Source organism: Cydia strobilella, chromosome 19 (genome assembly GCF_947568885.1).
Source record: "Cydia strobilella chromosome 19, ilCydStro3.1, whole genome shotgun sequence".
Taxonomy (NCBI): Eukaryota; Metazoa; Arthropoda; class Insecta; order Lepidoptera; family Tortricidae; genus Cydia; species Cydia strobilella.
Window position 1 is genome coordinate 1,199,982 of NC_086059.1, and position 288,358 is coordinate 1,488,339.

At 36.5% G+C, this 288,358-nt stretch overlaps 1 protein-coding gene and 1 non-coding gene across 6 annotated transcripts; both read right to left on the reverse strand.

Moving 5' to 3' along the window:
• Positions 1–5,485: 5,485 nt before the first annotated feature.
• On the reverse strand, positions 5,486–214,627 carry LOC134750021 (homeobox protein cut). 5 transcript variants are annotated; one of them, XM_063685088.1, is made up of 11 exons: positions 214,203–214,627; positions 190,492–190,689; positions 105,874–106,104; positions 39,556–39,737; positions 28,431–28,529; positions 25,276–25,415; positions 24,545–25,045; positions 10,233–10,420; positions 9,548–9,693; positions 8,187–9,070; positions 5,486–7,920 (listed from the first exon to the last, which is right to left on the reverse strand). In XM_063685088.1, the coding sequence occupies exons 2-11, from the start codon at positions 190,606–190,608 to the stop codon at positions 6,377–6,379; spliced, it is 4,032 nt and encodes a 1,343-aa protein (XP_063541158.1). In that variant the 5' UTR covers positions 190,609–190,689; positions 214,203–214,627; the 3' UTR covers positions 5,486–6,376. The 5 variants fall into 5 exon arrangements, with proteins under 5 accessions (XP_063541158.1, XP_063541157.1, XP_063541162.1 ...); XM_063685087.1 differs by having other exon boundaries at positions 8,187–9,091; XM_063685092.1 differs by lacking the exon at positions 214,203–214,627 and adding an exon at positions 152,696–152,734 and having other exon boundaries at positions 8,187–9,091; positions 190,492–190,630.
• LOC134750418 (small nucleolar RNA U3) lies at positions 192,368–192,539 on the reverse strand. Its single transcript, XR_010128558.1, has one exon. It is a non-coding gene; the product is annotated as a small nucleolar RNA U3 (small nucleolar RNA).
• Positions 214,628–288,358: the final 73,731 nt, after the last annotated feature.

Consider the following 288,358-nt stretch of genomic DNA (forward strand, 5'->3'; position numbering starts at 1 on the left):
TTTAAGCTATTTTGAATTATTTCTTTCTTACCTCTTTGGCTCTTTCTATTTCTATACATATCGTTGAAACAGCTTGACAAATTTTAACATGTGATATGAGGTGAGGTTTTAAACGCTTACCACTTTTCCAAAAACACTGAAAAAGATATCGCAGAGCACCGGAAAGGCGTCGACAACTGTGTGCAAAAATCCTGCCAACGGGCTTGAGACCGTCTGACCATCATCACACTTCACTAACACAAAACACAACAACAGACATATTAGACGCATCTCCCTGATTTAATATGTTGTTTATAATTATTTTCACATGCAAGCCAGCGTCCTATTGCTGGTCAGAGTGGGCAATAAGTGCTGGTCAAGCAAATTATTCTGTCTTTATATTTATATTTTTTCACATTCAAGTTAGATTCGTTTATATATGGTCTATAAGTACCTACTTATGTCTTAGGCACACATGTCATGTAACACATGTTTGATTATAGGTTTTTTTTTATTTGCGAGCCATTGTTCCACTGCTCTAATGAATAGAGTAGGTACTGGTCAAGCAAAGTCATTCAAGTTCGATTCGTCTATTATGGTCTATTGATTACCTACCTACGAGGGCACACACATAACGTATGTTTGATTATGTGTAACTGGTAATCTAAGGGTAACTGGCAGATGTTTTTGGCACTATTATTGTACTTATATATATTATTATTTGTATCTCCTTGGATATCACGGGTCTATAAATCCCGGTCTTTTGATAGGCTTGCGTGGGGATATAGATCCAACACGTAGAGGCCCCTTGGAGAGCTTTAATGTCATGTAGAACGCCTGCTGGAACCTGTTCACAGGCGCAACAATAGACACCCATGAACCGGTCGCAGCAGGCATTGGGACTATTGCAGAAAAAGTGAACAATATACTGGTCTATGGATTGAAGTTTGGGTGGACAATGAGACTGGGCTATTGTAAAGAACTCCGGACACCTGCCATAACAATGTTAATGCACGTTATCGAGGCAGGTGGTGGCTTGCCGCTGACTAGATGGGCCCCTGAAACTGCCGTCGTGAAGACGACCAGGAGCAACACCGGTGTGAGCGGCTCAGGGGTGTCGAGAGGTGTGCGCCGCTTTCTACCCAGTGGCTGTTAGCAGCCACTGTGCCAACTCGCGTCTTATGCATCTTTCACTTCCACCCCTGGAGCATTATATATATTTATTATTAGGTTTAAAGTTCACGAAATCACTAATAAAGCATCTGTAAATCATCAGTTCGGGTCACTGAATATTTTATAAAATCATAGGTGTTTAGATTAGTATTTATTCTTAAATACGCACATCACAGAAATATTATTTTTATTGAATCGTTTTAAGCGTAGCAAACTGAAATTATTATTATCGTATTTATATTGCAGGTATGGTGTTTGAACACATGGCAAGTTTTTGAATAACTACATTAAAGTGTAGTGTGTAGTTCTTGAAACTAGAAACTCGACTGATTAACATGATGCAGAGTAGAGCCGTTTTAAGACGGTTAATTAATTTTCTACAGGGTGTATTATATACGTTATGCATTGTTTTAATTAATTTCCAATTGCTGTTAATTAATTATTTATGATTTTGACTGCAATTGTTTTGATTGAATATTTATAGAATATTATACAAGTGTTTACGTACCTATATGTTAGATACGTTTATGATGCGTAGTGATTTTTACTGTGTTTATATAATAGTGTGTGTGTGTGTGTGTGTGTGTGTGTGTGCGTGTGTGCGTGTGTGTGTGTGTGTGTGTGTGTGTGTGCGTGCGTGCGTGCGTGCGTGCGTGCGTGCGTGCGTGTGCGTGTGTGTGTGTGTGTGTGTGTGTGTAATGATAAGTGATAACATCGTTTTCTTATATGTATGCACAGAATCGGTTAACTGCTGTTAATATTTTTTATGGAACTTATTCGTGTTTGTAATAAACATATTAAAAAACCATTTACTACTTATTTTTGTTCCTCTAGTACGTGTGCCGAAATAATATTTTAATTGGATAAAGGCTTAAAATTGAAGGTGCTTCAAAGAATCGCGCTGACAGCGGATTTTCGTACGGCCTAACCTGAGCCAGTAAAGGGTCTTTTCTAGGAGGTAACTGCAAAAAAGATCCCTATGGGTCTAAGTGCATCCGCAAGGGCCCCCGAAATTCATAAGATAAGATAAGCCAGCAAAGTAGCACCTCTTAGCATATCGCGTGCCCCACAGTGCGATGCGTCGTACGCGGCGCGGACAGCTCTACCCATGCAGGGCGCCGCAACCCACCCCAAGTAGCAGTGACGTCAGCGACGTCATAATTACGTAACAATGACGTCATTATGACGCCATAAAGACGTCCCTGACGTCATAATGACGTAACAATGACGTCATTATGACGCCATAAAGACGTCCCTAACGTCATAATGACGTGTAAATGCTATCTGGGACTACGTCAGGCCAAAGAGACCTGTCGTATAGTATAATAAATAAATAATAAAGCCTTTATTTCTTACAGAATTAATTATACAGTTTCCAAAAGTAGTCTTGTTAGTAATTACTAATTATCATGAAAAAAGAGCGTAGCTGTTTTATTGAAGTTGAAGTTAATGTATTGCTTGCATTTTAATAAATTGATGATTCAGAATATCTGCCAAGTCAAACAGGTTTGACAGCACTGGCTTCCCTCGAATGCGGCTGACCCAAACGGCTGTTTTAGTGTTAGTAAACTATAAGATAACAAAAAATATTATTAGAATATTAGAATGATTCATATTATTATGGTTAGAGTTATTATTTGTTTCTTTTTCCTGTGAGTTATTCTGCAAGAACCCCTCTGGAGGTAAAGGCCTCCTCGAAGGTGAATCAATCGTCTTTGCAGTTTGCATCCAGCTTGGAGTTAGTATAGAATCCAAAAAGGATTGCCGGCTTCGTATTATTAGTCTATACGTAATTCCTTATTTCCACGCCTCTTTAGGTAGGTTACTATTAGATCACGAGGTGATGACTAATGCGCAAGATACCTCTAACACGACGTTTACACTTACCTCCACCTCGACCGCACATCTCCGCTGCGTGTTCGGTAATTGATAGGAAATTATGCCCAATTACAAAATATAACTACATAATAGCTTGCTTCATCACCTTGTAGGTTATCCTAACCACAGATTATATAATAGTTCTTACGAACAGATACTTATCTCTCAAAGAAAACGCAAATACCTACCGTTTTGATACCTACACAAAAATACAATGGAGTGACCTTCAACGCGCCGCTCCCCGCACCGCGCGCACCGGCACAACGCTAGGGTTGCCGACGCTTCTTTCAAATAATTAGGTGTCTTAGGTAGATATCTAGCTATAAATGTGTCTTAAAAACATTACCTACGTCTTTAAAACAATTTAACAGTACCTACGTAGCTTGTAACTATCGTAAAAATAATAACAGTAGGTATATTGAGAATATCTCGACGAAGTGACGAAGACATTTCGTGCGTGCGTGAGCGCGTGTGGCAACCAACTGGCTAGCTTGAGTCCCGCCGGCGGGCGTTTCTCTTAACCCCGGTCGCTCGGTGGCGCGTATATAACTACTTGTATATACTATGTCTATGACGCACACCAAAGAGGATATAATAAGATAGAGCGGTACTGTTATAGTAAATTTTGTAACCACTGACATCTATCGACATACTTTAAAACTAAAAATGAAGATTTATAAAAATACGTTAAAATGTATTTAAATATGGATAAATGATTTTTTTATTTGCATTAATTATTTTTATATGGTTTTGGCCCGTGTTCTTTAACGGATATGCGTTAAAATTATTTATAACAAACGAAACCGTCAACGCCCTCTATACGAGAGTAGGCCAAAGCTAGTGGCGCCATCTGATCGAGGATCAAATTTTCGTGATTTGATTTGAGAGGCACGTTTTTTCCTTAGACTGTATCTATCTATTACGGAGTTATATCTATCTTTGCGCACACGCAGCTGGCGGGCTCTGGCTTTTATACACGTTCTTTTCCATACGAATAATATGGAAACACATCATTAAACAAATATCTTATCGAAGGGAAATGAAACAAACACGTATAGTTACCGATTCAAATAAAACATCGACTGATTAGCAATTTCTTTATTTTTAAATTTAATAACTTTAGAAATTGTTCAGAAAGAAGACAATAGTTTCAGCATCATTATTATTAATATGATATGAACAATAATAATTACTGCTATTTAATAACTATTCATTATTATAATTGAGATAACGTATAATAATCTATCCGCTACGTTAATTATGTACAGTGTTATTCTATTGCAAACATTAACGCAACAATAGACAATAAGTATATATAATATAAGATGGCGGCACCACGAAAGTTTAATTGGCGGGAAAAATGTAAACTCATAACAATATGCGCCAAAACTTAGTTCTCATATTAAATCACTTTTATAATCGGGTCTATCGCGAATTTGTTTCGTTACTTTATTTACCGACGTTAAATGTGAAATGTGATTAAATATGGGTTTAATGCGCGAAGCTTTTAAATGTTATAAAACAAGGTTCTATTTTAATTTATTGTTTTAATGGTAATTTTTTGCCACTTTAAACTAATTATTAATACCGAATGAAAAGTCAACTGAAATGTTATTTGATTTCTTTCACTAATTTAAAAAATGAGTATGGTTTTAAAGTTAGAATAAAGTAAGTTGAATGTTTTTTGTTTGTTGTATTTAAAATATTGATGGTAGTTATTATTAATTTGGTACTTTCGTGGAAAAATCAGATGGCTCAAAATATTTAGAGTAATTAATAAGTAACAATACATAGTCATTATATTCAAAGCAAAAGCTATAAAATTATTATAAAACGTATTTAAAGTAATATCTACACTTGCGTTTGCATTATGTAGGTATAAAATGTTCTGAAAAATTCAACTTTACGAAAATCTGTATTTTTTGCAGTGTCGAGATTAAAATGATTTCCTTGTTACTGTTAGACAGCTGTATGTTTTAATATTGACTATTAAATGCTATTACTTATTACCTAACTTATTGGTTTATATATAACATCGATATGTATGAAATTTGGTAATACTAAAACTGAACGTTAAGATTTGCCGTAAACCAGATCTTTGTATATCTTCAAACCGTTATATTTTTGAATTTTGAAAACCTGCGGCCTAGAACTATATATACCCGATATAATTTTAATACATTTTTCGGATACTTGGTATAGAGACATAAATTTTGAATATCATGAATGATCCTGTTCATGTACAGTCAGCTACAAACGCCTGGGCGACTATTTGCCTACTTAACGTTACCTTTACTAACTAGATGTGGCATTTCCATATTTACAATAAGAACTCAAATTACTTATTTACATTGATGCAAGGAGTATGGTTCCTTTAAATATACATTTATCATTTAATACTATACACTAAGGAAATAATAGGAATGGGAAAATAAAGAAAAATAAAACAAAAAAGTGAAATAAGATTAAAAGCAAATTTATTGCTAAAATAAAATAAAACTATAACCGCAAGCAATACATTATTTGCTTAATCGTATTCGTTTTAATTTGTACGTTCTCTAAAGTCGTTAAGTTCGCTCTACACTGAGAACTATTGTCTATGGAAATTAAAAGGTTAAATGACAGCTAACTATCGCAAATCACAAACTTGAGCGTCGCGCCTCGTATAAAATAATGTATAGAAAACATACAGTAAAAAATAAAACATTCATAATTTAAAGTAAACTTATATAACCGAATTATAATATTTATAACCTCACCGGTTCATATAAACGTAATAATACTTTCAACTGGGATTCAGTTTCGACCATAGCTTATATTTACTTCAGATTGCACTTCAATTTTCTTTAACAATAATGAACCTCGCGCTCTAAACGGTATCTTACAAAACCTCCTACTCTATATGTACACGCGCTCCTATCCGATACATATTTGGTATATTTATTTACAATAATCGATTTCAAATATTAAAAACGAAGTAAAAATACTCAGATATTTGTACCGAGTCAGGGTACTTTGTCTATAAATTAAAAATTAAAGCAAAATGCATAATTTGTATCGTAAGTGTAGTCGCCCGCGGCGGGACGTATGCCAGGCATATCACGAGACGGCTAATAGGGTCTATGTACAAAGTCTTTGGCCTTACAACGTAATTATAACAAAACAGTACATTTAACTACACAATAATATTTGCACTCGCGCCTACGCCCGCCTCTCCATTGGATGGAGACCTTAACTAATTAATAAATAACCGTCCAACTTGATATGATCTAACTCAGTACAGTCGCTACACTACGCCGGACCACCGCACCGCTTACACTTGAACAGTTCTATCACATCACACAGTCTAGTACTCCCACCGGTCGTCGTCGGCCTCCGCCTTTATCTTGTCGTCCGGAAGGACTTCAGGCGGCGTGTGTGGCGTGTGTGGCGTGTGGGGGGTGTGAGGCGTGTGGGGCGTGTGCGGCGTGCGCGACGGCTCGCGGGCGGCGGGCGAGCCCTCCCTGGGCACGGGCGAGGGCTCCACGCGCACCGTCTCCTCCGCCTCGCGTCGGAAGTCGTCACTCCGCATGACACAGACCCCGTTGATGATGACCTCGTCGGGGTTGCGCGGCTTCTCGTCCTGCCAGTCGGGGTTGACCCACTGCGGCGCGGCGGGCTTGCGCCGGCTCGACCGCGCCGGCGTCGACGCCGCTTTCGGCTCCGTCTTCGATTCCCCGTCGTCCATCGAGTCTTCCGACCCCAGATTGCTCTCTACGTCGTCATCTTCGAAATCGTCCGCGTCCGGCTCTCGCTTTAGCGGCATCGATAAATCTAACCCCGACGCTTGGTCCTTAGCCTCCTCGGGCGGGAGCAATCCGCGCCCGATCAGAGCGGCCAGATTGGAGTTGGCGGCGAAGTACGGAGGGTACGGGAGAGGAACCCCCGCTAGACCCATGCGCTCCTTTTGCAGCTCTAGAAGTCTCTGGTTGAGGAGGAGCCGGAACTGGACCGGGTCGAAGGGAGCGGATGCCTCGCGAGCGGGTGGTTCCGCCGGTAAACCGTGCGGCGCCTGCTGTTTTAGCCTCATTCTGTGGTTGTGGAACCAGTTGGTGATGGTTCGCGTCGAGAGCCCGAGCTCCGCCGCCAGGAACTCGATGGTCGGCATGTTGGGGTAGGGGTCCAGAGCGAAGGCGAGCCGGAGGGCCTCCTTCTGTTCCTCGGAGAAAAGGACTCGTTGCTTTTTAGCGGAAGGCGCGCCCGTGGCGGGCCCGGGCGAGCTCGAATGATAAAACTCGGACGTGTCGTTCGAGGAGGTGTCGGAGGAGTTATCTTGCCCGGGGCCGCTCGATCGCCGTCGCTTGTTCGCTTCTCGTCGCTCGTTCTTAAGCGCCTGCAGGCGATCAATGTTGTGCGCGTCGCTCAACCAGAGCTGCATCCTAATGAAGGGTTCTCGGCCTTTAATGCTGAGCATATGCCACGGTTTCGGCTTGGAGAGGAGCTCGCTGACCGAGCCTTGCGAGAGTCCGAGGACCGCTTCCCCGAAGATCTTTTGGCCGATGTTATTAGCTAGTAGGGCCTCTTTGATTTTGGTAGTGATCGTTTGCGTGTCGAGATCCTGCGTGAGAGCGGCCATCTCGTAGACGCTCGGGGAAATGTGTTGGTGAAGCGGCCTCATGGTCGGAGGCGCGTGCGGGGGAGGCTTGCGGTCCTTGGGCTCGAGCGGGGGGAGGGTGACGGCGTGGTGCGGGGGGAAGCCGGGGGGGGTGAGCAGCAGGCCGGCGGGGGGGAGGTGGGCGAGGTGGCCGCCGCCGAGGAGCTGCTCCTGCTGCATCTTGCTGAGCAGCGACGTCGCGTCCGAGATCATCTTTTGTGTCGGGGGCATCGGCTTGCTCATGTTTGGCGGACATGCTAGAATAGAAGAAAACATTCGTTAGTACAATATCACAGTTTCAGTAGCTTTCGTTTCTTTTTACATTAAATTACAATTTGAGAAAGAGGTAAACAAATAGCCAAAGATTTCAACGCAAAACTGGACTTGTAAGTCAGATGAGAAATAACTTTTAACAAAAAATATTACTATTCTACCCCCGAATTCATATGGATTTCTTTAACCTAATACTTGCGTTTTTATATATTTTTTCTTTAAAGACAAAAACGAACGTTGAAATACTTACGAGGTGCTCCGCTATAGTTTCCAGTCCTCATCAGCTTCTCCGGCGCGATCTTGTACTGCGACGCCACTAGCTTGTGCACCGCGTTGTCGTCTTCCAAGAACATCTTCATCCTGATGAAGGGCTCCCGGCCTTTCTGCGTCAGCATATGCCAGGGCTTTGGCCTCGCCAGCAAATCGCTGACGGATCCTTGTGACAACCCTAACACAGATTCTCCGAACAGCCGTTGACTGATGGAGTACTGACTTAGGGCCTCTTTCACTCTTCTGACAATGTCCTCGGTGTTCAGGTTGTTGAAGAGATCGAATTGCTGCTGCGTGATGGGCGGGAGGACGGCCTTCATGGAGCGCTGCTGCGGCGCATGGTGCGTGGGGTTGGTCGGTTGCGAGATCAGACTATTGGTGATGGAGGCCATGCGCTGCAGCGGGCTGGCCGCGGCCGAACTGCTGTAGTCCTCGTTGGGGGTGATGGCTGGCGGTAAAATGGCGTTCCCGAGCGGACTAGAAGCTGACGATCCAGTGGACTGTTGCCCTGGCTCCAACTTCGGCCTGACGAGCGAAAACGCGCTTCCCGCGTGCCTTATAGCCTCTTCAGCATCCATTGGCTTATCCTTATCGTTATCAGTAATAATTCCGTTTATCTTAGCGTTCTTGTCTTTAGGGAGAGATAGATCCTGTATTGCCCCGGAGCCGTTGATGTGTTGGTTCTGCGCTTGCATGGCTTGCTGTTGCAACGCGAGCAAGTTCGGGAAGGGAGGCATTCCGGGGATGTTGTGGAGGTTGGTAATGTTGCCGCCGGGTTGGATCTTGGCCAGTTCTCGGTGGTAGGCTTCCAGGGCCATGCGGAGGTCTTCGGGAGGCCGCTCCATGTGTGGTGGCATGCCGCCGCTGAAAAATGGAGGAAACATTCTGGATGTTAGTTCTAGACTTGCTGCTCTTCATTATACCATTACGAAATTTTTCGCCTACCAATTGGAATGAAAACTGGACCAGGTACAATTTATATCAGGAATTTATCTATTTGTTATATTTCCTGTACAAGAGTGTATCATATACAAACAATCTAATTTTATTTTACGATTTTTTCATGTTGTAGCTTAGTGCAATAATGTGACAGGAATTCATATTAGGATTTATATCATGTTATAGCATACTATTAACTTTCGGTCTAAAATGCCGGTATACTTACCCAGGGAACCCGTCCCGGTTATGGCGCATGTCGTCCATCCTCTTGGTCATGATCTTAGTAGAATGTTCTGTAAGCCATAGATACGTACCCAGGGAACCCGTCCCGGTTGTGGCGTATGTCGTCCACCCTCCTGGTCATGATCTTAGTAGAATGTTCTGGAAGCCATAGATACGTACCCAGGGAAGCCGTCCCGGTTGTGGCGTATGTCGTCCACCCTCCGGGTCATGATCTTGGCGAGCTCCTCCTGGTAGATGCGCACCACCTTCTCCTGGGGGATGTCATCGTTTTCGTATTTTTTCAGTCTTCTGTTTTGACTCGAGTCCTGGAATGTAAGTGAGTGGATTTTAGCAAAAGGATATGGCGCAAATGTCTATCATGTTTAATAATGTAAAGCGAGGTTTAGACTAGCAAGAACTTGCATGCAATTCTCATTACATTGCGGTATCTGATAAACATTTTGAATGCTAGTCTAAACCTCGCTTTAGAAGCATTGATCTGCGATCTGTATTTGAAATGCACAATTTACACTTGATTTAAACAGGATTTGGAATTCGATTCTATGATTATTTTATTTATTTTCATTGTTAAGGTAATGTTATTTAATGCACAATCAAAAAAAGAAATTTATACACAGAATTTATATTATATGCAGATACATGGGTGGCAAAACGACTTGGACAAACTCTATGGGGAATGTCGTGCCAACAGGAAATAACCTGCGATAGAACTGAAGGAAAAAAGAGGGAAGGCCTTTGGCAAGCAGTGAGACACTAAAATAAAAGGGTTCCTGAAGTAATAACCCTCTTTCATTTTTATTACGTGACAAAATTTACCCTATGTTTGCCAGGATACTGTACCTACCTTATTAGAGAACGGCGATAAGCACTGCGTCCTCGGCGAGTTGGAGTCATCATTGCTCCGCGAGTCGTCATTCGGCTGGCCTGGCTTCATGAGGTGCGAGGCTTCCGTGAGGATATGGGCCAGCCGCTCGTCGCCCTCACCCTCGCTTCGACCGAAACCGGGGCCCATGCTGCCGTCCTTGGAGCCCACTGGAAAATAAAAGGTTTAAGTTTAATTATTTATTCGAGCACATAAAGTTGAAGTTTTGAATGATTCACGGTTAGTTTCACTAGACTTATATTGATCGGGATATGGGAATCAAACACGCGTAGTGACACTGTGAGTGTAGTATGCTTGGACCGACCAACGAGTGTGAACGCGACCAGACCAACGAGTGTGAATGCGACCGGTGATAACGTTGAAAGCGAACGCAGCCGACGCGCAAGAATGAGGGTAGACCGAGCGCGGTCTACACAACTTTGACACCCACCCGCTGCTATCTTCAGTCACTCGTGAACAAGATGCATGTAACTGCGTCGAAATATCGGGAGCTCAAAAACAATACAAAAGGTAATCACGGTCCATATCCCGGCCAATATAAGTCACATAAAGTTGATCCAACTAAGTGCGTGACTAAAGGCCTGTGTACACCGGATGTGTGCGCGTTGTAATATACAGATTTTTATGAGAGACGGCACACCGCTTGCGTGATGTGTGCGTGCACGGCTCCAACATTTTAGAGCATTGCACGTCTACGCACACGCAGCTGATGTGCACTGGCCTTTAGTGTCTTTAACTGATAAATAAAAAGAGCCTATCAGCGAGTCAGATCGAGGGTATAGTCGACGTCAAAGATATATTTACCCTTTTCGTCTTATTACAAAGAAGTAAGGTGCATAAGCGTATACATATCTTTGACGTCACCGTCGACTGTACAATCAATGCAGCATTTTAGCATAAATAGCATAGCTAGGATTAATGATACGAGCATTGAAATAAGTTACAGAACTGTCTAAACCATTGTGTTTGGCAGTTTACATTTGAGCTTGTATCTCATGGCCTTTTGACTGAATGAAATGTATGATTTCTTGACCTTTTGTTCAAAATTGCACCTACAATTTTCCGTTCCAATGAAATTGTAGTTATAATTAAGACTAGTGGCCTAGACCTTGAGTATGAATCACTTCGGTAACTTCTATTACAATGTTGAACATTTAATTAGGGTAGTGTGTACAGAGTACATGTTTAGCATATTTAGAACCTTGTCATTCTATAGTGTGAAACTCCGCTTCTAGCAAAAGTGCTATTCAACATTCGACGTTTAGTATCACAGAGTACTAACACATCGCGTGACCAATATTGATTGCGTGATCGTCGATCGGCACATTTGTTCGATCACAACCAAATTACATACTCATATGAGATATATGTACCTACTCAAACTATGATCTCGTTTTAATTGCTACTAAAGTGTTACAAGCTCGACGACGATTCACAGTCGCTTGCCAACTCATAAATTCTAAAGTTATATTTGGTACAATTGAAATTAGGCGAGTCATTAAAATGCAGCTAAATGAATAGCTCTTTAAAGTTAATCACTGAATGGGAGCGAGCACTCATCGCCTAAGCCCGTAATCCAAAACCGTCGCGCGCGCAACCATAAACAAGGAGAAATACGCGCGAAAACCGCCATATTGTGGCCGTTCATCCTGTCAACATATTGTCTTTGGACGCACAATGAAATGATACTATTTAGATGCTGATTTATACTTAGCATTAGTTTAATTAAAGCGTCTAATTAGTTTTGAAGGAGGGTGAACGTTCGCGAATGCTTTCGGATAATTTGCTTTTATGTTTCAACGGACTTATGCGAGTGACCAACTTGCGTCGTTTGCGCAGTCAACGAGCGGAGAAAAGTGGCCGATTTTGCTGTTGATCGTTATGAAACACCATTTTGAAATGTATACTTCGTTACAGTCATATGGGCGTGTTAAAAACGTTAGGTAAATATAACTTCCGTCCGAGTTTCGGGAAACAATGTCGTATTTGCTCTGCGGTTTTTAATGGTTCCAAAAATGGCTCGAGGACTCGAGTATTAATTCCCAAGATCACAAAGAATTAATTGCGTCCTTAAGTTTTATTCCCAAACCGACAATATGCTGAAAATCGTTTCCCGAACGCATGTTTATTTTAGATTCTGTTTCAATCAGCGCACACTGCACTTTCATTGTTATTTTTGAAGTTTTACGATTAAATAAAGCTGTGATGTGATTTACCAGGCAACAAAGCAATTATTTAGTTTATCGCAATTGAAATTGCACTTTTTTTCTCACGTCCCACATATACGTAACAAGACCACGAAATTAGTATGTCCTTCTATAGAGTTTTTTACCATTCACAGTCTCCTAACGACTTATGACTAAGCGAACGTGATCTAAATAAATTCATAAATATGGCCGCCACGGTTTTTTGATTATAATCTGACATGGCCGTAATGTCTCAAGTTTCAACTCGTAAACGTTACAATAACTCCAAATACGTGATACGGAGTTATAATTGCAGCATTTACTTTTTAATGTTCGCCTAATGTGAGACTCTCTAAACTAGGTTTTACACGAAAAAGAAAAATAAGAGCCTGATTTATGGTCGATTCCCGCCAAATATAATTAACAATTGTCACGATAAAATCTATTTTTAAATACAACAAATTACCATTGCGGTCGTAGTATTACGCGACATTGAAACTATGTTTAAAACATTAGATTTCGCGTTTAAAATTTTCCGGCATGTCAATTACGATTACGACCGAATTAGGATGTGAGTCGTGTCGCGCTCAGTCGTGCCGCCAATTTGTTTGTTTCGGAATCACTCTTCGACAAGACTGCGAGGCCAATAAATTTCAAACCACGTATATTTCGCCTTTGATCTTCTCATATTATTTTGTTATTCCGCATACGGCACGGACACAATTACCGATACGTGTCTTGAACTGCGGCTGTCAACTGCATCGCGCCATCTTGTGCACAAGCTATTCAAGATGGCTGCCGCTTCAATTACAATCATTTAGGTAGTTATCGAGCGAGCCCTTATCTCGGCTCGAGACTATAAAGCATGGGCCGATTATGATCTCTTTTATTACCAGTCGTTATGATGTGCATTTTTGATGGATATTTAAAATTATAAAAGGAGTTCTCAATTAATGCCGTCCGGTCACGGAAACCTTATTATCGGATAGTGTTTGATGGCCGCTGACCGCAGGGGACAAAGGCGAAGTGTAAATTCGAGCAATAATTCCATAATTCTGGTATATATAAAAAGGTGATATATTTGTTTATGCGACACAGTATCGCGTGCACGCACGCGAAAACTATTTCTTTGTAACTGTTATTGATTGCTATTGCCGTATGAATATTCAGAGACTTTGGAAACTAAAGGGGAGGCGGTGCCCTAAATTATCGTGTCACCATGACACAGTGAAAAAGTGTTTTGTATTCGTTAGTAATTTAGTTTTAGCGGAATCGAACGGGAAAGGTTCGAGATTGTGGGGGTAGTTGTAAGAAAGGGGTGAGAGGTGTAGCCACGTGCGATCGATCTCATTTGCATCGCGGCGTCCGCGCGGACGTCACGGCCGCTCGAAAGTGTTGCCCGGTGCGGAAAAAATGCCGCATTTGAATTGTTAATTCAATGCTAAAGAAATAGTTGCATAAACGAACCCTGACGCTAAAATTAGGTGCTAAATGTTACCGCTGAAATGTACAAATGGGACACGTATAATCACAATTTCTCGAACGTTCTATTTTAATTTTCCTCACTAAATACATTGTTCGAGATAGTGCATTAAAGTTATCTAGGTCAATGCTTGTCTCATTATTCGGGACCTCGGGCTGTTTACTGATGTCATGTCCATCTCGGTCCTGAGTATCATGACCCTATTAATTTCCACTGTCACGTGAAATCTACAAGCATATTTGACCCGTAGCCAAACGTAGAGATTCGTATATTTCCGAAAGAAAACAAATGAGAATCTGCGTGCGACGATCAGTAATCGTCGCTCTAACACAGAAATTACAGGAAGTGTATAGTAAGGCTTAGACACGGAGATTCGGTTTCCCGTTTCGGTTGGCATGTTTCCTTTGTCGGACTCGACGGCGTATCGACGTTGCGTGCGTAGGGTCGGTTGATCGGTATCGCGTGCGGCCGGGGGCAGCGACCACAATTGATTCCAAGAGGCTGAGTGATGTGCAAGTAACCGGTGTTCGGCAGTTGACAGTTATGGCGGTATGAGCATCGCTTTCGCGCAATAAAAACACAAACTGTCATCAGTTCGTGCGCCAATTTATTTTTATTTTCGCGCCTTTTTAAGAATGCCGTTGAGCTTCGATGCGTTCCGTTTAACTTTACTACTTTCGAATCGCGATGAGTTCTTGACTTGAATCAGAATGTTGCAACACAAACTCTAAATACAATTTGATGGTGCTTTCTCTCATATTATAGGTGTAATAAAAGTAGAGGACATTCGGGCCGCTGGGGGCCGGTCGCATTAAATTTTTTATAACATCACAAATATTAACAGAACAAGAACAATAATGGATCAAGATTAGTTTACATTGTCGTTGTAATATTTCTGGGAATTTGCACAGATTTTACATATGATACTTGTTTAGAAACAATTGTAATATTACCCTGCCTAACGGGATCTATAAAATAAAACAGTCGTCATAGAGAACCTGAACACAATTTCGCTTAACTGCCAAAAACGTAAAAAGAAACGTTCCAAAACTGGCTGACAGCACCGAATCGAAAAAAAAAGTCACCAGAGACAATATCATTCGTAATTTAAATAAAACCAGCCAGCTACAACTACCGGTAACGCGTTTAGCGCAAAAATCCCCGTGCGCCGTAGTTCCTAACTGGATTCGATAATCAATTTAAAACTGCAAGTGCGACGGGCGGGCACGTCTGCATTATGTCTCCATTTTTGAAATAAAACGTTGCAAGGAGGTACTCTCTCTCTGTGGTCGCTCCCTCATGACTGAGGATCGTGGTCATCAGTGGATGTGGATGCTCCACACCTGGTTCTTGTAATCTGCCTCCATCGGTGCCTGTCCATCGCGTCTCTGACGACCGAGCAAAAGCTGGTTGAGGATGGGGGGGTTTTATTTGATCGCTCCATCTAGTTGGAGACCGTCCCCGGCCTCGTTTGCCCTCCGTGTTTCCAACAATGATCAGCTTTTCAAGGCTTTCGTCTCCCCTCCTCATTATGTGGCCGAAGTAGGACAATATGCGCTGCTGACAGATTGTGGATAGGCGAGTTTGGACACGAAGCTGTGAAAGGATCGATACATTGGTGCGCATGGCGGTCCAGGGTATCCTTAACATACGCCTCCAGCACCACATCTCGAATGCATCGATCCTTTGCCTTTCTCGGGCTCGTATCGTCCATGTTTCCACGCCATACAGAAATATGGGGAATACTAGAGCGCGTACTAGCCGGGTCTTGGTGGCGCTGGTTATACCTCTCTTCATCCAGATCGACTGAATGTCATAACTTCCTTAGCCATACCAATACGCCTTTTTATCTCCGGTACGCAGTCGCCATCATCGTAGATAAGTGCGCCCAAATAGACATAGTGGTCCACGATATCAACCCCTGGGACGATGTTAACTATTCTGGGCAGTTTTTTGGCACGGTCTACTACCATTAGCTTCGTCTTGCTCCTGTTTACTGTGAGACCCATTCGGGCAAGGAGGTACAACTAAACAATAATTTGCCATAAAAAATGCATTGTCTATTTATACATATTTACTGTAAAAATTTAACGTGTGTGCCATTAAAAAAAGAGATTTTTCATTTTCCTCTGGGTGAATATGTAAATCTCAAGCTTACTACTATAATATATCGATTTAAAATGTCATCCAAATCATCTGAGACCACTTTAAGGCATTGCGCTTTCCATATTTTACCGATTTTGATCCAAAATAAAGTGTTAAAGCTTAACACATGTTCAAAGTTTCAGAAATTGTGAAATTTCCGTTACAATCGCTTCAGTCAATGCCCGACTGGGGCGGCCCTGGGGGCCGATCCGGAACTTTTAACGATACCAAAGTTTTTTAACGAAATAACCGAATTCAGGTACTAACGCAGTTAGACGCCTCGGCTTCGGTAATTCGTTGATGCATGTACGGTGCAGGAGACGAAAAGGGGAAAAAGAGCTCAGATATTGATGATTTTGTTAGTTTTCAGGCTTTTTTCCATTTGTATTCCACAGATTTGTGTGTGGCGAAATTTTTAACCGATTAGGCGCCGCTTCCCTGTCACAAACCTACCATTTTTTTTTGTTTTTTTTTGACATGTATGAATTCCAAGACTAATTAAATAATTAGCAAACTTTAGTTGCCGTACACAACTAAAGTAGGTATGCTAATTATTTCTTCTACACGGTTACTGCAGCTCCAGTATTTGTAATATAGGTTTTTCCTAAATTAATCACTAGCTACTGCAATTTTTCAGTCTCGGCGGTTATTAAAGCATCGATAGGCGTTTATTGATTGCGCGATGGATAGCGGCGCGGCACGCGAGCGTGTGAACGCTACTTTATTGTTTAAAATTGTTGGAGCAAAAAAAAACTTTGTTTATGGTAAATCTTTTGCAATTTGAAAAGTCAATAAATCAATGAAATGCTTTATTACTGTAGTTATTTTTAGTAGCTTTTCTGATAATTTTACCGAGCAACGGTATAATTATAAGATAACATTTAAAAATATAGCCTAACCACTTAAGTAAACGCTGAACTTAACTAGCAGTTATTCGCTGCCCATAATACTCCTAAGTGCTCTGAATAAACATGACAATTAAGTCTATTAATAGAGAAACAGTTCTAGTTCATCAACGGACGGATAAACCCTAATTCACTGTGGAACAACGCCTCCCCACAGCCCACATTAATCTTTACTAATTATGCAAGGAGATATAAAATGGCGTCCACAAATCGCGACGTAGTGACATGTTAAACATGCCGTCTTGCCGGACAGATGCCTGAGTTATACGCAAAGGAAACCCGAGTAATTAATTTGAAGGAATAATATGTCACGATGCACTTAAATTCATATTAAACTTTGCTGTTTAGATGTAAACAAGATGGCGATTCGCGCGCGAAAGTTGCGTTCCGTTTCTTTGTCACAAATCGATAGACGTGAGAATTGGCCAGTACATTAACTAATTTATATTAGATTGAATAGATAGATTACTGAGAAACTCATTATTAGAGTGAATAAAACGTCTCAAAATGTTGAAGTTATTTATTAGCTTCTATTTACGAGCACGCTTAATCAGCCGGCATTCGAATTTGAAAATTTGTAAAAAGTAATCCGGCCGTCGCAATGTTATGCGCGTGTCAACGGTCTTTTCTCTCAAACTTTAAAGTTCAATTTATAAAAATTCGATAAAGGTGCTATATGGTTAATTTTATCTTGTTTTTCGATAATCGCGAAATCGAGTCGAAAGCGATCGCGCGTGGGCGGGTGACTGATGCGTCGACGCGTTTACGACGACTCGGCTTTATTCGAATAATTGCCGGCCGCTAATAACGAGAATAACATAATGAGAATGCCCTTTTTATCGCTTTTTAGCGGCTTTGCGGCAATTTATCGGGACACTTTTTGATATTGTTTATTGCCTCTTAAAAAAATGAGAATACGACAACATAGAAGAGTCAGACTTGTGAATTCGACTTAAGTAATGAATATTTGAATTTCGAATTTGAAGCAATACTTCTTGTTTGAATGAAATAAAAATGAGAGATAATTTTTAATGATTGACATCGAGTGTTTGTTTCCCGCCTATTTGTGTAGAAAATCTGCGTTCCGTTTCACGTCCCTAACGCTCACCATCGCGTGCGGGAGCTGTGTCAATAAAATTAAATAAATCGTATAAATACACCGCTGTTCGACATTGTTTGTAAAAACGCCGTGTCAATCGACGTGTGAACTTGATAAAAGAGGAAATAAAAGTAGGATGGATTACCTTTTTTTGGAATAGGTATGCTATTAAGTATTTTTAGTACACTTTTAATTTGAGTGCTTGATAGATTTTTAATAACATTTTATTAACATATAAATTTTCTAATGTTAATAGATTAATTTTTACTGGTATTTGAGTGGAGACATGCTTACGGTCGGATGAATCGATGATGTCAATCGATTTTATTTATATTTCCATAGTTTATATTCTGGCGGAGTTTATATTAAAAATAATTTTACGATTAATAAATAAAGTCTGGCGTCGGCCTCAACACAATTAGTTTAACAGCAACTGAAATTACAAACAAACTAAAATAAGATGCGCTACATTAATGCAATTTAGCTGAGCGATAAATTCATTTCGCTTACGTTTACAACATGTTAGTATGTTGATTATGTTTTTACAAATATGTGTTTTTGACCGTTCGGTCCGTTCGGATACTATAAAAGCCATTAAAAACTGAAAACAAAATGTTTAAAATATTCAAATCTGTAAAGGTTTCTCTAAACGTCACCGTTAATCGCATGCGATTTGCAATACATTTCGGCATTTGATTGATCGATTGAATTCGTTGCTCCTACTTAGCCAGCAATTATCTAAAATCGCATGCCATTTGTTGCAACGTTTGTAGAAGCTCTTGTAAACACAAATCAGAAAAAAAAATATTATCTCTGGATTTTCCTCAGCAATTAATGTACCTCTATGAACAAAAGTTAACAAAACGATTGTCTATTCTTGTCCGAATGGCGAAACACGGTGACATTTGTTTGAGCGTAAACTGCCTGTTGCCGGCGCTGAAATGTAGATGGCGTGATAGTTTAATTGATCGCTATTCTGGTAACACTTTAATAGTTTAGTCACAGGAAGCATGGACTATTTTATTGTTACAGTGACTAATAGGTCAGTTTTCCAAATGTGTCATTGATAAGTAGCTTTACACTGTATATTGCTGGGGCAACAGGCTACAGTGCCTAAAATATTTGAAAAGCATGTATAAAGTCAGTCTGCTAAATGGGTTTTTGCAATACCTATTGTTTCGTAGGAAAGCAAGAGTTGATGATATTCAGGTGAGTGCCCTTAAATTATTAAAAAATATATATGCCCCACCAGATTCCCTTATATTTAGGGCATTTAAATCTCTTAAAGCTTTAAACAAATTTAACGTCAACATTATTAATCGTTTAATCTCGAATTAACAGTATTTAACAATCAAAGCAAGAGATTATTCTTCGTTAGTAGCTGAAGGGCATTTTTATAGGACCAAAGTTAATTTAAACACAAATAAAACTACCTGAATTAAGACGTAATGTCGTAATTATCTTCGAATTTACGCGGATTAGGGCTCTCGCTCGCACTCGTAAGCAATTACAATTACTGTTCGGTATAAAATCATAAAGTATATAACGAGACACGGTATTATAATCATAAATATGCCCTTAAAGAGGCCTGATTGCTTCGTCGGAACCCTTCAAAGGCCCCGCCGGCGGCGACATTCCGCGGGGCATAATTCCTTGACCCCTGCCTAGCGCGGCCGCTTGTCGACAGATGGCGTTACGCGCACATTGTTGCGCGCATACCGAAATATTCCCCCCTTTTTTCGAGTTCGGAGTAAACACTCTTAAACGGCTATTTAGTTTTTCAGTCGCTTTCTAAGTGGCTCCGGTGATTTTTACCGGAATGCGCCTTGTAATAATACTAATAATTGCGTCGTAAATTAAGTCCGAGTTTCAGTCTTTGTAATTTCATAAATGTATGTGTTTGATGCATTCAATTATGGCCGCTTGATAGTCGCACTTCCCGTTTCCTTTAGTCTAGAATATGCTTAAATTGCACTTGTTTAATTCTGCCACTCGCCGATAGATGGCGCGCAGAGGCACATTACATTCACAGCAAGGGTCAGCAGCGAAAATATATTCGAAAAACGAACAGTTTAAAATAAATTGCTTATTGTAATTTGGTAACAGCTAGTGACGCGACGGCCTAAAAAATTATCGGTTTCCCCAAAATTACCGATTCGGTAGCACGTTAGAAGTTGGGAACTTTCGCCAGGGGTCGTAATGGCCGGCACATTCGATCGGATAATTATTATGTGATTATCAGCGTTCGCTGGATTTTCGTGTTTGTTTTAAACTTTATGATTTATGAGGAATTGACCCCGTTGACTGCGGGAGGTGTTGACACGCCCCTGCTGGCAACACTGGGTATACATTGGGTTAATTTACTGCTTAACCATTAAGTTTCATTTTAACATGCTAACAATTTTAAATAAGCGTACTTATTGTTTTACACGTTGTTTTGTACTGGTAAAGTTTGTCGCTGGCCAACAACGACCGTAGAATCTATATCAATTCAAATTTGCTTCGAGTTTAGAAGCCATTTGCGTCCACTCCGTGTGAGCTAACACACTTCCAGAGTTAACAACTTAACAGTTTAAAACGTTCCGACAGCGAGTTTTGAACGTGCTTTTCCATTGATGAAATTAAACTATAGCATTGCAAGATCGCTTTATTAACCCTTATTAATTACAGCTCAGTTTTTTTGCGTTTTTTTCTTGATAGAAAAGAGTGATTAATAGTAAAAGTCGTGTGCAAGAACGGTCCTTGAATATAATTTCCATGCAATCAAGCTCCGATTCGTAGAAACGTTTAACCGCTCGAAAGCTCAATTGAATATTAAAATTTGCTTAGCGTTAAACTAAGCGACGGTTTAAGAGCATCGAGGACACAACTTCGAGCGTAAAGCCTTAGCTGCGCCGTCCGATAGTGGCCATTGAAAATAGATTTTCACGCGTTTCTGAACATGCCCAACTTTGAGCAAACGTTCCAAATTTGAACGTGCTCCAACACTATTCGTGTTCGTTTTTCAAATTATATTTGCCAGTTATGTTTTATTAGTTTAGATCCGATAGGTAATAGGTAATTAATATATACTGTTTATTTTTGATCAACTAAAATAAATAATACTTGTTATTGTATATTTTTTGCAGCTTATCATAAGGAATAATTTACAATGAAATATTATTTGATGAGTGCAAAATAAAGTTGGCCGGATCTCATCACTGAAGCGTGTTACCAGTAATAAGAACAATTATTAATGCCGCCATAACTACACTTAATTGGACCGATAGATTACTCGAATAAATAATGAGTGGTTAACCTACACCGAAGCTTAATGACCATGAAAAAAAGTGGATTTTTATATTCTCGGGACCGAATCGCCACATTCGCCACTGATATACGTTGATAGGTAACCGATTTATTCGTCAGCCATAATCCGGATATGGTTCTCAGTCACGACACTAAATAAATCGGTCGGAAACTGCATCACTATAGTGACGGACGATAAAATTCTATTTTCGAAATTGATAGCTACTTCTTAGTTTTTTCCAAATAAGCCGGTATTGCTAGTTAAAGATACTTAAGTGTTGCAAGGTTCATGTCTGCAGTTTAATAAAAACGTTAATAAAGGTTGATAGCGCATGGCAAATCCCGCCTTCTCTGGTAATTAATATGGCGTTTTTTTACGATTTAACGTCTTGGTGCGATAACAAATTGTGAGGTAAGGTAACATTGTAATTGATTTTATTGTCTATGGCACACGTGGGGTTCTATTATGGTATACTTTTATTTACTGTGGTTGATTATAATGTAATTTTCCAGTAACACTTTACAGGCTATTTCCGTTTAAGTGGACTAGTATAATAAAACTTGAAACGTAATGCGTTAAGTTCCGGTTTTTGGTCTTTAAAAATGCCTAAATAAAGGAGTTGGCTCGTGAAAAAGTGACCAAAAGCGCGCTGTCCACGGCTTTCAATTCATTTTTCAAATTTAGAAAAGACAAAGTCGCGCAGAGCGAGCAAACAGAGACGGGATCCGAAAGAATCAAAAAGAACGCGTTGTAAAGCAGTGTACACATTAATGACAAAGGACGAGGTATAAATCTGCGGAGACAATAGCGCCGTGTGCATTAGCCTTTGTCCGCATCGATAGGGATGGACTCAAATAGATTGAATTTCAGATAATTCCGAAGGGTTACGGTCTTCTTATTTGCCGCGTAATTGTACGGTTTTTATTGAGGTTTAGGAATTTAAATGGCGTTATCGGTTTTTGATTTGCACTTTTCCGGATTATGCTTGCATTTTTCATTTCTATTCAGCAATACAATTACGCTGGACGCATTTCTCCTACTTGAGCTTCGTCATTTCGTAGCGACATTTCACTTTTCCGTTTCAGAAAAGCACTGGTTATGTCAATGCTTATTTTTCCTCTGAGGAAAGCGGTAATTTGTACGATTCCACGGCGTACTTGGGCGGGTCTTGTTCCGTTAGTGTAATATCATCGAATGGTCGTTTAGTGTCCGTTGTCGGCCATTAATGAGCTGGTTACAGACACATACACATCAGCGGCGTGGGAACAATGCCACAGATACGCTAGTATTTTATGCAATGATTTATAGACGGCGAGCTATGAGAAGTGTTTATTAGGGTCGTATTCCACCTGTACAATTTTTTTGTCCAATGTGTATCGCGTCTCAAATTTTGCTTAATGAGAGAGTGAGACGGAATGATATTGGAATGGAATACCAACCTAAGATATTATCTGACTTACATTGTAAAAGATGCAATATCGTAGACATTTACGTAAATTTGTAGTTTTGGACAAACCTATAAACAAACAGGATTAATATGCATTTACAGAATAAAAAAATATTTATTTATTACCTACTTAGTTATTTTAAACGCTTTTTTATGATCATCAAATTTTCACTCATAGCAAATAAAAGTTTTTTACGAGGTTTATGACACGACTAAATAAAAATCTTAGAATTCTTTGAACATTTGAGGAATCCCAAAAAAACGAATCAAGTGACATAAAAGTACTTATATTTAATTCCATTATGTTCGTACTTAAATCATGCTATATATGCCCTATTTTCGCAAATCCTCAAATTAAAGTTTCCTATTCACTCCATAGATACAATAGGCCGGACTGTACCGTGATTGCTCAATACCATGTCATTTGCCGTTTCCTCGTTCCCACGTGTGGACTGTGGACAGGACTGTACGTAATGTTGCGAAACGCGACGTTCACACGACGTTTATGCCGTGGATTTGCAAATTACGCGTTTGTACGTACCGTCTTATGCTACTTGTCATGCACCGAGTGTTCGACGGTACCGATTTTTTCACGAATCGTAAACTGTGTTTGTGTCCCATCACTAATGTTATGAAAGTTTAGTTTGTTTATGGTGTTTAAGAAGTTATCGTTGATTGATTGAATGTTCGAATTTCGAAATTCAAAGTGTTTTCTACTTTCAAGTTAATCTCCTTTAATTTAAAGCTGAGCTAAGCAAAGATGCAACGTCAGGCCGTCGTGAAATAAATTTTAAGGGATGAAATAAATGCAAACCATTTTACAAGAAACGGGTAAGACCGAAGCTAGATACGTGTCCGCTTACTTTCCGAGTCCATCGATAATGTGACAATTAAAACAAAAACAAAATGGCGGACATCATTAACAAAAGAAACACGTATTAAAACAATAAATCGAAGTCAGCGACACCCCGGGAGGATGCAGTTGCCGGCGCGGCGTGCTCGCTTGACCATATCTATTTAGTCCACCCCCTCACCCCTTTAGGGTGGGGGCAGTTCAGATCTTTCCGCTATAGTGTCACGCGACGGGAGGGGACCAAGGACAGGGTTAGGAAAACAAAAACAAAAAAATAAAAAGTTAACCTAAAAGTGCGGTTGACCAATCATTCCGAAAAATGACTGTATTGTGCATATAAATAAATCTATAGGTCGCTAAAGCTTTTGTTTTTGTGTAGAGAGTTTAAACGCTGTGATTGATGATCCCTATTGTCAGGTGGCTCGACAAGCCTGATATCGTGCCAAACCGTTCGGAAGATTGCGCTAAGGGGGCGGAATGATGGGTCCCGAAACATGCAAGAGTTGACAACTAGACTGCATTTATCACGCAATTTTTCGAGGCCACGCTGATGATACCTAGTCTTATTATAAACACTGGCCACATGGAAAGCTCATATGTATCTAGCCTTATAAACACTGGCCACACGTCCGTAATTTAAATTTGGAATTCGCATGGTCAGCGTTTGTAATTCGAATTGGTTTTTAAGCCATAGACAAGTTTAATAATTACTAACATTTTTAACGAATCTTTAACGGTGTCTTTAAGTCCTTAAGCAGTGCACTTATCTTTTTAATACTGCTTAATGATTTGAAATCTTATATGTACCTACCGCTTTTTTAAAGCTAGTAATTATTCAACTTGTCAACAATATAAACGTCAAGTACCTTTCTTTGGAATGAGGGACTTCAACAGCATCACGGCCGCCTCATCACAGGCCCACGCGTGCATCTTCCGATACGAGTCGCGCCCCTTCTCCGTCAGCTTGTCCCACGGTTTCGGCTTCGAGAGCAGCTCCGACACCGTCCCTTGTGAGAGCCCCAGGACATATTTAGCAAACAGTCTCTGTCCGATATTGTGAACGGAGAGTAACTCGCGCACTCTTCGTGAGATATGGAGTGTGTCTAGATTTGTGTTTGCGTATTTGTCCATGTTATATCTTAGCATCTCTTGTAGTCTCGCTTCCATAGGATCGCCTTTAGGTATAAGGGAATCTCCGAGACGTCCAACGAGCGCGCCTGGAGGTAAAGGTCCCATGTCCTCAGCGAATCTGTAAGGCCGGTGCTCTTCGAAGCGGAACGGGCTCGGCGGTGGCAGCGGCAGCGGCGGGTTGTTGTTGTGGTGTGTCGTGTTGTTGTTCAGCGGCGGCGTGCTCCACTCCTCGCCACCTGTCACAGAGCTCAGTCAGGGAGGGAAAGGGGGGGAGTCGCGGATCCTAGGCGCACGTGGTCCTGCCTCTGCGAGACGGAACTACGTTCCCAGCAAGCGAACACTCACTAGCTACGGACACGTTTGCTTGTAAACTACCTTTAAACGACTTCCACCCGAGTTGTATTGAACCTCAACTAAACCATTTTGCTCAGGAACTAGTCGTATAAAAGTAGTATAGGAGTCTCACCTGTCTCGCGTCGTTCGCTGCTGCGCTCGCGTTCCTCGTCGTCCCGCGCGGGCGCGGCGGGCGACCGGAGGGGTTCGGGCTTGCGTTCGGCTCTTTCGGCTCTTTCGGCTGAGTCTCGGAGGTCCATGGACCGGAGCATGCTGTAACAAAAAGAAAACTATGTTTTAAAACGTCTAATCCCTTATTTAAAAAAAAAACAGTTGTACCTATGAATGTTGTGCTCTAAATGTGTCCAGTTTCTTGAAATACGTTTATTGTCATCTGAATTTATATGCCAAGTATAAAACATTATTTTAAGAATTTCTGAAATCTTTAATTCAATTCAATTCAATTATTTATTTCGAATTATTTTGATCCATATAGTGTTAGTAAGTACAACAAAACTTAAAATTAATTAACGTTAGTGACATACAATTAATTAATTCCCGCCCAAAGTAATTCTTAGACCAAAATCTTTAAGAGCCTAATAAGCATATAAACCTTTCAAAACAGCGAACTAATTCATATACATAGAATGGGTCTAATAACCCTTAGATCCATTCTATGTGAAATAATTAAAAATTACAAAATACCTTTACGACGAATTTACGTTCAAAATATCAAAGTAACCAATAAAGGGTGAATTATCCTAAAATACCTTTAGAGCCGATGGCATAATTAAGATAGGGTCAGCATCACCTTAATAAATCGAGCACACGAATTGATTAAAACCATTTTAGGTGAATTAATTAAGTATTGTAATTAATAGGATGTGCCCTTATTGGCAATGCCTTTCATGAATTTATTGAGATTGAACCCTCCAAGATGGCGATAATCACATTTTATCGCAGCTCCTACTTTATATTATACTAGCTTTTGCCCGCGACTTCGTCTGCGTGGAATTAGTAATTTGGGTATCTTAATTCTTAAACAAATCTGCTTTTTAATCCATCCTTTTTTCACCCCCAAGTTGGTCCACACTAGTCCCTTGACGGGTAACTTCTGTGATAAAATGTATCCTATGTCCTTCCCTGGGAATCAAACTATCTGTATACCAAATTTCAACTAAATCGGTTTAGCGGTTTAAGCGTGAAGAGGTAACACACAGACAGACAGACAGACTTTCGCATTTATAATATTAGTATGGATTGTGGAATATTGATTGCGAAATTTCAAGCCTTATTACAAATGAAATGTAACGTGTAAGAAAGTTGTTTAAGAGACATCTACTCGTAACTGATGCATATTGTACGCAATTTTGTCTAGCTTAAACTTTCTTCCAAAGTATTGCTAAAAACTTTCACAAAACGTAGCTTCAACTTAGGTATTTACAAAATCTTAAACTCCGAAGCGATCAACTATTAACCCCTCAACTAAGGACAAAGTTGAAAGCGCTAAAATCAAAGCACTTTCATACAAAATGTATAGAAATGAGACGTTTAGTCCGTTCACCTGCTAACTGTCGTCGGGAGACCTCCACAATTCACGTCATAATGAACCATATTGATACAACGTGCTAAAACTAGGAAGTTACACAGCTTTAGCCGTTACAAGGGGGGTTGTGTCTTCTCTATTCGGTCGTGTGCACCGATCGGGATCTAATTGGTGATATATTAAATTGTAATTAAGGTACATTGTGGAGGTGTGAAGCGGGGAGTATTCGTAACAGTACACTTTCTTTGGCCCCCGATTCGGTATAATTGTTATAGAATTGCAGGTTAAGTTATGCTGGTCGAGTTTAGAGGTGTTTTGTGATTTGGCGTCAGGTCGATTGGGGCACGATTAGTTAGGGATTGCACCTACCAACTTATGAGCGCCTGGTACCTACTTTATTATCTTTAATTATGAACAAGGCGGAATATTTAGATATAAACTATTATTGATAAAACATGGTTGACTGTATTAAGTTGGTGTTATGTTCATTCATTCATTCGAGTAATAAATAATTAATATTATGTAAAAATCTAATCTTTTTATTTAGCGTACCTATCTATAGAGGTTGAGTTGTAGGTTTTATTTGCTATTAAATTACTACCCTGACAAAAATGTTTAATTTAATGTACACAGTCATGTAGTGCATAATTATTTTCGATCGTATTTTCACGGAAACGTACGAACGTCTTGCTATTTTAGTCAGTCTCGGTACAAAAAGTACTGACATTGACTGAAGTAGCATGACAAATACGAACGTTTCCGAGAAAATACGATGGAAAACAATTATGCACTACATCTGTACCTATTGTATCTACACAATAAAGTGTTTAAGTAAGTCCGTTTTTATATCATAAACTAACTTTTTAAGTGTACAATTAACACTACACAAATTTCTATCAACTTTCGCTAATCATCTCCAGCCTTCGTCGTTTTAGTGACTAAATTTATGACGCAGTCAATAGGTAATGACGAAGTTTGTTCCGTTTAACGACGAGCCCTCCATGACACACTGAAGTGGGTGACGCGATACTGAGTTTAAGGACAACAGTGCTGTGGAGTCGACCTCAATCTTTTGAGGACAATAGTCTTCCCTCAAAATGAAAGTAAAAAGCATCTCGAGATTAAATAGAAAAGTTAAAATCATCCATTTTTTTATTAAATTAAAAAAACAATTTAATTGTTTAATGTTAGTATGTCTCACAACAGTTTAAATTTGATCATCCATTTTTTAGGTCACGTTTTAAGTTTGTGCAAATAATTGGCTATTTGATTCTTATTTTAAGTAATTTACTGCATAATTATTTTCCTTCGTATTTTCACGGAAACGTACGAACTATTTCAGTCAGTCTCGCGGTACAAATGTGTGTTTTGCTTATTCTGATATTTTTATATGATCAAAATATGCATTTAATATTTAACATTGTAAAATAAATCCAGAATTATAATATTTTAATATGATATTCAATTTTATACATTAAACGACGCGCCGTAGGCAAAAATTATGAAAAAAACAGTACCTAACTTTTGGTAACTATTAGAAGTTGAAATAAAAAATTTTTTCTTCATACAAAAGTGACACAAACTATTACAAACCTATTTCAAAGAAATTTGACATTAACGATGACATTCCCACACTTTGTCATTGCAAATACCATGCATCTTGGTCCGACTAGAACTCTACCTTTTATTTCTCTGGTCTGTCTGTCTGTCCGCCTATCAGGCTAAAGTAAACTAAGACTCACTTGCTCAGATGGTGTCTATAGGGGTGGACGGGTCGCGGGATCGATTCCCGGAATTGGGCAAATGGTCGCGGGTCAGGCTCTGAAGCCAGGCTGGGCCTCCTATGGATGGAATTTCACAGGTTAAAAAGGTTTCATACAAATTGTGATCATATAAAAATAGGCCCTGGTTTTAGTGTTTAGACATGGCCAGATTAATGCTACATTTACTAATCTTAGATAATACAAGATAATAAGGTATAAATTCTATTATTTAGTCTACTCGTAATATTAGGATTTGTTTTTTTAATTTTGATGCAAAACCACCTATGTATGTACAAAATCACCCCCCACCCGTTGACTACGAACGCTGTAAAGGGTTCGAAACGTTGGGATGTATTATAAATTCAATATACGCGATATAATCCGTTTTCATAGTTTTATTTCATATGTACAAATCATTAAAAATATCTCATCGTCGGTTATTTCGATTCATTTATTTAGCTATTCGTTTTTAGTTTAGTATTCTTAAGTTCGTTCTTCAATTCAATTATTTATTTAATTCGAATCATTTTGATCCCAAAATCCATCCATCCATCCATTCATCATCCATTTTGTTTTGTTTTTAATACCAAAAATGTATTGTTATTTCTTGAAAAAAGCTAATTATCGAACTTGTAAGAACATTATTAATGACATTCTGTAGTTTATCAGAAAAGTTTCGGAAGTTCCACTGCAAAGCTCTCGCTGTTCTCGGAAGCTTAAAAGCATCTTTGTCTTGCAAGTGCCTTAAATTTAATACTTGCACGACAATGAATATTTTATTAAACACACACACAGTTTTCATTCTTACGGAATAACACAATTTGGGACAGTTACAAGTCATTGGATTTTTTTTAAAATACTCGTATGTTTGAGATCCGATTCCATCAACTACAGTGCGACATAAAATAGTAGAAATTAAATGAGGGCGCCACTTTCTTCGTAACTGTCACATTTTTGACGTAAAATGCTTAAACATGGCAACAATTTTGTATGGAAAATGTTTAGTTCCATTTTATTTATTTAATTCGCACATCCCTACATCCCTATACATCCCTATTAATATTATAAATTTGAAAATAACTCTGTCTGTCTGACCTCTTCACGCTTAAACTGCTGAACCGATTTAGATGAACTCTCGCGTTTTGAACACATACAGGTATACAAGGATACACTTATGTCCGTCAATTACCAGTTAACTATTGTTTTATTGAACTGTACCATGACATTATTAGTAATAAATATTTAGTCATAATTCTACAAGCCCCTTTCAACAATCTTATCATATTTGCATCTCTTTCCTCAGAACTTCCCCCATAGAAACATCAAAATCGTAAACAAATGGCATGCCAAATATTCTCGTTATTCATCAAAGGGTAGCAATCGATATCGGAGCCCTAACGAAGAAATATGTCTTTGAGCGCCCCCTCAGACCAAATCCAAAGTCCCCGCTAAACGAAGTAACTCGTTACCTCAAATGAGGTAGTTGAGACCTTCTGAGGAAACCAGCACCGATTCTTTAATTACTTTAAGCGCGGTAATAGACAAACTGGAATTAATTAAACGGATTTTGTATCTTATTATTAAAATTTGATTAGTAATTCGAGAGTTAGACGGTTTGTTTCACTTTGACACCGCAACTAGATTAAAGTTTAAGAGAGATACGTAGATGTCATATCTTAAGAGCACATGTCAATGTCGGTACACGATTAAAATTAGCATACAGTTAAAATGAGTCAATTTATTTTGAAAAGGATCGACGGCCAGATACCTGGCAACAATGACCACGTAGGCGTTCCACCGGATGACGTCACAATCGAACGCTATCAACCAAATCATCGGCCGCCGATAACGACGCCCCGCCCCGTTCGATACGCTGACCAATCGCGATCCGATTGATTGGTTGGTCAGCCACGTTCGGCCCGTTCGAAAATGGAACACATTCAAAATACTAACGCACCATTGGCTCTCAAACTTACCACAGACAATATTGACACATGCATAGCTTTTTAATTTTTTCATGAATCCCTTATACAAACTGCCAGTGTAAACACAGTGTAAAGAGCTTACGAGAATTCTTTACGACGGTGAAAAAACTAAGGTAAATTAGTTGATAATTTCTGTGTGACAGGGCCGGGCTAAACTTTCGTTAAATGTTATGTAAACAGGCCTAAACAAATGGGGACAGGTGCCCACGATAGTCTTTATTGATATATAGAAGGCAAACATACATATACTTACTATACACTGTTTGTTCCCCGAAATATGTAAATCACATGCATTTAATTAAACACGAGATAATTTCTATTTGCCTTTTTAATTTTTGAGCGTCAACAAAGCATAATCTTTGGTTTTATGGCGTCTATAGTTTTTTGAGAGGCTACAAGGAATTTTTAATGCCATATTAGACTAGATTTTTATTGTTTGATAATGATAATAAAATAAATCATTTTTCAAACTTTTATTACTTTAAGTAATAAGATATTCAGTCGAATTTTCTCTTTAAAAATAAGCCATAATTATGTCAAAATCGCTCCCCAATTCCCTATATATCTGTCACTGTCACAATAATACTCGATCTGTAGAAAACCATATTAAAAGATACCCTCAGCCACACCAAAACCAACCTTGTCTCATTTCAATAAGGTCTTTGTCATTTGTATTATTAGTATGGTATTGCACTAATAGAAAAAGTATAAGTTCCTCACGGAACGATAGAAAAAATAACAATAGAAAATAGCTATTTCAATTATTGCCGCGAGCACGCGAACATTTGTGCGTTCCCATGATCAGACCAGAGGGATCATCTTAGACGTGCGACGTTTTGACGCATGCGACACGTACTTACACGATACTACAAAATATCTATGAAGTAAATAAAAAATAAGCACGGAAAGAACCTTCACTATGAATTTGCCGCCTTTTCTAACTAGTTATGAAAATGGTGAGACAGACTGTAACTAACCTTTCTCTTACTTGTTTCACGTATCATAATTTACAAAATAGGACACAAGGGATCACAGTGAAAGCTAGTATTTTCTTATCACGGAAAAACCAAACATGGTCAAAAAATCGATTGTTTAAGTTGGAAAACTTGCAACAGCTGTCATCGCCGACTAGACAGTTTGAAAAGGCTTTAAAAGTCACACAAACTTAGCCGCCGTTATACAATCGAATTTACGTTCTCATTTTAAAATGACATTCTGACATAGAGCGCACCTATAGTTTGTCAAAGGACTGTCTCATTTCAAACATAGACAGAGAGAATCATACTATCTTTCTCTAACACTAGTACTTGCACCCAAAAGAAAAGGATGAGTATAGTTTTTTTTGTTCTTATTTACTGACAATTTGGTTTGACCAATTATATATCTCTGTATCGCTTGTATTTGTCATAAATATTATAAATGTCGCACACGTGAAATCTTGCCGCACGTCATCTTTCTAAACTAAACGCACATTTACACACTAAGCAATATAAGGCACCTGTCATGGAGACTATATAAAGGAGCCAAATCTCTATATATGAAAAGTGTCCATCAAAAAACAGTAATTAAGCGGCGCCACCATACACCGAAATACTACCAAAAACAACCTACGTAATTTGGTCGGGTTATTTGTTGCCTTATATGGTTCGTGTTATACTCATGTCCCAGAGCCTAACTAGCGCTACCGGAGAGATTAGGAACTATTATTTAAAGCTGAAAGCGGTTACTTTTGCAACAATTCTGCCATAAGAGATTGCGATCCTTTCTATACCATCCATAGCACCTGTAGCGGTTTATTGCTTATTTATTCCGCTTCTCAAGTCGGGATTAAGTTATAGCCAGCCTCCGTAGATTAAAGCTTAATAGGGGTCGGATAGATTGATTTCTGAGCCAAATCTCCGCCCGGATTGGCTTGTTTGCATTCTGATTACATTTTGAATTTCGGATTTGGAACGTTTTTGATGATTCCGTTTCTAATTGGTCGAATTTGAGACGGTTGAATTCGAATTTCGAAAATTTTGCATACTATTTGACAGATAACCAGCTGTTACATTTCTTACGTTGTCTTCTTTATACAGATCTTCAATGTCTTTAAATTTAAAGCAAAAAGATGATTTGGTTCTCAAAAATCTTATGGCACAGAGTTTAACAACTAGAATGACCGTTAAATGACAATAACTCGGTTTCAACAGCTTTTTTTAATGCCAATACGTCTCGAGTCAAAGATGCCGCCTCAGTTGTTTATAACTGTCCAAACAATGTTGGGCATAGACTAACATGTTGTTTTTCCAATATGGCGGCTTTGAACTTCAAAGGGATCAAAGGCGTGTGACATTAAAGTTGCTGTTAAACGATATCGATAGCTTTTTTGGGTAATAAATAAACACATTTTAATATCGTGATGAAATAATTTAGGTTTAGCATCGAGATTAATGACACATATTGAAATGAAATGTTTGTTTAGCGCGGATTCGTATTATTTTGCCAAAATAATGAGCTGTAAGAAAAAAAAAACTAAGCCATCTACGTACTTTAAAAATTATTAAAAACTTAACCTATCATATTGTGTGTGGTGTTCAAAAACCGTGGGTTCTAACCCGCTGCTGCATAAAGCAGAAAAAAATATTTCTCTAAAAAAATAAAATACAAAACGATACCAACAAACTTGGTCAGCTCAGGATTCTCATGATATACAGACAAGAGGTTAATAAAACCTTAGATATTGCATGTAACTGTTTAATGTACTAAGAGTACACAAGCCTTCAAAGTGTACGTTTGTATGTTTAGTCACTAGACAAATCACTGTCAAGAAAGCAGTTATTTATGTAGTAATTATAAGCGATGTAGATAATCCGGCCCTTGGTCCTGTGGCCGATAAGAAGGCGCCATCTTATCAGGAAAGGTGTTGCGTCAAATTGATCTTGTGCACTGAGCTTTATTCAGCTTGTCTATGGATATAAGAGCGGTTACACACATAAATGCTTTGAAAGGTAAAAATATATAAATGTGACGTTTTCAATCAAAAGGTACCACATTGTCGCTTACCATCAGGACGAAATTGGATTGTATCTTTATACGAATAACCTGTCAGAGCAAGCGACAATATGGTTGATTTTGATTGAAAACGACACAAATTATAATACTCGAACAATAAATTCTTCACTCCTGATAAAAATGATAACGTAAAAATAAAATATATTGTCAATTATATGGAAAAAAACCGTTATTAAATATTCTTCGTTACTTCTATTTATTCTTATATTGTCTTGTAGAACTTTACGATACTTAGGATTGTTTTATTGCTTAGAAGTCATCAAGTAGAAATAAACTCACATTGCTTTTAAATACATAGACCGATTAATACAAAATCTTTAACCAACTTCTATAGAATGACCATTAAATGACAATACATTAACGTTGCGTTTCGCTTTTTGCAAGTTTTGAGTGTATTTTTCTTTGGGTAACGTGTTTTAAATTATTATTTTCTGATGTTCGAATTTTAGTCTAAATACTCGTCACATAACACGTAAACAGTCTAATCGAGTTCTAATAGGCGAGAAAGTGTAATTGCTCTATTATTAGCCATATTATCACACTTTTTCCCTTCTTACCCCACCATTTCTAAGAACTAAACTAAACGCATAAACACTTAATGGTGTTCCAAAACAACTGAACTCTTTGGCAGTAACTGGTATTGTTGAAAAACGGAGTGCCGACAAATAAACAACCAGTCATTGCATGTTATTGAGATGTTCTGGAAACTTCGTGTTAAGTTTCTTGAGATAATATGGCTCTGAAAGGAACATCCTCGTTTTGTTAAACTACAATGTTAGTACGTGCTTTAGTGAATGAATATGAAGTACGTAATTCGTTTTAATTTTTTTAAGTGGTAATAATGATTCTCCTTTGTGATGCTATTTGCGATATTTGATCAATCAATTGAATTTGTTGGTCCTACTTGGCTAGCAATTATCTAAAATCGCATGCTATTTGTTGCAACGTACATAGCCTCAGATCTGTTTGTATAAACTATACTGACACACGCCCAACCTTCGGCGGGAAGTCAATTCTTCGCGCCTACATTTTTTAAATTTGCCGCCTTTTTCTACTGATAAGGTCGCTGTGCCACAGTATATATGAAATATAATAAAATAAAGTATTATTATTGACTATTTTCAGCTGCTATCAGAACTTCCCGTATAAAAATAGAGCTAAAATTTGGTATGCAATTAAGCATAAAATAGATCAAAAACCAATGCAATAAGTTAGTAAAAAAATATTATTCCTGTTAAGTTACTCATGAAATGAACAGGTAGCATCGATTTCCATAAAGAAAATATTGACAGTAAAAAATCGGTCTCAGCCGTCAACCAATATTGTATAACTCACCGAAAATACACACAGCGTTTACCAATACCGTCATAGGCAGCCATATTTTTTTTTTTAACTTTTTTTTCGAACTGTCACAATCCCACAGGTTCCTCGCATGAGATCGCTAAACGGTTCGAGATATGGAATTTAGCGTTCCATATTTGAACTTGATATTGAGGCTGCTGGGAACGTGATATTTTTTTTTAATTTCCTGCTCCAGTGGGAAATATAAATAGGATTATCGGTTAATTTTGTTTTAAATTAATTTTGTTACTTCCGCTTCGATTAAGGTGTGAGTTTTCTTGTGTTTGGTTCGGAACAAATAATTGGTATTTGTCTTTTGATGACGATTGATAGTTTAGTTATAACTTAACTGATAATCTGAATATATAATAATTCTAAGATATGTAGAATTGTTAAAAAACTTATATTTGTTCCTGAGTCATAGGCGTTTTCTGTGTGTATAAACTATGTATTTATAAGTATGTATTATATAAGTATTATATAAGTATGTATATCGTCGCCTAGCACCCATAGTACAAGCTTTGCTTAGTTTAGAATTTGACACAATTCTTTCTAGGGATTGACAGGGTAAGTCATGCTGGCGCCATCTGCCAAATACTTAGACCGGCCAACCCTATTTGGCAAATCAATAATACCGTTTCATCCTTCGATTTTGTCATATATTTGTAGTTTTAGGTGTTATTCCAGTTTAAGTATTAAATGAGCCAGTGTCGACTTCAAGTGCATCTCCACTCGATGCAGGTTATTAGAGTATTTCGTAAGCATTAATCTCGGAGACAAATCGCTTCCGCCCCACTTTGCGTGGGAGAGCATCTATCAACGGTTTATCTAAATTATGTATAAACTACCAATAGCTTTAATATTTCACCAAAATCATAACCATAACTCAGTACCTATGTCAATTGTCAAAGTAGGTTGACGAAAACACGTAGTTAATGGAAAATTATTATATCAAGTAGAATATGAAAATTAGTTTTGGCTAGTTTTCCTATACTGATTAAAAATAAAATTGAAATTGAATGAAATAGGAATTGGTAGAAATTGTAGCAAATTTTTGTCATGGCTGTCAAAGAGTGCTTAGTCTCATGTGTGTGTGTGTGTGTGTGTGTGTGTGTGTGTGTGCCTTATATTGATTTCTTATTGTATATGAAAATTACCTAGTGATATCATTGGGGAGAACACGCAGCGCATGCTGTTACCATATATTTAATATTTTTATAGTCAAAAATTTTATACATATACCGCCATACATGACGCCGTATCAAATAATTAATTGGTTCCAAAGGTGCTACAATCGTGTACACGAAAGTAAGTAGCAAACTTTTCGCATTACCTACAAATTAAAAGCGTTACCATTTAATATTGCCACACTAAAAACAACAATTCTTACTTATGCCTATCTAGGCATGACTAATTGATGATTGAAAAAGCTATCCTATGGCCTTCCTCGGGCCTCAAACTATCCCCATACTAAATTGCATATAAATTGGTTCAGCGGTTTAAGTATACAGAGGTAAGTGACAGACGGAGGTTACTGACGCATTTCTAATATTAAGTAGGGATTGTGTTGAAAATACATTGCATTTTCATTGCAGTATTTGCTTTGCATTGTAAGACCAAGGCCTGGCCGTCGACCTAACTGAAGGCTGCCTCACAAGAGCCTCAAGCAAACACTGGTATCAGGCAAACAGGACAACGACCCTCTTATCTAGCAGTTGCGACAATAGGAAGCCGGGGAAATATGAAGAAAGTTACGAAATTTTTTGTAAAGAATTATTCAGTATTGTTACAATGTTTTACGAATACTAAAGTTGTTTTAATAGGTGGCATGGCTTTCGTGACTTTACAGGCTTCGCTTAAGGAAAATCTTGAAATGAAATGTGATCTTGTTGAAGGATGTATACTGCTGGTCAAAGGCCTCTAGCTCGGACTCCGTTGGTTGGGCCATCTTGAGAGAATGGATGAAGATCGGAACGTGAAAAGAGCATACCTGGGCCGCCCAGCAGGAAGACGTCCAATCGGACGCCCCAGGTATCGCTGGTGCGACATGGTGGAGGCGGATCTGCGCAAATTGTGCACCAATTGGCGAGAGGTCGCACAGGATCGAGAAAAGTGGCGCTGTCTTGTGTCGGAGGCCAAGTCTCATTTTGGATCGCTGAGCCAACGGAGTAATTAAGTTAAGGTCTCTAGGGATCATTATGCTTATCAATAATTATCCTATCCTATTATCCGGCCTTCACCACTGGAGGGCTTCGTCACTTTTTCTTTAATATATGACATCTATTACAGTTTTTAACACCTTTAATTGTTATTAACGATTGAAATCGATAATTCATATAAATACTTTAAAATTAAATGCTTTAATGTTTAGGTTTACATAAATTTAATTAAGGAAAATGTAAGTCTACAATATTACTAACTACCCCTGTACCTATGTCACATATACGAGACTTTGTTTCTTAATAAATAAAATAAAAATAATATAAGAAAACATAACATAAGACCACATACGCGCCAACTTTAGCATTCCGATTTAAGATTCAAATTATATTGGACTTTCGGGAAATGTGACGTCATCAGATTCATTTGAAGACTCAAATGAATCTGAAGACAAGCTGGATTACTTGGAATATATTTGGATTTTTTGGGTAAAACTTGTAGATTGGTGCGGCCTGTGCCCTGTTTATCAAAAGCTTGTAGCTTGTAATACAAGTGGAAGACCCTTTCTAACAAAAGCTGTCAAAAAGGGACTTCCACTTGTATTACAAGCTACAAGCTTTTAATAAACGGGCCCCAGTGCCCTGTTTATCAAAAGCTTGTAGCTTGTAATACAAGCGGAACTCACTTTTTGACAGCTCTTGTTAGTAAGGGTCTTCCACTTGTATTACAAGCTACAAGCTTTTGATAAACGGGCCCCTGGAAAAGGGTTAAAGCTTACAAGTGTGGATAAATACGTGCTTGGGGCCCGTTTCTCAAAAGTTTGTAGCTTGTAATACAAGTGGAAGTCTTTCTTCTTCTTCTTCTTCCTGGCCATTATTATTCCCATCTCTAGTTGGGGTCGACCCTCCTTATACCATTACGCCACTTTATGCGGTCTGCTGTCATACTTTTATCTATGCCTGCTGCCTCCATGTCTCCTTCAACGGAAGTCCCTTTCTAATAAAAGCTATCAAAAAGTGACATCCGCTTGTATTACAAGTTACAAGCTTTTGGGAAACGGGCCCCTGATATCGACGTTATTGTGATAAATCTCGACGTTTATCTCTGAATCACAGAGCACACAGCGTGTATGTGCTCAGCGGGTAAATAGAGAGTATGTGCTGTAGGGCATTAATGATATACTTGTTACTCTTGTTAGTGGAATGGGTATTTGTAAAACATCAAGTACTAAACATCAAATAAGTATTAAGTAGGCAAAGAGAGCTGATTTGTATACATATTTTCAATTTTGAGTAGAAAAACATTGATTAAATACCTATATAAGACAGTAAGGACTTTGAACCAGGCTATCTGGAACCAGAGAGAATCCGGAATGTGATGTTTTTGCAAGTGACTGGTCTATTGTCTGTAGTGAGTGTATGAAGTTCTGTGAGGCGATGGATAAACGTGAGTCGTCTGTTATATATTAGATTTATATTTTTAAATGTCTCTGTTATATAATTGATTACATAATTGTATACACTTTATATAAATTCCACAGCGAATTGATTTTAACTGTCATAATGTGTAATTTGTTGAATAAATAAAAAAAAATAAAAAAAAGGAATTCTAAACGCTACCCATGAGCTCCATCATCCGGCACATGGAGATGGTGGAAAAAGCTCTGAAGTAGTTGACGGATCTTTCCTAGGGGGTAACTGCACAAAAGATCCCTATGGGTCGAAAGTGTATCCGCAAGGGCCCCCGAAAACCAGAAGATAAAATATGACAGTTAGTCAACTTTAACTAACCAAATCTAATCAAGTCTCTGTTTTTTGTCAAATTATTTAGGCTACACACTATAGTGTGTCATGTAAAATCGTCAGGTGACAACCAAAACTCACTAATTACCACCACAAGTTCATAGCCATAAGTCAACCGTATTTATAACTAAATAAAGTTGATTTTTCTTCAATTATTTTTTAGTAATTAGTGAGTTTTGGTTGTCACCTGACGAAATATCCTAATATTAAATAGGCATTCTTCATCGTTGGGCCATCTTACCTTGTCCCAAAAACTTATAATTATACACCTTTAATGTCCATAGCTATAGTTTCCCCGTGGTTTATATTAGTAAGAAAACGGATGGTCTCACCGGAAGATCAGCGCTGGAAGTCGCCAGCAACATGCTGAGGTGAGACCATTTCGTGGCACTTTTTCTTTTTATTTATGTTTCTCTGTTTTGTATAATTTTCTATTTGTGTGTGCTAACGAATAAATTATTTCTATTATTTCTATTTCTATTTCTAAAATGGCTCTTCAAGCCAGATGGCATCAGTCTATTGGTATTACCATCTCAAATCTATTTCTAATGGAGTTGGCAACTGTCAAAGGTTTGCATAAATGGCGCTATCGTAGCTTGCTCCTTTTTCTATAAGATTTGGCTTAAAGGGCTGGCATCTAGGGCGATTAAATTCCATAAAAAAAAATATTGACACAAGTATAGGGATTGACAGGGGCAAGCTATGCTGGCGCCATCTGCTTAAAAGTTCGACGGGCCATCCCCATTGGTTGTCGACACTCACCTAACCTCCCGCTTCACATCCTCGTAGTCCCTCTGCGTGTCGAGCCTGGCTTCAAGCCTCGCTATGTGCGCTTTCTTCTCGTCCAGCCTTTCTTCCAGCCGTTGCAGCTGCTGCGCGTGCGCCTCCTGCAGCGCGGCCAGCGACGCCTGCAGCCGCCGCACGTCTTCTACTAGTTGCGCGATCTGGAAGAGAGATGGCGCTGTTGTCAATTTGTCTAACGGGCGGTTTTTTAATGAGAAATGCAGAAATTAAATTGTGTATAAAACTGATAAAAGGAACGTGTTACATTAGGCGTTATAAAGCTCAGTTCCTCTCGCGACTGTTTTTTTAATAAAAAAAAACTATTTGTGTTTCTGAATTAGTATTCCCAGAAAAATAAATTAATAAATCTCACGCTTACTCTGGACCTTAATATTACTAAGGCATCCACTATTAAAGTAGGTACCTTAAACTTCAGGTTAAAACTAAACGAAGTTTTACACTGAATGGAACGATTCTAAGAATGGCAAGATTGTAAGAAATATTTTTAGGTTAGTAACAGTTTTTAATATCACCACAACCAAATTAGTAACACGTTTAATAATTCAAATAATAAAATATAATACTTAAATATTACCAGCGATAAAAGCGGCCTAGATTTTATTAGCCTTACGGAAACTCCAAAGGCATAATAAAGTACAATGTATAATAAAAAAAAACTTAATAATTCTATAATAGCGTCACAAAAATTAGTTGTACACGAAATTGCCAACCTAATTTTGCGGTTGTAAACCGCGCCACTGTCCAACGTTTCCCCGAAATGTATACGAGAAAATATACTTCGGTGTTTTCTCACCGGCACTGCTAAGTTGGTATTATTTTGTTTGTGTTGGTATTATTTCGTTAATATGGCGGCCTCGGAACAGCTGATCGGCAAATATTTACCCGCTAATACTGGAGATTTTGTTTGACATGTGTGAAGGAAATGTGTCATTCGAGTAATACGCCGAAATGTCGTTTTGTCATAACGTTATCAGCTAATCAAAGTTTTTTATCAGTGTTTAATTACATTTAATTATCGTTATGCATTTGGAATTTTACACTTATCCGTGTTTCGCAGATTCGCAATTCAAATTCAAAGTTGTTCAATGAAGAATCTACGCGAATCTTATGTAACGCATCAGCGATTTTTGCCTATTCACTACAAATCACAAATACAACTAACAATCTTAATGTCACTCAATTATGGCACTTATTATCTCAACAATAAAACATATCCTCATCAAATTAGCGCGCAATAACAACATTGTTTCCCACAATTTGCGATTTTATACTTTATGGTATTGTTTTAAAGTTGGGTTTTGGTTGAGAATAGTTGAAGGTCTAGTAACGTGTTATTTGTTGACCTTCGGAAGATATCAATTGTCGGCAGTCGGCGGTGGACCCTGAAGATTGGTATCGCCAAGATAGATGTGTCGGAAATCGCACCGAGCGGCCAGGATTGTGATTTAACGCTTATTATTGCTTTCCGACAATACTATGCGCATATTGTATGATCAGCAGCAATGGGCGGATATGGCATAGTACGGAAATCGTTTGAGTATCATGTATGACTTGTATGTTTTGTCTGTATACACATAAATGTGTGTAAAGGGGCTCACTGACTATCAGTCCGCCGGACGATATCGGCCTGTCAGTTGTTCGGATCTGTCAAATTTTTGTTCTAACTGACAGGCCGATATCGTCCGGCGAACTGATAGTCAGTGGGCCCCTTTAAGCTATATACGGCGCGATTCGGGAAATGAATTAGAGATTCACTAGATACGAAATAGTAAAGATATGTGTAGTCCCACGGGTAAAGGTACCTTATGGCGGTTGGAGCTTACGCTATTATTAACGCCGCTCCAATTAATATTGGATGGCGCTTACGTCGCATAGCGCCGCAATAATTTGTCGTACCTTTTGCCGTGAAATGTCACATGTCTTGACTATTTCATGTTTAGTGAATCTCTAATTCATTTCTCGAATCGCGCCGTCAGAGTCAGTTGAAAATCCTACTGTCATCATCTTATTAGTTGAAAATTTGAAAAATAACCACTTTTGGGATAAGACCTTCTATAATGATCGCCACATTGCTCGGTCCCTTGCTAGCCTCGTCTTGATCTCCACCAATGAACAGCTGCCAACATTGTATGTTTGACAGTAAATTGACTTATCCGCACAAGTAAACGCCCGCGCGGATGACAACTAATTGATATGATTCCAATAACATTAAAATAAAAAAGTTAGTAATTTTTTTAAAATTTGTACAATTTATCAATAAATGCATCTCATCTTATCTTATCTTATTCTAATATCGGTTTGATGTTCGAATTGGCTTGACAGTTAATATCAAAATTTCATATTTTTATAAATATTTTTATTTTACATCTGAGATTACCCGAAAATTGAGTGTTAGAAGATCTTAAAAATCAAATAATATCTGAATCATGGCTAATTTTATTATTATGATTACATAATTAATATATAACATGCAAAACTCAGACAGAAATAAGTTAAAAATACATATTACAATAAATTACTATGAATGTAATAGGTATTAATATAGATAAATACGTAAATACATAGAAAACATCCATAACTGTCTGATAAATATACATACAAATAAGATTCCCTTACCAGGATTCGAACCCCGGACCTCCTGGTTCGAAGGCAGGGTCACTTCACTACCGACTAGGTTAATAGGAGGCCTTATAACCTGACCCTTCACTAGACCGTGTGCGTTTACTCAAAACGCATTGAGTCCGTCATAATATAACCAAGACACATATTTAAACAAAGCCCAGTGTGACCCCCCCAGGCCAATTACCTACAATCGTAACAGCGATTACCGCGTTTTATCGAGCCACCGCATTTTTAGTTTAATTACTACCCTCATCCCTTCGGTTAATGAGGCTGGAAACCGGACAGTTCTTAAATTTAGCCCTTTGGCCGTGTTTTGACTGCAGTTTGTTCCCTCTGTCATTTGGTACGAAATTTGTACCTATGTGCGATTAAATACTACCTAAAAAGCCTTTAAGGATTTCATTGTGTTTAAAGGGGCCCACTGACTATCAGTAAGCCGGACGATATCGGCCTGTCAGTTAAAACAATTTTTTTTCCGAATAACTGACAGGCCGATATCGTCCGGCGGACTGACAGTCAGTGGGCCCCTTTAAACTGTGTTACAATATACTTACGAATCTAATGTGGAAAAAGTAACTCTTTCTGTACTGTTTTGATTTAGATTTTTGAAATTTTAGTTTTATTAATTAAGTCATATTTTAGTTTTATTTTTTATTACTACTGTTAATCTTGTTATTAAAATTTTTAATGTTTTTATTTTTGTTAAAATGAATAAAGCTTTACAAAAGAAATGATATTCAAATTATAAAAATATTATTCGTTTTCCTCTACGTATAGGTTTCATCGATAATATAGATGTATCCACGCTGTATCGATATTTTTAGTAGAGCGCTACGCCGCGTAGCAGCTGCTACGAAACTGCCGAAAATAAAACCGATAGGCTTCTAGAGGTCATTTCGAACTATAGAACTCTCATCTTAACATGTTATTGATATTATATTGATATCTTCTCAATGTACATACGTAATACCTCAGGCTAATTTAGGTTTAGATTTTGTTTAATCTCTGTTTTGTGATAATAAATGTATCTGTATTTTATTAAATATGTACATAAATAACATGCGAATTATAACTATATTTTTTTATACAGGGTGTTTATTTAGTGAATGAATTCTTATAGTAATTTAAATTGTATTTTTTCTTATTTACTCGTATTGCATGTTAATTATAAGATGTAATATTTTGAAAAGATGTGTCCCGCCGAGTTTTTTGCCGGTCCCATATTAGGATACCCTCCTCCAATTGAGGGGGGATTTAAATCTTTTCGGGGCAGAGGTGTAGGGTTAGAGCCGGCGTGGCTTTATTTGACGTTCATAAGCATATTATATGCTTACTTAAATAAACATCCTGTATTTAGGACGATGCCGATAACATACTCCAAGGTATCCATACTAATACATACTAATTACTAATATTACTAATTACTAATAATACTAATTACTAATATATTACTAATTACTAATATTACTAATAATATTATAAATGCGAAAGTCTGTCTGTCTGTCAGTCTGTCTGTGTGTTCCCTCTTCACGCTTAAACCGCTGAATCGATTTAGATGAAATTTGGCACAGAGATAGGTTGAGTCCCTGAGAAGGACAAAGGATAGTTTTTATCCCGAAAATCACCCCTTAAGAAAGTAAAAAAGCGGAGTGGAATTGAGATAATTAATGAAGTGTCTGCTAATTTGTGTGCATAATATGCTCAAATTGAATAATTGCTATAAGACTTTCTCCAGGCACTATTCTTACTCTAGCTGGGGTTACTAAGTCCACGCAGACGAAGTCGCGGGCAAAAGCTAGTTTAATAATATAGCACAAATTCAGTTTGTTGCGTCACTTCTATAGGTACTCATTATCTAGTATTTACGTATCAGACCAGCAAACATGATAACACAAGTATCAGAGATAAAATATAAGAGATTTATCATTATCACCGATCGTCAAACATACTGATATCGATGACGAAATACCGTAGTAATTTGGACTCTACGTCTCTGATTATAGAGTATATATTGATAAGGTATATTATTTACTGATAAGATATCAACTTAACTAACTTAGCGGTTTCACTCACGTATTTTTAGCCACTCGCGCGACATAAAATAAAATTCGATGATAAGATATCCTCGCTGATCCTGTCGTCCAATCAAGATGGCGCAGTTATTATGATTATAAAATTATATTATATATTATTGTAACAAAGTTATAATTATTTAGGAAAAACTTAATATTAAATAAACTAAACTTATAACATGAATTAAATCTTCTCGGGTCCGAGGTGTAGGGTTGGAGCCGGCGTAGTTTTTATCGCGTATATATACATCTTTACTTGAAAATAATTGTAGTGTATAACTAGCCTTATGAACCGATTTTGCATGTATAACCAGCCTTAAAGTTTATAGTCTATGATGGTTCATTATTTTTAGTATGTGGGTATTTTTGCACTTTGTAATTTTTCCTCAGTCACCCGTTGACCACGAACGCTGTAAAGGGTTCAAAACGTCGGGATGTATTATATATTCAATATACGCGATATAATCCGTTTTCATAGTTTTATTTATGAACTTATAAATAAAAAATGCTCCCCAGGTATATTATTGTTCTTCTTGTCACCTGTCGTGATTGTTTCACCGGATGGTCTCATCGGAAGATCAGCGTTAGAAGTCGCCAGCAACATGCTAACGGAGACCATTTCGTGCAACTTTCTCTTTTTTATATTTCTCTGTTTTGTATAATTTTCTATTTTTGTGTTTGTGCTCACGAATAAATTATTTATATTTCTATATAATATCGTCGTTTAGTGACCACAACTGCCTCCATTAACAATGTTAACATATAAAACAGTCAAAATCAAAATGAGTTTTCCCTTTGTTTTCCGCTACCGCTTCCACGTCCGCTTCCGCTATCGCTAGTGACAAGCAGCAGTATAATAACCACAAGACGGAAACTTTCCGTTTAGGCTAATACCTGCCCTACCGTGTGACCACCCTCAACCATTACACTTTTACTAATTTTGTAAACATCTTTTACAACGGTTCAACCCTAGTTAGGACTGACGATTAACTCATTTCGTGCCTGCAATACCGCCACTTGGGCACCAAAATTATAAAAGGAAACTTGCACTAGGTACCGCTGGAGAGACGAAGTGCAGAAAGACCTCAGCGAACTCGGCGCCGTCGACTGGACAGAAACGGCTTTGGACAGAGTAGCATGGCGGTCTTTGGTGTCGGAGGCCAAGATCCACTTCGGGTCGTCGCGCCACAGCAATAAGTAAGTAAGTAAGATTGAATCTCCAATAATCATAAATTTTGAGATGTGGCCTTATAGCGGGCAGGGGACGAACTGTCTTCTTCTTCTTCCTCGGTCCCTCATTGCTGAGGATCGCGACCATGTATGCTCCGTCTCCATAGTGTGCGGTCACCATATGAGTCACGCACTGCATGTTGCCGCCAACCATCCCCTTCACACCATCAGACCATCTCGTGGGTGCTTTTCCTCGCCCGCGCTTGCCATCCATTTGACCCAAGATAATCTGCCTTTCCAGGTCATGCTTCTTAGATCGCATGATATGTCCAAAAAAGCTGAGTGCGCGTTCTTGACATATTGTAGAGAGCCGTGTGGTGATGATGACGAACTGTCTACAAACGTAATAAGTGTATGTAAACTTTTCTGAAGTGCTAGGCAAAAGTATACCTTATTTCGATGTAATAGGTGAGAGATTTTTCCGCTAAAATCTTGTAATCGGGCGTTAAAATAATACAGACCGCGGACGACCGAAAGATTCGGCTGTTTTTTGGCCAAAACCCAACCTTCGGCTGAAAAATGATTTTTATGTCGAAACCGGATCCGAAACTTCAGTCGGACCATTTGAAACACTATTAAAATGAAAACTATGTTTGCTATAATAAGGACTCTAACCTATCGAACAAATATATCAGAGCGGCCAAGGTGCTCACAAATATCTGAACACGCCTATTGTCATGATGTTAAAAAAAAAAAAATTTTATTGCCAATACCAGAAAATATATATATATATATATATATATATATATACATTGCACAGAGACAAAACCAAAAAACACAATACACTAAAATTTCACAAAAACATTATAGAAAACATGCACAGAAAGAAAAAAAAAGAAAATTGAACAGTAAACTACATCTAGGTCTGTTTGTGGTATAGGCAATGGGTACCAGTCTCAGCTTTTGCTAGATATAAGTAGTAGTAGTAGTAAACTCTTTATTGTATATGTGGATATATACCCAGCGCTGATTTTCAGACGGGCCCCTTTTGGTCGGTCGTTACACCTTTGGCCGCTCGGATATGGTCTCACCGGAAGATCAGCGCTGGAAGTCGCCAGCAACATGCTGAGGTGAGACCATTTCGTGGCACTTTTTCTTTTTTATGTTTCTCTGTTTTGTATAACTTTCTATTTGTGTGTGCTAATGAATAAATTATTTCTATTCTATTTTTTCTATATATCTGATGCCGACTGTGCAGTGTACACATTAGTAAAAAATAATATGTTTCGTTACTCTAAATGACGCAATAATACTCTTATAATAACAAAACTTCCGTGAGACACAGACATATTAAATATATTAATAACGGGTCACTCACGTATTTTAAGTCGAAAAACACTCGACATGTTTCACTGCGTACCGAGGAGTGTCATCAGGAGCTTGCGTTGACGGTGGCGGACCGACTCACCTCGACTGGTGGTTTTTCGACTTAAAATACGTGAGTGACCCGTTATTAATATATTTAAAGATACTCATGTTATGACTAAACTAGGCACTTGCTGAAACCCCACATTAATGTCAAAGCGCTATCATTTGAAAACCCCGCCATTTTTACAGAAAGTGGAGAAAGATAAGCCACCGCGATATATTATCCGTAATAGTGCATTCTTTGTGAATGCAAATAGTTAGCGAGTGCAGTAAATCCCCCCCTGTCTCCGGAGTAGGGAGGGGGGACGATTATGGGACTTTGGATACGTAGAAATAGACATTTGAAGTTACATCTGTATACATTGTGCAAAATATGTATGTTTTAACTCTATTGTACAGGACACAAATATGACACAGAATAGGCAGTACTAAGGTGTACTTATCCTTTTAAGGGATCTCTTCCAGTTAACCTTTGAGTAGATGCGGATACTGAGGCGAGCCCATTTCGTGGTAAACACTGCAAATACATATGTTCTAATTTAATTAAATTTTCCTTGTAATGTTCTATGTAAGTTTATCACGAAATAAATGATTCATTATTTATGAGATGAGAATTGATGAAGAATATGTGGAAAATATGGATAAAAATATTCATAGTACTCGTAAAATCCCTTTAGAGCGTATAAAGTAATGTTTCAAATTGTTCATTTAAATGGCATCGCTTTGCCACGCGTTCATTAAAATATTCGCCTAAATATTACAAGACAAAAGTACTTTTTAACTAGCTTCAAGAAAGCCTGTCGAAAAGTACCTTTCAATTTATCTTATCGTAAACAAGTTAAGAATTGTCAACAATCCAGTTTACTTTGTAGATTGATCGACTGATTCACGAAAAGAAACGCAAATGACAAACGGAAACACAGACCGATCCCAAATTGCCAATAGACAACTCACCTAATAAAGTAATAAAAACGAACCGATTCTCTTTGACAATGCATCATCGTTACAAATTCGGACGCACAAAAGAAGCGATGAAAGACGAATGAACGGATGAAAAAAGCATAATACGCCATTTTGCCGCCAGAAAAGTAGATTTCATGTCGGCGATCTGTCAAACCGACCAAACATGGGGTCGAACCGATATTAACCGGCGAAATTCAAACCGCCACGTTCGAATTCAGAACGCGAAAATTCAAACAGGAATCCGGTACAGCGCACAAAAAGACGCCACTCTGCCCGGAACTTTGGCTAAACTTTTTTTTTACGTATCTATCGCAGTGACTGCTTAGTTTGACGAGGCCAGTTTCATTTCGGGGAAAAATGATAAATGACGTGAATGATTGAACAGTCGGACAGCAAAGAGATTCGCTACTATCCGCTTTTGGAATGAGCTCTGGCTTTACAGGAATTAAAATGCGGAAATATCCGCTTTAACGAATCGCCACGACATCCGTCACGCATTGAATTTCATAAATATTCACAACAATTGAGTGAAATGCTTTTACAATACACGAGTTTGATTGACAAAAAACGTCATGACCATCAATCAGGTGTCAGTCGGAATGCAATGCAAAAATTAAATTCTCAAATATAAATAGTCTATGGTTGGGAACAGAGTTGAAAATCGAATGCTAATTTGTTTTTGGAATTTGACATCCGCAAATATGGCTCGGTTGACGTTGAGGCGCGGCAAAAACTGGCGGCAAGTTGTCTATGCAGTTTTGATTTGTCTACGTCAGTCTCGACTGGATTTCGTGTTTGAAAAACGAATTACAATGTGCCGTGATCGTTCGATTAGTAAGTTGTTCTTTTTTCGATTGAAGTTTCACCGTTAAGTTGGCTGTCGTGGCCATAGATTATAGACGTAGATAAGTGTTCTTGCCTTATTGGCTTTATCTAGATAGGTATTGATTTTCCTAATTTTGGATAATGGGCAAGTCTTGTTGATAGGAAAGGAAAACTCAGGTTTAAATACACTTATAAAAATATTGTACCTGAAAATAAATTATGGCATAGACAATCCGTATGCAATAGTCGTCCACGACTTCGAAATGAAGCAATTATAAGTTTGAAACCTCATTTATAGCCTGTCTATCGTTTGCAGTTATAAAACTGAATGTAAAACTAAGTTTTGCTTGTTGTGGTTATAGCTTCACATCACTGAAGGGTCGATATTGTTCCTGATTTAAAGTTAAACTAGTAAAAGATTCGAATAAAGAATACCGAGACGAAGAAAAGCGGCGTTTTATGAGTATTACGAGATAACAAAGTTAATGTGTTACTGGCCAGTACGAAATGTTCATTAAGGTGTTGCCAGCCGTAAAAATGCAGCAAAATTTTCGTAGTCTGTGATTAAATTGTACACGTCACTTGGGATTAAGGAAAAAATGGCGCGAATTTTGTTTCTTACGTTGTTAGGGCGCATATATCATCAAGTTTGGTCGGGGGGTGTTGCCTGATATCGTGGTAGATAATTTTGAATAACGGCCGAAGCTACGGTGGTGGAAAAAAGTGCAAGCAACTATAAATTATTGTTTCGGTGCAATTAAAAGGCCGAATAAGGTTTTTATTTAAACAAGCCACGAAATTTTTGCGGCGAGTACTTTAATCAGAAACGTAGTGACAGAAAGATATATTATATTAAGTGGACAAAACGTAATAATTTACTCGTTTACATCTTAAGGTACTTACATTTTAATTTTTAAAAAGTGCCTAAGTTGCCTGTCATAATTAGAAAGTCAATAAAATACCGTGTAAAATACTGTGTGTTTATTTTGCATGGCTCAAAATAAATATGTACTTGAAGAAATATTGAACTTTGCTCTCTTGTTGCACAAATAAATATTGCCACACTTCTGTTGTCTTTACAAGGTACTGGACTTTCATGGACTTTTCAATCATGATTTAATAGAACGCGAACATTTAAACTGAATACATTTACCAGTTACCTTCCCAACTTATCACGTATACCTACTCGCGGCACTATCTACTAAAACCTCCACGTTTTTCCTATTCCAATTGCATTGCATTGCAGCTAGCCGCGCTTCCCAAAACTGCAATCAAGATAATTATTTTAATTCCGCTTCGACTCGCTATCTGGTCTCCATCACATTTCTGCTTAATTTATGTGTCCAACTTTCTAGTTGTAATTTAAGTGCGATATGGACGGCGCGAGTTTCGTTAAGGTTATGGTTGCGTGTCGTGACGTCACTGGTTTCGTTGTCTGTGATAATTAGAGTTTGCTTAGTTTTAGAATGTGGGCGAATTACTTCATGGCTGACATTCTATGTACAAATAAAAAAAATGCTATCTCAAAACCCGGCAACTTCTTTGAACACTATAAAAGTTATCGATTTGGATACGTTTTTAGGGTTCCGTACCCAAAGGGTAAAAACGGGACTATAACTAAGACTGATTTGTCCGTCTACTTGTCACCAGGCTGTATCTAATGAACCGTGATAGCTAGACAGCTGAAATTTCCACAGATAATGTATTTCTGTTGCCGCTATAACAACAAATATTAAAAATAGAATAAAATAAATATTTAAGTGGGTGATTTATTTTGCTGTTTTTTTTGCGTAATAGTATGGAACCCTTCGTGCGCGAGTCGCACCTGGCCGGTTTTTTTTTCTAACTTTCATCATACCGATTTTACGAATTAGAAGGGTTTAACATGCCTATTAGGATTACGTACGTAAATTAGGTTTTATAGTTCGTTTATTTTATGATGACCACAAGAAAGTCGCATAACCATAACTCATACTAAAAAAGGTTTTGACACATCTATTTCATTACGTTAGATACGAATTTTACTGCTCAGATTATCCCCCTCAATAGCTGATACAAAATTTGCAATATTTACGACAAATTCTGAATACATTTTAAAATAAACGCACATTTCTGTCGCAGTCATCGAGATATGCAATTTCCGCGCACCAAAGACACGCTCATTTGGAACATCGAAACTCTGGTATTAACTTTTTGTCATCGAGGCAATGGAATCAAAGCAAACAGCCAAACCTTTGCTCGGCTTGACAACTGGCGCGTACTCGATGACTTCCCTATTACTCCGGTGTTGCCAGCCCGGAAATTGATGGAATTATGACGTTTCGCTCGGTTGGCACTACTGCTTTTTAAGTTTCGGAATACGGATTGGTTGTTTTGTTTCGCGGTTTATTAATTAGAGGGATTTTGTTGCGAATTCAGCGGAATTTTATAAGTTTGATGGGCTTGTAGAATCCTGTTTTGGTTTTTAGTTTTTTTTTAATCATTCGTTTTATCGCAATTTCGGTGACAGGGCCCTACTTAGTATATTGTAGGTATTCAATAGAATATTCTTTCACTTACGAGTATGATTGCCGTATTACTTAGTAAGTGTGCTTTTATTGTACTTTTTTCTGTGTAAAATCCCTGATATTCAAAAACTAAACGGCTGCAAAAAGTAAAAAAAGTAATAAAGTAAGTAAGTGAAAATAATCTTGAAAATAATCTGTGTGTAGATGAGAATATTAGCTTTATTTAATTTTTCTCCTAATTATCACAGTACATTTTACTCAAGGGCCTGACACTTTTTGATAGAGAAAGATAGTCTTATTGCGATTAGAGGAAAGAGAAAATAGTGCCATGCTTTGTCCTTATCACCGACCGGGTGGCATCATAGGTAGGAGGCGATGGCGAAATACCGAAATTTATAAAAGTGAAAGAGAAAAAATCCTATGCTGCCTAAATTTTTATATGAATATTCTTTCTCTTACCCCCGGTCGCTCGATGGCGCGTCTATAACTACATACTTGTATTTTTTTTATACTACGTCGGTGGCAAACAAGCATACGGCCCGCCTGATGTTAAGCAGTAGCAGTAGCAGTAGTGTGTTGTGTATATACTATGTCTATGATCTTACAATTATAAAATCAGTATTTAAAAAAATTGGTAATGTCACGTATGCCGACACTCAAGTGGGGACGCAGCTTAACGAAGGGGCGAACAAAGACAATTCGATATTAGTCATTAGCTGAGTTTTGTAATTAGACTAAGCACACAGTAATAAAACATTAAGGAGCAAACAGGGGGATACGGGCATACGGGACCTTTTAAGATGTTATACACATACCTGGAGGTCGATTCAAATTTAACGATTTGTTATTGTTCTGATCTGATCAGAAGCGCTGGTGGCCTAGCAGTAAGAGCGTGCGACTTGTAATCCGAAGGTCGCAGGTTCAAACCCTGGCTGGTACCAATGAGTTTTTCGGAACTTATGTACGAAATATCATTTGATATTTTCTAGTCGCTTTTCAGTGAAGGAAAACATCGTGAGGAAACCGGACTAATCCCAACAAGGCCTAGTTTCCCCTCTGGGTTGGAAGGTCAGATGGCAGTCGCTTTCGTAATAACTAGTGCGTACGCCAATTCTTGGGATTAGTTGCCAAGCGGACCCCAGGCTCCCATGAGCCGTGGCATAATGCCGGGACAACGCGAGGAAGATGATGTTATTGTTTTGATCTGTTTTAGATGGGTTTCTATTGTTTGACATAATTATTGAAAGTCATAATGTAATTTGGTTTTTCTCAGAAACGCGTAACTTTTCAGGATTGCCATAAAACAAACCTAACCTAACCTATCTATAGGATAACCCGAGGAAAATCCTGAAAAGTTAACGGTTTCAGAATTATGACTAATGATAATATGACGATCATTACATTATGACTTTCAATAATTATGTCAAACAAAGGGACCCCGTTTTACACACACACACATACACACATACATAGCTGGGAGGCAATTCGAGCTTTCATTATTATTCGCGCGAGCATTTCGATCGTACTTATTCGTAGTGTAATGAAATTTAGTGAAATATGTGTCAGCAAGGGCCACTTGAACCATTCACTAACCCGGGGTTAACCGGTTAAACCCGGAGTTACCATGGTTACCAGTACAATTAGGCACTGGGTTAACCGCTTAACCGGTTAACCCCGGGTTAGTGGAATAGTGCAAGTGGCGCTAAGAAAAAAAGATGTTTTTTTAACTTGTTTTTGGGCCACCTTTTTTATTTTCGTATACCTACTTACTAATACTATACTTAAACTTATTGTATACCTAAAAATGATCTAAGATTCCCAGTCTAAGCGCCACTTGCTCCATCCCACAAACCCGGGGTTAACCGGTTAAACCGTTAACCCAGTGTCAATTGTACTATTTTAACCGGTTAATATTGGGATGGTGCAAGTGGCCCTAAGTGTATTATTCTATTAGCTCTATTATGAAATTATCTAGTCAGGAATTGAACCCATAACCATTACCACTAAGCCCGCTACGCGTAGCGTGTAAAGGCACTTTCATACTAGCTGCATAATCGTGGGCAAAGAAAATATTAGAAGATAGAACGAATCAAAAATAACCGCCTAAAACTTTAGGTTTGACTTGTACCACTTTGGGAACAAGTAGTATTAAGTAGTCACGCTATTATATATATGGCACTAGCGACCCGCCCCGGCTTCGCACGAGTGCAATGCATATAAACCTTCCTCTTGAATCACTATCTATTAAAAAAAACGTATCAAAATCCGTTGCGTAGTTTTAAAGATCCAAGCATACATAGGGACAGACATACAGACAGCGGAAAGCGACTTTGTTTTATACTATGTAGTGATTATCCGCGTAACCTGAAGACGCGCTGGTTCGTATCTATCTACTATCTACCCACAGCCAGGGGCTTACGGCCTGATTCTAACTTTAAAATGTCAAAAATTTGCAAAAGATACGATATGGTTCGGATATGTCAGTGTCAAAAGTGACGTTTTTGTTTGAATAAACGTCACTTTTGACGTCATATCCGATCCATGTCGTATCTTTAGCAAATTTTTGACGTATCTTAAAGTTCGAATGAGGCCGTTAGTCGCTTCTTCTCTAGTAAAATACATCTATTTTATGAAATAAAACTATGAAAACGGATTATATCGCGTATATTGAATTTATAATACATCCCGACGTTTCGAACTCTTTACAGCGTTCGTGGTCAACGGGTGACTGAGGAAAAATTACAAAGTGCAAAAATACCCACATACTAAAATAATGAACAATCATAGACTACAAACTTTAAGGCTGGTTGTACATGCAAAAACCGGTTCATAAGGCTAGTTATACACTATAATTATTTTTCAAGTAAAGATATATATATATACGCGATAAAAACCGTATATAATCCGTTTTCATAGTTTTATTTCATGAGTAACTATCGCGGTAACCGAAGACAATATTACATCTATTTTAGTTTATTATTTATCATGTAGCTATACAATCAAGGTAGTCGGTATTCGGCGTAAATTAAACATCTCGAACAAAAAGTTTTTTTAATAAACAATTTCACAACCTATCTCAAATTATTTCTTGATATTCTGCAATGAAACACTATCATCATTTTCATAGTTCATTTCATGTCCAAATTATTAGTTGGACAAATTCAATTTCGCAATTGAAATTTAAATAGGTACATTCTTTTATCATGACAACGATATCACAACTATAATAGCGAAGTTATTATAGCGTAATTGTGAGTGGAAAAAACGCGGCGTCTTTGAGAGAGTGGCCGCGCTGAGTTGCGATGTGATAATTGGACGCTTGTATGGTATTTTTGTATGACTCTTATATGGGTGCTAATGATAGTTGACAGACTATTATTTTAATAATTGCATGTTTAAAGTACGTGTAATAGAAAACTTTATATTTACTGATTAAGTTTGCGCTAATTGGTTTTTTATTGAAAAAATGTGGTCTTACCCCTTTTGTGAGTGCAGATGCTAGCGAGATACTAAAAAGTTATAGCTATTTATGCAACAAGTGCGGAAAGTGTATGATTTCCGACGAGTGGAATTTTATTCACGAAGTCGGAAATCATCTTTACGCACTTGTATCATACAATGTTCTACTATGCATTGTGCGAGTAAATAAAAAAATCTATCATGGCAAATAAGTTTAATTATTAAAAGGAGTGTTTTAAATCGACACGAGTTGCAAATTACCTATTCGCACGTGTATCGTACGTTTTACAGTACATAATATGGCCCTTTAAACTTTCGACATATGCACTAAAAGTGCTCTTTTCCGCACTAGTGCGAGAAAGTAGCACCATATGTACTGTAAAAAAAAATTTAAAACAAAAATCACTAGAGCGGAAAAGTAGTACTTTCCGCATGATATGGCTCCGTAGGAAACGCACTTTTCGAGTACATGCATTGTAAATTATATTAAGAAGTGGCCTTAATTTATTTATAAATAACATGTTTGCATTCTCAAGGTAACTTTTCATATTTTAATTTTGATGTAAAACTTTCGCTAAAGTAAAGGTTGATTTAAACTTTCACGATTTTTACTCATTATTATTTACAACGACGGGACTTAATCGCGTAAAATAAGTTTTAAATTTACCTCCGACGTTTCGAGGACGGCGTTGTCCCCGTGGTCTCGGAGAAGACTGGCAGAGTAGCCAGTCTTCTCCGAAACGTCGGAGGTAAATTTAAAACTTATTTTACGCGATTAAGTCCCGTCGTTGTAAATAATAAAAAGTAAAGGTTATCTGTAAGAGATCGGTTTTTAGTCATAAGACCTGTTGTATACCTCTTCTTGAGTTGCTGTATTCATTGTATTGTTTTCTGTATTGCGGTGTGCAATTTCAGTGTTTGTATTGTATTTGTTGTAGTAAATTTTTGGGAAAAACATTCGTATTTTTTTGTAATGCATTAAGATTTATTGATAAATATTATCAATGATAATTTATCATGTATTAATTATTTGAAAAATCTATTTGTAAATGAATGGAAGTCGACTGTACCACAGCATTCCTAGAAACAGCTAACCCACATTAAAAATAACCGCAATTAATGTCAATTTTATTTATAATTGCGCCGCCATAGCGTTGAAATGATCGCAGAATGTGGACGAATTACCGCGGCATTTGGACGTAAACGTGTAAAATGGTGGACCCATTTCATAGTGAATACTTTGGTGAGGAAATTCGCTGTGGTTTTATGTTTTTACTCGTATTGATATGAATGTTTGACCGACTGAGCGGAGTTAATTTTCGTTTTAGTTGACTTTAGGTAAATTTTTAGGGTTCCGCACCAAAAGGGTAAAAACGGGACCCTATTACTAAGACTCCGCTGTCTGTCTGTCTGTCCGTCTGTCACCAGGCTGTGCTGTCAACCGTGATAGCTAGACAGTTGAAATTTTCACAGATGATGTATTTCTGTTGCCGCTACAACAACAAATACTAAAAAGTACGGAACGCTCGGTGGGCGAGTTAGACTCGCACTTGTCCGGTTTTTTTTATGTATCTGCGTCGTTTTGGCAGTTATTAGGACGACCGGTCTGGCCTAGTGGGTGACCCTGCCTGTGAAGCCGATGATCCTGGGTTCGAATCCCGGTAAGGGCATTTATTTGCGTGATGAGCACAGATATTTGTTCCTGAGTCTTGGCTGTTTTCTATGTATTTATGTATTTGTAGTATATTATATTTATCGTTGTCTGAGTACCCATAACTCAAGTCTTCTTGAGCTTACCGTGGGACTTAGTCAATTTGTGTAAGAGTGTCCTATAATATTTATTTATTAGGTAATATTGGGACTATTTCTTACACAAGACGATAATAGTACATTATGATACAAGTGCGATAAATAGGAAGTTCGCAACGAGTGGCGATACATTAAAACACGACCGAAGGCAGGTTTTTAAGTCGACACGAGTTGCGAATTACCTATTCGCACATGTATTGTACAACGTTTTACAGTACATATGGCCCTTTAAATTTTCGATATAGTTACGTAATGTGCTAATTATCGCACTAGTGGGGCAAAGTAGCTCCAAATGTACTGTAAAAAGATTTTAACCTTGTTCTTTTAATACAAAGTGTTATTTATCGTTACAAAGCATTCGTTGGTTCAAAAATGATGTGAAATCTTAACAAATTTGTGTTTCAAAAGTACATTTTAACCAAACTTGGTATTTTTACTTCCGGCCTAAGACCCTAAGGGCCGGTACAGACGGACTGCAATCCGACTGCAACCTGTATGTTAACTGCACTCCATTCCCATACAAGTTGCAGTCGGATTGCAGGCTGTGTATCGGCCCCCTTTTTTAAAATGCCACTTTTCCTTTTTCTGAAAAATCCTTTGATATTTCCAATATCACTCCTAATCACCAAACGTCACGGCCCACGAATCAAAGAAGAATATGACGTCACAGTCACCACAGAGCTCAGATAAGTGCCACAAAGGCAGCTATCGGAAGGAAAGGGTAATGCGGGCATAAGACGCGCATCGCCACACACGGCCTAATCACCCACCCTTTGCATATTGCCCAAATTGCCTCTCCCTTCCCCATTTTTGTATTACTATCTGCTTTTGGCAAACGCTCCCTCAAACTAAACTGACCCTTGTTTCTATAGCTTTAAGGATCCATTTGTAAATCTGTAGTGTTATATGACGTCTTGATATTTGAGGGATGCGACGGTCTTAATTGTGAGCTCTTTTGATATCGATTTTTTAATGCGACGGTAACCTTGCGTGTATTGGGAATTCATATTTAGGGAGTTCAAAGGGTTTTGCTTTAGATTTTAGAAGAATATTGCGTTCACATATGTATGAAATTCTTATACTTAAGCAAAGTGCATTAACGCAATGAGAAGTAACTATTTATGGTTTCTTAGACTTTTACAGAAGCTAAGATTATTCTGTATAAAAAACGTACAGCCAAAATATTCTTTTCTTTTACGAAAACAAAAATTTTCCCTTAAGAAGTTTTTATTCATAAAACGTAATTCGGTATAACGAAAACTCAAATTTTCCCTTAAGGGCCCCACTGATTACCAGTCTGCCGGACGATATCGGCCTGTCAGTTGTTCGGAACTGTCAAATTTTTGTTCTGACAGGCTGATTTCGTCCGGCGGACTAATAATCAGTGGACCCTTTAACCTTTTATCTGTGGCTTGTCAAAAATGTGCTATTGAAATAGTGACCCTGAAGTTCAAATTTGGAATTTAAAATTGCCGCAAAAATTGGAGCTCGATTCGGGTCCATTCTGGCCTCTCCCACAGATGAAAGGGTATCGTTGGTGTTCGAAATCCAAATTCATACGTTTAATTTCAAATGTGGAATCAATTGTGCAATAGAATAACGGTCGAAACAGCTATTACTAGCTAGTCAAACGACTGCTAACTATAGTGCGAAGGGCCAAGTACTACTATTATAGACGATTGCGTAGGACCAAACGGTTCGGTCTAATATTGACTCTACATATATGTAGAGCTTTATTCAAAGTATTCACACTTTTTCATGCTTATGTATTAGACTGATTTAGCTATTTATTATGTACAGTTTATTTTTGACTTTTCTATTTCTTATTAAATTGTTAAACGGGACTTAAGCCCGTATTTATGTTAATAATGTGTAGAAATCGTTAAAGTTTAAATCAGTGTTTTCTATTTCTCGTTTTGATACTGTGTTTCTTGTGTGATTAAATTAAAGGCGTATTGTTATAATAATTGTTTGTGTATTGATATACGTGTAAATATTGTTATAGGTACTTTTTGTCATTGTCTCCCAAGATTAACTTGATCGAAAAAATCAAAACAATTATGTATAATGTCATTTAATACCCAAATTTAAAGCATGTACGGTTCTCCAAAATGAAAACATCTTAGACCTCAGAGGACTTAGGTTTTTATGGTAGTATTTTTAATTTAGCTTTCTAGCAAAAACTTAACAAATTATGCACCTTAACCTTCCTCAAGAATCGCTCTATTGATAGGTGAAAACCGCATGACAACGCCTTTAGTAGATTTTTAGTATATCGGGAACATACAGACAGACAGACAGACGCTGTGGGTAACTTTGTTTTATAAGATGTATGTATAGATAAATCGGTCTATATGTACGTTGATTGATTAAACCATAGAGTAACTTATACTAGAGCGGTACTGTCATAGTAAATTTTGTAACCCCAGTAAATTCACTGCCATCTGTCGACACACTTTAAAACTAAAAATGAAGATTTATAAAAATACGACGAAATGTATTTAAATATGGATAAATGATTTTGTTTATTTACATTAATTATTTTTATGATTTTGACCCATGTTCTTTTACTGATATGCGTTAAAATTGTTAAATAACAAACGAAACCGTCAACGCCATCTATACGACAGGCCAAAGCTAGTAGCGCCCTCTGAACGAGAATCAAATTTTCTTGATTTTCGAGGCACGTTTTTTCCTTAGACTGTATCCATCTATTACGGAGTTATATCTATCTTTGATTAAACCAAATGTAATATTCATTCCAAATCCAAAATATGCTCAAACTACACCAGCAAACTAATAAACCAAAATAATATTCACCCCTTCTTAACGCGCGAAGGTGGTAAAAGGAGCCAGGGTGCGCTCACTTAGAACCGTGTCGCTGTGAACTTAGTGATTTCCCTGGGAACCAATGTACCACATAAATACCATTATTCTGAAATTCGCGTTCCCCTTTTGAATTGTTTTTGGAATTTTCGATGAGGTGAGGTGACAGAAAAGTGAGGAAGCGCAACGACAATTATCTTCAAGGTTTAAATTGCAGTGCTATATAAAAAAATAGTGTATTTATTTATTTAACCCTTACTACTAAATAAAATATTACAGGCGGCCTTAATGCCATAAGACATTTTCTACCAGTGAACGTTAAGGAAAATCAGAAAGATTGTGGGCGCCTCCTTCGTCAACAGCAAAAAAAACATGATAATATATAAAATATCCATAACATTGCTAAGGAAATATACAACGCATATCAAAAGTATAATATGAATAGAGTATGTATAGATGAAAAAGTGATAAACGTGAAAGTGATAGTCGTGCCTAAAATCAAAAATCATTTAATCAATCAATGTTCATGTTCAAAATACTCAAATAATAAGTATTTAATCAAAAAACATCGATAATATTTTCGCCACCAACCGAAGAAAGCAAAGCCCTTCCAAACAAACGCCTGTCAATATTCACATCTCAAAACAAACACTATTTAACGAACACACACATCTACAAATCAATTACACACACAGAGAAATCAATTGTAGATTCAATTAGTACACAGCCGTTAATTCTTATCGGAGACGATTTCACGAACGAATTGTCCCGAAAACATACGATTTCTATCTCCCCCACCCTATTGTTTGGGGGGGACAATTAAGTATGTGGATCGGAGTCTTATGACGAGGTTGAAACGTTGAGTTACTAGTGTATAATGGCCCGGATTCGAATCTAAGAATTTGTTCCTCATGTAAGGGGTTTGGGGTGCGAGTTTCGCAAAGTTGAGGACAATTTACTTATTAAAAGAGTTATTAATGGATTAAAAACAAATGTTAGGTTACTTTTCTTCATTAGCGTATTGAGTTTAGGTGCTAAGTATTATATCAATGTTACGTCTGTTAGTTTGAAAATGTTTGATAAATAAATTTCAATAATCAAACACAATATAAATTTGCGTAAAAGTTATAAGATCTCAATAGAATTAATTTAATGCATTCACTCTAATCGATGACGCGTTACCCCATAACCGAATGCCCTATTAATCCGATTCGATACCGATACAATCGATTAAAAAGGAATAATTCAATAGACGTCTCTATTCGAATCACAACAAGCATAGATAAGGGGAGAAAATAGGGTATTTTTTATCGGTTATTGATCAATTGCTCGCGCCTCTATTGAACATTATTGATAGATTGATATTAATACTATTAGGGTGACGTTTTTTTTCGTAACCACAATTGGGTTATTGTTGATTTGTTTGTTTACTTATTTGGGGTAAAAGCTTGTTCAATGTGATTGAGTGTTTGATTTGTTTAAATTACGCTAACAATGTTTACTCACATGGATAAAAAACTTTTTTACCATGAGTTATGGTTATATTTCTCTATGGATATCATAGAGTATACGGACTTTGAAGCCTAATTGTCTTACTGTATCTTTATTGGCATGTTAAAATCACATCTTAAAAGTTTAATATCTCAGAAAAAAAGATCCAATTCGTTAACTATTGTACTGTCCGCAGAAAAGACGTATTTGCGAATATTTTTGACACACATGTCGAACATTTTTAATAAACCATAGACAGCTTTTTGTTTCGCAGAAGCCGCGCCTAAATGACAGCTATAAGCGCGCGAAGACACCATAGACAAAATCGATAAGACGTATAAAACGGCATGACAAAGCTGCCAGTAATATATTCTCTCACTTCAATATGCGTAATTGACACCGCAATATTACAAACAGAAATAATACAGCCACCCCGGGGAGGCACTTTATTGTACCAAGACGGCACCCCGATTGAAACCAATTGTTAATTGAGTCGTATCTATGAAAATTGCGTCAACGATTCTTATCGGTATTCGTCGTTAAATTTATTACAATGGCGGATTTTACGGACGCCGCTATGATCGGATTTATAACGGAATTAATATTCCAGTCGATTATTAATTTCAATCCGTTTAATAATTTTAATTAGAAACTTTTTAAGTGCCAATTTTTACCACTGGCAACGTACAGCGTTCGGAATTCAAACGCGTCCGATGATCAAAATATTGCAATAAGCAGTTTATTACAATAACTCAAATCGCCGGGATGCCGACAATGGGCTAGACAAATGAATAAATCCAAATGGAAATTTCCCTATTCGTGAACAATAGTTAGATTTTGAGGCTGTATCTCATACAGACAGATTGATTGGGCCCTTCCTCCGGCTGCGAGGTGTGGCGGCTGATATTTCGAATTTCGAATTAGAATGCATTTTTTTTTAAATCTGTGGCATCGTTTAAATTCAGCCAGTGTCACACATGCCCTTTTTAAATCTAATTTTCATGATGTTCAATACTTTTTGCCAGTTTTTTTTATCGCCAATTGTAATCAGCCAGCATTACTCCACAGCTATAAGACCGAAGATGTTTTTCCCCAACCGAAATATCGTAACATTTATCAAAATAAGATCGCGTTCGTATAAATCTCGATTCTCTCTTCATATTTTGTTACCTGAGCCGTTTGTTGCCATTTTATTATGAAAATGAATGGCAACCGAACGGGTGCTAGGGTGTGGGGTGGAGGGGGAAGGGGGATCTAATTCGTATATTCGGCACTACAACTATGAGTTTTATGGACCGAATCTTTTATAGGATAATCAAATTTTGTAATATTAATGCGCTTAGCGTTTGGGAATCGATTTTGTAGAAGTTTTGATTTGATTTTAGTTTGGTTGGGTTTAGTTTTGTATTAGTTTTGCGTGTGGAGGGGCTCGGTTGACAGCGTGCGGAAATTACCTTTTATGTCTATAGTTAGTTTGGAATCCTTTATATGGGTAAGAATGACAAAATCAAACAAAATATATTTAGACATGATGTATTGACCTATGCACAAATACTTGATTCCATTACGTATAATATATTTTCAATTATATTTTAAGTAGGTATCTTCGAAATATAATGAGGTATTGTTGTGTATGATTGTATGTTTTTGTTATAAATGAAAGAAAAGCGATACATATGTGTGCGTATCTGTGCACACAAATCGCCCGATACGTTACAATACAAACAACTTTACCAAACAAACATTAATTAAATTAAAAGCAAATACGTTTTCTTTGTGTCGTCAAGTTATTTTTGACATTCGGTTTCCTTTGGAATTAATTTGCGGGTTGTATGCCGCCATATTAAGACAAATATGTTTATTTATTTGTTCCTCTTTGTGAGCACCCTCGTTATTTAGTTTCGCGTTTTGTTCGAAATAATTGGAATTTTCATTGTCCCGAGCATAATTATGTTTTAAAAGAAAATAAAGTTGTTGTTGTCTATTGCTGCGAAAACACTGGCTGGCAATTTTGATACTAATTAGGTCAAATGGTGGATGAACTTTCGCGGGCTCGTATCACGCCTACGCCTGCGCGTTTAAGCGGATTTAAACTCTATCAACTTATGTCAAGGTCAGTTTTACAACTAAAGATACCAACTTGGATACGACTTTTCCAGCATCCCTTTCAAAACACAACGATACCTCGCAACGGCATTCGAAATACGAACGTCCAAACTTTACCGCAGAAACAAAACAAATGAATTCGAACGCACCATAAATAATTTGAATTTAGAACATTGTCTATGGTCGATTTGGATCGAAGCGGGCGTCAAGCGTGATCGTGGAAACCTGTGAAAATATGTAAATTGATCCTCGGAGACGGACCTACGGACGGCAAATTTGAATATAAACTTTCACAGACAACCGTATAAGCGTCATTTATTTTGGCCTCCCATAAAATATAATGATTTTTGACGAAGCCCGTATATTAATTTTGCGGTAACGCCTGGGGTGTGCATTAATGTGAATATTTATAGGGATTCATATAGTCATATTTGCGTATTCATGCTTGACAACGCGCGTATTGGGATCCATATCAAAGTGGAGACATCCATTTAGATTTATGAATAAATCGATTCTTCTTACATACATGAGTTATTCCACTATTAACTATTAGAAAAACTACAATTATATATAGTTCAAATTTGATGAAATTTAATATATAAAATTCTAGAACGGGGTCATTTTCATAATAGGTATATGAATTCCAGAATATCTTGCACGAGGAGAGTGAAACATAAAATGTGGTTAAATCGATTAAGAAATATTTATACGAAATTAAAATGACACCATTAAAACACCCATAAAACGGCGTCCCACAAAACTAATTCACAACATATAAACACCGAGACATGATTTCACAACTGCGTGAAACGGAACGTATCTTCATAAAAATTCTCAAACGTCTAAACAACAAATCGGTACGCAAAAGGAAAAGGCAAAATGGCCGCTCGTCTGAATAAGAGATCGAGTATTTACATAAAAAACAGATAGCTAACACTCGGAGACGGGATGCGCGCATAAAATTAAAATCGATGTGAATATTCTACCCTTCGAATTAAATATCATTGCGGCACACACACACAGATCTAGATTACCGTTTAAGGGTCGGCGAACCGATAATTTTTAGGGTTCTCAAACAACAAGAATCCGGAGCCGAATCCGAACGCGCTCCAATTTAAAAAAAGTCCAAACCATAGACATCGAACATGCAACAATGGGGTTGCTTAAAATATCGACTCGTATTTGCATACTAACTAAAATAATTTATTATTTTTTCGAGGGGCGACCGCTGGGGTGCACACAATAGAAATAACTAGGACTTAAGTGTTATTGGCGCGATCGTGTGACGTTTAATCGCAAACCCAACTGAATTTCTCTACGAGATTTACGGCGAACTATTCTAAAACAAATATGAAATTAAACGTACGCGGAAATGCAATATACGTCAAAATGCTGCTTAAAAGTTGGTATCAAAGCGCTTCGGAAATCAGAGTACGGTTGGCAGCGGAGCATCCTTACAATATATGATTGCTGTACAAAGCGGAAGAGACACAACTTTCAGTCGGAAAAAGTTCCACTCTGCGGTATTTCGCGTCGCATTGTTGTACGACGTCTATTGATTTGAATTTCAACAAAACAAAACGTTCCATTAAAAAAAAAATTGCATTTATATAACTAGTACTTTTCAAACGCGTCTCTCAGCCATTCGAAATTTGAAAAACGTCTGTTGACTTTCCAAACACAGACTAAAAACATTTGAACAACGCGTGTTCTTATTTCAAACGAAATTTTAAGCAAATGAGAAAGGAAAGAAGCGGAATGAGAGAAAGAGTTAATCAGATAATTCAGTGCAGATAATTTCCAATGAATTTTCTGTTTGGGATCATCAGCGATCTCATCCAAAGGGAGATCCCTTTAAGGGATATTCTTTATGCCCTAGACGATGTTTATCTCATTAGGGGATACATAATCCCGCTACAAATGTCCCAAAATGCCTAAAAACAAAACGGAAACTATTGCACAAAAGATTGAGTGCAATTTTTAGGTGGCGCCGTTTTTGCTAACGTTGCCTAGTCTGAAATTATCATCGGAATCAAAGGGAATATTTTATATGCAACATATACTATATGAGCCAGACTGCCCGCAAGATTTATTCGTACGATACGGGTAACGGGCACTGAAGCATTATATGTATTTTTTTTCCGTCTGGCCTTTGTTTTGGATCGGTTTGCGGTACGTAAGGTGGCGGTACGTGTGGTAAATTTAATTGGTTTCAAGTGTAACTTGTACTACTCATAAATTTACAGTTTTGAGAATGAAATATTAATAACGACTATGTTGTCAAAAATTAAAGGAAATTTCGAACGCGTGGAAAAGTAAGCTTTAATTAGATTGAGAATAAAACTAATAAAGAAAAGGATTCCTACAGCTATTACCTTAAAAGTGATTTACCTCAATTAGTTATTTACGTAACCCCTTCGCTTAAACTTGGAGGCCTTGGAGCGATCACTTAGTACATAAGAAAAGCATCGATAATTGATGTTATCGATATAGGCACTCCCTACCTGTCATTTAATTTTGCCCCCTAAAATCCGATGTATGTATAGTCAGATATATCCCATCAGATACATCGGAGCTGCCAAAATGCTCAAAAATATCTGAACACGTACTCTAAAGCCTTGACAATAGAGGCGTGTTCAGATATTTGTGAGCACCTCGGCCGCTCCGATATATCTGATGGCGACTGTACATGAGCTATGACATTGGTAGAGTTCTAATAAAAAGTTAACTAAGTAAATGTAACCCTTTAAACACTGTAATTACTGTTTCTTTAGAAGGCGAAGATTATTCATATGCAAATGTTTGCAAAGAACCCGCGTTCGCATCGGCGGATCTTTTCAATATCCGAACCAAATTATACGTTACTCGACTTACTTTATAATCTGCCATAAGATATTTTGTAGTTTTAGAGAAGCTGAAGTAGAATTGTTTGTTAGATTTTCTTGTTGCCAGTTGCACCAGTCTGTCAAGTAGTTCGTTATTTGCTTGTGTTGAAAGTTTGACAGTGCGTCAGTTGACAGTGTGACAGTTTAACATTGATCAGTTCGTGAAATGTGTTTGATTTGATGGAACCCACTTAGAAAGTAGTCTTAAGATGTATAGGTACATATGCTTTTAATTTGAAATTTGTAAACTGAAATAGAATTGTCATACATAGACCTACGAAAGAAAAAGTGACCATGCTTCCATTGCAAAAGGATGGGTTAGCGTCCGAGCGACAGAAATAGCGTCACAGAATAAATAATAGTATTATCATACAGAACGGCCACGCACCGCCCCGCCCCGACTCGAATGACCTCGCCCCGCGACAGCAGATTGACGGCCGTTTGCCGGCCGCTCAGTACTATTTTTAAGCAACTTACTCACACTATGACGCGTGACGCGCGTACAGACGTGCCATTCACACATAGAAATACAAGTGATTTTTGATGTATAGCGTGTCCACCCTGTGCTAGCGTCCTGAGTTTTCGCGGCAGATGTCTCAACCGGATTTGAACTTTGTATATGCAATACTTTTTCTATGTATAGTCTATGTGTAGTTAAACTTTCTTTTACAAAATTACTAACTTTCGCAACATTGTAAGCAAAATGTAACAAAACGTACAAATTTGCAAGCGGATCCACGGAGCAGCGCGTGTATAATAAAACAAAACACAGGGGGAGATGCATCGAGCAAAAGATATCGGACAGGAAAAGGGGTTGATTTTGATTGAATATCTGCTATTAAGACCCTCCCTACGCACACAGACAAACAAATATTAAATAATATACATACTTAGTTTATAAATATGCATGAGATTTGGCTAAATTTTGTGTGCAGACGAACCTTAGGAGCGTTGGTTTGATTCGATAGAGAATGTTTTGGTTGTGTATTGACACGAACGCGACGTTGTTGTGAAAATATGTTTGAAACTTATAGATATATGATCAAGCAAATCTTGTCAGTAGAAATCGGCACGAAATTCAAATTTTCTATGCGACGATATCCCTTCGCGCCTACATTTTTGACATTTTCCGCCTTTTTCTACTGACAAGATTTGCTTGACTATATAAATTATATATTTTTACAATAATTCTCGACGGCGGGACGACTTAGATTCTTCATCAGTAACTGGCCGGAAAAATCACAACAATGGGAGTTGTAGAGATCAAGGGAAGAGTCCTTTGCCGAGCAGTGGGACCAAGGGCCTGACACTCTTTGATAGAGAAAGATAGTCTTATAGCGATTCCTATAAGAGGAAAGAGAAAATAGTGTCATGCTTTGTCCTTATCACCGACCGGGTGGCATCATAGGTAGGAGGCCACGGCGACATACCGAAATTTATAAGTGAAAGAGAAAAAATTATATGCTGCCCAAATTTTATATGAATATTCTTTCTCTTACCCCCGGTCGCTCAGTGGCACGTCTATAACTACTTGTATATACTATGTCTATGAGTGGGACACTATAACGGGCTAAGAAATTTTTTTTTTACAAAAATTACGTGAAACGGAACGATTTGTGCAACACCAATCAACACTTAGTGACACTGGTGACGTCACTGGATTGTCAACAATGACAACTAGTCAACCTAATTGAAGTTATAACGATTTAAATGGATAAAATAAAATGGATATTGTTAATAACTAAAGATATACATATGTACCTTTCTTCCACCACTACTTAATGAGATTTCGAAACTAATATTAGCCGGTCAAACAACTTTGTCAATGGAAAAAGGCGCGAAATTCAAATTTTCCATGGGACGATAACCCTTAGCGCCTACATTTTTTAAATTTGCCGCTTTTTCCTACTGACGGAAATCGTTTGACAAACTTTATTTCAGTTGCTATTATTGTTTGCGTAACCAGTAATAAAAAACCAAGTGTTTCCTCAGTTTCAATGACTTCAACTTTCTTATAAAAACGTAATTTGTTTACACAAACATAATTACGTTGGCGTATAATTAATGGTATTCAATGTATGGGTTCCTTTCATGAAATTCAGCTTATTGTTCGTCGGGGAATTTTTTGTGGAGCAAATGAATTAATTTGTACAGTTCGTAAGCAGATATTCTATGTTCGGGACGGGTGGAAATTGGAGATTTTATTTGGTTATTTTGATTATTAGAACCTTTATTAGTGGTTTAATTAATTTTAGGGATATGGACTTGGGCCCGTGTCTGTTGAATTTCAATTATTTGAATAAAGAACCCGAATCGTTTACCAGTGTATTGAATTATTTTGACGGTATTTATATAATTCTTGATATTAATTTTTTTTATGAAGATATTCGGTAGCATTTTTAGGGTTCTCTCTTACTCCGTTGTCCGTCTGTCCGTCTGTCTGTCTGTCACCAGGCTATATCTCATGAACCGTGATAGACAGTTGAAATTTTCACAGATGATGTATGTCTGTTGCAGCTATAACAACAAATACTAAAAAGTACGGAACCCTAGGTGCGCGAGTCCGACTCGCACTTGGCCGGTTTTTTTCTTGTAACTAACGTTAGGCCTTGATTTTCGCTGCGTAGTGCTTACTTTGTATCTATAGATTACAACTGTGGTAATAGTAGTAGTTATTGTTATTACTTTATTGTACAAAGCAGAAAGACAAAACAGGAAAAAACATACACCATATATCGATTTTAGTTGTATTCAACGATAAGAATCTCAAAACAGTTTGTTACAAAATCTTTGTATCCACGCCTTTGAAATATTAAAAAAAACAGCCAGCGATAACGATCTTGTCTATGACTCGGTGATTCATTAAGAAGTCCTTCGACTAAATATAGCGTGATTGGCACGCCGTAATCAAATTGGCGCGCGCATAGATGGCGCTGATCATTAGTAGCTGTCAATGTCAGCTGTCAACTGAGACAGGCATCTTATGAGCAAGTACATTTGGATTTAGTTTGGAATTATTATTTAGTAATTTTTCGGGTATTTACAGTTGAGTAAAAGCTTTAGTGAATTATTTTAGTAGTTATTAGTAGTAAACTCTTTATTGTACAAAAATAACATGTACAAAGGCGAACTTATCGCTTTGAGGGATCTCTTCCAGTTAACCTTTGATTATTTTTAAGTGATCAAATAGTTTGATTGGGTTATTATAGGATCAAGGATATTTTGTTCGACATGATTTGATGCGACTTGTATCTTGTTGTGTTTTGTAACAAAAAGCTAAAAATTCGTATGCCATCGTTGAATTATTATTATTAAGTATAGAACCGACACAGAAAACCAGTATGAGTTGATGTTGTTTTGACAACCAATATGCAACAAACCATAGAAGCGGAGCGTGAATCCCGCGTGAAACGCGTAAGCGCCATGAAATTGACGGTGCTTACGACGTGTTGGTCGCGTGGTACAGGTTTGCGATTGCGACAATTTCATTGTTTGGTATGGCTACTCTATAGTAATAACTCAATGTATGACATTATGAAACTCGTGTGAGAAACACATTTTAGCTAAAATCGTACGTGTTTCAATACCCAAGGGTACCGTGCCTCACTTTTATTATTAGGCAAAGGCCTCCCCCCTGTTTTTCCATTCGTCTCTGTTAAGTGCTGTACCTGGCCAGCCTCTCAAAAAGGAGTCCAAGTTATCCCGCCATCGCCGACGAGGTCTGCCGGATCCCCGTGCCTTACTACCATATTAAATTAGCCACTGCTTAAATCATATATTTTAATGAATTCCAGCTAATTTCATTTATTCATTTTTTAAAGAAACGCGTGCTATTGATAAATTACAATTTTAATTAAAGGAAAACGACGCGCGACGTCGAAACGAATAAAACTGGTAGTGACGTGAATTTGGAGAGGTTCCAGGTTTCTCTAAAGCCCCCTCCACACTTCTGCGCGAATCGCGACGCGAAGCTGCGAACGCGAGTGTGTAGTCGATTTCGCAGATCTGCGACTTCCGCTCCACACTCGCGTTCGGGGCTTAAGTTAAGGGGAGTGTGAGGCGGACTTAATGAATACTTTTAGTTAATGTTTTCGAACGTGTCACCCTTGTTAGGTACAGTCAGCAACAGAAGTTGCTAAGCGGGCGAGGTGTTCAAAATTACCTTGACACGCTCTTATTCTCTTAACAATAAAGTCGCGTCAAGATCATTTTGAACACCTCGCCCGCTTAGCAACTTCTGCTGCTGACGGTACAACGACGGTGTAAAAATATAGATATAACCTAGTTGGGTTAGGTTACCTATATTTAATAGTACAAATCACATATTATTATATCAGATGCCGAGGTTTTCCCGCGGGACTCCAATATGAGGTTTTACAAAAAAAAAGTGAAGTTTTCAAAGGGTCTGCAACGAGCTTACAACGATCGCTTACCATCAAGCGGACTGTATGCTTGTTTGCCACCAATGTGGTATAAAAAAAAATTAGGACAGAACGTTAATACAGTTTTAGAGATAGAATTAAAAAATCCGTAACATCGTTGAATCGAACCAAGTTGAATGAACTTATATCAAGTTTAGGCATTCAAGGGTACTCTCCAAAACGAGTGACGCAACATGAAACCATAAACAACTGATCGGAAGTTTGATCTATAATCTCATTTAACTGTCATTTGACTGTCAAACGTCACTGTTCGGGCATTGTAATCTTTTAATATGAGGGTATGCCCTTTCGGAGCAAATTCGGAGGTAGATTCAACACCTCGGACTGTCAATCACTTCGGCTCGGGCGCGGCCTGCAACGCATGTTCCTCTGTGTTAATATTTCCAAAATTCGGTATTTCGGTGGTGTTTGCGAACAATCAGTTTACAAGGCGTGTGTGACGACCTCTCAAGGCCCTGGAAGTGCTAGTTGAAGAAGGACCAGGATCCGGCTATCCCATATTGGTTGATTTTAATACGACCAAAGTTTTTAATACGCTAGGGAACCTAGGACCAGCTGAGTTATCGAAGGGTTCATAAATACGTGAACAGTCACCATGCATTAGTCGCTGTCAGTCCCTACTTGCATATTAAGAAACGGGGGTTGTTCACCTTGTTAGGTTAGGGTTAATCTGGGGTGGACGGATTGCCGCCATTTTTGTTTTTGATCATGTTTTGTTTTAGGTTATGAATCGGTGAAAGGTTTTAAGAATTGGTTATTTGTTATTATATGTGTTTTAAGGTATTTTTACAGTAGAAGAGTGTTATTTAATAAACAATATAGTATTTAGGAAAGATTATTTATTACTTTAGTAATATTTGTACTTAATACTTCTATGTATATCTAAATGTAAAGTTCCGCCTCTTTATCTTAAGCGCTTTCTTCCAGGTTGCATTCTAAAGGAACCTGGGATCCTACTCGCCCCAAAATTTTGGTGTTTTCATGAAAGCGACTGCCATTTTCAACTTTCCTTGTTACATTTAAATTTATTTCTTTATCACTAACTTAATTATAAATAACAAATGTGCCCCATTGTAAAGTCCCATATGAACTTCAAAATTTCACCAGGGTACCATTCTGGCGTTATATATTATTCAGCTAATGTATATTTAGTACATATAGATAATTACTATAAGGGTGTGGGCTCAAGGGACCAAATTTGAGAGGGCAAAAATCAAATTCGATCGGGGTATAGATTCCTTGTGAAGGGTTGGGTAGGGTGTTGTGGGGGGTCAATTTTTAGATAAGTACATGCCTATTGATTTGGTTGTGATTGGATTTTGTCGATTGCAACTATTGACACATATGTATGTATAGTGTATGGCTGGGTTAGGTAACTTTTACGTGTTTGGAAGGTGGATTTCTACGAGTTTATATACTATGCACTGTTGTTTTGATAATAGTTTAAGACGCAAAAATGTTTAGTTTTGTCAGCATTTCGTGTTCTTTTCGAGGGTTATTATTTCATATTTCATTTATTGCATAGTCATGATACATAATAAGATATCACAAATAAGTTAGTCAATTCATTACACCCTGTTACAATAATTTTGTAACTTTATTGGAAAATATTAACCCTACCCCCATTTTTGACATTTCTTTATTCTTTTCTTTGGACTGGGGACCAAATAGTCTAACCATTTAATAAAAAAAAAGTTTCCTCAAAATATATTTTTTTCTATGTTGTCTTCTGCAAAAAAAAACTAAACACGTAAACAGCTAGAGTTAGACCAAGATAAGTCTGCAACGATTTTGATAGCACTTACAGTGCAAGTGTTGTTTAAAGTGTCTAACTTCTATGAAATTATGACGTATAAATAACACTTTCACTGCGTATACCATCAAACTTTTCTTGGTCTGACTCTACACACTTCACCAATTACTTTAACGGTGAACGAACTTTTTAAACATCTTATACAAGTTTTTGAGGGTTCCGTACCCAAAGGGTAAAAACGGGACCCTATTACTAAGACTCCGCTGTCCGTCTGTCCGTCCGTCTGTCCGGTCTGTCTGTCACTAGGCTGTATCTCATGAACCGTGATAGCTAGACAGTTGAAATCTTCACAGATGATGTATTTCTGTTGCCGCTATAACAACAAATACTAAAGACAGAATAATATAAATATTTAAATGGGGCTCCTATACAACGTGATTTTTTTGCTGTTTTTTCCGTAATGGTACGGAACCCTTCGTGCGCGAGTCCGACTCGCACTTGGCCGATTTTTAGATATCAAATCATTTCAATATAAAGTAGCTTACATCCAAACCCTCATCAGTGACAAGTAAATCTTTACATGCTCGCAACAGTACATGATAGGGTGGACATTGATTGCCAAGGACAGGGGAGGGTAGTTTAAAATATTGCAAGGGGTAAGCGACGTTCAGTCTATATAAGAGCTTTTGTCTGTGGCGATGTCGCAAAAATGGTGTACATTTTTGGGAGCGGGATATTTTGTTTAGTCATTTATTGACGGTTAATCTTATACTTAAGAGTCATAAGCTTACATTAAAGGGGCCCACGATATCGGCCTGTCAAGAACAAAAATTTGACAGTTCCGAACAACTGACAGGCCGACATCGTCCGGCGGACTGATAATCAGTGGGCCCCTTTAGTAACAAAAACCTTGTCAAATTTATATATTTCAATAAAATACAATTTATTTTGTTTCTATTTTTATTTATAAGACTTCAATAAATGTGACGTTTTCAACCAAAAGGTACCACATTGTCGCTTGTCGATAAGGTTGATTTCTAATTGAAGCTTTATGGAAATAGCGCCTTACTGACAAGCGACAATAAGTACCCTTTTGATTGAAAATGGCACAAATTTTAGGCATGGTCTAAAGTTTAGAAGAAGAGAAAAAAAGCCTATTAGACTATGATCGTAAAAAAAGCGTTAACAGCAGTTTAGCTATCGTTATCTTTATTTTTCACATGTTATTTAATTTTTGTAGGTAATAATTAATTTAATTAATTAATTATTAATTATTTTAATTTATTTTTAGTTTTAGTTTTTGAAGTTTTATAAGTTAGTTGTTAATTTTTGTAGGTACCCCCCAAATGTTTAATGTCTTCAATGTCCTAGATCGGTCAAAGAAATCTAGAATTTCACATACATTATTATTCTATACCTAATTCATACGCCGTGTTCCTTACACGCCGGGCAAACCCCTTCTTTAGTAAACATAATGAATATTGATTCTGCGTTACATATTTAATTAATCATGCGTATTGTGTGCTTAAGATGATAAATGTGCCCGGAGACGTGAATGGTTCATTGATTTTTGATGACTATGGATATTTGCACGCTAAATACATGTACGTACATCACATATATACGAGATAAACAAGTTAATTACTACATAACAGCATGCATAAACTTAAGCTTAGTACTATAAAAACAGCAATATAAATCTGTGTTTGTGAAGCATTCCATGGGCTGTCCCGTGCACAATTGATTTCGTGTATGAGAATTTATTTATCAGTGTTTTAAGACTGATTATTTTTCTAAGCAATTTTTTGATCCTTTTGTTACATAAAAAAGAATTTCTATACCTGCAAATAACAAGGACAAAGGACAAGGGTAAACAAATTCGTGAAATGCTACTTGTACAGATATTTCAAATCATTTTGACTTTCTCTCACTGTCCTTGTATTGTAATCATATTTTTTTCATATCTCACCAGAAATTAACAGAAATAAATTATACAAGGTGTAACGAAAAGAGCGGGGATTCGATTAAGCATGTTGGGTAACATGTTCTGATTAGGAAAAGTGAGACATTTTTTTGACGCGAAATTTTTTTGGCCTCTGTATGAAGGGTTAGGGTTTGCCGACTTGTGCGAGCGGCCCATAAAATAAAAAATTCGCGTCACGATCCTTTTGTATATCCTTTTTACGATTACTTAGAAAATGTTAAGCTATCGGTATTAATTTGGACATTCAAGATTAATTCTCCCAATTTCGTCAACCACACGTAACCTCCGTTTTTACCGACACCGACTACCCACATTGTATGATTAATTACACTCATTTATTAGTAAAATTTCTCCTCCCGATATGTTTGATGGGGGCGCAAGAAAAGGGTTAGTTCGTGTGTGTGTGTGTGTCATTAATATTTATTTTTTAGTCGACGCGTTTTAGGGTTAATGCTTGTTGCGAATTATCGGGAGGATTAAAAAAATGTGCTTTTGTTTTTTTTTGTAACATTTTTGTCGCTGTAGCTTACAATTGCAAAAAAATACAATCGCAGAATAATTTTTATTAGATGACATTATTATAATTGCCAACGTTTTTTTTGTGCCAGTTTTTTTTTACGAGATATTTTATATAATCAATTTATTCTTTATTTTTGTTAATAGGTACATTTTATCCTTCTCTCAATATATTCATAATATTGTATTCTTATAGTGAAACTAAGTATAAGTACAAAAAATGAAACTATTTTATCGGGCTAACTTAAATTAATTTAAATTACATCCCGACATCTCGAACCCTTAACAACGTTCGTGGTCAACGAGGGACTGAAAAAAACATACAAAAATAATAGACAAAAATTATAAATGTAAAGCATAATACGTATGTATTATTCTCATAAAGCTGGTTCATGTTTACAATTAAAAATTCAAAGAATGAAAAATTAAAGAAAAGAAATAATGAAGAAATAATATAGAAGAAGAAATTAATGAATTTTAAAGATTGTTAGGGATGAATGTATGGACGGAGAGCGTATGGTAGACCCAAAAAGCGATGGATGGATTGTGTGAAAGAGGATATGAGAAAGAAAGGAGTGAATGCTGAGGTGACGAAAGATAGAGGAGAATGGAAGAGAAAAACATGTTGTGCCGACCCCACATAACGTGGGATAAGGGCAGGAAGAAGAAGAAGAAAGCTGGTTCATGCTTACAATTAAAAATTCTGATTAGTCAGCATTGTTATCATTGCAACAAATGCATTTCGTACGTACCAAAATTGCATCACTTACTTCTAGTTAGACCACAATCAAACACTCACGCAGACACCAAATGCTTAACACATAAAAAGCCGACGAGCGAAGCGAGGAGATAGCGATCAAATCGCAACTAAAACACGCTAACTCCAACCTAAAGTCCTAAAACATACGTCCTAAAATTTTCACGGTAAAGCTAACCGTCAAAAAGTCGTATCTTAGTAAGAATTTAGTACACACATACGACGTTTTGTCGAGTATGTTTTTGGGGAAATTTTGGAGTGCGAACCGGCCGTGTGACACGCGATCGTATTAAAGGTAGTTAGACTAAATGAAGCCTACATTGCTTCTGCTTTATCAAAGTGAAGTTTGCCGTTTACGATAATTTTGGCGAAATTAATGGCGTGATTACTTTGATCCGGTTTGAAACATGACTTTAATGTCATATTTTACAGATGTCTATATCAACTGACATAGCGTCTACCCAGATGAATTTATCCATTGGGTAGAAAGAAATGGATTCACACTCGATTCAAAATATTTTTAGGATTTTAATTAGCGAAAAACCTATATCAGTTTGAAATTGGTTTAGGATTTCCTAGAATTCGAATAATTATAGGTATGGGTAGGTCCTTATCAAAATGAATGAGTCGGATAAACATATAAACAATGTGATCATTTTAAATACGTGTTTCTTTTTACCAAACGTCAATTTAAATACCTCAATAGGAGAATAACTATAAACAAAACATATTTTTAAATTTAAAAAAAAACAGAAAAATTCTCCGCTGTAGGCAAGATTAGAATTTGCGACATTTCAAATTCAGAACACCGCTTCGGGTTAACAAAACATAATACTTGAATAAAAACTTGTGTATGTATTATGCGTCAGCTATCACCAAACCGCAATGGAAACAAAACTTATACCCTAAATTAATCGGCGAAACGTTATCTTGCGCCAGTCGCGTGAGCCGCGATAATAAAACTGCATTATCAGCAACTCTTGTGTTTTTTGCCGACTGTTCGACCTCCAGTTCTGATTTAAACTGCATATTTTGGCTTTGTCGCTATTGTGCAACTAGGAGTCGTTAATTTTGTGCCTTGTTAAGGCTTTTCGCTGTTTAAAATAGTTCAATATGTCCAATTTGACGTTTGAGGGCACGTTCCAAAACGACTGACGCGCAAAAACAATTGTTAACTATCGTTTGGCATATCAGTGGGGTATATCAGACAGTATGGTACTGTCTTTTTTTTCTTATGTTAGTACTTAGTACTACATATAACCCGAAACAGGATAAAGTATAGTTTTTTTATTCTATTGTTACTGACAAAATTAGTTTGCCAGACTATACCTATAAATTCATATTTATAGTTCATACTTAAAACGAAAACAATCAATTTCTTAATACTAAAAGTCAATTAATTTTAAACTATTAATCTGAATGCCTCTTATTTTAATGGCCGTTATCTAAAACGTCAAACGTCAAATCGCGCTAACGGCGGCCATTTTTAAAACTTATCGGTGGTACCATAGACAATATTGGAGTAATCCTTTACAGATGTCAAACTTGTTGATTTACTAATGTGCATTTTAAATGTCGGTCTAATGAAATGGATGAGATAGGGAATTGACAGTTGCGACAGAGCTTTACATATTGATGTAAAGGACATAGCCCGGCATTTATAAAAGTCATGTCAACCGATTAAACATAAGAGAATTTGTGTACTATCATGTACGTCTTGCTCATTTGGAGATTTGCTATGTTACGTGTCCACTGGCTATTGTAACCACTTACTAATAGGCGAGCTATATGCTTGTTTCCATTATCAACAGCGAAAGAAATAATTTAAAAATTGTTGGTAACTCATAATTGGTTAAGTAATCAATGACAGAAAATATAGTCAAATAATTGAGAACATAATTACTGAAACACAGAACGAAGTTTTATATTTATGCAACAAACGCAGGTATGATTTTGACGCGAATCAAAGAGAGGCGTTATCTTTTACAGCCCTGGCAACTATTTCAGTCCGTAGAAAAATGGTCAAATTAAAACATAAACGTTAAAGCTACTTTTTGCTTATTTCGACAGCGGAAATTATGATCGTCGTAAGGGACATTTTGTCGTAAGTACACGAAACATACCATTGAAATAAGTATTAAAATTGTTGCCTTTGTTAGAGATAGTAAATGGGGCATTTTATATGAAAAGGGACCTTATTGTCGATGGCGCTTACGCCGCACGGCATTACATTTATATCGGAGCATCGTTTATAATAGCGTAAGCGCCATCGACAAAAAGGTCCCTTTTTATAGAAAATACCACAAATGTTTGACCAGACCGTAGTTTATGATAACTGTCAGTATTTTTCCAAAGACACCCCATTACCCGATATTGAATCGCCCCCAGTTTCAGCCCCATAAAGTGCCAATAAAAGAACAGAACAGCCCCATCTGCATATTTATGTCGTTAAAAAGGAAAATAATTAATATTTAGCGATCGAAATTAATAACCCGTTGGTTGTTACTGTTTCTTTCGTGTTGCCAATGTTTTGCCTTTGTTCTTTGAAGAGTTTGAAGTGTCTTTTTTATGGTGAAAAGAGGCAAATCTTAAGACTTTAAGCAATCAAACTAGAATCTTGGAGCAAATTTAAAAAGCGATGAAGAAGGATTAAATTTTTTCAGGTTGTATTTTTCCTCCCTAAATATGTTCTCACTGCTGAGATGAAAAGTCTTGTGTACTACACGAGACCAAAGTTATTTACATCTCGTGTGCTTTTGAGTCCCTTGCTACGCTCAAGATTCTGAATTAGATTCACGAGCGAGCGAGATTTAAATTAGCGTAGCGAGTCCTTCATCACTTTTTTAATTTGGCCCCAAGATTCTAGTTTTGATTTGCCTCATTTCACCATAAAAAAGACACTTCAAAGAACAAATCGCTCAATTTAATCGCTCAGTAAGTTTTCATAATTATTCTCACTATCTTTTTTCTTTTATCAATTATTTGAGGCATTTTCTATGAAAGGGGACCTTATTGTTGATGGCGCTTACGCCGCACAGCGTCGCGCGGCATTGTATTTTTTATCGGAGCATCGTTTATAATGGCGTAAGCGCCATCGACAATAAGGTCCCTTTTTATAGAAAATACCACATTTTAGCTTTATTCATGATTATTCCGTGCTAATTTCGGTGGCCCCAAGTAAAAGAGCCGTATATCGTATCTGCCAAATAGCTACTTCTTAGAAGCTGTTGCCAATAAAGTTAAGTAAAAAAAATATCGCAATATTATATAGGATTTGTAGGTATAGAAACGCAATATTAAAGTATGTACGTATCTACTTAAGGGGATCCCATGCCCCAATGACCTTCGATTGGAATCCCTTAGTTTTCTAATGTTTTTTGTAGCTTATCATATTAACAGCAACGGATTTTAGCAATATAGTATCCCATATTTACTTCAAAGTTCATTGTATTCGAAATATTTGGCATCAAAGTTGAACAATTTTAGGCCAAAAAACTGGTTTTCTGGCCATAACTTTTGTGTTAATTAGTTTAAAATTAAAACCTTACAAATTTTTAGAGACGTTTAAGACGAACCCAAATATGTAGATTTTGTATAAGTAAGATCTTTTACACCAATCAAGATACGAAAAAAGTGTTTTTTTAGACAATGTTTAAAACAATCATAAATAAATTAGTAAAGTATTCATTTTTTTCACAATCCGGTAGACAAAAATGGAGATAAAAGATTGAAGAACCGATAGCCGCTTGTGTTATAATTCTATATGTAGTGCAAAAGTAGGAGATACGATTCAAAACTTGTCAAAAATCGATGAAAACCTCAGGTAGCCCCTTAAGTGATTTAACTACTTATGGCACAAATGGAACTGGTGCGAGTCACCGATGGAGCACCCGAGCAGACCGTACACCACACGGTATTTGATTGTCCTCTAACCAGATACCATGGGCAGGTGGAGGATTTCACCACCTTAACCAAGGAAGCGGTACAATATCTACAAACTGTAAATCTCTGAAGTAGAGTAACACAAAAAGCCATACGAAAAAATTAACTACATTAGACAACAAACTTTTTTAATTACATCTCTAAAACAGTCTTACCTTATCGCAAGCTTTTACTTGAAACAATAGTCGATTGACAAATGTCCCATTAACAACTAATCAAACGGAGGTTACGTTTATCGGTCGGTTTATGTCAACCGACACTTAACAAAGTGACTAGTGATTGTGGTTAAAAAAAAATCATTATACATTATACATAACTACAACAATTTCAATCCAAAATGAACCTAACTTCGTTGCAATAAGGCTTATGTGAGGTCAGTTAAATGTCGACGATGGTACTTAGCTGTCGAATTGTCGATGTCGGTGTGATATTGTTGACTTACCTGTGAAGAAAAAATGTGAATTAGATATTATATACTAAAATAATAACACTAAGTTTAAATTAAATATCGTACAAAAGTGTAGCATAAAAGAACACGTGATTATAATATTCCAATGCAAAAACTGCGGTGTAAGTGAAATTTTATAGGCAGGTCTGTCATTTACCATTTGTACTTTTAGACTAAATATGAAAATATGAAAAAAAATATATGAAAAATATATTTATTTTGCACACAAAAATGGGAATTTGCAGATTTAGTATACATGAGGTCCAGGTTGCGCGCATACAGCGGTACATTTAAAACAGTATGAACAGGGGTCCCCAAACTAGGCATAGCCTGTATCTTGGGCGACCAGTTAGTGAATTAAAAACTAGATTGAAAAAAAAAAAAGAAAGTATGTCTAAAGATGAAGATAGGTGCTAGTGCTAATAACCTTAGCTACTAGGGATTTACGTTGGTCAGTCTGTCAGTCAAGTCTCTTACGGCTAAGTGTCTATACCTATAGGTTAAATGTCTAATTATGTAACATAGAGTACCACTACATATGGACAGAAATTGAGGCTTATGGCCGCGATATTTAAAGCATTATACAATTATACAATTTAGAGCATTATACAAGTTTAAATGTCGTAAGGGACATTATTTTCTTGAAGAAATTCCCGATATTCCATAAAATAATCCAGAATTATTCTTTAAGATCGTAAGTGGCATAGATTGTGTATGAAAATGATGACGTTTTTAGTAAACAGATTTATGTGAGGGGATGCCAACCGGCTGGAACGATTTGTGGTATTTTCTATAAAAAGGGACCTTATTGTCGATGGCGCTTACGCCATTATAAACGATGCTCCGATATAAATACAATGCCGCGCGACGCTGTGCGGCGTTAGCGCCATCGACAATAAGGTCCCTTTTCATAGAAAACACCACAAATGATCGATTCTAACCGTAGACACAATTTTTCGTATAAGTAAATCGCAGCAGGATGTTTTAACGGCGATTAAAATGTATCGGTCTGATTTTATAGGGTTCCGTAGAACCTAATTCACAAGAAAGTTCCACAAAAGAACTTAAGAAGTAAAACATTTATTAAGTGCGCGAATTAAAATAACAATAACAAATAAGATGTTTAAAAATATATACCTGTAAAACTAATTTAAGTAGATTTTACAGAATATCGTATATTTTTCAAATAGGGCACTTTTGGGACTTGATATAAGTCTTTCGGACAGTAAATTTTGAAGTGTAGTTAGTATCTAAAGTGATTTAGGTATGTATTAATTTTCATTACCTATCTTAATTTTATCCAGTCTATGAACATTATAGCTTTGTCAAGATATTCGAATGCTATGAGCATCTCTTAAGTAATACAAGTAACACTAATTTGAACGTTAAAAATTGAATTCAAATTTGGAACGCGACGGTTCCAATTGGCGTTGTTCAATTTAATTGTAACCAATTAGACAGGGTTGTCTCGTCAGGGCTGGTACAAAAGATGTGTCGTGTTCGATTGTCGGGGTGTGTCGGGGTGTCTTAAGGGGGAGAAGAAATGGTTCATGAAAAACGTTTGAATTAAGAAAACTTTATACCTTAATGTATATATTGCATATACATACAGTGAAATGATTTAATCTATCATATATCATATAAAATCATGTTTCATTCTTAATCTTTTAACGGTCGACATTGAAAAAATAAACGATACAAGCCTCACCGCTTCCTAAAGTCCTAAAAATTCTGCATAAGAAAAAAATACAAAAGGATTTTATTTATTTATTATTTATGTTGTTATAGGATGGTCATTTTTGCCACATGAAATCTAAATGTGCCCTTTTAAGGGGTTAATTTGTCCAATAATAGGCACTTACAACCATTTACACAAAATCAAATCGTAAAACAAAATACATACGCGATCTCTTCCAGACACATTCCTCAAGTACTGATTGGCACAAATACAGAATCCCAATCCTTCTTAAGCTTGTCGGGAGAAGGGGGAACTAATTGTATTATTGTAGGGGAAGAATTATCAATTAGAAGAAATGGCGCTGTCACTTACATGTTTTTGTTTATATGTGCAGCATGTTTATTATAATAAGTAGTATGGTGCTTAGACTTTTTTCAAACATTTCAAATGTTTTTTTTTTAATTTTACAGTATTTAAGAGATACTTTGTTGTAAAAAAGCATAGAAAAGTAAGAACATAAGAACGGAATTAAAGAAATAAGTAAATTAATATTTTGCCAAACATTTAAAATAAGTAATAATTTTTAAACAGAATACAGATGCGTATGCAAATTGGATTGACAAACGAAAAAAAAACCAATTTCAATAATTATAGTTTATGACCGAAATTATTACCTATATGTAAATGTTAGGGTTCTAAAGACGTCTAGACATTATTATATACATTAAAATATTCAGCTAAATATCTTAAAAAGTCTTGGCTGCGAACGCATATTAAACGCAACAAAAGGAAATATTGTTTCACTCGTAAATCAGAGGGGAGAACGGGGAGGTTCGATTTTCCGCAACATTCGTCTCTACGAGTCCCCGCTCCACTTTAATTGTGGATCGGCTTGCGGAGTGAATTTTAAGTTGTTTTGTTTCTATTTAATCGAATGATGTATCTACTATGTTTGATCTGAATGGGTTTTCATTTGTAAAACACTTAAGAGTAGCTTTTGGTATATGTCAAAACCATGTGGCTCATGACCATACAGATATGTAGATGCGACTTGTAGATACGACAATTTAAACCCCTCTGGTGTTGCGGGTGTCCATGGCTTACGGTAATTGCTTACCATAGGGCGATTCGTCTTCTCGTTTGCCTCACATATCATACAAAAACATACATACAAATTGGCGTATCTACAAGATTTGAGTTTTTACGTAAGAACCATCAATTAATGTTTTATCATAATGTTAGTTTAATATGTGTTAGAAGACATCATAGAAAATTATGCAAATAATTGAATTCAGTACAAAAAAACCCAATATTTGATCCAATATTAACAACAGAAAAACTAAAGAACGGCCAACATTTGACCAAAGGACAAATTTGTCCCCAATAATTAAGGACACCGTTTGATAACTTCGATTATTTATTTAAGAATTTTCCCACCTGAATCCTGCCAGTATCAAAAAGTCGTAACTCGCCTTTAACTTTATAAATTGTTTAAACGTTTTTGTTTCTTATTACAATGAAATAAGGTACACAATGCTTGAAGTATTGGAAGTTACTTAAATGGCCTTTACGACATTTTTGCTTAAAATGTTCAGTTGGAAAATCCGACAAAAAACAAGTGAAGAATCAATTCGCGCTTAAATGCAATTGAAACGGAACCTTATTGAGGATTATTTAAGGTTGTTTTTTTATGTTTGATGGAACAAAAGGGTGTGATGGTTTTCTTTGGAAGTATTTCGCTTAAGTAGCTTAATTTGTACTTTAAATATTGGTTGGACATCGGTAATTGGAGGGTTCGAATCCCGTTTAAGTTAACAAAGTGGATGTAAACTTTAACATTTATTTATATTTCATAGCTTGGTATAAACTCATTCATACGTTGTTGTTGTTATATATAATTGACCGAGCGTTAGCGAAGGTCTCCGTCTCCGTTTAGCTTGGGCAACAATATCTCGTGATGTGAGCATGTTCGATGATAAATATATTTTTTTCGTTCGATGATAAAAGTATTTGACTTTAGATTTTATTCAAAATGGCGGAGCCATACATTTATTCAGTTTTAAGTGTAGAGCTATTAGTTTATAATATTTAATAAATTGGGAAATAATGTTTTTTTTTTATTATTTGTGACATGCTTTTAATACATCACATTGTTTTGTCACATTGGTTTTTAATACAGCATATAAATGACACTTACAACATTTGTAACGAAAAATAAAGTAAAAAAATGTCACGCATCATAAAACGACAAAATCGCACAATTTTCCATCGGATCATAGAAATCGGCGAATTATGCGAGAAAATTACTTCCCGCGGAATCGAACCTATTGTCCCCGCTGCTCAACCGTGCTCTATAAATGGGGGTCTGTTTCTTTTGTGTGAGGGTTCCATAAAATAAAGCTTAACAATCATATAGAAATGTTTTGTGCGCATGTCTATGCTAATCTACAATTACGGTATTTCCAAAAAAATATATATCTAAAACATTTAAGTATATACATACTTTATCCGATAACATATTAAACAAGGCACCTAATACTGTCTTATTGTCTTGTAAGACATTCGTCAATAAGCATTATCCAATCGCGACAAACTAATTTGATTGTAAACCCATACGCAACAAAGTCCATATCCCAATAAGCATTAAACATCGTGTAATTCGTCAAACTCAAAGCGATCCATCGCCTGAAACTACCTGAGTTTTAAAATGTCGTAAGTGCCAATAGGTAGCATAAAACATACGACCTTTTAGGAATTATCAAGACATAGAAAGCGTCATAAATCGTAGCATTAATTTAACGACACCGCATTAGATCTCACTATCCTGAGGGAACTATCTCGATAGATTGGTTCCTAAGACTCATCCGTAATGAAACAACGCTACAAACTAAAATAAACCTTAACACTACTAAACAAAGTTTAGTTTTGAAGCGCCAGCGAAATCAAACGTATTCCGTTTTTGAAAAATTCGCAACAAGTGAAAGTGAACCTAAACAATAACGTAGTACAGTTTCAATTTATATTTGAATGTAACTGTTGTGTTCTCGTAATTCCGTTTTCGAATCTCAAGGACAGTATTGCCGTTCAATTGAATGCCGATCTTATCGATTGGCAATTAAGGTTGAATATTGAATGTGTTGGAGCATTAGGCGAATATTGTTTAATGCGTCGAAACGGACGGTGAATCTAAATGTATTGTTCAGTATTGTTGTCTTATCGAAGCAGTTGTATTAATTGGTTTATTTTAATGATCGTTTGCTTCGCTTCGTTTTCTTATGCAATGTAGAGGTAGCATTAGATGAATGAACATTTCCTATTCATTCATACGTAAACAAAATGAGTAATTGTCGTAGTAGTTAGTTACTAATGATAGTAATGATAATGACACGAACCAATTTTGCATTTTTTTCTTAAAAATACATATACTTAATAAGACAACGTTGACGATATACTTATTGCAGTTCCAAAAATAGACTTACCTACTCTAATTATCATGAAACACAATCATTTACATTTCATTTCACTCAAAAAATTTCGTTATCCGCAACCCAACTTTCAAAAATCGAATGAAGTTTGAAAGTTTTTGAGTTAATTTTAAATGTGTCATTTAGTTTACGATACTTTAGTAAAACAAACACCTTTCAAACAAATAGGTACAGTCGCCATCAGATATATCGGAGCGGCCGAGGCTCTCACAAATGTGTGCCTCTATTGTCAAAGCGATAGAGTGCGTGTTCAGATATTTTTGAGCACCTCGGCCGCTCCGATATATCTGATGGCGACTGTACCTACTCTATTAACACAATAACGAACTTCTTGTCGCAATCACTGCGGACGTACGCTATCCGCCGACTCCCGCGCAGATATGCCCAAAAATGGCAATAGGAACTGGCTTATCGCTTATTATAAAATTATAATTAGTAAGTGTATCGATTCATTGTCAAAACAGTGTGGTGTTCCCAAAGTTTTATATAATTTTAATCACAATTCATTAGAGTTTTGAATGATTCACGGTTAGTTTCACTAGACTTATATTGACCGGGATATAGACCGTGATTACCTTTTGTACAAATAATACAAAAGGCAATCACGGTCTATATCCCGGTCAATATAAGTCACAAATCACAATACATTAGTTTCAGAGGGCCAGCTGTGAACATCGAAATTTCGTTATCTGTTTCTACTTATATCTAAGTCTCTAAAATTAATTTTTTTTTGTAAAGTCTGGGAAAAATAAGCAGGATGTCCTGGGTTTGAGTCCTGGTATCATTTATTTGGCTGTTTATCACAAATAAGATAAGATAAGATAAGATAAGATAATAATTTATTTCATTTCAATCTTAGTTGGTAAATACATAGTGGTCGAGTCCTCCTATTAGGTATGAAGTACCTGTATCAGGAGACCTCGCTCTTCCAGAATTACTTTTTTTTTTAAATCTATACTAAGAGAAGTAAATAAAGTTAACATTAACATTATAAATTTATAATGAATTAACTAGTTTGCCAAATTAAAATATTTGGTTTTTGAAAATCTTTCAAAATGGCAGAGCCTTGGGGATTCGAGAGTTCCACAGCTCACAAAGCCGCTAGTTCAGTATGTTTTTATTTTTTAAAAGTTTTGGTACCCACGGCCATTTATCGTTTACAGATAAAGAGTTCATTCTCGTAAAACTGGCAACGAGGCGACCTCGGATCGATAACGGCTGTCATTGACTCGCGATTAGGGAATGCAATCTCGCACCAAGATTGGCGATTCGAGATCTCGCACGAAAAATCTGAATCGAGATTGGCTGTTTCGAGATCTCGAACGACTTTCGAGATCGAGATTAATCTCGACGAGATCGTTATTTTTTATTTTTGTTTTTATGTTCTGTGTTGTTTTGTGTTTGTTTTACGTGTCAATGGGTAGACTGAAAACTGAAAATCAGCGTCGTAACACTCGTAACACTACTCATGTGCTGCGACACAAATACAAATAGTTTATTTCCAGAAACATTAGAGCATTTACAGTTTATACTGACCCCCACACTAGGCAAAGCCTGTCCCGAGATCCCGATACGATTTACTTAAAGATATAAGGGGCTATAGCAACCATGTAGAACAGAAAAATTAAAAGTAGAATAAGGTAATTCAAATTAGTAAAGCTTAGTAATAAATAATACAACTATAGTGTGTGTGTGTGTGTGTGTGTTGTTGTTTATGTGTGGTATAAAAGCATCATTCATTCACTATAAAAAAAATTACATGAATGCCTTTGGTTCATAAGACTTTTTAAATAAACCGCCGTACAACTCAAAAGGTGATAATTTATTTTGAAAGCATTCGTCACCCCTTTGAAACCTCAGGTCAAATCTTTAGTATCGGATTCATTTCAATGACAAAGAGTGCGAATAATACGAATATGAAAGGGTAAGAAATTAATATTAACGATATCCGGTACAATGGGAAGGAAAAAAAGCGAAAATTTCACGAAAACGCTAAATTTATTCGAACGCCTTTGACGCCTTTGTGGCTGTATTCAATTTAATTGGATATTTTCTTTTTTTTTGACGGGTCATCAGTTATGAGGAAACAATGGCTCCCTTGTTCATACTTTATAAGCATCTTTTGACTATTTTTTTCGTTCATAGAAATCAAAAAACTTTCAACTTTTACGGGGTTTATTTAAACCCAAAACTAGTAATTAGAAAACCTTTAGCTATTAAGTACCTAGTTTTTTTAACAATAGTTAGTCTATTTGGACTAAGTATTAAAAACAACAGCATTAACAGTTTTGAACGATTCACGGTTAGTTTCACTAGACTTATATTGACCGGGATATAGACTGTGATTACCTTTTGTATTGTTTTTGAGCCCGATATTTCGACGCAGTTACATGCATCTTGTTCACGGGAGCTCAAAAACAATACAAAAGGTAATCACGGTCTATATCCCGGTCAATATAAGTCTAATAACAGCAATGTTAGAAAAAAATACGATTTCAAATAATAACCAAAACCATTACGGAAAAAACAGCAAAAAAATCACGTTTGTTGTATGGGAGCCCCATTTAAATATTTATATTATTCTATTTTTAGTATTTGTTGTTATAGTGGCAACAGAAATACATCATCTGTGAAAATTTCAACTGTCTAGCTATCACGGTTCATGAGATACAGCCTGGTGACAGACAGACGGACAGACGGACGGACAGACGGACAGACGGACAGCGGAGTCTTAGTAATAGGGTCCCGTTTTTACCCTTTGGGTACGGAACCCTAAAAACTAATAAAAAGCTGTACAGCAGCCACGCGTGATTCGCCAATAGTAAAAAAAACTCAATAGATTCGATTAAAAGGCAGCTGGTCACTAAATCCATACACCGTTCCAAATGTAGCCATCAATGTCACACAACCTTGAACTCTATAACAATACGATAAGATCCCTTTTCAAATGTTTCAATCATTTTGATTGTAGCAACATTAGTGATGAGGTGTACGAAATTCGATTGAATGATGTTTTATAAAGAACCGGTTACGACCGGTTTTGACCCCCGACACGTGGTCATTTTTGTCATTCACAGTATTAAAATTATCGGTCTTTTTGTCCATAGCCCTTTGTGTTCGATTTATTAGAAATTTCCTGATTTATATCACCATCAATCTGCGTTTATAATTCTGAGCTCTTAGCTATATAATAGATCTCGTAAACATCCATGGCTTTGCTATTTTGAAAAAAATCCGAAAATTGGATCATCAATCACCAGATATTTATCATCGAACCAGCTCGCCAAAGTCAAAGTCAAAGTGTTTATTTGTAAAACATAGGTAAAACTGTTACAGTGGTGTATAAAATTAAGATAATAAGATAATATTTATTAATTTAAAACTTATGCTTATTGGTTTTATACAATGGTAAATATACTTATATTGACCGGGATATAGACCGTGGTTACCTTTAGTATTAAAGGTAATCACGGTCTATATCCCGGTCAATATAAGTAGTGAAACTAACCGTGAATCATTCAAAACTCTAATGGTAAATATACAATTTATACTTAAATAGTATGTACATTCATAGATTCAACTCAAAATAGGTACAGGTCAAGTTAAAAACTTTAATACCGAACGAATTTGTATTTTCGGTCGCTCATGGAAATTTGATAACAATACCAAAACTAAGTAAACATTTACTTGTATCTTAAGTATGCACTTTTTGTAGGTCAATGTCATTCGCTTGCCCTTGTCCCATTCACTTAGGGTCGGCGCAGCATGTCTTTTTCTTCCATACCTTTCTGTCACCCGTCATCTCATCATTCACTTGCGTTAGTTTCATATCATCTTTCACACAGTCCATCCACCTTTTCCTCGGTTTTCCTCTCCTCGTACCTCCCTCCACATTCATTCTTAATACCTTTCTCCTCACATGACTTTCATCCCTCCGCATCACATTTGTAGGTCAATGTATCAGTGGATAAATTGGTCTCACTATGTAAATTTCACGAGAATGGGTTGAGAATTGTAACCTGTAGATAAGAGAACATCCGGACATACGAATGCACTTTTTCTCAAGCCGAAACGGACACCGCTAACGCTCGATCGACTATGAAAAAAGGCTTTATTTATATAAATAAATAATAAAATAAATAAATAAATATAATAGGACATTCTTACACAGATTGACAGTCCCACGGTAAGCCCAAGGAGGCTTGTGTTATGGGTACTCAGACAACGATATATATAATATATAAATATTATATAACTGTATGTCTGTCTGTCTTTCTGTCTGTGTGTTCCCTCTTCACGCTTAAACCGCTGAATCGATTTAGATGAAATTTGGCATAGAGATAGGTTGAGTCCCTGAGAAGGACATAGGATAGTTTTTATCACGAAAATCATCCCTTAAGAAATTAAAAAGCGGGGTGGAATTGAGATAATTAACGAAGTGCCTGCTAATTTGTGTGCATAATATGGTTAAATTTAGATTGCTATGAATTTTTTTCCAGGCGCTATTCTTACTCTAGCTGCGGTTACTAAGTCCACGCAGACGAAGTCGCGGGCAAAAGCTAGTACTTAAATATATAGAAAACACCCATGACTCAGGAACAAATATCTGTGCTCATCACACAAATAAATGCCCTTACCGGGATTCGAACCCAGGACCATCGGCTTCACAGGCAGGATCACTACCCACTAGGCCAGACCGGTCGTCGGTATATCTTCATTATGATTCTATTCGGGTAAGATCAAACTAAAAATTTAGAGAATCTTCTAATTAAGCAATTTGTATTAAAATCAGGCATCAATAAGTTCGCGGAAATGTATCAAAGGATTCCGATATTAATATTCCGAATATCCAAACTACCCCCCTCCCTTAAGGGACGGACCCCCATGAATTGTTAATGAGTAAATTAACAACACCTATTGTTTCGCGTTTTTTAATATTAATATTTCTCCATTGTGAAGAAAAATTGTATTCAGAAGGGAAGTTGAAATTGATTGATTTTTGCATTAATTTTAATAAGAACAATAGTCCCTGCTCCGGACACTTGGTAATTGCATTTGGAAATGAAGTTGCAGAAGTTCTTGATGAACTAAATCTTATTAAAGTTAGCGGGGCTTTTTTGTACCGTGAATACGGGAATATTGTTTTTTTTTTTAATACAACATCGGTGGCAAACTAACGTAAGGGCCTGCACGATGGGAACTGAGCTATAACTGCGAAAATCGAAGTTCGCAAATTGCGGGCATCTTTCTCTGTCACTCTAATTACGCCTTCATTGGAGTAGCAGAGAAAAATCCCCGCAATTTGCGAATTTAGATTTTCGGACGTTGCAGTGAAGTGAAACGTACGTAAAATACTGCTATTGTGTTATCATTATAAGAAAATAAAGTTGTGTTTTGTTCATTATGAACACTTCGCTTAGTTCAGGGGTCGGCAAAAATTTGAGAAGAACCAAACGCAGTAGATAGTTATTTGTGCAACAAGAGAGGAAAGTTGGTTTTTCTTGCGAGTGTTTATTTTGAGTCCCGAGAAAGCGAAAGATTCTAAGGTAGAATCTTGAGCGTAGCGAGGGACTCAAAAACACGAGATGTAAAATAACTTTGCTCTCGTGTTGCACACATAATTTTTCACCTCAGTAGTGAGAACATATTAAAGGTTAAAATGTATTTCGAATTACACAGAATAAACAGAAAAAAAAGTATTATAATATGTACGACACGATAAGATACGATACGATACGATACGAGACGAGAGGAGACAGGGAGTGACGAAAGTAGGCTTGTTCGAGCTGCTGAGGTGAAAAAGTAGTTTTCGGGACCTCAAAGAGCCGCAAACGTTGTTTTCCTTGGACTGGGAACTCCAAGTGTTAATATTAACACACTCCACATATGTGGAGTGATTTGAAGAGCCGCAATTGTACCTCCAAAATTGTTTGCCGACCCCTGACTTAGTTTACTTTAAAGCCGTTGACCATTAAATAGTTTTACTTTGTGAGTGTCTCTTTATATTTTGTCCGTGGTTGGCAATCCTTAACTGTGCGTTTCTCCTGAATCTTCCTGCCTCACACAGCTAAGCTGTGCAATGAACTGTCGGCTTCGGTATTTCCGGTCCGATATGCTCTTCAAACCTTTCAAGAAAAGACCGTACTCCCATCTTAAAGGCCGGCAATGCTCTTGCAACCCCTATGGCGTTGCAGATGTCCATCGACGACGGTGCTTAGGTGATTTGTCTGCTCGTTTGCCTCATGTATCATTTAAAAAAAAACTGGCCAAGTGCGAGTCGGACTCGCGCACCGAGGGTTCCGTACTTTTTAGTATTTGTTGTTATAGCGGCAACAGAGATACATCATCTGTGAAAATTTCAACTGTCTAGCTATCGTGGTTCATGAGATACAGCCTGGTGACAGATAGACGGACAGACGGCCAGACGGACAGCGGAGTAATAGGATCCCGTTTTTACCCGTTAGATACGGAACCCTAAAAAGACGAGTAGATTATTCTGAACACCACGCCCGTTTAGCTTACTGCTACTAGACTTACACCGGAAGTTTTGTCATCTCCATACTAAGAAATAATAAATATTAGATCAGCTAATGACTCACAAAGGTTCTTTGAGAAAAATAGATAAAGCGTAACTAGAACATTATCATACAACGGAATATCATTATTCGATATTTCGTCAATTACTGAGAATAATCGAACAATACGCTCACTAATAACACAGGGACATTATTTTGATAATGTCACAAATCATCCAAGCCGAAGTTTGTAATGAATTGACATATTCAGAACACGTGTGTGCCGCCACAGTGCAAATTGAACTTTAAACTAATCATGATTAAATTGAAAATCGATCGGCTGAAGCTAAAGCTAATAGCAGCATATGGTGGGATTTTAGCGTACATGCAAATTTGAACGCAATCATTAAAAGTTTAAAGTGCAAAATAAATTGTCTTAATACTAAGTTTAGATTGAGATGCTATTGGAAATTGAATCTTGTGAGAATGGGTTTAGAATTGGTTTTAGATTGTATGACAGTGTCGGTTAGATGTTAGTGTCGAATTCCAATAAGTAGTAATATGCAAACTGTTGATACTTATTAATATTAATAGTGGATAACGATTTTCGGTTCAGCCTTGCTTCCTTAATACAATATTGAACATAAGTTACACGTGTTATCGTACGTAATTTGCGTGTTTCTTTCTTAAGAATTCCCGGCAAGCTCAGCCAAATTTTACCTTCCCATACAAACGGAGTTTCGTTCTCATTTTAAAACTACGTGTTGGATTGTAATGACACTTTGCACATACTATGACATGAGGTATATCTAGGTCTGTAATTTTATATAGCTGTAGTATATAAAACAAATGCAATAAAGCAAAAACAAGGAAAAACTTAAATTCGCTGTATTTTTTTATTATTGTATCTGAAGCTACGTAAACTAATTACAGACCTAGATATACCTTATCCTATTGTAAGGACAAAGTTTCATAGCAATATAGCTAGTCGTTTTAAAATGAGAGCGTAACTACGTTTGTATGGAGAACCGAGCTTGCCAAACAATTAGAGTGAAATCTGTCCCGTCATTAGATAATCTTGCCTTTTCCAGGCATTTGAATATTATTGGAGGTTGATTCTAATATAGCAATTTGTTTTGGTTTTGATAGGTACGACGTTAACGATCGTCTTGATGATTGACGCGCATCGGATCTCACGCACGACTTTCACTCCATTTTGCATCTCAATAAGCTGAGCCCGGGATTTTCGCGGTAAAACAAAAGACTGTCGCAATCTTGCTAGAGTTAGAAACATTTGTTTCTCGATGTCGATAGTTATGTACTTAATAGAGAAAAAAGACGGTCAACCAAAAAAAAAGTGAGGTTTGTATAAAATTATAAACAAACAGATACAATTAGTATATAGGTACATAATTTAATAGTATACATAAATGGATTTAAAGTAATAAACGAAACCGTTTACTCCCAGAGATGTTTGGGAAATTAATGATAATGATTATCTACTCCTATCACTGTCACAATCCAAATATAATGTCATGTGCTGTTGTGTGTGCTGATGTAGATTTTGAAGAAGAAACTGCACCTGTTTCTATATAATTTTATAAAAACTTTACGTAAATTTATTTATTAAATATTTTTTTAACCATTTTTTTAGGGTTCCGTACCCAAAGGGTAAAAACGGGACCCTATTACTAAGACTCCGCTGTCCGTCTGTCCGTCTGTCTGTCTGTCTGTCACCAGGCTGTATCTCATGAACCGTGATAGCTAGACAGTTGAAATTTTCACAGATGATGTATTTATGTTGCCGCTATAACAACAAATACTAAAAACAGAATAATATAAATATTTAAATGGGGCTCCCATACAACAAACGTGATTTTTTTGCTGTTTTTTTCCGTAATGGTACGGAACCCTTCGTGCGCGAGTCCGACTCGCACTTGGCCGGTTTTTTTTCATCCATTACCCAACTATCGGTATCGATAAAAAAAAAATTCTAACTCTAGCAAGATTGCGACAGTCTTTTGTTTTGCCGCGAAAATTCCGGGCTCTGTCAATCGGCATGATCTTCGAGGTTTTATCATAATAATATCGAAATCGTAACAATCTGAATCGGCATCCTGAACTAATGAGCTACATATTCGGCAAAAACAAATGACATTTGAAATACAACTGTCAACAAAATTTAAAGTGTCAATGTAAAATCAATTTGTTGAAATACAATCTCATGAGAAGGCAAAGACCGAAAATTTAAAACAGATGTCTTGAGAAAGAGACAAAGAAATCTGTTTCTTTCGACTGAAAACTACAAATAAACTAAACTAATCGCAATGTGTCATTTTTCATGAATTTCTGAGTCAATGAGTGGGTAAAGATGAGTAAAGTTTACTTAAGATGATGTCATATTAAATACTTCGACTTGGCAAGTGGTTATCAGTGAAAAAATAGGCTACTGTAACATATTTTACTGTTATATTTAACTTTGAAGTAAATTTAACATTTATTTATCGTCGCGTGCGTAACAGTTCCAAGTTCCAACAGCCTCTTGCACCTAGTTTTAGTCACCTGCTTGCGCCTTCTGGTAACACTGGGAGTACATATGGGATCCAGAGGATTTTTAATGTTCCGTACCCAAAGGGTAAAAACGGGACCCTATTACTAAGACTCCGCTGTCCGTCTGTCTGTCTGTCACCGGGCTGTATCTCATGAACCGTGATAGCTAGACAGTTGAAATTTTCACAGATGATGTATTTCTGTTGCCGCTATAACAACAAATACTAAAACGTACGGAACCCTCGGTGTGCGAGTCCGACTCGCACTTGGCCGGTTTTTTTTTACGAGCCTATTGTGTCCCACTGCTGGGCAAGGGCCACCCCCCTCTTCTTCCACTCCTCCCAGTTTTGAGCTACCAGAGGCTTAGTTTATAATTTATTATAGCCAATTTAGTATAGGTTTAACTAACATATACACGATACACGAATTATGACACTTCGCTCGATACAATTAATTCTCAAAGTAAACTCTAACTCGGACTTTTAATCCTACTTTACTCAGTTATTTATTATGTGATACTATAAACAAAAAAAGAAGAAAAAACAATCTTAACTTAAATAATAATTTCATAGCTTTCGAATTTCGATATTGTAGGATAACGTTTTTAAAATAAATAAAAATCGACAAAATTCGATCAAAATTGACACTTGGCGCGCATGATCTTTCCCGTTCTTTCTTGCGAAATGTGACAGAGACAGCGGCAAACCGATGGAACGGCCTTAAGGGAGTTTACACTAACACTATGAACCTGGTCTGAAAATAAAATATTTATTGATTGATAATAGTTTTGATGTATACTAAAAATTGGGGTTTAGAAAGGCCCACCTTTTTTAAATAGCATTTATGTGTTATATTTGACTTTGAAATACAGACATTTTATTCATTTCAGTATATCAAAATAGTTTTCATCTGTAATATTGTCTTCGGTTACCGCGATATGCGATAGTTATCTTATCTTATAATTTCGGGGGCCCTTACGGATACACTTCGACCCATAGGGATCTTTTGTGCAGTTACCGTTATCCGTCCGCTACTAAGAGCTTTCCCCACCATCTCCATATGCCGGATGATGGACCTTATGGGTAGCTTTTTGAATTCCTTTGGTACCAGGTAGCCTGTTCCAAAGTCCTTCATTCTTTGTCTGGCGAGGGCGTGACATTCACACATAAGGTGTTCTATTGTCTCTTCCTCTTCGCCACACATACGACAATCGGTGTTGTCAGCGTGCCCCATCTTCGCCAGGATTGTGATAGTTACTCGTGAAATAAAACTATGAAAGCGGATTATATCGCCCACCCACCCAACGGGTGACGTATTGTAGTCACCCGTTGACCACGAACGCTGTAAAGGGTTCGAAACGTCGGAATGTATTAAAAATTTAATATAAACGATATAATCCGTTTTCATACATCGTTTTATTTTATGTGTTTTCATCTGTATTAAATATTGGGGTGTAAAAAACCCCAATCTTTTTTTAATTGCAAAAAATATGAAAGGCAACTTACAGTCCAAAATTCCAAATCTCATTACGACCTATCTCCTAATTTAGGTATGGTGCTTAATCCATCAAATCGCAAAACAACCGGCGTTTGTTACAAAAGAAACAAAAGCTCGAAAATAAGCAAATCCTTTGAAGATAAATAATTTACTGCTTCTAAAAAGAATTGTTGATAAACATCGAACATTAAATATGTAACTGTTGTCTATCGTAAAATGCCAGACGTACGTAAATATCACTTCGCGGGAATTATGAGTTTTATTAGTTTCTCGCGAACGAAATTTCCGAGGATCATTTATTTGGCTTTGATGAAGTTTTTCTTGAGTAACGGATCGGGTGAATTGATTTAGAGCAGGTGATTGTATCGCAATGTATAGTGATGTGTAACAGTTTTGAATGATTCACGCATATTTTCGAGCTCCCGAATCTCCCGGTATTTCGGAGTCTCATTTTGGGTCACTGGTCACAGGCAACGGAGTAAGTACTGTCCGCGCGCGAATTCCGTGCACGGCTGAGGAATGTTAGGAATGTTGGGCGCCATGACAGAGTAGTGGCATTTTGTACGTACGGACGCGGCGCTCACCCCCCCCCCCCCCACTTCCTCGACCTCCGAATGCACGGAATTGGCGCGCGGACAGTATAGTACATCTTACAACTAGTGTGAAAAGACATTTCACACGTGTTGTAAACGACGTTTTTTAATACAATTGCGAAAAAATAATAAATTAATATATCATTAGTAGAATCATACCACCAAACCAAACCAAAACCAAAAGTACCTATACAGCTAAGATACGCGAGCTGCCGCAGCCCGCGATACCTTCATACTCGTGCGCGCCCCGGCCGCGGCCGCCGCGGGCCCGGCGCGGGTTGGTCAACGACACCTCCTCATAACTCATGAGGCCCTGGTACTTACCTGCTCCGCGCTAAATTCAATTTTAACTGCGTTTCGAAAGTATAGTTTGGAACTAAAAAGTAAAAAGCACTAGTTCGAGAAATTGAGCTTCTCACACGCTACGCAGCCACAAAAAGTACCACTTTTTGAGCAACTGTATTAAAAAGTATATATTAAACACTATTAAGGAATAAAATTAAGTATTTGTTTGTGTTCGCTCCATTATTATTATTTACCCCAAGGGAAAAAAAATCGGGAATATATCGTTCATATGTTTTTCATCTCATACAATGTAAGGGACTTTAGTTTTAGAGGATACCCCGAAAATGTTTGTACAATGGGCTGTGCTCTGAAGAACTGTTTGACATGATGCCAACGGCCGCTTTCTATCACCGCACCGCTCGCCATCGGCAGGGTGTTCATCCTCACTCCCTAGCACCTAAATGGTCGCGTACTGTGCGGTTTAAGAGGAATTTCCTCCCGCGTACGCTTCGGCTGTGGAATGAGCTCCCTGCCGAGGTTTTCCCGAGGGGCTACAGTATGGGGTTCTTCAAAAAAGGAGTGTACAGGTTTTTAAAGGGTCGGCAACGCGCGTGTAATATCTCTGGTGTTGCAGGCGTCCATAGGCTACGGTAACTGCTTACCATCAGGCGGGGCGTATGCTTGATTGCCACCGACGTGGTATAAAAAAAAATACTGTGGGACCACTAAGATAGTTATGTAATTATATATTCTTTCTTTTAATTTTAATAAATGTCATGAAATAAAACTATGAAAACGGATTATATCGCGTATATTGAATTTATAATACATCCCGACATTTCGAACCCTTTACAGCGTTCGTGGTCAACGGGTGACTGAGGAAAAACTACAAAGTGCAAAAATACCCACATACTAAAAACAATTAAGACAATAAAAAAAAAATCGTTATTTCAAGCTGCAAGGCTCATAATCAGTTTTTACACATGTCATAAAAATAATAAAAACAAATATAAAATTAAAATAAATGTTAATGTGTTGTGTGTATGTGTGTTGTGTGTTAATTAATAAATGTTTTTTTTTTTAAGTATGTTATATTATCCTTTCTATAGGCAAAGATAGATATAACTCCGTAAAAGATGGATACAGTCTAAGGAAAAAACGTGCCTCGAAAATCAAGAAAATTTGATTCTCGTTCAGAGGGCGCTACTAGCTTTGGCTTACTGTCGTATAGATGGCGTTGACGGTTACGTTTGTTATTTAACAATTTTAACGCATATCAGTGAAAGAACATGGGTCAAAATCATAAAAATAATTAATGCAAATAAAAAAAATCATTTATCCATATTTAAATATATTTTATCGTATATTTATAAATATTTATTTTTAGTTTTAAAGCGTGTCGACAGATTGCAGTGAATTTACTGGGGTTAGAAAATTTACTATGACAGTATGGCTCTAGTATAAGTTATTCTATGCTATAGGATTCTTCCCTAAAATATCCCCTATCCCACCACTCGCAACAGGTGCCCGGTGGCCTTTTTTGTTTACATTTCGACTCCGCGTCGACGCGAGGCGCGCGTTTGATTCATACACGTCTTATAACTGATTTACAATAAAAACAAGACTAAACGATTCATGTGCGTTATGATTAATATCGTCTTTTGATGTCGGGGCTATGAATCTATCACGTCGGCTTCTGAATATCGACGGGCTTGACGTAAATAAGCGGACGTTGTAGTTAATTATGTTGTTGAAGTTTGGAGATCTACCGTTAGATGGCGTTTATGTTAATTCGGACTGAATCGCGCATTAGGAATTACTCAGCTCTAAAAATTGTAACTATAGAACTGGGGTCATCAATTAGTTTCTTCAGGAGGCCGGTTCATAAAATAAAATAACCATCGCGGTCCGTTTCTCCTTGAGTTTATTAAATAAGCATAAAAAATTGATTTTCAATGTATAGAATGATTGTATGAATGATGATGATGATGATGGATTTGTAATGTATGTATGTATGTGTGTATGTGTATGTATGTTCTATTTTTTTTTTTTTTTTTGGTAGCTTTCGAGGTTTTCGATCTAGTTCTTATCACTCGCTATATTACTACTACAGAAGAAATGCCTGTCTATAGTATCACAATTAGGTATCTACACACTATCATATTAAAATACATAATATCGTAAATATATTAATAACGGCTCACTCACGTATTTTAAGTCGAAAAACGCTCGACATGTTTCACTCCATACCGAGGAGTGGCATCAGGAGCTTGCATTGACGGGGACGGACGGACGGGTCGGACGGAGCGTTTTTCGACTTAAAATACGTGAGTGACCCGTTATTAATATATTTAATATGTCTATGTCTCACGGAAGTTTTGTTATTAAAATATCGTAAATATAATGCTTTTAAGGAAAAATATATAACTATTAAGTAGAGAACCAAAAGAAAATAGACAATTCTAATGTAGGAACCTTAATCCTTCATATTTCATCCAAAGCTATCAAAGTAGGTACTTAACATTTTGAAGAGCCCATACTATTTCTAAATTGAACATTCACAGGAAACGATCGGAACGTCAATGACACCGTTGTCTCTTCACCAAATTACACTTTTTGTGTCCGAAATTAGAATAATCAGCATCGAGTACAAAGAAGCTGAGGCCTACCGCGACCAAGTACGACGTCTTGCATCTCTGTCCCACTTGTAAATTCGTACGTAAGTGTGACAGGGAGGCAACAGATCGAACGTGGTTCGCGGTAGGCCCTCAGATCTCTTTCATCATCGACATGATGATGTTTACGTCGATCTTCTCAGAACGCAGCCGATACTCGGAAATAAATATGTGCGTTTGACATTTGCTTTCATGTTCGCGTGTGGGGTGTAATTATGGATCCATAAGACGAATTTGGTTCTTTTTCGTCTACGATTTCGGTGCTTTTTCATCTGTGTGTTTTTTTATTAAATTATCGTGCGTGCTATTCTGACAAGATGATAGGTTACGTTTGTTGCGTGATTGCGTCTTGTCTACGATTGGGCTTTCTCTTTGATTTACTTGAGATGTGATGAGATTATTCGCTTTGAGATATTTGGCAGAAATCGTAACTATTGAGACAAATTTTCTGGACAAGTTTTTTCTTTAAGGTTTTTATTATTGTAATAACACGAGTCAGATGCTACAGCATATTTTTAAACTAAAAAACTTTTAAAATAAGTGAACTAGATATTATTACGATGAATCTTCGAAATAATCAATTTCTTTATCCTTTCCTGAACTTCTTCTTTCTCCGTGCTTCTTCCCATTTATTTGGGGTCGGCCCTCTGAATACGTTATCCTTTCCTGATGATAATGATAATTATCATTAACATCATTACGCTACTTGATATTGATAAGTATAAAACGGTACGCCATTTCTCAAATGCATCCAAATGTATCAGTGTCGAAGCGGCGCGTTCGAAACTAATAAGATGCTCCGACCGAAATAACAAAATTAAAATAAATCGAACGACAGACAGACGTCATAAACTAATTTCGAGTGTTTTCGTTTTGGGTACAAAAATAGCGTCATCACTCTTTCATGTTCAACGAAGTGACATTAAAGAAGAATTACTGTTCGAGTTTAGTGCAGCCCTATAGATGAAAGTAATGTTTATTGCTAAAAATAAAGGTGTTTATGATTTACACTGCTCTATTATTGCTTAGATATTAAATCTGCTGTCGAACATAAGTTCCAACAATGAAAAATAACGACTATAACAAGAAGCTACCATCTTTTGTACAGTTTCAAACAGAATGGATTTCATTGATGGAATAAAGAACTTCATCTTCGTGTGTTGACTATAAGCGCAGTCAATGTCGAATATGGAATACAACTTGTCAGTTGATAAATGTGAAATAATATAAAATAAATAAATATTATAGGATATCTTTATACAAATTGACTAAGCTCCACAGTAAGCTCAAGAAGGCTATTGAAATTTGATGTTTCTAGCATATTGAAACTTGAGCTCATATAAGTTTGTATTTTTTCCTTCTCAACGCGATCATTATTTCTCCCCGATGACACTCTTCGGACATAGGGGATAGGTATAGAAATCTTATTTCTATATGTAAAAGCTCCCCCTTGGTACATTTTTGGGCTATAAGTAAATTATCTAAAAGAAAAGTTAAAATCTAATCAGCACCGCAATGTCCGCAATCATCCCGCGATTCAAAGGCCTAATCAAAAAAAGTTCCGAATACGAATCGTTTATCGAATATCATCAAAAAGAAATAACAGAAGTTACCCCTTTCCGACTTAATTAAAATCTAGTAAGATACAGAAAAAACAGCGGGAAAAAGTCCCCTCAATAACTTAAATAACTCGAGTCCACAGAGAAATGGAGTTATAAATACAATTTCGCTTCGCCTTTTCACTTTTGCGTTTTTCCGGCTTCATTTTTTTGATTTTTAATCGATAGCCGATTCTGGAATTGACGAAGTACTTGAAACGTTGGAAAGAAAGTTCACTTTTGCCCCTTTGTGTTTTATTTTTTGAGAAAGGCCGAGGTCTTTTATGGGGTTTACGTGTGGGCGATTGGCTTTTTTTAAATTGAAAACAATAATGCACGTGGCATTTAAAACGTGACTGATCTCAATCGCCTTTACATTGTAAAATTGTTACAAATCTCGTAAACAGCAACACTTAAAACTGTCCGTCGGTCAACCTTGTTACAAAGGGCTTAAGGTCTACCGATGGTCAGTTAACATTGTGGGCGATATGGTACAGTCGCCGTCAGATATATCGGAGCGGCCGAGGTGCTCAAAAACATCCGAACACGCACTCTAACGCCATGACAATAGAGGCGTGTCCAGATATTTGTGAGCGCCTTGGCCGCTCCGATATATCTGATGGCGACTGTACTAGATCAAAAACATTACAGAACAGGGTCATTTTTTTGGACTTTTAAAATTCAACGAATCAGAGGTAAATCGTTGTCGACGAGGGTCTCAAGTACTGAAGAAATTATTTTGTTAGGGTGCAGGACAATAATTAGCTTGGGATTCTCTTAACTTTGCGATGTCTAATAGAAAGACGCGAATGAGTTAAGCGTGGGGGTTCTGGACCCATCCTAGACCTTAGGCTGGGGCTAGGATTTGACCCCCCCCCCTCCCTTACTATAAAGTTTGATCTGCCCTTGATAAAATGTGTATGACACTACTAGATCACATATCAACTTGAATTTGCAGCGCTCTTCATAACTACCAACAGCAAAATAAAATTGAAGGCATGTTTACAAAAACAACATAACTACACTAGACATGAATTTACAGGAGACGAAAAAAACTAAATGTCTTCTTATATATTAGTTATTTGACATAAACATTGTATAGGTGGTTTTAGTAAGTGGCCAATAGTTCCGAAATATACGATTACACATTTCAAAGACCAGTATTTTTGGAAAAAAATTGAAAAATAAGTTCGTCACTTATGCTGTTTTTGTAAAATTTTGTTATGTTCTTTTTGTAAGAAAATAAAACAAGTTTCTACAGAAATTATGTTTTGTATTCTATCAGAGAGGTACAGATTTATCTTACTTAACTAGTGGATTTATTTTAATCCTCACATTTTGGACAATTGGGGTCATTTTTGGACACTATCTTTTGCTTTGTAGATCCTGCTTAGATGAATGCTATGATACCAAAACTCAAATCCGCAAAAAATGTTAGTTATGTTGTTTTTTTAAACATGCCTTCAATTTTCCGTTTCAGCCCGTTTCGCTGTCTGTTAGTCACTTATTAGTATTAATAAAACCTGAAACCCTTCCAAATTATCACCGATGCTTTCATATATTGAATAGGCCTCTTCTTCAATTTCGGGTTTTCAATGCCTAATGACTGTCTGAATGAGTAACTCTTTTTGACTAGACCTCACAAGTGGCTCTCCAAATGGACTGGTCTTCTTTGTGCATAGTTTGTTTGCTGCAGTTTTTTTGTCTGCATTCGGATTGCATAGCTTTGAGTATGAAAAGGTTTTTGGCTAAACATTGAATGGGTAATGTAGAAGTGATGAAGCGGAGTTTTGGGTTAAAAGCTACAAAAAAGCTGTACTCAGGATTCTTTTGGGTGCTAGTACTAGTGTAAGACAAAGATAGTATTATTATCTCTGTCTATGTTTGAAATTAGACAGTCCCTTGACAGACTATAGTTATAAACAACGTATCATAATTAGTAATAGCAGTTACTAAACCGGGTAGATAAGACAATGGCTGAAAAAAACCGGCCAAGTGCGAGTCGTACGCGCGCACCGAGGGTTCCGTACTTTTTAGTATTTGTTGTTATAGCGGCAACAGAAATACATAATCTGTGAAAATTTCAACTGTCTAGCTATCACGGTTCATGAGATACAGCCTGGTGACAGACAGACAGACGGACAGCGGAGTCTTAGTAATAGGGTCCCGTTTTTACCCTTTGGGTATGGAACCCTAAAAATGATTTTAAATTATAAAATTCACCACAATACGTGGCGTTTTCAAATAACATAATAGGCACTACTCAAACTCGTATCTTATTTTGTCAATCAAAAGAAAAATGTGGCAAATATGTATGGGATGAATACAGTTACTGCCTTTTAACTTTGAGTACCATTTTACAAAGTAGTGCATATACACTTTCTAACAGAAAAGGGTTGCCAGAAAACAAGTACTTACTAGCAAATACAAAAACACACACGACAAATAGACAACCAACATGAATTGTTTCTAAACTTATAGTGTATCCTTTTAACTGTCAAATGACCAATGATCGAAAAGATTTATCTCCACTTCGATTTGTGCACCGTAAGCTTCATAAATATTACTTACTTACGGAATATGTGGGCATCGGCCATATAATTCAGCCATCTCAATCTTGAAAGGGTTTAAGCACCATTTTATTTAAAGTTAAACTACATTTTTTGCTCAAATTTGGGATTTTTTATATTATTTCTATTCAAAATCACGAGCTTTCGATCCTGATAAGAAAAAACATCGTCCCAAGTTTTTTTCCATGGCCATTTTTCATGAATTTTGTATGACGGTAAAGGAATGGAAGGAACGAAAAAAGTATGGAAAATTTAGGACACTTTTATCTCCTATTATTATCGAAAGAGCTTGTGATTCTGATCAGAAATAACATGAAAAATCCCGATTCTAAAAAAAAAGTAACAACTTTGAATAAAACGGCCGTTTTTGAAGACCGTGAGACATAATACCTTTTTAAAAGTGTTTGAGTCGACCAGTGTTGCCACTTGCTCTAATTGTCTGCGTCGATAATATTGATTGATTGATTGATCGATCGTAATGATACTGGTGGCAAGATGAATGGGTTTGATACAGTTCGTAACGTGTTGGTAATAATCGTTAATTAAAAAGACATATTTTTCAGTGTTAATGACATTCTTCGTAATGTTTTTTTGTTAACAATATTTCGAGACATTTTTATAGAAATGTGTGTAATCCTTGTTATAGCTATCACGGTTGATGAGATACAGCCTGGTGACAGACGGACAGACGGACAGCGGGGTCTTAGTAATAGGGTCCCGTTTTTACCCTTTGGGTACGGAACCCTAAAAAGAACATTAAAGTTTATGTCCCGTATTTTGGACGTTGCCGATGTAAATATACGGATCATTTGGATCAGTTTCCTGCCTCGTGGTAAAGTAAAGAGTAGTGACGTCACTACCGATACGTACGATATTTATCCAGTGCAAGGATTATCGTCCGTTGGCGATCAATCATTCCATTGAACGTATCCTGTTTCCCCGCGCTAGGGGCGCCACCATCGATACTTTAATTCGTTCATTCATTTGCGTGATTTTAAATGTAGTCTTGCTAGACTCATGCATGAATTTAACTGTTTTTTTTTTGCAAGAGTAGTAGTTTTTTTTTACTCTAGCGAACCAATTTTTTCAGTAAAAAAAAGGCAAATTTAAAAAATGTAGTAGGGTAAGATAATTTATTGGTCAACAGAATAATTAATAAATATATTTTCCAGGGCAGACTTTAAACAAAACCTAAAAAGGTTAAAGTTGGCTCTGTAGAAAAAAATCACGGTGACATGTCTAATTTTCATTTATTTTTAATTGTATATCGTTACCTTGTAGAAAATAACACTAATCACTAATAGCCGAGAGATATCAGCAGTGGCGTAACTAGGGGGGGGGGGGCAGAGGGGGCAAATGCCCCGGGCGCCATCTAAGGGGGGGCGCCAAAATGGGCAAAAGACAGCAGCAGACAAACTTTTGTCAGTCGTCAGGGGGCGCAAATTTGGTGACTGCCCCGGGCGCCATATCCTCTAGCTACGCCCCAGGATATGACGAGAAAAATTGTAAACAGAAGTATATCTTCAGAGAAATTTAGATAAAACGTAAAAATCCGTGCGATGGGCATATCTTCACATGTTTCGCGCGGCGCGTCAAATCTTTTTTCTTCTAATATCCTGGCTTCTTCTCATGACTCCTCTACACGATGGCTTAACGTAGGCGTCCTTTAGATTGCTAAAGGACGCATTTATGCGTTAGAGGGAGCAAGTGATATTGCTAGGTATCCCATTCCACCGCATAGCAGCCTTAGATTGGCCTACGTGTAGAAGCTAGAAGAGCTATCATAGAAAATCTCACTTGCTTGAAGCGTATTTTCTATCTAAAATGGGGCATTTTCTATGAAAATTGTCGATGGCGCTTACGTCGCACAGCGTCGCGCTGCATTGTATTTATATCGTAGCATCGTTAATAATGGTGTAAGCGCCATCGATAATAAGGTCCCTTTTTATAGAAAATACCACAAATATCTTCTGCGCGCGTCCCTAGATCTAGCCAACTGTCAAATTCAATTCACGTTGCGCAGGGGCATGTAATTGATTTATTGATCGTACGTTACATTCGATACCACTTAGCAATGCTGCATCCTTTTACCAGTTAACACACTGACCTTACACTAAATCTTTCTAATGGGATATGGTTATATGACGGATTGGGTTTAAATTGATGGAATGGAGTAAATAATAACAATAGTGGCAAAAGGAAAGTAAATAATGTAAGTACGTATTGTGCCTTCAATACGGCCACGTTTGAAAATTCATGATTATTTGAGATTCGATCTTATTTTTTAAAAATAAAGAAAAGTGTCCTTTTTGGCCTTTTATGGCAATAGGAACCGTATTCCAACATAAAGTATACGAAAGTGGCCGGCACGTAATAGCGCCAATAGTTCGATTTTGAGCAAAGTAAAATACATATTACAAAGTGAAGTTTCCGAACAAGAACAATGAAAAAGTGTTTTTGACAGATTTTTTTGTAAAAAGACAGTTTTTGTGATAGAGATTGTCTGAGAAATATCTACAAATTTCTATAGTTTCCATTTTGATAAATAGTATTTCACTTTTACTTCGGAACTAGGTCTTATCATGCCTACCTCAATTTAGAGGACGCTGGTTCGATTCCAGCCCTGGGCACTGTAGACCTTGGACACTTTTTCTTTCGTATCATCTATTTCAGTAAGGGTTCCCCCACATATGTCGACGCGTCGGCAGGCGCCGGCCGATGCGAGCCGAGCTGCCCCTTATCGCAGACATAAAGCTTTTTCCTATCGGCTTTTGCTGCGATATATCTGGGGAGACCCTGAACAATAATTATCCAACGAAACCTACCTCTTTCTCTTTAGCCGCCAGCTCGCTCTCCAACCCGCCCTGCGGGCTGCTCCTGGCCGACCCGCTCCTGGCCATCTCCATCTTATCCTCAACCTCCTCCTTAATGGGACTAAAGTCTAGCCTCTCCCGTTCCAGGGACCCATTGGTCTTGGGCACGGAGGCCTGGATGGGGCTCGTGGTCGCTAGCTGCTCCTTTAGCGTGGTCACTTCTTTTTCGGCCAATGTGGCTCGCTGGAACAATGGAGATGGAGTTTAGTAATGGCGTCGGTATAAAAAAAAACCGGACAAGTGCGAGTCGGACTCGCCCACCGAAGGTTCCGTACTTTTCAGTATTTGTTGTTATAGCGGCAACAGAAATACATCATCTGTGAAAATTTCAACTTTCTAGCTATCACTATTGATGAGATACAGCCTGGTGACAGACAGACGGACAGAGGAGTCTTAGTAATAGGGTCCCGTTTTTACCCTTTGGGAAAAATCTTATGCCATTGCTTTAAGACTTATATTGACCGGGATATAGACCGTGATTACCTTTTGTATTGTTTATGAGCTCCCGATATTTCGACAGTATATCGGGAGCTCATAAACAATACAAAAGGTAATCACGGTCTATATCCTGGTCAATATAAGTCTAGTGAAATTAACCGTGAATCATTCAAAACTCTCATTGCTTTAAGCTAATTTTTTACGTGTTGTCATAAAATAGTAAGTATTTTAAGTTTATAATTACTGGTTAATAAAAAAATGTGTATAATATAGAAAAGGAACTGTAAACAAATAATACTCCATTCCATTGGTATACGAATCATAGCCTATCTTAACCTAAATGAAAAATGTTACGACGAAAAAATATAAAAGAAATATAGGCATGTAAAATATGGCGTGACATAATGTGCCTATACTTAGTAATTTAAACTTTTTCAATTTAGTTCATCACTTGTACTCAAACTTTTTGAAAAAATATGGTAAGCAATATGAAACATAGAATTCCTGTATTAGAATTTTCGGTAACAAATACTTAAAGAGAAACATCACTAAGTATACGTTACCGAAAATTTTAAAATCATGAATCATTTTAATATCAATAGGTACATTCTATATTACTTTAATTTTTAAGTAGTTTTATTTTAATTTTAGTTTAGTTTTAATTTGTTTAGATAATATGTAGTTTTAATGTTTTTTTATTATATTTAGATATGTAATTTGGGTATGTATCTATATTACTTAAATTTTTAAGTAGTTTAATTTTAGTTTAGTTTTAATTTGTTTAGATAATATGTAGTTTTAATGTTTTTTATTATTATTTAAATATGTAATTTGTTATGTATGTTAATTAAATGTTTATGATAAGTTAGCTATCAGCCAATAGGTACATAAATATGCTTCACAGCTTATTAATTAAAGTCAATGACAAGCAAACAATTAACCCATTCATTACAGGAAACAACAACAATATGTATGTATGTATGTATGTATGTATGTTCGTAATCTAATTATCAGTTCCCATAGTTTCATGTTTTGTTGTGCTTCCGCTGCATTCAGTTCAGAGGGTAATCGGTTCGATCTCGGCGGATGTGCTATTGCTCGACTGCGAAATGGGTGGCCATGGTTGTGTTGTATGATCGACGTACTTGTCAAAAGAAAGGCCAAGGAGTTGACAAAATTTAACCCTGACCGTCAAAGTCGTCAACAGCCCAATATCAACCTTCGTGCATTCTAACAAGGTTCAAGATGCCGCGCCGCACACAATAGGTGTGGCGTTCAGAGGGTAAATGAAGATGTTATTTTATCGATTTCTTATTTTCAATCCTTTAAATCGTTTTTGTGTTAGTTTAATACAAATAATTGACTACATATAAAGCCTGACCAGTAATATACGATCATTGTCAAGAGGGCGCTGTTATTCTCATGTATAGGGTGACAGTTCAGTATAGTATGAAAAAATTAGTTCTAGTGAAATTCCGCAACATGGCGCGTGATCATATATTCCTGGTCAGGCTTTACGTGAGAATGAGAATTTTGAAGATGTATGTAAAGTCCGCAATCTGCATTGAGCCAACCCAACCTAAGGACTAGGTATTTTTAGGGTTCCATACCCAAAGGGTATAAACGGGGCTATTACTAAGACTCCACTGTCCGTCTGTCTGCCCGTCTGTCACCAGGCTGTATCTTATGAACCGTGATAGCTAGACAGTTGAAATCTTTACAGATGATGTATTTCTGTTGCCGCTATAACAACAAATACTGAAAACAGAATGAAATAAATATTTAAGTGGGGCTCCCATACAAAAAACGTAATTTTTTTGCCGTTTTTTGCGTAATGGTACGGAACGCTTCGTGCGCGAGTCCGACTCGCACTTGGTTTTTTTATATAGACAAACGAGCAGACGAAACGCCTGATGGTAAGTGATAGTGTCGCCCATGGACACCTGCAACATCAGAGGGATTGCAAGTGTGTTGCCGGACTTTAAGATCGGAGTACGCTCTTTTCTTGAAGGATCGTATCGGTCCGGAAATACCACGACCGGTCATTCTACAGTTTTGTTGATATATTGTCATCAAATCTAAACTTAATAGTTTTATGCTATCTTTCATACGGAAACACATTTCATTATTTACTGCACCGATAAAAAAACGTTTTCTAACTCAACGAATGTTAATCAGCGATTTCCCCATTACCATTATTATTATACTGTATACGCATCTACGCTCAGATTTCGATCAGCATTTCTAACTAACCATTAATATGTCTTATCTCAAAGCAATAAGAGTGAAATCTAGTCAATTAACTGCGTCGACGTTCAATACAGCATTTCTAATTACCTTACCATAAATACACCGTATCTCAATGCAATAAGACTTAGAAACGATCAATTAACTATAATACTCAATACACTGAACAAATGAAGTCATAAGGTTTAATTTGTAACAGTAATCCAACAATCGCGGTTTTCATCGAGAAACTTGGCAATAAAATGTGCGTACGCGCACGTTAGGTACGCGGCACACTAGCGATTGGACTTTGCAATGTCGCATTTATTAATCTCGTGTTTTAGATAATTGTACCTGCAATGGTAGGTACATTTGTTTTTTATAGTGGTAAATAGACAAAATGGGCAACGAAGTTATTATTTTATACAAGTTTACAGGAAACAGTTGCTTATCTTAGACCCAGATAGATATTTAAAAAAAATCTTTATTAAAAACAATAGAAGGCTCTTCCATGCTAGCGTGACTACTTACTTAACTAGTGAGCTACATATTTGGTCCTAACCTAACTTTACTCCCCATCTAGTTTGATTAAAAAAAAACATAATTACCAAAACGATGAGGGCTAACGCGTATGAATTCGCCGCTAGGGGCGCTAGTGTAGATGGTGGTCTTTTCCATAGTTCGAAATGTCAAATGTCACTTGTCACTTCAATGACTGACAGCTGTTCTTTAGTCTTTTGGACCACCATCAACAGAGGCGCCAACTGGTGAGCAAAAAAACGATAGCCCTCATTGGATTGCTGTGTTGAAAGCTGATTTTGATTCATTTTGCTAACATAATCAAGCTATGTAGTAAAACTACCAGTGAATAAATATAAATACACAGTTTTAGAACAAATATGAATAAATTAGAATGATACTTTAATGCCTTTCACACGGACGCGTAAACACTGTGAAGACTCTTAATTAGTAAATTATACGGTATTTTTCACAATCGTTTATGACATGCAAATGAGTATAGTGCGAAAATGTACCGTCCAGTTTATTTATCCTGCCAGTCACTTGTAGTATGATATTTTTATATTCTTTGTGATTTATTTAGTGTGTGATACGTCTTACCGTTTTCTGATGTGTTTTAATCACTCGAGCAACATTTTCTTAAATGATTTTTACGCCTAACTGAACGCCTAATTTGAACAACACAATACTGCAGCTTTTTAAAGGACATTGTTGCTTTGCCACGCGTTCAGAACGAGAGCCGACCGATAGAAAAGAAACAATGGCTTTTGTTTAACAGATTAGAGTTTTAGGCGTAAAAATCATTTGAAAAAATTTAAACTATACGCGACGCGCGGCAATCGTGAACGCTACTCACGCGCTGTTAGTAGAGATGGGTAGGGGTGAGTAAATACTGAGTATTTACTCGGTATTTACTCAAAGCATACAGTAAATACTCGTATTTACTCATTTTGGTGAGTGTATTAATGATATGTATGTTATAAGAAGCTTATTACGCTTAGTTTTTGGCAAAAATGTGATTATCAGTGAGAGGTCATTTGGAATTTAGCGGATATATACGTGATTAAGTATAGTTAACAATTTTGTTTTAAATAAGAAGGTACTTAATTACTTTCAAAGTTACTTAATTACTTGCGTTCTAGATAAGTGCATGTTGCAAGCTGATTCACATATTATACAGTTTTTAACCTGTTGTTTATTAAAATAAAACTGCGACGAAAATACTTTACAATATTATAGCTGTTACCAGATATCGCGGCGATTGTTACATAGTATGTATAATTCTTACGGCTAACTCTTTGTCTATTGTAAGTAAAACCGCACGTGCTACTACCTGCAAAAAAGGTTCGGTCATTGGCATATAATTCTAATAGGGTATTTGACTACTTGTCAAATCAGGTTCTTTTTTCGAATTGTCAAAACGATTTTGCTACTATGGAATGTATATAAAACACTAGCATGTGACGTCACAATAAAATTACCTACTCTTTGTAGTTTTATACGGGCTTTAAAATAGAAATTGTGTCTAATAATAACTGCTGTCTACGTTTCTCCATTAATCTTCTGGTGCTTTATTTCATGCATGGTGTAAAATAATTAATTTTAAATACAGTAAAATACGCTATTGGCTTATCAATATTCAGGAATCTAAAATATTAAACACGAACTTTCATTGGGCATATAATAATAATATAATTTGGCTGTGTATTAATATTTTAGCGCCAATAATTTATATGAACCTCAAATATATAGCCGTTTTCTTTTTAAAATGTGGTCTCCTCCTCCTCCTTGCATCGGTTTCCTCATCACTGAGGGTCGTGGTTACTTCTAGGTTACTTCTAGCTTCTCTTGGACAATTTGCCGCCACTTCTTTCTGTCTGTCGCCGACTGTAGGGCATCGTGGAGCGTTACATCAAGGGCTGAGCGAATTTGGTCTGTCCACCGTATTGGGCTCCTGCGTCTCGGCTTATCGCCTTCGATTTTACCAGTGATTACCAGCTTTTCCAGGTTATCACTGTCTTTCCTGGCACTGTGGCCAAAATTCATAAAAATACAACTCATATTGATTAATTTAAGGCACCGTTTTTGTTGCCAATTTATTAATTTTAGTACCCATGGCCAAAATGGTTACTGAGTGGGACCCACTGAACACCATAGCCGGTGCAGGCCGGGGTTCAGACAGACCGAAAAGGAGATGGTGGGACAACTTGGACGCATTCTAACCCAAATGGTGGGAAAATGCCGATGACAGGGTCGAATGTAAAAAACGAGGGGAGACCTTTGCCCAGCAGTGGGATACCAAAGTAGGCTAATAAAAAATAAAAAAGTACCCATTTCTATTTTTTTAAACTACCCAAATTCGATTAATTAGTTGACCGGTTAAATACGTGCCAATTACAATGGAAAACTATTAATTACGTCCCACGTTTAGGGGGAGGGGGTCTAGAAAATGTGACATGTTGTGACACGGGGGAGAGGAGTAACAAACTTTGTGACGTCACTTTAACTTCACTTGTAGTCGAAAATTGTTTTGATTGTTTGTATTCGCGATACAACTAAATAAGCTAGTTTTTGAAACGATATATCGTATCGGTTTCGTGTCATAAAATTTTTAATATTCCTATTATTTTAAATATTTTTATTAAAATAACTATATTTCATTCAATTTGCTAATTTCGTTGAAAACAAAATTGTCAAATATGTGAAGTCACACGAGGGGGAACGGGATTGCCAAATGTGAAATCACTAAATTCGTGTGATGTAATTTATGGATGACCCCCTAGGCCAACGCTCAAAAACCAGTGTAAGTGCGCTCTCCGATATATATACATTTTATATCGGATAACGCGCCTTTGTTACGCATCTCGTTGACATAATATATTTTAGACTGGTTCTGTAGCGTTCGACTCGCCGAAACTCAGTAACCGTAGAGGGACCCCACACAGCCTCGCAAGTTTTCCATAGTTCATTTTGAATCTTATTGCAAGTTCCATAGAAATTGTAATTCAATAACCGGTTAAATTGACCGAACCGTTTTTTATTGAGTGGGTAGCACGTGCGGTTTTACTTACAATAGACAATGAGTTGTACTTTGTGGGGCGAACTGCCTGAGGGTGGATCTTAAAGAGTGTAGCGTATTTGGTATTTATAGATCCCCCTCGTCATATAATATAGAGATATTCCTGGAGTCACTTGACAAAGCTCTTGATGATTGCAAAGGTATAAAAAATACGGTCTTAATGGGCGACTTAAATATTAACTTCTTAGACTCTTCTGGCAGTAAGCACCCCCATGCTGACGAGTACATCGATTTACTTACTCTACACAAATACAAAATCGGAATTAATAAGCCCACAAGAGAGAATAGTTGTCTGGATCACTGCATGATAAAATTGCAAAATCTTAAACATGAATGTTTAATTTACAGCGCTGCAGTGACTGATCATATGTTAACCCTGTGTCTGCTTGAAAATTATCCAATAGACCGTAGGAGTATCCCAAAAATAGTAATTAAGAAGGTGGATCACGAACAACTTGTGGTAGATCTTGAAACGGAGCGGTGGAGCAGCGTATATAGTAGTAAAAATGTTAATATTGCACTGGACTCATTTAGGGATTCGCTACATGGGCACATAGAGGCAAATACTACTATTAAAATAGTTAGTCGTAAAAGTAATAAACCGATTAAACCTTGGATTACACGGGGGCTCATATCTTGTATGCGCAGAAGGGACAAACTACACAAGATATACAAAAAACACTCAGATAATCCAGTTTTAAAACAGAACTACATAGAGTACAGACGAATTTGTAACCTATTAATTAAAAAAGCAAAAACTAAGTACTATGGGGATAAATTTAGTAAAGCGAAAAACAACTCCAAACTGATTTGGTCTACAATAAATGAAGCTTCTGGTAGAAAACAACATAATATTAATAGTATAAAAGAACTCAAAATAGGAAATGAAACAATTAAAGTAGCAAATCAACCGCTTTCAGCTGCAAATGAATTTAACTCATATTTTACTGGTGTAGGTCGTGACCTAGCTACTGAGCATCTGAAACATCTGAACATATCTGAAACGCAGTTAGCGGACGAGTGGGAGCTGTCATACAAAGTGGACACAACTTTTTACTTTAGACCAACCTGCGTAAAAGAAGTGAACTCTGTGATTAGGTCGCTTAAAAATAATAATTCTAGTGGAATGGATGGCTTTACAGGAAATACACTAAGAAGGGTATCAGAATATATAGTGCGCCCACTGACCTACATTATAAACCTAAGCTTAAAATCAGGTATGTTCCCTAAATCACTAAAGGAGGCAGTGGTTATACCGATCTATAAAAAAGGGACAACAACAAGTGTATCCAACTACCGCCCCATATCTCTCTTATCAAGTCTCTCAAAAATTTTTGAAAAAATTGTAAAGGCAAGGTTATGCTCTTATCTGGATAAAACTAATATACTCTTTAAGCATCAGCACGGCTTTAGAAAAGGGCATAGTACTAGTGATGCAATTGCTGAATTAACAAAATTTGTAGTAGAACATACTGATAAAAAGTGTAAAGTACTCTCGATTTTTGTAGATCTGGCTAAAGCATTTGATACCATTTCGCATAAAATACTCTTGAAAAAGCTGAAAGCTTATGGAATCTATGGTAGGATGCTAAGCTGGTTTGAAAGTTACTTATCTGGTAGAAGTCAAGTTGTAAAGATTGATAATACTGTCAGCGAAATCAAAAGTATCGACTTTGGCGTGCCACAAGGCAGTGTATTAGGCCCAATTTTATTTAATATTTACCTAAACGACCTCTGTTCCATACTGCAATCAGACACTTGCCAATGTATTTGCTTTGCTGATGACACAGTAATAAGTTTTGTGGGTAAATCCTGGGATGAAGTAGGCCTTAGAGCATCAGAGGGCTTAACAGTGGCTCAAAATTGGTATGAGAGAAATTTATTGACTCTAAACATCTCAAAAACCAACTACATTTGTTTCTCGCTAACTAAGACAGGACAACCTAAGCAAAACATCAGCTTGAAAATTCATAAATGTCGTCCTACTCCCGACATTGCCTGTACATGCACTACAATAGAACAGGTACACTCAACAAAATACCTAGGTGTTGAAATCGATGAGAATTTAAAATGGGATCTACATTGCAAACATATTGCTAATAAAATTAGACAAACCGCGTATATATTTCTAGAACTTCGAAATATAATTGACCAGAGAACACTTGAAACTGTGTATTTTGCCTTAACCCAGACTATACTATTGTATGGAATCATAGCGTGGGGTGCCTGTAGCGCAAAAAATATAGCAAACATTGAGATTGCACAGAAACTGATCCTAAAAATTATTAAAAGAAAACCAAGGCGTTTTTCTACTGAAGCAATTTATAGGTTAAGTAAAGTGTTAGCACCAAGGCAACTATACATCTGGCAAGTAATAATATATATTAGTAGACATATAGATGACATGGTATTAAATGTTAACCCGGCAAACCTTCGAAACACCAGAAGCAAATATAAGATACCGATTACGAACAGTGCTGCAGCTAGGAAACACTACTCATATGTTGGAACTAGGCTTTTTGACAAATTACCAGGTGACCTACAGGACATAATACAACCTAGCTATTCAAGCGTGTCTACTCAAAATAATCAAAGTTACATAAGTAGGCTGAATAAAAAAACTAAAGTGTTTCTCCTGAGTTTTTCTTTTACTGAATTTAAAGACTTCTACACAAAAATATTTCCTCAGTGAATAGATTGCTACGTAACTCCGTGTCATATTTCTCTATTTTTCCATATAATATATATGTATGTATGTGTATTAGATAGCAAATAATATATATATATATATATATATATATATATATATATATATATATATATATATATATCTACTTACATAATTATAAAACCCAATATACGTATATTAAATACGTACATAAAAATAAAAAATACCAGTAATGCATGTTTATTTAATTAAGCTTGTTTAATTGAATTAAGTAAACTTTATATTATAAGAAAATTGTTTATCCAAAATCCGATCGCTCTCTAAAAATTGTGTCACATATATTGTAACTAGCCCTAGCACAGGCCCCGGTCTTTTTGGGCTGTTACTGCACACTATGTCTTTAAATGCTGGCTTAAATTAAAATGTATAATTAGAAATAGTGAAAAGTTTGTTGTATATATTTAATGAATGAAAATATATATAAAAATATATATAAAAATATAAAAGTTAGCTGCAAGGGCCAGCTTGAAAATTAACGACTATACATAGTATAGCCGTATAGTATCCGCGGTCAAAGTTAGCGATTCTTTTTTGCAGGTAGTAGCACGTGCGGTTTTACTTACAATAGACAAAGAGTTAACCGAAAGGGCCAGCCTGAAAACTAACGACTATAATAAAATCATATTTTAACCACACTAAATACATAGTTACGGTGTACGGCAAATACGGGTATTTTAGGTAAATATTTGGTGGGTTTTTACTAACTACCCATCTAGTTGCGGTCAACTGCTGCTTAGAAAGCGTCGTTCCACGCTGGGTTCCACTCTCCCATTAAAATAAGTGACTGAGGACTGGAATAGAATCCACAGGTCCGCCTTTTAGAATCCTAAATCCCCGTACACGCTAAATTACGTATTTACGCGGCACTTACGTCCTTTTATGAAGAGTTTTTTAATGAAAACTCAAAAATGACCCGACCGATCATATTTAAAGTATTTTTTTCTCAAAGTGTTTTCTAGGGTCTATTTTCCCGATATTTTTTCATATTTTATTAAACTTTGTTCCAAAAGTTATAGAGGGATGAACATTATTTTGGCCTTTGGAAACGGTTTTGTCCCAAAAGTATTAAATTTATTGAAAAAAGTGCATAATAACATTGAAGTTATTTTTAAAGACCAATTTAATGATGTGCCACACGTTGGTGGTTTCAGATTTTTTTATTGTGACACTTAGTTACATGTATGGAACGCCCCTCTTAAAATATATTTTTTACTATTTGGACTACTAAATCCAGTACAAAATACACCTTTATTTCAGATTTCTATACCCTGTCAGCAGTGTCAGCACTCTAAATAGTTTATACCTACCAAATTGGGTATAAACGAGTAAATACGGGTAAATTGAGTAAATACTGAGTATTTACTCGGTATTTACTCTTGAGTATTTACTCACTACCCATCTCTAGCTGTTAGTGCGTGAGAATGGAGACCTCTCCGAAACATCTTCGAGTTTTCTTTTCTAATGTTTGTATAACATTCACTTAAAAGTTCCTAGACCTAGAAATTAGACTATCTATTAAATTTTCTTTATTAAAAATTAATTTGCTGCTGACTCTAAAATTGCTAACCTTGATCTCTTGTATGCGTTAGTCGCGCGACAATCGCAGCGACTATCCGTCCGTGTGCGCCGGCTCAGCGGCGCCGGCACGCTCGGATACGCGCACAGACGTGCGTATCGCTTTGCTTTCCTCACTAATTAGTTATTTAGTTTGTAACGGATATGTTACTAAGTTGCTGTGAAAATATCAATTTTTTAGAAAATATATTTTTGGGTGTTATCTTATCTTTCTATCTTCTGTCGCTTGGCTGAGTGGGGAATCAATGAGCTACGCTCCGGTGGTTGCGTTTATTGCAAAAGATGAAATAGATGAAACAGCTGTCTATTTCTGACAAAATCTATGAAATGTCGGTGTAATATTAAATCACATAAGAGGTAGAGTTGAAGATGAATTAGAGTCAGTTATGATCTTAATAATCGTCCAATTGGTTAAGATTTTGATAGACTTATATTGAAGGCTCTTATGAACCGTGATAGCTAGACAGTTGAAATTTCCACAGATGATGTATTTCGGTTGCCGCTATAACAACAAATACTAAAAACAGAACAAAATAAATATTTAAGTGGGCCTGCCGTACAACAAACTTTTTTGCCGTTTTTTGCGTAATGGTACGGAACCCTTCGTGCGTGAGTCCGACTCGCACTTGATCGGTTTTAAAAATGGCCGTCATCGTTCTACAATTCGTACGTGGGCTTGAGATTTGTCATCCCGGTTACATCACGGGCATATTGCTCAATTGAGCAGATTGATCTGCTCTGTCATTGTCTTGGGCAATGATTTCAATTTGATTGCGATTGTAATCCGAAATTGGCTTCGTGGAGGTAGTGATTGACATTTGACGATTTGAACAATTGAACAATTTTCGAATTTAAACTGTTGTGAGACATACTAACATTAAATAATTTCACGGTTTAGACTCACTTGTTTTAGGCACTCGCGCGACATGTTTCGGAGAGCCTAGGTCTCCTTTCTCAAGCACTAATAAGATAGAATTAGGAACAGTGTGATAAGGGAAAAGTGTGGACTGAACGAAGATGTAGTGACAAAAATTGAGAAAGGTATGTTGAGATGGTTTGGACACGTGGAAAGAATGAGTGAAAGAAGGCTAACAAAGAGAGTGTATAAGGGACAGGTAGAAACGGGAGTTGGAAGGGGCAGACCTCGGCGGACTTTCTCTGATCAGAAAGATCCTGGGAAATCCGGGGAAATCTTGAAGAAAGGCCAGGTGAAGAGCACCCTAAACCGGCGAGCGTGTATGAGGAATGTTATGAAAGTGAAGGGAGCGAAAGAGGTATGCCAGGATCGTAGCAAGTGGAAATCCGTGATCTCTGCCTACCCCTCCGGGAAATAGGCGTGATTATATGTATGTATGTAAAAGTGAGAGCAGCGTTCACGACGACCGTGTATTGCGTGTGTTGCGTGTGTTGTGTACGCAATACACGGTCGTCGTGAACGCTGCTCGCACTATTAGTGCTTGAGCAAGGAAACCTAGGCTCTCCGAAACATGTCGCGCGAGTGACTAAAAGAAGTGTCTAAACCGTGAAATTTTTAAATTGAGGTACAATTTAAGAATGCGGTTGTCAACATTTTATAAGAAAAACCATTTTATGATTCATTCGTAAACAGTAGCCTTATTACCACTACTGCCTTAGCAGTGTCAAACTGACATATTCGCTAACGCCTGCGTAACTTACTTCTTATACATCTCGCTTGCACTTATATGCGAGATGCGATGATGATGATGCATATGCAGCGTCTTATGGGGGCCTGTAGGCGGGCCATATTTTCACTGCAATATGTGGCCGGCAACTATTGGTGTCTGTCTCTAATATGTGAGTTAAGAGAGGGACACCAATAGTTGCCGGCCACATATTGCATTGAAAATAAGCCCCTTTACGTAAGAGCGAACAACTCGCGAACGCGAAGCGGCGCGGCGTGGCGCGGTGCGGCGGGCCCACGGCGTTCGCGTTCACAACGAGATCGCCCAGTAGGACACTTCTATGTATCAAAGGATTGATTCACCACGCGCCGCATCGCTTCGCTTCGCGTTCGCGTGTTGTTCGCCTACGTAGTACGCTGCGTTAGAAAGTAAGTTACGCTGATAAGTTACTTTTGATGTTGATTAGTTGATATTTTTCGTAAGACTTATAAGTCTAATGTTCACTCTACTTACGTAGATGTACGCACGGAAATCTAAAACAGTAATTTAATTACATAAATTCACCGTTCGAATTAACTTAGAAAGCCGAAAATCATTAAAAACATCATTAAAATTCATGAAAGTATGCCATTCAATTATAGTTGTGTGAACGTTACAAAATGTATGTATAAATGTATCATTAAAAATGACCGAAGCCTAAATATTGTAATAATTAGTCGTGAGAATGTGCGTACGCAATTGCGCATTGACAAAAGAAAGTACAATTATTATCATGGCGACATTGATTCATGACTTGTATGGAAAATTGTGGGCATGGGCAGTAATGGGCTGCTTAGTTCCCTTGGCCATTTCCTCTTATTATAACCTTGACTTCTTATCAGCGCCATCTAGTGCAAAGGATTGGACTATTTTTGTCTTTTACTGAAACACACCCAAGTAGAAAAAGGCGCTAAATTAAAATTTTCTATGGAAAGTCAACTCTTCGTACCTACATTTTTTAAATTTGCCACCTTTTTCTACTGACAAGATCGCTGTGCCAGAGTTTACATAACCAGTTAGGTACATATTTCAGAAACTAGCTATATAAAAGGTTTTAAAAGGTTCTAGAACAATCAATGAAAATTATCGCTCAACTTACCTACATAAGAGTTGAGGTTATGCTTTTAATAAGTGAGAAAATATGTTAGAAAAAGTTAATGTTTAGGTTACCGTTATTGAAGACTATCTAGATCTGTCTGGAAATATTCGATTCAAATCGGAAAGCCAACGAATTATTTATAAATTAAGCAACAATTAAAGCATTAGTCGATTTATTCATTAACTTGGAAACAAAGAATATTATCTATTCAACCCATCGGTTGTTTGTGCAATATATTAGAGCGGTACTATCCAATCTTGAATATAAAAAGCTGTAAAACATACAAGTTTCGTACATTCTTAAGAGACTTAAGACATTTCTCTCTTAAGACCGTTCTACAATTTGGAGTCTCTCACGCTGGCAATTACTAACGGTGTAATTCTATGAGCGATTACTATTCCGGATGATTTTGGTAACCACTAATAAGAATTAGACACGAAAATAATAATCTGTGGCCACCGTTGCAATAAATGCTTTCGTAAACAGCGCTATTTAAAACAGATTAGATTTCGTAAGTAATTATTGTGCATTCAGTACATTTTACAAGAAATCTAAAACACTAGACTGCTGCTGCTATAACAGGATTTGAAATTAGAATATAAACATCTCAATTCCCGTCCGTAATTCAATTCCAATTCAAATTTGGAACGTCAACGGATACCATTTAAAACTATAAATCGAACAATTTGAATCCCGAACCCGGGACATCCCGAATTTATTAAATAAAACAATTGATTGATTAATTCCGATGAAAGGACAACATTAAGAAGGGTCCGATTGAGGCTCATTGTTCAAAACAACGCTATTGTGTCCTAATCGAATACGGCTCGAAACCTTTCTTTCGAACTCCAACGTTCAATTTGGAACTAAACACTGGCCGCATTTTGATTTCGGAAAAAGAAAACGGGCGTTTGGAAAACGAATGATACTTTTAAGATACTTAATGGAAGTTGATCTTTAAAATCATTGCACTTAGGTCGAAAACGCAACAGCGGGTTGTGTATTTTTTTTAATGAACTGCTTTGAAGAATGTAGTTTTTGATGCTTGTCACTGTATGTCTTGTCAAATTTGCGCTTAGTTGACAACATTATAGTCTTACGTTATGTAAAACATGCTTCAAATTATTACGCTCTTGTCATCATAATACGATGATGATTGCATCACAAATTTATCAGCATTTTCTTCGAAACATAGTTTCTAAAACTTATTTTTTTAAAGAATGAAGTTACCATACAAAAACGTCATAATTAATGAAAATGTGACCGTGTAGGTACCCTGTTTCAGTCAAAACGATGTATTATAAAAATTGATATGCCACATTTTTCTTAATTAGAAAAGATATCCAGCATTAGCATTTTGGTCGTAATTTTTACCGCTTTATATTTTATGATTCGGACTTACCCACGGCAAATGGTTGATTCTTTTCTTTTTATTGTCAAATAGTCTTATGTCTCTTAAAATAGTCATATATTTAAACTGTTTTTAAATACTGTTTTCTTACTGTAAAATAATATTAAATTATAATTCTTTATTATGTGAACTATTTAAACAATGTAGAGTTTTATTCAGGTGGAGGGCAAGACAAATAATTTAATATATATAATGTTTACATTGACAGATAAAGTAAAGATTTTTTTATTCGTCATGTTTTGGATTTGATCCTAATTATCTCTTAAGATTGGCATAGCTGTATCTAAATTATGGCGGTTTAATATATTTGTTCATTTTAAAGTATCAAGATTGTTCAAAAGAAACAAATCACAAAAACTCAAAGGTACTGTATGGAATTAAGATAAAGAATACGTATCAATAAAGATAACAAAAATGTAGGTATGGAAAAATTTAGTTCGAGAAATAAAAGGTCTTATTTTTTATTATATTATATACTCTTAGTTTCAACGTAATTACGTATCGAAAGAAGATACACTGTCTAACAAAACGCGTCCATTACGACAGATATGACCGCTAGGTGGCGCATGCGCGAACAGGCGTCCGTTCCGTAGCGGTGCGCGGCAATTACTATGGCTAGACCTCAGAACTGGGGGCGGCCGCATGTACTTGTAGCGGCGCGACGACATCGCGGAGTGAGTCACGCCTGTCGAAACTAAGAAAAAGACAAACTGAGTAATACTTTATTTAATTAATCTATTAGGCGGTTATCGCACAGACGTTTCCAGTTGCGCTCATATAATTAACACGGTGGAAGGTGCTCAAGATGGGATGTGGTGAAGTGAAGAATAACGTATTCTATTGCCAAATTTAAGTGGCAGTAGGCGGGCCACATCGCTTGCAGAACCGATGGCCGATAGGGCAGAAAAGATAAGATAAGATACATTTATTGATACAATTTTACAAATTTTACACGGTTCTTTTTAAAAGGTTCTTGAGTGGCGACCGCGAACCGAAAAACGCAGGAAAAGACCCACAACAAGATGGCCCGACGATCTGGTTAAGGTCGCGGGGAGCCGATGGATGAGAGCAGCTCAAGACCGGCCGTTGTGGAGATCCCTGGGGGAGGCCTATGTCCAGCAGTGGACGTCTTTCGGCTGATATGATGAAAGTATTCTATTGACAGTTTTCACAAAATTTTCGCTGAACACTATTTCGCTAATACCTGTATTATTATGAGTGACATTCACTAAAAATACGTAAATAAGTAATCAAGACAGACAGACACTCAGGCCGGGAAACATGCCAATTTCTGTACAGCTCCATCTTTATTCTTTATTTCCCTGACAGGAGCGATATGACAACTTTACTGTTTTGACGTGATCTTTTTCCACTCATAATAACGTTTTATACTATTGTAGGAGGGCCTGACACTATGATAGAGAAAGATAGTCTTTTTGAGATTCCTATAAGAGAAAAGAGAAAATAGTGCCATGCTTTGTACTTATCACCGACCGGTAGGCATCATAGGTAGGCGATGGCGAAATACCGAAATTTATGTGAAAGAGAAAAAATCCTATGCTGACCAAATGGTATATGAATATTCTTTCTCTTACCCCCGGTCGCTCGGTGGCGCGTCTATAACTACTTGTATATACTATGTCTATGATTGTAAGAGTATGTTTTTATGTCATTAATCTTTGTCGTAGCAGAAGTAAGTACAGATATGTATGGAACATTATTACTTTTTCTTTTTTTTAGATTCTCTCATAAATCTTTCACTAGACAACGAAAAATACAGTCAAAAACTTGACGACCTGTCTGGCCTAGTGGATAGTGACCCTGCCTATGAAGCCGATGGTCCTGGGATCAAATCCTAGTAATGTCATTTATTCGTGTAATGAGCACGGATATTTGTTTCTAAGTCATGTTTTCTATGTATTAATGTATTGTATCTATCGTTGTCTAAGTACTCACAACACAAGCCTTATTGAGCATACTGTTTTTTTTATCGCGTATATATATATATCTTTACTTGAAAATAATTGTAGTGTATAACTAGCCTTATGAACCGATTTTGCATGTACAACCAGCCTTAAAGTTTGTAGTCTATGATTGTTCATTATTTTAGTATGTGGGTGTTTTTGCACTTTGTAATTTTTCCTCAATCACCCGTTGACCACGAACGCTGTAAAGAGTTCGAAACGTCGGGATGTATTATAAATTCAATATACGCGATATAATCCGTTTTCATAGTTTTATTTCATGAGTAACTATCGCGGTAACCGAAGACAATATTACATACTGTAGGACTTAGTAAATTCCTATAATATTTATTTATATAGGTATTTCTTTAAAATCTATCCTAAAATTCTAACCGTTTCCCAAAAACCTTGACCATAAAGCTATCCCTTAGCAATCGCCTCGTCATCTCAGAAATGGCTGACCATATGTTACAACACAAAACAGCACATTCCCAATGATTTTATAAAATCCCTGTCAAAAGCAGTGACCCCTCAAGGAGCCCCGAACCCGCACTAATTAATGGAAAAGGATTAATTCCCTCCCAAATAAAATAAATATGACCGAAGGGTCGAGATTTGGAAAATTTAAAGGAGTTTTTTTTGGGGTTCGCTTGGGTTTTTACATGTGGCCGTCACGTGGGGAAGACGTAACTTTATTTAAATTATATCACGTGGAGTAGACGAGGAGTTGAGACGATAAAATAGGTACTTAATGAAGGATCTTTTGCAGAGGTTCCATTAAATCATCTGTAGGTATTCGTAAGGACTATGTAATGCTAGTATATACATGCAATGCTAGTATATATATACGCTATACATGACATAAAACACAAAGACTAGCATGTGTGGCTGCAACGGGCTGCATGAGAACTACTCCGACTGCGGCTCTAGAAATAATGCTAGGACTCCTGCCACTACACATATACATACAGAAAGAAGCGGCTGCCACAGCTCTTCGTTTGAAAAATCTAAACCTATGGACATCTTTCAGCTCATCGCACAAAAAGATCTATGAAAATACGATCTTAAAACTGCCCATGCTGGAAGCGCCCATCGACAAAATACCAAAAACTATGATCTTCTGGAAAGATTACGCCATATCGTTAACAGAAGATCCGAAAGAAGGACTAAACCAAATAAACCTAAGAATATTCACAGATGGCTCAAAGACAAACGAAGGGACAGGATGTGGTGTCTTCTCAGAGGACCTGAACATACACATCACAAAGTCCCTTGGTGAACACAATACGGTATTCCAAGCTGAATGTTTAGGAATAATAGAAGCTTGCAATGCTATTACAAGACGACAAGTGAAACACGAAACCATACTAATACTGTCAGACAGTAAATCGGTACTACAAGCGCTATGCAGCGACAAACTTACTTCAGAGCTTATACTTGAATGTCATCGAAGCCTCACTGAAGTGAGCAAAGAAGGCAACAAAGTAACAGTACAATGGATAAAGGGGCATAGTGGATCAAGAGGAAACGATGCAGCGGATGAACTGGCCAGGAAAGGTTCAGAAACACCGGCATATGGACCCGAGCCAATCATGCCCCTACCAATATCCTACATACACAACCAGCTAGAACAACATCACAGACAACTGCACAACAAGTACTGGAATGAAATGAAGACATGCAGGCAAACCAAAGAAATTCTACCGGAACTGAACCACAAACTTACCAAAATATTACTGAAAACACCAAGAAGCCAACTACGTAAAATAGTAGGATTAATAACAGGACATAACACACTAAACAAACACCTACATATTATGGGTAAAACGGACAGCCCCATGTGCAGAGCGTGCATGGCAGAAGAAGAAACAACAAAACATATTCTCCTAGACTGTAAACAGGTAGAAGTATATAGGAGCAAATACCTAGGGAATCCATGCACACTAAAGGAAGCAACTAGCAACCTGAAGACCTTGCTAGGCTTCGTGGAGGAGCTGGGGTGGTTAGAGTAGCGCTACCTCGTTTCACGCAAAATAGGCACATTGGATGTCGAGTTGCGGAAAATGCCCAGCAAAACTAACTAACTAACTATACATGACATGTTGCTAGGCAGAGTGATGGCAGGTGGACTAAAATGTTAACGGAATGGTGGCCGCTTTCGAATGAAAGAAGCCCCTGGCGTCCATCGGCTCGTTGGGTGGACGACATCCGGAAGATTGCGGGTCACTTCTGGATGAGATTAGCTCAGGACCGGGACAAGTGGCGTACTGGAAGCGAGGCCTATGCTCAGCAGTGGGCGATAAAGGGTTGATATGATGATGATGATAATGACGACGCTATATGTAATGAAGTTACTAGGTAAAAACTGGGATATGTCCAGACTTACAAAGAGCCCTTGAACAAGCTAGATCGTTTACTAAATACCTAACTGCATTCGTTTCATTTTCTTTCTTCGTAAATACGACCATGTCTTCTCTTTTCACTCTAAACTTGGCTTTCCTATACGTGTTCGTCGAAATATTCGCATGCCTTGCACCCTCTTTCCCGTCATTAATGATCTTCAATCTCCCGAATATCTCAAATCTTTCTTCAACTACTATGGTCTTTCTCGTGTCCATGTCGCTATTTTGCAACCAAATTTTCACAGCTATTTAGGATATCTAGTAAACTTTAAGCTTTCCACATTTAAAAAATCCGAAAAATCATTTACTCTGTGTACGGTGATCATAATTTTCCGTCACCAAAATATGTTTCCTTGCAAATTGCACATTTATAGTCATAGTGGTACCTTTATCAAAATCATAATAAGATAAATATGTCATTTCATAATTTTCCAATTGAACGTAGGTATGATATAAATTGTCACCTTCCACCCTTAACACATCTGTATCCTGACCCCCACCGCCCTCGTCTGAACATTGTCTCGCCCTCTGAAAAATATAATCAGCTTAAACCTAAATATAATCAATACTTGCCTACTTATCACGTTCATTTGTCTATTTATCTTTATGTATCTTTTACGAATAGCATAGGGTCATTGAGCTAGTTTTCGTCCACTTAACGAAATTTATAAATACATTTCTGCACAAATTTGGACTTATTGTAATCCTTAATAAAAAAAATAAAAATATTTTTAGACAGTTACAGTCCATAGTTGTTAGTATTAACTTACAGGCTATGTTATGTTACAGAACAGTACCTACACTAAATTACACACATGAAATGTCTAAACAATATTAACATAGAAATGATATTTCGCAAGTAGCAAATTAAAAATAAAATATAGGTAATATTTGCTAATCCGTCAAGTGGACGAAAATGGTCTCTCTCTAATAAACGCAAATGTCAAAATAACGGATAGGGTTAAACGATTTGGTACTTACAAAGGCTTGTTAGACTTAACAAGCGTTTATGAATAACGACATAGGTCTACAGTTTTTTTTAATTACGTTCAAAATAGGGAATGTTACACAAAACTCTGCGTAGGGGGAGTCACTAGCATATTCAGCGGGTCTCTACTGCGAAATACGAAAATCGAAAGTTCGTTATCTGCCTCTCTATCACTCTTGGATATTCGAACGATAGAGCAGATAATCGCTTTAGTCGCTATTCGGTGAAGGAAAACATCGTGAGGAAACCGAACTAATCCCAACAAGGCCTAGTTTCCTTCCCCTCTGGGTTGAAAGGTCAGTTGGCAGTCGCTTTCGTAAAAACTAGTGCCTACGCCAATTCTTGGGATTAGTTGCCAAGCGGACCCCAGGCTCCCATGAGCCGTGGCAAAAATGCCGGGACAACGCGAGGAAGATGAGAGCAGATAATGAAATTTAATTTTTTGCGTTTCGCGGTAGGTCCCTGTAAACAAACCGCCTTGATGATGATGTCATATTTATTTGCGACAAATTATCTATAAAAGCATGTCAAAAAATGAAAAAACTATATGAGGCGTAGTAAGTTACTCTATGGTTTAGGATGTGCGCTAGAGCTGCACTCTGGTTGCAGAACATTGCAGTAAATTAGAATAACGAGTTATTGCCGTAGTAATAAAAACAAACGAGAGTCGGTTCGTTCATTTATTCTTGAGATCGGATGATGTTTTTATTTAATAACGTAGGTTTTTTTCGTTAGTCTCCAAATTCAAATTTACACGTTAAAAATAACGTTTGCTCTCCAGTCAATACGGACTCAAGGTGCTCTCTTAATCTCTCAACGTCAGTTTTAATTTGCTGCCGGCATCGAATTACCTTCCAAGAGTTTTATTTACGAAGCCTGTTCCGTAGGCGAAGGAAACGCGTTTCGACAGCCAGAAAAAAGTTAATCTCACGAAATATTTGAAAAATCGGACGCGATAGTCTTGACGGATGAACTATGTCAACGGAATGGCGCGCAATTCAAAAATGGAACGCCCCGTTCTAAATTTGAAACGGTATGGGGAACGTATAAAAGTCGCGCGAAGCGTAAATTCGTCAAACCACAGGTAGATCGCAAACAAAACCCGTACAGAATCTAAACAGAATCCACCGAAATCCATCGAAAACTAAATAATTCAATTCAGTATAATTCGGAACGAACTCAAACTCGGATTGACAAATTCAAATAGGACGGAGAATTGTGAAAGTTGCCTATTGGCGATAGACAGGTATCAGGGGTACCTAATCATTATTAGATATTGAATTTTCCTAACTTTGGACTCATCCGGTTTCTAATTTACTAATGAATCCAAGTGCTGTTGCCATTAGCTCCCCCCTTTTGGGGTGGGAAGGGGTAAGGGCAAGAACTCCCGCGAATTTTCGTCTTTTATACATGTAGAGCGATAATCCGATTGGTGATTCGGGCGTTCTACATTTGAATATTCGTGTGTTTTCGTTAATTCTCGCGTGCGGTTTGACTGTAGTGACGTTCCATTTTCGAAATTGGTTTCGAACGAATCCTTTTAAATAACGGTTTTCGATGTGGCCTAGTTATTTGCATGTTAAGTGACGCGTTCGGAAACTTGGTTACGAATTAGTTTTCGCAAAGTTGGCACTATAAAGTGTGGAGGGGACAGGAAAAGGTAGGGAAAGTTGGTAAATCGGGCCCCATATGTCGTAGTGCATTAATAAGCAAATATTGAGTTAGGAACTGGGAAGCAATAAAAGCGTTAGCACCTGCAGTGCTTAACAGAGAGTTACAGGATATTAAGAACGGATTACACCTCTGTGAGGGTGCGTTCGAAAACTTATTATTGTCTTATTTTGATGATGTTGATTTTGAACTAATCTTAAAGCTACTTAGTATGTGTATGATTGATAAAAATGATAAAACGTTGCTACTTATAAAGTATTTTTAATACTTTTGTGATCACTTATGAATGATTGCCTACCTAATTAGATTAATTTATAAATTTGTATGTTCAATTCTAAAGTGTAATCCTCTGTTCATTTTACAAAATTAAAAGGGTGTTCAACCAAGTATGATTAAGCTAGCACTTAGTTCGATTGTGAAAATTGTCTATGGGTGACATTGAGGGGGAAAAGGCTCGTATGCTTAGATACAGACTATTTTGGTTTAGTTACTTAGATTTTCTATGCGACTATAACCCTTAGTGCCTACATTTTTTAAATTTGCCGCCTTTTTCTACTGCGAAATTTGCTTGAAAAACTATAGGTAATTGACATATTGATACACTATTAGCAATATTGCTATTATTTGCAGTATTGCGAATTTATTTAATTTAGGAAGGTTAAAAAAACCGCATCGAAAAGTATACTATCTGTCTTGTTGCTCTACAGATTCTAACTTGAGAGCAAAAGATCCAAACTACAACTAAAACTGCAAAGAAATTTCAACTCTGTACAAGTTACATACGGTTCAAATTGCAGTTGCGTGCTAGTTAGTTATTTTGTTTATATTAGCGCGGCCCCCAGTCAAAGTTCAGGCACTAGCGCCGATCGAACTTGAGCTCGTTACGAACTTTCCGAATTCAAATTCGAATTTGGAATCACAACGCTTTGTTCGATCGCGTTCGAATGTTTGACGCGAGTTTAACGGTGTTACGTTTGCTTTTGTGACTTGTTAGTCATTTGTTGTGTTTTCAGGTTTTAAATTAATAAAACGTATTCGGTTTCAGAATCACTTCCAAATGTCCTCTAATTTCAAACAAAACCGGCTAAGTGCGAGTCGGACTCGCGCACGAAGGGTTCCGTACCATTACGAAAAAAAAACAGCAAAAAAATCACGTGTGTTGTATGGGAGCCCCGTTTAAATATTTATATTATTCTGTTTTTAGTATTTGTTGTTATAGCGGCAACAGAAATACATCATCTGTGAAAATTTCAACTCTCTAGCTATCACGGTTCATGAGATACAGCCTGGTGGCAGACAGACAGACGGACGGACAGACGGACAGCGGAGTCTTAGTAAAAGGGTCCCGTTTTTACCCTTTGGGTACGGAACCCTAAAAATGGATTCTGACATGATAAACAATGAGTAAATGAATTCATACTAGCATGAAACCACAAAAAAAGTTGTCCCAAAATACCGGCTCTTGCTATAAATGAATCGAGCAATACTCACGTCTCAAATTATTCTACACCTTACTCTAGTTCCATCTGACATCTAACTGTAACTTTAAACAATGGCTGAGAACAGATAGCCATCTAAATGTGCCGGTTAAATATTGTCTAAACGAAGCTTAACCCGTAATCATAGGTTTTTGTCACGGAGTAGGATGGAGATGGCAAGTGGGCGTTCCCGTCTATCCGACAGTTAGTAGCGACCGACTCACTTTATGCACAGACTATGCTCAGTTGTTGTGTAAACTTCATGCTCGAATGACATTCACGTCGTACGTACGCTCGTCTAACAAAAATTGATAATTAAATTTAAAATGCCGTATTGTGCAGTATTAAGCTGCAGAAATCACAGCGGTTTAAAAAATCTTTCACGTGGAGGTATTTCCTATCACCGGTGGTTATTTATTTAAATATAATCCGATAAATACGAAAAATCTGTTTCTATTGCATTATTTACGAATGTTCGTTAAGTAAATCTATATTGTATCAGTTAGAACTTAGAGTTCACAATCCTTTGTCACTATTCTTTACGTTTATCTGGAATATTCGCTATCCTAAATGTCAAATAACTTCGCTACTCAGATGCTGCGCAATGTCGATATTTATCGATAAAGTTAAAGTTACGATATTTCAAGTTTGATGTTTGGTAGTTCGGTAATAAATTATTATTTTAGACACGTTTCTAATTATTATTTGGGATAATCAATGTCTTAGTAAATATGGCAGCTCTGGTCATCAAGCACTAAGTTAAGTCGGGGTCATTTCATGGCAACCTTTCAAACCTTCGTATTCCTTTACATACGTTTTTGTTTTTTACACCCATCATATTTTCATCGTTAATATAATTAGACTAGGTACTTAATGCACTTATGCGTACAATGCATGCAATGTGCCATGAATAAACGTTTTATATTTTCTATTTCTTTATTATTAATTATTGTAGGTTACCACAAGATGCCGATATTAAAAATAAATGGGTCAATGCTACTGGGCAAGAAAATTAGTTTCCGCAAAAATATAGCACCATTTGCTAGGAGCATTTCTTAGAGAAAGATTTCTGGGGATAAAATTGCCATACATCTCATCTAGCGTCCACACACCTAAAACTTAGTTACTAATTTAGTCATTATTAGTGACATTCGGGCTCACTTAATTAATAAAAAGTGTACCACGCAAACTAGCGTGAAATATTGGAATTTTGCCGCCCCCCTTCCTGATTTGATAGGTCACAATCTTACAATCAAATCAAGTGGGATCGATGAGCCAGTTTCATGTATGCTTTCACACCATACAATTAATTTGACAATTTAATCAGGTTGTCCCGTCTAGATTGGCCTTAAATGCTGCTACAAGTAAATATATTGTTAAAGACGAATACTTACCTATGTAAGTAATTGCAGATTTGTGATCACAAAATAACAGCAATACCGAGTTAATAGACCTTTAAAGAACTATGATTTTATCTGTTTGACTTTAAGATATATTTAATGTTCACATTAACAACCTAGTTGGTCAATTAATAAGAAACAAATTTCTAGTTAGATATTTGTTGTACTGTACTACATATTATTTTTCATACAATCACGATTATCACTACCTATATTATAATCATAAATAAAGTATCATCTAAATGTGTTAAAACATACGGTAATGAAATATCAATACCTAACTGAACACACAAATATCGATAAAACACTCCGATTACACTGTCCCCTCCCTATATCGTCGAATGGAAAGAAGTTCCAACGGTTAGCTACTCGCAGGCGTGTAGAGGTCTCGAAAACACCAGTGTAACGTGACCGTGAGATCCGTAACAAACCATGCGTAATTAGACCTTACTTATACTGGTTTTTTAGCCCTTTTCTCGCCTGTTAAGTAAGTGATTTTAAAATTATATAAAATAACGCCATCTGGTGTTGAGTAGTTGTATTAGGTGAACGTTGAGCGAGCTTTTGTGAGATGAATGAGATAATGAAAGAGTCGTATGTCATATAGCTTTGACATTATAATTTAAACCGTCACTCATGTAGCCTACAGTTGATATTCGTTCGAGAAATGTCCACCGGTAATAACTTTTTGGTATGGAAAGTTGCTACGAATCAGAGCAATTTTGTAAGTGTGTGACGTATTTTAACGTGGCTATGAATGTGTGAGTTTAGCGACACTGGTTTTCATACTAAATAGGAGTCATTTCACATCCACTAGTTTATTAATTCGTGGTTTTTGTTAACTAAAAGGAAATGCTAATTTTTATTTTAGAACGAATCGTCCCAGTTTCGTCTTTATATGACTCTTATTCGACTTAAATTAGACTTAAATCTCCAAATCTACTGATAGATAATGCACAACCTAAACGACTTTTGAAACATAATTAATACTAGTGACAGTAGTGACTATATAACCCCCATGACTGTCATTTTGAAATATTTCCGAAACCTTCATCGTCATAAAATCTATGTAATTCTTGAAACCGCTCGCAAAATTTCACGAGAATCGCTTGGGAAATGTGACCTGTAGAGAACATCCGAACATACGAAATATTTTGTGTCTAAGCTGAAACGGAGACCTTTGGCAAAGACGAAGTCGCAGGGTAAGGCTGGTACATTGATGTGAGACCAAATCGTGATTATATCTTCACATCTTTATTCTAGTTTCCCATGGTCATAAATTAGAGAAAATACATTAGAATATTGTTAAAACAAACCAACATTTGTGGTTCACAATTGAGATGCTTAAACATTAGTCATATAACAGTTGTTTAAATATTTGGCTTCATTACTGTTGTCTCACAGTCTCACCGGCAATAATAAAGAAATACCGTTAAAAGTGGTACTTTATTAAAGGCAAATGTTAGTATTATTTCTTATTAACGTTTAATTGAGCTCTTATACTAAGACTGGTTCAGGAAAGAAAGGATTGGCAATTACTCCACCGACAAGAGCAAAGCTCTTAAGTTATGATGATGATGATGAGGTCTTAGAAGCTTGAATAAAAATTTAAATCTAAATTGGAGATAAAATAACCGGCCAAGTGCGAGTCGGACTCGCGCACCGAGGCTTCCGTACTTTTTAGTATTTGCTGTTATAGCGGCAACAGAAATACATCATCTGTGAAAATTTCAACTGTCTAGCCATCATGGTTCATGAGATACAGCCTGGTGACAGACAGACGGACAGACGGACAGCGGAGTCTTAGTAATAGGGTCCAGTTTTAACCCTATGGGTACGGAGCCCTAAAAAGTAAAAAACATCCATAATATACTGTTCAATATACGTTTTAATATATATATACAATGTTGTATTACCAGTCTGTCAATTGAAACGAAAGGTGTAAATTGAGGCTAAACACCATTCGAGTCTAAATGTCAGGACAACACCTTTTCAAATGTCTTATCACTGTCATTCTTCCTTAACTAGTTAGTATCACAAGTATGGCGTTTGTTTAGTAAATTATGAATTAAAATCATTAAAAAAATTCGTGTATCGGACTGTAATCAAAATAAATTGTTTAACATTATTACACATACATATTTACACAAAACAATACACATAAGAAACTAACATTGTAGGCTGTTTAATTCCGGCAGTCAGACATATCATGAGCTAGTCATTCACACATTTCAGACTGGCGAATTGTTTTGACATTACATTTCATAAAAAGTAACTGATTTGACCTGCCGCTTTAATTCGTCCCTATCGTACCTCGAAAAGAGCCACTATTCTTGCTGAACTCCTCTTAAACATTGATAATAGCTATATAAAGCTATCACAAGTCATATAAACGTGTAGCTCCAGAGATAAAAGCATCGGTAGTTGCCAATATTCCTTAAGTGCTGAGTAATCTCATTCCCGACGTCGCTACATAAATGTGTGAATACTGTAAAGCTATTACAAAGTAGCTTCTGTTAACGAAACTTTGTGACCTAGTTGCTGAGTAAAATTCAGCTAAGTGTAATTAATAAATAGCTAGAAAACCCGTCTAAGTGTTATAAAATTAGTTGATAAAAACTACAAAAAATGTCGTATAAAAATAACGCATTTCGTATTGTTTTTTTTTATGTATTGTATTTAATCTGTGACAACCTTAGTTATTCTTAAACGGCGTGTACCATCCCTAATGTTCTTTTTGTAATTGCGAACTTATAATTAGAACTACACTGACATATGACTCCTATCCGATAGCCATCGAGGCAGATGCATCAAATGATGCGCACCGCGACTGATTGAACGTATGACTCCGTTCATTCGCGAGTGAGTGAATGGACGTTTCATTCATTTGCTGTCAGCTGTCATTCTAATCGCATACCTATTTTGAGTGATAAGTTTAGAAGAGCCAGTGTAAGAGCCATCTTTGTTTGCGTATAGTTTTTTATAGATGTCCAGTTCACAATGTTTTGGTTAATGGTTAGGGCAAATGACACATGTACTTGTGCATCAAATGGAAATACGTGGTCAGACATTTTGGAACGTTGCCATCTTTGTTGTTCGAATTTCGAACGTTGAGAAGTGATCGAGTTTCGATGAGTGGTTATTTAGTTTCGTTTTCGTTGCATTTTGTTTTTCCACGTGGATCTTTTTCGGCTGAAATGTTGTTTTTGTGATGTTATTATTAGACTTGTTAAATACCGGGTGTGATCTGTAACACGAGCAAATAATTAAAACATAGATTGTACTCCTCAAACGGTGACAATTTTGTGCAATAACTTTTAAAAATAAAGTCTTTAGACTTCCTTTTTTTCATACAAAATAAATATTATCTTCAATGTACGCCATTATCATAGTGATTGACGTTGCTTGCCACGCCTTAAACATTCCAAATTCGCAATGCTTTGCGTCTTATATTAACTTTAAAGCGTATTAAAAATCAAAACTCGTTATTTTTAAAAGTCGCTGAACAAAATGAATGTCTTGTAAATATATATATAGGTTAATTTTTAACAAGCAGAAACGTCTGCGATAAGATAAGATAAGATAATAATTTATTTCATTTCAATCTTAGTTGGTAAATACATAGTGGTCGAGTCCTCCTATTAGGTATGAAGTACCTGTATCAGGAGACCTCGCTCTTCCAGAATTACATTTTTTTTTTAATCTATACTAAGAGAAGTAAATAAAGTTAACATTAACATTATAAATTTATAATGAATTAACTAGTTTGCCAAATTAACAACTACATTTACATTTATTAATTTTACATATTTAATAAAGCGATCGATGCTATTAAGCTTAGAATAAATTTAAAAGTAGAAAAATTACTGCCTTGGGTGAGACTTGAACTCACGGCCTCTGGATCCAGAGGCCGTGAGTTCAAGTCTCACCCAAGGCAGTAATTTTTCTACTTTTAAATTTATATATATAGGTGTAGGTATATTTCAATTAAATTGAATTCTTTTGTAAAAATACGTTTCCAATCTTATTTTAAAGCGCCAAACGTTTTACAAGAGAAGTGACCCTCGATTGTTTGACCTAGTTTTCTTCGCACACGTAATTTTTTTCAAAGATCATAAAAAAGCAATAGCGTTTCCACTTACCAAATATCACCATTACGCATTATAAAAGCAACCCGATAACGTAATTACGTTCGAAATTCGAATTTCGAATATCAGATCAGAAGAGCAGGGGCGATACCTGGCGAAATAATTAAAAGGCGAACTGTAAACCGAACTTAATTCCGATGCCTATTTGTAGCTCATCGAGTTTTCCCGAAGTTCGCCCGAAGTTTTACGGACTTTTACGAAGTTCCCAACTTGTCCCCCGCTTTGGAAATATTTGCCCCGACTTTTAGTTCGCCCTGTTAATTTATAATTACTGTTAATTGGTTATTATCTATACTTGTGTTTTAGTCTCAAGGAGGCTGCATATTTCAATTCATTATCAGTTTAGTGTCTTGAGTCAATATTTTCGAGGTTTTCATGTGATAGTATCTTCGTTGTATACGTTTCTTTCAGATTTTAAGATTATTATTGGCATGATAAGAGCTTGACGACTGATGATAATTCAAGTTTAATTAATAAACGTACATGTAATAGTTATTTTTAAATCGAACGATATTTAAATAGCATGTGTAAAATACATTTAATTTAATACAAATCAAACCGAATAATCCTTTGTTCTCTACAAAAAAGACTAATTGCCAATTAGCCACCTTAATACGGAACACTTAGATCAAAAGCCTCACTTAAATCTATAAGACATATGTCTATTAAAACACCTATCCACTTACGACCTTTTCTAAATTAGCAAAAAGATCATGTCATCGGTTCTCACCTCATTTAGCCAACAGTAATTGGTATCGAATGTGCAAATGCCAGTTTAAATTGAACTTTCAATATGAGCACTACTCATACTAACATCAATACCGAGTGACCAATAATAGACCTTACTCCTTAACTATAAGGTTCATGGATAGTCAGTCAACAGAATTGACAATAGTACAGCGCACGGTCAATGCGTTCTGGTTAGCGTTTAAAATAAGCGCTTATACGACCATTTTGTAAAGGACTGGTCGTATAAGAGTTTTATAAGAGGTGTGGTATCCGTTTGAAATGGTTTTGCTAATAGAACACTGAATCTGATTGAGATTAGTCTTATTGGTTTGCTATTATGGTTTGATTAAGTGTAGTTTCAGTCATTGAAGACTGTTACGGTCATTCTATTAATGTAAAACATATACATAAATCACTATAAAATAAAAAATACGCCGCCTAAAAACGTTTCTAGGCTAGAACTTCCAGAATGATTTAAAAACGTATAATGCTTAGTAATAATGCTTAATAACGCTGTAATGCTTATATATGCTAAATAAATGAAATGAAATGAAAATGAAAAAAAAAAATTTTACAATCACTGCAGACACTTTAGAAAAATCACCTACACTTACACTATTCTACTTATTTCTTTCCAAAAATTTGGCTTGCGCTTTTCATGCGTTGACATTTTTTTTTACTGCAGCATATTGTTGATAATTTCAATAAAAGTATGCGTCACTGATAAAAGAAAACACTTTAAAGACAATACATTTTGTTTTAGTGATATGATAGTAGTTTTAATGATAATGATGATATTCTGTAAAAGACAATCATTCCGTTGACATATTTTTTAGCGCAGCATATTGTTGATAATTTCAATAAAAGTATGCGTCACTGATAAAAAAAAACACTTTAAAGACAATACATTTTGTTTTAGTGAAATGATAGTAGTTTTAATGATAATGATGATATTCTGTAAAAGACAAACATTCGTATACATTTTTTGTCAACGTATTTTTGGGCTAACCTGTATAACTTTCAACAATGTATGCTATTTATATACATGTACATGTATAATTGTGTACAATTTGCTAATTTACAGCCGAATGGCTCTGTCACTCGATCTTCGAAAGTTAGCAATCGAAGTATTTATCGAAACTCCTTAATCCATTTCATTAAGTCGGCCCTTTTAATCGCATCCCCTGTTTGAGCTTTTGATGTCATTATATTGATCTAGTTATTGTTTCAATTGTTTTTCAAGTATTAGGAAAGTTTCAATTGGATTAGTTTAAAATCGATTTAGTTGAAAAATTCGATGCCGACTCTCTTGACTTGATGTGAGGTTATCATGAAAAAAACATTAATGAAACTTTCCATTATGTTTTAGTATGTCAAAATAGCCTACAATGCACATAAAACTTCCTGTAAGACCAAGTTTAGTAGTAGGTAAAAACTTTAAGTATCATCATCATCATCATCATCATCATGTCAGCCGATAGACGTCCACTGCTGGACATAGGCCTCCCCAAAGGCTCGCCACTCCGACCGATCCTGTGCCGCTCGCATCCATCGAATTCCCGCGACCTTCACCAGGTCGTCGCTCCATCTCGTTGGAGGCCTACCGGCAGTTCGTCTTCCGGTACGCGGACGCCACTCCAGAACCTTTCGGCCCCACCGGCCATCAGTTCTGCGAGCAATGTGCCCCGCCCACTGCCACTTAAGGTTTGCAATTCTGCGAGATATGTCGGTGACCCTAGTTCTACTGCGGATATCATCATTTCTGACTCTATCACGCAGAGGTAAAAAGTTTAAGTATAGAAAACGAAAAACTAAATCTAAATCAAACTCACAAAAAACAAAAATGCGCATTTATTCTAAATGTCCTGTTAGTCTTTTAACCATTTAAATTAAGTATTACTCAATTAGCAACGTTCCTTTTTCAAATAATTAAGAGACTGTGGACAATACTTTTACGTAAAAGGCCACGACCCGTCTAAACCAATTTGGGATCGAAGGGTAAAGTTTTTACCCTTTTTAATCACGTGACCAAACGCCCTAATTCGCTGTCTTTGTTAATTACGTCTTAGGGAGCCGTAGGGGGACATACATGCACATACGTCCTATAAGAGTGTAGAAAAAGTGTGGATGAGGCTTACAACAATATGTCAGTATCACTAACAGAAATTGGCAAATTTTTTGGATAATACGTGTGTTATTAATAAAAACCGGCCAAGTGCGAGTCGGACTCGCGCACCGAGGGTTCCGTACTTTTTTGGATTTGTTGTTATAGCGGCAACATAAATACATCATCTGTGAAAATTTCAACTGTCTAGCTATCACGGTTCATGACATGAAATACAGCCTGGTGACAGACAGACGGACATCGGAGTCTTGGTAATGGCGTCCCGTTTTTACCCTTTGGGTACGGAACCCTAAAAATAAACTTAATTTACAGTGTTCTCTTTCAATGTTTTATATATTTTTCTAGTGGATTGACGAGAAATCAATTATTATTATTAAAATACGTGGGTGTAACCGATTAGTCTAAAATTGTATTTCCGTCTGATATTCATTCTGTAGGTATGTATAACGGTGTAATCTCAGTAACTTTCAATTCGAAAAAGTATTAGGGAAAAATGGCGAAATTGACTTCAATCGCCGATATCTCGACTTAAGTTCACTTAAAGTAGCCCCAAAAAAACCGGAAAAAGTTTTCAAAGGAATTCTAACCGGATTTTACCGGATCCGATACCTTATACTAAAGCTTTTACAGCAAACGCGATCACCGTTAATTAATATCACATTCTAATATCTCCTTTAGCCTTTGTAAGCATTTTTACAAATCACAAAATGTCATATAAAACCTAAACAACATACGCATTTAAGTCCTTTTAAAACGCCTCAGCTAAGTCCGGTTATCGCAAATAAAAAACGTCTTATAAGCGTCTGTGCTCGTGCGCTCTTAGTGCGTTTCATGTCGTGTGTTTCCCAAGTCCGTACATAAAAACCCCTTTAACTTATGATGAATTAGCGATCTACGTTTTATGTCTCCCGTTATCTCCCCTTGCCCCCCCTTACCCTTTAACACCCGGTGGGAGGGTGCGTCAATATGAGGGAATTAATATGAGCGAAAAAAGTTTCGAGTTCTGCATTAAATAGAATTGTTTTTGTGTTTTAATTAGGTATTTAATGTTTGGATTGGGCTAAAGAGGAGTTCAATGTGTTGGATCAATAATCGTTTATTATAGGTAGGTATTTGAATTTCAGAATGTATAAGTTTGTTGTTATAAAATTAGGTCAATGGGCTCTGTACCTAACGCTTTGATAGTTAAGAAGCTTAACTTAGCCTTTCACTTTTTCAGTATTGGTCAGATAAATGCTAACGGTGAGCATTTATCTGACAAATACTAAGGTAAGCAACTTACCTTGTCCCATAAGTAACGAAAAAAAATATGATGAAAAATTAAAAACGTGAATTGAACAAAATTTGGATACTAGTACTTCGTTATATATTGCTAGTTACTACATGCCATTGTCATATCGTCTAATTAAAAAGTATCTGATGTATGAAATTACCCTTAAAATGAATATTAATATCGTAAAAAGTAAACAAAAAAACCGAAAACAATGCCTCAATAGGCGCCCTTAAACCGTCACGCAAAATGCCTCAGTCATGTATCGGCTAAACCCAAAAACTTGGGGTCTGATAAGGGATGTTTTGATACCCCCCATCATTCACTTATCCGTATACTTGTGGAAGGGGGTCTATAGAAAAACATTGATGTAAAAAGCGGGCGTGACCGCTGAGAAGGGTACGATAACGACGTTATGTTGATCAATTTTAATGTGTAGTCACTGGCCGGTTTTAATTGTGAGTTTTATTTTCGAACGCGTCTTTAGAACAAACGGTCAGTATTATTTTTTGAAAATCGAACTCGATTCTATTTCTGGTATAGCCCGGTAGTTATTGTGATTTATTTTATTAAATTTTTCTAGCGAAAATGGCGAGTATTTATTTTTGTAAATCGATCTCGATCCAATTTGTGGTGTATTCCGTTAGTAATTGTTACATTTTTTATTGGAACGCGTCTTTAGCGAAAACGGGTGTATTCATTTCGAAAATAGAATTCGACTCAATTTGTAGTGTTGTATCTATTTCAGTGTCATTTTTTCGTGTTTAACGTAACGTGTGTCGTGTTCCAGCAATAAATTTAGGTTCAGGTAATTGAATGTAAAAAGTAAGGAAACCCTTTAAAATTTTGTCAATGTACATTTTCGATACACAAGTTTCAAAAGGCTTTTCCCTAATTCCCATTTGTAAATGTCTCCGTATGTAATGAATGCAAACATGGATAGTTAAAAGTTAATGAAGAATCGCGCCCGCATCGGGCCAAAGAAGATGTTAATTCGAGAGGGTAATTAGTGGGGATGTGGGGAGCGACGGGCCTTCGTTTTCTCTCTGGCTTTTGTTTTTTTTGGGATTGGTCACAGCAAATTTTATTGATTAAACTATTTTTTTTTAATTTGGGTAATAGAAATGGAAAGATTTTAAAATGTTATAAAAGAGCGATAGGTTTTACGATTCTTTTTTGGTATTGTGTTATTTTAGTTGAATTTATTTTATTTGGATTTGCAATTACTATTTTGTGTCATTTCTTATATAAATATATTATTTATGCCCTTATAGAAGGAAGCAAAATATACAAAATACAATAAAATTAAATAAACACTAACTAAACTATAATATTATAAATTTAAAACTAGAATTTATCTCTTTAATTTTTATATGTATATATTTATTAATAATTCTTGCAAGAATTAAATTAACCGGCGCTAAAACTTATTTTTTTATAAATTACTTCTGAATTTAGTTCCGTAAGTTTTTCCGTGCGATTGAAGGATATAAATTTCACTTTATTAATTCACTACATATATTTGTAAATAAATAAATATCAAAATTAAGTATAATTTATTAAATTTGTCCACTTTTTAACTTTGTAAAGCCATGACTTGATCCCATAACATTGTAAATAAAAAGTGTATAACATGGAGACTGTATAAAGGAGCCAAATCTCTATGTATGAAAAGTGTCCATCAAAAAACAGTAATTAGGCGGCGCCACCATACACCGAAATACTACCAAAAACAACCTACGTAATTTGGTCGGGTTATTTACTCATGTCCCAGAGCCTAACTAGCGCCACCGGAGAGATTAGGAACTATTATTTAAAGCTGAAAGCGGTCACTTTTGCAACAATTCTGCCATAAGAGATTGGCATCCTTTCTATACCATCCATAGTGTATAAGTTTAAACTATGTAAAAATATGATTCACATCGGGTCACAGAAGTTGTTAATTTGGTTCGTAATTAGGATGTGGGGAGCGGCCGACGACGCGACGAGAGCTTTATCGTTTTCCGTTCCGAAAAAAAACTTTAGTAAAACTATTTTGTAAAAAATTTTTTTGTAAAAAAAACTTTTTAGTAAAAAAAACTTTTTTGTAAAAATCTATTGTAAAAATATTTTTGAAAAAAAGGAAAAAGTCAGTAAAAAAACACACAATAAGAAAATAAAAACACGTAGCACCGTAGCACTTTGTAGCGACGCTACGGTACGGCACAATACAAACTTACCTCCATGTAATAATTCCTTATTTTCATAATACCAGCGTAAAACACTAATTTCGTTACGAAAACGTCCATTAAAACTACAAAATGTCACTATATCACTAACCTAAGACCTAATTAAAAGTAAAAACAGTTGAAGCGGCGTTCGAAATTCGAACACACCGTTTTTTTTAATTCGCGCGTGACGTTGACTCGTCAAAAGCGCGCGTCCAACTAACCGGCACAGATAACCAACATCTCGCCTCCTTATCTCTTCATTACCATACAGTGTGATTCTACGCACAGTTCCCATATCCTCTATCCCACTCATTTGCATTCCAAGAAAGCGTATGCAAATATGCATCTGAGAATAGTCGATATTTAAAATCGGCTATCAATTCGTGAAACAGGTTACGTAAATGCGATGCGCCATTGTGTTCCGAATTTAAAGGATTCGATTGAAGAGCGTCGGTTAAAAATAAGGGGAAACGCCTTTGCCATGCAATGCAAAATGAACCTTATCGTTAGAAATCTAAGGTGTATAATAGAAATTAATGCTAGGGTGATCTTAGGCGTTTTACGGTTTTAACTTTTGGTTTTCTTTAAGATAGGATTAGGGTTGCAGGGCAGATGTCAACGGCGTATTGATTTGAGTTCAGAAATAGATTTTTTAAGATCTGTTTAGAAACATGTGCATGCATTAATGTCGCAGTTTGTTATTGTTGCGTTTGTCCTGCAAAGTATGTTTGATAAATTATGCTTTGTAAGATTCTTAAAGGATTCTAAAGATTTTATTTAATGCGAATTATACGAAGGTATTAAAATATTATGTGATATTCATAAGTTCAGTACGAAATTCATACGGTAGCTAAAGTTTTTGGTAGAATTTGGTAACAAAATTCCTTAAATATTCGAAAATGGAATATTTAATTACGACACAGTCCGATCAATCAACCCTTGCCGTGAGAATGCCTTCAAGAAATAAGGAAACTAATTATTATTCGCATATTAAGTACCGAACCGGTACGAAATAATGTTAATAATTATTAAAAAAACATATTTATAACGTCACCATTACCATATGCAGATTCGGGAATAAATCATAGAACAATTGAAGGGTTCGAAGTTCGAATATCGGAGCAAACTGGTTTATTTTAAATGTGTTCCAATTTTTCTTTTTAATTTATTGGGCTATTTAGGGGTGCGTTCCGATGGATTGATGGTATTTTTGCATAAATTAGGTGACTGGTCGGTGAGAACAGGGTCGGATGTCAGATTTATGTTTCATGGTTGATTGGGTCTTAATGTGCTTTCTATTGCGTCTTGGGACTATTGTGGCAGCTGTAATACTGGTTGATGTCAGTATGGAAATTAGAAAGTGTACAGAACTTTACCCGGTTGTGGGATATAAAATGCACCTTGACATTTATCTATAAATGACGCAGATATTTTTCTTCTGCGGGCTTAGCACGGTAGCATTTTTATCGCCTGTCACCATGCCTGTCACGTTCTAACAAGTAGGTAAGTGCGAAAGTGACAGGCATAGTGATAGGTGATAAAAATGCAACCATGCTGACACCGCTGAAAGCTTTTTTTGGATTATAATTCAGTTTATTCGATCAGGTTCTTCTAAAATAAAATTCCTATGAAAATATGTATGACGTTTGCCACATTGTATTATACCTCGTATTATAGCTTAGATGACACAAAATGTATTCAATATACAATATTTTCTTTCACGGTGCGAAATCTTGAACAATCTCTTTCCAAATTACGTTTTCACATATAAACATATAATTACCTATAAAGCCGGACGCTGGTTAATTGATTACACATCTACAATTACCAGGTCCCTATCACCGAAAACGCGATACTTGGACCGTGGAAAATATCGCCCGAAAATAATGGACACGGTAGATAAAACACCAAATTCACCGGACTAACTTTTATACGATTTGGTCACCATGTCTTAAAAAATACAAAGAGAATTGAGCTTTATACAGTAAGAATTAGAGTTCATTTTTGATCGGAGCGCAAGTTAGTCCAGGCGATATAGTTTCGCCCGCTAGATTTCAAATCTGATAATGAGTTGTTATAAAAAATGCTTTATTCGTAATTTATTTATATTAATTAAATACGCGGCTAAGTGTACCGTGACGGGTTCAACGGACGGTCCCGTTTTGATAGAATGCAGCTGGAGATAATAAAAATTTGGGAATATTGTTAAAACATGAGAATCGGTAGAGCGAGAGAGGTAATACGGCCGCCATTTATGATGTACTGGCCAATTCGAGTTTTAGTTGTTCGATCTGTTTCCGATATGATCTATGCCAGTATCAAAAGTGACGTTTTTGGTTAAATAAATCTCACTTTTAACACTTTCAGATCAGTATCATATCGGAAACAGATTGAATAACTAAAACTCGAATTGACATGGCATTACGTAGATTAGTGTGTCTGTCTTCATACAAAGTATTCGTTTTACATTGATTTACGGAAATATGTGTAGTAAATTATTGATTATATTTCATAATATCTTGGAGTTACATTAAAGAACATAAAAGTGATTAAATTATTTCCTGTTATTAAATTTTTCCAAAATGTGAAAATATACTGTTCTCGCCTTTCACTAAATACACATAATTAAAATTCATAAATTACCTAAACGTGTGATTTCCAAATTCAGAATTAATAATCCAATTCGTATCAGTTTTAAAACAATTAACTTTCAACTTTAACACGTTAACAGTAAAGTTCAAATCAGCTTAAATCCGAACCCGCATTAACAATTACAATATACATATATTCTAAAGATACGTATTCATTGTCAAAATTTTTAAAAAGTCAACGATTCGGTTATCGTGTGAATGAAATACGTTAATATCGAAACGGCGTATGTGCCACTATATTTACATGAAGTTAAGCTTTTTTTAAAGTTGCTTAGTATTTCCCCTTAGTATTAAAATGGCGTATTTGCCCCTTTATTCTTATGGACATAAGATGTTTTTATATTAAGCTTAATGTTTATACCGCTCCATGATAATTGTGATTTTGATTACTGAATTATAATAAAACAACGTCCGTATGAGTTTTTATTAATTACTGATTGCGTTATTTTTGACGCTTTTATAGGATTCACGTAGCTGTATAAGTACTCAGATTTTTTAACCAGATTAGAACGTAGTTATTTGTATTGTATTTTAATTCTGTAGAACTGTAACTTATAATTTTATTTTGACTTGGAAATATTGAATTTGTATTTATGTGTTAATAATGGAAGTGACACTTAAAAAAATCCGTATATTGTTGTATTTAATTATTTAAACTTTATTGCATAATAGAAAAACTTTATGTACAAAAGGGGAACTTAGTGCGGAGGCATTCTCTACCAGTCAACCTCAGGGCAAAGCGGAAAAGATTGGAGGCGGTACATTTAAAACCAAAGAAATCGCTTCTTTTTAGTCATATTTTATTAGTAATAAAATTATTACATATTTTTGAACATTTCGCATAATTTTAGCTTATTTTCGAATAGAATAAACTACGCAAAGTTTTTGTATTAATATAATAAAACTATTAAAAACGGATTATATTAAACACTGTAAAGGGTTCGAAACGTCGGGATGTATTATAAATTCAATATACGTCATATAATCCGTTTTCATAATTTTATTTCATGAGTAACTATCGCGGTAACCGAAGGCAATTTTTTTTTATATTAATGTTATATTTATCGACAAATATTAAACATAAATGTCGTATGTGACTTTACTCAGATACTATATTTCAATTTAACAATATTCATACTTTAACCATTTAATTAAAACATCCTGTAAGGTGTTAATTCGTATTAATTGTTTATTTCGCGACGGAAATCGCTAACGAACGTTTCCTGTATAATAGTCATTGATATGACTGTTATGCGACTATCTAGATCGGGACAGAGTATTTTTGTCCAAATTACTTTGATGTTTTATCAACCGCGAAGGACATGTGTGAGTAACGCGCTTCGAATATATGATGAGCGTATGTTCGCGATTTTAAAGCAATTTCTTTTTTTATTAGCTTTTTAATGTGCATTGCCTCAATATTAAGTACTCATACGAACATTTTACCTAATGTACTTGGCCTCAACATTAAGTACCTAGGTACGGGGAAAGGTCTAGGTCAAAGATTAGTAATCTAGTAAGGTTATTATAAATAGATAGAGTGCATATAACTGGTCTATTGAATATTTAATATTTATGTCGTAAATTAAATAAAATATAGGCATTAATTATAATAATTTTAGAATACATTATTTACCGTCTACTTATTCAAATTAAGCGATCCTTTTTCTATCAAAACCAATATAATATGTACTTTGAATTAAATAAAAATAGAGGACTAATTTAGATTAAAGAAAATATTCTGTTAAAGCTCTTGAGAAACCACATTTAATACCTACCGTATTTTTGTATTAACATAAAAAAGGCATTAAAATTATTTCTACGTCATTTACAATCGAAAAGTGCCCTAATCGCCTTTAAAAGCTTAAAAGCGATGCACCCCGTCTCAATCCACATTCAAATTGCGAACGAAACCTCATTACTACGAAATATAACCTCTATACAGCTTCTATATAACCTCTATGGAGCCCATAAATAAGCTAAAGGCGCACATATTTCAAAACAAGAAAAAAATAACACATAAAATTTCTTGCGCGGGGTCTCTAATATTAGTGCGCGTTTCCGTTAACGGTTAAATGTGGAACGTCTTGGTTCGATGATGACGGATACGATAATTCTTGACGGATGAATTTGTATAGAATTCAGAAATGCTTTCAATGCCGTGTTTTTATGCGTAAAATATAAATACTGAAGTATTTCACCTAGCTTCTAATTTTTTCGTTGTAATTATAATCTTATCCCTTGTTTGCATTAATATAATGTGACGTTTTCAATCAAAGGGTACCACCAGGGTACCACATTGTCGCTTACCATAAGGACGAAAATTGCTTGTATCTTTAACGAAAAACCTGACAGAGCGTCCTTATGGCAAGCGACAATGAGGTACCTTTTGCTTGAAAACGACACCTCGTTCCTCGATCGATTACCTCGTTCAAAAAATGCGATCAGTAACGTTTATTTGAAAGTTTAAAAAAAAACTAGCAAGATATTTAAAGATTTTTAACGGGCATCTTACGATACGTTTTATAGCCAATTTTAAAATAATTTACATACTTTTAATCTTCATAAGCAACTCAACAACAATACTGTAAGCGCCAGTCTTTTTCCATATTTTTTTTTAATCAACTTTTTCACCCTCCGTTTCCGTACCGGACTACAACGCGAACGCGCTAAATTGCGTCGCATAGATTTTCGCATTACTTTACTATGCAAATGCCGGTATCGTAAGAGCGATTTGAATTATTTTTTACGACGCCTCCGAGTATTGAGACCCCGGAATAACCCCCCGGATATATTGACTTCGTAAATTTTGAATGAAGTTCCAAATTTGAAAATTTGAAATTGGAATGTCTTGCGGGTTGATGGATTTTACTTTTTTTTATGGTCTGTCGACGAAGGGGTTTAACTTAAGACTTGCAATTTTGAAAAGTAACCTTAATTTCAGTTGTTTTTGGTGTAAGACAAATAATACTAGGTAACAGAAATGATAATTCTTATAAGTAGTTTGTCATTTTATTTAATTTTGTTTTATTAAGTGTATATTGTGCTTTTAAGTTGTTAAGTAAAATTTAAACGCAACACAATTTTAATATAACTTGTTACAACATTTTTATTAATCTAGAGACAAAATAATGTTCTGTCAGACTAGGTATTATAAAATAAATAAAAAACACTAATTTGCAATACAATCGAATTGCAAAAAATTGGCCCTTAAGTGCTTGTTATTAAATATAAAAAAAAGATAGCAATATCCACTAAATTATCCCCCCTAACGTATTTAATCGCCAAAAACATTTAGGAAATGTACGCAAAAATCTGATTAGCCCAGATGATATATCGCTACGAATTCCGCCTTAATTTGAATATCAGACGCGTTATTGAAAAGGAAACTTTCTGAACGCGCCTTAATGGTTATTGCCTCCCTGTCTTTAAAAAAATAGCTCAGGTGTCTGTGGAACAATATTTTGAAATTAGATTCTAATTTTGAATTTCCATTCATGGTTTCGTTACGTGTACTAGAACAATAATTAGTTTGGAACTGTTCAAGTTTTAAAATTAGTACTCGGTTCAAATAATACGTCAAATAATCGTAAGAATACCTATGTTAAAAAGTATACTCGAATAGTGATAGTGTTGTGACTGTGGTAACATAAAATTCGAAATCGGCTTAAAATATATATTATTTAAATTTAAAAATCTATTACTCATTTGTTTGCAACGTTCTTAATTCAAACATCGAATATCGGAACGGAAGCGGAAACGTCGCTGATTCTAATTTCAAACGAAATATCGCAACGTTTCTATTGATAAAATTCGTGCCGACATTGTATTGACAGGAAATTAGCGATAGTGTATAATAGGACACTGTAATCATACAGAAAGCGTATAACAGGAGATAATGACATGTTTAGGTTAAACTGACGGTTACTGGCCTAGTGAACTAAGTAGTATTTTGGTCATAGTTGGACAATGAAGATTTATTCCCGGTGGTTCTAGTATCTAATTAGAATTTCCATTCGCAGTTTCATTTAGCATAACAGTAGTACATAATTGTAACTAAAAAGTTAATTTATAAGAGGAAAAAAAACTAAAAATGGCTAACTATGGGATACCTTAGTTACCAATTAGTTTTACCAGTGGATAGTTCTACTAATAGACGTTTATTAGTAATATACACTCAGTGGGGATGGAATTTATACGATTTAAATTGAGTGCCTATAACTCATGCATAATATTAACATAGGCAATATTATAAATGAAACACGAGAAACTTAGTCTCACAGCAAATAAATAGCTACAAAAGTCCTTTTTGTAAATCATAGGAAGTCGAATGATTCAATGTCCTTTACGACTGACTCCAAAATGAAAATGCTTTTCCCTCCACCCACATACGTTCAAAAACTCTCTCATTTTCTAATATCGCCGCGATCGCAAAAAAACCGACAAACACGAAAGCAATCGCAATTTGATCTTCTTTTATTAGCGCCCCAATACGAGCGACATTATATAATCATGCTTTATGAGTTCCAGAATACGCCCCCATCGGCGACACGTTAAAAAGTTAAATTGTGCGTACTTATTGGCGTGTTACTGGTTTTTTATTATTATTAGCTTATTATAGGTTTTTTCATGAGAGGTTTGTATTTGTATTTATTTATTTGCATAATCATGTACATTACGTAGACCTATTTACATAAGTACGTTCAGTCAAATTAGTTCTTATCCACGACATTACCTTTTTAATTAAAACTGCACGATAAAACCACAATTCTACACAGCAGCTGATAAAATATCACAAACGATCAGAATAGACCCCAAGACGCATTCAAATTAAGAACGCATAAAAAGTACAACTAGTGCTGCGACATCGTTCGAACGCATTCATAATCGATCGATTATACGAAGACACAGGGAGGTCCGACGGAAGGATTACACGACATATTAACATACGTAATTTGTGAGCACATCTGCCGTGGGCGAGTATTGTTCAAATATTTATTGTGAGTTTATGAGAATTATGAGTAATACGGAAGTTGGAGATCGTGTTTATAGATATTATTGTCGTTCAGATGAAGGGGGACCTCCATTCTTGTTGATAAAGATGCTCATTTCGAATTCGACTTGGTATTTTGTTGGAACGCCTCGAAGTAATTTGAACTTTCTTGATGCTCACTTGTTTTACAGCTTATTTTTTATTGAGATCGGGTCTATGGAAGTTGTGTGCCAGCTACAAATCAATATGTTCGATTCGAAAATCAAAAATTCAAATCGTCCTGAGACAAAGCGTTGGCTAATGAGCCAATAACTCGTGACACAATGGAGCGTGGGCGTTCCGAATTCAAAATTATCTCGAAAGAATATTAATGCAACACTTATTCAAATACGGACCATATTCGTGTCGGTTAATTTGAATGGTGACAGTTCGAAAATCGAATGCGTTGATTTTTAACGCACTTGAGTGGGGTGTAGATTTCTTCTAGGTATAGGTAATAGAGATGCACTGAGAAATACATAATTCTGATATTAGGTAGAGTCAGATCAACCTAACTGTAGTCTCTGTACAGACCTTGCAGTCACACAGTGGCGTAACTAGGGGGGGGGGAGGGGTAGGGGGGGCAAGTGCCCCGGACGCCGTCCAAGGGGGGGCGCCTAAATGGGCAAAAGGCAGCAGCAGGAAAACTTTTGTCAGTCGTCAGGGGGCGCAAATTTGGTGACTGCCCCGGGCGGCATATCCTCTAGCTACGCCCCTGCAGTCACATGCAGTGTGGAATAAGTAATACCATAAATGTCAAATTTCTATAACAGTATGTTACAATAATACCTACTTCGAAAGCTCGTGCAGAATTAGCTTAGACGGACCCTACATATAGCTTGCTCCAACTAAATCTTCTGGTCTGCTTTGAACGTACAAATCATTGTTATTGTTGTGTATCGTAAACTGCCAATATTATTAAAAACACCAAACGGACATCAAGAGATGTAAACCAATCTGTTCACAAAATTATTAGTTAGTACAGTTGCCATCAGATATATCGGAGCGGCCAGGGTGCTCAAAAATATCTGAACACGCCTCTATTCCCAGGTAGCAAAGTGACGTCAGCGACGTCATAATGACGTATAAATGTTACCTGGGTTGTCAAGGCGCTAGAGCGTGTGTTCAGATATTTTGAGCACCACAGCAGCGCCCGATATATCTGATGTCTGTACAACAACGTATTCAAATGAACTTTTTTAACGAATCGTATTAATTCAATATTGTCCTTACTTCCTGCTGTCAGCGCTAATGAATGACATGTGTTTGAATTATTGTGTTATTATTATCCGTATGTATGTATGTATGAGGGGTTCAGGTAAGACTATTTGAAGGAAAGATTTTTAATTAAAAGTGTACTGATTAAGCATAGACGGTTAATACCTTTTAGGGTTTCGTACCCAAAGGGTAAAAACGGGACCTTAAAGCGAGGTTTAGACTAGCAACAACTTGCATGCAATTTTCATTACATTGCATCTGATAAACATTTTGAATGCAGTTTACCTTAGTAGTCGGCAATGTAACGTAAATTGCATGCAAGTTCTTGCTAGTCTAAACCTCGCTTATTACTAAGACTCCACTGTCTGTCTGTATGTTCATCAGTCACCAGGCTGTATCCCATTAAACTGTGAAAGCTAAACAGTTGAAATTTTCACAGATGATGTATTTCTGTTGCCGCTATAACAACAAATACTAAAAACAGAATAAAATAAATATCTAAGTGGGACTCCCAAACAACAAACGTGATTTTTTTGCCGATTTTGCGTAATGGCATGGAACCCCTCGTGCGCGCGCAAAATGGAGTGGTGCACTCTATGTGCTGAAAAGTGCCATTTTCAACCAAAAGGGTACTTATTGTCGCTTGTCAGTAAGGCGCTATTTCCATATAGCTTCAATTAGAAATCAACCTTATCGACAAGCGACAATGTGGTACCTTTTGATTGAAAACGTCACAAATCTGCGTGTTTTCAAGCCATTATAGGTCATACAATATCCATTACAAAATAAATGAACGCGTCTCTATTCTAAAGTAGATAATATTAAATCTAAGATTTCCCTAAATTCACAAACTTGTAATAAGTTAAAACATTTGCGAAAATTTATCTTTTGGAAGAATGGTTAATATATTCAAAGGTTTAGTTTTTACTAAATAGTTGCCGCATTTGTGTAATAGCCCCCTTATTCATAATTTAGTTAAATTATGCTTTATCCCTTTCTTATAAATACATAAGTCAAAATGACAGATAAAGACAAACGATTAATAGATAATCCAAGCCAGTAACGCGTTTATAAATAACATCATAATAAGTGTTTTTGAAACTTTATATTACATAAAAACTGTAATAGATGTCATATATTAAAGAAAAAGTGACGAAGCCCTCCAGTGGTGAAGGCCGGATCCGGCCTTCACCACTGGAGGGCTTCGTCACTTTTTCTTTAATATATGACATCTATTACAGTTTTTAATTTATATATAGTAGTGTGACTACTTAAAAAACACAAATCAAAATATTTAATAAAATAATTTGATTTGTTCTCAAAACTTGTTCAAATGTTTATATTACATAGTTAATGTAATATAAGATTTTTTTCAATAAAAAAAAAGTAAATCAACGTTTCATTTAGCCCACGACTTCCGCTGACTAATAACATTCGAATCTCAAATTCGAGATTCGAGTTTCGAAGATCGAAACGTCCGCCATGATTGATCCGAGCGATACATCACTTAACGCGGTTTTCTATGAAAAATGGTAATCGACTTAAAAACTCATTAGGTGAGACAAAGGAACCGGCTTCGGTCACGGTTTTTGTCGATTTGGACCCGATATTTGGAGTAATTTGGAAAAAAGTCGAATTTGTTATGATTTGCTTTGGATAGGTAATTTGATCATTAGGGTATGTGTATAATTAGGACAGTTGCTTATGTCGATTCTCATCTAGATAGAATATAGGGACTTGTATACTTTTAACTTAGTTGAAGATATTGAAGTAAAAATTCTTTAGTCGCGACTAGGGTCTCAGATTTTTTTTCTGACGGAAGTAACGCTCAGTAGTGACACGCACAAGTCACACGTCAAAGTGCCAACATAGCGATAAACGTCAAAGAAGTTTTACTTCAATCGCATGTAAAGATTAAACGCACACACTTTTTTTTAATTTACTGATTTTAAACAATATTCGCACGAATTTGGGGAGGCTTAGCATATACCTACGTGATTGTTTTTTTTATGATAGGTATAATAGTTAAACTAGCAGACGAATAGTCTGATGGTAAGCAATGACCATTGCCCATGGATAACTGCAATGCCAGTTACAAGTGCGTTGCCGGCATTTAGGATGTTTGAAGGTCGTATCGGGTCGGAAATACCGCTGGCGGCAGTTCATTACAGTCAGTTTAGCTGTGCGGTAGGAATATTTATAATAAATATAAAAAATAAATAAATCAAGTGGGATGGATGTATCCCAGCATCAAATATGCCAGATGTCAGATACCTGGGCGTAGGTAACAGTTCCCTCGCAACTGTCAAACGTGACACTTGTTCCAATTCCCCTTCGAAAAGGTCTAAAACCAAAATAAACTGTTAAAAGCCGCCCGTCACTCCATATTCAAACGAGTGAATGAAGTATTGTTTTAACGTATAATGAACGTTCCTTTTTCAAAAATCGTTAATCGCTCTTTCACTTCATTCGTTTCGCTTTTTTTTAATTCGATTGTAGTTCCAACTGGAATTGAATGCAATTCGATTTTTGAATCCTATATTGTTTATTCTGACGGTAATTCAATACGAATTAACGGATTTCGTAAACGTGTCGGACGTCAAGTCTTTGTGCATATTTTAAAATTAGAACGCTTTGTTTTTTTCGCATTGTTGGTGGTTATGCAATAGTGATGTGACATGATGACGAATGAGTCGAATTATTTTAATAAATAAAATAAAATAGGAATTACCTCGAAAAGACACAGCATCTTCAATTCTCGTTAACGTACCTGAAAGAAAACGGCAGAATTAAAGCGAGATGAAAAATCATACGTCGCAAATATTCTATCGAATCTTTTCTAGAGTCTCGAAGAAAATGGCAGTGAAAACTGAAAAGCTTATTTTTCCACATAAGACGGGGCGTGTCCCGCCCGGGCACGCCTCGCTACGAGCAGCCTTCACTCTAAAGAATAGAGACCTTTTTCCAATAACATTTATCGGTTTTCGATCGGTTCCAAACGCCTCACTATCTTGCAAGTCGCCGAACGCCTTCTTAATACACGATCGATCACCAAAAACAGCCTTAAAATGAGTATCTAAAGTCTACATTTGCTTGCGATACCACGTCGTAAAACGTATTGATGTGGTATCGGTTTTCCATTAGGGCGCTCGAGCGAGTTTCAACTGTATTTCCAATAGCTAAGGTTCAGTTTCACATGTGTGCGCCGTAAGGAATGTATTGACGTGTTATCGGAGATGGTTTCGTCCTGTTCTTTCCCAGGTTTTTCCTGTATGCGCGTCCCGCTCACCGGCGCAGCCCGCGCTGAGATGTACAAGGCGATTCTTTGTTCGAAATGTCTGCGCATTTCTTATCAAGTTGATGATATCTTATAAAATGTCGTTCGTGTCGTGTAACATGTGTAATAAATTTCAGATTTTCTTTGTTTTGCAAGTTTTATTGCATTGCTACGGCGAGCATGCAAAATTGCAATCTAAAGAGAAAGAAGTAAGTCTATTTCAATTGTAGAAATATTTCTTGTGCTTAGGAAAGGTCAAAGACCGAATCGAATGTTCCAATTTTGAAATCCGAACGCCAAATATCAATGTAATATTTTTAATTTTCGAATTTCAAAACCGATTCCTAAACAGGTGCGTAGATAGAGCGACGTAAGTCTAAAAATACGTTGTTCGATGTCTGTAAGTTATGATTTTTATTATGTTTTCTTATTCACTGGAATAGCGTTAGCGTGTTATTCCTGTGCAGTTAGAAATAACTTCTCAAAACATAAATATGATACATGTGGCGTCTCAATCGTGAGTTTTGTTTGATTTTTGTATGGAGATTTATTTATGTTATGATTATGTGGATATATCTCGACGGTAATTAGTTATTCGGTATTAACAGTTTGTTTGTGAATAAAATCTGGTGCTGTATTATATTTATGTTAGAACACGTTGACTGTAACTCCAAAAAGGGTCAGAGATCTACTGAGTTTTAACTTTTGTGAGTCGTATAATAGTCGTATAATGAAGAAAGAAAACATTTTATGTTGCTTTATAACGACCTATTGCTAGATATCATTTCTTTTGGTACACACAGTTAAACATTTTGTCTTTTGGTGTATTCTTTGAGACATCTCGTATCCAGCCAATCATAAAAAGATCGAGAGCAGCAATGTTTGAAATAATATGAATGTTTTTATATCGTTTCTTTCATCTGTAGACATTTTCTTGATCAATCTCAGCTAATTTTAAACTAGTTACCTACATTATTGCAGAACAATTCACAGCGATTCTCTCAGCCCACCGCTGGGCAAAGGCCAACCCGATTATATCACGCAGCACAGCTTCAATCATCTTTATTGCCAATAGTCTGTTCAGCCATAACATTAATAAGCCATATCCGTTAACCTTTCATACAGTCCACACGTGTTAACTAAAGCACAAACGAATATCAACCTTATTGTGAATAGAGTAAGGGTTATGTGATACGGTGTTTATGATATTTTGGTACTTCATTTCTAGTTGGATCGATGAATGAAATCAATAGCTGCTTTTGAATTCATCTGAAGGATTATTAGGATTTTGTATTGGCGTTAGAATTAGGTTAATGATGTAGAGCTATTTCGGTAAGGTACGGTTTTCTTTTTGTATGTTCTTCTCGTTTTTTCATCAAACAAAAAAATGTCCTTTGATAAAATATGTGCACCTATGAAGTTATATTAACAATGTGTATAAAAAACACTGTAATCGACTTTAAACTATGTAATTATCAAATTAAGATAATTCTCCAAGCTACTTTTTTGGAAGTTGATGAAAATAGATGAAAATGATCATAGTTTATCTTCCATCCATCGACAATTATGCCTCACCCTCCTGTAACCCTTCAAAGACAAAAAGGCCAAACCATAGCCCAAGTGGTCAAACTAACCAACAGTTAACATAAACTGGGAACTATTGACCCTCGTTAGCGATAGAGCGTGCAGTAATCCGGGATTATCCCGATAAAACACCTCTTGACCGGCACTTGTGGATTAAGGAGTTTGAGACAAGCTTAAACAGGCGATTTTGACACAAACAGTTAATGAAAATTTGAACAATAGCAACTTTTGTGTAAAATATTACATTTAAGTTCCTGTTCCGGGATACCGCCGTTTAGCCAAAATATTTTTCGCCAAATTTCACTTCCCAACAAACTTATGGCATCAGTTTCATTTCCCAAATGAAATTTTAGCAAGTTTTTTTACTTCGCAACCTTTCATTTCCCAACCCATATTGCGAAATGAAAATGACGTACTAGGTTGGGTTAGGTTAGGTTGGATTATGAAAATTTGCGAAATGAAATTTTGCCAAATGATAATTTGCGTAAAATAGTTTGGGAAGTAATACTTTGGGAAACGATTTTTGGCAATACATTAGTAAACCTCCTGTTCCCTCTTTAACTAAGTAAAAATACCGATATTATAAAAACCTGCACGTCTTTCTATAAAAGTGACAAGATGCAAAGTAGCTGAGAAACCAATTTCGTTGACGGAAAAAAAGATGCATTGATGTGTCAAAGCAGAGCAATGGCTGACCTTGTTCAATGACGTTTGATGCTAAACTTATTTCTTGTGTAGGTAGGTAGATCTTTAAAAGCTTTTTAACGTAATTATGTTCAAATCACAACAAATAACATCGAATAACACAGCGGCCTAACCAGTCCGAACCGCTTTCAACCAGTGATCCCTTGTCTATCAGTCTATTAGACAAGATTTAATAAAGTATTTCACAACTTAGCTTTGTTTATTTACCGTTGTGTTGCCTGTCTGTGAAGTTTCTTCCTTGTCTTTACTTGAGTTGTTTAAAAAGTTCGTGTCCAGACGCAAAAATAACAATCGGGAAGTAAAAACTTTCTGTATTGGGTGTTTTTATTGTTGAAAACTTGAAAGTTTATTATAACGTGTTTTGTTCTTTAAAATCTTTTGCGTGCATTTAAATTACGTCAACTTTTTTTACTTCGGTTTTATAATATAATCCATTTAATTTTTGCTTTTCTACATAAACAAAACTTTTTTATAAATTCAAATGTCACAATTCGATAAAAACTTACATCAAAATACGAACATATATAAGGACATGTGGGGTAAGAGAAACCAGTATGAGGATTCCCTACAAGTGCTTCTCTTGCCCAATTTTTCTCTTCTAAGCTTCAGTCTATTAAAAAAAAAAACAGGAAACATTTTGTTAAAAAAAAAATTGTAGATAATTAAATTGCACAAAATTCGTCTAACGTTATCCAAATAGGAACACAAATGGGGTAAAATATATTCAAACCCTCGAGGGTCAGGCCGGTCAGCCCCCGATACTATGAAGTATTTATTGAGCTGCGGTCAACCCAAAGTATTTTATTGTTTAGTTACACCCTTTTGATATGCGCCCTTTGTTTCTTGGGTTGTTTTATTGGTGTCTGACTTATATTGGTCTGTTTGTATTAATAGTTAATCAGGAATTTTGGAGTTGTTTGATTATTGGTTGTAAAGTGGTTAGGTAAAAGTTGGAATATCAATTGCCATATAAAAACTACGCGTTTCTAATACGTCTTCTCCTTTAGTGAAAAAAAAATTGATTAATTAATAGTCTTTTGTCGGCAAGGACTCAAGCGTAAAATGACACATTTAGCCTATTGTCAATAGAATTGAAACAAAACACAATATTTTTACAATTGCTAGAACTGTTATTTTCCGATTACCAATAAAGTTGATTAATACAGATTAACGGTTTAATCTAAATTAACCAATGGACGACCAGGCATCTAATTGATAGAGTTCGATTCCCAATTAAGTCAATTATAAAAGTTCACTGTCTTTCTCTGCTTTGTTAAATCTTGTTTAAATTTTTTCTGTTTTAATGGCATATTAGACACGTAAACTACATATATTTATATTAGGTAAGTAAGTACAAATTAAAAACATAACAAATACCACTTTTGTATTTTGCCCCTGATCTATTTTAATGGAAAAACAACTTCTTGGCACACTTCACTGTATATTGAAGGATTTTCTCCATTATCCAAAAAGTCGTAACCGCCGTCAATTTTGAGCTGAAACCCGCCATTTTGTTTCAGCAATTTTAGTATTTTCATAATACTTCGATATCGAATAACCCACTAATGGGCCGAACGGCAGGTGCCGGGAATCAAACCCACGACAGTTACGAATCGCATCTGCTGCTATTTCTGTTATAAGACTGTAAAATCATACTAGTCCCATAGACTTACTACTTTTTTCATCTAAATAACGGTATTTCTGGGATTACCAGTAATTGATTTCAAATTAATCTGTTTCTTTCGTATAGATTATATCTAAACGTATTTATTTGTGAAATAACACGTTTTAAAAACTAATAAAACTTATGAAGTCTTAATATTGTCTTCGGTTACCGCGATAGTTACTCATGAAATAAAACTATGAAAACGGATTATATCGCGTATATTGAATTTATAATACATCCCGACGTTTCGAACTCTTTACAGCGTTCGTGGTCAACGGGTGACTGAGGAAAAATTACAAAATGCAAAAATACCCACATACTAAAATAATGAACAATCATAGACTACAAACTTTAAGGCTGGTTGTACATGCAAAATCGGTTCATAAGGCTAGTTATACACTATAATTATTTTTCAAGTAAAGATATATATTATATACGCGATAAAAAACTAAATAATAAATTAAATAATAATAGTAAACTAAATTGGTGGATAATAAATAAACTTTTTTTATCGCGTATATAATATATATCTTTACTTGAAAAATAATTATAGTGTATAACTAGCCTTATGAACCGATTTTGCATGTACAACCAGCCTTAAAGTTTGTAGTCTATGATTGTTCATTATTTTAGTATGTGGGTATTTTTGCATTTTGTAATTTTTCCTCAGTCACCCGTTGACCACGAACGCTGTTAAGAGTTCGAAACGTCGGGATGAATTATAAATTCAATATACGCGATATAATCCGTTTTCATAGTTTTATTTTATGAAGTCTTGTCAAGTGTTTTTTTTATTATCCACCAACCATATTAACAATTGCGTGTCGAGTTCCTAAGCAAGAATTAACATACGATTTTTTTGTTTACAAAAGAAGCTTAACACTTACTAATCTTCCCCCTATAGCTAATAGAAGATGAAACGATTTAAATACAGATAAAGCAAACTTGTAGCTCGATAAATTTTTGTGCGCAAAAACAAGCAAAACACACTTACGCAACTTTACCATATAGCGATAACCGTAAACCGATTAGTCGTTTAACCATAGATTAAGCTAACGCCCATCGATTGCATCTGACAATAGGCCTGCGGTTTCGGCCGTCGTTGCGGGTTCGAAATTCGAATGCTGGTGCGGTTTCGGTAACGGTTTGATCGTTTGCTTTGATGTGTTTGCTGTTACTGTTAAGATACAGTTTGGGTTTGAGATGTGTCTTAACTTGCATTTAAACCAAGTGTTTTAGGCTATTGTGAGTTAGTGTTAGGTATGTTTATTCTTTATAAATTGATTGATTGATTGATTGATTTATTTATTGGTAAAATCATTGTTTTACAGGTCAAGATTACAATTACAGACATATTTATGTACATAATGATAATAGTGATTATATTTACATATTCTAACATTTGCTTATACATTTACAACGAAATCTTAAACTACGCATAATTAACTAAACACAATAAATAATAGGTACCTAATATTACACGTTCGGAAAACGTTATAATTAATGAGCTCCACGAAGAAACTCGTCTACGCTGTAGCATGCCTGCGTGATTAGTGATTAGATTAGTGATAATTATCTAATAATAGATATACTCTGGCACACTTTGTCAGTAGAAAAAGGAGGCATAGAAAATTTGGATTTCGCGCCTTTTTCTACTGACAAGGTGACGTCTGAGTTCCTATAAAATAAGTAAATTTTGCAAGTCCTGAAGATAAAATAAAAAAAAAATTAGTTCATTGTTTAAATAAAAATCTGATGAAAATTTTAAATTTTTTGAATAAGACTTTAAAATAGAACTACATATTTTGGTCGAACATGCACGTTAATTTGCTCTAAAAATTTGACACAAACCGCAAAAAATCAGAAACAAAACACATTCGCCAACAATACCGCAATAAAATAACAAACGAAATAAAATTCGAATTTCGAACCAACGGCGCGAGGGTTCGAAATAGACGTATCGCCGGCATCCGTTTTCCGAACGCATCCAATTGAGTTCTAATAACCAACTTAAATTGAGCTCTATACACGTTAGAAGTAGATGTAATGTGAAAGTACGCTTATACTGGTTTTGTAAATGTTTTCTTCGACTATGTAAGTGTTTGGAATGAAAACGGAAGCGCTGATCGGGAAAATAGGCGGAAGTCTCACTCCGGGAAAAAAGAAATTCGAAATTCGAACACCATAGACAAATTTTCATTGTACTGCATCGGTTTTGTTATGGTAATGAATGTTTAAGAAAACGCTATGGTTATCCGATTTGGAAGATTGGCTATTGTCGATACTTTGACATTCTGAAGAGGGTCGCTTTTTTTGGTTTTTTATTGTGAAATATTATTAGCATAAATACTCTTACTGTTGCCTCCTAATCTGCTATATGTTATTCATTATTCTGTAACTCTTTAAGAAAAAATATGAGGAAAGACAAATGTTTTGGATGTCTATCTTATTATATAATTAAGCAATAGAATCGATTTAAAATTATTTCTTTTCTTATTTTATTTATACACAAAACCAAGAAATAAGTATGTTTGTGTGTGACCTAATTGTTAACAGATAAACATTCCAAATTATATTTAAAACTTTCGCAATTTTTTTAAATAAACATGTCTATATAAAACTCAAATGCATTCGAATCGCGAATCGGATTCCGAATTCGAAAAATCGCAACCATTAATTAGACAGGTGATTCGCTAATTCCGTCTCGGAATCCGGCCAGTGTGGGAACGTCACGTACGATTATCGGTATTCGGGCAAAAACCGAATGCCTTGTGAAGCACAGATTATAAAACGACTACTAAGTGTAACTAGGGTTGGCCCAAGGGTGGTTGAGATATGGTTTCTAGTTAGTAGTTTTGTTTTATGGTTTTGGTAAAAACAAATGAATTCACAAGGTAGAACCTCGATTATCACAAGTATCAGAACTAATTGGGACCGAAACTAGTTCGGAGAATCAGATGTTCAGAAAATCGAAATGTGGGATTTATGAGACGAGATCAAACAAAGGCAATACCTTTTTGTGCTTTTGTTTTATCTTATACTTACGTGTTTTTAGGGTTCCGTACCCAAAGGGTACGAGTAAAACGGGACCCTATTGGTAAGACGTTACTCCGCTGTCTCTGTCTGTCCGTCTGTCACCAGGCTGTATCTCATGAACCGTGATAGTTAGACAGTTGAAATGTTCACAGATGATGTATTTCTGTTGCCGCTATAACAACAAATACTAAAAAACAGAATAAAATAAAAATTTAAGGGGGCTCCCATACAACAAACGTGATTTTTTTGCCGTTTTTATAGATAGTACGGAACCCCTGGTGCGCGAGTCCGACTCGCACTTGGCCGGTTTTTTGTAATACATTCAATAATACTGCGATTCATTTAGCTGTTATCATCAGCTATTATAATTGCGGTTAGGTAAAGTGTGACAAGATAAGATATAAATAGCGCAAATGCAAATGCGCATAATCAGCATAACCCTAATTAATTATCGATTGAAGGCAAAAGGAAGAAGTCGATGGTAAAAGGAATATTGTTACGTGTAACAACCCTGTGTTCAATTGACCGCGTCTGATGTGATTGACAGTTGATTTTAAGCCTTCGGAGCGCCATTTCTAGTGAACCAACAAGGTCCTATCAATGTTAGCTGATACAATGCGTATACGTCTTTCTGGATCTGATGAAGTCGGCGAGTTGCTCCCGCGCAAGGTTATCTGTTTAATAGCGGAGGTTTTGCGCTAAAAGAAAAAGGTCGTAAGTGGTAAGAGTGTTGTATGCACCTACGGAGCTACGTAGTGTTTTTTTAATAACTGACTTTTGGATAGGCTGAATTAGCCCTTAAGTGATTAACTTAAGGTAAATTGATATATTTAGGATAAAATTGTAAGTAGGTTTTATAAACAAGGTAAAAATGCGGATGCACTGGCGATTCGTATGGAATGTTTACTTTAGTAATTTAATGTAGTAATTTAAAATAATTTCATGTCGTAATTTTTTAATTACATAGCTGAGTATATATTTAATTAGTAAACAGTGTCGGTATTATTATTTTTGGATTAAAAGATTTTGTACAAGATACTATCTTAAACTGTATGAATTCCTACATAGAAAATTCAGAAAAAGATGCATCTAAAGAGCATGCCGCTTCACCTCAACTCGTTTCCCTCAGTGTTTACGTACTTTTTTGCACATTTATCCCGCAATGTGACGTAGGTACTTTCACTAAAAATACCTCTACACTACACACACAATCTTATAATATAATGATTCCTTTATTTATTCCTCGTAAAGCCAAGGTCCCGAAACCAGTTTCAACGCCCTTAAGTTTTTGCCGCTGCCGTAGTACGCGTAGTACCATCGTTAACTGATATTTCTTAGACCTTATAGTAAGGGTATAAGGTCCACAATGAATTAGTTAAGAGCGTTGATGGTAGTACAATTTTATTTAGTACATTGTCGACAACTGGTTTCGGTATAGTTTTTGCACATCACTAATTGTCTTATTTAGTTAAGGGCAAGCGATTAAATGTATTAATAAGTTGTGGTTATGTTTAATAGGGTAATGGAAAAAAGTCGATATAGCCACATGTTGATTATTGTTTTTTTTTTGCAAGTTTATGTGCAGATGGTATATTTAACTTTTCATTTTATAGACCTTTAACAAATTTAACTAAATCGGAAAATTTATCTCGATTTTATACCAACACCTAACCCATCTTAAATTAATGATAAATCGCGATGCGACCCCAACCGACTTCAAAATCGAACATATAAGCTTCTATAGTTTGTCAAAGGACTGTCTCATTTTAAACATAAAAATCAGAATTTCTAGTGTTTTCTGTTATAATATCGTAAAAAATTAGTGATTCCAGTGATGAAGATGATCTAACGCCTGTGGATGTTGCATTTTCCTCGCTATAGTGAGGGGAAAAGTTTTGTGTTACACACGGGTGCAAATGTATTTTACTTCTCGTGTGTTGAAACACTCGCTACGCTCAGGATTCTATTTTAGAACCACTCGCTTCGCTCGTGGTTCAACTATAGAATCCTCTCGCTTACTCATGTTTCAATTCCACACTCGCGGGTAAAATACAACTTTGCACCCTTGTATAACAAATAACTATTTCCTGTTTTCATTTTTGTACAATAAAGTGTTTTACTACTACTACAAAACCCAACGTACGTTTGAATTAGGATCCAATTATCTACCTATGTATTAGGATCCAATTATCAGTAAACAAAAATAGCAAATCGATTCAACTCGGTTCAAAACAAATCGGGTCGAAAATCGGTTGTGATTGGACTCGTTTAGTCCACGTTCGATCCCCGCTTCCGCGCGGCGGGTCAGGGCCGCGCGCGCGGCAATTGCAACGCTCAAGCACTTATTGATGCAAATATACAGAGATATGGGTTACTCTGTTTCAAATATTTTATATCAAGGTATGATGATAGCTTTGTATACCATAATTTTAGTAAACAACTTCAAATCGTGCTTGCCAAATGCAGCAGCTGCATTGGCTATGCGTGATGGTATTTCAGACGCCAAGGTATAGGGAACGTGCATAAACTGTAGGGGGCAGCACAGGAGACGTCAGATTTTTGGCGCGAGGCGTAAATGTGTAGTTTATGCTTCCAAAGTAGCCCACAAGATGGCAGCACTTGCTTTGGCGTGAAGTGTCAATGTACATGTGATGTACATGTTTATGGTTCCGATTCAGGCCACAAGATGGCAGACCCTCCAACGCGCACGGTCCCTATTGTCATTGCGGAGTTGACTTACTAAGTACCTGAAGCGCGGCACTTCTTCCAGAGCTTTCACAATCCGGACAAGAGGGGCAACCGCGAAAACCGAAATTCACAAATTGCGGGGATCTTTCTCTTTTACTCCAACGAAGGCGTAATTAGAGTGACAGAGAAAAATGCCCGCAATTTGCGAACTTCGATTTTCGCGGTTATAGCCAAGAATTGTTAATGGATTGCCGGATGCGGCATGGAAGACATCATATATCAAGTTTAATACGGGTAAGTGCGGCTGGCCTTCACAATCGGGCTTGTTTACACATTGTATAATAATTCTTTATAGCAAGTATAAACATTTGCTACAGGCTACTTGAGTTTAGTGGCAGATGCATGAACTCGCATAAACACTATAGATGCTCCGAATATTTTGGCCGAATACCGAATATCGAATATTCGGCCTCTCCCTCGGCCGAAGCGCCGAATATTCTCCGACCGAATTCGGTATGACATACGAACATTTTGATTCACAATTATCATAAAAAACTGTTCGCCAACAAAGCACAACGTTTCCTAAGACATATATTTTGTTGAACAGAATTAATGTAAGTAGTTCAGTCAATAAAATCAGACCCATGATAAAAAAAACTGTTGTAACCAAAAAATGCTCAAAAACGGGTTTTCGTATTTAACAACTTTTCAATAATACATTTTAAATATTAAATGCACCTAGTTTTTGGTTATGCAAATAGTATTTTTTCTTTTTAGGTAGGTTCAATAGATATTCGGTATTCGGCCGAATAGTAGGCAACATTCGGGCAAATACCGAATATTCGGCATCTCTAATAAACAGTAATCACAGCCACACTTACCCGTATGTCACACTTATCTATATTTACCTTACATTAAGTAGTTAAAATAATATCAATTCAGTTCAGAATAAGAAAGAGTAGTCTAATGATTATCAGAATTGTAATTTTCTCAAAAATAATTTTGACGAAAATATCAAAATATTGTTTTAACTATTATCATTGTACTGTTTCTATCTGTACTGTTTTCTTACATTTTTCAATTTGCGATAGGCAAAGTTAAGTTCTTAGTGTGTTTAGACATCTACAGTTCTATGACTTTACATTATAACAACACAAAAGTAAAAATACTTACGAGAAATATAATATAATGTAATCCTCATACAATATACCTAGTATGTATGTATGTATGTAAACACTTTATTGCACATAAGACGCCTAAGAAGCACATAAGAAGGTGCCTAGTAGCGGCATTCTAGAGCTAAGAAAGATAATTATAACGTCAACTGATTTTTCGAATTACAATCATTAACGTAAATGAATAAAATTACACAAATACCGAAGAAACTAATTGTAATTACGAAGCACAGCTTGTTTAATAAAAAAAAGTTAATTTAATAAAAAACTGCAACATCATTCGTAACCGGGACGTCACTATAGAATCGGCGCAACCGATTAATCGTAATTGTACCGATTGATCGGAAAATCGTAACAAGAATTTGCGCGGCGCGGCGCGATCAAAGGCGCAGCGTAATTTTGACAATTAAAAAGCTGCGCATCGCGCGCATTGTCGCTCTGTCCTTGGCTGGAATTTCAAATACAGAACGCTCTTTAACCGGTTTGATTTTCGAACGTTCAACTTTTTTATGTAGCATTTAATTTCTCTTTCCAGCCAGTATTTAGATTAAAGTTGTCGTTGGGTCGTAAAATTAGATCTATAAGTCGTAATATCGAAAGTTTAATGTTTGAATTTTAGTGTATGTGCCAAGTGGCTTACCGCATTAGACTAAAATAGCGTAACTCCATCATCTTTAATGACCGTTACGTCATTTTACATACAGAAGTAGCATAAGTCACTCGTTTATAGCTCGTTAAATTTTAGGAGCACATCGGCGACTCTATTTTGTTAAATCGATCTTAAAGAACTCGATATGTTTTTATGGCTCCTAATTAAACCTTATGGAAAAACCATTATAAATCTCGTAAAACAGACAAAAATAGACTTTTCGTCTAAAATATTAAGTACCATAAAATTGAACCGTTTTGACTACCCTGTTACCTATACCTATATTATCCGACTGAATAAGAAAAGAAAGTAATGTCTTTTATAAGCCATAGTTATTGTCAACTGAGATTCTTATGTACTTAAACGATCGCACGAAAATTGTTTATAAAAAAGCTTAATTATTCAAATATGCTCTGAACCATCTCGTCAGGTGACAACTATAACTCACTAATTACTAAATAATATAGGTAATAATATGGTTCAATTGTGTAAGTAATTAGTGACTTTTGGTTGTCATTGTCACCTGACAAAACATACTTTATAGTAAGTGACATAATTGAACCGTTTGTTTCAAAGTAAATTATCGCCAAGTTTAAAGTGAAACTCGACGCTTCAGAATTTTCAGTTGAGCTAAAATAAACTAAAAAATAGGTTACGTAACTTTACTTTGCTACTCAAGTTTCTTTAGAATGCTGTCGTAAGTAACATTATACCAAGTTCCACTTACGTCATTGTGGTATTGTAGTCGCTACAATATTGTAAGGTTTGTGCTAAAAAGAAATTTTACTTAGAAATTTTGTATTTAATGGCATTTGATTTTACAATTTTCTCAGTATCTGTACTTTTTTTTAAACTTTTAAATTTATTTTTTTCTGCAAAATTTTATAAATTTAACAAACCAGTAGGGGCTGCACGAAAATTAAATCAAAACTGTAATAATTGACAATCCATCCATGTAAGTACATCTCTTACGTCTGTTAGATACAGTTAATGGACACATCGACGTCATATTTGCGTAGTATAGGTATAACAAACTATGTCACTTACAACCTTTTGTTCAAAACTAATAAGTTATATCAAACATCAAACAATTATTCAGCAAATAGGCCACAGGGGCACTTTAACATGTCAATTTTTATAAACAATAAAATTAACCAAAAATTACAAAAACCAATTACATAAATATAAATGTCAAATTACACAAAAAAAACTAATAAAAAATATACGAACAACAGAAGTACTAAAATTGTTTAGAGATGTAAAAGTCTCTAGGTGTCAGAGATAAAATGTAGGTATATAATAATAAAAAAGATCATCAAATTATCCAGAGATGTAAAGGGTCTCCAAGACTAGATAATACGTAATTTAGGACTTTTTGGATATATGAGGTCGAGAACCTCAGCACTAAGGGCTTTTAATTCCAAACCTTACCAAACTCGGCTGAACTAGCCAGTATACATTTGGCCTTAAGATCAATATGTACTATGTTTATTGGAGATCTCTATTATTATTATTTTTCTAAACTGGGGGCTCGTTAAACAAAGAATATGAGTCCTGGATGCCAATTGGACCTTAAATTTTGATGTCAAAATGATGCCGTTTTTTCATTCTCCTATGCTTGCTCGCGCCAATACAAACAAGTGCGAGCGAAATACACGCGCGAACGATACTAAATGACATAATTTAGATATCAAAATGTAAGTTCGAATTGCCCTCCTGTTGATCCAATTGTTCGCCTATTACCAGATAATGCCGATCAATCTGTTTCGATTGGATAATCGATCGTTAGTCAATTGAACTCGATTTAGTTACGACTTACGAGTCGCTGCGCTTAATGTATGAATGTCGAGTCATATTCATACGAAAATATTAGTGGAATTGATGTAAGGGTTAAATCAAACGTTTAATTTATAGCAATCAGTCAAACAAAATAATTGATACTCATCAGTTTGTATTTATTCGCAGTGTTGTAAGTACCGAAAAGAAATTGGTACGTTATCGTATATACATTATTTGGGAGTGATTTGACGTAACGGAATTTTTTTTTTCATTATGATATATAATTTTAATCTCGTATTAATCAAAGTAGCTATGTTGAAAATGTGAGCAAAACCTCAAACGTCCTTGACTCATCAAAAATTCACACTGAAAAAAAAAAATCCTAATTTAAAACACGTTCGTTTTCCAAACGACTGACCCAGTTTATGCTAATTATCCTTTTTTACGCGGTAAGAATCAATAAGGCAAATAAAAATAGCAAATCGCAGGGGAGATGTCTCACTTAAAGACGGGACACGGGACGTGATCGGTTTGCGAAAAAAATACTTCTAAAGCGCCTCTTTACAGGTGGGGTGGATTGTAAACACGCTCCAACTTTTTTGTTCCCGTGATTTCTTCTCTGTGGTTTGAATTTCGAACGTTTGAGTGGGCATTCGATTTTGATTTGAAAATGGAACGCTCTTTAACTTTGTTGATGTTTGTTCCGTTAGTTGAAATTTGATTTTTAATTTCGATAGTGATGTGACTTGAAATTAGGGTTGTGAAAATGGTAGTGTTGTTAAAAGGAGAGTTGAATTTTTGGTGTCGCAATACTCACAATTGCTGTTAATTTGAATGATATTTATCAAGACGCACGTTATAATGTTCAAGTAATTAATTTCAAAACGGGAGTCCGGACTCAAAACGCCGACTTAAATGGCAGTATTAAAATACCTTAATTTTTCCGTTTTTTCGCGCGATTCGAACAAAACTGACCGTTTTTGGAATTTTGGCATTAAGAATCCGTTTTTTCGAGTTTTGGAGTGAAATTTTTGAAAGTGATAAGCGCACACTTTTGCGAAATGTCAAATTCTTTGGGGAGATTAAATGTTTTTCCGAATATGGTGGTGAAAAATATTGGTTTAAAACACGAGTCTACCATACAGTTATCCCAGAGACAAAGTAGATAAGTAGTTTTTTTTATGACATTATAAAAACAAAATGGCGGACTGCGACACTTGTTATCGATTCTCGAAATGTCACCTGTTTTTATGCTTCTAGTTAATGTCCAACTAAGCTAAAAGATACATTTAATTAAATTGATTGCGTTATCGTGACCACCGGGATCGAATTCGTGTTTGTACTTTAATTGAAAAAAAAAACATTAAAACACAACAGTAAAACAACCATTACATAAAAATTTATGCATTAAAAAAAATTAATAATTCTAACAGTTCGAGTTCTAGAACTAATAAAACGCTAGCGACATTTGACACTACCATTGTGCATTGTCAAATCAATATCAAATTAAGTTGAGATTTTTTAAAGTTTGTTAATTTAGTTAATAAACTAATATATACAATTGCTATTGGGGCATTAGGGGCATTTTCATGTTTTAATAGTACTTGAAGAGAATGTTCTCATTTAAAACGTGCAAATGTTTGCCCCTCAGACAAATGACAATCGGCTTCTTCTCGCGTCTTTAATCGTGATTAGATTACATAAGAATCGGTTCAGTCCGTCTCAAGAATGTAAAGTATTAAGTTCCTTTCACATTGATAATTCAGATAATATTAAGCACCACAAATTGTGTTATGCAAGTAATTCCCGCCGTTTTATTGTCTATGCTAATTTGAATGTCAAATTAAAAGTAAATTAAGAATATTTTAATTGTTCTAAGCTTTATTGCTTTATTTCTCAATTAGAAAGGATAGAACACTCAATACGTGAGTGCTCTATCCTTTCTTATTTATTTAAATATAGAATAATGTAGAAAACTCTAAAAAAATATAAAAAAAAGGAAAATCACATCACTACCAGATAATTATTAAGAACGTTCAAATTTGAAATAAGTAACCGTCAATGTATTAAATGATTCCATTTTCAAAATACAAAATCACTGGCCGACACGAAAAATTCGATTCCAAATTCGAAATTGAATTCAGTTTTTGTCAGTTATCGGATGATCAAAGTAAGACATGTTACTTTATTGCAGGGGAGGCAGGGGTGCTCGATATATTGACAAGTTTTGACACCCGTCGGTGGTAATAAATTTTACAATGCTCCCCGCGCTCCCCCGATACAGGATGTGCTAAGTTGGCGAGTAAAAGCTTTTTGTAAAGGGTTGATTCAATTAATTTCGATTTTGGAATTTGGAAGTTCGAGTTGATAGGTAAGGAATGTCTGTGTTTCAAGTTTCAAAGTGTCTTAGGTATATTGATTCTTAGTGAGATATATAATAATACACATTTTTAATGGTTGTATAATTGGTATATTATTTAATGAGGTTGATTTGCATATCTCAACGATGCCTAGTATTGATTTTTAAAATTTTATGACAGTTTTCGTACTTATGTTTATAAATAATACCTACGTAATTTATACTAATTAAAGTTACTTTATGTCGAATATGCTTTATTTTAAAAATACCATCGAGTTCACAGATGAATTCAATAAATATTTTATTTGGTAAACAAGTTTGGGAACAAATCAAATTATTTTATGAAATATTTTGATTTGTGTTTTTTTAAGTAAGTAGTCACACTAGTAGTAATAGTAGTAGTCGTCACTATTTCTTTAATATATGACATCTATTACAGTTTTTAATTTTATTTGGTAATTTGATTCATACATTCAAAAATGCATTCTGCAAATAGACCTCAAGAGCTCTTTCACAAGTCAATACAACGATTAAGTACAGTGACATCAATAGGTCCTGTTTTATTGTACCTAATTATATTAAACTTTGTGACTACTAACGTATCTGTTACAAGATCCTTTTCTGAACACCCTGTAGCGCCACACGCAGAGCCAATAAAAACCGTTGGTTTCCCTTTCACACTATTATCCGATTCTTTTGAAGTTGGAACACCGATCTAAATGGAGTGTTTTCGCTTCCTCCTGTCAATTTATGACGTCACGTATATGTCTTTAAGTTCGTAAAAACGCCTAATGGTATTGTTTTAACGATGGTTTAAAGGACTTACATCTAGGCCAGAACTGTAAAAAAATGTGTTGAGGGTTTGATATTTTTTGTTAGCTGTCAGCGCCATTTTTATCGTAATTAGTTCGCAAAATATAGTCAAGTGTAAATATAGTACTGGTTAATAGGTACTGAAATCTGTATCAAAATATGATTTGTTGTACTATGGGTACTAATTAATCCACAAAAATAACACATCACACTATGATGAGAGATAATTTTAATATTAGATACACATACACACACATTTCTATCCGTTCATATAAGACTTTGACGTAAAAAGTAGTGAAAAAAGAATCGTTATCACTAAAGCAAGCAAAAACGGGTAAGACGCAAATAAAACACGCCATGCACCCGTTCGCAGCAGACGGTAAAATTATAAATGAGAAAAATGTGCAATTGATACAAATTGCCTTTGCCATCATCGGACTGGAAACAAAAAAGCGCGCGTTTGAAGGGAGGCGATGGAAACAAGCCGACAAGCAACCTATGAAAACTCCTATCTCACTTAACCTCCAACCAATATTCAACCTTACACCAATATAACAACGTTAAATGTTTAACTGCAAATACTCATGATACGCGGTTTACAAAGTTACGTATTGAAATTAATAATTAATTTCTACGCCGAGTTCGTTCGATGTTTTGTTCTGAATTCGAAATTTAAAAAGTTGTCTCCGTGTTGTCGAACTTTTAGTTTTTTTAGCCTCGATGCCGATTGTCATTTTGATTTAGAAAAAGGGTAACAAGAGGTTGTTTAGCTATTGATGCTTTCATGTCAGGAATTTAGGGACCATTTTTATTTACCATCTTTCCCCAACTTACTCCACATTATTTTGCTATTCGAAACAAATGGATTCAGTTTATTTCTATAATGATTTATTTTGGTAGTATAAACTACTGATTGTCACACATTTATATACATATTAAATATTTATGATATACAAATTCGATATCGTTAAGTGTCGTTTCAAAATTAGGTTATAAAAATCCAAAATTAGTCGATTGAATAAATCAATAAATGAGCGATATCGATTCCAAACGATCACTTATCGAATAAATCTATCGACGATTCGGTTTCACATTACGCGCTCACTATTCAAACTTTGAAAAAACGAAAAAGAAAACTTTTGAATTAAGAACGGAAATCAACCGTCCCTCGCATTTGTTCGAAGTGTGAAAGGATCGATTTGAATGAAGAACAAACTTATTTGTACGTGCGGCAAAAAGTGGAACTAAACATTTTTGCATACGATTTACATAGATTTATTTTGACAGCATCGCCATTTTTAGCCGTTCTGTTAAATTTGCGATTATTGTTCAAATGAAAATAAAAGGCCGAGATTTAATGTAAAAATAAAAGTAAAAACTGATTATTGTAGTGATCTTGATTTAGTATTAAGGTTATCTCACGGGTGTTTTTAAACGAAAACCGATAAAATATAATTTAATTGTTTTTTGGGCACTTAATGAAGTTAAATTAAGCTTTTCGGTATCCCATTAAGCAATCGTAAAACGGTTGTAAAAAGGTTGATACCACTATTGATCGGTGGAACTATTTTATGTAGTTTTTATTGTTATTTATTGAGGAATAAAACCTTTTTATGAATGTCATCGGTTCGTAAGGATTGTGGTCAGTTTCGGTAATATTTTTATGTATTTCCTACGGGTAACCGGGCGCTCTTAATGTATTTTTATTACTTGTTAGGTAAATCGATATGTTTAAAGTTTCATTATTAAACTAAAAACTCGATATGTTATTAAAATACAATTTTAAACAGATTTTTAAAGGGAATTTGAAACTATAAGAGCCGTTTAGAAAAAAAAAATCGAGGTTATAGCCCAAATATTGTTGATGATATGATATATGATGATATTCTTTGCGATGTACCATTTTTACAATTAAATTCAAATAATATTTTTTGTTCAACAAGGAACTTTACTAACTTTACTTCGTTTTACAAATAGGGAACAAATTACATATTTTAAATATTTTTTACTTAGAAATCTGATATGTCGATGTTTTGAGAAACCAACGGGCAGTTCCACTTTCATCACAAAAATAAGTACCTTTAATGAAGTAACCTTCATTCAATTGAACATTTACGATATATAAAATAATTGAAATGCCATAAAGTAAAATTAATGGTACATTTAGTTTATGTCGCCCGCATTGTTGACTACGACGGAAAAATATTTCAAGATGCGTATATGCGTAAATCCGATACTTAGCGTAATCAGATTTATAAAAATAGTGTTATTCATGCATTGAGTTTAATATCAAAGCAATATGGTTATATATTTTCTTTTTTTATTGTGGGGCGTACCACATTATTATAAATACAATCTATATATTGTATACGTTGGCCAGAGTTGATCATCGTTGATTTTTTCATTGTGATTGACATCTGTATATACAATTTATAGATCAAAGCAATATCATATTTTTTAAAATCCGGTTTCGTCTTCACAAGCGTACATTTTTAACTTATGGAGTTAGGGAATGCAAAACTGAATTTTAACTGTATGGAAAAATCGGTTAATAACCGAATATTTACCGAATTTTCATAAAAATAAAAAACGGTTTTGCATTCCCTATATGGTATCAAAATGGGATCATATGTTCGTTGATTTATAAGGTTGAAAGGCGCCCTTCTTTTGAAAACCTACATCTATAGAATATTGTTTTCTATTACCGCGATAGTTACTCATGAAAAAAAAAACTATTTAAAGATAAAGATATGTTGTGTAAGGTAGGTATGTGATAGGTTGTAGATATGTTGTGTGTAAATGGATTATATCGAGTCGAGTATAATCAATTTAAAATACATCCCGACGTTTTGAATCCTTTACATCGTTCGTGGTCAACGGGAAACTGATACGCAATATAATTCATATACATTTTTCTTTAATTCCTTTAGAATTAGGACTAGATATATTAATATTGAATCTGCACTTCTGAATCTAAATATGGCCTTAGGTTATAATTTATATTAATTATGAAATGAACGTTTGTCAAGACTACCTAAGCCGTTCCTTCTTCCTTCTGCGAAAAATCATAAATCGTGTATTTTAGTGCCGTACTATAATTACCGTTTTTAGTGATATATGTATTGACTTAAACTATCTTTAAAGCTTAGTAGCTCGTAAAAAGAAATATACCAGTGAGTTGTCAGCAATATTTTAAACAGATGCATGAAAATCAATAAAATATATTTAGAATCAATTTATATTTTTTTTACAAAGAGTTTGGTCATACTCATAATGTTAAGCTAGCAAAAGAGACATAAAAAACTTAATTGAATAAATAGAGACAATGTCAATGAAAATTATACTCGTCAACTATTCCACGAAGTTAATATGAATTTTCTAATTAACAAATTTATACAGATCCCGCGGAAAAATCCACAGGAAATATCGAAGCAATAAAAATGAGACACGACCAATAAAGCTGAAAATCTCATATCGGAATGTAGAATACGATATATCGCAACAAACCGCCGTTAAATCACACGAAATGCGCGGATGCGTATAAATAGGAAAGCGATCAGAACGAGTGACATTCGTTAGGAACGAGAAAAAAATCTATAAAAACTCATAAAGTGGTCATAAACACGAAGGAGGTAATAAAAGACGGTGCGATGTCGCTCAGCTGTCGCGGTTATTTTCGAACTTCGAACGAAATCGAACATCGAACGAGGGGATCGCTGAGATTTTAAAATTGGAACGGTTTCAGTGTGTGATATTGTTTTTAATTTATGCGTTTGTGTTTCTAGAAAAGGGTGATTGAAGGACTGTGAACTTTGAAAATCGAATGAAATTGATTAGAACGACGTTTAATGTGTGAATGTGAGATACTCTTTACAATACATTGAATGTACCTACTATTGTTGTATCAACTGCCAGTGTTTCTAGAAAAGGTACAGGTAGAATAGAATAAAATAACGTTGAGAATTATATTTATGTTTTCGTTTTTTTTTCATACTTTAAAGTATTTTAATGCGATAGGTCATCAGCAATAATTATGTACCTACATCAATAACGATTATTGATGTAGGTACATAATTATGGCTTTGATTTCATTGTACTTACATCCTGATTTTCCAACTCACTAACATAATTATGGCTCTTTCTTATAATTGAAATAGTGAGTGTTTGGCCAGTGTTGATTCTAGAATATCCTAAGAATACACATTATAATCAGACCTGGAGGTGAATTGAACTGGTAGATGTTGCAATGTGCACAAAACAGGGTGCCGAAGACGGAGGATGGAGTGCGAAGTGAAGGAAAACAGAAATCAGACCTTGGACCAGAATCCAGGGGTTACAAAGGTTCACCGGGCTGCTTCAGAAAGCAGCTATGATGTGTGTGTGTTTGTGGATGAGCGAGAGCGAGAGAGAGAAAAATATCTTAGAAAAAATGAGGTATTGTTAAGGCAATTTCCCCAGTTTTCAACATTCGTTTACTACGGTTTCCGCCCAACGCCCAACGAGTGCCAAGTGGGTGAGTGTCAATGGAACAACGTATTTTCGTTCTCAAATTAAATTTGTGACTTGTGGAACGGTAAAAAAAAATATTTCGTTAGGAAACCGATTTTGAAATACCGATTGTTTTATGATTCGGTGAAATTTTTGTGATTTATTTTTTAGGTTTTTCGAGTACTTTTACCAGCGGCAGTGCTCGCAATTTTTTTTTGTTTATATGTGTCCCTCATATGTACATGTATGGACATAACTTATTTATGGAAATAATATTGCCGTCGGTTACCGCGATAGTTATTAATGAAATAAAACTGCTTTATCGCGTATCGCGTATATATATCTTTACTTGAAAATAGTTGTAATGTATAACGAGCTTTATGAACCGGTTTTTGCATGTATAACCAGCCTTAAAGTTTATAGTTTATTATGTTTCATTATTTTTGTATGTGGGTACATTTGCACATTGTAGTTTTTCCTCAGTTACCCGTTGACCACGAACGCTGTAAAGGGTTCGAAACGTCGGGAATGTCGGGATGTATTATAAATTCAATATACGCGATATAATCCGTTTTCATAGATTTATTTTATTTATCTAAGTTATGCATCATCACATAATGAATACATATATATATATATACCTCCCACTGCTGGGCACAGGTCTCCTCAATATTTAATTCCTTTAATTTTCTTCTCAAATGTATGCAGGTTTTCTCACGATGTTTACCTTTATCTAAATAGCAACTAATAAATTAAGTTTAGATTTTAGATGTAAAGAAAAAGTACTTCTTATAGAACTCTAAGAACAAATTAAATTATTTTCTATGAAAATATTTTAATTTGTGGTTTTTCAAGTAGACACACTACTATTTAAACTATAAACTGAAATAAATATCATATACGAAGGAAAAAATGACCAAAGCCTCCAGTTCTTATAGAACCCCTATCTATCACTGGTCGAAAATATCACGTACAATAAAAATAAAGAAAGAGTTAAACCAAGATAAGTCTGCAACGATTTTGATAGCATACGCAGTGCGTTATTTTAAACGTCAAATTTCTATGAAATTATGACGCTTAATAACACTTGCACTGCGTGTGTTATCAAAATCTTTGCACTTATCTTGGTCTAACTCTATTTTAGTTTTAAAGTAGGCATATTACAATGCGCTTATGAAAGTCAATAACTCGCCTAAATAATTACCGCCTTTTCTTCTGACAAAGTGGGCGTGCCAGAGTTTAATTCCAATTCCGAATTAAATAGACGTGATAAAAAATATCTTTAAATTTCGAACATGATCCGATTCGAACACATTCCAATTGTTCTATTTTCAAATTTGGGATTCGAATGTTTTGATACGATTTTATTTCACTCGTTGATAGACACAACGGTGGCTATTTATTGCAACGGGTCGTTGTTGTTGCATTCTGTTCTGTTTACTTCTGTTTTCCTGTCATCAGATTTCTCAACGACTTTTGACACAGATTTTTATAAGAATTAGGACGAATTTAAGTGTTTACCTGTTTACAGTCTACTGCTAAAAATATACAGTTTAAAAGGTAGCATAAAACAGTATGGGTTTATATGCGACACTTTAAAAAAAATATCTTTCGACGTTAGTAATGGAGGGATGAGACTGTATCATTTAGGAACTTAAAGCGAGATATCGAACTCGATATGGAAAAAATATGAACTTACTATGCAAAAAAAAATAGAGACAACTAAAGTTAAATTTTTTGCTTTTAATTTGTCCGTCACGCAATTTGCACGAATCTCACTGTTATTAATAGAATTAATGTCATTATATTTTGACTATTACCTAATCTCCACTCCCACATATTGTTTACAAATCGACATTCCATTAAAAAAAAACCGTTTAATAAGCCGATTTCATCAGCATTGACGCGCAACGGCAGCCGTTCGAAAATCGAAAACATTTCAAATTTAGAACGTCTTCAGAACACAACTAGAATCGAAAACAGCGATTAGTTTAAGTGTCAGCGTTCGAACTTTTAAAAATATGTCGCCTGTTGTGTGTATTCTGATTGCCTACCGAGCGTTAGCGATTCTAACGCTTAAGCAAAACCAGCGTAAACAAGACCTCGTGACACATTATAATTATATGTAATCGTAGAGCTTGAGGAAGTTAGTTTATATTAGACTTCGACTCGCTTGCATTTTGAGAGCGATTATAATAATATCGAAGTTTTAAATATAGAAGAATGCGCCCATTCCATTCGCTTTACGATGTTTGTCAGTTAATGATTTCGGTTGAGAAATTGGAAAATGGCGGCTTCGACCATAGACAATTTCTTTTATCTTCAAAATGACCGACTGAGACTATGGGGCAATCGCAATGTGCCATATAAATTAAGATGATGTGGGTAGTTAAAACTATCAAAAAGTAATCCGAAGCATATTGACTCACTTTTTTGTGGAAAAGGAGCTTCAAATAAAATATCATAAAAAAACCTGTAGCGTGAGGTGTTTAATTATTTTCAGAAAATTCGCTGTAAATACAAGCACATGAACATTATTTAGACTAATAAATTCTACTAGGAAATAATTAAAATGAAAACCGAAAAGAATGTAGCTGATTTCAAAACATTTTTTTTTAAACCACTTCCATGCAGCGAAAGAAAACCTACGCCAGATGGTAAGCAAATGCCGTAACTTACGAATTCTGTTCTACTACTAAAATCTATAAGTAAAACTTGGATTAATCGATAACTAAACCTATAAATAGCCACAATTAAGTAATAGTTTATCAAATCACCGACCGACGGCGGGTCGCCGGTACAAATCCCGACGTGTCACCTCGAGCGGGCATTAAGTATTAACTCATCAAGATTACTTCATCAAAGGAAATTATTGTATTACAATTTATTCAATCCTGTAGCTTAAGGAGGGATCTGCTCACTGTTTTTCGATCGAGTAGCATAAAGGACAACTCACAACGTTCCGGGTCCGGATCGAGGTCACAGAATAAGTAATAGTATTATCATACAGAACGGCCACGCACCGCCCCGCCCCGACTTGAATTACCTCGCCCCGCGACAGCAGATTGACGGCCGTTTGCCGGCCGCTCAGTACTATTTTTAAGCAACTTACACTATGACGCATGACGCGTGTACAGACGTGCCGTTCACACATAGAAACGTAAGTGATTTTTGATGTATAGCGTGTCCGCCCTATGCCGAGGTGTCCGATACTTCGTCTATGAAAGCACATAGACATAGTATATACAAGTAGTTATAGACGTGCCAACGAGTGACCAGCCAGCGTGCCAGCAGCATAGGATTTTTTCTCTTTCACTCTTATAAATTTCGGTATTACCGATATAATACCTATGATGCCACGCGGTCGGTGATAAGGACAAAGCATGGCACTATTTTCTCTTTCCTCTTATAGGAATCGCAATAAGACTATCTTTCTCTATCAAAGAGTGTCAGGCCCTTGATGAAAGCATCACCGATCACCCATCATAGATAACGATGTGCCGGACATTTTTTTTTTTTTTTTTAATTTTAGTTTTAATTTTTAGTTAAGAACTTACTAACAATGCTATGGACCTATGAGTTGGCTGAAAATAAACGAATTTTTTTTTTTTTTTTTTTTTTTTTTTTTTTTTTTTTTTTTTTTTTTTTTTTTTTTTTTTTTTTTTTTTTTTTTTTTTGGCCCGGACCCGAATCCTTCTAGCATGAGTCATTCTAAATTATATACCATGGAAAAATAATCGACTGTGTTCTTTCTGAACCGTGCTAACCAAACTTAAGTAGTCACTTGTATCTTAAGAAAGCAAATAAAGAACTGATACTGAAACGTTTGATTATTTCAAAAAATATGTACGCCTAGTTTCCCTGTGTATTTTTTATGGCATTTAAATAAATAATAAATAAATATTATTGGGACATTCTTACACAGATTGACTAAGTCTCACGGTAGAAGGCTTGTGTTGTGGGTACTCAGACAACGATATATACAAATACTTAAATACATAGAAACCATCCATGATTCAGGAATAAATATCTGTGCTCATCACACAAATAAATGACCCTTACCGGGATTCGAACCCAGGACCATCGGCTTCATAGGCAGGGTCACCCACTACGCCAGACCGGTCGTCAAAATTTGCATTTTGGCATTTGCCCTTGATTAATTAAATGTGTCTAAAATCAATATACACCGTGTTTTTTTTCCCGTTAATTTTAAGGGGAGATTCTTCAGGTTAAATAAAGTTAATTTCTCTAAGAAACTAGTGTTTTAACTCTTACGGTTTTTGAGATATTCAATAAATAAATTTAATTGCTAAACCTGCTGTGTAAACAATTCTTCATTGCCTCCAAATTTTATTTATTTTTTAAGTTTCGTCAGTAAAGAGTTTTCCATTGATAGCTATTCACTACAAGAAGGTTACTGAGGTGAGTTAGTTTGACAGTTCCGACATTACCTACTTTTCTTTCATTATGTGTCACACTAACTTTTACGTAACTCTAAAGGACCTTTTACGATGCAATATTCATTTATTTTGTATGAAAATGGAATAAAATAGTTTTTTTCGAATTTAACAAAAAGCAATATACCAGGTAGCTTCTATTAATGTACCAAGCAACGTGTCGAATTTAACGGAAATCAAAAAAAACACGGTGTAGAAACTAAAATTTTGCGTTAGCACATTCAAAAAAATTATTCTAAAAAAATATTTGACTAAATGCCCACGAGCACACATGTGACGTTTTCAAGCAAAAGGTACCACATTGTCGCTTGTCGATAAGGTTGATTTCTGATTGAAGCTATATGAAAATAGCGCCTTACTGACAAGCGACAATAAGTACCCTTTTGGTTGAAAATGGCACATATGATGACATGCTTACTTCTGAAAATTGATAACTTGACAGTTCACATTAGGTTTCACCGCTGACCTACTGAAATACCATTGTTTAATACTAAGATAACTCGTAATTTCCTAGACATTTCCCAGACAATGCATACATAATTGCACCGTTAATATCTGCGTCACGAATTCGAATCATGACGTATACTGTTGCAAAAGTCGCGTGGGGTGTATTCTCAAAACGTCGACAAAGTTCAGACGTATTCCAACTCGTAATCGACTTCGAGTCGACTTCGACTCACCACTAAAACGTGATCTGTATAGATGGAATCATATCAATTGAGCTAATGCACTTACCTGTTTACTCAAAGAGTCTCAAGAATACAATGCCATTGAGTGGTAAACCACAAATTAGGATAACTACCTCGTAGTAAAAGCAGATTATAACCGCCTTGAAATGTTAGTATAGATTAACGACTCTATTTTTCAACAATACGCTACAAAATACACTAACTAAATAATGGCTAACATAACTTTATTTGCATTTTACAACAGTCGACACCCAAAACTAATGCACTCTGTAGAAAACCATTTGTTACAACATGTTTTTAGACCATTTTAACCCCATTCAACAAGGAATAAGGTTAAAAATTAAATATGCATGAAATGCACTTCCAACTTATTTTGTAACTAGTTGGCGGCTACGAGAACAAAAGCAGATAATAGTATTGTAATAATACAATGCGTTTGTTAGTACAGGTAAGTGCACTAGCTCAGTTGATATGATTCGATCTATAACTAGCGTGACCAGAAGGCAGTACCCAATGAGGATTATCTCCACTTCTGGCAAAAAAAAAGTCTACCGCGAAAAACGTAAATCGGAATGTCGTTATCTGCCTCTGTATCTTTCGAATACGCAAGAGTAATAAAGGCAGATAATGAAATTTAGATTTTCCCCTGGCCCCTGTTTCACAACTGTGACAATTGCCACGACAGTGATTCGCCGTACATTGCAGGTCCAACAGATAAATAATTGACACTACGTACTGTTCTTACTTAATTTACTTATCGGATATGCACAGAAAATTTTCAGTGTCAGGTGTCAATTGTCAGGGTGGTTTTAGGAGACAAAACTTGCATATTGGTTTCTATGAGACCTAGACTTTGCTGTTCAAATGTTGTTTAGAATAATTCTTAAAGAACATGCATGTTTCCGAACTGTGAGAGCGATCTAAACATTGTACTACAAATAACAAACTTTAAAATACTGAACACAAACTAAAAGTCATTCCAATTTCGAACTTATTCCATCGTAACAAAGGTGCAAGGATAGATAGATAACGGCAAAGTTATGTTGGTGAATGTCGGTGGCAATTCTACAAGGAAAATGTCATTCAACATGTTTGACTGATCTCTATCGATGCATAGGGTTGGCAAAATCGTGACTGCGAATTATTTTTGATTGAAATCGTGTTTTGTGTTTGAAGAAATTACTAGTTATCGTTATACAGAATGGCCCATAAATACATTGCCTGTTTTTACTGCGGTATTTTGTTGATAATTAAAAAAATTGCGTTAGTGTATCAAAGATAAAGTATTCTATTTTAAAGACGTTACGTATTGCTTAATTTAAATTTTGAGTGACATTTTGTAAAAGAACTTATTATTATTAGGAGCTTATAATGTCTGACTGCTGGGCAAAGGCCTCCCCCCACTTAGACTCATTTTTAAAGGAATGGCCAAAGACTGCACAGGATCGGGAAGACTGGAAAAGAACTTGTAAGAAAAATATTCCTTAATTTTTTTCAACATATTTTTGGGCTAGCCATGATTGTTCTGACTAATAAAAGTTAATATCACTCTAAAATTTTGCGTTTAAAAGAGTGTAAAACACTAGAATGTCTGATGAGTAGTAAACGAAATTTGATGAGTGACGTCATAGTTCGTTTATTTACCCCAATTTCAAATAAAACTTCATAAGCGCCAGTATAAAAGAAAATTATTGTATTCGTAAATAGCGAGTTATTTTTAAAAGAATGCGTTTATTTATAACCTAGACAGTTTTTATGTAGCCGTCAAATACTGTATTACATGAAATTTCGCAAGTCTATTATTATGATGGACGTACTCCTAATATCATACACGTGTCACGGTCATCTCAAATTTACGTAAAAACTTTTACATAAAAGATTATTGTTTTTCTTTTTATAATTTGTGCACTGCGAAGATTTTTCAATGTTTTCTTCAATACGAATAACAATTGAATTAAAATGGTGTGTTTAATTTTTAAAATATATATTTTATGTGTTAACAAATATAAATGTATGTTCACGAAGACATTTGTCATAAATAGAAAACTATCTGGATTTCTTTTCCACGCAAGCCCCATATTTGAACCGATTTCGAAAACCAATTTGCATTTTTTTAATTTTTGATAGGTATAGGATACACATACTTATATTATATAATGTAAATTTAATAACAATATTTGGTGACTAATTAAAATAAAGGGTTTTAATCAATTAATTGCAATATTTTTATAAACATTCTTCTTCTATAGGCTTTAAATACAGTTTTAAAATTAAAAAATGCAACTGTCATTCCAACAAGTAGCAACACTGATCGCTTTCAACGCGTCGCACGGTGGGAGCGGGAGCCATTGTTACGAGATACGCATCGCCACTGCTCGTACTAATGTGTATGTCGAGTGCTTTGGGAATAGGGGCCTATGGGTCAATTCAGTTCAACAGGTGAATTTCAACGACCTATAAAACCTAATCCTGATTTTTTTATCTTGATTTTTTGTATTGCCGTTGGCATACAAGCATACGGCCTGATTGTAAGCGGTACTGTAGTCTATGAGCTTTTAACTGGAAAGGTGTCACATGTGCAATGTTAACACTTTTAGAAATCTGTAAAAGTGTATTATTCTCTTTTTGCGGAACATGCTTTAAATAAAAAAAATCACGGTTTTATAGTTGAAATACTCCTTAATTAACTCATTAAAAAGACTTTCGGCTTCATATCCAAAATCAAAAAGACCAAACGGCGTCCAACGCGTTCGACATAAATTCAAGAAAGTTATTTTAAACTTTACACCTACCATCAATTCTAAACTAACATTAACGTAAAATTATCGTAAATCTCAGTCACCATTACCGATGCATCGGTATCAATCGATTAATCGTCACGCATCGATTATTAATATACGTCAATCGATTAATTGGTAACTCCTGGGCGCGCGACGCGCAAGCATTCCAATTTCGAATTTGAGAAATTGCAGCGTCTTTATCTGATTATTCGAAATTTGAATTCGGAACTTGGAATTTTAACTTAATTATGAAACGTAGACAGCAGTTATTTTTAGACACAATTTCTATTTTGAAACCCGCATAAAACTATAAAGAGTAGGTAATTTGATTGTGACGTCACATGCTAGTGTTTCATATAAATTCCATAGTAGCAAAATCGTATTATCAGTTCGAAAAAAATACTGATTTGACCAGTAGTCAAATACCTTATTATATTAAATGTGTTTGTATATTCACTGCCAGCATTTGGCAGTTATAGTTTTCATAATGTTAGTTTAACACTTAAAGTGAAATTTTATGATATTGTCTTCGGTTACTGAGTAACTACTCATAAAATAAATCTTATGTATACGGAATATATCGCGTATAATGAATATATATACTATTTTGTCTACTATAATTATAATAGGTAATAAATAAAATATAATTGTCGTCGGTTGATTGATTTCGTTCGATTTATTTATTTTATTGTATATATCAAACGGTTAGTGCCTTTATATTAACCTTTTTATATTTATATTAAAATTGCTAATTATCGCGTGCGTTGAAATTTTATAGATAATGTATAAATATGTGACCTTTTAGAACATTTAATTTAAAAAAAAAACCAGTGCGAGTCGGACTCGCGCACGAAGGGTTCCGTAACATTATGCAAAAAACGGCAAAAAAATCACATTTTATTTAGTTTTTAGTTTTTGTTGTTTTAGCGGTAACAGAAATACATCTGTGAAAATTTCAAACTGTAGTTATCACGGTTCATGAGATACAGCCTGGTGGACAGACGGACAGACAGACAGACGGACAGTGGAGTCTTAGTAATAGGTTCCCGTTTTTAACCTTTGGGTAAGGAACGCTAAAAAGTAATACTATTCGATAGTGCAGTCATCGATCATCATTAAGCTTAGTATCGATAGATTGCGTGACTGGAAAAAACATCGAGTTCTACTCGTATTATTACGTTACGTCGGAGGTATAGATTAAATTACAGAATTATTATTGAAAACTATAATGCAAAGGTGCAATGGTTGTCCATCGCAATTCAACGTGGTAACGTGGCTAGTGTGATGGGCACCTTTGCGCCAGGGACAACTCGGGGGGGACTTTTTGACTAGGCTTAAGTTTAGTCTTAAGTTGTTATTGAATTGTTTTTTTTTGTTATACTGACATTTATTGAATAAATATCTAGGTCTCGATAAAAAAACTATAATTGTTTTTAAATTCTCTATACTGTCTATTTTATATACAAGATGATATGAATATATATATGTTATATACAAGGACAGCGATGGGCTTCTTTAAAACTATTAATACATGGGAATTTTCCACTTCAATTAATAAAACTGTGGTATGACTAACCGTCAAATAATTTACGATAATTTGGTACCATTTTCTACTGAAAAATTACTTTGCCAGACTATGTGTACTTACATACATTAGGACGGTCCTTATACATAAAGGACGATTGATTAAAAGGACCGTCCTATTTATAGGAATGAATAGACTAAAATTAAACATTTACACATGCCTTTACAAAGTCAGAAAAGCTCAGCGAATTAGCTCAAGTTCTAATAAAACATTATTAGTTTCACTAAAGAACTGAGATTGCTATACTCATTAACACGAGGGCGCTCATTTTCTTTCATGAACTGCATAGGATATTGAAAATTTCCACATTGAAGCTAGTGTGATCATTTATGTGTATGTGTGTGTGAAAGAGAAGTTTAAATTTCGAATGCAAACCTTTTTTATAAGCTGCCAGTTTTGCGTGCTTTATCTATGTTTCTCATAGTAAAACGCATATACTAAATACATAAAATTAATACATACAAAAACTACCGCCTAATGAGGGTCAACACACCATAAAGCATTAACATTAATATAATTATGAAAGAACTTAAAAATCGATTTAACATATCGACTCAAAAAACCACAACTCGTAAAGGCTTTAATCGATTGTTTCGTCGATTATCGTTAAGCGTCGATTGAGTTAAGCCGTAACGACACGCTTCAAGTCGTTCTATTTTTAAAATATCGTAACCGCCAAAAGTTTTTCGGCGCTTACGACGTTTTGTATTAAGAATTATATTTGAACTTTAATGTCGAACCTTGTAGAACATTAGTTGCTCACGACTGTTCTGGAAGGAGTATTGATTTATTTTTGAGGAAATGTGTTTTTAGCACGTCATCCATTAATTACATCACACGTTTAGAGGGAGGGGGTCAAGAAAAGGTGACATGTTGTGACAAGGGGGAGGAGGGGGAGTCACAAACTTTGTGACTAGACGTCAGGGTATCCCAATATAGGACCGGCAATAAACTCGGCGGGACACATCTTTTCAAAACATTACATCTTATAATTAACATGCATTGCGATTTATGCTTTGCATCTATCATCCCGAAATGTTTTTAGGATTCCGTACCCAAAGGGTAAAAACGGGACCCTGTTACTAAGACTCCGCTGTCCGTCCGTTTGTCTGTCTGTCTGTCTGTGTAACTCTGGGGGTAAGAATATTGTAAACTCGAGTCTAATTAATTATAGACTATTTAATGTTTATAAAATCTCGCTTACCCCCCTCGTTGCACAATGTACTATTCAAAAATAGAACAGAACGTTAATTGCAAACTATTCAAAAACTTAAAAATCAATCGCGATTTACCGCAGCCCGATATTCGTTCGAAACTTTTCACAACAAGTAATTTGGCGCTAGCTTTTATTCCAACTTAAACCTAATTAATTGACATGAAGGTCGGCATTCGAATAACGTGATCAAGTTAGATGAGAGTTTGCGAAAGCTTACAAATTTCTCTAAGTCCCGGAATGCGATCGGTTCCCATAGCCTTGCTTGGGTATTATTTCAAACGCTGCTCGAATGCTAGCGATATGAAAGCTCAAAAAAGTCTAAAATAATGGTGATCTCCAAATATACATAGTTGTTATTGGTCTAGAGGCCAAGTTACTTTGGTAACCCTTTCGTCTTCACTGCTTTTTCAAAGTTCCCATTAGCTTTATACAAAAGAATGTGTCCCATCTTTGGCAAAAAGTCGCGTGCTTTCCCAGGCCGGTGTCAGGTCGCGGCATAGACATAAGGACGAATTCTTGTTGTTTTATTTTTAATATTGGCTGATAGATGGCGCTGTATTGTGCTGCATCGCGCTAACAAAGTTTTCCCGTAGATTGTATAAGATGTGCAATAGGCAACTAACAAAAACAAATAAAACAAAATAACTTGGTTTATTTTATCGGTTTTTTATCTGACATGCCACATCGACGTCACGTCTTCATAATAAGAAGTAAAAAGGAAACTTGAAAAGCTGCAAGTCCTTGAAAGTCGGCCTGCAGGTTTTAAATTATTCGAAAATACTTATTTTAGAAGAATCGGTGAGCAATAATTATCTTCGAATGCAAAAACGCCGCCTTCACCTCAAACGAGGAATTTACCAGACGCCAGGCAAAAACTTAGCCTGTATTTAAAAATCGATTGCAACCAAAAAATTGTCACTGACAAATGATTTGAACGCCTTGCGGTCGAAATTACGAATTCAAAGATTTGAATTCGGAACAAAAACCGCCATTAGCTTTTTTCGGCTGTCGATTTTCGGGGCTAATCGGGTTTTTTGTCGAACGATAATCGATGCCCACTAATTCGATTTGCGCCCCTCCCACCGGACGGTAGGCGTGTATCTATCGATCGTCTAGCCGGATCGTTAAACAAATTCGAATTTTAAATCGCGTATCGCAAGTAGCTTTAAGCCGTTTCGATAATTTGTATTATTATTAAAATGAATCGATTGTGGTCATGGACCGGCCATTTGAATGCCGCTAATGTTATTTTAATGATATTTTTCACAATCGGACGATCATCGACGGTTATTAGGCTGGTGGGAATCGACTCAATCTAGCGTGTTGATTATATATCGATTATTTTACATCGTAGCGAGTTCTGCAATCATTTCATGAATCATTGCTAGCCGTGGGGCCCGTGAGATGATACGCTCAGTATTTTTAAAGATGGCGGAAAGATTCCATTTGCTTATTCATAGAAACAAATAAAACTTTATTCTTTTCTTTAAATACTTTATTGTTACTTGATATTGCAATGAAAATTACATTTATTATAGTTTATTACACTATCTGCTCTGTTTTTCTGTAACTCGATTTTAAATTTCGATTTATAAATTCGAGAACCGATCAAATTTGCGTAGCTTTAAAATTCCTATTAACGGTTATTTAAACTTACGTACTAAATTCGAAATCACCTGTCGATTGAATCGATTATACGAAATAAATGTTCGCGATTTCAATCGAGTCGTTTTATAGGCTCTAATTGTTAGTTTTATAAGAGCACTGCTTATTTATTTTAAAAAGGGCTTATGCGACATGATTTTGTTTATTAAAATACGTCTTTTTTATAACAGTTTGTTTATAGGATGCTGTTAAATAGGGTTTTAAAATACGAGATGGGTGGCTTGAGGTCCATTTATTACTATTGGTTCTGATAGAAACCTATAAACTTTTAATGTTGAGGAAACATTCGACTAAGAAATTCAAAAGAATTTGTAAAACTATAATATATTATTATTGTTATGGAAAATTAAATTGAGGTTTAATATCTAAAGAAAATTGCGCGATTATAGTTCTTAATACTATATTATAAAGTCGAAGGAACTTTATGAAAATGAGGTGTATTGCAACTAGTAATTTACACGTAGTAAAAGTAAGTATTGCGACTAAGAATTAATCACCGTTCAATCATTTCAATTAATTTTATTTTACCTCAAGTTTATTCATGTTATTTATTTAATTAGCAATCGTTTGCCTTTATTTGTCATTTTAACTTATGTATTTATAAGAAAGGGATAAAACATAATTTGTGTCATTCTCAACCAAAAGGGTACTTATTGTCGGTTGTCAATAAGGCGCTATTTCCATATAGCTTCAATTTGAAATCAACCTTATCGACTAGCGACAATGTGGTACCTTTTGGTTGAAAACGTCACATTTAACTAAATCAGGCCCGTAAAGTTTTATGAAGTATATCCGGTAATAAAAATGTCGATTTAAAGCAAGGCAATACTCAAAGAAACAATAATATCAGTTGTTTACATAATTTTAATAATTATTAATTTATTAGCAAAACTGACCATACATTTCGTATCGATAGCAAATTCGTGGCACGGTATATGTAAATTCAAAAACGGAACGTTTTTAATCATCATTCGAATCGATTTGTTCTCAAAACCTCTTATCTGCCGTCTTTGAGCGTTCGAAATTAAACTTTATTTATTATCAATAGAGCTTAAATTTGTTTAACATGGTGGTTTAATAGTGAGTTTGGGAAAATTGTTTCTCTATTTTCTTAGTCGCCAGTACAATACTATCTTCAGCCATTCAAACGTAGTATCTGCGCGCGCATCTTGCCTGAATGAATATTTATTCCGCTTTTAATCCCTATTGTTCATATTTTACTCGGGCAATATCGGAATCGTTTTGAATTTGGAATTTGACGTTGGCGGTTTCAATTCCGAATGCGATTGTGTTTTGTTTACTATTGAGAAGTCAGTGTACTTACAGTTCAAAAAGTTTTCTATCTAGAAGTAACGTATTTTCATACAAGAGTCGAAATTATATATTTAAAAATAAACAGTACTGTATAATGTACACAAGTACTCGTACATAAACATGTTTTTACCTATACATTATCAGTATAATAGCTACAATAGGTGACACTTTAGTAATGATTCTTGATCTGTGGCACTCTGATTGCTGTCACGGTGTCAGCCATGTTAATTACGCTTGACAGACGTAATGGGCGCGAATTCAATCTTCGTATCGATTAGCATTGAGAATTACATCGATAATTTACATACGCGTTTGGCACATCACTGTTATTGTCAAATAGTGACAGTATATTTATAGATGTTTTAATTTTACTTTTTGTCGGTTTCGGTTTAATTATTATCGCTTTTGTTTTTTGTCTTAAGAAACTTAATTTTTCTTTTTTCAAATAGTTAAACAGATCTAAGTTATGTCACTTGTCACGTCTATAATTTTTCCATAAGAAATATAAAAGTCATGTTATTTTTACACAATTAGGGATTATTTAAGTCTACAAGCCTAGCAAGCAAGCAAGTAGTAAGGTTTTGACGACCGGTCTAGCCAAGTGGGTATATAGTGATCCTGCCTGTAAAGCCGATGGTCCTGGGATCGAATCCCGGTAACGGCATAATATATTTGTGTGATGAACACAAGTATTTGTTCCTGATCCTGAGTCATGGGTGCTTTCTATGTATACAAGTATGTATTAATTTATATAAGAATGTATATCGTCGCCTAGCACCCATAGTACAAGCTTTGCTTAGTTTGGGGTTTGATCTGTGTAAGATGTCCCCTAATATTTATTTATTTATTTTACAAGCATTTTAAGCAAGTCGATTCGTGATGCATATTTATTTGATCGAAAAAAATATCGACACATTTTTTGTGCGATAAGCAAAGATAAAAATTCTACGGTCATCTTCAACAAGTTTTTTAATTGTTCCATTCAAATCGATGTTTAAATACGTACTTCCTTTGTATTTTGTAATTTCCTGCTGCATCTACAGATAATTCTGCATTAAATAGATACAGATCTGAATTGAATAATGTCGTAACGTAACGATTAGTGATCTGATATTAACATACGGAACAATAGTCTGGTAGAGTCGCATGATAGAACAAATAGACGAAGAGACAGACACACCTACACACTCCTGTAACGGCCATGATATGACATAATGCTAATTATATGGTTGACATTTTATTAGGCTATCTCAATGTTGGGCAATGGACTGATTTACATAAATATTTTGTTTTAGTCTTATTAATCATATTAATTGTATTCTTTTTAAAACTATTTATAAATTTTCCCGGGTACGGTAAGTGTTTATATTAATTTTTCGCTCTTAATTTTTCGTATGGTGGTCATAAATCGTGATTTACCTCAGTCGTGACAAAAACGCAAAAAAACATACAAAAAAAATCGTCAAAACTACAAAATCCATCGCGACGAAAATCACCAAAAATTATCATTCGACAAAAAATCGATAAAACCAAAGTAGTCACAATCACAACCCTATGTTGCAAATTCGAAAATTAAACCGAAAGACGATTCTACCGTAGCCACGGATGTTAATATGTGACGTTGATCAGATATTAGCATACGAAACAATAGTTAGTTAAACAATAGATATAATTGAGGTGGTATCGGTCGGAATCGTTCGGTAATTTCCAAGGGTCCCTCAGGTTAATTGCAGTTCTGTAAATTGATTTCGTATCGTCCATAGTGTTGTAATGGTTTGAGTTTTGGATAACGGTTTTGCACTAGTGTTGTTGATAACATTTTGTAAAATTTTATGTAATAATTTCAAAATAACATTATAACCAAATTCGCAATAAGTATGAGAGAGAATACAAGCAGTACCTATGTGAATGTATGCGATATGTTAACGGATTGGTAGCCGTTTTCGGATGAAAGCCTACCCTAGCGTATGTTGGGTGGACGACATTCGGAAGATGGCGGGGCACTTCTACCTATAGATGAGACTAATTATGAAGTAAATACATACTATTGACACGGAGACAAAAAATATATTTTACTATTTGCAGGGATTTAGATGATATACGGCAAAAATTACCATTTAGGAGCTTAAGACGAAAGTGGAGGACCCGCGTGAAATCGCCTTTTCATACAAATGTAGTCCTCATTTTTCTCCGTGCATATTAACATTTTTGTAATACGTTTGATTTTTTTCGATTATTTAATTATTATAAGAGTTAGGAGTATTTTAAAATTTGTATGAAATCTGTTTTTCGCTCCTAATTTTTACAATGATGAGAAAATTGAAAAAAGTCAAACGTAGGGGCATACCTATAGTTTAATATACATCTAATTCTGCAAAAAAAAAACCATTATGTCAATATCCAGAGGAAAATGGAGACTACGTTTGTATGGGAAAAATGCCCGTCCGCTTTCCTCTTAAAGAGGCGATGAGGCTTGAATATTTTTCTTTAATCTGGACAGTTAAAGGGTTAATAGTATTGACTTATTATTTCGCAGCAGATTTCAACGAAACGTGGCTTGTGTTTTGTTCGCCCGTTTCGTTGAAACGTCTTTTAACGTTACCTGTTGCCAAAATTGCGCCAGTAGATATATCCTTTCCTTCTTGAACAACCAGTCCATCGAGTGCATAGCTTGCACCTCGGCCTCCGGCGCCGGCAGGCTTGCCCCCGTCGGGTGCATTAGGGCTGCAGGGGCATTTCACAGCCCGAACGGCATGCCAACGGACTGGCAGAGGACTTTCGGTTTGTTCGCTATTGTGCCCTGCAAAGAAAGAATTTTTGCTTTCAAGTTTACGTTTGAAAGGAACAGACTTGATTTTAGTATTGGAATTGATCGGAGAGTTGAGTTGTGTCGATTAGTTGAAAGTTACAACTCTATTCAAGTTATGGGATAGATTGTCAAGCATAAAAGTCTCACTAAAAGGTAAATCTGGCCTCCGTCGGGTGCATTTTACATTTTACAGTCCTAGCGGCCAATAAACTGGCAGAGGACTTTGTAGTTTGTTCGCTATTGTGCCCTGCAAAGAAAGAATAAATTGCGATAAAAGCTTGTATCAAAAATGAAATTGAAAGCTTTTATCGATTGATTTGCGTGTCACATGAAAAATACCTAATTAGAGTTTGGTATTATCGATTCGTGTGTATATCTGTTCTCTGTTGTACCCTGTGAAAACAGAAAGACATATGTTTCATATTTTTGGAATAGGCAAATTATTTTCGTCAAAATGCGTGAAGTAGCTTAGTTGTAGTTGAGAATTGAAAATTCTGTTTAGGTTATTGAATTATTATAGTAATGTTGAAGATTGTCAAAAGAAAAGAATCGTAAGTCTAATTTGGCTTCTACAGCGAGCAAAGGACTTTGCGTGTGAACGCGGTTGCTCGCTATTGTGCCCTGCAAAGAAAGAAATACTAATTTGGTTCGTATCGATTGATTTGCGTGTCAAGTTTTGAAAGAACAGAGTAATTTGAGTTTAGTATCGATTTGCATGTTGGGTTTGGTAGTTGTAGTTGAAAATATATCTGTTCGCTATTATGCCCTGAAAACAAAGAAAAAAAACTTATCAGTATTGATTTGCGTGTCGTTTTGGAGAAAGACTAATTTTAGTTTTGTATTGGTATTGATTCCCGTGCTGTTGTAGTTGAAAACATAGCTTTTTAATTTATCGTATATGTTAATATTGAACATTGTCCATCATAAGAGCTATTAATTTTTGTCATTTCTTGACATGCAATTGATAAAAATTTCCATTATTATTTCATCAAATCACCTCAGTGTCAGTAACTGGATCGCGTGTCGTCTGAACGATAGACCTCATAATTACAACAATATATTACAAAAGCCACCCCAACCACAGCACCGCCACTAGCATATTCAAATCGATCACTGATAAACGAACTATTCCTAACAGTTCTAACTGGGGTCAAGACGCGATACGATCAGGGCTGGTACAAATGATAATTCGCAGTCGCATGTTGCCGAAACACCTAAAAACTAAGTTATCGCCACCAGAGCACAGCCGTAAACCGCGACTTGTGTTTTTCGGGCGGTGCGGGTGGCGAGCGGAAGCGGGAGCGGATTTGAAAGATTTCAAAAATGAAAGATGGTACTAAAGGATTTGCCACACTGGATGCGTTCTGCGGGCAGTAGTCAGGTCAAACTACAACTTCAAAGGTTGCTGTCAATGTTTTTTATACATAATGCGGGTTTGACCTGACCGCTGACTGCAGAACGCATCCAGTGTGGCAAATCTTTTAACATTGCTAATTTCACTGATAAATTTTCACTTAGTTTTTAGTATGCGGATTACAAATCTTATCGATATATTCGTAATGAAAATTGTATAAGAAGAACGTTTTCATTAATACGTAAACTCATTATATATTATTACTTCACAGTATAATTTGTTACTCAGTTATTTTTTTAATGACAGCGACAGTACCCCACGCCTCCCCCTGGAGGGAGGTGAACGATCATCGATGGCTGATGACCGGACATCGCCTTTCTCGCGCTTCACCGCGCCACGACTCATCTTCGTGGATGGGGTCAGCTCACGTATTGTGATAGCTTGGCGAAGAGCTTACTATATAAATTATCCTATGAAGTAAGATCTTTGCAAGGTTATTGCAAGTTGTTGTTAATGTTTAAGTCAAGAGCTGTAAAAATTAAGTACATCTTTGCCATAAATGCCTCCTTTTAAAGTTTTGAAAGGAAGATTTCATAAAGCACCTACGAACGCATGATAAATCGCTATACTCCCATCCCATACACCGTTATCGTCCGCTAGGGTTGAACCAGTGAATTACTGGCGTGTCAATCAATAAACATGATAAGTGCGGCTTCGTGCGGCGATATGCAAACAGGATTACACGCCGCACGGAACGATCGATCCATCGATTCGGCCATTTAATTACTGCTTTTTAAAATTTCGAAGGTACTAGTTACTGGCCGATTTGAATTTGTGTCATTGATATTATGTATGCCAGTTTTTTTGGGAATGTTAAGAAGGTAAGGTTGACGAAATATAAAGTGTGCTGATCTCTTGAACAAGTTTGAACAAGATCGGCTCACTTTATATTTCGTCAACTTGAATGTGTGTCGTTACTAAGATATTTTTTTTTTGCGAATTTGGAATGTTAAGTATGTTCTTTGAAGATTCTTTTGACGGCGATCTAGTTTTGTCGTTGGTACAAATATCTGTTCTCCAAGAATAACAGCTCAATTATTTTTAATTTCTTTATCTACGGATCCCCCCACATATAGTCCCCCAAACGTCGTGAGTCACAGACAGAAACACCCACAGTTTATTAGTTAATATTCATTAGCCCTGATAAGGGGTGCATTGACACTGACCGTTTTAATTCTATTAAGAAATTTGAAATTTATAGTAGATACATATTTTTGTTGTGATATGATATGACTAAACATTATATTTCATTAAGATATGAGGCGCTATATGTTTTAAATAATGTTAGTTAATGAAAACAAGTGCGAGTCGGACTCGGGCACCGAGGGTTCCGTACTTTTTAGTATTTGTTGTTATAGCGGCAACAGAAATACATCATCTGTGAAAATTTCAACTTTCTAGCTATCACGGTTCATGGGATACAGCCTGGTGACAGACAGTAACGGTAACGGCTAAGGAGTGGAATTTACTTCCTGCAAATATATTCCCAGTCCACTATAACTTGGATCTTTTTAAATCGAGTGAATAAACATCTTTTAGGTAAGCATGATCCATCCTAGACTGCATCGGCACTTACCATCAGGTGAGATTGCGGTCAAATGCTTGCCTTTTTGTAATAAAAAGAAAAAAAAAAAGACGGACAGACGGACGGACAGCGGAGTAATAAGGTCCCGTTTTTACCCTTTGGGTACGGAATCCTAAAAAACAATAAGATATGTAGGTTGTAGTAAAATTTATGATATGAAATCACATTGAAAATCGGGTCTATCACGAATTTATTTTGTTACCTTTATTTACCGACGTTTCGACACAGGATTCACTGGTCGTGGTCGCGGCGTGGAAATAAATTCGTGATAGACCCGATTTTAAATGTGATTTAATATGTGTTCAAAACGCGAAAGGTTTAAAAAATTATGATGACCGTTTTAAATCTATTAAGAAATTTAAAGTACATATTTTTGTTGTGATTATGACGTGACCGAACACTATATTATAATTCATTAAGATAAAACTGTTTAAAATTATGTCAGGTAATGATGAACAACTATAATTTTATGGATGAATAAAAATTACGAAAATATTGCTTAAACATTCTTAACACTCTTAACTTCTTTCATTCTTAACTTTTACAGAAGGCGATTTTATTTGTGATATTTTATCTGACACATATTACCTACAAAAAAGCCAATGTTTGCATGCAACACTAAAATAAAAAAAAGTGGACAAAATTAATGTCTCAAGAAAGTTTAATGTTTTTATAAATGGCCAAAAAATCTAAATAGCCGCTTAAAATTCGAACGGACACAACGTTCGAAATTTAAACTCAACGACAATAGTTTTAAGGATGTCATAGTCAATACGAATTTCTTATCGATACATCTACGACCAACTTATCTGTGCACGGTGAGCAACTTTGCGCCTTATAAAATAAAGTTTGTTTTTGCTTATTTTTTACTGTAGTTAAGTTGGCAGTTCGGTCGCGTGTAACCCCTATTACGCGACAGGGGGCTTAACAACTTTATTTTTCGTCGAAACGAAATTCGGTCAAAAATAAATCGTTCGAAATTACAAGTGTATTAGAATTGTAAATTTGTCGTGTCGAGTGGTTCAATTAGGATCGTTTCTATTAATTTTAAGTATTCATAACTGTTATTGTTTTGCAACTAGCTAACGATGGTAGATTTAGCTAACGACCGCCGTGGCTACATTGAGAATCATACAATTGGGAAATGGGAACTGGTAGAAAACATTGTACAACTTTAAATATAAGTAGGTATTCCATATTTTGGATTTGTGTTACGTCTTATGACCAAAGAAAAATATTGAAAAATTTGACACCCAATCTACACAACATATTTCAAAACGCACTAATTAAATAGCGTTTTAATGATTCTTCAAAAACTACGGAAATGGAAGTGCCATTGGATACTGGATAGGTAAATAACCAAAAGCTTATATTACGTTAGTTTAGTATACTTTAATTTCCTAAATAGTTTCGTTTTAGGTACTTCATGTTACAGACATACGACAAATTGTATGATTTTCTAATAAACGACAATTTAAATTCTTTAAACAACTTTATTTGAATCGATTTTCAACCTCACTACCGATTAGACTATCTAGATTTATGTAATCGTTATATCGATAAACATTTTTCGACAATAAAATTTAAAGACAGGTGCTCGACAATAACCGAAAGGAACATGCCGCAAACAATTTTATAACCATCATAAATATAACCGACCTGAACCCTCACACGGGCGAAACTTTTTAAACACACCGAAGAAATGTGAAAACAAACATAACTTTACATTCGATACGAGTTTTTCACATCCCTATCGTGAATAGAATAACGGTCAAAATCAAATGCTATTCGGTTCCCGAATTCGATTTTTAAATAAGGCGATACAGTCAATACCGAACGTAGTAAAATCTATCGTGCATCGAAGTAACCTTCGTGACAGAAACTTCGCTAGTTTTCTCCCAATCGATGCCTTATAGTTCTTTTTATGGCTCGATAACTAATTATTTATACACAATCAAGATCGCTAAAATGTTGCACGGAATTCCAAACGGAAATTCGAACGCGGTGTTCTTTTTTCGAAACTCCCTCCTTTTGTTGCCATAGAGGCGTTATCGACGACTTTGCACTTTGTGCCTGATATTAGTCATATTCGGTTTCGTTTTTTGGTATTCGTGATTTTCGTTGTGGTTCTTCGTTTGTGCCCTTTGAGCGTACCAGTTCTTTAATTGATGGATTTTCGTTGTTGCTTTGTTTCGGAACGGTTTTTCGACGTGTGCTAAGTACTTTGTAGAAACAAGCTATTGATTTGCAAAGAGTCACACGTCATTCCACTTTTTGTTGCGTTTTTTACTTTCTGTTATTGTGCGGATTGAAGGACATATTTCCTGAAGCAAAGTAAGTAAACATGAACTTACTATACGTATAAGAACAATATGACGATCAAAACATGTTCTTCGCTAAAATAACACCTTTATTTACAATATTTACAATATGATCGGGTCATTTCCAAAGTTTTCTCGTACCTATTTTGACTAAATGTCGGATGAACTACTTTTTTGTGGCTTAATAGAGAACCTACATAATTCGGCTGTAATTTACGTATTTTCTTTAATAATTTTAATACGATAAGTAGACCTAACTAATCACGATCTTTCAAAGCCTTAACGTCCAAAACCGCGTAGGATGCTCTTATTCCAATAACTCAAACACAACCGTTGACCTTTTCACTTACGCAACCCCGATTGCTATAAACGTCAGCTTAACTGAATTGACGATTTCAATTTTCGAATAACAATCGAATGACACTTTTAACGTGCGCGCATCACGACACTAACCGATTACGAGCGATTATCGATACAATTCGATACGTCGCGTGTTTGTTTTTACTTTATTAAAAGGCAGGTGGCCAGCATTAAGCCATAGTTTTTATACGCGTGTAAACTTGGTTTTGCTGTTACTGAAAATCGACTACGCTTCTAATGTAATAAGCTTAAGGTTGCGTTTTGTTTGTTTATTACTTTCTCGATTAGCTCCGTCGTGTTACTTAGTTGCATGCAAGAAAAGTTTTCCTTTTATCAGTTGCTAGCGCCACCTAGTGCGAACTAAGTGTCAACTGTTATTGTTCGTATTTCAACCTCTTTTTTTTCAGACTTAAGTGCTTTCTCATAGTGTGACGTAATGAAATATACAGAAGCTTTGACACATGCTTAATATGGACATAAATACATCAGGATACACTCTTGGGGATAATAATTAGAGGATTTATAATCATCCTCGGCTTAAAACAGTGAGATGACATAATTATGTCTTTAGGAGGGAGAGAAAAAAGTTTGTTTATGATCGGTAGCCGGCAAAGAATGTGGGGTGTGCGGTTATAGATGATTTTAAATGTTTCTAATAGTTTCTGTTTAGAAAATATAGCCACCGCTTTAAGCAAAAAAAGGTATCACTTAATTTTTCATGATATTAAGGGTAGTTATTACCAATGTTAGGATAATGAAATACGGGGGCCAAAATAAACCGAATTGTTGTTTAATGCATAAGATATATTCGTGGGAAAGTTAAAGCAAGCAGGTAGAGAAAGAGGAAGCAGGAATGCACAAAATTTACTTCAGGTTATAAAAATAACCAAATTTAGTTAAACAAACATGTAACTAACCAACCTCTTTCAGTTTATTATGCCGATTCATTAGCACATAGGTAACACATTGGAAACACAGCTTGTGGTCTTGGGGTGAATTCGCACCCGTTTTTTTTTGGAACCATTTTTAGATTTCGACGTTTACACGTTTAACTTTTATTATACTCTTTGTTTGATCTATACATTATAATAACATTTGAATGTTTTTTTTTTTATAAACTGAGAACTCAGACTGAGAGACTTGCTATTTTGATGTACATATTTCTTTATATTACACATTTTAAAAAGGCATTTTTTTGGAATAATTAGTAAGATTACTGATTAAAATATCTATCTGATATTCTAACAATCCAGACTATGTACACACGGTTAAATTGTTCCAATTGGGTGACCTTCAATTTTTATAGGCAATCGATCGTCTACGTGAACCAATGAATACTAATTTTCTCAAATTGAACAATCATTCAGAATCTACGCTACGGTAGTACCTAGCCTAATATATACCTATCATTCTTTTTTTCAGAAAAGAAGAAGCAGAATAAGATTTAAACATTATTATGCCGCAAAACCTTTTTTTGTAACTCAAAAAAGGCGCAAAAAATAAAATAATATTATAATAAAATAATAATATATATTTCCACGTTTTTATTTTCACACATTTTTCAAACCCTCCTTTTTTTTAAAGAATGGTTGCCAGACATTATTGTATATCTGAATTCCATTAACCCTACATTCGATGCATAAAGACGCGTCCCCTTATGAGACAAGACGTATGACACTTTCGGCATTTCCGATGGAGATGGAACGAAATATGACGTCCGATGGGGTGGAAGTTTTTGTGGCGCTTTGATTTGGGGATATGGATTGAACTATTGAGAATGAAAATGTATTTCTGAATGTACAGCGAGCTGCAAAACTGCACGGACACGTTATGTTTGCATTCATAAATTCCTTATTTAAGTGGCCATGCACTTTTGCGGCTGGGTGTAAACGCGGTAAACGCTTATCAATGAAATTATTAGGAAACTAATGATTTTTTACTTTGTACCTATTGCTGGAAGGTCAGATGCCAGTCGCTTTTATAAAAACTGGTTCCTGTGCCAATTCTTGAAATATGGGACAACAATAGGAAAAAGACCTATTATTACCTAATAAATCTCAGGAATTAAAATTATGTTTTGTGTTTGTACCTACATAATAAGTGGAGTTTCTGACATTTTTTATTCATTTAGTTTCACTTTATATTTTGAAATCATTGAGAGATCATCAATAAAATTATAAAATAACAAAAATATTTCATGCGTTATGATAGTTAATCGATATATTGATTTTAATTACACTGTCCCATCACTAGTAATTACGCCACAAACGTCGTTCCATTTTTAAATAGAAAAAGACGTTCTTTTTTCAAATGCTTCGAGATAAAATCGAATATTACTCCCCTTCGAGTTTCGGTGCACATGTCGATTCTAATGAGTAACGGATTTTAAATTAAGACACACATTTGTAATTCAAAATTAGAATTTAAAATAGGTGACTTTTTTAAATAAAGTACTTATCGTTTGCCAAAGGACTGTCTCATTTCAAACATAGACAGAGATAATCATAATATCTTTGTCTTACACTAGTACTAGCACCCAAAAAAAAAGAAGAGTATAGTTTTTTTTGTTCTTATTTACTGCCAATTTGGTCTGACCAACTAGTTCATATATCAGAGCCGATACAGATTACAGACGGAATGCAACCCGACTGCAATTTGAATGGGAACATAATATCAAAAGTATTGCAGTTAAGCCGTCATAGGTTAAGAACTACGTAAATACGATGCTCAGGAACACTGTAAGGAAGAGTTTCACTCCTTCTCTACCGACCTTGTGGTGTAAGTAGGTACAAAAACCGCAAGTTAAAATTTAAAATCGAGAAGAAAACGAGTTAAAGACGGTCTTCCTTTATAGACGATCGTCCCCACATTGATCTTAGTTACGCAGTATACTACATAGGCGAACAACACGCGAACGCGAAGCGATGCGGCGCGTGATGAACAAATCCTTTGATACCTATAGAAGTGTCCTACGTGGGCGATCTCGTTGCGAACGCGAACGCCGTGGGCCCACCGCGCCGCGCCGCTTCGCGTTTGCGAGTTGTTCGCTTTAGGCTCCGAAGTTTAGTGCGACGATATTCCGTTAGCTCTTCAAAGATAATCAATAATGTCACAGTATAGAAATAGTACAATATAGATCAAAACGCAGTGACAGAGCGGCAGGTGTCTCGTGGCGCTATAATTAGTCTGTGACACGTTTTCGTACTAATACATTATGAAAATGACACTATCGTTAGGGCTAGTGGGGAGTGGCGATTGATTTAAAAACCGGCCAAGTGCGAGTCGGACTCGCGCACCGAGGGTTCCGTACTTTTTATTTTGTTGTTATAGCGGCAACAGAAATACATCATCTGTGAAAATTTCAACTGTCTAGCTATCACAGTTCATGAGATACAGCCTGGTGACAGATAGACAGACGGACAGACGGACAGCAGTCTTAGTAATATGGTCCCGTTTTTACCCTTTGGGTACGGAAGCCTAAAAAATATGTATAAGTATGTAATGGCGTCGCGTCAAATATATTCGTATTACAGAAGCAGGAGTTAATTTGGCTTTCCTTTTCTTTACAAGTCGTAATAGCAGTGAACTGATTGACAATTAGGTAAGCCGTTGAAAATCGAGTTTTATGAAAGCTTCATCACTGATAGGTAGCTTTAAGAGATGGAACGAATGATGAATGAATGGAACAATATTTGACTTAAAGTTGTAAACATAATTGACTGACAACCTGACAGAATGTCCTCTTAGCTCGACACTAACACATCTACGCGTGTATGCATCTAGTAATAATAAACAATACCTTTACAAACACTTATCGTAACACACTCTTTGCTACCATTGAAAATTCAACTTTATTTCTTAAGGAATAAAGTCTAAATACCAAGCGACGGTGTTTGTAAGATATGAGGTCGCTAAGATTACTAATGCCAATGCCTCATACATTTTGATACGTTGCCAAATGCTTCGTCCATACAATTAGCTGATAGCTTTTATACCTTATTGTGAAGGACTTAAGGTAGATCTGTGGATACTGAGTTTTGCTCTTGTAAATGTTGACATTTATTGAAATTGCTTGTATATCGCGAGTCCAGACTTCCAGTGACAGAATGTCAAATAACTATTTAGTAAAGCAAATAGGTACCTAATGTATTACCTATGGATTTAGTGTTTCATAGCGGTCATGAAATCATCATTATCTTGATCTTGAACGTGCCGGACGGTTGTTTACCAACTCAAAAAAATCGGCAAAGTGCGAGTCGGACTCGCACACGAAGGGTTCCGTACCATTATCTATAGAAACGGTCACCCATGCAAGTACTGACCCTGCCCGACGTTGCTTAACTTCGGTCAAAAATCACGTTTGTTGTATGGGAGCCCCACTTAAATCTCTATTTTATTCTGTTTTTAGTATTTGTTGTTATAGCGGCAACAGAAATACATCATCTGTGAAAATTTCAGCTGTCTAGCTATCACAGATCACGAGATACAGCCTGGTGACAGACGGACAGACGGACAGCGAAGTCTTAGTAATAGGGTCCCGTTTTTACCCTTTGGGTACGGAACCCTAAAAAAGCAATGAGAATTCTAACATTCATGTTAGATGTTGAGGATATCTCAAACGGTCTTTTAGTTTTATTTTTAAATATCTGACAAGTGACAGATGGTTTGCCGCGGTTTTGGACAATAATGACATTGACAGGGGATTAAGTTAAAACAGAGAGAAAAACGCAAGTTGTTGGATAAGAGATTTGTATTGCTTTAATTATAGAAAACTCAAAATAAATAATCTATTGTAAACTAATTTGGAGTTTTAGTGAGTGTCTTATATTCAATAGAAACAATAAACGGTAGCAAACAAACCCTTTTACCAAAAAAACGACATAAAATTCAATTCGGCTTTATTTGAACATCACATGTGGCAAAATCGGAGATCGAAAAAAAAATCCAATCCATCTCCCTCTATCGTATAGCGCCATCCCTGTCTAACGACACATGTGCGACCCGAATGTGAACGGACGGTGTTTTTTTTATTTTTTCACCAGTTTAAGCTTGAGCCCTGATTTGGTAGAAATGCTAAGGTTATAGAGGTCTAGTTATGTTGGTATTTTAATGATCGGTAGCTGGAATCGATTATTGTGCGTTTCGATTATCGTCATCATGTGGGAATGATTTTGTTTATGATAAAGATGGCCGGCGTTTTAATAATGAGATTTATAATTATTAATAAACGGTCTCTAACTGCTTTTGAATAGAAATATAAATATATGACTGAGGAAACTCAAGAAAGGTGTCACAAGCGCGTTACCAACACTTTAAAAACATTGACCGATTCAACTGATATGTGTTAACATTGTTAAATAACAAACGAAACCGTCAACGCCATCTAGCCGAGAATAGTCTAAAGGTTGGTATTGGTGGCACGTTTTTTCCTATGACTGTATTCGTCTTATACGGAGTTCATACGTCTTTGCGTAGTGAGGGATGTGTTTGTGTGTGCCATTTTCAACCAAAAGAGTACTTATTGTCGATTGTCAATAAGGCGCTATTTCCATATAGCTTGAGTTTGAAATCAACTTTATTGACCACCACTTTTGGTTAAAAATGTCACATTTTTAGAACTACAAATTTGAAATCATCATATGGAAATCAACATGTTAGGTCGAAAATTTAAAAATCACTGAGTCAAAATGACACCCAGAATCCCTGACGTCGGGTCCAAAAAGACTGCTGTCCGTCTGTCTGTCTGTCACCAGGCTGTATCTCATGAACCGTGATAGCTAGACAGCTGAAATTTTCACAGATGTTTTTGTTGCCGATATAACGACAAATTCTAAAAAGTACGGAACCCTCGGTGGGCGAGTCCGACTCGTACTTGGCCGGTTTTTTAGACACAAAAGACTCGTATTCCTACCAACACTATAATCATAAATAAAATAAAACTATGAAAACGGATTATATCGCGTATATTGAATTTATAATACATCCCGACATTTCGAACCCTTTACAGCGTTCGTGGTCAACGGGTGACTGAGTGGGTGAGTGAACGCAGCTAAACTGAAGAATGAAGTGTCGCCTGCGGTATTTCCGGACCGATATGACCCTCAAACCTTCAAGAAAAGAGCGTATTCCCATCTTAAAGGCCGGCAACGCACTTACAACCCCTCTGGTGTTGCGGGTGTCCATGGGCGGCGGTAATCGCTTACCATCAGGTGATCCGTCTGCTCGTTTGCCTCCTATTTCATAAAAAAAAGGGTTCGAAGCGTCGGGATGTATTATAAATTCAATATACGCGATCCGTTTTCATAGTTTTATTTCATGAGTAACTCTCGCGGTAACCGAAGACAATATTACTATAATCATCATTATATCTACGGTCACGTGAGTCCATTCAGTAAGCGACACCATCAATTGATTGGCCGTTATACATTGTTTACGTTAGCAATACTTTGATATCCTACACCATACGGTGTAGGACATAAGCGATGGCGGGTGAAGACTACGAGGTCACTGACATATGTGACGTTTTCAATCAAAAGGTACCACATTGTCGCTATCCATAAGGATGAAAATTGCTTGTATCTTTATACGAAAAACCCAGAGCGTCCTTATGGCAAGCGATATGCGATACCTTTTAAACTGAAATAAATTTCATATACGAAGGAAAAAATTACGAAAGCCTCCAGTGTCCAGAGCTGGAATCGAACCAGCGTCCCCCGTTTACCGGACGGCGCCACAAGCCTTCGGGAAATTGTCATATACTTGGAAATTACGACCAATGCCACCATGACCGGATAGCCGAGCGGTTCAGGCACCCGTCCGGTAAACGGGGGATGCTGGTTCGATGCCAGCTCTGGACACTGGAGGCTTTGGTCATTTTTTTCCTTCGTATATGACATTTATTAAGTTTCCATTGCAAAATCTGAAAAGATGATTCCCTGACGTGTGGCCACACCTCTCTGGATACACTATCAATTGATTGGGAATAATGAAATGTTTATGAAAGTATTTTTATGGATGGGCGGATAGACGACGCGGCATTCCTTTAAAAAATAGTACATCTTCATCGTTCAGTTAGTTCATTAACTTTAAGTATTAGAGCCTATAGGTAGAATTTTGTTTAAGAAATAAATAGAAGATCTTAAAAGAAGTGGAAGCCCAGACTCATTATGATTTAAGTATTGTTATGTTACCTTAGCTAACTTAGCGGTTTCACTCACGTATTTTTAGTCACTCGCGCGCCATGTTTCGGAGAGCCTAAAACTACGTTAAGTATGTCTCACGATAGTTTAAATTCGATTATTGTTATATTTAGTATAATTTATGAAGCTTTTATCTGAAATAACATTTTGAATTGAAATGAAAAGTCAAATATAATCCAAACTTGCGAAACTACTGGCCACCTTAATTGTGTGTTGGTTGCTGACGTTTAATTTTTACGCTGAACCTATCAATCCCCCGCTACCTCTCATTGATTGCGTCAAAAAACGAACTATTATTCCAAACCTTCTCAATTATAAACCTTAAACCAAAGCAATAGAGTCCAAAATACCCCGCACCCACCGTGAGAAAATATGCCAAAGACTCATTTTAGCTGATAAGGAGAGTAATGTGACCCGTTTTTTTTGCTTGATAGTGTTTTTAATATTTTCTTGGTAACAGGTATAAACAAGGAGGTAATTATGGTTCGACTTCCTTTGAGAAGATAAATAATGAAATTAACTGTCGGCCGCGGTTCCGGACTATTGACACTTAAATGCCGACAACGCACTTGTAAGTCTTGCAGTCTGTTATGTTGCGGGTGTCCATGGGTGACGGTAATAGCTTATCATCAGGCGATTCGTTTGCTCGTTTGCCTCCTGTCATAAAAAAACGTTATTGGAAAAGATACCCTAATTACCGGGTCTCTATTGTTTGACATAATTATTGAAAGTCATAATGTAATGATTGTCATATTATCATTAGTCATAATTTGGTTTTTCTCAGAAACGCGTAACTTTTCAGGATTGCCATAAAACAAACCTAACCTAACCTAACCTATCTATAGGATAACCCGAGGAAAATCCTGAAAAGTTAACGGCTTCAGAATTATGACTAATGATAATATGACAATCATTAAATTACGACTTTCAATAATTATGTCAAACAAAGGGACCCCGCATTTACCTGCATTAGTTGTTAAAATAGTTTAAAAGGTGTAATGACAATAGACAAAAAGATAAAGTTTTACTTTTTTTATAGTCATCATAAACTATCGCCATGCGTGTTCGCTTTTCTGATAATTTAGTTTAGTTTTTTTAAGTGCATAGCATAAATGTGACGTTTTCGACCAAAAGGTACCACATTGTCGCTTGTCGATAAGGTTGATTTATAATTGAAGCTATATGGAAATAGCGCCTTACTGACAAGCGACAATAAGTACCCTTTTGGTTGAAAATGGCACAAATAAATGTTTAAAATGTAAAAATGAGCGCTACAGCCTACAAACTGCAATCGCAGTTTGGCGAGGAATATAATTGTAAGAAAATTGTTGTGTATACTTTGTGATAAATAAAAAATCAAAATTCGCTTGTCTCGCTCGCGAATCAAACCGATTTAAAATAAAATAAAAACCGAACAAGTGCGAGTCGGATTCGCCTACCGAGGGTTCCGTACTTTTTAGTATTTGTTGTTATAGCGGCAACAGAAATACATCATCTGTGAAAATTTCAACTGCCTGTCAGGCTGTATCTCATGGCTGAGCCTGGTGACAGACAGACAGACGGACAGAGGAGTCTTAGTAATAGGGTAGGGACCCTAAAAATACTAAATATTCGATTTAATGGATATTTTGTACGATAGGCGAGTGTAAGACCTAATGTTTCTTAAAGAAATTTTAACATTAACATGAACTGTATCGACTGGTGGAATAAAGTTTTTTTTTTAATTTTAGTCGATTCGATTCCCGGGTAAGACTAGGAGAATAAAAAAAATTTAATGCAGTTATGTTTCTTATTAAAAATAAGCTAACTTAAAGTTTTAAGGCACTTTCCAAATTCTATATATACATTGTAGTATAAGTTAAAAGAATTGTCGTAGACTAACTACCATTGTCTTGGGAGTGCGCGTTTTGTTAGCTAGTAATTTAAACTAACAAACACGGGCTATTGTGAGCTCGTTATTTAAAGAATCCAAAAAATCGACGGTGTCAACTCTCCTCTGTCACAATTCACCTCGGTCTCCCCTACATACCGCTGACCTACCTACTTATATGTACTTGTCGTATTATTAGTTATAAGAAATGAACGCGCGCGCAATCTAAGAGCGATCCGGCGGATATTGACGTAATTCTTATCTTATCTGCGAATCTGTCCGAAATATAATTAAGAAAAGCACATACCGGGTGCATTGGTGTTGGTAGTATCACAGTTTATATTGAGGCTTATGAAACATATGGGTGAATTAGGTAACTTTTTTTAGGGTTCCGTACCCAAAGGGTAATAACGGGACCCTATTACTATTACTACTCCTCGACTCCACTGTCCGTCTGTCCGTCTGTCTGTTACCAGACTGTATCTTAGAACCGTGATAGCTAGACAGGTAAAATTTTCACAGATGATGTATTTCTGTTTTATTATTTCATTATTTCATATATTTATTGGTAAAGCTAATTACACGTCCAGAGTTCATAAAATAAAATTACAAAAGTAAACAACGTTTAAACATAAAAACAAATCAAATAAAATAAAATACATATATCTTAAAGCGAAAAAACGGAAATACAATAATATGTCATGTCAGTCGTAATCGTAATTATAAATTAAAATAATTCTAAATTTGGTCACATAATTTTAAATCCATATAGTAAAAAATCAATTAAAAATAAAGTTTCACAATGAAGGTAATGTCCCATGAAAACAGCGAAATTAGACTTTTACATCTTGTGTTTGTTGCCGCTATGACAACAAATACTAAAAAGTACGGAACCCTCGGTGCGCGAGTCCGACTCGCACTTGGCCGGTTTTTTTAGGGTTCCGTACCCAAAGGGTAAAAACGGGAACGGGACGGGAATAATAGTGCGTGCTCTTAACCGTCTCATGGCCATCTCGCTGATCCAGCATTGCCCAATGCTGGATTGGATCGTGTAGAGGGGCCATTAAGCTAACCTTTTATTCATTATTATAATTGTATCATCTATGATGACCGTTATCTAAGTCTGTGTTTTCTATTAACAGCGCCAAATAGCCATTAAATTGAAATATGGTGGCTGTAAAACCTATTCATGTAAAAGCTATCAAGTCCGTTTCAGTCCAGTAGTTGTATTATTTATTGTATGCTATAAAAATACTTGCAAAAAATGTTGGAGTTTAGACGGGGTATTGAAGCCAGTATTTATTTTCTATTTTTTTTTGTAATTAGAAGAGACATTTGCTAAATAAGTTTTTTTAATACAGGCAATATTGAAAATCGCAAACGAAATCGTCAACGCCCTCTATGCGAGATTAGGCCAAAACTAGTGGCGCCCTCTGATCGAGAATCAAATTTTCGTGATTTTCGAGACACGTTTTTTCCTTAGACTGTATCCATCTATTAGGGAGTTATATCTATCTTTGCTATTGGCTATGTGCTCTTTATTTATTTAGTTTATAATTAAATTTAATGTATTTTGTATAATTTAGAAATGTATAAATAACGAATTTACTAATGTTTAAGCTGCTTTTTATCCGTAGGTAGGATTCTTCTTCAGTTAAAAAATTCAAATGCTTGGGTTGTCGATGAAAATATAAATATCGCAGTAGAAAAAAAAACATGCATAAATGAACAATTTGTCCCGTAATAATTGATTATACTGAACGTAGAACGACGACCGGTCTGGCCTAGTGGGTAGTGACCCTGCCTGTGAAGCCGATGGTCCTGGGTTCGAATCCCAGTATGGGCATTTATTTGTGTGATGAGCACAGATATTTGCTCCTAAGTCTTGGGTGTTTTCTATGTATTTAAGTATTTATATATTATATATATCGTTGTCTGAGTACCCATAACACAAGCCTCCTTGGGCTTACCGTGGGACTTAGTCAATCTGTGTAAGAATGTCCTATAATATTTATTTATTTATTTATTTATTATTTTTACTATTTATTATTAATTTAATTAATGTAAAGGAACACAACTAGCATATCGGTACCCTAATAGTTTTTTTAAAATGCATTAATTATTTTTATGATTTTGACCCATGTTCTTTCACTGATATGCGTTAAAATTGTTAAATAACAAACGAAACAGTCAACGCCATCTATACGACAGTGGGCCAAAACTAGTGGCGCCCTCTGAACGAGAATCAAATTTTCTTTATTTTCGAGGCACGTTTTTTCCTTAGACTGTAAACATCTATTACGGAGTTATATCTATCTTTGCTTACGATTAAGCCCGCTTATTTGCCACAGACATAAAAAAAGATCCGACACATCACGCCGAGATGTGTGAACATTTTTTGCAACAAATAATCAAATAATTATCCATTGTGTGACTAAACTAATCGTATAGTTCTGAAAAGTATCGGTTTGTACGTATCACCAAAGATAGATATAACACCGTAATAGATGGATACAGTCTAAGGAAAAAACGTGCCTCGAAAATCACGAAAATTTGATTCTCGATCAGAGGGCGCCACTAGTTTTGTCCTACACTCGTATAGAGGGCGTTGACGGTTTCGTTTGTTATTTATAATTTTAACGCATATCAGTGAAAGAACATGGGTCAAAATCATACAAATAATTAATGCAAATATAAAAAATCATTTATCCATATTTAAATACATTTTATCGTATTTTTATAAATATTTATTTTTAGTTTTAAAGTGTGTCGACAGATGGCAGTGAATTTACTGGGGTTACAAAATTTACTATGACAGTACCGCTCTAGTATAAGTTACTCTATGGTATCACGCATTCTCTCTCACAATGATTGAGTATAAGCATTTAACAATAGGACATGAATGTTACCGTGTTTTTGACTCGCTTATGCACGCGGTTTTACTAAGAAGTTTAGAAATTACCATCCTCTTTTTTTTATGTGATAGTCAGCAAACGAGCAGACGAGCCGCCTGATGGGAAGCAGTCATCGTCGCCCATGGACATAAGCAACATCACAGGAGCCACTTAAGCATTGCCGACCCTTGAGAACCCTAAATACCCGCTTCTTGAAGAATCCCATGTCGTAGCATAAAGGAAATACCTCAGGAGGCAACTCAAACTCACCACTTAGATGGTTGGCAGTCCTCAACTGTGCGTTTCTCTAGAAACTTCCTGCCTCGCACAGCTAAACTGTGGAATGAACTGTCGCCTTCGGTATTTCCGGACCGATATGACCTTCAAACCTTCAAGAAAAGAGCGTATTCCCATCTTAACGGCCGGCAACGCACTTACAACCCCTCTGGTGTTGCGGGTGTCCATGGGCGGCGGTAATCGCTTACCATCAGGTGATCCGTCTGCTCGTTTGCCTCCTATTTCATAAAAAAAAATAGTTTGGTATGTAAATGTGATAAATAATTATTCACCACTTTTTTTATTGTGTTTTCTCCTTTCGGAATTCGTCATTAAACAATACTTGCAAGATTATGTCCTATGTACCGACTTACCCAATAAAGTAATATAAAGAAAATATTTTGGTAACCCTTAAAAAAATAACGAATAAAAAAAAGTAAAAAGGTTTTAATTGTTATTTTATACCATACTCTAGCTATCGCCTACGACTTCGTCCTCTTGGATTTGTTACCCGAAACACACTTTTTAACCCCTTTTTAACCCTATTAGGGGTTGAAGTTTCAAAAGCACTAATATTATTTTTCGTACTTTTTAATATTTTCTCTTTCTACTAATTTCAAATTCCTACTCAAATACGTTCCCTTTACAAACTTTCAACTCCTTTTTAACCATATTAGGGGATGAATTTTGAAAAACGCTGAAATTACTTCTCGTATTTTATGAAAATATCTTATTACAGAGTTTCAAATTCCTAACTTAATATAAAATTTGATCCTATACAAACTTTCATCCCTATTTAACCCCCTAAAAGGATGAGTTTCCAAAAACGCTTAAATTACTTTTCTTCTATTTTAATATAATACCTTTTCAAGAAGTTACAAGTTCCTAGCTTAAAATAAAGCTTGAACGCCATACAAACCTTCAACCCCATTTTAACCTCTTAGGGGTTGAATTTTTCAAAATAGCTTCTTATCTCTTCTACACTTTATAAATGCAACCTGGTGTGCAAATTTCAAGTATCTAGCTTTTGTAGTTTCAGCTCTACGTTGATAAATCAGTCAGTCAGTCAGGACACATGCATTTATTTATACCATAGATTCAATCCATATAGTTACGTACAGACGGATACAGTTACATCACAAATACTACTAATACTACTACTTATTACTACTACTACTTATTACTACTACTACCTAATAATAACAGAAACGTATTTCTAAATATTCCTTGCTTTCTAAAACTCAACAGAATATTTTTAAGCCATTTAAACACGGCTGCTAAATCTGTCGTTTTAAAATTAACCTCAACGTTCAGTTCGAACAGCCTATTAATAAAACAGACATACATACACTTCGTATTACTAATAATATAATCTAGACATGTAACAATACAAGTCACACGGTATTAAACTCTATTAGTAACATTATCGATCTCGGTAACAGATTAAATGTAGGGTAAATGCACCTTATGTGGACCTAGCAATTGTCACCATGTTTTTAAATCGAAAATGAGAAAATTAGTCAATTTTGATTACTTTATTTACGATGTTTCTAAGTTTATGTGTTAGATCAAATATAGCTTAATATTCATATAATGTTTTGATAACAATGTCGTTTACTTTAAAAGAAGCCGCACTTCTTTCTGATTTAGCCCACTCCACAATTTGTGCTGTCATGTATTGTGCAATAAAGATTAAATACTTAAATAAATATTTTATAGTATTTTTTACAAGATAAAATAAAAATAAGAACTTTGTGTAAATGAAAATAAAAATCGGTTTAAGATCCGGTTGAACTCAATAGACGATTAATTACAAATTAAATTAATTATACACTTTTTTCATCGTCACGCAATTTTATGTCACGATCAAACTTTTTATAATCGCGAAACTCAAAGGGTGAAAAATTGATGCTGAATTTTTTATCGTGGGTTTTAACGTAATAAATACATGTTAATTGAAGCGTAATAATGCGAAGTAATAGATGTTAATAGAGGTGTGAGTTTACGATAACGGAAACTGGAATCGAACCCAGAACTTTCATAATAAACGCAACAACCTGATGGTAAGAGAATTGATAAGATATCAATTTTGAGTAAAAAAAGTTTATTGCACGAAAATAAATATTTATTTAATAATTAAAATTACCTACCTTATCGACCTCTGAATTATCACAAACTTATAATAACTGATTAAATGCAAACTAACCTACTGATTTAAACTTTCACGATTTTTACTCATTATTATTTACAACGACGGGACTTAATCGCGTAAAATTGTTTTAAATTTACCTCCGACGTTTCGAGGACGGCGTTGTCCCCGTGGTCTCGGAGAAGAACTCGTCTCGTGGTCGGAGGTAAATTTAAAACAATTTTACGCGATTAAGTCCCGTCGTTGTAAATAATAACTAACCTACTGTAAGCAATAAACAAACATGCATTGTATACGTCAGTTTTTATATTGTTATCGTTTTTTTTTCGTCCGATTTTGATACAATTTGGTAACTAAATAGAATTCCCTACACACTACACAAAAATATAAGCGCAATTTCACCGTGTCCTACAAAATCTTCCCCTGAATTACCAAAGACTTATGGAATTTTCGTAACTCAATGGAAAATGACATAGATTTTCGTCCAAAGTTGGGATTTCGTGATTATTCCGCCCATAATGAGCTCTTCAAACTTAACCAATACCTATAACGGCTTACTCGTAATGCATGTTAATTATAAGATGTTTTGAAAAGATGTGTTCCGCCGATTTTGTTGCCGGTCCCATATTGGGACACCCTCCTCCAATTGAGGGGGGATCTAAATCTTCTCGAGGCAGAGGTGTAGGGTTAGAGCCGGCGTAGCTTTATTTGACGTTCATAAGCGCATTGTACCTAATATGCCTACTTGAATAATAAACTACCTTCATCTTATCTCTTTATCTATCTTTATAATAAAAATTGAGAAAAAAAATATCGGCCACCAAATAAATAATATTATTACTTTTTTTTAGTATTTTTTGTTGCTTTTCTGGTTAGTTAATAATAAAACAAACTGAACCACTGACTTAAATCACAAGCCAAAAAACAAAAGTCGGGATTATCAGTTGTTCTAATTTGTCCAAAGCACTTGAGAAGTTTGTTAGTTCCCGAAGTTGAGGTCAAGTCTCCCCACCGCCATCTGTGCGGGCCCCATTACACTAAGTACAAAGGTACTAAATTGCGTGTTTTGTAATTACGAGTAAGATTTATCTGTGATATTTTTCTTATTTTTGGTTCATCATAAGAATTAGTAAAATATTATTCTGAAAGTATTGCTTTTTTTTTGTTTTTACTAAGAACGTTCTTGTTCCAAAATTTTCAAATAGTCCAGTAGGTACCTAATTGTAAAAAAAACAGTTTGTTTAAATAAAAGTTGATGTGTTGTTTGATTGATAAAATATAAAACCTAATAAAAACCTGACCTACTTTATAGAAATAAAATATCATTTTTTCTAATACCATCCGTAAATACGGGATGTGAAGTACCAAAATATTCAGTTTAAAAATCAAAATTGCAGTAAGTGTTCTAAACTCGGAACTATGCTGATCATCCCAACATGTGATGTATTTATTATCTTACAAGTGTGGAACGCAGAAAACGTGAACCCAAACAAACCACGGATTGAATAAAAAAATAAACAAAACAGTTGTTAGTATATTTCTGTTAGTCACAGTAAATGTGCCAATATTACAACTACATTTTTTGTCTAAAAGACAATGTACATGAATAGTTTTTACGATGCTCTATCACTAAATGTATTAAAGTGTGAAATAATTTATTCACACTAAAGCACTTTATGTGGTCACCACAAATCTACGAAACACTACGCATTTTTTATAGATTATTTTATCATAAACTAACAAAGATTTTTCCGCGCAAAAATGCCGATTATGAGTATTATGTTATATTTACGTATTGAATTACCTACACTGAAAAAGTAATTAGTCAAACTCATTGAGTAACAAAAAATAACTGAACTTAAGTAATGACGAAATAAATTTTGCTCAATATCTTAAAACCGATTTTGTAACACATACTTCGCAAGTCGCAGTTTTTGTGTAAGATTATCACACTTGTTACTTCTTGCAGTAAGAAGTAACAAAATATTTTGTTACTGTTAGATTTAGATTTATTTATTTCAGGATAAAAATTACACTATAAATTTGCATCAATGTCAAAATTATGCTTATCTTCTTATCATGATCGTCAAACATTACATACTAAAAAATACAAAATAAATTAAAATATTTTTTTCTTCCAATAAGGATCGTCATATGTATAAACAAAAACATGTCAAAAATTAATGTCAATCTTAGCAATTTAGAATCATCATTAAATGTTTGCGCTTAATTGCATATATAAAATGCATATACTTAAATACTTATTTCCTCTGTACCTATTCTCAGATTATTGCATTGCATTGAACTGTTATCTTAACTATAACTTTAGTTTAGTTTAATTATAATTCAATTTGTTACTTTCTGTACCTACATAATTAACTATTATTGTATTGGTTGTACCCTTAACTTGCTGCTGGAAGAGCGGGGTCTCCTGTCACAAGTATTGCAATACTTACTAGGAGGTCCCAACCCTTTCTCAAATTGTAACACAATGATTGTGACCAATAAACGATTTTTCATTTTTTTTTTCAATTGCTTTTTTGTTATGCAAACATATTTCACTGTGTACCTATAGATTCACAACTATCTATATACTTCTACACTTAAGTGCAATAACGGATTGCAAATACCATCACGGCATTGTTCAATTGAGTGTGAAGCGAATATCTGTGGAATACCAAAAATGCCGGTGGATTAGGGTAAACGCACCGGTAAGTGGTTCGACACCGATCAATCACGGGCTCGCTCTAGTGTGCCGCCGCCGCGCGGCTAAAAATGCGGTAATTGAGCTAAATTATTTGGAATGATTTAAACGATTGATTTTGCTGCGACTCAGTTTGTGTTTTTATTCTGTCTTCGATTATTTGAATTGAAGCGGTTATTATAGTATTTTTTCCCGGTTAATAAGTAAAACAGCAGTACACAGACAGTACAATTAGTTTTTATAGGATTTTTGATAATATTTACACAAAAAATTTCATTGCTTGGTGTAAATCAATTTCTAGTACATACTTATTAATTTTCTGATAATTTTGTCTAATCCCATTTGATTAGATTTTTTATTATTATTAATTATTTTAAATACACCATAACTAATTCTGCTATCATAATTATCACTGTGATTGATTTAGTTATAATTACTACAAGTTTGTTTTTTAAAAAAGTAATATGAAACTATGTTTTGGAGTTCCAAGTAGAATTTGATTTGTCTTCAATCAGATTAATTCTTATTAGATTTAGTTGCAAAATCTAACTCGGAGAAATTTTTAAAAATAAATAATAAATTATCTTTAAGTACCTAACACCTACACTTAGTGCTATTTTCCGAGTCCGAGTTAAAATTTTAACTGTCAATTATTTGGGTCAAAATGGAAAAATATCACAGATTTTGTACACTTCACAAGACATCACTGACAATCTACAAACTAACACTTACATCAGTGTCAAGTCAGGTGTTGTTATCACATAGAAAATATCACAATGTGTCCACATATCACCATGTTTTATGTCAATAAAATCACAGGACAATCGAGTCCGAAAAACAGTTGTTCTCACACTTGGTCCGTCAGAATCAAATTCAAAACACTGTTCATATACGCCCAAAAATAAAGCGTGAAAAAAAAAATAACACAAAGTACACAATCGAGTTCACTTGTTTCGGCGCGGAAAAATGATAAAAAAAATTATCGGTGCACAAATTATCGACAGTTGACGATCGCGATTGATTTATCGGAAGGTTCGATCCGATCAGTTGTTACGTAAGTCGCGGGCACGGCGCTGGACGTGCGCTCGCGGTCGGCGCGGGGCTCGACTGCAGTGCGATCCTTCGGCCGAGCGAAGCCCCTCCAACTGTGCGCATCTGAGGCTCACTCCTTGACGCGGCCCCGCCCAGTGGGACGCCACTCGGCAGCTAAGATGACTATCAACCTCCTTGTCCCCCTTCTCCGAAAACGGTACCTCCATCCCGCTCCCGCGCGGCGACAGAGGGGCGCGCCAATGGCATCGGTTCGCCGATTCGAGTCGAGACGATGAATCGAGATGTGTACTTAGGTATCGCTGCAAGTCCTTTTGTTGTAGTCGATAATAGGATGCGCTTTTTTTGCGGCGCGATCGACTCCTTGGACGGCCACTATTTACATTGTATCGGGATGTTTACATCCACTTAGCTCGTAAATGGGACGTTGGAAACGCTAACCACTTACTTTTAATGTTATAAAAACATCTGAACCCACGCAGACAAAATTTCCTAACCTAAAAATGCATCTTTTTTTTTTCTTAGGTATTTTGATACCCTTTATCGAGTCTTTTCAAATGCATTGTATGAGTATTGATTGAATAGTAGAAATGCATCAATATTCACCTTGAAAGGAAGGAAAATGCAGGGGTAAGACGGGTAGGGTGGCTGAACGGAGGGCGCGATGTAGGTCAGTTTTTGTTTCGCTCGCGTCGATCCCGAAATTCGGTTACTAGGGTTCGCGAGCTAGGGCCCGTTATCGGGTGTCTTACCTTATTGATGAGACTTAGGTTTTAGTGTTCGGTTAATGATGCGGTCGATTGATAGGTAAGGTTATGTTTGGGTAAATTTAATATTAGGATTATTTTATTTTTTTACGAGTTAACTAGGAGTTAGTTAATTGGAGATTAATATGAGTTTTACTTTTAGTATTTACTAAATAATAACTTGTTTTTATTTTCGATTTTGCAGTTATTTTTAACATCGGAGTTAAGCTACCTACACGTATTTGGAGTCTCTGTGGATGTGGCTATAGATAGGTACCCTATTGATGAACCGATTTTTTGTTGTCGAATTTTTTTTTCGTCAGATTTAGTTAAAATTTGGCTTGTTTGTAGAGCTGCACATTCTGGGCGGAGTACCTAAATACGAAATCACAACTTGTCCACAAAAAAATATGTGTTAGTTTTCCATTGAGTTACCATGCTTCTTCGTAACTCAGAGGGAGATTTTTTAGGATATGCGGTGAAATTGCACTTATATTGTACAATTTGTACAGAATAGGGAAACTACCTATTCACCAAATTTCATCGAACACTGATGAAAACACAAATCGGCCCTGATAATTGATATGCTGGTCAGCCAGTATGTCAAGGGGATATATGGGATTATCAGTAGTTCATATATGCGAGTGCGACGCACTCATAATGAAATCAAATTTTCGTTACTTAATATTTTTCTGGGTCTGCACAACCTTATAATTTTTTCAGTGATGATTTTTTCAAAGATGTGCAGTATTCATTTCTGCGATAATTTTAAATTTTATTGTAGTTTGATAAGTTTAAAGAGCTTCTTAGTTTTCTACCCATACATACTAAATCTCAAACTGCGGAAAAAAAATACGTAATTTTCCATTCGGTTACGACAAATGATGCGCTTTCGTAACCCACAAACAAAAGTAAAATTGAGCCTATATTGTATAGAATTATCAATTTTTTTTAGTTCCTGAAAAACGAAAACAATTTAGTTATCTAACAGAACCTAAAACATTCTAGTACCTAAACGATACAAAAAAATCAAATACAAATAACAAATATTACCTCAATGAAATCACAATACAAAATTGAATAAAACACCTTTAGTTTTCCATGAAAATGCCGTAGTTTCCCGCCGCTCCGCAACAGAGGGCGCTGTGTGTCGCTTTTCTCGTTTTTCCGCCGTTTTCCAGCGTTAGGGCGCTACTCGGGTTCGAGTAGAAGGATCGGGTTTGTTTCTGAGAGCCGCGAGTAAAAAGATGTGGAGGCGCTGGTGCCCTGGGACTGTGTTATCTTATTACTTCGGATATAATTTAAATACACCTACATATTACAAGTATTACAACTCTACCTACAAATGAATCGTGATAGCTAGACAGTTGAAATTTTCACAGATGATGTATTTCTGTTGCCGCTATAACAACAAATACTAAAAAGTACGGAACCCTCGGTGCGCGAGTCCGACTCGCACTTGGCCGGTTTTTTTAATAAAACAAAAGGTAATCACGGTCTATATCCCGGTCAATATAAGTCTAATGAAACTAACCGTGAATCATTCAAAACTCTATATTGAATGTTGTCTGTTTAGTGTGCCTTATCTTATCTTATCTTATCTTATAGTTTCGGGGGCCCTTACGGATACACTTCGACCCATAGGGATCTTTTGTGCAGTTACCCCCTAGGAAAGATCCGTCCGCTACTCAAGAGCCTTCCCCACCATCTCCATATGCCGGATGATGGACCTTATGGGTAGCTTTTTGAATTCCTTTGGTACCAGGTAGCCTGTTCCAAAGTCCTTCATTCTTTGTCTGGCGAGGGCGTGACATTCACACATAAGGTGTTCTATTGTCTCTTCCTCTTCGCCACACATACGACAATCGGTGTTGTCAGCGTGCCCCATCTTGGCCAGGATTCCCTTGACCCCGTAATTTTTTTTTTTTTTTTTTTTTTTTTTAATTTATTTAGAAATGGCTCTAATTAGTGTGCCTTACCTTACTGTAGGCCAAGCACATGATTGGCGCGACAGTATCTCGCCGCGAGATAGACTACCCGTCTTTTACTAACTACTACCTTACTGCCACTAACGCTTACTGCTTGTTTTTTTACTGTCTTTTACTGTATGAATTAAAGAGGGACGGGTAGTCTATGTCGCGGCGAGATACTCTCGCGTCAATCATGTGCTAGCCCGACAGGTACCTAGTCTAACATACATATACATTTCATAAACTCAATATCATGGACGGATAGAATAACTAACGAATGAGTGCTGTAGTTAGTAAATAAAGAGGTCGAGGTTTTAAAGAAAGTCAAAAAACCAAAGCTACCAGTACTGTTCAATTAAGCTCTTCTGATGAAGAATGAAGGAACTCCAGGATATTACTAATCTTCTTTTAATTAACTTAATAACGAATAGGTACAAGTAACGTTTAGGTACTGATATATCTGTAAATATAAAATAATTGATATGTGTAGCCGCTTCGGCTGTACGGTGCAGTCTAAATGTAGGTACGCGTGACGTATGTGTGATGTCATGTGTCTTCAACTGGTCTTCGCTGGTACTTGTTGCGCCAACAAGTACCTTAGTCATATCATGCGAAACAAGAAGTAAAAACTCCTTCAACTCATTATTCAAGGAAGGAAGGAGGATAATCCGGACGAAAACGTAACTCATGGCTCAAAAATCTCCGAACATGGTTCAAACAGAGCACACGCCTATTATTACCAAAGATAGATATAACTCCGTAATAGATGGATGCAGTAATAATAAAATTTGATTCTCGTTCAGAGGGCGCTACTAGCTTTGGCCAACTGTCGTATAGATGGCGTTGATGGTTTCGTTTGTTATTTAACAATTTTAACGCATATCAGTGAAAGAACATGGGTCAAAATCATAAAAATAATTAATGCAAATAAAAAAAATAATTTATCTATATTTAAATACATTTTATCGTATTTTTATAAATCTTCATTTTTAGTTTTAAAGTGTGTCGACAGATGGCAGTGAATTTACTAGGGTTACAACATTTACTATGACAGTACCGCTCTAGTATAAGTTACTCTATGTTATTACTAAGGACAATAGTAACTAGAATATCAGGGGGTCAGATGCAGAAGGCGGTAATTTTGGATACGGCGCGTATTACGTCGATTACTCTCTGCGGCCCTGACCACTGGCAGCTTGGGCCCTGCCCCGCTGGCGGCACCCTAGGTTAGGTTTTTTATAATGTGTTTATGTGTATTGTTTTGCAAGTGTTTTTATACATCACTCACAAAACCCAGGTAGCATTTATACGTCATTGTGACGTCCGTTACGTCATTATGACGTCCGTTACGTCATTATGACGTATAAATGACATATAAATGACGTCGCTGACGTAACTTTGCTACCTGGGAAGATCCCTATGGGTCGAAGTCTATCCGCATTATCCGCAAGGGCCCCCGAAAACCATAAGATAAGATAAGTGTTTTTATATGTTATTTTTATATTCATTGTAAATGACCTAGCCTAACTAGAATATAACGATATGCTGATAATTCAGCATATCGTTTTATAATTAAGGTCCGTTACAACAAAATTTATTACTACAATCTATTACGTTTTCGGCACTGAATTGTCAAAAAAAAAAACTTCGTCTGTATGGCGGCGGCAATTTTTTTTAATGTACTTACGTATGTCACTTTATTGCACATAAACAAGTTTACACAAAATAGACAAAACAAAAGATATAAGTATGTATACATATATCTACACAGGCTAAGTTCTTGTGACTTAAAATCACGGTGACCTATTAAAATTACAGATTTTTTTTTCAAAGAAGAAGTCAAAGCACAGCAACAGTAACTTTAATCGTAATAATTTGGTCTCAAAACAAGCGGCGAAAGTCTCCATTATGCGCGGGAGTCGATCGGCGGGCAATTATTGCGCACGCAACGCCGTGACGTCACTAACTTAGCTCAAGTCTCGAGCGGTAGCGATTTCATGTCTTCTTTTGTGACCGGCGCGATGTTTGTCGCTAGTACACCAGTTGATTGTCGGGCAAGTATTGCGCACGCAACGACTCAAGGCGCCACTGACTCAGTAGGCCAAGTCATAAGCGGTAGCGGTTTTAGCTTGTGTCCTGTGAAGCGACTTGAAGACCAATTCAAACTTACTTTGTGATATCTAAATGATATGAGTCACACATGTATTTTGCTCTTACTTGTCCATACATTTATTGGCGTAAGCGAGACGCACAGGCGGAAGCGAATTCAGTTTCTCCTCTTAGTATCTGCAATAAAAAATAACACTTTAAACTCTCGCGTTTTGTACACATAACTAACGGGTCATTAATTGCACTAGCTGTGGTCACGGAAGATTGACGTCCCAGCAAAATGTCAATTGAGATAGGTATTGGTAAACAACACTATACTACCCGACATTAGTTTATATAACAATTTTGTATATATTATACCTTAAATAGTTGTTAAAATAGTTTAAAAGGTGTAGTGACAATTAAACAAAAAGATAAAATAATATCTTTTTTTATATAGTCATCATAAACTATCGCCATGCATGTTCGCTTTTCGGATAGTATCTGTAACTAAGTTTAGTTTTTTAAGTGCATAAATGTTTAAAATGTAAAAATGAGCGCGATCTCTCCAACAAACTGCAATCGCAGTTTGGCGAGGAATATAATTATAAGAAAATTGTTGTGTTGTACTTTGAGATAAATAAATAAAAATAAAAAAATGTTCGGGATAGACAAATAAATTTATCTACCTGTTTCTGTTTACTGTTTATTGTCCACGGCGCGACACGCAACACTAACAATATCCGCACACTGGTACTGGTAGCTAGGTCTGTAATTAGTTTATGTAGCTTCAGATACAATAGTAAAACAAATACAGCGAATTTAAGTTTTTCATACAAAACTCGTTTTTGCTCTATTTCGTTTGTTTTATATACTAGAGCTATATAAACTAATTAACAGCAAGTACTTACGATCCAAAACAAACATCATAGATGCACTCGAGTTTGTGCTGAAACAGAAATGGAGATGGGCCGGCCACATAGGAAGATTGACAGATGACAGATGGACCAACAAAGTCACAAAGTGGCCAGGACCCCATGGCAAAAGGAAGGTGGGAAAACCCATAACAAGGTGGTCCAAGGATATCGTAGCCACAGCTGGAGAAAATTGGCTAATCAAGGCAAAAGACCGAAATAGGTGGAAAGATATGGAGGAGGCCTATACCCGACAGGGGTCCTTAATATAGTAAAATGAAAAACAATGATATCAGAAAAACTTTACTATGAAAAAACTATTTAAGGAAAAATAAAGACTTAAATAAATAGATAATATAAACTAATTACAGACCTAGATATACCTCATGTGCAGTTTCATTACAATTAAACACGTAGTTTTAAAATGAGAACGAAACTCCTTTTGTATGGGAAGTGAAATTCTTAAAAAAAAAAAAAAAACGTTTATTCAAAGATCTTACTTACAATTTAATACATATTTTCTTCTGCCAAACCACACAGTGATTTGTAAGCAGACGAGGCTCCTTTGCGTTTGTGTTAGCGGTTGATATGTAACTTAACTTTATCTTAAACCTAAACTTACCTACTTAACCTTTACCTTTACTGCATGCGCAGCCTAATATGGTTGGTATGGTAGTATGGTTGGTATGGTTTAGTTACTTAAGTTTTTAACTTGCGCCGCCTCATAATTGCCCTATAGTCTGTTGGCAAATTTTAATATTTGAATAGTAATCGCGGTCTTAGGCAAGGCGAGATAATCGCAGTTTTCTTTAGTTTCACAACGAATCGGTAATTATACTTACAAAAAATGTTAGTCACTGACATCTGTACAGTCGCCATCAGTATCTAGGGCATGAATATTACGGGATCCGTCCGATTTTAAACCCCTAATGAAAAAAGGGGGTGTTAGATCTGGGCGTAAAGGAAACTATGAAGAGATCATACGAAGATATTGTCAAGAGAATAAGCACTGATACAATTTTAGAGTATTCAGCAGCAAGGTCGAACAAAAGTGGTATATTATTCAAACATTTAAAATAATCGTGTAGAGGGCTACTAAATCATTTATTACTTATGATAATTTTATAGGTAGGTATTGTTGATTTTCATGCAAACGAAAATCTAAATAAATGTCATACAGTTTCCAGTACAGACATTTTTTATTTATTTTGTTCAATATTAAATTGTACTCTATTCCCGGAGGGGTAGGCAGAGACCACGGATTTCCACTTGCTACGATCCTGACATACCTCTTTCGCTTCCTTTAAAACATGTACTGATTATTATATAATTATTCTTGAATGGAAAATGTGACATGTATTACCTATAATGAAAAAACTTATTACGATTTTTATATAATTGTTAAGAAATATTACTGGTCATTTAAGTTAATTGCTTGTTTGACATACACACTGATTGTAAATATTAATTTAGTGCATGGTGCATGCTAATTGCTATTAGCTAACAAACAGAATTTCGTATGCCCTTGGGTACGACATAGTGGAACAATTTTTCTTTTTTACCATCATATGCAATATCATGTTGTGTACACCTATGATCGACGAATAAATAATTTGTTTGTTTGTTTGTTTGTCCTTCACTTTCATAACATTCCTCATACACGCTCGCCGGTTAAGGGTGCTCTTGACTTGGCCTTTCTTTAGGATTTCCCCGATCTGATCAGAGAAAATCCGCCGAGGTCTACCCCTTCCAACTCCGTACTGTTTTGTATTGTTTAATTTATTATTTTCTAAAATCACAGCTATAAAGGCTGATGAGTCATCGCAGGAAGGGAACAAAAGCCGAAGGCAAACATTAGTAAAGGGGCGTCTTTTTCTTGAATATTAAAAACATCTGTTCCGATCCCTCCCGTGTCTCCCACGCAATAGAAGGGTTAACGAAAGAACTGTGTAGATACGCTCATATATTGACGACCGGTCTCGCTTTGTCCGTGGTGAGAGTGACAAACATAATAGGAATAGAAAACTAGAAACCTTTTTTGTACATATTTTTCAGTATACCTATACTATTCAAAATTACTATTCGATACTAGAGTAGAAATTTAAGAATATTTATATTTGTATTTAACAAGTGATGGCAGGTGGGTCAAAATGGTAACGGAATGTTGGCCGCTTTCAGACGAAAGGAATGCCTGGCGTCCGTTGGCTCGTTGGGTGGACGACATTCGGAAGATTGCGGGTCACTTCTGGATGAGATTGGCTCAGGACGATAAGTGGCGTACTGGAAGAGAGGCCTATGCTCAGCAGTGGGGGATAAAAGGCTGATATGATGATGATGAAATACAAATGAAACAAAATGCATAGGTAGGTAAGGAAAATGTACAAAGAAGAAAGTGGCACAAAACGCCTTATCTCAGCATGTTGCTGGCGACTTCCAGCGCTGATCTTCCGATGAGACCAGGAAGCCTAGCCAAAATGACAATCGTACATCGGCAAACGCCAAACGAAAAGAAAAAATTACCGGGATGACAGCGACTACGAAAAGTCATGTAACTATTTTAATACATGATTTAAGTTTTGATTGACATACATTCATACATATTCTTACGCCTATTTTCCGGAGGGGTAGGCAGAGACCACGGATTTCCACTTGCTACGATCCTGACATACCACTTTCGCTTCCTTCACTTTCATAACATTCTTCATACACGCTCCTCGTTTGGGGTGCTCTTGACGCCTTTTTTCAGGAATTGATTGACATTTTCTATAAACTAAAATTCTAAGCCCCCAGACCATCAAGTGAAAACTATCATTTTAGTGAATATTTTATGCCACTCCAGAATTAATATAGAGTCTTATCCCCACTACGCTGTCATCAGAAATCGGAAAGTGAGTGCGACGTGAAAAAAATTACAAAAAAAAACGGTTTCTTATGCAAATCTCTCTCGAATATTTATCCCCGATCCGACACGCCGAGTGTTTCCGATTCATTATTAATTGTTTGATTAATTAATAATCTTTTCGCGATTTTGAAAAAAGCTAATTAAACGTATTCATTGGAAGGGTTTTTTCAATGGAATGGAATTTAGGAGAGTTTGAAATCTGGCTTCTTTTTTTTTGAGTTTTTTATTGAGTAGCAAATTGTTTTTTTAAGTCAATTATGATTTTTTGCAATGTCGTTTTGTCTCAAAATCAGAGATGAAGGTATCGTTTTCTTCACATTACGAGCAAATACGAGTATTTATTTAAAAATACAATTCATTGATTGAAAAAAGGTGATTTTAAGGATCGATGGGTGCAAGGTTTTGGCAAGTTTTTTGTAACTTAAGTAATAAATAGTGTTCATATTTTTTTAACGTAAGACCTATAATTGCAATAATAATAATTCCACTTTAAGTGCCATTTTTGTTAATTTCTAATGATAAGTATCAAATGAAAATACATTAAGCTTTATTACTTAAGAAATAGAACTATGAAAACTGATTATATCGCGTATATTGAATTTATAATACATCCCGACGTTTCGAACCCTTTACAGCGTTCGTGGTCAACGGGTGACAAACGTCGTTTTCATAGTTTTATTTTATAACTATCGCGGTAACCGAAGATAATATTACTTAAGTTACAAATTTGCGAAAACCGTGTTTCGCTAAACGGCTTGCACCCATAGATCTAAAGATTCCAAAGGGTCCTATATTTTTGAACTTAAGACCTCTAATAGTCAAAGATTAACCCTTTCTCATACTTCCTGAACGTGACCCTTCGTCTGTATGTTCGCACGTGTCTCCCAAACTATTGTAGTCATTATTCCCTTTACAATCCAAAGGGTGACGTCTAAAGACGTTTTTGTGCTTGTAAAAGGTTACTTTTGTGGGTTAAGTATAAGTAGTTGATGTAGGTATTTAACATTGTAACTATTGGGAGTTTTGAAAAATCTAAGCAGGTTCTGATGCCTAAAATTCGGTTTATGGAATTATGGCATTTGCAAGCCTATTAAAATAGATAGATATAATAATAAGAATAAGAAATATTTATTAGCACAAAAGAAGAACACAAAACATTGATTCATTTAGAGTATAGACGAACAGAATTGTGCTAAAAGGTCCTCACTCAGCTTAATGTCCCGAAGTGAATCCTAGGACACACTACGTGACGCTGATTTTCAGTGAGGCCTGATAAAACTAAAACTAGAACTAAAACTAAAACTAACTAGGTAGCAGAAATAAATTCAAAATTAAGTAAGTAACAAAAACATAAGGATCAATCCATATCCATACTAATATTATAAATGCAAAAGTGTGTCTGTCTGTCTGTTACCTCTTCACGCCTAAACCGCTGAACGGATTTAGTTAAAGTTTGGGATAGAGATAGTCTAAGTCCCGGGGAAGGACAGAGGATAGTTTTTATGTCGGAAATGAAAAGAGGGATGGAAATGAGAAAATTAATGAATTGCCTATTAATTGGTGTTAGCAATTAAGTATTACATTTTATCCAGCCGCTATACTTACTCTAATAATACATAATACTCTTTATTGGTACAGCTCAGTAATAAGTAAAGTAATAAGTAGCTCGAAGAAAAAAAAATCGTGTATTTATTACCTATATGACCCAAATTTCTCGAGATACTTAAGATAATCGAGAAATCCTGGTCAATCGATGAGATCATGATGTTTACCTATCTATTCTAGTTTATCTTCTATGTTGGTAAGTGTCAGACGGTTATTACGGAACCCTAAAAATGCGAAAGAGCGCGGTTCAATAATCCATGGAAGGCAACATCTTGAATCTTTGATATTCGTGATAACGCGCAGAGTAGACGCGTACAGAGACTACTGCGGGCGATGCATGGTTCCATCGAATAAAAATGCGACCGTGCTACCGCCGCAGATTACGACTATCGCTATAATTGTAGAAAGAGAGTATGTGTCACTTATCACTTATATTTCTAATACTTTATTCCAGACCATTTTTCATTCCATTTATCGGTGGCAGCATGATTCCATTTTTATCGCCTGTCACTATGCCATTCACTTTCGCACTTACATACTTGTTAAAACGTGACAGACAAGCGATAAAAATGTGACCGTGCTACCGCCGCAGATTACGACTATCGCTATAATTGTAGAAAGAGAGTATGTGTCACTTATCACTTATATTTCTAATACTTTATTCCAGACAATTTTTCATTCCATTTATCGGTGGCAGCATGATTCCATTTTTATCGCCTGTCACTATGCCATTCACTTTCGCACTTACATACTTGTTAAAACGTGACAGGCATGGTGACTAGCGATAAAAATGCGACCGTGCTACCGCCGCAGATTACGACTATCGCTATAGAAATGTAGAAAGAGAGTGTGTCACTCATCACTTATACTTCTAATACTTTATTCCAGACCGTTTTTCATTCTAGTTATCGGTGGCAGCATTTCTTACATATTTGTTACAACGTGACAGGCGGTAAAAATGCGGCCGTGCTGCCACGGATAACATAAATATAGAAGATCACAGTCAGAGTTTCTATACCTTTTCTGTAACGGCAGCGAAAAACTTCGATATAATGTGAACAAATTAGGGATGCATTGTGTGTGGTGGTGGCATGGATTGTGGTTCCATGCAGAGGGCAGCCCACATAGCCCTTGATCGCGTTAAATGGAGGGATATAGTTCTTGGTCACGATCCTCAGTCATGAGGGAACGACGACGAAGAAGAAGATTAGGGATGTTATGGAGCTCCGGTTCCGGTTTCGTTAAGTAGGAACATCCCGATTGGTAATTTGGTATACACATCCGCTTCCGGTTGCAATTGTGGAGGAATAACTTTGATATCTCATTTTTTCCATTTTTAACACCCCGCCCGCCTCTGTGTCTCTACTCTGTCACCTATTATCGAAATGCACATCGCGGTTTCGTAAGGGTTGAACATTCTCAGCCGCCCACGCTATCTCTGCCACCACCAACACCTTTAACATCTCGCCTTAAAGTTCAAATTAGTAAAGCAAAGTGTGTTAATAAAGTTGCAGTCCGATATTTATGATGCCATAGCTATTTGCATTACCGAAATTGTACTTTTGTACATTTGTAGTATTGTATGGGTTTGAATACTTTGTATGGATTTAGGGGGATTACAGTCTTAGTTATTGGATTTTTGTAAGGAGTTTCGATTGGAGTCGTCGTAAGTAACACAAATGAGTTAGAGAGACAGGCGATAAAAATGGAACTATGCTGCGCTCGTAATACTGAAATCGCGAAAAAAAATGCATCTTTATACATTTTGACTGATCAGATGTTGATGTTTCTTAATCCTTCGAATGCCTTGTCCCGTATACGTCATAGACAATATGAACTTTAATTTACAATTTCAAGGTTATTAATTCGGTAGCAAATTTTGACACTGGCGTTCGAGGGGTTAAAGGCCAAATTTTTTTACCAATTTCGGGGTTGATCCCATGGTATTTTTTGCAATATATTCAGTTTGTAAAATTTTTATGTTAAAATGTGTTTTTTCGTGTTCAACTTAAAGAAGAAATCAAATTATTTTTCACCTAAGCAGCTCGAACAATTGTACTTTGCTGCTGAATAACAGTGAGCAAAATCGCATTTTGCTCATTTATACAAAATGACATTCAAGTTACCTTTATATTCGAATGTCAGTTATTTACATCTCGTGCGCTTTTGAGTCCCTTCCTACGCTCAAGATTCTAAATTAGATTCACACATACAACATAGATTAGAACATAGGTTCGTGAATCTATTATATGGTACCCTATGAATTTTGTGGTAGTTTTTTTGGGAAAAATCATTTTTACTGTATACAAACAGCATATATAATTCAAAAGTTATGCCAGACAAAATTATGCAAAAAAAACATGTCACTCCATGAATATTCCAAACAAAAAAGCTGCAAACTAATTTTCAATCCAAAACTATGACAATAGTCTCTATCAGAGTGACGTAACAAAAAATCTGTCATCTCACTTAGATCTCTGCATTACCACAGCCTACATCTCTAGAAAACCATTATAAGCTTGAGCTGATCACTAGTAGTTTCTTACAGCGGTGTCAGCATGGTTGCATTTTTATCACCTGTCACTATGCTTGTCACTTTCGCACTTACATACTTGTTAGAACGTGACAGGCATGGTGACAGGCGATAAAAATGCTACCGTGCTACAGGTTTTACAACCGTCAGCCATTTTTTGTGAGGTACAGTCGCCATCAGATATGTCGGAGCGGCCGAGGTGTTCACAATATCTGAACACGCACTCTAACGCCTTTGCAATAGAGGCGTGTTCAGATATTTGTGAGCACCTTGGGCGCTCCGATATATCTGATGGCGACTGTACCTATTAAGGTCATAATATTGAACAACTATATCTCCACGGTCGTCAAAGAAATGGACAGAAACCGGTGGAGGCAGATCATCCGCTCCAGATGCAACCCACATAGGTTGGAGTGAGACACAGCGATCGGACCTTTGGTTCCAACCTATGGCCGCCGCTCGCCGCTGCCGCCGCCGAGCGATGTCGTGGCCGGGCCGTGATATTGACCACGGTCCTCAGACATGACATAGAGGGACCGACTAGAGAGAGAGATTATCATAGGTCCGGGCGCAGCACGGTCGCATTTTTATCGCTTGTCACCATGCCTGTCACGTCCTAACACGTGCTAAGTGCGGGCATAGTGACAGACGATAAAAATGTAACCATGCTGCGCCCGCAATACTGAAATCGCGAAAAAAAATGGCATCTTTATACATTTTGACTGATCAGATGTCAATGTTTCTTTACGGCCAAATTTTTTTAGGCATTTCGGGGTAACGGGGTTGATCCCATAATTCCCATAGTAATTTTTGCTATATATTCAGTTCGTAAAATTTTTACTTAAAGTTAAAAAAACCCCGTTGATCTAAAGACCATGTAACACTGGTTTTGAATAAGTTATGGATTGGTAGTGGTAACAATGAGGTGTCACAAAAAACATGATCTAAATATAATAAGGTGTGATTTGAATGTGAAAGACATCTGCCGAGGAAGTGAGACAATGTGGTTAAATATGGCCGACAGTAGCTGAGGATCGGGTTGGCTGACACTTTCCTCTTCATTGTATTAAGAATCGGCTGAGTACACTTACGGCCAAAATGAAATATAAAAAGATTAGGTTTTGCCCGCGATTTGTCTGCGTGAAATGATCTTATTGAGATTATTCCCAAATTCAACCCATATCCTTGACTATCCAATTTTAGAAACAAAAGGCATTTGAATAAAAATCAAACGACATTGTTTAAAGCATTGAGTGCATCTTGCAAGTTGCATGAGTGCATCGACACAGGACCCGCATCATCATGCGTTAATTGTTGCATTCGTGAAAGTAGCCGTAGTAACGCGTAGACCCGTACACTGAAAAAAATAATTAGGCGAATAGAGTTATACTCGTACAAAAAAGGAATAATATTACTTTTATAACTTAAAAACTAATAAAACTAACAAAAATTAAAAAAAATCACTCAATATTTTGTTAATATTTATGCAAATATTTCTTTTAGTGTACTTCGCGACTCGTAGCCTGATAATTTGCTTAACGTATATCTGGGGGTTTTCAGAAAAAAATGTATTTACTTTTTTTCGAAAAACCAATAACTTTTGGGTTATTTAGACTCAGAATTACGAGTTCTATTGAATGAGACAAAGAAAAAAAACCGGCCAAGTGCGAGTCGGCCTCGCGCACGAAGGGTTCCGTACCCAATACGCAAAAAACGGCAAAAAAATCACGTTTGTTGTATGGGACCCCCACATAAATATTTATTTTATTCTGTTTCTAGTATTTGTTCTTATAGCGGCAACAGAAATACATCATCTGTGAAAATTTCAACTGTCTAGCTATCACGGTTCATGAGATACAGCCTGGTGACAGACGGACAGACACACAGACAGACAGCGAAGTCTTAGTAATAGGGTCCCGTTATTACCCTTTGGGTACGGAACCCTATAAAAAAGAGCCCAGTTTTTCATACAAATTATGGGTGTCAGTTTTGTAACGGCCCATACAAGATGTATGTGAAAATGCGTTACAAAACTGTCATTTTTTTGGGCATATTTTTTTTTTCTTTTTATATCGATGTCCTCGTAATTCTGAGTAGAAATAACCCAAAAGTTGATGGATTATCGAAACAAAAATGGTACACTTTTAAGTGAAAATGTCCATCTATATGCTTAATTATATGACTCATGTACCTAAAAAAATATATTATTATGTATAAATATTTAATATAAGATAAGACGCCTAAACTCAAAAAATCTTTTGTAATTTAAGATTAGTAATCAAGTTTAATATTATATAATGTGGATTTTTATAGAAATAAACAGTTTAAATTAAAAAAATAACATATTTCTGGTACCAAAGAAAATAGAGACCGAGTAGAAGTATGGTATGTAAACTGCTACTCGCTCTAATTTCTTTGTATCACAATTTCTTTTGTTATTGTTAAATGAACTTCATTTAATTTTGTGATTAAAGGAAGTGAAAAACATAACATTATATTTTTATTTAAATTTGAAGCATGACAACTGACTTAAAAAAAAGTTTTTTCAAATTATTTAGACAAGTATAGTTTCCATACCTTTTTTTATATTTATGCCAAGTCTGCTATTTCTTAGCCCTAAAGTTTAATTTCACATTAAAACCACATTGAGGGCATTTTTTTGAAGAATATAATGACGTTGATTAACTAATGACTAAAACAATGAGTCAGCTATGAGGGCGTTTTGATCACTTTTATAAGCTTGCTGTTATTTGTTGTTATGCATATTTATTTGTGACGTTTTCAACCAAAAGGTACCGCATTGTCGCTTGTTGATAAGGTTGATTTCTAATTGAAGCTATATGGAAATAGCGCCTAACTTACAAGCGACAATAAGTACCCTTTTGGTTGAAAATGGCACAAATTGTATTTCATTTCTTCGAAAGGAAAAGTTAGAGGTATCAGTTCTTCTGCTTATAAAAAACGGGATTCCATTCCCTCCCTACTCATTATTTAATTTTTATTTTAAAATTAAATTCAGGCAACAAGGCCCACATTACATATACCTTAAGGGGTCCACTGACTATTAGTCCGCCGGACGATATCGGCCTGTCAGTGGTTCGGAAATATCAAATTTTTGTTCTAACTGACAGGCCGATATTGTCCGGCGGACTGATAGTCAGTGGGGGTCAGATAGACTTACATACATGTAAGTTTCATAAACTCAAAAACTAAATATAGTTTTGGCGACAGAACGGCGTGTCTCCGTTGAATCGTCTGCTCTTGTGTCGGACTCGGTAGTTTGTCCCGGAACCTCCGAAACACGACACCCTTCGGCCAGAAGTCGGCGCACTCGATGGTCCCCTGCAGCGGTCGCGGCACGCGCACCACAATGAGTTGAAGATAAGTCTAGATATAAGGTTATGTAGATAGGTAGGTATTTATACTTACTACAGTTTTGTTACACTCAGTCAAAGTCAAAGTCAAAATATTTTTAAATATTTTAGCACTTTTAAATTTTTACTGACATAGTTGATTATTTTAAGCGCCGTCAACCGGGGTGAATAGGGATGGTGAATAGGGACAAAACGTAAAATATGATTTATCTGACAATTTCTTAAAAAATTGTCACACAAATTATATCATACGATTGAAAATAATAGTCTATTTTCTATGATAAAATTTGTGTGGGTATTTTTTAAGAAACTATCAGGTAAATCACATTTTAAGTTTTGTCCCTATTCACCCCAGCCATCCCTATTCACCCCGGTTGACGGTAGCATAAAAATAAAACTAGGGTTTTGACAGTGACCTAGGTGATCGTAGTCATGTAAACCAGTGACAAAAAAAAACACCCAATTAAGTACACCAAGGTAAATATGGCAGAAAAGTACGTTTTAAAATACGCATATATCTCATAATTTACGTATACGTATTACTAATAAATCGTATGTACCGTTTTTGCTCAGAAAAGCAGAACAGTTGTGTAATAATTCTAACACTTCATTTTACAAAAATCCTCATAGATAAAATCCTCTTTATCGCAAATGACCAAACGAATCTCAGACATCTCTAGTTAACCCTTAAAAAATGATGCAATCCATTGACAAGCATTAAAAGGGTTATAAATGAAAGTGCAGGCCCGTTGTTCACATTATCATACGAGCTTGCACACCTTGCCTTGTATTAATAACGAAAGGACGTAACTCTGACCAACCGTCGAAAACGCCCGCCATTTTGGAACGGCGCAATTCGAAATTTGAATTTTCTTATTCACTTTTTTTTAGAAATCGAAAGTGTGTGCGCGATATTATTTGTTCCTGGCCTTTTTTTGTGAGATTGATCATTTTTGATAAAGTAAACGTGTGACATAGTTGTTTATATTGCTAAAGGTGGTTATTCGAAATGTAGCAACATAATAACGTTTTAGAGTTTTGAATGATTCACGGTTAGTTTCACTAGACTTATATTGACCGGGATATAGACCACCACTATATACCAAGATTGGTAAGAGAAGCCGTTGAAATTCACAAATACAAAAATTTCAATCGTGAAGATGGGTTTAAACTGTCAAATGTGTGGAATCCTGTGATTTGTTTGTGTAAAAAACCAGTGATATCCGAATCAAACACGCGTAGTGACACCGTGAGTGTAGTGTGTTTGGACAGACCAACGAGTGTGAGCGCGACCGGACCAACAAGTGTGAATGCGACCGTTGGTAACGTTGAAAGTGAACGCAGCCGACGAACAAGAATGAGGGTAGACAGAGCGCTGTCTACACAACTTTGACACCCACCCGCTATCTTCAGTCACCCGTGAACATGATGCATGTAACTGCGTCGAAATATCGGGAGCTCACAGATAATACAAAAGGTAATCACGGTCTATATCCCGGTCAATATAAGTCTAATAATAACGTTTTGTGGAGTATTGTCAATGTAAATTTGAGTGTTCAAGAATTTTAAATAAAAATTACATTACTGTTTTTTTTTCGTAACTATTATAAATAATATAGGATTTTATTATACATATTGTATAAAATATAAAGTAAATTATTTACCATACTCATAAATGAATTAAAAAAAAAACATAGTTACTTTTGAAGCCCCAAAAACATTTGCTAGAAACAAGAGATTACCTAATATGTGGTATTTTCTATAAAAAGGGACCTTATTGTCGTTGGCGCTTACGCCATTATTAACGATGCTCCGATATAAATACAATGCCGCGCGACGCTGTGCGGCGTGCGCCATCAAGAAAAAGGTCTCTTTTCATAGAAAATGCCCCATATATATGTAGGTACGAAACGGTAAGTATATACCTAACTATATATTCCAATGTTTAACTTAGGACTATATAGCTTTTTAGTATTTTACCGACAAATCAGTAAAAATTAAAACGATCCATATATGAAAACGAAAGTACCCGTCTCTACAGATTATCATATTTAAAATACCATTCAAATCGAAACCCAAAGCCCCGTCAAATATAATTTATTATCTATCAAAAAATAATTGTTATAATTACTTATGCAACAGCGCGCTATCTCCCCTAGTTAAAGTTTTTTATTATTTAAATTCAGTAATGACTAACGCTTTTGTCGCTGGGTGTACCCGTGTTCGAACTATTGCTTTGTGTAGATTTATTACTAAAGGTTTACGCTTGACCTTTTATTTTGGTTAAGCTTTTGCGCTCGACTGTATTTTTTTTTGATGTTCCATGATTTTGTGTTACAGCGGCTATTACCTTTGCCTTTTGCGACTAATTCACCTATTTATAGTCTAATTATAGATATTGGTGATAATTTAAATAAAAAAAATATTTTATGGTTTTTTATGTACCTACCTGTAAAACCATTACTTACATACCAATGAGTTTTTCGGAACTTATGTACGAAATATCATTTGATATTTACCAGTCGATTTTCGGTGATGGAAAACATCGTGAGGAAACCCAAATAAGGCCTAGTTTACCCGTTTGGGTTGGAAGGTCAGCGGTCGCTTTAGTATAAACTAGTGCCTACGCCAATTCTTGGGATTAGTTGCTAAGCGGACCCCAAGCTCCCATGAGCCATGGCAAAATGCCGGGACAACGCGCGGAAGATAAAGTATGTATTTCTCACATAATTACATGGCATTTTGATGAAATTATTTTATAAAATATGCTGTTATTGTATAAATAAGTTAATTTTTTGTGAGTTTTTTCCTTGCTACACATCTTTCCAGTAATGTTGTAAGTAATATCGGTGTTTCGTAGAACTATAATGACTTTAAATGCTTTTTTTAATAATTCGAATTTTTAGTTTTTTGTAAGAAAGGATGTGTTGATTTTTGTATAAAAAAAATTACATTCCATTTTCAACCGGGTCTTTCATAACCGAAATTTATTATGACAAGCTAAGCAAACACCGTTTCTATAAGAACCGAAATTCAAAAATCGAACGCGTGTTCCAATACCAACGTTCATTGTTTAAATATTTGAATGTTCCATTTCTGAATGTGATCCATCTTTTATGGTTACGTCAAAAATAACTATTTTGCATATGAACGGAACATTGTTTGGTTATTTGGTTTTATTCTCTATGTTTTTTTTTTATAAATTGGGGCAGCGAGGCAAAGTCAATAGCACTTTTATGCCTGTACCTTTTATGTGATGATCTATAAAATAGAATCGGAATTGTAAAGGGTTATGATGCAGTAGGGAGCTTTTAAGATGTTCAAAATGTTAGTGACATTAACTGTTCTTAGAAGATAGATATCAAAATTCATATAGTTGGTCAAGCAAATCTTGTCAAAGATGACGTATTTCTATTGCCGCTATAACAACAAATACTAAAAACAGAATAAAATAAATATTTAAGTGGGGCTCCCATACAACAAACGTGATTTTTTTTGCCGTTTTTTTGCGTAATGGTACGGAATCCTTCGTGCGCGATAATTTCAACTGTTTAGCTATCACAGTTCACGAGATACCTACAGCCTGGTGACAGACAGACAGACGGACAGAGGAAGTCTTAGTAATAGGGTCCCGTTTTTACCCTTTGGGTACGGAACCCTAAAAAGCACTTGATTGAAGTTTGAAACCACTTTAATTCGCGCCCACATTGCATATAATTCACGCATCGTATGCAAAAAGCGTAATTTTTACACCAAGCCCTATTTAAGGGCAGACGCCCACGCCGAGCCACTCGTTACTAACAATGCACCATATATTATCCGTTTCCGGCAGAGACTGATAAATAATACAGACGTCTCAATTCAAATTTTATTAGGTTTATTCCCTGATCCCTATAAGACAGGTTTACCTTACCTTACCTTACATAGGGCTCAGGACTTTATTCGTAGGCTGTCTAACAATAGAATACTCCTAAAAATGTAATTCTACTATGTAATAAGCTGCATTTTTGATACTTAAATAAAACATTTTTCATTTTCAAACCATAAGCATCATCATCCTGCTAGGCCTTGTTCCCATTTACTTGGGGTCGGCCTTCCCTGTTCTTTTCCTCTGCACGATTGAGTGCAATGTCGGCGTCTATATTAAGATCTTTCAGGTCTCGCTGAACCGTTGTCAGCCAGGTGGCAGGTGGTCTTCCACTTCCTCGCTTCGTCGTTGGAATATCGAGCGCTACTTCAATATCCTGGCTGAAGAAGCGGCTGCTTACCTGAGTAGGAAGAAATTTTAATTTTAAGTTGCTAGTATAATATGTGGTATTTTCTACAAAAAGGGGCCTTATTGTCGATGGCGCTTACGCCATTATAAACGATGCTTCGATATAAATACGATTCCGCGCGGCGCTGTGCGGCGTAAGCGCCATCGACAAGAAGGTCCCTTTTCATAGAAAACGCCCCATATAGGTATTCTCTAGTTTTGTATCCAGTGACATGTAAGCATGTAACGAAGCCACACGATAAATAAATAATTAGAAGGTAAAATATGTGGGCAAGCTAGAAACGTTATAAAAGAACACATGCTTAAAATGAGAGAATAATTTATTCCCTATCTTGTAACAACATAATAAAAATATAATAGTATTGTATAATCATATCTTCACCTTTAGACATACTTTTTTTTCAATCTAGTTTTTAATTCACTAACTGGTCGCCCAAGAAGGCTATGCCTAGTTTGGGGACCCCTGTTCATACTGTTTTAAATGTACCGCTGTATGCGCGCAACCTGGACCTCATGTATACTCCATCTGCAAATTCCCATCTTTGTGTGCAAAATAAATATATTTTTCATTTTCATTTTCATTCATTTTCAATTAATTCTATATATCTAGAATCCTTAACTCAAAAAATCTTTTTAATTTCTGATTAGTAGTTAAGATTGTAAATATGCATGCTTTTTTCGGAATAGACAGATTAATTATTTTTTAAGTCTAAAGACTGGATAACTGTTGTAGTCATCAAATAAATGTGTCTTAGAATCCGACACGTTCATATTATCCATTAGTCTTTGGTTTCCGGTGAACACACTTCATCTGTCCCGCTCACTCTGCGCGTGCGCATATATCCGTCTCGCTATCCACATCAAGATTATTACCAGGCGATACAGATTTGTTACTCGAGTATAGATTTTTGATATGAATGGTTAAATTATATCAAATCTTGTAAATTCATGTATATTATACTTACTGGAAGAGCTGCGCATAAAACGCCGGCTGTCAACGATATGCCAGGACCAAATGCTTACTTCGGACACCTCTCACGTCGTTCTCCGGATAGCCTGTAAAGAGTTATTACGGGCAAAGTTGAAGGCACGAAACCTCAGGGCCCTCCTCCCACTAGATGGTGTGCTCAAATTACGGCACCTATACAATTAAAATTGCACGAGGCCATGCGCTTGGCGAGGAACAGAACCCTATGGAGGAACCTGGTCTTCAGCAGGACATGATGTCACGATCCTCAGTATTGAGGGACCGACTGAAGAAGAAGATATTTACTTACTTGTCTGGCGCGATGACCCAAAACGAGTCCAGAGCGATATCACGCCAGCTTTCGCCGACGCCGAGCTCACGGAGATCCGCCTCCACTCCATCCGCCCAACGATATCTAGGACGACCAACAGGACGGCGTCCAGTTAGTCGACGCAAGTAGGCCCTTTTAGCTGTCCGATCTTCACCCGTCCTTTCGAGGTGGCCAAGCCCGCGGAGACGATGCGCTTTGGTCTCAACTATTATACATACAATTTGGCTCGGGTATAAGCTGTTCTATTTAGTAATCGTTTATTGCAAACCATGGTACAATACAATAGATGTTACAATGGAAAAAGATCACATAGCACCCTGGTAGAGTATAGAGTAAGACAATGGCTTAGTTCCCCTTCTGGGTTGAAAGATCGGATGGCAGTCGCTTTCGTAAAAACTAGTGCTTACGTCAATTCTTAGGAGTAGTTGTCAAGCAGACCCCAGGATCCCATGAGCCGTAGCAAAGATGCCGGGATAAACGCGAGGAAAATTAAACACTTTTTTCTATCAAGATCCTCAATAGATTAGATTAAATTAGATATTTATTCTCATAATATGAAATTACATTATAAATTATGCTAGACTAATTCTACATGAATTTATATTATGATCGTCATTGACTAGATATTTACATAACATTATTTAATAAATTAATAAATACAAATCAAAAAAATGTCTTACAAATTTTAAATTAAATTAAAAATTAAATTTTATGCATTCATGTCAAAAACAAAATACGGGATTATTAACTAAGTATGAGTATCTCCTATTGATCGTCATGTTCTAAATAATAACTAGTTATATACACATTTCATTAAGAATCAATAAATAAGAACATGTCAAGTTTACAAAGTTCAATTTACAATTTCAAGTGTCGAGGTCATATACTCATTTACTGAATAAAGTGGATTATCTAATAAAAGGACCCTCAGTTGACGTTCAAATATTTCGTCAGATGTTTCAGTACGTAATGTAGCGGGTAGACGCTCGTAGTATGTCGGGCCGATTACTCGGGGGTTTTTGCATGAAAGTGCCATGCGTCGTGGCACTGTTCTGAGTCTCCCCGTAGATCTGATTAATTTGCCCTTGACCTCAAAACGGTTAAACAGTGGCAAGTTTTTTCTTACGAACATTAATATTTCGAATATGTATAGTGAGTAGTGCGTCATTATTCGATTTTTCCTAAATAGTTCCTTACAAGGGTGTCTGGGTTTAACTCCTGCCAGTAACCGTATTGCACGTTCAATATGTAGGTATTTCATAACTTTTCGCTCTTTTTTTATACTACGTCGGTGGCAAACACGCATACGGCCCGCCTGATGTCAAGCAGTCTCCGTAGCATAGGCTACGGAGACTGCTCTGGAGTTGCAGGCGTACATAGGTACGCCTGCAACTCCAGAGGTTACATGCGCGTTGCCGACCCTAACACTCCCCACCCTCGTTGAGCTCTGGCAACCTTACTCACCGGCAGCAACACAACACTATGAGTAGGGTCTAGTGTTATTTGGCTGCGGTTTTCTGTAAGGTGGAGGTACTTCCCCAGTTGGGCTCTGCTCTAGATCTGGAATGACATCCGCTGTCCTGTGCCCTACCACACAAAGCGAGATGTCATTCACAGTGCCCATACCTCTCTTTTGAACGTAGTTTAGGGTCATACCCGGGTCCAGCTCTTATCAAAGAACGGCCTAGGTGAGAACCATAATGTAATCTTTTTTAATTCAGTTCGGATATACTGCATTAGGTGCATCCAACGCTTTTGAACTCGAAAAGGCCGTAATGGGCAGCGTAAGGGGTTTATATGACCTTCGGATTTAGCACAGGAGTAAAAGTTTAAGTGAGTGTAAGGATTTAATAGGGTTAAAGCACATGCGATTTTTGGGGTAGCTTTGAGTTTTCTAAATGCTTTAGGGTTCTAGCCTTGTTTTACAAATTAAATAGTCATACAGTCATATTATATATTTTTTGAATAATATAGTCAGGATTATAATTACCTATGTACCGTAAGGTCGGGGTACTTTAGCCCTCCAAGGTTACTTTGCACACCCCTGAAAACCTATTTTATTTAATTGATAAATTCTTAAAAACGACATTACGTGATTAATCTGTTTTTGTGTAGGCGTTTAGTGTCATTTTTAAGAATTTATTAATTCAATAAATGGGTTTTCATGGGTGGACAAAGTAATCTTGTAAGGGCTAAAGTACCCCGACCTTACGGTAATTCTTTACTCCTAGGATGAAAAATTTAAAGCTTTATTGTTCAGATAGAATAAGAAGATTTAAGATAGAGACTGAAGTAGTATGGACATATTATGAGACGTGACGATGACCATGTCGTGAAAAAGGGCCCTCCAGGAGACCAAAAGAGAAGCAGGGCGCCGAGCTGCTACATGGTGGTCCACCGTTTTTGGGACGAGCCCAATTAAATCTAAATCCACAGACAACCCAGCAGCGGTATCACGGTCGCATTTTTATCATTTGTCATGTCATACGTCACTTTCACACTTACATATTTGTTAGAACGTGACAGGCATGACAGACAGTCTTCAGACGTCGGAGCCAACTCCAAATAATGGGATAAAGGCAAAGAAAAAGAAGGAAAAGAAGAAAAGAGAAATGTGGCATATTGAAATAAGAAATAAGAATCCTTCTCTTCTTTTTCTTTGCTCCATCCCACTTTAGGTGGGGTCGGCTCTCCTAATTTTTCGGCGCCAAGACTGCCTGTCATGGGTTGTCGGGTCGGGTAAATTTAATTTATTAGCTAGTTTGGTCATGCTGGTCCACCATGTCAGCAAAGGGCATCCGCGGCCTCTCTTACGTTCCGGGAGGCATAGAGCTTTTTTGACCACGTGTTCTTCGTCTCTACGCATTACGTGGCCATACCACCTTAAGCGACTTTCTATTAGTTTTTCGGGGATAGGGGCCACTTTTAAGCTACCACGGACATATAAGAAATAAGAATCCATAAGCAGAATAAAGCTCAATCTCTTTCTCTCATCGTATAATTTTCCTTATTTTTTCGCTTATGAGAAATATAAAATTGAATAGGCTGAATGTATCCTAGCCATAAGTAGTGAATTTCTAAACGCTTAAAACCACTTAAATGCACTTTACATTAAGGCATAATAGGTACAAGTAAACGGGTATCGGTAAGTCAGCAGGTCAGCACGACTCAAAAAAACAATACTAATTTACTAGGAAATAAATCATCTGAACATAAACAAAACAAATAATTTGAATTCACCTGAAACACCTGTTGTTCACTTTTCTATTCGTATGATCTATAGTTTGTCAAAGGACTGTCTCATTTCAAACATAGACAGAGAGAATCATACTATCTTTGTCTTACACTAGTACTAGCACCCAAAAGAATAGGATGAGTATAGTTTTTTTTTTGTTTTTATTTACTGCCAATTTGGTTAGACCAAATATATTTCAATTTATGAACTTCGGTGTAACCCTAAAGTTCCTGCTTAGTATTTAGCCCTTTCCGAAGTCCAAAAATCTCGTCTGATATCTCTCGACACTGATCGGACGCAGGGGATACTACGAAAGCCTTTCACGGGCGAAGATTCGATTAGGTCCCCTTTGTCTCTCTGTTCGGGAAGTTAGTGATCGGGAGGACGATTCTTATTCAACAATTTGTTACGGTTTTGAACGATACATGATGTTGCCGATACAATACCGATACCGATTTTTGAAGTAAATAATCGGCGATACCGATACAGATACATGGCATAGTAGTTAGTTAATAAATCTAATAAATATTAACAGCGTCGTTCGTTTCGCGCGCTTTTCAAATTGTGATATCGGCTGAATTTATATCGGCTAAATTTATATCAGCCATGCCGATACATAGGCCTCAGTTTCGGTACCGTTACAGCCCTAGTTTTGATCATGTTTTGATATGACCTTGAGGATTGTTCACGCTGTAGTGCATGCGGAATGAAGCGAAAGTCGTGCGTGAAACGCGCGCCAAGAAGATTGTCACCCAGGTAGCAAAGTGACGTCATTTATACGTCATAATTTCGTCACGGACGTCATAATGTTACCTGGGCAAGGTCGTGTTAAAACCTTACCAAGTTGTTATATCTGAATCAGACTTTAGTTGTACGTTCTGAGGATATTGGAATGCGTGGAGGAAATAATTATAAATGATAGACAAACTTACTTTAAGATGAATTACTTTTAAACGTTGATTAGGAGTGATAATATGATTAACCTAGCTCTTGTGAATCAAACTTAAAGTAGGTTTAAATAGATTATCTCCGTGCTGATTTGATACGTCCTCAGCCTAAAATTTGAGTACCTACAATACGGAGCTGGTGCGAGATATGTACCTACTAAATATTCGGTCAAGGGGTCGACCAATAAACCAACTTGAAATTAATCAGTCACTCATAAATATCAAACTTATTCTACTCATAAATATCAAAGTGACAAGCAATATTATCCCAATTTTAAAAATAAAACATTCGAATTTCGAAATTGTAACCGTCCAAACGCCGCATCCGTCCGATGCTTCCGATCCATTCGAATATTTGAATTTCAAATTCGGAACCCATTAGTGCTCGTCATTTTAATGTGACACCGTATTGAGTTACTCTAATTGATGGGTGCTCGATGTGATGGATTCTGTATTGTATTGTTGGTATTTTCAATAGTGTTTTTAAATAAATCACGCATATTTTGAATTGACGTTATGGAAAGATACATCGGTACGGCTTTGTTTCTTTCAGTAATAGTTGTTTTGTAATTGTAACCAGGTTACCTGTTACCTGTTACAACCTTACCTGTATTATGTGCATTAAAATGCTTACTTAAATACTAGTGTACTTAAATAATTTCATTAAGATGAAGCCCCAAATTAATGAAAATACTTTAATAACAAGATATTTTCACAAGTGGCCTCACCAATTCAAAAAAGTTCTTAAGACGGGCATCGGGTATTCCGTACGGGCAAATTTTTACATTTATTCTTATCGAAATTCCAACATTGACATTTATTCGAGTCACTATCAAAAAGCTTACCATTACATTATAGGTATATTAATTAATATTACTGTAATAGTCACAGTTTTTTTAGAATTACATAACGGTGGTATGATGTCAAAGTTTATCGATGTTGACAAATAAAGCAACTGTCATTTGCCCTTGCACTATTTAACGTCAAACACAAAATTACCCTCGGAGATTACCGGTGTGGAGAGGCTAGTGCAACCTAGCTGAAACGTCGGAAAAAATTGACTGAATCAAATCTACTCTAAAACACTGATTTTAACTTTATCAAAAAACATAGATCTCATCCACATGGAACCCAGTCATTAGTAAGTGTAAGCGAAAACAAATATCGAAAGTTGAAAAATCGAATATTGTGAGTGTTGTGTGTCGACCCGGTGACATCCCTAGTGCGCAAAACGTGCAAGTTAATAAACAAGACCAAGTGCGGGTAGTTTGAAAAACTCGCGCGCCTAGAAGATGTTGATGTCAACTTTAGCCAGTCTTCTCCGAGACCACGGGGACAACGCCGTCCTCGAAACGTCGGAGGTAAATTTAAAACATATTTTACGCGATTAAGTCCAAGTGAATAAATCTACTCTAACCTAGCCTGATCCTAGATCCACTGAACGCCGATATGCACCGCACCGCTTTGATCAGCTCGCGTGACGCTGACACCTGTTCAGTAATTGCTGACTACATAATCACTAGTTATTAGTGCAAATGGTGCAATAACCATTAGTGTAGATATTAGTGTTTTTGCGGCGGCGGGAGGGTTAAGATTTGTTCTAGTTGTAAACATGGCGAATTTACATAAACATGTGTTTTACTTAACTAACATAGCGGTTTCACACGTGTTTTTAGTCACTCGCGCGACATGTTTCGCGGCGTGCCGCAGTACGTGATGCCCATCCGTCGCGACCGCTACTCACTCAGGCACTGTTAGTGCTTGAAAATGGAGACCTAGGCTCTCCGAAACATGTCGCGCGAGTGACTAAAAACACGTGAGTGAAACCGCTATGTTAGTTAGGTTGGCCTAAAGCTGAGGGGGTGCAAAAAAAAGACTTAGATTTTTTTTAGTAGGTACAATAACATGTCTGTTCTGGGGCTCTGTTTGATCGCGATCATCGCGGTCAACCTAACACACTCCTCGCTTCGCTCGTCGTCGCACCTATCTTGTCTCTGTTACTTACTGTTCCAAATGATTGATTTTAATTTGTCAAGTAGTGGTTTCAACTTGCGGGTCAAATATCTCGGCCATTTTCGATTTTAGAGAAAAGTTTTTCCTACAAAACATGCTTATTTTAGCGTATTCTCTACGATAACACAATAAAAAATACGTGTCATAATAACATCACTCCGATGAAAATTTTCTAAGTGTCGGCACCCCCTTTGCTTTAGTCCAACCGTTAGTTAAGTTAATATGTCTCACGATAGTTTTAATTCGATTAACACGTGTTTTTTTTTTTTTAACGTTTTTTTTTTTCTTTTTTTGTAATGAACAGAGAGTTAGACTAAGACAACTCTGCAACGATTTTGATAGCACACAGTGCGTTGTTTTAAACGTCAAACTACTATGATATTTGTAATTAATGTATTTTTCATTTCTCATGCTCTGAAAGAGGGTCATTGTTGTTCTAAAAGGTGTGCAGAAAATGATACGTGTCTGCACTAGAGCATTTTACGTTCGATGTACGATTTTATTAATTTGTTTACAATAAGCAATTGAAATTTAAGTTTAAATGGATTTGTTATACAATTTCCATTCTAGTATTTGACTCTCCATTCCATAAATAACGATACTTTTGCCTGAATTGTTAATTCAAAGTATCCTCAAGAAATACTATAAAAATGTATACTTAGTCATGTTTTTTAAAAAACCCATGCATTTTACTTTTCTCGTATTCGAAATGAAAAGTAGAGTGTTTAACTCGGGTGAAAGGCATCATTTCTGCCTCAGACTCTTGGCGCTCTCACTGCGTTCGAGCGCCAAAATACCTCGGCAGGAATGAGTGCCTTTCATCCCTTGGTTAACAATCTACTATTGTATTTGTTTCCCGTGTAAACCTCATTACCATACTTTATTCCCGTAAGCCCGTGTCAAAGTCAATCCTTTACCATTAACGTGACAAATGATGCGCAGACGGCGCTCCTTAATGATCGGCGCTAATCGGGTGTTATCGGAGATCTATCGCGAATACGATACGGAATATTATCAATGTTTTCTAGCCGTAATGATATAAACGGACCCTCATAGTTAGGTATGTGTGATCTAAGTAGGGATGATAATTCCGGAAAAAATCAAATGTTTTTTTCGGGAATTTTACAAAATTTCGTCCTTTTCGGTTTTTTTCCATTTATATTCAGAAAAATTAAATACGCCACACACAATGCCACTGATGAGTGATGACAGTGTCAATGCCATAAACAAACACATTAGACATGCAACCTTAACTTGCCTGTTTAAATTTCTAATTAAGTATATTGAAAAATACAGGTTTTGAAAAAAAAATGTTTTTTTTGTTCACCTTTATTCTTTTTTTCGGAAGTATTGTAATTGAAATTTGCATTGTTTTTTTCGAAAGAAACTTGGAAAGAACGAGCCGTTTTGAAATTTTTCCGGTTTTTTTAACGGTAGGTCTAACACATTTTACGTTAGGTGTGGCTTTACCGCATAATATAGTTTTGCCATTTTTTTCCTGTTAGATTCAAAAAAGCTCGTGATTTTGAGTGAAAATTAAATAAAATGTATAAGAGAAAACAAATTAAATATCACGTTTTAAAAAGTGGCGTTTCTTTAAGTAAATACACCACCACGATACAGGCCTAGCCTAGTGTGGGACCACTGAGCCTGTTGTAATTTTAAAATCTTTCTTTTAATAAACAACTTTTTATTTAAAAAAAAAAAAAAAAATGCAGTTTAATGATGTCATGTTGATTTACTTAGGAGGTAATAGTTCTTAACAGTAACTGAATAAAGAAATAAATACATAGGTCACTAGATAAGTTTTGCAATAGACAAATATGAAAGAGGTGGCCTATCACATATACTTCTAATAAAACCGGCAAAGTGCGAGTCGGACTCGCGCACCGAGGGTTTCTTACTTTTTAGTATTTGTTGTTATAGCGGCAACAAAGTTACATTATCTGTGACAATTTCAACTGTCTAGCTATCACTATTCGTGAGATACAGCCTGGTGACAGACAGACAGTCGGACAGACGGACAGACGGACAGCGGAGTCTTAGTAATAGGGTCCCGTTTTTACCCTTTGGGTACGGAACCCTTAAAACTATATTTCCATAGACAATGTTTGGTGGGAAAACATACACTTTCTTTCTAAATTTACTTATTAAAAAATACATTTAAACTTTGAAAATGTTGGCGTGGGCTCCAGACGACTGACGAATATTTTATAGGTACAATATTTTCATTTCATAAGTTTAAATCTATTTTTTAAATAACACAAAAAAATACAATTAAACAAACACCTAAGAACTAAAAATAATGACATGTTTCTGTAGTAACTTTTTTTTTTAATAAACTGATCGGCGATTGGCCCTAGTCACACCTGATGGAAAGTGAAGACAGGGCCTAAGATGGAGCTCACCGGTTCAGTAACAACCTATTCACTCTTCACTTAACTTAACTTCAGTATAATCCGAATAAATGTTTTTCTTTTTTAAAGGTTAAATGATTTTTTTATTCTATAGATTACAATTTATAACACACATGTCATACAAAATAAAACATTACAAAAATCTTAACCTAAACTTGAACTTTTTTTAAAGTACATTTATTGATAAAGTATTATTCGTATTTGTATATTCATAGCTTTGTTTTCAATAAAGTATTATGTTTTCCCGCCAAACATTGTCTATGGAAATATAGTTTTTAAAAGATGGTATTATGTGAGAGGCATATTTGTTTTATATTCATCTTCATATAATTATAAACAGAAGTCGGACTTTTAGAGTAGGTCATTTTCAATATAGATGTCATACTTGTCATAGTCTTTAATTGTCGTTTCATATTTGACTATTGCAAATTGCAAATTTATCTAGTGGCCTATGTTATGTTACAGACACAGAATTACTGATAATCGTTTTTTTAACCTATATCAACTTTTTTTAACTCATATTTAAATTACATAAATTCGGTTTCTTCCACAGTGCATGACACCTGGTTAAACTTCCATATTTCACATCCTTAACATACATACAATGATGCCAACTGTACCATGTAATTCGTATTGATGATTCTATCGATTTGATTCGCGCTGGCAACATCATTAGTCGACTAAAAAAGAAAAAAGCTGTTACAAATCGCAAGTAACTTTTAAAAGCTCAGTTATTAGTATTACACTTAATTTTAATTTAGACTTTAAAGCAACGATTTAAAGTTGAATTTTGAACAAATGTGCGTTGGTTATCATTCCAAGTTTGAAATCGAAAGAGTTTGATTTGTATTATATTGGAGGAAGAATTCGATTTTTGAATTGTGACGAATTTTGACACGCAAAGAGCATTTGTCAAAGGTTAATTTGTCATCGAATATAAAAAAATGGAAATAATTCGAATTAGCGCCTAATATTACTTTTAGACGCCTGTCAACGACTATGTAAGTATGTATTTGTGATTAGATTACAAACACTGCAAGATATTTCTTCAAAAGTTATAGAAATTATGAATGATACAAAATAAAAAAAATGCTAAACATCAACGTCTTCAACTAATGTATATTATTATAAGTAGGTACAGTGGGTTAGGGCCCGGCCACACCGGAGACATGTGGTCGTGGACAATGGAGTCGATGGAGAGGAACGGCACCTGCGCGATCTGAGGCGATAGTCGTAACGGTGTGGAGCAGGCTTCTCTATGTATAACTTTTTTCTCAATGTTCTTGCAGCCTGTTATTCGTTATTTTTGTGATAAAATGTGATAACTTTAAATAATAATAAAGCCAATTGGCAGAAAAGGGCGCAGGATCGGTTTCGTAGATACACGGGGGAATGGTCATTTTTTGACTATTTTCTTGAATAACTTCTAAACTGTTTATGATAAAATTATAAAAAATATATATTTGAAATTCTCACAATGAGCTCTTTCATTTGATATGTAACACAATATAGTTTGAAAAACTTTATTTTTTAATTTCCTCATTTATCCCCCAAAAGTGCCCCCCATGTTTAAAATTCATTTATTTACGTTACATGTGTACCAAATATCAACTTAATCGGTGCAGTAGTTTCGGAGAAAATAGGCTGTGACTGTGACAGATGGACAGACAGACAGACAGACGCACGAGTGATCCTATAAGGGTTCCGTTTTTTCCTTTTGAGGTACGGAACCCTAAAAATAACTGAACTCAATCTTCACCGCTTAGAAGGTTGACAGTCCACAACTCTGCGTTGCTCCAGAAAGTTCCTGCCTCACACAGCTATACTGTGAAATAAACTGTCGTCCGCGATACGAACCGATACGACCTTTAAACCTTCAAGAAAAGAGCGTACCTACCCCAACCTTAAATGCCGGCAACGCACGGGTTGCCCCTCTGGTGTTGCATGTATCCTTGGACAATAGTAGTAGCTTACCATCAGGCGATTGGTTTGCTCGTTTACCTCCTATATCATTTAAAAAAAGAAGTGGTATCTACACTTACCGGAGCCCGTCAAATAATTGCAATATTAGTAAAAAAAGCTTTAATATTAGTAATATTAGTAAAGAATATTACTAAAGAAACATCAAGCGATCTCTACACTATCCGGGGTCCGTCAAAGAATTGCAATATCAGTAAAAAAAGCTTTAATATTAGTAATATTAGTAAACAATATTACTAAAGAAACATCAAGCCATCTCCACACTATCCGAGGCCCGTCAAAAAATTGCAATATTAGTAAAAAAAGCTTTAATATATTATTAGTAATATTAGTAAAGAATATTACTAAAGAAACATCAAGCCATCTCCACACTATCCGAGGCCCGTCAAAGAATTGCAATATTAGTAAAAAAAAGCTTTAATATATTATTAGTAATATTAGTAAAGAATATTACTAAAGAAACATCAAGCCATCTCCACACTATCCGGGGCCCGTCAAAAAATTGCAATAATTATAAGTAAAAAAAGCTTTAATATATTATTAGTAATATAAGTAAAGAAAATTACTAAAGAAACATCAAGCCATCTCCACACTATCCGTGGCCCGTCAAAGAAAGTAGTCCGTTAACAATTACATCACACCCGATCATTAGTCGATCGATCCGATCGCCCAAGGGGCCAAATTTGCATGGACAGACTATTTTGACTTATTGAGCTTTCTTAGTGTTTATTCGACCGAGACGTTTTTAAAACTGTAATTTATGCGAATTGAAAAAATATTAATATTGTCTTCGGTTACCGCGATAGTTACTCATGAAATAAAACTATGAAAACGGATTATATCGCGTATATTGAATTTATAATACATCCCGACGTTTCGAACCCTTTACAGCGTTCGTGGTCAACGGGTGACTCAGTCACCACGTGCTATTTGCCGAAAAGTGCTATTTGACGCACTAGTGCAAGAAAGTAGCACCATATGTACTGTAAAAATATTTCCTGAGAAATTTTGATGATAATATTGATTTGTATAACAAAACTTTCTTGAGACATATACATAGTAAAAATATTACAACGGGTTACTCATGTAATAATATACCTATAACCTATATTTAATAAAATATCTGTATTTAAGAGGATTCATCTCAGTAATAAGAGTTGTTAGATTTTCAAAAATAAGTCAACACAAGATTACGATATTAAATTTGATTCAACATACGTAATTTACTAGATCCGGCACGTACAAAAACGAAATTGTCCTTTTTTAAGGGATCTATTTTAGCAAAGATAGATATAACTCCGTAATAGATGGATACAGTCTAAGGAAAAAACGTGCCTCGAAAATCAAGAAAATTTGATGGCGTTGACGGTTTCGTTTGTTATTTAACAATTTTAACGCATATCAGTGAAAGAACATGGGTCAAAATCATAAAAAAATTTAATGCAAATAAAAAAAATCATTTATCCATATTTAAATACATTTTATCGTATTTTTATAAATATTTATTTTTAGTTTTAGTGTGTCGACAGATGGCAGTGAATTTACTGGGGTTACAAAATTTACTATGACAGTACCGCTCTAGTATAAGTTACTCTAAGATTTTAGTTTACCTTTCACTAGTAAGTCGATAGCGAGTTTTGGGCAAGATAGGTACATAATATTGCTGTAAAAAGTATTATACCTTGATTTATCATCGCGATATTTTAAAGCGAATGTGGGAAAAATGTATTAATAATGATTTCCGCCTGTCTGAACTTATACTGCGCAAGTAACCCGACACGATGTTTGTAACCCTGCATCTGTCATCGCATATTCAATATCCCCATAGATATCAGCTAAATCCTTGCACGCGCATTGACACAATTTGCATACGCCATTTAAGGGGTTAAAAAATATTATCATGCGATTACTTTTAATTTTATGTTAAAGGATTTTGGACTTTATTGAGTAAATTTAAGGTTCGATTTTGAATGAGGAGAACGCTCGGAGAAAAGATGCTTCCAATTTCGTGATGCTCTTTTGATTTTCGATTGAAAATGCTATCATTCAAAAATGAGTTATACTTCTAAGCAGATAAGGTGTATTTTCGTTTGTGCCTTGATTATTGTGATAGATAACCCTTGAAATGTGTTATGCAAATTTTCGTATTCCGAATTATTTTTCGTATCATTTTTCAATAGCTCATTATGGCCAAGGCAGAGTACCATAGGTTTTATGCTATTGTGCGCCGAAATACATTTAAGATGTGCGTAGACCGATTTTATGGGTCCCATTTGAATCGTGACATCTGAAGGGTTATTTGCATGATTGTGATTTAGTGGTTATATTTGGATTTGTTTTGGATTTTATGGTTTATGGATAGATTATTATGCTTGTATTGGACGAGTCGAATTTAAAGTGCTTTCACACGCTTGATTCAGATTTGGGGTTGGTTGATACACACTTGATTTTTTTGGATTTCCTTTTTTCCTATACCTCACATTCAAGAGTTGAATTCGATGGCCTCCTAGTCTTGCCTACGATGCAGGAGGTCCTGGGTTCGAATCCTGGTAAAGGTATTTATTTGTGCTTATTACAAATCTTTTGTTCCTGAGTACCGTAACAGTTGTCATCTCCATACAATTTATAATCTTAAAACGCAAAATTACGCAAAATTATATTGAGATGACAGGTTTCACCGTAAAAATGATTAAATACTCGCTCTATCTCATCTCTTTCCCATTTGTTAATTATGAAAAAATCTAATCATTATCCCAACTGAAGACACGATATTTAATCAAAATAACTCGAAGTTAATCGTAATGACGTCATAACACATGCGCCCACGCATTTGACCTCTAAACAGAGTTAAACTATCGACCGAGATACTATATCTATAGTAACTATCTCAAACTACTATATCTATGATAAATTTGACACAAAAAAACCGTACTTGTAAGACACAAAGTTCAAATTTCAATAACAATTCTGACAGCCGTAAGAGGTCTTGAAAGTAACGAACAATAGGTGCTCAATTATCAAAACTTCTTACCTTACCCTTTCTAGTACAAATCAAAAGCAACGTTATGATCAACGGCATAAGACTTAAATTCAAAGAGAGATATGAACCAAGATAGGATGTTGTCAAAGTAACTACTGCTACCGCCTGCATTTTTAATTAAAAAAAAACATATTCGGCCAGTAGGCAGTGGTGCGTGCCAATCTGCTTCCGATCTTACTTTTCCCTCTCTTTCTCACTTAAGTATTTCACGTATGTTTTATCCTTGTCCCTCGTAGTAATTAGTTACTCATGTATAACTTTTGTTTAGAATGACATGTGGGGTTTGTTAATTACGAAAGTCAGTTTTTTAACGAATCGATTGTTATCGATTGCGGTCGATGTATCGACTTATTGCTTTTTAATTGCGGTTGTAACGGTTTCCGACGATTTTATCATGGGAGTAAAGAAAGGATAATACGGTGAAATAATGACGTGTGAAAAGACCTGGGGGCCTAGCTAAGATGACATTCGTACTAGGGAACAAATCAAATTATTTGTATGAAATATTTTGATTTGTGTTTTTAAGTAGTCACTACTATATATAAATTATAAACTGAAATTGATATCATACACTAAAGAAACTTGGTTTTGGTCTTAGTGGTGGTTGGTTGTTTGGTTGTTTGGTGGTTGGTCTTGGTTGGATGGTTGGTGGACTTGGTCACTCTTTCTTTAGTGTATAAAACTATCTTAAATCTTCACGAGGCAGAGGTGTAGGTTCAGATCTGGCATAGCTTTATTTGACATTCATAAGCGTATTGTTATATGCCTACTTAAATAATAATCTATCTTTATCTATCATTTGGTTATAGTATGCGGTCTATCTACTGAGCTCGTTCACTTACCTGTACTGACAATGGCATTCTGTTAAACAAAAGCCATTATTTCTTTTGTGCCTGAGCGCGTGGCCTTTGTGCCAGAGGCTCACACACAATGGCCATGCGCTCAGGCACAAAGGCCACGCGCTCAGGCACAAAAGAAATAATGGCTTTTGTTTAACAGAATGCCATTGTCAGTACCTATTGAGCTACGGAAGCCTACCAGAACCTTGCAAATCTTTCCATTCCTTCCCTTATGTAGCAATTGGTTAAGAGCAACGCACGGATTGCGGAGGTTGCGGGTTCAAATCCTGCCGGAAGTGTAACTTTTTCCATTTTTTCCTTTAATATAAAATTTGGAGTATCGCTCGCAGACGTATCTGCATGTTAAAAAATTGATGTAAGTGCTTTGTTTGTAAATATAGGTAATATGGCATACATGTTTACTTAAGTATGTAATTATTCCTTTACTATTGCAAAAAACACCAATACATCTGAACCCCTTTGTTCAGTTCACGCGCCATTTGCGAAGCTACTGCTAGGTGTCCATTATTGCCCAATACTAATCATAATGATTTAATGATCGTATTCGCACTTTTTGTTCTTTATTACTTTTTTATTGCAATGCCTGGTCTGCTGGCTAACAGTGTTTTTAAAACCTCCGGAGCATGGAGACTATATAAAGGAGACAAATCTCTATGTATGAAAAGTGTCCATCAAAAAACAGTAATTAGGCGGCGCCACCATACACCGAAATACTACCAAAAACAACCTACGTAATTTGGTCGGGTTATTTGTTGCCTTTTATGGTTCATGTTATACTCATGTACTAACTAGCGCCACCGGAGAGATTAGAAACTATTATTTAAAGCTGAAAGCGGTCACTTTTGCTACAATTCTGCCATAAGAGATTGGCACCCTTTCTATACCATCCATACTCCGGAGTTCGACAAGCAATTGAATTGAAGCTTTTGAATTTGGAACATCGTCTATGACTCAATAAATACACATTTTAATAAACAACAATACAAAAAATACTTTGTACAGTATACTGGTAGAGAATATCTTCTGGCATTAAGTTCGCCTTTTGTACACCTTTTACTGTGCAATTAAATTTAAATAAATTATTAATAAGTATACATATAATGTAGTCTAAACACTGCCTCGAATGTGTATTCACAAATAAAAGTGTATTTTGATCATCATTTTTATTCTTCAGTTTTGGTCAAAACTTCTAAATGTGGCGACCCTTCAATGAAAAGGCAACTTTATAGTAATTTTAATGAAATTATAATCTTACAATTATTCATGACAGGTGCACAATAGTCAAATTTTGACCCAAAAACTTAATTTCAATCCAGAGGGTCACATTATGAGCACCCTAATTAACAATATCCTCTATTAAAACTAAACACAGAAACCGCATTAAAAAACCATTCAGTCATCATTGGTAGTAATTAACGAAACCAAATTCGCCCATGCTATTGACCTTTAGAATAGGGAAACAAGTCATCATTGTTCCACCGAATTATCGAAAACACAAGCCATAATAAACCTTAATATGAAGCCAATAAAACCTATTCATCGATCGAAGATGGTGTCTGGATCCTTGAGTTGTGTGAAAACGGTACCGAACCTTATTTCTTAGGCGTCAGGGTGCATATTGAAAGGTAGTTACGCCTCACTGATGTCCGTTACGCTTCGCCGTGCACCTGCGAAGGTGGTCATCCACCAATATGAATGTAATTAGAGGTTACACATGTGTAGCTTAAAAACCAGAGGTCTACATCCCCTATTAATTTGGGAACCGTAGACCCCTGGTGTTGACTTTTGTTAAAGAAAGTTTGCGGTTAGTAACGTTAAGGAAGTCTTTTGAAGTCACGGAGTCCTGCATTCGAATGGGAATCAAATTGCTTGTTTTGTCTTAGGGCTTAGATTAGGTTTCGTTAAATTGTCAGTACACCATTTTAGGCTATTGTTTGATAGGTAGGTTTTGTTTAACTCATAAGTGGGCCTTTGATGTTTTTCCAGATATTAATAAATATCTGGAAAAACATCAAAGGTGGACATAATTATTTGGTGGATAGATAGTTCCCTATTCTGTACAATATAAGCGCAATTTCACCGTCCAAAAAAATCTTTCTGTGAGTTACGAAAACGTATGGTATTTTCCGAAAAACTAAGGTACGGTCATGTGATGAGACAGGACGACAACTATTCCGTAAAAATCGTGCTCAATATCAACACCAAGCAAAGAGCATAAGGCAGACCTCCGGCTTTCTGGTGGTCCACTGTCAAAAGAGACCTGAAGACGCAAAACATCCCACCATTGACAACACGGGACAGATTGTCCTGGCGCAGACGCGCAAGAAGGGTTGCCCCAAAATGAAGTTGGGAAAAGGGCAGGATGATGATGATGGTATTTTCCTAACTCAAAGGATAATTACATACATTTTTTTCGGGAGAAGTTATGATTTCGTATTTATACCGCCCAGAATGAGATCTTCAAACCACCCGAATGGTATCCAAATCTAACAAAAAATAATATTCGACAACAAAATAAAAATCGACCCAAGTATGTGACTATGTACTTATCAGATATTCAAATGGAATTTTCAGGAAAAAAAAGTACGCTGCTCAAGCTTTTAGTTAACTATATGACTATAATTTTATTATAATCTTGGAAGCAAAATTTGAATGTAATGTCACTTTAGAAACGTCCGAATAGAAAAGTAAGTTTTATTTAAAAATAATGATGTTTTGAGTTTTTAATGATTCACGGTTATGAAATAAAACTATGAAAACGGATTATATCGCGTATATTGAATTTATAATACATCCCGACGTTTCGAACTCATATGTCGGGCAGACGAAACGGAGCATTTCCACTCGGGTGAAGGAACACATAGCTGATGTCAAGCACCGTCGACCTAGGTCTGCTGTCTGTGAGCATGTCATGGATAAAGCCAATCACTCAATCAAGTTTGATAAGCCTCTGGTTCTTGCCAAGGAGAAGCGTTACATACCCAGAATGCTGCGCGAGGCCATTGAGATTAAGAAATATCCAAACTTTAATAGGGAAGATGGCTTTTCTCTACCACCAGCTTGGGATCCTGTAGTCCACCTGATAAAGGAGCAAGCGAGACATAGACTGTGAGACCGTAGTGTCGGATGATGCTGGACATTCTGATGTTTTGAAAAGATGTGTCCCGCCGAGTTTGTTGCCGGTCCCATATTGGGATACCCTCCTACAATTTAGGAGGGAATTAAATCTTCTCGGGTCCGTGGTGTAGGGTTGGAGCCGGCATAGTTTTTTATCGCGTATATATATATATCTTTACTTGAAAAATAATTATAGTGTAAAACTAGCCTTATGAACCGATTTTGCATGTACAACCAGCCTTAAAGTTTGTAGTCTATGATTGTTCATTATTTTAGTATGTGGGTATTTTTGCATTTTGTAATTTTTCCTCAGTCACCCGTTGACCACGAACGCTGTAAAGAGTTCGAAACGTCGGGATGTATTATAAATTCAATATACGCGATATAATCCGTTTTCATAGTTTTATTTCATGAGTAACTATCGCGGTAACCGAAGACAATATGATTCACGGTTAGTTTCACTAGACTTATATTGACCGGGATATAAATAATACAAAAGGTAATCACGGTCTATATCCCGGTCAATATAAGTCTAATGATGTTTTGAACCAATTTACGATATCTGATTGGGATCTTTAGCATAGGTACCTTATGTAAGACCGGAGAACACATAATATTACTATCTACTGATGTGCCGTCGGAAAGTATCCAAAATTGCGAAATTACCACATTGAATATTTCCGGAATCTTGTCATATTTTTGTATGAAGATAGAAATTTTTCGTTTTCTTGATTTACTATGAAATTTTCCCGAAATTTCCGAAAACTCCGACTTTTCTGGAACTTCCCCGAACTTGCACAGATGTATTACTATCCCATTCAGCTAATTTAATGATAGAGACCGAAAGGTCTAGTAGGTAGTCTTTTAAATAATATTGTGACATGTTATACGAATTATTATGAATATATATGAATATGAATAACCGTAGAAAAACCGTGATACTCGTACAACGCAAGCGCATTGCGTTTTCGTCTTTGTTACACTTAAACCGTGCTCATAACCAAACTTCCATACCACCCTCGATATTGACAGCAAGAATATTCATTAAACGTAATCTAAGTGAAATAAATTACGTCTCACTTAATTGATAGAGCCATAGGGGGAGCCACCGGCGCGTACGAATCGAAGATCTTATCCATTCACCAATACTGTAAGGTTAATAAAACAGTGGAAGTGAAAGGTTCTTACGACGTTTTTGAATCGTGTGATGGTGTGTCATTGAATAATGACAGAAGGTTGATTTAAGTAAGGAATTGGAAGGCGGTTATGAACTTTTTGAACCGGTGTGGTGGTAATGAGAAGCAGCTTGCACCGAAATATCCATTGTAAGTCGATAGATTGGGTATGTTAACAACATCTGGTTGTTGCATTTATGTAGTGCAGTGGAATGGTTTTTTGTTTTTTTTTTTAATACAGATTGGCTAAAAAATAAGTGCATTCCCATTGCCAAGGAGGTTTTGGGATTATAGCGAGCAACTTTTACTATGCGACCAACCCCGAAAAATTACCCTCCCATAGAAAATGGACCAGCCAAAATGAAATAGAATAGACTAATTTTTTGTCGTGATTTCGTGGGTGGTCTCATAGTAAAAGTTGCTCAGTATAATCCTAAAACCTCCCTGGCAACGGGAATGTTATTATTTTTTTCAGCCACCCTGTATATACCTAACGTTATTTGATGTCACTGTCACTATAGCAAACAAGTCTGATTGTACGCTGTTTGTTAACAGCCTGAGGCCGTACTCTCCTTTTTTTGAAAAAACCTATAATAAGTATAACCTTGGGACAATTTTGGCTGTATTTTTGACAATGCCAAGATCTCATGATGACTCAATAGTACTTGCTACTTGCTTGCTAGACTATAATACTACTCAGGAAAGTATACATAGATAGTGTTTTTTTTTTTAATGTATTAATATATTTTCTTTATTTACATACAAGATATATACAGTGGTACTACGTAAACTAAATTAATAACTAGCTTAAATCTAAAATAGGCCCTTGAGGCATTGTACCAAGGATGCTGGCGGCATTTCCTCGCTGTATCCCAATGCTGATACGTTGTGCGAGGAAGCCGCCAGCTCTTCGGTCACCAGTTACATCAACCAGACGCTTCGCGATTTCTGCAAACAACTTGTGCGCGCTGGGACCCCATGGGCCTAGTTTCAACTCCAGTGATAAAGGGATATTCGGATATCAACTGCAGCTGCATTAGGTACTGTTGCGACACTTGCGACAGTTGACTACATACCGATGATGGTTTTAATGCTGCCATTGCCAGCTGTATCTGCCAATTTCCTTGTTAAAATGACTGACGGATTGAACGAATTTACCGCTACTTATTCCCAGGTAGCATTTATACGTCATTATGACGTCCGTGACATCATTACGACGTCCGTGACATCATTATGACGTATAAATGACGTCATTTTGACGTCACTAACGTCACTTTGCTACCTGGGTTGTATTCAACAAATTGACAGATACAGCGCCTGCATCAATGCCGCATCGGTAATGTCGCAACAGTATTGCTGCTGCAGTTGCCATCCGAATTTCACCTTGGAACTATTTTTTTATATCACGTCGGTGGCAAACAAGCATACGACCTGATGGTAAGCAGTCACCGTAGCCTATGGACGCCTGCAATACCAGAGATATAACATGGGCGTTGCCGACCCTTTAAAAACCTGTACACTCCTTTTTTGAAGAACCCCATACTGTCGCCCCTCAGGAAAACCTCGGCAGGGAGCTCATTCCACAGCCGAAGCGTCCGCGGGAGGGAATTCCTCTTAACCTTAACATATTGTTGCCAAATGTATAGAAAGCATTGGACAGCTCACAGATTCAACAGAAAAAAGCTTAAGTTGTTCTTTTAAATCATTTTTTCCAACCAATAATAAAAAAAACATGCATTTAAGGGTTAAACCGCACAGTACGCGACCATTAAGGTTTAATTATGGCTAACTTGAAATCAGTTGGAATTTAAAAATTTATACAAACATATACAGCTGGCATGTTATTATGAGCTTAATTTACTTGTGATATAAAACGTCACTGTCGTACATATACCCGATACCGAAACAGTAGGTACAGTCCCCGTCAGATATATCGGAGCGGCCAAGGCGCTCACAAATATCTGAACTCGGCTCTATTGTCAAGGCGTTAGAGTGCGTGTTCAGATATTTTCGAGCACCTCGGCCGCTCCGATATATCTGATGGCGACTGTACTTATTGCATTTTGCAAAACTGATATATTTATCAAATTAGTAAAAGTAATAAGTATTTGACTTACCTTTTAATATTTACGTCCCCAAATAAAACTAGCACCTACACTAGTCAAAACTCTTAAACCCAAAAAGTCCTATTTCACATAAAACGCCCTACATTTTTAAGTCCTTTTGTAAAATACTCAGGTGAGGGTCAATCAGCAATCGCTATCGCAGGGATCAAGGTTCGATTCCCGGGGGGTGTAATTAGATTGTTAGTCGCATGCGATACCAATGTGTCATGTAGGGCGATCAAGTGTGGTTGATAGTTGGCTGTTAGGGTAATTGGGGGGTAAAATGGAGTTACTACTTATTACATCATTACCCTATTGGGTAAACTAAGGTAATTTTTGGGTGAATATAGGTAATTTTGAGGGATAGAGATATTCGCACTTAAACTATCGTGAGACATATTTCAAAATATTTATCAGTACGGTTTTTACTCACTATTATTTTTAGTCGCTTTTGTCGACATGTTTCGGATTCTTTGGGAATCCATCCTCAGGCACGAGTGTCCGCGGCGGTTGTACGTCGTGCACGAGGCGGGCGGCGCGGGCAGTGCACGACGTACAACCACCGCGGACACTCGTGCCTGAGGATGGATTCCCAAAGAATCCGAAACATGTCCCCAAAAGCGACTAAAAATAATAGTGAGTAAAAACCGTATTACTGATAGATAGAGATATTGTAATTTGCATGTGTGTAAATAATAAAGTGTGACTATTTATTAAATTATCAACCAACTTGGCAATTTTGGGTTCTTCTTCATCAAAATGGAAAAAAATCTCGTGTAACATAATTGTGTTATCTTGTTCCATTTCATTTGTTAGTGCACGGTTTTCCATAAAAAACTATTTACCGAAAAACAACCAAGTTATACCAATTCCAAAACTACAAAAGTACAAATAGAGCGTTCCACATAATTTATATCGCGGCCAATTAGACGCACCTAAATTTAAACCACCTTTTCCAATGTTCAATTTTGCTAGATCACTCTTTTATCAGCCTTCATACAATCAACAACCACTTCTGCACATTTTAACCGTTTTGGTAAGCTTTTTAGGGTTCCGTACCCAAAGGGTAAAAACGGGATCCTATTACTAAGACTCTGCTGTCCGTTTGTCTGTCTGTCACCAGGCTGTATCTCATAAACCGTGATAGCTCGACAGTTGTAATTTTCACAGACGATGTATTTCTGTTGCCGCTATAACAACAAATACTAAAAAGTACGGAACCCTCGGTGCGCGAGTCCGACTCGCACTTGGCCGATTTTATTATTTGAGTCGACGTGATCCTGACCTGCACGGCGGCTACACTAACCAAAGCTAACTAACAACCAACCAACTGACCCCTGTCCAAGTACCAAGACTGCCCCGTCACCGCCAGCCGATACATTCGATGGCGATAAGAAAGTCAGTTGGGAATGTACGAGTAATATACATAATTTCTTTTAACGTACTACATGGCCGACTATCGATCATGCGAGTGTTATTTACACTGGTGGAAAAGGGGGTTATGGTTGTGATGCGAAATAGATAATGGTATTGAGTAAGTTGTATTGTATGTATGTTAAAATGTTAATAATACTAGTGTTTATTATTAATTCATGATAATGTGCTTTCATAATCGGTACTACTATAAACATATTTTACACGCAAGAACATCAAGGCCCAAAAATTGAAAGGGCTGTTTATTTTTACATGTATTGTCTGTCCTCTACATTCTCCTTGACAGCCTGATGAAACTGAAATAGTTATTTGTGCAACAAGAGAGGAAAGTTGGTTTTTCTTGCGAGTGTTTATTTTGAGTCCCGAGAAAGCGAAAGATACTATAATTGAATTACGAGCGAAGCGAGTTCACTAAATTAAAAAGCTACATTATTTCACTCCCTGGAGTGAGGAAAGTCGCACTTTCCTCACTCCAGAGAGTGACGAAAGTAGGCTTGTTCGAGCTGCTGAGGTGAAAAAAAATGAAAACGTTTTTTTTTTATTTGCACGTGTTTGTATTTGCATGGGTTTTACAGTATTGAATGAACATGAAGTCGAGGATGCATGCATACAGCGGTATTTTTATAGAGAACAGTATGAACAGGGGGGAAAACTACATTGAAAAAGTACGACACATCATCTTCATCGCGTTGTCCCGGAATTTTGTCACGGCTCATGGTAACTAATCCCAAGAATTGGCGTAGGCACTAGTTTTTACGAAAGCGACTGCCATCTGACTTTCCAACCCAGAAAGAAACTAGGCCTTGTTGGGATTAGTCCGGTTTCCTCACGATGTTTTCCTTCACCGAAAAGCGACTGGTAAATATCAAATGATATTTCGTACATAAGTTCCGAATAACTCATTGGTACGAGCTGGGGTTTGAACGCGCGACCTCCGGATTGCAAGTCGCACGCTCTAGGCCATCAGTGCTTCTGAAAAAGTATGACACGACGTTGAGTTTTACCTTTACTTGATCTATGTATGCAAAAGGCTCGTAAAAGTGGACAACTAGAGTATTATTAGAGCACTGTACGGTCTGTCATTATCATTAACTTAAGAGTTATTCTCTTGTCGGTGGAGTATCTTCCAGCTTTCCCTATCCTGCGCCAGCTGTTTGACTTTTTGATACGACACGACCCCTACTTTTTCTTTCACTTGATCTCAAAAGCTGCGTCTGGGTTTTCCTCTACCCCGCTTCCTTCCTAGCCAGGATAGTTTTAAAGAAGTAGTCGTGTCATATTAAGTGTCCAATCATTTTTCCGCGTCTATTTGCAATAGTGTTCAGAATAGCTCTTCTTTCACTCACTATCTTCACGGTCTGTACGGAAGCGAAATATTAACAATAAGGCTAACGTGATACGGAGAGGCTGGAGGGTTTTGAGATGTGGTGCTGACATCGAATGGCAAAGATTAGTTGGACGGAAAAGAAAATCAACGATGAGGTTTTATGTATAGCAGGAGAAATGAGAAATCTGTTAATAACCACAGATAATACGACGAATTTATCATAAACATCACAGAAACTCTCCCTTCTGTGATGTTTTTAATTTAATTTTAAGCAAAGAGAAAGAAAGAGAGACCAAGGAGTTTTGAGTTTTGAATGATTCACGGTTAGTTTCACTAGACTTATATTGACCGGGATATAGACCGTGATCACCTTTTGTATTATTTGTGAGCTACCGATATTTCGACGCAGTTACATGCATCATGTTCACGGGTGACTGATAGCGGGTGGGTGTCAAAGTTGTGTTTGTTAAGTTTTAAGCTATTTTACATCCATATAGTTATTGACAAAGTAAAGGAAAGCAGGCTTAGTTGGTACGGCCACATAATGAGACGAGATGATCGTTTCCCAGTTAAATCTGTCCTAAATATCCCCACTAAATCCCTGGGAAGAGGAAGACCTCCCGACACATGGTGGTCCAATATTAAGCGGGAGATGAAAGCGCAGAACCTTACCCTTATGACAACCCAGGATAGAGCGTCCTGGCGCCGCCGTACAAGGAGGCCCGACCCCAGATAGAACTGGGACTAAGGGAAGGAGGAAGAAGAAGAGGACATCCATATTCTATTCTATATACTGACCTGTAAAACATTAACTTTTACCAATAAATGTCTTGTATCTTGTATTAAGCTATGGCTTAAGATCAGACTAGAAATGGGCTTCTTTTCAATTACAGAAGTAATAAAAAAACCGGCCAAGTGCGAGTCGGATTTGCGCACCGAGGGTTCCGTACTTTTTAGTATTTGTTGTTATAGCGGCAACAGAAATACATCATCTGTGAAAATTTCAACTGTCTAGCTATCACGGTTCATGAGATACAGCCTGGTGGCAGACAGACAGACGGACAGATGAACAGCGGAGTCTTAGTAATAGGGTCCCGTTTTTACCCTTTGGGTACGGAACCCTAAAAAGCAGCGTTCGTAAGCGACACTCAGATGTGATTTTAAACGAGACGAATTCAATGTCGTCTCCATTTCACCGTAAAAGCGCTGTTCAAAATACAAAGGACTGTACATTTGTACAGTTGTACATCTGTACGGACTGCACTCCAACAATTTACAGCCTTTACGCTATTTTCAATTAAACTCCTAATGGCTGACGGTCCACCGATGCGCCGATCGTCTAATTGTGTACGTGATTGAAGTGGTTAGGTGTGACAAGTGGAAAATTTAGTGTGACAGGGTTATAACACTTTACTGCATACCTACGAAGCCATGTATGGCGGATATGATATTCAACTCTATTGACAGCTAATAAACTTTAACGGAAGATGGAGGTCATGTAAGAACGACTGATCGAGTTATTTAGTAGACAGTAGACACGCAGCCATTAAGATCTCCTGAGAAATAATTAGTTGACACAAAAAGACCTTATTCGTATAACAAAGAAAAGTCTCTTCGATAAATTGTATTAGAATTCTCAGTTTGTTCTTTTCTTTAACAATTAAATTTACTTCCATTCCAATGTCTTATTTAATTAGCGGCAATCGATTCTACGTAGGTATACAATTTTATTTTCACCTCAGCAGCTCGAATAAGCCTACTTTCGTCACTCCCTGGAGTGAGGAAAGTGCGACTTTCCTCACTCCAGGGAGTGAAACAATATAGCTTTTTAATTTAGTGAAGGCCATGAATTTCATACTTTTTTACACTTTTTTTTACGGTACGGTACGGATTCGCTCGTGATTCAATTATAGAATCTTTCGCTTTCTCGGGACTCAAAATAAACACTCGCACGAAAAACCAAATTTCCTCTCTTGTTGCACAAATAACTATTTTCTTTCCCAATGAATTTTTAATGTCCAATTTTTTTTAAATAAAATGTATCCTTGGTAATAAGAGGGGTTATTACCACTCTCTACAGTTTCAGGGCAGCAATACAGCCACACCCTTCTGAAAAACTTTCATTTTAATCGTTTCACATTACATGAACGCTCCAAGTTCTCCCCCCCAATACTAAACCGATAATTGTTTAATAGATTACGATCATTGTTATTGCCAATTTATTGTTTTGAGGTTAGAATATTGTTCAAGGAAAGTTTTAAGGTTATGGAATTTCACGGATTTGCCATATTGTGTAGGTATTATAGACAGCGAAGAGATGTTTAAAGGGGCCCACTGATTACCAGTCCGCCGGACGATATCCGCCTGTCAGTTAGAACAAAAAGTTGACAGTTCCGAACAACTGACAGGCTGATATCGTCCGGCGCATGGAGACTATATAAAGGAGCCAAATCTCTATGTATGAAAAGTGTCCATCAAAAAACAGTAATTAGGCGGCGCCACCATACACCGAAATACTACCAAAAACAACCTACGTAATTTGGTCGGGTTATTTGTTGGTTCATGTTATACTCATGTCCCAGAGCCTAACTAGCGCCACCGGAGAGATTAGGAACTATTATTTAAAGCTGAAAGCGGTCACTTTTGCAACAATTCTGCCATAAGAGATTGGCATCCTTTCTATACCATCCATAGTACTGGTAATCAGTGGAAAGGGGCCCACTGATTACCAGTACTTAGTACAGGGTCAACTATGGGTTCATTTATTATTTAAGAATAAGTTATTTTTTTTGGGATGAGTTTATTCTTCACATGATGTTACATTGCCATCAAGTCGGGTTCTGAGTATAGAATTCTGAATAAATCCAAGGAACTCTGGTCTGTTTTTTTATTCCGTAGACTAAAATGACGTTTCACGTCACGTATAAGACATGACATTTCTTATTACCACATGAAATGTCATTTTAGTCTACGGAATAAAAAAACAGAATATAGACCTACAATTACATAGTACAAGTACATAGTGAATTGGGTTTATTTTGCGGCGAAGCATTATTTGTTGAAGTGCAGTCGGTTCTATTTTGTTAAAATTTGCTTTCCATGGAGGTACGATCCAAATTTTCAATCAGAATTTTTTTCATCAAATTAAATGAATCATGATTGGACTTAGCGATTGGCGATTTTTATATAGATAAATGTTTAGCGCCATTTCCCAAAAGTAGCAGCCTAGCAGGTATGAAGTTTGAAAAAAGAAAAATACTGACGTACGGGTTCACACTCTATCATTAGTTTTAACAATGTTCCTCAAGGAATCACACCCGTGTTCATATCTCTATAGAACCTGAGACGCCTTTCCAATCCCCTGCCATAACTAGGCGAGTTAACCGCTCAGACAAACCAGTAGGTAACTTAGGTACTATTACTTTCTTAATATCAAGGACACAAAATAAGTAATAGTATTATCATACAGAACGGCCACGCACCGCCCCGCCCCGACTCGAATTACCTCGCCCGCGACAACAGATTGATGGCAGTTTGCCGGCCGCTCAGTACTATTTTTAAGCATGCCGCGTGTATAGATCGTACACACATAGAAAGTGATTTTTGATGTATGCCGTGTCCGCCCTGTGTCTAGGAGGCAAATGAGGAGATGAATCGCCGGATGGTAAGCAATTACCGACACCCATAAATACGCGCTGCACCAGGGAGGTGGTAAGAGCGTTGCTGCCTTTTGGGAGTGCGCTCTTTTCTTGAAGGTTGGAAGGCTGTAACGGTCCAGAAATACCGCAGGCCGCAGGAAATACATGATCATTTGACAGAACGCGCAGTGTTATTTCCAATAACACTTAAAACAACGCATTTATACATTTCTCTGTTCAGCCAAGTGGTAGTCGTTTACAAAGAGCGCCAATCTAAATTTAAATAACGGATGAAAATTGTCACATGACTTTTCATTCGCATCTCTCAACCATCTCATCCCGATAAGTATTTGTCACGATAAGCGTTTGTCGAGAAACGATTGTTATCTTGGTTGTTTGCCCTAGAATCCAAAAGACCACAGCGAATCATTTATTTTCTTTCGTTCGATGATATATTTGCCATTCTATTGGTAATAGAGAATAGAAAGAAGAAAGAAAGAAAGAAAAGAAGAAAGAAAATACATTAAGAATAAGACTTATATTGACCGAGATATAGACCGTGATTACCTTTTGTAATGGTAATCACGGTTTATATCCCGGTCAATATAAGTCTAGTGAAACTAACCGTGAATCATTCAAAACTAATAGAGAATAAGATGAATGTGGGGAAGACCGGCGCGGCGGACTATAAAGTCTCCCGTTTTCAGGATTGCCATAAAACGAACCTTTTTTTTATAGAGGGGGGATGCGTTACGCATACCACCCAGGCGCGGGGATAGGCCTGGGATCAGAATCAGAATCAGAATTAGAATCAAATGTTTTATTCGTGATAAACTTAAAACCAAAATTAGATACAGAAATATATCTAAAACTATAGGAATTTACATGGTATAATAATATAATCATAATCATAATCATAATCATTTATTGTATAATATTAATATTACATGTCAGTTATTTACAAAAAATATTGAATATAAAAGTTGATTAATAATATAGGCAATAATCATTAATATAATTAATTATAATAATTATACACTAGGTATAACTCATAATTTAAACTTTTAAAAATTCGTCGAAACTGTAAAATGTGTGCTCGAGAAGCCATTTTTTTAATTTCTTTTTAAAACAAGCTAGAGAAGGAGCCGAGGTGATTGACACTGGCAACCTGTTATATACAGTCGGGTACATCACGTGAGTTATCTTCTCCGATCTCGCTAGTCGGCGCTTTACCGGCAACAGCCTGTTCGGGTGACGAAGCACGCGGGCTGAGTCGGAGCGTTTTTTAAAATGGCACATATTTTTGTAGGCGTACGTGGCAATCTGTAATATTCTTAGGGACGGCAAGGTTAGTATACCAAGTTCCTTGAAGTAGGGCCTTACGGAGGTATCTTGGGACAGCTGCATCACCGCGCGCACGGCTCTTTTTTGGAGTCGGAACGCGCGCAGCCAGTCCGCGGCGCGCCCCCACAGCTCTGTGCCGTACTGCAGTTGCGAGTGGATGGTTGCAAAGTAGCACGTCCGCACCACATGTCTCGGCACGACTCGAGCGAGGCGGTGCAGTGCGAAGCATGCACCTCCTAGCTTCCCACATAGCTTATCTATATGGGGAGCCCAGGACAGCTTTCGGTCGATTTCGAAACCCAAGAATGTGGTCGACTTTACCTGCTGCAAACATACGCCGCCAGCGCGAACCTTTAGGGGTCTCGGTGTGCGGCCACCGACTTGAAAATGGATAAAATGAGTCTTGGTTAAATTGAGCGCTAGGCCGTTTAGGCTAAACCACCGAGATAACTGGTTCGCGGCGTCGTTGAGACAGGTCTCCAAGTGATCCACATTTGGCGCCGTTATAACACCTGCAACATCATCTGCATACATTAGGATGTCGGCTGTTGTCATTGCTTCGGGCAGATCATTCAGTAGCAGGGAAAACAGAATATTCGAAACCGACGATCCCTGGGCCACTCCCATAGATGTAGTTAGCGGATCGGACTTAGCTAATCCTCCATCTCCCACCACAACTTGGGATCGGCTACGCAACGCATCTGTGAGGAGGCTATGAACTTTGCCACGTATGCCGTAGTGTAGCAACTTGGCGGCGATGATGCTGTGGTCGGCCACATCGAATGCCTTGGAAAGGTCACAGCACAGCATCGCAACTTGCTGTTTCCTCTCCAGGGCATCCATGACCTTGCGTATGGCTTCACGCGCTAGGTCGGTAGTGCAGCGGCCGGACCTGTACGCATATTGCCGGTCGGACAGTGTATTTGTCTTATTTAAGAATGCTGTCAGTCTCTGACACAACCCATTTTCCAGTACCTTAGCAACGCACGGAATAATAGACACTGGCCGGTACGCATCCTCACATTCTCTTTTTCCTTTACCTTTGAAAAGGGGAGAGACCTTATTTTTAAAGATTTTGGGTATGATCCTTCTCTAAGGCATAAATTATACAAGTGCGTGAGTACCGGAGATAAACTACAGGCGACCGCATTCAACAGATCCATGGATACGCCATAAATGTCTTTACTTGTTTTATGAGGTATCCGGGACGTTATTATGGTGTATACTTCATCGCAGGTGAAAGGAATAAGTCTTATGGACTGGTCTGCAGGGGCGCTCGTCGTGCTCAGCTGATCGCGCACTCGGTCAAGGTCAGCGCGGGGGGCTCCGCACGCCGTCGCGGCACCCACGAACCTAGCATTCATAGCATCTACCGCTTCTTTCTTTGTGCTATATTTTACGCCATTTGGATCCACCACGAGTTCTGTGAAGTCTACAGGAAGCCGTACATTTTTTCCTCTTTCTTTGTTTACTATATTCCACATAGTTCTGCACGAATTTTGTGTCACGGCCATCTGAGATGAGTAAAATTGCGTTTTACGTCCGTATACTCCGCCTGGTACTCTCTTCCGAGACTCGCGAACCACGTGACTGACACAATCCTACGTCATCGTGAACCTTTTAACAGCACGATGACGTAGGCTTGTGTCAGTCAAGTGGTTCGCGAGTCTCGGAAGAGAGTACCTTGTTTTATTATACCATGGGAATTTATAAAACATAGGTAGGAAGTTTACCAGGAAAATGGTCTCGCCTCAGCATAATGCTGACCCGAAAGTCAGCGCTGATCTTCCGGCGAGACCATTTTGGGCCACGATCGCAGCCGTACGACACGGCCCAACCATAAACTGAACGCAGCCTTTGCAGCAGCGACCAGCGCCATCTTGTCTACTGTCTATGGCAGTACTTGACAACGTCATTATTGACAACAACAAGCGTGTAAGAAATGGCTATGCCGTACAACGCGATAAAATATATTTTTAGCTTTCATTCGTGGATGGTTATGTGGGCTCCCATATAGGCCAATGAGATGGTTTATCCTCTAAACCCCCTCTTTTCCGCCTCAGGGCTATATGGCGAGGCTACAGGAACGCCATAAAACTAACCTAACCTATCTATTATCTACCTTACGAACGATTGTCAGACTAATGATAATCTGACAATCATTACAATCATTACAATCATTTTATTATGTCAAACAAAGGGATCCGGTTCCGTATGCCTTTGCCTCGCGGAGCCGTGGAAACATGGCGTCGTCTGCCGTCGCAACTGTCGCAAGTGGTGACAGCTACTACTGGATCTCAATGGCCCTTCTGTAGCGAGACATTTTTATGTATGTATCGCCTTTGGAATAAATGTAATAAAGCATCTGTTCAGAATGATATTTGTCAAGTATGGAATAGTACATATCTCTATACGTAAATATATACTTGTTACGTAAGTATGTACAATAACTAATACTTATAGTACTTACCCACTGCTTATTTTTTCTTGTATTAGTGTAAAACGTTCTTGTCTGTACATGTCAATACATGTACGCGGCAATCCGCGGGCGAGATGCACGATAACTAAATAACACGATTCAAGTACCATTCTGATGTCAGTATACGTTCGAAGTGGCCTGTGTTTTATACCACGTCGGTGGTAAACAAGCATACGGCCCGCCTGATTGTAAGCAGTCACCGTTGCCGACCCTTTAAAAACCTGTACACTCTTTTTTTGAAGAACCCCATACGTAGCCCCTCGGGAAAACCTCATTATTTGGGGAGATTATTAATTAAAGTTATTGCTTAAAGTAATTTTAACCTGTATGAGAAGAAGTCAAGTTCCATATCAGATAGAGTAAATTCAAAAACAACACTATCAAAATGTGTAAATAATATTACATTTCTGGACATGATTTAGGAAACAAAAGAAACTAGATAAACAACTACAAAATTATACCAATGAAATGACACATAATTTCACCTAAAATACACAATAAGTTTCGAATGATTCACGATTAGTTTCACTAGACTTATATTGACCGGGATATAGACTAATCACAGTGAGCTCCCGATATTTCGACGCACAAAATGCATTTAACTGCGTCGAAATATCGGGAGCTCAAAAACAATACAAAAGGTAATCACGGTCTATATCCCAGTCAATATAAGTCTACTGTGCGCGACATGTTTCGGAGAGCCTAGGTCTCCTTTCTCAAGCACTAACAGTGCGAGCAGCGTTCACGACGGCCGTGTAAGCGTGTATCGCGTACTGCCGCGCGCCGCGTCGCCCGCTGCGCGCGCGCCGAGAAAGCCGTTTGGGGGACGTATTGCGCTATCGTCAACAACACAACATGACATGCGAGTGACTAAAACAAGTGAGTGAAATTATTTAATGTTAGTATGTCTCACAACAGTTGAAATTCGATTACCTACAAAATAATACCAATGAAACACATAATTTCACCTAAAATAAACCAAACACCCAAACAACTGATGCCTTGAACACGTCACGCAGTATAAAATAACTAATATTTCAGCACACCTAGACCTAGACAGAAGCAAGTATAACAAAACCGGCGTTCAAAGCTGCGAGCCCTCCGAGGAACAAGTGCATCTCAAAGAAATGCAGATTTTACACGACGCTACTCGAGTGTGAGGAGCGACAGCAGAACACGGCTTTGTCTTGGAAATTTAGGGGTCCGCGTATTTTTTGCTGATAAAACTTGCAACTTTACTCAATAACAGTTTTGAATGATTCACACAGTTTCACTGGACTTATATTGACCGGAATATAGACCGTGATTACCTTTTTTTTGTTTTCGAACTCCCGATATTTCGACGCAAAAAAGGTAAAGGTGAAGTAAAGGTAACCACGGTCCATATAAGATACAGCCAGCTGCAAAATTTCATGGGCAAATTAAAAATAAATACATTCAAAAAGTGTCCATCCAATTTTGTGGCCGGATGTACTTGGATTTGAATTTTGACCGCACTTCTGATATTGTAATAAAACAAGTTCTTGCTTTAAATTATATTTTTAAGCATTTTTCTTACTGATAAAATAAAATTATTAAAACTGATTATATCGCATATTCGAATTTATAATACATCCCGACGTTTCGAACCCTTTACAGCGTTCATGGTCAACGGGTGACCACGGGTGGCGGGGTTGCCCACGAACGCTCTAAAGGGTTCCAAACGCCGGGATGTATATTATAAATTCAATATGCGATATAATCAGTTTTAACAATATACGCGATATAATCCGTTTTAATAGTTTTATTTCATGAGTAACGCGGTAAACGAAGACAATATCATTTTTTTACTGATTAACACCATATACGTAAAAGCTGGACTCTTAATTTTGTAATTTAATTAAATTAATAAATTCATAATCTGACTGATCTGACTCTGATACTGCAAGAAAACACGTTGTTGTGATGGAAAAAATATTATTTAGGAATATAAAACTTGTTTTTTATAGAATCATTTGTTTATAGTTTATAAGCGCTGGTGGCCTAGCGGTAAGAGCGTGCGACTTTCAATCCGGAGGTCGCGGGTTCAAACCCCGGCTCGTACCAATGAGTTTTTCGGAACTTATGTACGAAATATCATTTGATATTTACCAGTCGCTTTTCGGTGAAGGAAAACATCGTGAGGAAACCGGACTGATCCTAACAAGGCCTAGTTCCCCCTCTGGGTTGAAAGGTCAGATGGCAGTCGCTTTCGTAAAAACTAGTGCCTACGTCGATTCTTAGGATTAAGTTGTCAAGCGCACCCCAGGCTCCCAGGAGCCGTGGTAAAATGCCGGGATAACGCGAGGAAGAAGAAGAATAAAACTTTTTTTTTAAATATACGATTTGTGAATAGGTTTTTAAGGCACAAAAAATAAATTGTAAGCATGTATAAATTCTTTATTTTACAAAACGCAGAACACAAATATCACACAGAATAGGCAGTACAAAGGCGAACTTATCCTTTTAAGGGATTTCTTCCAGTTAACCAGTGAGTCCAGTGAGTTTTGAATTGATTTTGTAACATCCTCATCTCCCTTGCGATATCCCGGCTTTTTTCCACGGCTCATGGGAGCCTGGGGTCCGCTTAATTGGCAACATATCCCAGGAATTGGCGAAGGCACTAGTTTTTACGAAAGCGACTGCCATCTGACCTTCCAACCTAGTAAACTAGGCCTTATTTGGATTAGTCCGGTTTCCTCACGATGTTTTCCTTCACCGAAAAGCGATTGGTAAATATCAAATGATATTTCGTCCATAAGATCCGAAAAACGCGTTGGTGCGAGCCGAGGTTTGACTTTTGAGGTTTGATTTTTTTTTGTTATATAGGTACAGTATTTTTTTGTTATTTGTGTTTATTTTATTTATATATGTAGTAGATATTTCCGTACATATTCAAGTAAGTTTAATTGTAAGCTGTCCATATTTTGCAGACGCTACGCACCAAACATGACACTCATTACGCGAGAAGGAAGGATTCCTCTAAAATATGTCAAACGCTGAGACGAGACTCGCCGATTCTCTTTAACACCCTTTTGTTAAATTATTTAAATGCACTTATAAATTGGAGAAACGTCTTGCACATTCAGTTTCCTTAAAGGTTATTTAACATAATATACCTGTTTATTTTATTTCATATTTATATCTGCGTTTTATTCAGCCCTGGGTACGGAGGCCTTGGTCCCTTTTTTCCGTATACGTGACACATATTTGTCATTTTCATTTACAAGATGAAAGTACAAGGAAAGTACAGTTGTGTAAAAATATGGGTGCATATAACTTACTCAAAAATATGTCCCTTAGTTTGCTGAAATAATGCAGGTAGGCCGAAAAGGAGATGGCGGGACGACTTGGACGCATTTTATCCGGATTGGCGGGAAACTACAAACAATAGGGTCGAGTGGAGGAAGCGAGGGGAGGCCTTTGCCCAGCAGTGGGACACTAACCTAGGCTAGTAAAAAAAAAACAGCTATGAGGCAACGTGATAGGAAGAGGCTGGAGGCTTTTGAGATGTGGTGCTGGCGTCGAATGGCAAAGAACAGTTGGACTGAAAAGAAAACTAACGAAGAGGTTTTACGTATAGTAGGAGAAAAGAGGACTTTGTTAAGAACTGTAGATAATAGAAGAGGAAAGATGCTTGGGCACCTGATACGACACGACGAATTTATCAAAAACATCATAGAAGGGAAAGTTGAAGCAAAGAGGAAGAAAGGAAGACCAAGGAGAGCGTACATGCATCAAATAAAGGAAAAACTCAACGTTGTGTCGTATCAGGCTGTCAAAGAGAAGGCAGAGGACCGCGGAACATGGAAATTGCACCGACAAGAGACTTACTCTTAAGTATATAATTATGATGATGAACAGCTATGGGACATATTTCTGAGTATGATATGTGCACCCATTTTTACACTTGACTGTACAAGGAAGCATATATGCGGACATTTTCCTTTCTCAACAAACAAATAGTAAATACATATCAAATTATATTCTGTACATAATTAACCTGTAACAAAATCATGCATTGCCAAACGCCAAACTCAAAGAAAAAATATATCCGGGATGATAGCGGCTACGAAAAGTCACGTGACTATTTACATTTTAATAACAAAACTTCCGTGAGACACAGACATATTAAAAATATTAATAACTGGTCACTCACGTATTTTAAGCCGAAAAACACTCGACATGTTTCACTCCGTACCGAGAAGCGTCATCAGGAGCTTGCGTTGACGGTGACGGACCGGCGCAGACTAAGACAGACTGATTAATATGTTTACTATTTACATTATTTAAGTCCCCAGCAAGTTCGGCCAAATTTCACCTTCCCATACAAACAGAGTTTCGTTCTCATTTTAAAACTACGCGTTGGATTGTAATGAAACTTTTCACATACAATGACATGAGGTCAGGATCTAGTCCTGTAATTAGTTTATATAGCTCCAGTTTATAAAACAAACGAAATAGATCAAAAACAAGTTTTGTATAAAAAACTTAAATTCTCTGTTTTTTAAACTAATTAGTATGTAAGTACAAAGTTTCAGAGCAATCTAGCTAGTCGTTTTAAAACGAGAACTTAAACTACTTACGTTTGTATGGAAAACCGTGTTTGCTGTTGCGAGTTTTGATTGGCGCTATCTATCAATGATCATCATCATTTCTAGACCTCCATAACAGTGATGTATAATCAACCTACCATTCTATATGATACGTACGTCAAACGATCGACCTTCCCCCCTTATCGTCTCAATGCCGTCGAGTCGAGGGGGGGCGACCCATATCGCTGACCTAATAATGTGAGTCGGGATTGAGCGATCATATGCTATTGAATATTGGACTGTATATAAGAAGGTATGTGTGCGTGTGTTTTTTTATATTTATGATGTCTTCGTTCCAGTCTTCCTCTTTGCTGAGGGTCGTGATTAACCTGCGCATCTATTTAGGATGTATTGCTTTTGTAATAGTCATGAGAATCTAAACAATTTGATTTGCTTGAAGACTGATTGGCTTGATCCAGTAAAGGATTCGTATAGGAGGTGCAAGCTTGCCCTTAGATTTGGTCAAAGGCGCCTAGCCTTTCAAAGGATACACCAGAGAATTTGGGACGGGTACCGCCGTGGTAGTCTAGAGGTAGGACGTTAGCCGCGTAAGCTGAAGACTCGGTTTCGATTCCTGCCTCGGCCACCGGTGTACTTGGTCGCTTTTTCTTTAGTGTATAATATCTATTTCAGTTGATTTGGTTCAAAATTTGCCTTAGAATCATGTCTGTGTATTAGAATTAGAATTTTTATAAGCCATCTTTTCAATTTTTGTCGAGAACAATTTTTTCAGCTATCTTGCGCGCGAACGAGAATTGAACTCTTTGGTTTTATAGCAATATGAAAAATGACAACTTTCCGTCATAGTCTACAGCTGATAACCTGTCATTTGATTGGTTTGGTTGGTTGGTTGGTTGTATCCAACAAAATTGTAAAAACAATTGTAAGTAAGTAGTTTCATTAGGTAGAATTAACATAAAAATTACCAAATTTTAAAGAAAAATCTAGTGTGTACTTTACTTATATCAAATGAACCGTTTAAATATAATGAGTAATATAACTCTAGGTATCTATTAAATAAATATCGATTATATAAACACTAGGCACGTAAAAACTTTTTCAGACTTTCATGCATTAAAAAAGCAGTGCCCGAACAAAATGGCCGAATATTAAAGATTCTTTCAGCTTAAATCTCGGTATAAATTAAAGTCGCCTCCACGTGTGCTTCGAATTATGCTAATGACACGGACGGACGAAAAGTCTCGTATTATATATTCCTATTAATACTACGTACCGTGCATTACCCATAGGTAAGTAGGTACAGTCGCCATCAGATATATCAGAGCGGCCAAGGTGCTCACAAATATCTGAACACGCCTCTATTGTCAAGGCGCTAGGTGCGTGTTCAGATATTTTTGAGCACCTCGGCCGTTCCGATATATCTGATGGCGACTGTACCTATGTGCTTATGTTAGGTGTACATACATGTACCCCTACTGTTAATTTTATTCGATAGCGTGACGTGAGTACGCATTTGCGTTGTCATTTAGTATGGGATTTTGTGTTTCCAAAACGTCCCGCTTGGCGCGCTGTTCAAAATTCCATATAAAATAAGACTTAACGCAAACGCGTCCGTCAAGCTATCGAATGGAATGGACGGGCCTCTACGGGCTCCTCTAGGGGTTCTGAAGCAAAGTAGTAAAATTTGGCGGGAAATTATTTTTTTCGCGATTTCGAGGTTGGTCCCATAGTAAAAATTGCTCAGTATAATCCTAAAACCTCTCTGGCAACGGAAATGCACTTATTTTTTAACCGTGTATAATGTATTGATACTATTGATAGATATCCGTATAGCCAATATCGTGAAAGCCTCAAGAGACCTGAAAACCAGAACATCTAATACGAATTAATTACAACGATTCCGTATTCCAACATCGAAGCCACCGCAAATAATACACACACAACCACAAATATAAATCAACCACATAAAATTCATGTAGAAAAATGTCAATAACGCACACAGACACCAGAAATACAAAACACCGCACACTAACTTCAAACTCACACTTTGGTTCAATATATAGGAGTAATCTTTCACGGCACGCACACAGAGACAGAGTACTCGTGGGGTTTTTTCTCGTGTGGGTGTGTGAGGGGGGAGGGTGGGGCATACATTTTCAGTAAGGCTGAGCGTCACTGGCGTCTTTCAGCGTTCAGAAGCGCACACATCGCCGGCTATCGGCGAGACGAAGAAGCAAAGAGTGGGGATAGAGTAGGGGGTGGTACAGAGACCACGTATTTCAACGATACTGATATTTGGGGGCATTCCAGAAAAGTGTCGCGTAAATGGGCTTTTTTTAAAATAAATATTGAAAACCTGATTCTCACAGATCCTGGTGTTTTTGGGTTCTTTTCAGAATTACTAGTGTATTCAATCCTGATGATTTAAAAAATGTCCCATAAATGTGTATGAAAATTGTGCGCTCCAGTTTCACTACGTCACGCACATAAGAGTGAAAAAAAAACACTAAAACATGACTTACATGACGTAATGGAATGGACATTTTGGGACATCTTTTTTAATGGCAGGATGGAGATTGCTGTCGATTCTGAGTAGAATGAGCCCAAGAATGTCCAGATTTGAAAGAATCTGGTTTTCAATATTTATTTTCGAAAACTCCTATGTAGGTACGTGGCGCTATTTTATTAGCTTTTATTTAACTTGCAATATATGTAGGTATGTATGTATGTTCCGTATTTTTTTTAGAAAGACCATGTTGCAATAGAGATGAATAAGACATAACATTTAAAAACTTTTTTACTAGGAAAGTAAAGTATACCTACAACAATTGAACATTGTTATTTGTAAGTAAGTAATAAATATTTTCTTGGATGAAACAAGAATATGTAGAACAGCAGAGGAGTGAGAGAGCTAGCATTTGGAGTATATTCCAAACTAAAGTTGGTAATTTTTTTCACTTAAAGCAATTCACTTAAATAAAGACCTTGCTTATTTTATCGTAAATATTAAGTGAAATAAACAATATCTCAAACAGTAACTCAAAACCCTAATATTGTTAACGTAATAAAAGTGAAGGTACGTCAAAATTTGCTGTTTTTACATCAAAATAGACAAAAATGAACTTACTTTGATAAAAACACGTGCCGCTGCATGGCCGCTTAAAGTACACTGGCCAACACTGAGTGTCAAGTTGACATTAAGTCGATATTTCGATAATATATGACGTTAATAGTTTGGAAGTTATTAGCCCGGTCCGTTTTACCCACAGGGTGCATTATACTTTCCATTCCCCTATGTATTTAAATAAATATTTGTAATATTGAGAATATAAGTATTTCCCGTCTCCTACTCTGTGTATCGGGTGCCCAGATCGCACGGGAGGTGGGGGCTACCCGTGTGTGTTCGGAAAAATGCCTTACGATCTGCTCCCAACAATGTTTGTCTCTAAATACGAATAGTAATTTGAATTTTCATCACGTCCTGGTGCAAGTTTTAACTTTAATTGAAATTGGAATATGAAGGATTGAGATAATACAGATGGTGGTAATTATGAGTTGAATTACGGATTAAAATACGTGACTGATCTTTGAAAAATAAGAGTTTCGGGATAAAGACTTCCCATTTACCTATAGCGTATATATGTATAACTTGGACAATTTAAGCTGCTGAGATATATTGAATAGGTATCTTTTTACGAGTATACCTTGCTTAGATATAGAATTTTATTGTAAATTGTCTTTACATATTTAAAATACATTCAAAGAATATCTAATAAAAATCTTCTGAAGCATTCTAAAACATGTATTGGTCAAAAATCATGGGTTCAAATCTCGGTTGTGCTCTATAAAGCAGAAAAAAAATGCAAATGGTGACTAGGGTGACCGCTATAGTTATTGGCCACTACATAGTAATTGGCCACTTAACAATAAGACTTCTTTTCGTTTGTTTCTTTCCGATTTGTTAGGAGTGGCTAATTACTATGTAGTGTCCAATAACTAGCAGTCACCCTATGACGAATTCGGTCAGGATTCTTGTCATACACAGACAAGATTAACTACTCAAATGTAATAAATCCCAAAAGCACTAGTAACGAAACAAAAAACTCCGACGCACTATTAAACTACCTAAAACATTACCCGCCGCTCTAGAAAGATCCGAAATGACAAACGCAGAAACTACCTCCATAGATCCTTCCCACATACATTATCATACCCCCCAACTACCAAACGAATCTCTAAAACCGCAGCTGTTCAAAATTCCGAATTTCACAATTCGAAATGAGAATTCAACTCAAAAATTTCGAACGAAACGGAACATTTAAGCTCCGCGCGTCCGTTATAAATTTTCTCTGCCGTTCTATATTCAAATAGCCTGCTACTATTGGCTGGCTACATCGGGATACCGTAGAAACCCGAAGTAATGTCTATGCATAAAGTATTTTAAACTTGTTAAAATGCAACGTATTCGAGGCAACTCTTTCGCTATCAAAGGAGGTTATTTAGCAGATTTTCCTTACCTTTGTGAGGTGTCGGGTGTTTTTGGTGCCGATAACGAGTTTGGAGTCTTATTTACATATTGCTGGTGGTTTATTGAACAGCTAGGTACTGTAGGATTTTGAAGGTGTATATAATATACGTAGTCAAAAAGTGGGGTAGGTCATAACAGGGTGTCATTTTAGAGTAGTCCAACTGGGGGCTTTATCTTCACCTTTACTGAAGTTACCGTAAAAACATCACATCAAGCTTCTCGTACCTGCCTTTTCGAGTTATTCCATGAGCTGTTGTCATGAATTCTAAATTAAATACGTAAGTACAGTGAAAACATAATACAAGTAGATATGTCCAATCCAAATTATTCAAACTACTTGTAGGCTCGTGCATGAGGAAGGATTCCCGAAGAATCCGAAACATGTCGCCAAAAGCGACTAAAAATAATAGTGAGTGAAACCGTTCTGATCTAAATATTTTGAAATATGTCTCACGATAGTTTAATTTCGATTACTTGTAGGTAATCACCAAAAAATCCATAATTTGCATCCACACCGCAGTTTTTTTGGAGCAACACTGCAACACGGTAACATTTGGTAACTTACCTAGTTATTTACTGTGGCGCAGTGTTTCTCCACAGTTACTACACAAAAATTTACTGCCGTGTGCGAGCACCTTTACTTACCGATATGGAATTCGCTACCATCAACTTCGATGTCGAAGTGTCATGCTGGTAATCAATGTAACCATGGTAAATCCATAATTTGCATTCACACCGCAGTTTTTTTGTAGCAATACTGCAACACGGTAACATTTGGTAACTTACCTAGTTACTTACTGTGGCGCAGTGTTGCTCCACAGTTACTACACAAAAATTTACTTGCGAGCCCTTTACCTATCGATATGGAATTCGCTACCAATCAACTTCGATGTCCCATCCAAGTGTCATGCTGGTAACCAATGTAACCTGGTAAATCTACATCATGAATCTCCTCAGTCATCCATCCCTAAATATATACACTTCCAAAGACCTACACAAGCTTCTCTTTGAGATAAATAACTAGAATCCGTTCGAATATTTTCTAGAAAGTTCCCGCTCCTCGTAACACCCGCCATTTTTAACCGTCTCCCTCCAAAGGATGGCCGTAGTTAAAGATTATACAGACGAATACTCTATCGGACTCATATTTTCTAAGGCACTGGGTATTTTAATATTCCTGCCGAGTTTTGGTCGTAACTTCAATTTTGTAGATTTAGAATCAGTTTTCGAACGTTGCGTTTTATGAATACATTTTTGAAATTTTGGCGAAAACGGATTTATGCATTAAGTTCGATGTTATCAAAAATTATTAAAATAAGAAACCAACATATTTTACATCTATTTAGATAGTATGTACTGACTAATACGTAGGTAACTTACACAGGTTACCTACCTGTGAGCAGTTATTTTTATTTATTTATTGTAAAGTCGAAAATCTCATCAGTTCATCAGGATTTCAGATAATTACGTACCTACGTAATTTGAGCGATTATTTAAATAAATCCTACAAAATACTCAAAAAAGTCGTCACTACGTTCTATGTCTACGTAAAACACTGAACAAAACAGAAAATAGAATATCACAAAAAACATAACTCTAGAAAACGAACTTACTAAAATTCTATTCAGCGCTTAATAAATATATCCTTGAAATCGCTTAGCACGTAGCTCGGACCACCTAGGGGGAGGGGGTGTAGGGGGGTTGCCCAGGTGCAGTGTATTGGTGCAATTTTCTCTATACAATATACGTTTTTATATACGGAACCTGATATTTGAGATTGGATACATAAAGAAGATCTTGAGTTAATAATTCGAGGGCTGTGTTGTGTGTTTCACGTTTTTAGGTTGTAGTTTTAGTAAATAATGATACTAAACTAAAAGTAAGTACCTACCTACGTACCTACCATTATAAACACAGGTACCTAGAGTAAAGGTAGTATTTGTATATTGTACCTTTGCTGCACTTTGGAAAATGTCATTTTTAACTAGTGAATATTTTTTGGTTATTTATATGTGCATTGTAAATGCAATGGTTTGATAATCGGACAAATTGGTTTTATTTGACTGTATTAGGCATGTAGACATTTGCAAGCTGAAATTTCCGAAAGATTAAAAAATTAGATTCAGTACGGCTTTCATCTGTGGCGAGACCCTAATCGGGCATCAGTTTTAGCGCAATTTTAAATTCAAATTTTTAACTTCGAGGTCACTATTTAAATAGCACATTTTTGACAAGTCACAGATGAAGTGTCCATCACTTTCAATAGCGCTGTGTTAAAAAGTGATGGTTATTTTATCATATGGATAAAGTATGTATGTCCTCTTTATTGTATAAAACACATAAACACAAATATGGTACAGGATAGACAGTACAAAGGCGAACGCATCCCTTTAAGGGATCTCTTCCAGTTAACTTTTGAGTACATGAGAATTGATGGAGAACGGAAAATCTCTATCATACGCCTGCAAGACTCTCTGGACTTCAATACTATTATAAAATCAAACCACAGAAGGAAGTAAACTACACAACTATGCACACCTAAACTCGGTAACTTTAGTCAACATCAGCATGAAGCTATACAATTCTATACTCTGTTCCCTAATAATAAGGTTCTAAAGTGTATACATATTTATGGACCCGTCTGTAACATATATTTCTACGGCTTTACTGCGCATAAAGTACGGGCTTTGATTTTATTTAAAACACGGTGGGAATAACTTGCCGTTAGTGGGGTTATTGAAAAATCTCACAATGGAAAAGTTCACGTTAGGTTGAAATTTAAGGCTTTTAGGGTTAAAAGTGTAACTGAATTAAGTCAGGTGGTTGAAAGATGCAAAATTTATTGAGTAGAAATTTCAATAACATATAATATGTACTCTATACCTTTTTGTCAAATGCCTTGCTAAAATTTATAGGACACCCAATAATTTTGATAAGAGATATCACTTTGTGTAATAACTTTATACCTTTTGGGCTGAAATTCGTTTACAAAATGTACCTTTTAGAAGTAGGAAACTTATTTTATTGTGTCAATAATATTATTGACATAATAAGATGCTCGGGGTTTCTCTGCGTGATAGAATCAGAAATGATGATATCCGCAGTAGAACTAAGGTCACCGAGATATCTCGCAGAATTGCAAACCTTAAGTGGCAGTGGGCGGGGCACATTGCTCGCAGAACTGATGGCCGGTGGGGCCGGAAGGTTCTGGAATGGCGTCCGCGTACCGGAAGACGAACTGCCGGTAGGCCTCCAACGAGGTGAGCGACGACCTGGTGAAGGTCGCGGGAATTCGGTGGATGCAAGCGGCACAGGATCGGTCGGAGTGGCGAGCCTTGGGGGAGGCCTATGTCCAGCAGTGGACGTCTATCGGCTGACATGATGATGATGATGATTAAGAATCAAATACATGTTAAGGCTTTGATCGCGTCGTATTTATTGTATCACTTTTGTGTAAATTCATGTCTGTTTTATAGTATCAAATCTTGATTTCTCGACTGAATTCAAACTGATTTTCTCTATTAGTGAACGCCCATACCCGTCCAATCACTATTCACGTATCAATGAGGGCTATCGTGTTTTCGCTCACCAGTTGGCGCCTCTGTTGATGGTGGTCCAAAAGACTAAAGAACAGCTGTCAGTCATTGAAGTGACAAGTGACATTTGACATTTGGAACTATGGAAAAGACCACCATCTACACTAGCGCCCCTAGCGGCGAATTCATACGCGTACCAATCAATACCTATTAAAAAACCACACAATTTCTAAAACGTCTTACGCACCTACACCGTTCAACGTCCATACGCTCATATAATTTTATCGGCACACGTCAATCGCTTCAATAAAATACCTATCGATAAGAGGCGTTCTAAATTCGAACGTCGAACCCAATGGCGCAGAACCGATCAACCAATCAGAGCCCTCCATTCCTTCTCAATACTAACCAGCCAGTTTAAGAAGACCGGTCAATACGGTGTTGCTCCCTCTTGGGAAATGCGTATTGTATCTAATCGCGGAGGCGCGGGAGCTCTTAGTAAGCCGGTTTTACTGACTATTATACCTTGAGCTCTGATAGTGTTCGGTTAGGTTCTTTTATGGTGCGTTTTTTACGTGATCAGAGGGGAGTGGGGGGTCATGTTACGGTGGGTGGTAAAAGGCAAAGGTTTCGATACGCCATTGGCTATTGGGAACGTGTACGTGCCGTAGTTTGCCGTTTTTTTCGCGTATGCGTTTACGTTTATGTAGCTATTGGGCTATGTGAGAGGTTGGTGTAGAGAAGGTGTGTTAATTGCAATATCAATGGGCTTACTGCGTTCTTAGTACACTATTCAGAGATACTGTACCTTCTAAGTGATACTGATAGGTAACTGCAAGTATTGTCAAGACAAGTTTATAAAGCTATGTTTTTAACCCGTACATGCAATAAGTACATACTCATAAAAATTGAATGTAAGTAGAATGAAAAGTCTGTGTAGATACATTGTATTCGAAATACGGTTTGAAATACTTTTAAATGAAATGAATGAATAATCAGATAATTACCAAACAAATGCAAGTAACATGATGAAGTTAAACTTTCGTTACCGTACGTACGGTATGCTTAAAAACGTGACTGCTATAGTTATTGGCCAGTACATAGTAGTTGGCCACTACATAGTAATTGGTCACTACATAGTAATTGGCCACTACATAGTAATTGGTCACTACATAGTAATTGGTCACTACATAGTAATTGGTCACTACATTGGTCACTACATCGTAATTGGTCACTACATAGTAATTGGCTTAGTAGATATGTAGTCATAGTAATTGGCCACTACGTAGTAATTGGTCACTCTTAACAATAAGACTTCTTTTGACTTGTTTCTTTCCGATTTGTTAGGAGTGGCCAGTTACTATGTAGTGGCCAAAAACTATAACTCACCCTACAATGAATTTAAAATACATACCGACGTTTTGAATGGAAAATTTTTTTTAATGAAAGGAGGCAAACGAGCAGACAGATCACCTGATGGTAAGCGATTACCGCCGCCCATGGGCACCAGCAATACCAGAGGGGTCGTAAGTGCGTTGCCGGCCTGTAAGATGGGAATACGCTCTTTTCTTGAAGGTTTGAAGGTCATATCGGTCCGGAAATACCGCAGGCGACAGTTCATTCCACAGTTTAGCTGTGCGAGGCAGGAAGTTTCTAGAGAAACGCACAGTTGAGGACTGCCAACCATCTAAGTGGTGAGGATTTGTTTAAAATCTGAAAGTTAGTCATATAATTACCCTCTATTTTTAGTCCGCATAATAAGAATTAAATTCATAGGTACCTCTAATATACAGGGTGGCTAAAAATAAGTGCATTCCCGTTGCCAGGGAGTTTTTGGGATTATACTGAGCAACTTTTACTATGGGGACCAACCCCGAAATCGGATTTTCTATGGGTGGGTAAAATTTTTTCGCGATTTCGTGGTTGGTCCCATAGTAAAAGTTGCTCAGTTTAATTCTTAAACCTCCCTGGCAACGGGAATGCACTTATTATTTAGCCACCCTGTATAGGTATAATTAAGTTGTAAACTGACGAAATCACTGCACAAACATCGACTGTAAAAACCGTCCAAGTGCGAGTCGGACTCGCGCACCGAGGGTTCCGTACTTTTTAGTATTTGTTGTTATAGCTGCAAGAGAAATACATCATCTGTGAAAATTTCAACTGTCTAGCTATCACGGTTCATGAGATACAGCCTGGTGACAGACAGACAGACGGACAGCGGAGTCTTAGTAATACGGTCCCGTTTTTACCCTTTGGGTACGGAACCCTAAAAACTGCAATTCCAAATTTCAATTTGGAACGCATAACAAATCACAATCACAGCGCCAACTTTTAAAAACTCTACCCATAGAATCCTATCCATTAAAACTGAATGAAGCGAACTCATTGCCCGTTATTAATAAAAAAACTTCGCAATCCGTATCCAGTACTAATATTTAACCAACTAGATAACGTGAATATATACGCTTTTCCGTGTACCTACTTATTTAAAATGGAAAAATATTTTTCCTACGTCGCTTCGCGGTTCATGTGCAGAAGGACGATGTTGAGCTTTTCTTTTTACATTATAGGACATTATTACACAAATTCTAAGCCCCACAGTAGGCTCAAGAAGGCTTAAATAAATAAATAAATAAAAATATTATAGAACATTCTTACACAGATTGACTAAGTTCCACAGTAAGCTCAAGAAGCCTTGTGTTGTGGGTACTTAGACAACGATATATATAATATACAAATACATAGAAAACACCCAAGACTCAGGAACAAATATCTGCGCTTATCACACAAACAAATGCCCTTACCGGGATTCGAACCCAGGACCATCGGCTTCACAGGCAGGGTCACTTGACTACCCACTAGGCCAGGCTTGTGTTGTGAGATAGAAAACACCTAATGCTGTGAGTTCATAGAAAACACCCATGACACAGGAAAAAATATCTGCTCATCACACAAATAAATGACCTTACCGGGATTCGAACCCAGGATCAACGGCTACATTTATCATAGGCAGGGTCACTATCGACTAGGCTAAACTGGTCGTTAAACGTTCTTCTAACTTCAATAAACATTTATTTATTAGTCAAACTCATTGTCCAAAAATGCAGCTGAAAGTACTTACGTATGTGGACGTTTTAAGTCAAAACTTAAGTGTAAGTCATACGATGAATTCAATGCCTGTTTATCTTACTTGATACGATACACCCTAATTTGTTAAACAAGCCTTCGTTTCTTTTGTTCAGCGGTTACCAATGCTACCGCTACTGACTGAACGGGAACAAGCTCGTCTAAAAGAAATTTTATCGTCTTATTTATGTAGCAGCTCTGTATTCTGAGGCCACACAGGCAATCGATCGTCCTTCATTACCCAAACTAGTTGTCTCAGAATGAGCTGTTACATTTTGAACTTTAATACTATCACGATAGTTGCTTTTTAACGACATAGTTGCTTTGGCACGCGCTCGGCACGCGACTAAGGTGCCTCTCCATAAAAGGAACAAAGGCTTTTGTTTAACGAATTAGGGTCTGAGGCCTAAAAACAATGTCTCAAACATTACCTCTTACAATAGCACGCACCGTAGCACGCGCTCAGACTCAGTGGCACACAATGGGCGACCGCTCACACAAAAGGAAGAATGGATTTTGTTTAACAGATTACCATCTTAGGCCTAAAAATCATTTGAGAAGATGCAGACTATAGATATCTACTGACTAATGGCGTTATTTATAAACTCGTTACTGGACTGAATTAGCTATGAATCGTTTGTCTTTATCTGTCATTCTGACTTATGTATTTGTAAGAAAGGGATAAAACATAATTTAACTTCAGGCCCGTAAAGTTTTATGAATCCGGGTAAGTCAAAATATCCTGGAAGGCAAAATTGAAAAGACAAGAGGCAGTGGAAAGCCTAGAATCACATATCTGAGCAAATCAAAAGACTGGCTCAGGAAAGAAAGGATTGGTAATTACTCTACCGACAAGAGCAAAGCTCTTAAGTTATGATGATGATGATGATGATGGGGGTAAGTCAGTAGCCGTTAAGACATACTGCAGGTTTCAATGTTGTCTAAATTTCACTTCCTTGCTTCTTGACTTGAAGCGCTGGTGGTGGATCGAGTATCGCAGCACTAGATATTCACTATTCGCCGACCGGCAACCGGGCCCTGGCACACTAGGCGCAATTGTTGCATATAATTATTTGTGGTATTTTTTATAAAAAGGGACCTTATTGTCGATGGCGCTTACGCCATTATAAACGATGCTCCGATATAAATACAATGCCGCGCGACGCTGTGCGGTGTAAGCGCCATCGACAATAAGGCCTCTTTTCATAGAAAATGCCCCATTTGCAGTAGTTGGGCATTTTTTTCTGTAGTGATGCACTGGACTTTTTTTCCAAAATAGGTAAATTTAATGTTTTTCCAACTCAGAATCACGAGCTCCTTCGTTCCTCTTAGGAGGAAAAAAGCGTCCCAAGTTTTATTTTTTTCCGTTACCATTTTTCAAACACTGCACGGCCGAGTACGGCGGTAACGAATTGGAAAGTACGTAAAATGTATGAATATTTTGGGAGATTTCTTTCCTAGGAGCATGGAATCAGCTCATGATTCTGGGCACAAATAACATTAAATTTACATATCCTAAAAAACAGACCAGTGCATCACTACAGAAAAAAATGCCCAGTATATGTGACTGATACGTAATGCCTAATTATGTACACTGCAGACTGCTTTATTTACACACAGTACCTATACTTATATAAGCTCTCTACGCTGTGTTTAGGAACAGCATGTTACGACAGAGCTATGAGGGCTATCGTGTTTTTGCTCACCAGTTGGCGCCTCTGTTGATGGTGGTCCAAAAGACTAAAGAACAGCTGTCAGTCATTGAAGTGACAAGTGACATTTGACATTTCGAACTATGGAAAAGACCACCATCTACACTAGCACTCCTAGCGGCGAATTCATACGCGTTAGCCCTCATTACGGCATATGATCACACTGTTTGCAATTGATGTTTCACTTAGAACACCTAATCGCATAACATTAACAAATATCGCAGGTTGAAAAATCGAACATCGTGAGTGTTGTGTGACATCCCTAGTACGCAAAACGTTCGAGTTAATAAACAAGACCAAGTGCAGGTAGTTCGAAAAACTCGCGCGCCTAGTTATTGATGTCAACTTTAGCCAGTGTTCTAAGGGACCACGGGGACAACGCCGTCCTCGAAACGTCGGAGGTAAATTTAAAACTTAATTTTACGCGATTAAGTCCCGTCGTTGTGAATAATAATGAGTTAAAAATCGTGAAATTTCAATGAATTTTTTGGGGTATTATGGCTTCATCGATATTGTCGATGATTCCGCCAACGTCAAGGTTTAGGAAGGCACGTGCCGTGAAAGTTTAAATCGGCGAATAAAGCGTTATCTCGACTGACATTAGAAATAAAAAAAAACAAAGGATAGCTTGATGTTAGTATGCTGTCTCACGAAAAAAAAGGAATCTGATCTCTGGTTTCGTTTCTGGATTGAAAGGTAAGATGGCGGTCGCTTAATTATTGATCTATTCATAAATATATATTTTAATTTTTTGAGGCTCGTCAGCCTTATTAACATTATACCAAATGTTACACATTCTCCAAAGTCGTTTTAAAATATAATTACTCTGAAAATTAATATATCCACAGTCATTATTACATATTTTTACTTTGCTCTCGGTGCGCCCCTGTAGTGCCGTCCGATATACGTCGCACTCAATCTCACACGCTGCACTACTGTCGATAAACTTATCGTTATCGATATACCTATCGAAATAAGAAGAACCACCGCAAAAAGTCTTTCAGTACAGTCCTTTAAACTAAGTATGTACCAACTTACATACTTCTCTTCTTTCGGCAAATCTGAAGAAGCTTTGGCTTTCCAATCAGCGTGATCTGGTTAAGACCTTTATTTTTATTTTCTTACACTAGTGATATTTATATATATTATAATATATATTTAGTATTGTATGTATGTATGCTAGTATGTATTTTATGTATTTTAATCTTTAGTGTTATTTTTTTTTTTTATAATAATTTGTACATCCTGTAAGTTTGTCTATCTGACCTGGCTATAGTTTTCCACTCATCTACATGGTTAGCTGGAAGAGATCCCTTATAGGGATAAGTTCGCCTTTGTACTTCCATAACTATAATTTATTTTTGTAAACCTGTGTTGTGTACAATAAAGTGATTACTATTACTACTACTACTTTGACGTGACAAATTTAAGTAATGCCATCAAGCTAAGAGTGCACAGGACTGCAGTGACGAAGTGTGGAAGCGCCATCATAAACGTGTTATTTTTCTGAAAAATACATTTTCGCGGTACTTACTTCCCAATTTTTTTCTTCAAAGTTCGATGACGAGTGAGACGGACTCAACCTGCCTTAAGTAAATAAATAAATATTATTGGACTCAAATCGACCTAGCCATACAGCAAGCTTGACAAGGCTTGTGTTTTGGGTACTATGTAAGAGGAAACGGGACGGCCGCTTCTCAATACAAACGTAGTCCCCATTTTCCTCTCTGAATATTGACATTATGGAAAATATTTTTACATAAATTGATGTATATTAACCATAGCTATTAGCCCCTACGTTTGATTTTTTCCATTTTTTTATTATTTTAAAAATTAGGAGCGGAAAACAGATTTCATACAAATCTTTAAATGCTCCTCTCATATAATAAACAAAACTTCGAAAAAAATCAAAAGTAGGGGCATAGTTGTGGTTGATATACAACAAATTGTGTCGACATATTTACAATAATGTTAATGTCCAGAGAGGAAAATGAGGACTACATTTGTATGAAAAGGCGATTTTGCGCGAGTCCTCCAGTTTCGTCTTAAATACATAGAAAAAACAAACACACAAATAAATGCCCTTACCGGGATTCGAACCCGGGACCTCCTGCTTCATAGGCAGGGTCACCACCGACTAGGCTAAGAAGCCATAAGTAAAAATAAGAAATTGAAAACTATCGATAGCTGTCGCCCCATCACTAGTGCACTTCCGATTTAATATTTTACATTTAATAGTGATGTGCCAGTAAAATTCCTCTGCAGATGGCACGCCCGACTAATTCCTTTTCACGCCGCTTTGACGCCATTTTTGATATTGGTAGTTTTAGATGGGATTTTCTGCAATACCTATCTTTGCGAACAACTCGCGAGCGCGAAGCGGCGCGGCGGGCCCACGGCGCTCGCAACGAGATCGGCCACGTAGTACACTTCTATAGGTATCAAAGGATTGATTCACCCCGCGCCGCATCGCTTCGCTTCGCTTCGCGTTCGCGTGTTGTTCGCCTACGTACCTATACCACAGGGCGGACACGCTATACATCAAAAATCACTTGCGTTTCTATGTGTGAACGGCACGTCTGTACACGCGTCATGCGTCATATTGTGAGTAAGTTGCTTAAAAATAGTACTGAGAGTACGCCAGAAGTCCGCCAGATTTCTGTCGCGGGGCGAGGTAACTCGAGTCGGGGCGGGGCGGTGCGTGGCCGTTCTGTATGATAATACTATTACTTATTCTGTGGTAGCTGCGTTACTGGAATAATGTTTGATTGATAGGTTAATTTTTAACATGTGAAAGTGCCGTTCGAATTTATTAGGCATAGTATTCCGGTGCAGCATTGCTGCAGGATGTATTATGTCATGAATTCGGGCAACAACACATTCATCTTCCTCGCGTTATCCCGGCATTTTGACACGGCTCATGGGAGCCTGGGGTCCGCTTGACAACTAATCCCGAGAATTGAAGTAGCCACTAGTTTTTACGAAAGTGACTGCCATCTGACCTTCCAACCCGGAGGGAAAACTAGGCCTTATTGGGATTATTAGTCCGGTTTCCTCACGATATTTTCCTTCACCGAAAAGCAACTAGTAAATATCAAATTATATTTCGTACATTAAGTTCCGAAAAATTTATTGGTACGAGCCGGGGTTTGAACCCGCGACCTCCGGATTGAAAGTCGCACGCTTTTACCGCTAGGCCACCAGCGCTTCAACATCGATTTTGATATTTGAGGCAGTAATGTCGCGCTATATGGCTGCAGTCATGCTGCCGACTGATTGCTTCAGAAAACGTCAAAATGGTCATTTTATCGAGACATTTATACCAATGACCTTTTATTAATAATAGACGCGTGACGTTTATAGTTGACAAAACTAAAATGCGGGCTATATTTAGTAGATGATTGTGACAATCTGGACACATTGGTGTCAGTCAGCCGTACGACTTACTCATTATAGGTTCCGGAACCTATATTTGATGGCTCACGATCGAGCGCCTGGTGCCATATCTACTATATATCTACCTCCCCTTGTTTACATCCATG

Excerpts from the sequence above, each read along its gene's own strand:
- LOC134750021 (XM_063685087.1), bottom strand. The coding sequence starts at position 190,608 with ATGCACCCGACGGGGGCAAGCCTGCCGGCGCCGGAGGCCGAGGTGCAA. Across the intron at positions 25,046-25,275 it reads CAGCGAACGACGCGAGACAG|GTGGCGAGGAGTGGAGCACG; the intron begins GTGAGACTCCTA and ends GCTCTGTGACAG. Across the intron at positions 9,092-9,547 it reads AACCGGGACGGCTTCCCTGG|AATGTTTCCTCCATTTTTCA; the intron begins GTACGTATCTAT and ends ACTAACATCCAG.